General features: G+C 40.5%; 1 protein-coding gene across 3 annotated transcripts; it reads right to left on the minus strand.

Moving 5' to 3' along the window:
- Positions 1-11,111: 11,111 nt before the first annotated feature.
- Positions 11,112-212,116, minus strand: DAAM2 (dishevelled associated activator of morphogenesis 2). Of its 3 annotated transcripts, none has more exons than XM_050314848.1 (26): positions 212,010-212,116; positions 132,189-132,391; positions 108,312-108,401; positions 89,193-89,267; positions 82,886-82,980; positions 76,729-77,062; positions 69,782-69,892; positions 68,567-68,670; positions 66,145-66,211; positions 65,138-65,255; positions 63,498-63,636; positions 62,004-62,062; positions 61,402-61,586; positions 60,161-60,478; positions 53,256-53,363; positions 50,443-50,475; positions 46,868-46,974; positions 38,168-38,252; positions 36,539-36,645; positions 35,739-35,827; positions 34,787-34,955; positions 32,953-33,060; positions 31,490-31,550; positions 27,686-27,817; positions 19,241-19,411; positions 11,112-17,274 (listed from the first exon to the last, which is right to left on the minus strand). In XM_050314848.1, exons 2-26 carry the CDS (start codon positions 132,360-132,362, stop codon positions 17,059-17,061), a joined length of 3,255 nt encoding a protein of 1,084 aa, XP_050170805.1. In that variant the 5' UTR covers positions 132,363-132,391; positions 212,010-212,116; the 3' UTR covers positions 11,112-17,058. The 3 variants fall into 3 exon arrangements, with proteins under 3 accessions (XP_050170805.1, XP_050170804.1, XP_050170806.1); XM_050314847.1 differs by lacking the exon at positions 212,010-212,116 and adding an exon at positions 186,747-186,961; XM_050314849.1 differs by lacking the exons at positions 50,443-50,475; positions 212,010-212,116 and adding an exon at positions 186,747-186,961.
- Positions 212,117-230,379: the final 18,263 nt, after the last annotated feature.

Genomic DNA, 230,379 nt, shown 5'->3' on the forward strand with positions numbered 1-230,379 from the left:
TGTGCTTTGGCCAAGACAGAACTGCTAATTAGTTAACTGGAAACACAGTTCACTTCCCTGCATTTACCAGAGCCTCACTCCAAGAAAAGCTTAGCGTTTCAGGGAAGCTAAAATCAGTTGGAGGAGTTGCAGTGGGCTGACCAGGTTTTCAGTGTTTTGAGACTTCAGGTTAAAGCCTTAACTTCGATCTCAAAAACGGTGGATGTGAGGAGCACTGCAAAACCATGATGATTGCAGGCAACCCCCTGACATGCCTGGCATAGTTCCCAGGAAGGCACAGGATGGAGCATCTGAATCCTTTGTCACAGGCTGGGCCTGAGAAGGGCTTTGGGTGAACTCAGTGCACCCTGTCATAAGAGCAGATTCTCGTTTTGGGCACAACAAGATTAAACAGTACTAGCTGAGACACAAATCCACCTGTCTCTACCTTTCCCTGTTCCTCCATGCTGGCAGTGCCATGTTTAGAAAGATTTCAGTTTAGCATCTCTATTTTTGCACTTATCCTCTTTGCTCCTTTGGGGAGTAAAGAGTACCCAAAATAGTAGCAGTGAATTGCAGCTGAGTGCAAGTTCACCAGAAGGCATTGTATGGATGCCCTGAGACACACTGCTGAGCTTTTCTCCAAGTGGAGCAGCAACAACAAACCAGGCATTGCTCAGCTCTGTGTGCACAGCCCAACTGGAATGGCATGGCCATGTCCATCAGGCAAGCTGCCTACTGTCCCTGGCTCTCCAAGGTGCCATCCACACAACACTTACTCCATGGAGCAAAGCTTCACACTTCATGATTGGTTCGCTTCCAGAACTCCAGATTAGCAATAGAGACAATTGCTTCATTAATGACTCTGTCAGAGATGGCATAATCTCAAATTCTGGAGAGCCTGCTCAAAATCAGAAACATTCAGTACTACTAAGCTCTTCCTGCATGAATTTAGCCTTAAAATCAAGTGCAACAGAAACACTCTCTTCTATACCCATGATACTTTCAGGGTGCACAGCTGAAAGGATGCAAGGCCAGCAAAAATCAGCGTTAGCATCTGCAAAGTCAAGGGAAGCTTGGCTGCAGTTTGACAGGAGGTAAGGGGGGAGGAGGAGGAGGAGATAGCAGGAGGTCTGGGCAACTGAAAAATCGTGTTAGTATTATGCTTGGAAAAAAACACATGCTATCAGATATATGGCCACTCCACTGGTAGTGCCCTGGGCCAGTTACCTGCTGGTTTGCGTTGTGGCAAACTCCGTCAACATCAGCAGGGCTGCACAGTGTCACACCAGGCAGAGACTGGGCCTGCAGCATCTGCTGCTGGGGGCTGGCAGAGAGGGTTTTCAGCTGCATAGTCTGACCTGCCATTACTGTGGCCTTAATGAACTTAGGTTTCATTATCAGGGTAATTGAAGCACTCAAGGGTCCCCATGTTCAAGGTTCCAGCGAGGCTGGAATTGCTGTTGTTTGAGACAGTGTGTGGAGCTACACCACCCATTCATCCCTCTCTCCCTCCATCCCCTCTCCAGCTGCCACCCACAGTCTCTGCACTTCAGAGAGCTACACTTCCCCACCCTGGGCCTGACACTGAATGGAAATGTTTTAGCTCTGTGTGGCTCACTTGGCTTCTGCAGATCAACCCCTGGGGCCATCCTCAGCCCAGATCCAAGAAATGAGCTGAGGGAAGGGAATAATTTCTGCTGCCCCTGAAGCCTCTTCTCTCCTATTGCAGCTGGCAGCTCAAAAGTCTCCATGCTGCCAAGACTGAATCGTAATTGGGATCAGTGGAAAAGACAAGCTGCTGCCAGGGCCTCCCTGATCCTGGGCTTATAGAGAACACTGGCAGAGCTCGCCCAGCCTCACAAGAGAAGGCCTTCACTAGGGTTTGCAAAAGATAAAATTTCCTCCAGTGCTGTGGTATCAGTGGAAGTAGCAGGCTGAAGGCAAGAATAGATGGCTTAGCCAGGTAGTTTGCAGAGGAGGAATCAGGCAGGACCACACCATGTGGAAAATCCTCCCATCCCTGCAGCCTGGTAGGAGAAGATACCAGAAAGGCTGAGGTTTCGCTGGGAATCCCCAGGCCCTGCAAGGAATTCAAATACTACAACTCTCTCTGAACAAACACACAAAACTATCACAGTCTTACCCAGAAATGCTCTTGCCAAGGGCTATAGGAAAAAGGACAATGCAAGTTTGCCATCTTAAGACAGAAAGAGCAAAACCTCTTCAAGCATCCCATCTGCATGTGGCACCAGGATGCTACATGATGCTTTTTCCAAGCCACAGATGCTGACTTCAAGCCCACTTGCTTCAAAGACCCTGGCAGAGCTGACTCATACTTCCATGATTAGGCACAGTCTAGCCTTCCCTTTGGCTTTGAGGAGGCAACCAGAAGCAATACTGCCAACTCCTAATGCACCCAAGGTGGGTGCTCCCTGATCCAATTTCCTTATGAACAGTCTTGTCATCTCACCACTGTCTTGTCCCAGCAACAGCAGCAGCAATGCACAGCAGGAGCAGAGCAAAGTGAGTAGCCATAAACCTGGGTGATTTTGTCACCATTTGTTTCATCTTGCAGACTGAGGTGCATCTCCAAGTCCCTACATCAGAGGAAGGCCACGGTGGTAAGGTCTTGCTTGGACCGGGAGTTTTTTAGAAGAGCTCCCCTTGCTGACTCAGGGCAACAGAGTTACCAGCAGCTTATGCAACAGATGCCATGTCAGAGCTGCTGGAGCCGAGCAGTGAAAACAGGCTCTTGCTTTGGTAAAACGTCTTTAATGGGATTTTCCAGCCAGCAAGCACGCTTTGAGGGACACACCCAGGACATTCAGCCATCAGCAATACAACTGCATGCAGAAGTCTCTTGGCCAGCCAGACTGGGAGGGGTATTTAAACACAAGTTTCTTGCCTTCGTCTTTATAGCCTGCTATTTCCCTCTCAGCTCACTGAGGATGCCTCAGAGCACATCCCTCTGGGATGTCCCAGATGCAGCAGAGGTACAGCCAGCAACAGCCCATCACCAGTAAACCATAGCTTTTGCAAACGTGTGCCAGAGAACTTTAGCTGAACCCCAGCAGCTGGAGGGGTTTTCATTTCCACTTCTCTAAGGCTGGTACTTCAAGGTGTTTTTCTTTCTTTCTAATCAACGCACATGGCCAGCTCTAGAGGGGGCTGAACGAGGAGAGGGAGGCAGTGCAGCCACTGTATCTGTACAAAGTACTTCCACATGCAAGTGAAACAAGGCTCGACTCGCTCGGTGCGTGTTTTGCAGTGCGGTTACGGGCTGTCGTTCCGCCTCCACAAAGCTGTTATTTATTTACTTAAAGACTTGCATTCCACGGAAAAAGATGCCCCAAGATAGCACTGTGTTTCTAAAATTAAACCCAGCTGGATGGAGTGGGGAGCAAGCAAGTGAGCACTCCTGTGCTCCCAACCAGCAGCGGGAATGGGTCCCCATGTCCTGGACTCCCCCACCCTCACTGAGCTGCAGTAGAGCCTGGCAAAATGCCTCCTGTGTCCTCAGTCATGAGTGGAGGCAGCTCTCCATGAAAACAGGCTCAGACCAAGTGCCTTACTCAACAGCAGGAGTGCCACTGCTTCCCATGGCAGGGGATCAGGGCTCTGCAAAAGCCTGCATGCTGCTGCAGGACAGCGGACATCCCTGACACAGGTTTGAGTGTGGTCAGAAGTCCTTTAACAGAATTTGTGAGGACAGACTGCATTCTTGAGGCTCATCTCCTATCTAATCCAGCCAAGATTTACTAGTTTATGTGTCACTGGTAGCATCTTTCTCACACTAAAGCTCATTTAGCCCTCACTGTTGTAACCTAAGTTAAGAAACCTGTTTTCACAAAAACCATTTATAGAGGAGAAGGAGAACACCCAAGTGTTCCTCCAACCTCACATGGCACCAGCAAGAAATCCACCCCAGACACACCCTTGGCACCTGTTCCCCTGTCTGACACACATGCACAGGGGCCACCCCTACTTAAGCAAGTGGCTCCACTCAGAAACAAGTGCATCAGCTTGTCAGAGCAGCTGGTGCCAGAGCTGCTGCTCAGGGGTTTTACCAGGGCCTAGATTTAGCCTCATCCCTCAGACAAAATGTCTCCTCACACACACAGCTGAAGGACTGGTTGGACACTGTGAAGCCCCCTCCATCCATCGGGTTTGGGAGTGCCTTAGAGGCTCTTGGGAAACAAAGCTGCGGGGATGGCAGAGGTGGCTCTGCTGGGGCCGTGGGGAGGAAGGTGGGGTTCAGCCTCAAACCTCGCTGCTCTGCACAAATGTGGGACAAGGTAAGACAGCAAAGAAGTCTGAGCCAGAGCCAGAGCCAGAGCCAGAACCAACAGTGGAAGAAATAGGGATGATGGCTGATTAGGATGGCTGGACAACAGGAAAAATGGTGAAAACTTTGTTGAGGTCAGGGGTGCCTGTGCAGCTGCTGCCCCCAGGTGCATGTGCCAGCTCCCCCGTGGCTTGAGGACCATGCCCTCTCCTGAGCCCAGGCAGGAGCTGCTGCTCCTTCAGCTGTGAGCAGAGACAGTCCCTGGCATCACATGAAGCTTGTTTCAAGCAAGGCAGGAAGAAGAGGACAGTCCCATCACTACAGGCCTGAACTATGACCCAAGAGGACCTGACCACAGGGATGTGGGCCAAACCAACATGTCATGCTTGGTAGGTCATTCAAATTATTGTTTGCAGATGGGGACACTAATGTGACATTCCCATTGCTCTGTTCACTCAGAAGGGAGCACCTGGAGACACATCTTCAAGCCTGAGTGCTCCTCATGCCTGATGTGCATCTGCAGAAAGTGGTGTTTGCTACCAGATTGACAAGGCTGCTTTTAGCAAATGTGGCTTTTTCCCCTTGGTTTCTCCCAAGTGTTCACAGAATATGCTGAGTTGCAAGGGACCCACAAGGATCATCGAGTCCAGCTCTTAGCCCTGCATAGGACCATCCCCAAGAGTCACACCATGTGCCTGAGAGCATTGTCCAAAAGATTCTTGAACTCTGTCAGGCTTGGTGCTGTTACCACTGCCCTGGGGAGCCTGTTCCAGAGCCCAACCACGCTCTGGGTGAAGAACATCCAACCTAAACCTCCCCTGACACAACTTCAGGCTACTATCTTGGGTCCTGTCACTGGTCACCACAGAGAAGAGATCTTTGCCTACCCCTCTTTTTCCCCTCATAAGGAAGTTGAAGACTGCAATGTTAGAGAAAAATTTCACCTCCCTGCCTCCCAAGGGAACACTTCCACATGTACTGGTGATAGCCCAGATCCTGTTCTAGTGACTGTGAGAGATGCAGACATTCAGGGTGTCAAAGCTCATTGCAGAGCTGAGGGAAAGGGTGAGTAGGAGTAAGAAGGGAAGCAAGCTGGCCACCACTCCTGTGAGAAGCTCTCAGGAAAGAGCTTGTCCCTCATCAGAACTCAGCTATTTCTGTGACTATGTTCTTTTTCCCATAATTATACTGGTTCTGCTTTGCGTAGCACTAAGTCAGGTCCACTGATCCTTGTCCAAACTCCTGCTGCCTTCCTGTTTGTATTAGGGCGCCAGCATGGGTTAAAAATTAGAGAGTAAGATTGACTCAGTATCTGATTTATCCCCTTCCTCTTCCCATCTCAATTTGGGATATGCTGGTCAGCATCCCCCAAGGAGAGGATTAATCAGGAACAGACAGAGAATTGGCAGCTGCCTGACAAGGACAAGATCACAGCTATAGGACAAGCTGCAATTTGGAATCTCTTTCTTTGACCCTGGTAGAAGTCCAAGACACTCTTGCTGATGCATGCCAGCACTGACACCCCAGGAGTTGGCAAAAGATGAGTACTCCCAAAGCCACAGCTAGCTCTGGTCCCAATGTCACATTGCCTCAGTGCTGGAGCTGCTTTTGCGGTGAAAGGCTGACCATCCCTGTGACTCCAGAGGCAGCTGCAGCTCTCCAGCTGCAGAAGGGACCTCCTCTCCACTTACAGAGAAGCTTTCATTTCAGGGACCAAAGCAAGGGAATATGTTACTGCCATTCTAAAAGGGTAACACAACATCTTTAACATCTGCTCCCTGGATGAATGAGAGCTGCACCACAAGGAGAATGACAGGAACGTAGAACAGCTGTCTGCCTGCCAGCTGCTGTCCCCTTAGAGTGGTGCCTGCGTGAGACACCAGGCTGAGTGCAGAGCAAAAGCGCTTGTACCATGGACAGTCCTCTGCCAGGGGCTTCACTTGGAGCCTGAGGTGCCCAAGCTCCTGCAGCTGTTAATGCCACAGAGAAAGGGTGGCAGATCCACAAGGTGGGCAAGCAAAGGATAATGGCAACAGAAAGGACTTGTGAGGACACAAGAGGGAGATGAACTGGGCTCAGATGTTGAAGGGAACCAGGAGCAGAAGCAAGGGTTACTTTACAACAGAGTGGGGCATGGCTCTGAAGAGTTATTTTCCTGCTTGGGAGCCCAAAATGAAGGAAAAGCCTGGATTGGACAACCCTGGGCAAAATCTGCTCTCGGGGGTTAATCAGCTTCTTCTACAAAGCAAGAAGAGATCCAGACTTGCTTAGGGTACAGACACAGGAAACTCTTGCCCAGTTATAATACCCTGTGAGTTCAAGGGTAGGCAAGCACTAGGCTGATTCCTACTTTTGCCCCTGAAAACACCTGGTTACTATGCAGCAGCTAAAATGACAGTTCCCATCACACCCAAAGGCCTTCGCATCCAAACAAGCAGCCAGCCAGGCACATCCTGCATCACAGGAACACATTAGCAAAGAGATGCTTTAGAACACCATTTCTTATCTCTGGAATCCAGTGATCACCTAACATTCTTGAGGTGGTGGGGAATCCATCTTTGTTTCTTTACAGTATTGCACAAGGCCATAATCAAATTAAAAATATCTTCATCTTTAAGTTGTTGGACATTCATTTTCCTCCTTTTTTTTTTTTATTCCTTCTGTGAGCAATGCAGCATGCAAAAGCTTTTGATCTTTTTTTTTCATTCCTCAGTCACTTCCACAGACCACCTTTTGATACCTTTACAGACCACTGGCTTTCCAGGAACCACAAATTGCAAAACACTGGCAGAGTATGGTAAGTAGAGCATGAGCTTTGGATTTACAACAGGCAAGTTCTCAGATGGTCTCTCATTGGGCATCCAAACCAATTCTTACAATACTCCTGATATTTTAGAGGAGGATGAAACATGAACTTTGCCCCTGCAGACCTGCTGGCAAGGGAGATCCTTTACTTACAAGTAGACAAGTAGCAAGTCCCTATTTTCCACATCCCTCAGGCAGAACAATCCATTTTATCAAGAAATATGACAATGACAGTTCTCCCCCCACCAATCTTTTAAAACCTCTGCAAGGAACGTGGAGAGAAGGGAGCCCTCCTCCCTCCTCTCTGCAGGGACAGGCAGCAACATCACACAGTTCACAGCACACTCACCTCCCTGTCTGCCCCACAGGAACGGGTGTCCAGGGCTGACGTCAGCCCTGCAGCCTCTGCATGACTGCTTGTGCTTTCCCTGGTTAGCAGATGCCTCAGTCATTGGTGGAACTGCTCTGAGTAGCCCTTCCATGAAGGGAGAGGATGACAAAGGTCTTGCTACAACACAACAGACCAAACCACTACTAATCATGGTGTTTCCACCAACAAAAGCCTTTTTCTACATCTCACACTGTGCAATAAATTATGGAAGTCTTTTCTCCATTCCCCCCTCCCATTTTCTCATTATTTATTTTTTTTAGCCCATGTGGTTAGAGACAGGTTCTACTTTCATGAGCACTGCAAGGAATTGGCTCAACACCACTGTGCTCCACATCTAAAATAAGGTAGGCAAGAAGCAATTCCTGGATTCCCATGTTAAACTATTCACAGTGTTTCAGACCCCTCTGGACCCCCAGGGCTCAATGCTGTCATGGTAGGAAAGATGCAGCAGCTCAATCAAGGCAAGCCTCCATCTCACTGCAAACCCTCCAACTCACACAAAGATTCTCTGAGATCAAGTGGAAAGAAATGTTGGCTTGGAAAGCGAGAGAGGCAGCAGCACAACCAGAAAGAAAGAAAAAGAAGTCTACTAGTATCTACCTGATATGGTATCTCCAGGAGGAGACTGGTATGCAGGGCATAAAGAGCATATGATACAAGGCATACAAGAGCAAATGATTTGTATCTAGCCAAGCATTTCTAAGCTCCAGCCCTGCAGTGATGTACAACAGCCCCAGTCAACAGAGCAGGCAACACCTGACCTGCAGGAGACACTGCAGAGACTGAATGAGACTGGACACTGGGGTGCCCTGTTTCCACCTACTAGGGGACACATCTGGCATCCCTTTCCTTATCCCACATGCAGTGGGAAATGCCAGGAACCTTTCCATCCCAGAACTGGCTTCCTTAGGCCATGCACTGGGAGCTGTCAACCACAGCCCCCATGTCACCCCCACCTAGTGCCCAGCCCAGAGGCAGTAAATGAGCTGGAATTCCTCAATACAGTTGTGTCATTTTTCATGCTTTGATCATGGCTGTAAAGGCTTTTTTTTAGCAGACAATCTCTCCTTGCTCATTAAGCATGGGAAGGAAGAGGTGAGCTCAGCTTTGGGAGAAGAGACAAACACTTGTCATTAAAAAGCAAAGATTAACCCTTCAGAAGAATTGTATTTCCTTTCAAAGACACTTTACTTTTTCTAAAAAAAAAATCCAAATTAGAAACACACCTTGCCAAAAAACAAACAGAAAGATTAAACCAGGTACTCCCAAGTGATGACCTACCCTGGTTTATTCCTCCTCTGCTTCATTCCCTCATCCAGGCACATAAGAGCATGACATTTTGCTTTCTTAATCTATCTTTACATCACTATCTCATATGAAAGTTGAGTCTGCCACGCTGATGCTCCTACAGACCAGCATATCTCCAAAAATGAATAAAAAGCAACATTGCAGCAGTTATATGGCTTCACAAGCTGACTTGCTCATGCTCATCTCCCCTAAGCAATCTGTAGTGAGCTTGGGGTGGGGAGAATTAGGAAAGAACTGGGTGGAAAAAAAAAAAAAAAAAAGAGAAAAAGGGACCAAAAAAATGCAAAAAGGAAAAAAAAAAGGGGGGGCAAAAATGGAAAAAAAGGACCTTACCTCCTGATGAGTCTGACCAAAGTAGAGATAAATAGAAACTATGACTGAGAGAAAACAGCAAGAAACCCATTAGCTACAGAAATATTAAAAAACCAAAATCTATCACAACAGTGTTAAAACCCAAAACTTTTGGCCTTTGAGAGGGGAAAAAAAGAAAAAAGCTTCAATTATTTTATTTCCTAGAGGTAGAAGTCTAGGGCCAAGGAGTTTTCTCCCAGAGATCTCCATGTCTGCTCTGGCAAAGATAAAAGCCACCTTTGTTCAAACAGAAGCCAAAGGTTAAGGAAAAGGAAAACCAATGAATAATAGATTCTCAGCAAGAGCAGAGAGCTTGCCTTACACTCCTCTTCACTCTAAGTCATTCAGGGCAGCTAAACCCCAACACAAGTTGTGCTCAGAAAAAGCCATGAGGCACTTACCTTGCTTCTGTGCAGTGACAGCAAGGACAGGGAGGTCCATGATCATGGGAAAGATGTCAACCAGAAGGACTGAAGGAGGCTTCTATGCTGGACCCATGCTGCAGGGCAGAACACCAGCTCCTCACTGTGTGCTCCAATTCCACCCAAAATATTGAAGAAAAGTCTTCTTGTTAGAATTCAGGCAGTATGTCTCTGTTGTTCAAAGCAGGCAGAATTCAAATGCCACTGGGTTTTACCTCTAACAAGAGAAAAAGCAATGGTTTGACCTCTCTACCAAACACCAGCTGCTAGAGAAGAGAATCCAGGGAAGTCCCTGCAGTTTAATCCTGCCTCTGCCACTCACACAGCGCAGATGTTACAGAAACATCCCTAGATGCCTTTGCCCTTCCATCTGTAAAGCAAGAATCTCAGAGTCAGAAGTTTAGCAAAGTGTGAACCAAACTGATCAAAACAGAGAAGCTGAAAGCCCTTTTAACAAATAAAACCCAAGAACTTTCCCACAGACCACTGAGATTCCCATCTGCTTACTGCTTGTTGATCCTCAGCCTGTGCAAGCAATTACCCCCTGATTACTTTTGCTCATTTCCACAGTTTTTCCCACCTGAGAGCCAGAACCAACAGCTGGGGCTTTGTCTGGGGTCCTGTGCGCTGCAGGAATGTGCTGTACAGCCAGCAAGGCTCCCACTGGAAGCATGAACTTCTCAGGGGCTCATGGTCAAAGCCTTGCCCTTTGATGGGCTGAAGATAAGCATGAAATGTTGTGGCTTAAGGATGACTTTTGTCAGCAGCCTATTTCCATTACGAGAAAAGAGGAGATCCCTGTGTAAACAAAACAGCTGCACACATTGCCTCCATGATGAGAACAAGGTTCTGCCCCTGAGCTCCAAGGAATTCCTCAGCACATCTCTCACTTCAGCTACAAATTAGCTCTAGCCCTTGTGTGCATCTTGCTTGCCCTGCTGTCCTGTGCCTAATTTCCCTCCAGTCCCTCACCCTGCTTTTCTGAAGTGTTCTCTCCTGATGTTGGCTTTCCTGGCTTCTTTTCAGCTGGCCTTATTTAACTCCTTCCTTTGCAGCAATCCTCTCTTGTCGACTCTTTCTCTGAGTCAATGCTCTTGCTGTCAGGATATTGCTCAGTTTCATAAGGGAGCTTAGGGCCAGCAGTGCCGCCCTGCACTCCCTTCCTCATTTGGACCACTTATGTCCAGACACAGATTATGAACCCTTACAGAGCAGAACCATCTTCTTTTTCCTTTTTAAGTGAACTCCTATGTTGTTCTGAAAGAGGAGTGAGACAGAGCTTTATTCACAGTCTGTTTAAGAGGGCCCTTGGGTTTGGTAACCCGGTGGCTTCATCATCAGCTCTTCATCATTGCATGTTGTGGGGAAGATGTGCTTGTGTTTCACTATGTTACTTTTTTCTCACCAGCTCTTCAGTGACTGTGTCACCTAAAGAACAGCACGCTCTTGACCAAAGAGAAAGACCCACACTTAAACAAAAAAGTGCACTCAGACTGCAACTCACCTTTAAGACTTTCCAGCAAAATACACAGAAAAGGAAACCACAAAGAAATTTACGGAGACACAGTGGGGGCAATATATCTTTAATTTTTTTGCTTTTGTTTTTTTTTAGTATTACAGTATATTCTTATAAAAAGATACAGATAAAAAGGACACTACAGGATTTGTACATTTAATTCACTTATAGTCTTAAACTGACTAAGAATGAGGATATGCCAAGGCATTACAGCAGCACACAACCTCCCACTTCAGTAAGCAGCACTGTACTTTCTAGCTGGGTGGGCAGGGGCACCTTCCAAAGACACCTGCGAGTTTCAAGCTGAGCAGGCTTGCAGGGGAGCGGAACAACTGAAGGTGGGGATGGTTTGGAAGGGAGGTGTTGAGCACAGAGCAACTCAGGTACCGAACAATCCCTTACAATTCTAAAAACTTTGAAGAATTTTAAACAGCTTGTCACAGAGGCTTTTCTAAATCACTTGGGTTAGAGCTCCTAGAGGTGGAAGCTGAAAGGACCAAGCCTTTCATGAGCTGTGGAGAACATCTTGTAAATAGACAAAACTGTCTAAAGGAAAGTTTTAATCCAGATCCTACTTTGAATTATGCTGGTGTAAAACCAGAGCATCTTGAACTGGTTACAATGGATCTATTCTACACTACCCCCATAACAGAAAAATGGTTTAGAAGCATCCAGACTCTTTCATGAAATGAGGTGCCAAAACATTATGCTAGAGTCATGGCATCCTTCTCAGCAGGCACAGTGAGCAAAATCTGGCCAACTTCAGGGAATACTGCTCATCCAAACTACTACTTAGAGTAGTAGATAGCTCTTTTATACATTTTTTATATATATATATATATATATAAAATTTTTTTTTCAGTTGGCCAAATTGTGTTACCCAGGTTGTCCCTTCTACCTTTATAACAGAAACTAGGGTGGCCAATGGAGACTACCTGCAGGCAACCACAAATCTATGTCAAGTGCAGAAGCCAAGGAGCAATGGCCAAACACCTGGAGATTGCTGGAGACTCCATGAAAACCAACCTGCAGAAAGACTTTTTTTTTTTTACCCTGGATAATCTGGGAAGGTGGAGTGGAGGAGGAAAAAGGGGAAGTAGAGGAAATCCTTATTCTTTGGCCATGAAAACAGGAAGGAATATTAGCTCTGAGGAAGGAAAACTATCCCAATTTGTTTCACAAGTGTGCTAACTCTGGTGAGAAGTTACAGGGCACTAATCACTTTTGGCCATCTATCCAATCCTCTCTGGCATTATGGACAGAATTTGCATGGAACGGTGAAGTTGGAGTGAGAAACTGTGCACCTTAACTCTTCTCAATCTTCTCACCGTGATTCATGATTAAAAATAAACAGCTTTTGTAGAAAGTGTTCTAAATTACCCAACCTCCATCAGCTCACCACATGCTTTAAAATACGTGCTTTCCCAGAACCAGGATCACCAGGGGCAAAGTCACTATGACAAAAGCAAAAGAGAAGTTTTTTTATCTTCCCTCCCTTCCCACTCCAAGGCTGCTCACATGCATCCCCTTGCTGAGCTCAGCCTCAGCGGTGCAGCAGCCCAGTCAGCTGTCACTAGCTGGTGTAATGCCCTGGCACGGTCTCAATAGTCCTTGCTGTAATGCAGTGTATACATATAAACATAGCAAACTAAAATAAGGCAAAATAAATAGAGGTGTCAGATTTACAGGTTCCCCTTAGAGATTCCTAAAACCTTTTTTTAAAAAAATCATTTAACCCCCAAACAAACAAACAAACAAACCCCAAAACAACCAACCCAGAAACGAAACTGCATATATCATGTACATCATCTACTGTACAACAGATCTCTTTTCCCCTCATGGAAACTCCTGATACAAGCTTCTCCCATGCAACCCAGCTCAGAGTGTGAGCTTTCCTAAAGAAGAGGAAAGATTCAGCCAGTGGGGCTGATCATTATGGAAACACTTGCCCCATGGTCTCCCACCAGGATCCCTCGTGATTCCTTTCCCTTCCTCAGACATTTTGAACATATTCCAAAAAATTTTTCTGAAGGATATCCAGGTAGTTTCCGTAGTGAGGAAGTCTCTCAGCCCTGAACACTAGTCCTACTTCTCCTTTCATAGGGAACTAGTTCCCGGACAATAGCTGTGCTGCAGAGCCTGGAAAGGCCTTGCTGCCCTGAAGTCACTTTACCTTGTAAGCATTTCTAGAGACTTACCATCGACTGAGTAGAGTGACTCAGATCAAAGCAAATGGGGTGGGGGGAGTCTTCTTCAGTCTTTTCTGGAATCATCCTAATGCAACCTACTTAGCCACAATGCAGAGACACAGAGGTAAGTGAGTGAGCACTGGACCTCTAGGGACAGAGTCTGGATAGTTAAAAAGTACCTCCTCTTCTAGGTGTGAGGAACTTCACCATAAAGCTAGCAACCATTACATTTCTGAAGGAAGCAGAACAAGCCCTTGATTTTCCCCATCTTTCTCACATCTCCTCCTCCTCCTCCTCTACTTACTTCTAAAACCAAAGTGACTTTTCTTAGACATGCTGGTGCTAGGCACAGGTGCAAGGACAACAGCAGACCCTAGCTGTTCACCAGCTCTCAGTGTGATGTTAGACCTTGGACTGCTTGCTATACCTGCTCAGAGTAAGATCTTCCTTTATCCTTCAGCACTCAGCAGCTCTACCACAACTGCTGAAGAACAGAATATCAGATGTACTCACAGGACCCAAGAGATGAGAACCAAGATAAACTTGGCTTCAGCAAGAATCTGACACAAGGCCCTACAGCAGAGCCAAATTTTTCCTTATCTTCTGCATAGGCAGCCTCATCTCATACAGTAATTAATGGGCCTCTCTGCTTGTCACCACTTCTACGAAATCAGTGCTTGCCTCAGTGTGAAACTGAGCTTTTCCAAAACCTTATTTATGAACTTTCACCACGGAGTCAAGAGCCAGGGGGACTGTCCACCACACTGAACAAAGCTTTCAGCCACCACCACAGATTCAAAACAGGAGTCTGGGGCACTGGAGTGCTGGAGTTTTGCTGATGAATCAGGGGCATGACTTCGAGCTTTCTGTCCATCCCTGTAAGTATACCATGGCTGATTTACAGGAATTGCACAATCTTTCATTATTTATGTATGAGTCAAAGAGGTGGCAAAACTATAGCAGCTTTCTTGGACTCTAAGTGTCGCTGGAGCGCTGCCGCGTACCATCATACAAGGATCTCTTTAGATCAGGGTTGAACTGTACACAAAGGGACAGAGGGGCATATCACTCTCTCTGCTTTTGCTACATCTGTGGCCTGGCAAAGTGACTTCAGTTTCAAAAAGCACAGCACAAGCCTGGTTCGACAAATACAGGGCGGGGGAAATGCTGTATTTATATTCAAAGTGTTTGCCCTGAGGTGTTTCTTCTCTGACAGCACTGCCAGGCTGACAGTCTGCCTTATCAAACAAGTACCTGGGGAGCAAGCAAGCAGCTGCACTTGCACAGAGCTATGAGTCACATCGTCTTGCACCAGGGCTGACCTTGGCACCACACCTGAATTTCTGGGTGAGTCCTAAACCCAGGGAGAACAAAGAGGGGGGGAAAAAAAACCCTACAACGTTCTAATCCCTAAAAGCATAATCTTTGGAATTCAGGATTATCCAAATCTAAACTCAACTGTATACCAATTTGGCACATATTACCACCTCTCATATGGCTTATATGGCATAGGTTACATGGCGTGCTTTAAAACAAGACAAACAAAGGGGCTGGGATATATAGCATGTCTACCTCAGGGAGCAGCAAGGAGCTTGTTAATATAATTTACAAGAGACATTTCTAAAAATCCACTTTGTAATTTAAAATAAAAATGCTTAAAAAAAGTGAGAGTTTTTCTTAAACTTTCAAAAACCTTTATGAAATACAGTCTTTCTTCTACAAGGTGCTTGTGTCCACTGCAATAGGCATTGCTGTTAATAGCTAATCCCAGAAGGGGAGTGGGATAGTAAGGGAGGAGAATGCATCCAGCTCTTGTAAGATACCAGCTCTTTACGATGAGTATTATACAGAGGCGCGGCAGTCTGGAATGTCGTAAATAGGGAAGTTCTGGGGTGGGAGACTCAAAATTCAGTAAACAATGAAACATTAGAGTTTAACAATTCTGAATTTTTTGCTTCTTTCCATAGTTTACATAATTATTTAGCTTTCAAAGTGTTCAAAAAACCAACACAGTTTGCTTCTCCAATATCGTAGTGTATAATACTGATCAGGCAGCGTGCATTGCAGAGGAAGTTCTGTTCCGCAGACTCAGGGCAGAGCCTGAGGTTAAGTGACATTCAGAGAAAAATCAAACCAAATTATTAAAGTGACAAATAGAGCTTTTTTCCACTTCCCTGGGATTCCTTGACATTTTGTGCTGTTGACTAATGATGCATAGTTTGTAGATGGTGGGTCTCTCTTCTGAAATGATCTCTCTTTCTTCCTATCTAGGAGGAAAAGTCCATCACCATTCTTTCTTTTCCTCTTTTCCTTCTCCAGGGAAGATAATAAAAAAAGAAGACAAGATGAAAAACAAAAAAGTAAAAAGAAGTACAAAAAAGCGCCCATGATAGCCCACACAGTCCAATCCCTTTCTTAGAGCCATGAAAACACACAGAATTCAGGCCTCTTCTTCGGTTCTTTGCTTTTCTGCTGTGTGCTTCATACATGAAGCTTACGTACAAATTTATTTTTTTCCTCATGAACTAACCCATCTCTAAAGCCTGCTTGGCTTACACAATTCTGGGTCCCCCTGAAAAAACTTTCAGCTTTAATTATGGGCCTATCCTTTGGTTCATTCCAAGTGATCTCTTCAAAACGAAAAAGTCCATGGGCTCCCAGGTTCAACTTTGACACCACTCATATCTTACTGAGTTAAGTGATTCCCCTCGGTAGGAGTGGGGCACGTACAGTGAAGGTCAGCCTGTTAGACAGAAAGACCAGTTCATGCCAACAGCAATCACAGCTAGCATCAAGTGGAAAAGAAATCTCATTTCTTGCAGGCAGTGACCCTGTTTGCTTTTGCATGAGACTACGGATGATACAAAGGAGCTCCCGATTTCCGTTGGGATACACTAAGAAATCTTGCACAAACAGGTAAGAAATTTTCCACTGATTCACTCTCAGCCTCCAGCAATGACGACAGGCTCCACAGTCATCTACTTGTAATCCCAGCCTGACAGTGGCTTAGTTTTCTAAAGAAAAGCCAGAGCTTCTTTCTGAGGAGATGCATTTCATAGCTTCAAGACTCAACCACCAAGAAATTCCAGAAAATTCCTTCTAGAAAAGCAGAATCCAAAACACTTCCACAAATTATGCTATGTTGATCCTGATTCTTGAATTTCAATTTGTTCCAGAATCTGAAGACTTCCTTCTAAGCATCACTTTGGACAGTGTAGGCCACACAAAAATACTATACAGGACATGAGCTCAAAAGAACTTTTCAGGTGCTAATCAATGGCTTATAAAATCCAATTCTAGAAGGGAATTGGGAACTTTAAGAACCACATCTCAACAAACCCCTGAAGGCCAGTCTATATCCTGAAGAAGTGACAGGTGTTTACAGAGCTGTTCTGAAATTAGTCTTCCTTGTTATCAGCAAGTTGGAGATCATGACTATTTTTTACTTTGGCACACAGAAAATTATCTTGTTCCATCTGTTAGGCCCTCTGCAAGGCCCAAGTACTTTCTGTCATCACCATGAGGCCTTTGATGACACAACAAACTCCTAGAAGCAAATCTGTCAGCTCTGCATGGCCCAGTCACAGGCGCTGCTGGCTCCAAAGAGGCACTTTTATAATGGTTCAAATTAGGAGCACAGAAGAGGGATGAGAGGAAAGCTGATCATGGAAAGGTAACGACTCTAGCCACAGTCCAAAGAAATCCTTTGGGGGCAGCTGTCAGCCAGGCGCCATCACACACATTCATCTTCCTTGTTTTGCACTTTTTCATCACCTTCTTTTGGTTGATTATTTTTCTTCCTCTTGTAGTTAATAATTTAGCTTTGTCACCACCCGCTCCCGGCTTGTCTCTAAGCCTTGGTTGCCCGAACGCTTGCGGTTACGCTTGAGCTTGGATAAGTCTTTGTCAAAGACTTCACCCGACCTTAATGCTGATACCAGGTCATCAAACTCCCCACCCTCTTCAGAGATGCTTCCAGCTTTAGCTTTCTTTTGTCGCCTCTCTTTTTCCCTCTGTTCTTTTAGCTGTGGAGAAAGACACAGAGCTTTAGGATTAGCTAGTCAAGATGCCAGATCGCTAGATACACTACCAAGAAGCAGCTAAAATGTATCAGCACAGATCAGAGAAAAAAGAAAGCAGGAGCTTGTGTGTAAGGCCATCACCTGGTGCCAAGAGCAACAGGAGACAATGTTGGAGTTCTCTTTTGCAGAAGGCAAGCAGAAGGTAGGAGAGATGAGGAATGAGTAGCACTGTATGTCTGCCTCACAAAGCACCATCACCCTGCTGCAAAGAGGACACATGGAATCTATCTATGCTGATGATGATTTGCACTAATTTTACAGTACAATAGTGTCAGTAAAGTAGCTGTGCCAAAAGACCATCTACAGGTGATGCTGGCACAGGTAATTACCCAGCTTCTGGGACCTGGCTTGCAGAGACCTTAGTGTGGCAGCACCTACCATGCTGACTGCACCTAACCTAGTGAGTCTGAAATGAGTTGGGATGTGTCTGTACAAAACATAGTCACTAGCAGAATCACAAACAACTTTGCACTTGGGGCATAGCTAGCTATATTGACATGCAGAAAGGCTGAAGTCCTGCAAATGGAGGAAAAGAAGAAAGGAAAAATCCTAGAAAGCTACAAGCTAAATATACCAGAGAGTGAAAATTGTCTGAGATACCACATTATTAATAGAAACCCTATGCACCAAACAGCTCATGTTTGGATGGAGGCAGCGTGTTGCACTGCTGGGAAGATGAAGACACATTGCCTCGACTCTGGAAAGAGAAACTGATTATAAACACAAAGAGCAATGAAACAGAACTGCTGATTTTACAAATCATTGGATAGGTCCACCTGTCAATGTGATGCCCTTGGTCTCCCGAGGGTAGCTCCAAAGAGCTCAGCTATCCCTTCTGCACTGCTCAGCTTCAAAATCAGTAGAAATGCCAAGGGCTGGTCGTGACTGTCAGGAAGCAGATTGCTTGCTCTGCACACCAGCTCCACGTTGCAGGAAAACTCCTTCCATAAGCAAACTGCAGCCTCTCTCATGGTGTATTAGCTTATGAAACCACCCTAGTTCTTTAGCAGTGGGCTTCTGCAATTTCCAGGCTGACTGAGAGGAAACTTGAGCCTAAGTCCTGGAATTTTATCCTTGTGTGTAACAGTAAGGCTGCTGGTATCCTGGTGTTTTACCTCCCTCCTCTTCTAAAAGGCACAAACTGGTGCTTTTGCCACAGGAAACATTTAAATCAGCAACTCCCCACAGCGAGGCCTGGGGCCATGGTGGCAGCCATGGTTACAGGGCTGGTGGGGGGGAAGGAGGCAGGGGACTGCTGAGCTTCTCAGGCATCCCAGAGGCTGAGGTTAGAGGGGCAGGCTGGTTCACATGAACCCCTGGGGACACACACGTCTGTCCCTCAGCAGCAAAATCCATGATGCGCAAAAGCTCCCTTGCCACATCAAAGCTGGATGCAGCCCCAGTAATCAAGGCATTGAGGCTGCCAGAGAGAACTACTGCCAGTGTGGGCTGCAGCAGGTGCCAGGACATTTGCTGTGTCACTGTATACTGTCAGATGACAGGCACACAGCAGATGATGATGGAGTCTGACTGGAAGCTGACCAGTTTGGCAGGAGTAAGGGAAATCTGGCTTCACTTTCAGCCCAAAAGCAGAATACTCTGGCATGGGGCAGGGGCAACACCATCCTGCAAAGTGCAAAGGCAGAACTACCTGGGCTAGATTTGGTATCTGAATACAAAAGAGGGTAATTTAGGAGCCAAACAGTATGTCCTTGAGAGTTGACAAGAGAGACAGCAGGAAAAATGTAATCATTTGAAAAGAGAACTATGCCAAAGAGAGGTAGTAGGGAGACGAACATAAAATAGTGACAGTGATGGAGCATGAGCATTGTAATTGGCTCTCTCAACCTTTCCCTCAAGACATGAAAAGGTGATGGAAGGAAACACATTCCTATGCCCAGATCCTCACCATGGCCTCCATGCGTGCCCTGCGCTCCTCCTCTTCCTTTTTCTTCCTCATATTCTCCAGATCTTGCTTGGCCTCTGCAAATGACTGTAAGAAAGTGTCGAAGATGCCAAAAAATTCATCTGGCTGCATCTTGCCCTCGCTCTCTCCAAAATGCTTCAGTGCCTTGGCATACTGTCAAGGGGGCAGAAAACAAAAGAGCAAGAATTAGGCAGGCAGTCTGGTGAAGACAGCAAGGATAGCTTATGAGTAACCACACATGCAATTCAGTACCCTCTGAACATTCATGTGGTGAGAGCAGAAACTACCCCCAGCAACAGAAGTGCTTCTCCTTAAGGCAGGTGCCTCTATCCCTGAAGAATCTACTCTTCTGGATATCCTTTGGGAGTCATGGGGCAATGGTGCTGGAGAGCACTAACTATCCACTTATACAAAAAAACCCCATGTTTATTGCTTGAGGGTAATAGAGTAAAACCAGAGGACAGCTGTCTGGCCACACCTCAGCTGCAGCTGTGGGACAGCCACGGCATGGAAGACAGTGAGCTAAGTGGGTAAACAAGTAGTTTTAGTCCATACTTTCCCCTTCCACCTTCCTTCAAATCCACTTTTAAAGTGTTTTGAGTTAAAGGGTTTTTTTGCAATAAAGTTACAGTCTGTCCTCTCAGAAACCTTTTGCCATGTCATCCATCTCTCTGGAGACCTCAGAGTCAGGGTGTTACCCGGGAGAGAGGAGACTATAGACAGACAAGGCATGAGAGAGGGGCAAGGAAAGCAGCCAGGGCTCCCGGGCAGACTTAAAAGACAGTGAATACATCACAAGTGGTTTTTATTTTAAAAGGCAAATGTTGAGGCTGCAGGATGCATTTGGAGGCAGCCAACTGGCAGGACTTCAGTCACAGGGCAGTCCTGATTGGGATAAATTCACAGCAACCCCTGGTTCTTGGGCATCAGTCCTGCAGTAGCTGTACTCTCTTCTTTGCACACTCACACTTAGAAGCATGCCTTGTTACTCACTGAAATGCACTCAAATCCATGCACATACAGTCTGTCAACAGCGTGTACACACACGTCCACTAAGTGCTTCATAAGGACACACATCCAAAAGATATAACACTGTCCAGCTGCCTTCACTCACACACCTCCGTATTGCAACGGGCGGCACCAGAAATGCATTCCTGATGGTATTTGTGCCCTGATGCACGGCTGTCCTACCTTGCACTTTGGCATGCCACCACTGAGCAGCAGAGCATCCTTGCAGACCTCAACGTTTACCAAAACAAACCCAGACTCTCCCAGGCTATAGTCTGCCGTCAAACTCTCTCAAGGTCATACTAACACAGCCTAGTTTCCCTTTCCTTATGGGGGTGCTCTCGCAAAATGAAAGACAGTAAGAACCGTTCACGCTCCAATACCAAGCACAAAATGAGTTTGGAAGCAGGTCTTATAAACCTCTCTGGCCCTGTACCAGATAAAGCATAAACAATGTCTCCCATTCAACTGCAGGGGGAAGAAATCTCCAAGGAAAGCAAGCTTCCTTCTGGCACAGCCTGAGAGATTCAGCATCTCTCCTTTTCTGCTTTCCCTGCCAGGCCCACAAAGCAGTTTGAAGCAACAGCTTCTTTTTTTCTTTAAAAAGGCTGTGTTCTCAGCCAGAAATAAACAAAGAAACCCAAAGTATCTGGAAAAAAAAGTGTTGGAAGAAATGCAAGTTGCCTTGAGCTACCAAACATGGCAGAAGTTGAAGAAAACTCTACATGGAAACAGCAACAGATTACTTCTCTGTTTAACTCCCTCTCTCTGAAACCTCTGAAGGCACACACACAAGTATGCACACCTACACCCTCTCCCCACCTCTCTCTGTAATTTTATCTATATATTACGTACACACAGGCTGTTTGAATACAGGAAAGTGCAGCAGCCTCACAGTAACCCACCCTGAAACAGTACCAGCTCTTCGTCAGAGAGAATACAGGCTGTAAATACCAGAGAGGGAGATAAAGCATCTCCACGTGCTCTACTTTTTTGTCTTGCTTGGTCCAGTGTGACAATCAGCCAGGGAAGCAGAAGAGTGCCAGAGAAAGACTTCAGCACAGGCATTGCCCCTACTGCTCGAACACACAGAAGCTCACAGAACACACCTGAAGCTCATTACTCACAGGGATGTGCTACCTGAAATCTCTTCCCACATAATTTGTTGTTAACTCCTGTGAAAATTGGAAATAAGGCACAAATTAAGAGCAGCGACTAGAGCTGCTAGCTAGAAGGAAGGCCTGTCCAACTCCCATGAAGCCTGAAGTCCATGGGCAGCCACAGGAGACAGCTTTTGCCCCATGCAATGCATTGTGTCCATCCTCTGTGTTCCTCCTGTGCTTAGCAAAGGTGAGTGAAGGGGCACACAGAAACTGAGCTGGTTTGACTCCGTGAATGTCACTGGGGTTTCCTAGTCTCTTAAGGAATCTGGAGCTCAAAAAGGCGGGGCCCTTGCCTTGGGGCTCTTTGATCCTACGCATGTGAAAGTCTCCATTAGAGGGTGGTGTTGTCTGTGAATGTTCTGCACGTGGCCTGTCACCCAACTACTAGCACCAGCTAGTTCTTGTCACACTGGCAAGAGGGGCTTCTGCCACTGCCTCCCCATTGCCACTCAGAGAAGGAACAGTGTTGCTGTGCTGGAAAGACCGAGCTGCCTGGGAGCCTTCCAGAGACACTCATGAGTATAAGGTGTTGCGGTCTCTAAGCAGCAGCGAGGAGTCTGAGAACAGCCTGTCTTTAGTGCCCTGTAACATAGGGCTTAGTAGGTCACAATCACTTACTGTAAAGCAGTGAAAGACAAAAAACCCTAAAAATCTGTGAGCTACATGTGCTAAAATAACTACAAAAGAAATATCTGCAGTTCACTGAAGTAAACATTTTCCTTCTTTCTCTACCCCCTCTGGAGAAAAAGCTGACTGAGCAGAGAAAGGCAAGTCAGGAGATCCAGCCTCTGCTGCCAGCTCTGCCCATGATGTGGCTTGGAAACTCATGCTTCCTTTCTGAGCTTTCCTTTCTCCATTCATTACAGAGCAGAAAGCATTGCCCCACTAATCTGATATAGGAAATGGCAAAAAATCAGTTGTTCGTATCTGTAGGGCACTGCACCAAGAGAGACAAGATGTCTTTTCACTGTTTAAAATACAACAGACTCCTCTGGCTTCTTTACTTCTTATTTCTCTGTAAGTCTGGTTCTGCAACCACCACATATGGTTTTTCAAAGCACTAGTGCTGGGATGAGGGGCAACAAGCTGCTGGAGATGGAGATGCTGTTATGAAGTCCAGGCTCCTGCCTACCCACAGTGGCTTAAACCACAGTGCCTGCCCTCAGGGTCTAAGAGGCAGTGTGGCACAGACCAAGGTGCTCTGGACACCAGCTCTCTCTTCTGCTCTCTGTCAGAGGATTTGTGTCACCCTGTACAAATCGCCTAACTGCTCCATGGGCAGATTCTCTGCCAAACAGTACCTGCTGTCATGTACAAGTGTGAAATTTGCAGCTAAGTCTTCATGTGTTGAAAACCCTTCCCGGAATTTTTTGATGTGCTGTAATATTGTGGAACAAGGACTGAAACTTGCTTACTCCCAAAGTCATTTGGGGACAGATGAGATGGACAAAAGCAAGATGGAAAACTGTGTTTCAGCAGGTTTTCCACTGTAAAACAGGATGGTATATCTTTTTTTTCATTAAAAAGTTCATTTCCACACCATAAGGGCCCCCAAGCTCCATGATATAACAGGTCCACGAGCTCAGTGCCAGCTCTGCTTCCTCTGCCAAACTTTCCACTGAATTTATCCTCTTGCCAAAGCAAATCGTTTAGACAGTTGTTTATTTTAAAAAGCCATTTTAGCAAGGAGAGGGAAAGCGGGACAGCAGCACATACAAACTCTGCTGTGCTTGCCAACGAAATGTTAAACAGTGGCAGAAGAGCTCTGGAAACGGCAGGAATTGGGCTCTATGAGGAGAAGGAAAAACAGCCATGATAAAAATTTCCTTCTGTCTGTGCTGTCTGCTGTTGCAGAAGGAGCCAATGCATGAATGAATTATACCATGTAGCCATGCAACACGAACTGTCTTTCACAGAGAAGTGATCTTGAGTCTGTTGTTATGAAGACACCATTTCTGTACTGAGGCAGTTCAAATAAATGTCTGTTCTCTTTATGGGAAAGATTCAAATCAGTTAATGGAAAGAACCCTGCCAATTTCAGGCAGGGCTGGGCCCAGTTCTGCTTGTGCCTAAATGATCTCCAAGGATTCTCCCAGAAGTTCAGCAGGACTCTGGCAGCCCCAAAATTGAGATACAGGTGCTCTAAACATTTCTCATGTGTTAGCTGCTGACCTGCACTGCAGCATCTGAAGTTCTAAGTTACTGTACAACAGTTATGTGATTTATTTACCAAATGGCTGTTTCTGACTGCAGGCTGCAGTGCCTTCTGTAACACACCTCATCTTGACTTCCTCAGTCTCTGTCCTGACCCATTCCTTACTCATCACCCCCAGTGGCTGACAGAAAATACCAATCCCCAAAATGCACAGCTGAAGTGCATAGCCTGTAATTGGCACCCGGACTACAGCATTTCTCTGCGCTTCATTGCGTTCTGCTATTTTCTTAAATGGATTTTTGTTATCACTGCCTTGCTGTTCTTCAAAACAGTTACTATAGCTGCTAAACTTCTTAAATGTATGTGCAGATTCTGAATGCCTTTCTTCGTCATGATGAACGCTTGTTTGAGAGGAACTGTCATCAGAAAGATTGGGAATGGACACTTTTCCTCCCCACCTCATCAGCCTTGCCCCAGTAGTGGCCTCTGCTGTGCCTCTATAGAGAGGCTTAAGTTTGACATTCAGCACAGGAATGGCAATATCTGACTAAGCAGACTTTGTTCTCCTAAGATGATCCAAAATGTTTTAAAAACAGGTTTGTTATAAACTAAGCACAAAGTAGAACAGCTATGAAACAGTCTAGTGATCTAAGTTCATACTGTCAATATTTAAGTAGATAGTAAAGCTTCACATAGGGCAAATGTCACCTTTTTCAAGTAGGAAATTAAAATTCATACCATGGACGGTTACTGTGCCTCTGCGTGGGGATTTTCATTGCTTCCCCACAGAAAACAGAGAAAAAATTTTCACAAATAATATTCAACCCCATCTTTCTTATGTAAAAAAGTCAATTTTTTGTATGTTCAAACACATAAAAACTGATGAAGGATTCAAGGGCAAAGTTTCACTTTCTACTGCCCCCACCTCACAGTTTATGGGAAATGGCAGAAAACATTATCCCTTGATCTAATGCATATACTCCCTTATAAAGGAGTATTGAAAGTGAGAAAAACACAAAAAGAACAAGAACCAGCTGTGCTGGGGAGCCTGTTTAAAGAGTTGGTCTAAGTTTTCAATCAGTTCTTAACCAAGCCATCTGTTTACTGCATGAAGATACGTACAGTTACAAGGCTTCCCCTGCAAACAGGGATGCCTGCATCTGACAACCTGGCCCTTTAAATTTAAAATATCACTTCCTCTCCATGGCCACTGACCATGAATGGTTCTGTTTAAGCAAAAAGGCCAGAAAAAGTACGGCATAGGATTGTGAAAAATATCATCTGCCAAGAAGGTCAGCACCACACCTTGGTAATGGATTGTTTCCATAACTGAAAAAATTACTTCTGCTAATACTGAAGAAGTTAAAATAAAAAAAATAAAAAACTTCCTAGGTTTGAAAAGATAACTTATATTGTTTTAAATCCCAGCTGAGGAAACATGGCTCTGATTAACTCAGGGTAATCAATTAGCCACATCTATATTTAGAAGGATATCCAATTCCAGCTGTTAAAACTAGGGCTTCATTATTAATAATAAATCTGTGACTCAGACCAGTTCTTCCTAGGCTCATTTGGATATTTTTCAAAGTCCTCCCTGTCCCACTGCTTTTTCTTCCTCAATTTGCTTTGCTTTGAGAAATCAAAAAAGAATAGGATAATCAGATGTCTTGGTCCCTTTCTTCCTTTAATTGGCTAGTAGGTTTCCATGGTAATAAAAAAGCTTGTGATTCAACAAGCACAGAGAGCCCATTGAGGTTGGAGGATGTTATAGGCTTTGCAAAGCACATCTGGTTTGTTGAAAATTTCCAGCTTTCTTTTTTCCCCTTTTTTTTTTTTTTTTTTTTAAGAAAAAAGAGGAAGAAGAGAGGGCCAAAAGAATATGAAGCAAACATGAGAAATAGCTCAACATTGGTAAGGACAGACAGTTCCCTTATAGGAGTCCAAAAGCAGCTTTTTGCCAGTGGAAGAACCAAAGCATAGGTTGAGCAAAAGCTGGAATGGCATGTGTTCAAACATAGTAAGGGTGTGTGAGGAGAAGGTAGAGTAACGTTTCCTAAGCATGTTATAGTCATTAAAATAAAACATCTCTTTATGTCGAGTGCTTTACATTGGCTCTGTCTAAAAAAGCGTGCAACAACTTCCAGACATATTGGTGGGTCTGTAGGGAGTTTCTCTGGTTATTTTTAAAGCAAAAGAATGGCATTTTTCCTGCAAGTGCCTGATCAGGAAAAGTTGCATTGCTGTGCAAGACATGTACCACTTGCTGGTTTTTAACCCCCAACTGAACCTGTAAAGAATCTCCATTGGGCTTTTGTCCTAGTGTGCCAAAAAAGAACACCACCGTCTATAACACCAAACAAAAAGTGTGCAATCTAAGTCACTGACATAGTGAAAATCCTTCCAGAAATGTGTGCCTAATTACAATGAAATTGAAAAATTTACCCAGTCATAATACAGAAGCCCCCAAACCACAGGAAACTGAGTTTTTCTCAATAAATTTAGTGGGGCCATGGAATGTAAAATATATTTTTTGATTATAAAGCCACTATGGTGTGAACATTATTACACTGGAAGTAGTTTGAATCTTCTCAAGCAACATGACAATCATGAAAAATGGAAGTGTTCAAGGCCAGGCTGGATGTGGCTCTGAGCAATCCAGTCTAGCAGAAGATGTCTGTGCCCATGGCTCGTGTTGGGGGGTTGGAACTAGATAATCTTTAAGGTCCCTTTCAACACAATCCATTCTACAGTTCTATGAAAAAATTAGTCACATCACGCTCTCCAAAAATTCTTTACCACATTAGTGTGAGACTGCCCAGCTTTGCCTTTCAACTGCTACAATACCTGCTGCCCCACTGGCATTTGCCAGGGCAGCCCTTGCTGACGGTCAGTAGCTCCCGGTGTTTGCAGCTGCCAGTCGCTATTACCAACTTGATCTCCACAGCAAGGAAATGCTTTTGAATCACAGAATGACGTTACTGCAGAGGTACATGAGTGAGGAGTCTTACTCTTCAGATCCTCAGCCTATATTGTCAAAATCTAAGGCCCACTGATCCAACGGCACAGCTTTCATTATTAATGCAACAGGTCCCTTAATGCTACAAGGACTGACAGCAGAGTGGAAACAATTCAATCCAAAAGAAATAACACATTTGCTTTATAAAGCCAAGCACTTCTAACACGCCAGCCAACATGGGCAGATTTGCCATTATATATCATTTACTTTAGAACTTGCTCTTCTCTAAACATTTTCATATGCCTATGATCTTTTCATATAAATTCTTCCTCACTCAGCTGAAAGACAGAGGAATTAGTGCCAGACTCCAGCCATCAACAAAGAACAAGCACCTCCTTGGCTGTACAGTTCTGGTAATGGAGATGCAGACAGTAAAAGTACAAAATGATCACAGCACCATCTGAAGACTAACAGACGCACACATGATGGTGGCTGTGTAAGACGGATCCAAGAACGTCAAACTAACCATGCATGTTTGGGATTTCTATCCTTGTACTGAAATGCATCCATTAACAGAAACATGTAAGTGGAAAAGATCAGGTATAATCACCTACAGCACTGCACCAGATACAAAGAAAAAACTTAACTCTCTTCCAGCTGAAATCAGGACACCAAACTACCCAGAGGTGTGTTTTTAAAGGAAAGAAACGAAGAACAAATGTCCCCAGCTGAATAAGCAGTGTGGGATGGAGTCAGAAGTAGAAGGTAAAAAAATATGAGGTCATTATCACTATCCAACAAAGGACTCCTTTTTCAGTGATGGCTTAAAAGGCATTCCCTTCAACACCATGGCAAGGTGTGGTATTCTGTTATGGATACCACCATCACAGTTCTGTGCCATACAGGAATAGTGTTAAGGAAGATTAGCAAGAAGTGGGTTAAAGCATTAAACATTCTTTTAATCCTAAAATATATTCTAACTGGATATAGACCATATTAGGAAAAGTAAGAAACTTCAGCCTAAACTATTTTCAGTGTCTACTAAGTTTTCACTACAGTCCCAGCATCTGAAATTGCTGTTTCCATTTTGATTCAGGCTTTTGACTGAGTCAGTGAAAATCTGAACACTTCAAAAGGTATCTTACCTTGTCTCTAGCCTCATTGAGAAGATCTTCTAACTCTGAGAAGCTGAAACTGGCCACAGTGATGAAATCACTCATGACGGGAACAAACCTGTCCCCTGATTCCCGCATGCGTCTCTTCTGATAATCCAGTTCCTGAAAGAGAAGCAAGAGATATAGATGGGCAAGCATTAAAGTGAGCAAGGAAACCCGTCTATTTCACTCACTGCAAAGCAGCAGAGCATGCTCTGCTCCCTCTCCACACACATTCACTCAGAGGTGTAACTCAGAAATCAACATTCATCCAGAGGTGTAACTCAGAAACCACTTTCTCATTAAGTCAAAGGCTTCGCCTATTACGCATGAGAGGGGAGGCCAAGGTGGGATGAAGGAAGGTCTTAGTTACAGTTATTTCTTAAATAACAAGCACTCCCAAGAAATGTTGAGTTTTTAAAGCACCTTTATAATTCAAGTACATGAAGAGCTGCATTTTTTTTCGAACCCCAAATAACAAACCACAAACAACTCTGTATAGCAAGTAAACTTAGAATTTTTAATAGTGAGCTTTCCTCCATCCTCTCTTCCCATGGTGATCCAATATGCTGTATACTTGGGGAAACGGGCTCTAGATCTCCCCTTTATTTATCTGAAAAGCACTAGATAAGCAGCAAAAATTGGTTCTCCCACTGAAGGACAAGAAGACAGACGTCATGTGCAACATTTACTAGCACCCTGCTAACCAATAAGCATTAGCTTGAATGTCATAAAATTCACAGAGTTGTAAACCGAGGCTATTGCAATATGAAGAGTTACAGTAAAAGAAAAAAGACGTAAAACCATAGGAAACTAAGTTCTATTTGTCTGCTACCTACAGAAAGAAAAGACATTGTAAGATTCTTTCTGGCTCCAGTTTTTTAGTTTTAAGCCAAGATTACCCATAGCTATCTCTTCCCTTACTCGATTCACCATGCTTAAAGCATGGAGAGAGCTACAGAGTCCTCAAACCGACTAAGTTATAGTGAGACTGGCAGTCTCCCATGCCTGTGCTTGGCTTCTGTGCTGTTGACAGTCCCATGGGGACAATGAAATCATAATCTGGGCCTCATCTTTATTCTCAGCTGAATAATCACTGGGAACGATAAAGCATTACTTTCTCTGTAGGGAAAGCAGCATGAAACAGCAGGTCAAGTTACGGTCTGACCCTCTGTTCCCTTTGGAAAAAAATATTTTTGTGCTGGCTGCAACTCCAGCTTGCATGCATGTTGGGTGCTCTCTATTACTGGTCATCAAAATAGTAGCTCACCGAGCCAAATGGGTAGGTTTATAAGCATCTATGCTGAGAAACATCTTCAGATTTGCTCCACATGGTGCTGCGGAATGCCAAGAATTACTTTGGCCATCAACAATCTAAAATCAGACATGATATATGTTCTGGTTGGAAAGAGAATGTAACCACTACAAGAAAAGACCACAAGGCAGAAAAGGGGTAGGAAAAGTAATGAGCAGGTGGCCAGAGGAAGTCCACTTTAAAGAAGTGCTACTTCCCCTGCTTTATATTACATTATATTCCCCTGCTTTATATTATCCTTTTCTCCACTGGTTTTCCTACCACATCACAAGGGATGGTCCTGGGAGCACTGTGCAGTACAACACTTTCCAGTGAACAGTTTCTATGTTACAATCACTTTGAATTGGACCTTACAAATACAAGAAACTTCACTTCACATGCTTCTAAGGATTATGAATATTTTTTAGCCACTCCCTCCCATTCTAATTTTTAGGCTAATTTTAGCTGAAAGATGCTCTACCCTCTCCCCCCTCCTCAAGCAGGTGAGTATAACAGTTGTGTCATTTTACTCCCTGTTGAAAGCTACTGTATTTGGAACTGTTACTGGAGAGCATATTTTTCAAAGTAAAATTAAGATTAGGAGGTCTGCTCTTCAATTTCACATTCAGTTCTTCCCTGCAGAATAATTCTCCCAAAATGTACAAAAAAACTAAAATCCACACAATAAACCAGCATGACTATGTAATCAGCCAGAGAGCAATGCCACAGAATAACAGAAGCCCTCTGTATCTTCTAAGAAATGGTCTCTAGTAATCACAATAGGACAACAACAGAGGCCAGAACTGCCCCTGGTGGGCTGGGCTGCTGGTTCTCTAGAGGGATGAAATGATTCAACCATGGCAGTGGTTTCTCGAGCAGTGGTTATGATCTTGCTGTGTGAGAGAAGGACTATGCTGACAGCATTCCCTTCCACTACTTAGCTGTCCTTCTGGGAGCGTCCTACACAAAGGTAACAGCTGCATGAATGTCTCAAAAGTGAGTATGTCTTATTTTTACAAAGAAGGTAGCTGCAAGTCTAGGAAGGCAGATTGTTAGTAGTACCTTTAAGAACATCTGACTGGGAAACTATTTTTAGCTTTCTATTCTTAAGGGGTCTTGAAGAAACACCAGTCACTGGAGCCAAGGCTGTGGTGAGAACATACTGGAATGGAATCAAGAATCGCACCTTCCCCTCCTCCCCCTTCCACCTGACAGTGATCTTCTTTTGTTGCTATAGTGCTGCTTTTTACACGCCAGAAAACCACAAATTGAGCAAGCAGACTGGGAGGTGCTGGCAGCCCCAGATGAAAAATACCGTGGCAGGCAGAAGACTGAGGCTGGAAGATGATGATTGTATGGGAAGGAGAGGTTGCCCATGGAACCCACATATGGGAAAGAGAAGAAAAAATGGCTGTAAAGTCAAAAGAACAAATAATCTAATGAGAGAAAGCAAAACAGAATTAGGTACTCATATTTCAAGGGGGTGAATTGTTTGTCCCAGCCGAAAACTGGGCCCCTGTTCATGTAATGAAATCCATGTCAGCCTTGCCTTTACAGGTACCCTTAATTCCAAAACACTGTACTCCACATGTGCAGCAGTATTTCTTCTCAGTGCTTCATTCTCCCCTACCCCAACAATCCAGAAATAAGGTTGGGAAAGTTGGGTGGGGTTTTTTTGTTTTGTTGGGGTTTTGTTTGTTGGTTTTTGGTTGTTGTTGTGTTTTTTTGTTTTTGTTTTTGTTTTTTTTTTTTTTATGGGAGGATCACTGACTAGTTACATGATGAACTGCTTGGGACAACCAGAAAGCCTGGGGGCCACTGACAGGACAAAGATCCCTTCCTCTACACACAGAGACAGAACATACTCAGGTCATGTGAAAGGAAAATAAACTCATTACTGTCTGTCTCAGAGTGAATGAGAAGGACAGGAGGGTTCTGTGTTAGTCCCTTGTAGATAGCTAATCCTTGCACAGAAACCACCCAGTGTAATTCCCAACAAGTGGCTTTCAGTAATAGCATGAAAAAACCCTACCGTTGTTGCTCTGCTTGCCAGCTCAGCTGCTTCATCTTTGTCTCTGTCTTTGCCTTCCCAAGGAGTGCTCAGAATAGAGGTTAGGGTTGCATCTAATAGTGTACTTACTACCTGTTTACTATTATTCCAAGAGTCATGTGAAACACTTGCTCATCAGCCATCCATCCCCCAGTAAGAAAGAGCAAGAATTTTATTTCTTCTTTCAGTCCATGTCATTTGTCAAAGTGTCCTTTTACTTTCCAGGCTGAGATCAAACAAGCTTTTCATTAGGTTTAACTCTGCTAAAATCATCAGCAGTAGCTCCACACGAGAAGCTTTTATTTATTTTTTCTTGGTTAATGCATTCTGGAATGGAATGGAAAGGAATGAAAAAAGAAAGCCTACTTTCTCTTATCATAAAATATATAGTGCCCCTGATTCTGAGAGAGATATTTTAAGTATGGCGCTTTGGAAACCTTCAGATACTTACAGCTTCAACAGCTTTCAATCCGGTCTTTATGTTGTTGACTTCCTTCTCCAGCTCTACCAGGCTGCACAGGAGACAGACAGAGAGCAGATAAAACAAAAAGAGCAGTGTTACACAGGGATACAGGAACTGTGCAGCAGAACAGGCCCACCAAGTCTGGTATCCGGCCTCTGGCACCAGCCATGCCAGATGATTAGAAATGAGGGGAAGGGGGTCTGCTAGTGCTCTGTGCTGCTTTTTGTATGAGACGAGGCAGACCCTGCTTGCCTGTGGTCAAAATAAAGACTGGGATTTTCCTGGGTAGAAGAGAGAGGTTGCCCTCAGAACATCTGCCCTACGAGCTGGGACTGACCCTTCAACAAGGAGCACACACCACACAGCCAGCTTGCAGCAGTCAGCTGACACATAACCAAGGACCCCAGCTTTAGAACACACATTACTGGAGTCTCAGATTATCACTACATATGATTCTTGAACCATATAACTATTAAATACCATTAGCAGTACATTTACATGTGATTTTTGACTCACTCACAGTCCAAACATTGTTTTTTCCATCTGCACTTCTACCATATGGTAATCTGGGCTAGCTTACACTGTAACTGAGACTATAACTGTACTGTTAACATTAATAAATCCTTCCCTAGACACAAGCAATACACTGAATTTCTGCTCATCACATACAAACAGGAGTCTCTTTTGTCTAGAACTTGTAAGCAAACAAAAACACTTCCATTTCAAGATAACTAGTTAATACCTATTTGCGAGTCAGCAGGCATCTCTTTCAAGTACTTGGTGAGTCATAGCTTGCATCTCAAAAACACTACTTAAGCTTTAAAAAATATTTTTAAGTGTGAAAATACGTTTGTTTTTCACTTGTCGTTCATTAGTTGGACTAGTTCCTTATACAACGAATCATAGCTGGGTAAATAATATGCAAAGGTATTTTTTGAACAGTGCTTTGGAAAGAAAAAAAATGCTAGTATTTTGGTGGATGGCTTCTGTATTCATTTTTCAGAAATTCCTCCAGAAATGGAAAAAAAGACCATTGAATTTTTTGCAGAAACTATGATGCTTTCCACATTTCTGTGCGAGACTGATTTGTGCAACAGTTTGAACAATGTTCCCGATAAAGGCTTACTGTAGACTCTGTGTCTAATTGACTCTGCCTTGGAAACAAACCTGCAATTACCCAGAAAAAATAGCATGACTTAGATGAACAACTATAGAATACAGTGAGTGAATTACAAACAACAGCCAGTCTAGTTACAATGTGTGATTCAGAAACAAAGCAGATATAGGCATATCTAAGTAAAGCTATCAATTTAGTTATCTACAACGAAGAAATTTCAACTGTAAGGCTGGCCTTGAGTTTAGAAGACAGAAATGAAAAAAATATGATAATTAAGCTAACAGAAATCACTGGGAACTCCAGCTCTGGGAACAAGCAATAGCACTGGACTTACTTGACTTTTGCTGCTTCTGGAAGATGCTGCAACTCAGACTGAATATCTAGGATATCTGGATAATTCTTTTCAAAGATCATAATTAAGTAGTGCAACAGTGTAATATTCCTAAGGGGGAAAAAAAAAGAAGGGAGAAATGAGAAGGATGATGGTCATGAGAAGGAAAGGATGGTGGGAGGATTGTGACAAATCAGTGAAAAAGTAGGAAATACGCTTGACTGAGCAAAACAAACATTATATTAGCATTTAGGAGGTCTGTTCCTGAAAGAAAAGTACAACAGACTAAAATAAATTAGTCCTTTAATAACCATCCTTCCTAAAATCTCAAGCAATAGATTGTATCTTAATTTGTCCTGGAAGCACCAGCATGCTTCCATCCAACTGGTAGATGGTGTAACAGAAAATTGCATAACACAGCATAATATCTGTCCTCAATACTTCAGAGAATAAACAACTAATAGTACTAAAGTGACATTAACTTGTAAAGGAGAAGCAAGCTGTTCTCAGAGGCCATGTGGGAAAAAAAATCTCAGAGTTAACTAAGAGGAGGGAGAAGAAGGGGCAAAGAAATCTCCTGCAGTAATGAAACAGCTTAGCTTATGAGTAGTGGTCAGGCTCACTACCACAAAAGAGGTAGCAGCTCAAATAGGAGCAGGTAGAATAGAGATGTATCAGGGATGCAGGAGAAAATTCAAGAAAATTTGTAAAGTAAATGATGAATTTTGCACGTAGAGAGAACCACCCACCATAACAGCTACTTGAGGTGGGTGCTATGTGATTAACTGATGTCAGGGAAGACATCAGATGGCCACTGCTTCACACAGACTGGAGCCTGGGAGCTGGGAACTGGTGAGAGAACAGAATCTGCACAGGATGTTTAATATATGGAAAAATCAAGCCAAGCTACAGTAAGGCCAAAAAAAAAGTTCAACACTAGCTACACAAGTGTTAGCCTTGGAATACGGAAAGGACATTGTAGTAGTCAAAACAGAACACTACTCTATTATGTAGGGATGAGTTTCCTATGGTTTTTCACTGCCATTATTCATTCTGTCACAGCCTGAAGTTATTTCACCACAACTACGGTCTCAGTGGGTCTCAGAAGTCAAGGAAGCACCAGTGTAAGAGATTCCCAAGGAAAACTGTAGTGCTGCTAGAGCCCAAAATTCATATTCTCTCCCTGGTGAGAGGCGGATTGATTTCCAGAACCAGGATGGGGATGTGAGGAAAAACATGGGGTAGCACTAAAAAGACCTGCAGTCCCTTTCCATAAACAGTAAGCTCCACCTTCCTAAACCAGCTGTTTTCCTTATCTGCTCTAGATATAACCAGGACCAGTCTCTCTGAGCTATGCCTTGTGGTTCCATTACTGTTGTAGGTAGAGACACTGTTTATGACAGTCCTGCATCAGAAACATATGCCATGTTTCACAGGAGACAAAATTGTGTTCAGAGTTTATTGTTTTCTTTTTTGCAAAAGCATGGCCATAAAACTTTGGTATAAAGGGCAAATTCCATGGAAATCCTCCTTCTCCCCAGACTTATTTCAGTCATTTGTGAAATACTGCATTTTGTCATCTTTGCACAGCGTTGCTGAAACACAATCCAACAACAGAAGTGCATTTTCCAGAGAAACAGCAGAATCTGAGTGCTGTGTTAATAGCCAGTCTTAATTGCTGCAGATTCTTTAAGAGAGAAAAGCTCTACTTAAGGGCCAAATAAGACATAATTTTCAGTTGTCTATAGAGCTAAAACCAAATGAAACTCTATTTTCATTACTATGATAAGAGATGCAGCAGCACAGCAACAGATGCATTTACAGCATTCTACCTTACCTGTCTATGCTGGATTTGGTGTCTGCAATTTTGTTCAAGCTGGAGACTTTGAAGCCATAAGCACTTCCCCTTTGGCCCTTGTTCATGTAATTCCCAAAGGCCAGAACTACCTCCAGGAGTTGCCTCAAACGCTTGCTTCGGATGAGTTCTTTGGATGCCAGAAGAATGGCTTGAAAAGAGAGAGAAAAGCAGAAAAGGTTATTTTTCAGTGGCTCTTTTTAACATACTTGGGCCCATAAGTGAAGTACCCTGAAATGCCCATTTGACTATTGCACAACAAATGCTGCAACACCGTCTCTGTGTGTACTGTCCTTCCTGCTCCCTCCCCCCCCCCGAATAAGGACAACTGGAAGGAAAATACATCTAGCTTGCAGGAAGCTTCTCTGAACATAGGATCAAGGCTGTTCTCCCATACTTTATACTCTAAAAACAGAGTCAGTGAGAACGAGGGGAAGGCTTGAGCTCATCTGGAAGTGCAGATTACAATATATTCCACCCTTCTCTGCAGTAACTATGGATGTGGTACAGAAGCCATACACCTCCCCTACTTGTAAGTTAGACATTCCAAGAATATCAGTGTCCTGAGGCAACTATTCTAAGTGCTCTTTGGAGAGGGAAGGCGCAAGGACTTGAGGGTGAGAAGGGAAGGCTGACCTGCACAGAAGGGTCATGAAAGATGGAAGTTTTTGGCAGCTCAGCAGAGCCTGATAGCACAGTCACATCTGTCAGGTCATATTTACAGTGTAACAATCGTGAAACCGGCTTTATTAAGTCAATGAGTGCAAGAAGAGTGTCAGACAGAATTAATTGCTTAGGATATGACATGCTTTGGGTCACTGGCCACTGGCCCTACAAACATGGCATGCATAACATCATCTCTTTTGAAAACAAGCCTCTCTTGACCTTCCCTGCCCCTCTAGCCAACTCATGGCAAAAGCTTTATTAACCATACCTTCCACTTTTGGTTTTGCTTCTGCCAGCCTCTCTGGAAACTTCTTCTTAAAGAATAATGCCTGCAGCCGTTGCTGGTAGTGGTCGATCCTGCATGAAGGGTAAAGGAAAGCCAACACTGAACTGGAAATCTAAAAGCCCAGGGCCAATATGCTGCCCACATAATCTAATGGTTGGATGTTCAGTCCCATGAGGCCTAGGCTGGGATTACAGACATAGTTCAAACATATAACTATATAATCAATCTTGTTAAGAAAATTGAGGACCTCAAGTCATATCTTGATCTCAGCTGAAAAGGAGCTGGAAGAATTCCCATTACTCTCAAAGTATGAGTTATGGAGATGCCAGATGCACCTCAACTAGCAGAACAAGATGTTAATCCTGATTAGGGGTGTAGTAAAGCTGGAACAAGAAAGAGGGTCAGAGGATGAGGAAATGGATAACTGATTGGAAAAGGGATCGATATGAAAACCTGACTCCTGGCTACACTACATGTATGTATCCATACTTGGATATGAATTCCTTTTTGTGGACAAGTTTAGGCAGAGGAGGCAGACTCCTGCTTGCCATCCCAGGACTAGGCCTTGTGAACAGAGAGTGCTTATGCTTATCGTCAGTAAAAATTTTGTGTCATGAACGGAATACTTGTAACATTTGTGGGCTTCTGGCAAAAGCAGGGTGTAATGCTGGCCCACAATCTCTTGCACATTCCCTCCAGTGCCAGATGATCCATTTTCAATAACAATTACAGCTGCTTCCAAGAAGTCCTGTGTGCACTTTCCCATAATGTATCAAACAGACCTGCTCATCTCAAAGAGGAAACGATCTGCTCGGGCCATGCGCTCAATTTCATGTTTATGCTCCTCCAGCAGGTCAGTATCACTCTTTTCAGGAACGAACTTCAGTAGCTACAGTGAGAGACACAAATCAAACACTGAGATATAAGATCCAAGGAAAATGAGAAGGAAAACAGAAAGGCACAAACAAACTCTGATGGAGAGAGAAGGCCCTCAGATTTCTCTGCTACCATGGGGAAGAATTACATTGACTCAGCCGTGTGACCATAACTTCAAAAAAGTGCAGCTGTGTCTACAAAACTGACCTTTTCTAAACCTTTGCTTGCTGTTCTGTCTTTATCCTTCACTGACCCCATTAAGATTAATTTTTAATTCTACAGGGAATTTCCCATTTCAAAATCTTAAAGGCCAAGTGCTACTGCCACTTACCCAAGGGGAAATACAGAGGGAACTTGATTCCCACAGCATTACTTGGAGTTTAGATTGGTGAAAACAAGAGCAGGATGTGTCCCACACACTGTGAAGTACCCATCATGCCTATCACAGACTATACACAAAGCCTCATCTATCTCTCTCCTGGGTATGCCCAACACTGCTGAAACAATAAACAATAACCAAGCAACTGGATATAGCCTCTGACACTGGCTGCTATTCATATGCTGACCTTAAAAGCTCATACTTTGACAGATTTTTGACATATCTGATTGTAGCTGTGCTTTAGTATGGTCATAAATACTGCCATGCACACAGCCTCATTGCACGCCCACAAAAACTGCTCATAAGGCGTATCAAGCACTTTGCTTTTTATCGCTTCTTAATATTTTACTCCACTCTGCAAAAATATGATATTCAAAGGTGTGGAGCACTGGGAGCTTGCAGTTACTTCTGGAGCAGCTGTGAGCATTCAGGTAAAGTGGCAAATAGGCTATAAATTTCCAAAGTGGAAAAGCCTTTTGTACATGATTAAATACTGTGACTGCACAGAAAGAGAGAATTGTATTTGTTAGACAGTTCATAACACTGCTAAGGAACTTGTTATCATCTTTGCATCTTTGGTCAAAGCATCATCTGTCACCATCTGCAAATGGGGGAAATAGGGCAATGGTGGTTTAATTGTGGGGGTTTTTTTCCTCACAAGTTACATAGTCGACCAAGTGCCAGGGATGTAAGTCTCTGACTCCCTTTCCAACCATTCCAGTTCTAATGCAAGATCTCTCCTAGTCCTGGTTCTAACCATCGATGTACATAGCCTGGTTCCTGGCATTTCCCAAAAGAAAAGCTGCAGGCAAAGAAGGGAGATGAAGAAAAGAGAAAAGAAGAACAAAAAATGGAAAAAAATTATGGGAAAAGAGAGACCATGAATATAAACTCATACCACCTGTAATCTGCATATTTTGCATTAAAAAGGAAAACTTATGAAATCAACCTGATACAAATACAGTTACAGGACAGAGGTATACCCCGACAACATTGGGAAAAATACTTTTCTCATGCTCCCATGTGCAGTTACACTGACATGGCAGGGCCAAGTTCAGATCTGCAGAAACACCAGCAGAGCCAGTATATACATCCACTTGAAAAAAAGGCAATGAAGGATTAAAAATAAGTTATATCTGACTGCAATCTTTCTCACCTGCTCAAGCATATCCTTTGCTAGGTCTTCTTGTTCATCCATTTTCAATATTGCTTGTCTGATTTCTTCATTAGACAGCTTCAGCCTTTCAAAAGTATCAACATTGTACCATTAGTTCAAAGCTTATATGACTCTGACAGTTCAGAAAGTAGGAGTCCTGAAACACTGCACTAAATAGGCATGAAACAACCCTGGCAAGCTCTACTGTGAAGTTACTACTCCAGAGTATTCAGTAAGATGAACAAATCAGTCCTAAAGACAGAGATTTTATAGATCACATGTTTTTATCCTCTTCAGCTAATCAAACACACATCAAAAATCAGATGGTGATTAAGAACAATCAGGTCCTCATAAATCAAAAGTGCTTCCAGCTTTCCCCATACCAGATACCTCCCTCATCAAGTTCTTTTGCTGTAGTAAAACTCCTCAAATCCATGTGATTTAAGACTGCGAGCCCATGTAACAACCCAACTTGTGAATATTAAAGCATCTCACAGAGTAACAAATAATAGGACTGAACATTCCCTTACTGAGAACAGGGTTTCTTGTAAGAAGACTTGCTGTGCTAGGTAAGTTAACTCTTTCCGCAGTGACAGCTGATGAAGGGATAGACAGCATCTACATATCCATGTTTCATAAACAAGAGCTTATTAACGTTACCTAAGGTACTAAAATTACACTCTCCTTACCACCTACTTCTGTCCACCTGTGTGCAACGAGTAGGGGTCATCAGCTACAACTAAACACAGAATAAATTAAGAAAAAATAAAAAGTCTTGAGGTCTCCACTTGAAATCCAGGGCAGCTGGATCATCACTGAGATGATGGACACATGAAATGAACTTGGTGGTTCTCAGAGCAGACGTCAACAAAGAAATGCATGAATGAGAAATTCTACCCCACCAGCACCAAACCACGACATTCTCACCAGTCATTTCAGGACAGTAGAGGAGTTCCAAAGGAACCATAAAGGAAAGGCTGTCTCAATTTTGGGACTGAAACAGGACAGTGTGAAAAAAATATCTGAGGAGTGAAGTCTACAGTCTCCATAGGCCTTTTACAATCAACATAATTAATTAACAGCAGAAAGAGAAAATGCAAATATAAATAAGAGACGGGTTGATGCATGAGACAAAATGTTTTTGTCTTCAGTGCTAAAAAATTCCATGTTGAAATTTCACATTGCCATTTGGATAGAATCATATTTTTGGAACTAGGTAAAAGCAAAAGAAAAGCTTTATTTTTATAACAGGAAATATTACTAAATCTAAGAAACTTAAAACATTTTAATATTGCCCAATATAACCAACAGCTGGAAACTAAAATGTGAATCAACAGACATTTGAAAGCTTTTATGGATTACATCTCTAAACTAATTGCTCTTATTCTGTTCCTAGCTGGTCATCATGTCTTCTTTTGACAAGGAGGGCAAACTGATACCAGCTAAGCAAGATTACATACCGAATTTCCAGAAAAGCTACATAATTGGACTACGCTTGGATAAGACATAAGGATTAAAAGTTTTACAGTGAGAAGGCTGAAAACTTTTTACTTCAGGTCATCAGTTTGACTCCAGATCAAAGCAACGAACTTCAGTACATGGACTTCTGCATAAAGTTTACAGCATCAATCAGAAAATGGGTTACTTTTGGCTTTAATAATGAATTGCAAAGTCCATGGCTGTGTGACCCCGAACTGATTGAACACTGTGACCAGATGAGGGCTGAAATTGGTGGCTGTGGATCTGGTTCCTAGCACACACATATTACACATGCCAAACAATTTGGTGCCTGCAGTTGTTAAAGTGTTACATTTTGTGGGTTATTTTTCCTTTAGAGAGCACCTTTGCATTTTTAAGAATCCGGAGTCTGAAGATTAGTGTGTCTCATAACACAGGCACACAGCCTGTGAGAGGGAATGCAATAAACCATCCTATTAACACTGGGGTGAAGGGGGTTTTGTTGCTATTTTCATTGAGGTTGAAAAGAATGAGGGTGAGTTTCATATTTTTTTCCATGCAAATAACTTGAGCAATTACTGCACTGACCACCCATTACACAGTGCAAGTACCTCTGTGTGTGTTTGGGGATGCAGTAAACAAGAACAAATAAGCAGGGTTGAGGTAGATCAACACAATGATGTCGTGCACATTATTGCTGATCTTGCTGTTCAGCTCAGGAGCCCAAGGACTTCAGACTCCAAGCTCCTCTGTTTGCTGCCATTCATCAGCACTAAATACACTTCAAAACATCTTCTGTTCAAAAATAATTGAGAGCCCCAAGGACAGACAGTTATACAAACACACTGATTTCTTGGATCGTTCTGTGCCCTCTGCCATCAGCAGAAAAACATCTGGCTTGAGTGGTTTAGCCTGCAGTAGAGAGAAAGCTCGCCAGTCCCCTGCCAAGAAGCAATTTAACTCGGTCACTTACAGGACTGTAACAGGGTCACGGTGCCTGCAGGTGTGCATCCTAGATTATTACCAATCTAATTACAAGTATGGAAAAATTTACAGCAGAACAATCTTACTTTTCTAAAATGGGTTTGTTCTTCTTCTTGGACAGGATGCATTTCAAGAGCATCAATGGCACAAAACATAGATCTCCCTACTTAAAAACTCGCTGAATAACTGGCCAAAGAATTGTTAATCAAGTGATTCTTCTTGTATTTTCAAAACTCATGCCCAGCCATGCAGCAGATTCTAAAGATGGCCAGAGTAATGTGAAACAGATGTGCTGCTTTTAAACAGAAACAGGTGAACTGATTAAAGAAGAACCTAAAGCAGATGTGTAAAATCTTTCAATTTAAAACTGAATAGAGGCATCCCTCAGAGCCTAAAACTTATAAGAGACAGACACCAAATTAAAGTGGGATTATGGCCCAAAAATTTACACTACAGAAATTACATTTTGGTATCTCTTGGAAAGTCTGCAATGACTTTCTTATAAGCTTTGCAGATCCAGGCACTCTTCCTCCTGTTCCTGGAGGTAACTCAATTTGGAACAGTGTACAATTCAAGCTATATTTCCTCTGCCTTACACTTCTCTAAATCATGTATCCTGGGATCACGATTCAGGAAGTAAATGTGACCAGAACAAAACACAGTGCCCCTTTCCTCAGCTGCAGCACATTCATTCATAGCACAGATACTGGCTGTTTTTTCAACAGCAGCCTGACACTGGTCAGATGACGAAAAGAACAGATCTTCATGGAGAATACTCCCTCCTTCTGCCCTCACCCGTACATCTGGTGGCAGCATATGGAAGTCCAACTGCTTGAGTCATCTTCAAGCAATGTTAAAGCTCAACAACTACCAAATAACTTCTGATATGGTACTTAGCCTGCCTCCCTCTATCCCCTCTGGCTTCATAAATAATCTCTATTGACTCTGTAGAGTAATTCATCACTAATCTCCCCAGGACACCTCGACTGATTTAACACCAGCTTCACTTGCAGACATCAAGTGGTTTATTGTTTCGTCCTCTTGGAGAACACTGGTAGCCTGACTCAGAACATGCCTGGGAGACATGTTGCAGTTTTACATCAACTTCCCTTACAGACATTTAGTGCTCACTCATTTTTCCTCCTTAAATATACCCATTGATTTAACTCACAGTAACCTCCCCCCTTCATTTCTTCCTCACATGAATCAAAGCAGAATACTTGTCACTCATTAACCATCTCCCCCTCTGAGGAAATTACTTCATGGGCTTGTTCCTTGGATCTTGCTCAGCTTTTGAGAAAAAAGAATGCTTGCCCACTAACAGAGAACCTGCAGATTTTTTGTAGCTATGTTAAGCTCCCACAGAACAGGGATCACAGTCCCACTCTTACCTTGGAGAAGGGGATTGATTATCATGTATCAAGGTCATTTTATAGCTCCTACTGAAATACGGTGCTTCCAAAAGATGCCAACAATAGTAGCTGTGACAGTGAGAGGCACTGATTGATACTTAGCTACATCCTAAGGCCAGTTTGTATAGCCCACGCAAATCTTTATTGCTGACTGTAGAATTCTCTATCTCCACAAGTCATTTCACACAGACTACTAGTTAATTCATTCCCAAACCTTGTGACTGTAGACATAAGCTTTCTCTAACTCCTTAGCTCTCCTAAGGCTCTGTACAACTGCCAAGCTACAGGCTGTTCAATAGCTGTGTTTTGGGAATATTTATTGTCACTATCCCATAGCAGCCTCCTCTCAGAAGCAGCATTCAGGAGTCAGGCTGGTCTGACTGCACACTCAGTCAGAAGACAGAAAGATGTAGCCATTCTTTCCACATCCTCAGCTTGTCAATGAAGACAACAGTGCTTTAACTTCTGTGGCACAACAGTTGGGACATTTTACCAGGTACATCTTACACCATTACATCAACGTGTTGGGAAAAAAATCCACCAGTGCCTTTTAAGCACTTCACTATGAAAGTATTCTGGTAAGTGCATAAAGAAACAGGCTTTTCTTTTCCTGTCCTCCTTCAGCAAAAGCTCATGGGTGACCAAGCCACTTTTTATCCAAATACTCTCCATTTCCTTCCAAGAAGGATCTGGAGATGACATCTTTCTTACTCAAGAAGAGGCAGGGCCAAACTTGGGAGTCCCCAAATTACAGTCAGATATTGATGAGGGAGTGGTTCATCTTTTATCACAACCCTACCTCCTGGTTCCTAGTTGCGACCTAAGACAGGATAGCATTGACTAACATGCTCGGTTTGCCTTTGAATATCATACTCAGGACAGCAAGTAAAACCATTTATTGCAGACATTCACTTGAAACCAGAAAATCTCCTCAGGAACCCAGGAGGGCTTGTTGCCCAATGTTTTTCAAGACAGCACTCTAAGAAACTGAACTACTGAGTCAGATTAGCTGTTTCTGTATCAAGATATGATCTGTATCCCAGAATATCATACTACTTCGAATCTACTGTGAAATAAGGATGAACACTGTACTGTCACATGGCAGAAAGGCACATAGGGACTGGGGGCAGTGCAGAGGCAGTACATGGAGACTGACATTGGCTGAATGACTTGTCCTCTTAATGTCTGAACTGAAAGGGTTTAAAAGCACTGATAAGCTACAGTGATGTGAGAAAAATACTTGATCTCTCCAGTATTCTCTTTGAAAATTCTGCCCAAGACCCTTTTCTTCTCCCTTATTGATATTTGAATTGAAAATCATGAAAGCCACAAACATTTGGTAAAGCTGCCTGCTAGTATCTATCTACTGTCATATTCACATTTAAAACTACTATTGTGTAGTCAGATTCTGCCTTCTGCTACTACTGGTTTTGTGACATTTTGCTAGCATTCCTACTGTTTCCAGTAACCTTCCTCTTGAGAAGGTTACTGCTGACTCTGGGCCACAGGAGTAACAAACACATCTCAGAAGAACACTGATATAATTATTTTTCTGAAATTCATGCAAAATAACTTGTGAAAAAAAAAAGTTCTGCAAGTATATGTTCAGCCTTCTTCCAAACAAGATGTCTTAGAGAACTGAATCTCTCCAGAGCGTTTCATAGACCAAGAAAGTAAATGATACATATTTTGGGCATGTTCTGCAAGAACATTTAAAGATATGGTACTTTACGCTCTACTTTTACAGTAGAGCAGTGAAAATATTACCCATGACTTAAGTAATGGAGGTAGGGAGAAGCCATACTGGTGAGAGAGGTCAGAGAAATTTCCAGCTGCTAGGTGAAAGCAGGGAAACATGGGGATCTGGGATGACTCCTTCAGACCATACAAGTCTGACACTAAATCTCCAGCCTGGAGGAAACTGAAGACATCAGGAAGTTCATGAGAGATAGCAGATTTCCAGTGTGACAGAAGTATCTGTAAGAAACATCATTAAGAAAGCTAAACTGGAGGTTGGTGGCCTCCTGAACTCACCACAAACAGATGGTTCCATGTCCTAGTTAAACTATGACCTACTGGAAATACTGTGAGATAAACTCATCTTGTGCCTGTTCAAACTTTTAAAGTGGACCTATGGAACAGAGCTTTGTTTTAGATCCATCAGGCTCTGTTAAAAAAAGATAATTTAATCCTTCCTCTGCAGGAACACTGAAAGATCTACTACTATCCAGTAGCTGAAATAGAGGTTTTTTTATGGAAACAGAGATGGAAATGGGGAGGAAGGCTTACGAGTCTGTTAACTGTCAGCAAAAATAAACTAGCAATTCAGTTTTCATCTCTTTTCAGTCTACCATGCTGCAGTCTCTCTGCAAAAGAAAGCAAGAGACATCTCTTTCTCATTCTTGCTAGGTTTTGGCTTGTTGGACCATATGAAATATGAGCTCTGCCTGACCCCTTCTAACACAGTGTTAGTAAAACAAAAACATTTGAGTAGGGGAGGGAAAGAAAACCCAACCCATGCAGCTATTTTACTTTAAAGGACACGACAGTTTAGCATAAACAAAGGGGGAATAAACTACAGGGATATATGCACAGTAAGAGTCAATTGGAAACAGCTGTTGGCAGATAGCGTGGTAACCTGAAAGCTCAGGGTTGCACAAACTCTCTTTGTTTGTCACCAGTTTAAAATCCCCTGCCATTGAACATGTGTGCACACCCACATGCACATGTGTGTGAGGTGTGCTGCAGGACAGCAAGGGCATGGCAGCAGACAGGGATGGTTTGGCTGGGAGCATCTCTCCTGTAGGGTTTAACCTAAAGGGGGAAGAAGCAGGTAATGAAAAAAACTGCAAAGGGGTCATAAAACCCTTTCAATTATTGTCTGCAGCAAATCCTCCCAATTGCTGTCTTTAATAATAGAACCATATAAACACAAAGAGCAAAAGAGGCATGAATGTAGAGGTGTTATTTTAGTTCTCAAAGATTTTTGCTTCTCTGGTTGCATTTAAAAGGGAAATTTGGGGAGGAACACCAATCCTGGGCCAAGCTGTAAGATATTTCTGATATTCTAGGTGTAACACTACCTGTTAAAAACTTAAAATTATCTAAGCCAGTGATAGCCCTGGAAATTGGTGTTTTCAATAGCACAGCACAGGATAATTAACAGGGCACAACACAAACTGGCAGGCTCCTTAGGGACAGCTCAGCCTCCAAATCTCTATCACCCATGTTAGGCCTGCAATAAGAGCAAGATAGTTCCTAGTGGAGAAGCTGACAGTGACAAAAAAACAGTTTTTCACCTCTGGTTTGAGTCCAGAAGAGCAGTTTGAGGTGGACTGACTTCATGTCACACCTAGAATGAACACACACTGTCTAGAAGTGCAAAGTTCATGCTTCAATGACACTGCTGCTGGAGGCAGCAGAAGGGAGAATAAAACACAGAGACCATCCTTTCTCTCTCACTGTATAGAGAGGATTCTTCTCCAGTAAGAATCACCCAGACTTGCATGGCAGAAAGAGGTGAATGTTGAAAAACACATATTACTGCCATCCACACAGCTTTTGTTTTGGAGACAGAAGATTTTTGTAATAAATATCTAGTGCCATACCAAGTCACGGACCACCTTCCTGGATTTTCCTCAGCCCAGCAAACTGCACACATTATGTTACCACTTCTAGGAAATGTTCCACCTGCTTACATGAGTTAACCCAAACCTCGGACACAATTTAGTAGGTCCATCAAACAGCATGAAAATCCTGTTGCCTCTGTGCCTCCCCATTCCTCTGCCCCAGCCTCAGTCAGCTGCCAACACCAGCAAAGACATGCGCTGGCAACTGCTGCAGAGAGAGAAATGTAAGCCTTCCCTCACTGAAGGTTTGGGTGGTGGGGGTCCTGCTGACATGCAGGCTAATGCCACATAAGTAGCATAATGAGAGCCTCCGTGGGTTTCACTAAGCGATGGAAAGAACTCATTCCAGTCCCAGTGGTTTGGCTGAAACTTTGCTTTTAACTATTAGCTTGCTGGAGCAGAAAAGCATCACATCTGTATGAACCCCTATTTTCGACTGATCATTGGAACAGATTTTCTGCTCAGTACTGCCACAGCTTTAGGTTCTGTCTCCAGCCTTGCTGTCACTCCTCTGGTAGGAAAAGCAACTTTCTCAGATTGATCAGCATCTGCACAAATTTGATAGCTGGAGACAGACATCCATGACAGTACTTATGTTGGCAGGAAGACATGAGAAGATATAAAGGGCCCTGATGTCACTGCATTTGAATGCATTAGTCATTGTAGGAATACGCAAAGGGAACTGCTGGCTTCCAACACCTAATTTGCAAACAGAAGACCTAACTCTTGAATATGTCACCCTATGTTTACCACCGTTCTCACCACAAGTCCAAAATGACAAAACTGAACATCATTCTCAGCTCTTCCTTATTCCAGACAGAGATGCTCAGAGCAACATTTAGAAAGAAACACACAAGAGACAAGTGACAGACAGAGAACATGGGGCACACATCACTTAGAGTGAAGTGCAAGCACTGTCAAAGATCTGCTTTCATCCAGCAGTGAGTAGTGGTAGTTTTCTGATGATGAGTCTTCAGGTACCTGCTGGTGTTCAGCTGTTTGATGCACAAAATGTGTCTACGCACATATTTTTATCAAGTGAGATAACGTTGGACAGACATGCTTTTATGAAACCATAAGAGAGGTTTGTCTGAGGCCCTGCAGGTATTAGCAGGTCTAGCTGGGAAAAGAAACATGTCCATTTGTTTAATTCCATTCCCTCTTGCCCCAGCATTGACCATGGCATGCCCTGTGAGCTAAGGGTTAGTCACACTTACTTGGAAAGGAGAATGACACAATTCTGGGCCCTCCTGCCATCGATCACAGAGAGCTCTTTCACCTTTCGCGTGGAGAGGTAAAGGTCTTCTGTTGAGCCCATCTCTTTCTGCATATATTTCAAAAGGAGGGAAAACAATCAGTATTATGTTTCTCAACCAAGACTGATTGCTTTAGCGGAGTGTAATGAACAAACCCATCCCAAACTAGAAAAATCCACCCACATGGTAAGAAAAAGAGACAAGAAGGGTAGAAAGCATGTAGGTACATCCTGTATTACTAGACAAACAGAAATAATTCATTAATACCTATGAGATCATCTTTCATCCCAAATACTGGACCCGGTTCTGACGTAGTGGGCTCACCCTACCAATAGTTATGTTATTATGCAAATGTGAAAAACTGGCATGACAGGAAAATCATGCACATTATGATATAGCCCACTGGTGTCACAGCATATCCTTCAGTGGATGCACCTCCTGCACAGGTTACTCAACATTCTCAAAGACTGAAGCACAATCAGTAAAAATCCTTCTGTCATCTCTTAAGGCTGGCATTGGACCTGATCAATCCATATTATATGAGAGATGCAAACAATAGGGCACAATGGCATTTACCTTACTAAATGGTCAAAATCTACATCTAAACTATCTTCTCTTTTAAAAACTAATTAATACATTGAATTGTACAGAAATATTTTCCAAAGTTCTATGTATATCCCCACTGCTGTATTCATCACCTGAAAAAAACTCCCTAGAAAATCTTGTCCAGAATGTTTGTCACAGGACATAGAGAAAAAATATTTGCAAACTCAGTCTGACCATCCAGAAGCCTCTTTCTGTTTCCTTGTCCTGCCTACACATGACAGTCATGGTATTTGTTTCACTTCCAGAGATTGGTTTTCTGTAGTTACTTTTCAGTATCTTTTAACACCATTCCTTAAAGGGCAGTAGAGGTAATGATTAAAGGTGTTGATTCTCAATAATAGCACTGTAGTTACCAACAGAGAAGAGAGAATTGGAAAGAGTTTTTATCTTCCCAGCTAACTGCTGCTGGAACATTTTCAAAAATCCCTTTCCATGAGACCCATATTCTCAGGGCTTGAGATTTTGAGATCTACCAGTATAATCTAGCTTTGAATGCACCTGTCAAATAAGCAACTTGACTTTTTTTTTAGTATAAAACAGCAAGCATGCTGAGTCAGATCAAAAGGCCCATCTACCCCAGAATGCTGTTCCTGAGAGTGGTCAACAGCAGATACCCAGGGAAATGTGTTAGATCATGGCAAGCCTACAGTGGTGCTTCCCAGAATTCATTCTCAGGACTCAAAGTTCTGCAACTCAAGGCTTACTTATATCAGTATGACTAATCCAAGAGATTTTGACCTGCAAGTATTGGAGTGTTTAATGTAAATCACAGATTCATATTGCTAGTTGTCGTTTCAGTTATTGTTATAGTCAGCCACAAAGAATCTGTGTTGTTCATGGATATACAAGGGATTCATAAAGCCATGTCCAAATGTGCTGCAGTGAGCCACCACCAATACCAAGTGGCATTTATAAGCAGGTACAATGCACAGCTGAAGCCATGCACACGGTAGTTCTGCTGGATGTGCCCAAAGTGCCTAGCTTGGCAGAAAAAAATTGCAATGTTACTTGATACATCAAATAGCGTTTCCAAACAAAGGAAAAATTGGCATTAGGTAAGTTCATTATTTCTGACAGAATAACTAGCATCCCCAAGTATAATCTGGCATGTAGAGATTTTGAGGTTTTTCTGAGTTTTCTGAGTTTGTGGGGAGGAACATAGGGGAAGGTGGAGATGGGCAGCTGTTGAATGGAAGAATGGTACTTGTTGGTCAGTGCTCTTGGTTTCAAAGTTTCACTGATCCTCACTAGCTAATGTTGACACACAAGTACACCTGGATGGTGACAACCAGCAGCCATCCCAAGGGAAAAAAAAAAGTTTCAGCATTTGGCTGTGTATGTGGGGTGGGGGTTTAGTCACCTTCTCTTAAAGCCATGCAGCATGGATTGGCACAGTAGCCTACATGCCATTTCCAATTCCCCAACACACAAGGTTCAACAAATAACTTCAGCTGTTCAAACATGGCCTACTGCTTGGTCATAAGAAGTGCACTAGTCTCATCTAAAAATATATTCTCTTAAAGTCATATTGAGTAGATATTTATAGATACTTGGAGTTAGGTGTAAGCAAAAGCAGATGAAGCCTCAGGTTTTACTGAAGCCAGATTCGAAGCCTAGATGAAGGAAAACAGATTGCATATGCACTATCCACATTTTCTCAGACACCCAAGAAGTTGAGCAAGAGGGCAGTGGTGACTAGCTTTTGTGAGACAGGCCAAGCCCTGAAAGCAAAAACAGTTGGAGCTGTTGCCAACCTGACAGACAAGATGCCTAAGTTTTATCCTATCATTCTTTATCAACTTTCCATCTGGAATAATATTATGTTATGTGCTTCAAAGAGTATTTCATGGTTGATGTTTTAATTGCAAAGTCAAAAATCAACTAAAATTTTAGTGCTGGAATGACTATACATGTTCATCCTATTGCTGTCTTGTTCCAAATAGAGTTTGATTTTGATAAGCTGAAGAACTTGTGGTCTGGTACCATGGCAGAATCCTAGGTTCTAGTAATTATCAGTACTTCAGGGAACTATTTCAGCCATATTGACTTCTTTCTTGGTGTACTGCCACAGTAGAAGACCCAGAGCTATGTATTAGCTGCCCCCAGTGGCAGAAATCCTGACTAGACTTTCTGAATATAGTTCCCTGAGCACTCATGGTGAGAACTACTTTCTTCTGAAGCCACTAGAGACACTTGTGATATTTGAATAATCTTTTTCCCAGAGCATTGCTCTTACCAAAATTATTGCCAAGAATTTTGCTTAAGATGCTGAATAAATTGAGAGGTATCCAGTTTAAAGACATATGGGAAATCCAATATCTCTACTTATCTAAACACCATTTTAGTCTTTCGCTGAATTTTTTGAGGGCTTCATCAGGCTGAAATGCAACTTTCCTCCATTCTAACCCTTCTGGTCCTCAGATGGCACAAATCCTTCTGCCAAGCCAAAGTGCCCAGTTCTACACAAAGAAATATTTTCTTTATCAGAGAGTTTATGGCTAGTGAATGCATCTGAAGACTTCAGTACTGTCCAAAGCAGGTGGACCACAGATGGGAACAGTGGGAGCGAAGACTCCCTGAGAGCACCTTTTGTTCTCCACTAGAGGGACAAATACTTTGGTTAAGGAAGAGTTCACATTCACATTCTTCTTTGTCCCTGGCCTTTTTCCCTCAGGATCATATCAAAAAGGGGGATACAAACACCAGCAGAAATGACAGTGAGATTATAACTAAGTAAAAGAACAGGAACTACTTCCTACTCTAGAGCTAATACAACTAAAGGAAGTGTTTGTAATCACCTTCCCCACCCAGAAGGCAGAGTGCAAGCGCATATGAAAGAGTAGCATGAGAGGAGTCACGGCCCCATAATGTCAAGGTGTGGGACTTCACACACACTGCAAGAGGATCAGGAGGCAGACAATGATACTCACCTGCTTACAGGAGGAAGGGTTAGTTAGCAGGTCCTATGCAGGCAGCAGTCGCAAATAACGAAGAAGAAAACATGCCAAAAATTAGTCACAGAGAAAGATATCAAGTTTAACAAGGCAGCTGAATTTAGACACACACTGTTTTCTAAGAGCATAAAATGCTTAGCAAGTAATACTGGCCCAGATGGTTCAAAGGTATTTCAGCATTCCTTTGCATACTTTAAATCAGCAGATGTTGGGGACCTAAGAGTTCTAGGTCTTTTCTGAAAATAATAAATTTAGTCTCCAAGGCATAAATCTCTTAGGTCTTGAAATATTAACTAGGATAATGCTTAAATACCTTTACAAATCTAGTCCAGAGCCTTAGTGAAAGAACTGCCAAGGTTAAAACTTGAGGGTCAGTTCTCCTCTCCTGATGCACAGGCACAGTTTGCAGTTATTAACAAGTACAACAAGTAAAAACTTGTTTCAATGGCACTAACAACTTCTAGCCAAGTATTTTGAAAGGCCTCTGCAACCGCCAAGGAAGCCTTACAGCACTGCTGGGTGACAAACACCAAGTATTTCACAACATATTCCATACTCCAGGAAAACACCAGATATACTGAATCCAAAGGTCAGTATATATTGGAGCAAGTCAGAAGACAAGAATTCTTGCTCCTGCATTCTGTACACTGGACAATTCTGTTTTTCCTCATAGTCACCAAAAACAATACACTGGGCTTGAGAGAGGAGAAGAGACTCTTTGTCCTTAAAGAAAATGAAGAACAAAAAAGAAAAGCTGTTTAATGTAAATGAAACTGGAAAAAAATACGAAGATCATGTTAATAACAGCAAAGAAAGAAGTATCTTTATCTCTACTCATTCAATTATTTCAGATGCAAAAGAGCAGGTCTTTGCATTGACATTTTTCTTTACAGACATTTGGATGAAGTTTAGAAGTCACAAACCCAGGGTAAACACTTGGTCGGAGCCGAGTATTTCCAAAAGTAAAAGAGGAGAAAAGACTAAATATGAACTGGAGAAATTCTTCAAAGTTTTTAATTCAAAAGCAATTCTGGTTGCCTGGTCCTTTTTTTTCTTAAAAAAAAAAGAAAAATTTACGAGGACTTGATGATTAGAAGCCAATTCACACTGGAGCGAGTATGGATGAAAAAGAAAGTATTACAATGGAGTATTTAAGGGAAAAGGAAAAAAAAACACAAACCACCAACATAAAAGCCTTAACAAAAGCTGGAAGGGCAGCAATACATTTAACTACACAAAAATGTGAGTAGCTTACATAACTGTTACTCTAGTGTCTAGAGCCACTGTCATAAAGTGTGTTTAATGAGGATGGAAGAGTACTGTTCCGAGACCCATGGAGGTCGCTCTGAGATGATGGCTCCATTCCAGTGGGCAGGGGTAAGGGTCAGGTTAGTTTATGGTTGAATAGGTCAGTCTGCTTTTCAGTGATTGGTAACATAGCCATAAATTTTATGATTCTAACTGAGACTCGTCAGACCAGGACAGCTTTGGCTTTGGATTTTGGGGCCAAAAGGAAGCAAGGCTTTGCAAGGTCACTTCTAGTGAGGAAGCTGCAATGTTTGCACCTGAAACATTGGAATGGAACTTTGATGCTGCAGTGGCTACTCATGTGCACAGAGGACAGTCTGGCTACTTGCGAGACAACTGAGAGCTCACCACCATAGCTAAGCTGTTGGCACAGGGTCTAAATCCAATCTTGTAACACCACTGAAGTTTCATGTGCCTTTCTTCCCCTCTATGAACTAAGATCTTGTTTCAAGGAATGGGATTCACAGAAAGAGAGGGAACCACTGAAACAGCAACAGCTATTTGCAGGAGCAGAATGAGAAATTAAATCTCATCATGCAACAGGTAACATTACATTCTTCACAGTTCAAGTGGGGATGCTTCTCTATTTGGCTGTGAGCTAATAAATTAGAAGAGTTATTCATTATGCTTATTGGATTAGACAGAAAAATGAAAGAGAGAAGGGAACCGATGGGAAGTCCAAAAACAAGGGGTTGGTTTGTTAATTTTAAGGTGCTGAATAAGTTAATGAAATAGTCATCATCACTGTAAGGCATAATCAGAAAGGTTGTTTACGGCAATCAGGTCTGTGTCTTTTCCTAAAACTTCAAAGCAATGATCCAGTTCTGCAGCGTACAAGGGACTGAACATATTCCAAAAGCAAAGGAAAGCTGGGGGAGTTCAGGGAGTGCAAGTACAATCCCTCTGCTGCTAAATCTCATTCAGTGGAGATAGGCAGACTGAGGTGACTTGCTTTCCAAGAAATAGAGGAGGGAAAAAAGACATTGTAATAAATGGCCACTTTTAAAGTACGCTGTTTGGGTTATAATCTGTTATTCAGACAGTTTCTGTCACCTAGCCAGTTGGATCAGTTGGCTGTTTAAGAAGAAATAGAAGGAATGAAATTTTGTCAGCTAATTCAGTCACCTTGTTCAGTACTCAGACAGTCTTTTTCTCTAGATGAATGGGAGAAATAGAAAGATTGATATGCAAATATAAATATCAAGCTCAGGAGGTTTTGGAAGGCAGTGGGTATTGAGATTAAACAGAGATTAAACCTGCTGGAGAGCTGCCATTAGTGTGAAGTATGTCAGTAAGAGAAGGTTATCCTCTGCCCTGTATATCTCTCCCCATTTCTTTTGGTCTTGTGATTTTTTTTGAACAGTAGCAAAGTATCAAATGATACAGCCTGACTGTAGGTGGACAAGGGCCCAGACGTGTCATATGTTCTTTTCTCCTCCAAAAATTCAAGGAAGACAAGTTACGGAAGAGTTCACCCCTACCTGGTGTCTCTGATACGCGGAGAACATCTTTTCAAAATCTTCTAGATCCAGTACCTTGAATGCCTTTAAATCATCAATCTCATTCCAGATTGTGCCATGGATCCTCTCCTAAAAGAAAAGGTCATATTTTAACGAGATAGCAAAAACTTTTAGCTAAGAACATCCAATCCCATTTGGATAGATCATACTCTTGTGTTCAGTGGTCATATTCCTATGTACTACTCCTGCTGTTTTAGAGGGTACACTTTGTTTCAAGAGTCAAAGAAGAGAAAAAATAGTGGCTTTTTTTTGTTTGTTTGTTTGTTTTTAAACATACTATTTTGTATTTTTCATCACAGCAAGCCTCTGATGAAAAGGCACATTCCAAGACTAGCAGACCACATCTCAAGCATTATCCATGATCCCACAGCGTACTTCCTTTCAACAGTGGCCATCTGTCTAACACAAGGATTGTGGTCTTGCTGAAAGAAGACCACCTCCCTCATCAGGAGGAAAGAGCCTAGGAAAGACAGTGATGCATGACAATCCCCAGACACATCTTCCCTCTTGCAAATTTTGCCAGGTTTTGTTATAAAGCCCAAAGGGTGCATGGTTTTCATTCTTCCTGCCTGTGAAAGTAGTTTAAATTTTTATTTTATTGTATTTTACTTTTAAGGCTCTGAGCCTTTGAAGTCTAATTGTTTCCTATCACATAAACTCCCTTTTCTACATGAGGTCTTTGTCAACTCAGATAGACATAGACTATAGCCAGATCTCTGAAAAAGCACCATCCACACTAACTGGAAATGTTCACAACCCTTGTGATGATACATTATCCTGAATGCCAGGGAATCCTGGCTGTCTGGCAGATGATTAGCATGGAGTGAGACAGGCACAGACTCCTCCTACTTTGCTGTCCAGCAACCCCAGACAACACAGGTTCTCGTAGTACATGAATTGGCTAAGCAGCAATCATCCTAAACTAGATTAAGGTCTTGGGTCTCCTGCTGACATTCTCAGGACAGATACCCTTGCTGGCAGAGGACACCAAGATTGAACTACCTTCTCCTTCCTACTGACTGTTAAGGTGCATGTTGTGTGAGACAAGCTTTGGGCAATAGCCCATTTAGAAAAGGAAAGCTTGCTCTTCATACCTGACACCACTATCTTTCAGTTCATTTAGTTAAAGAGGTACATAAAGTACATTTATTGTACTTTAATAAAAAATAAGGAAGTCATTGATTAAAAGAAAAAAGAAATGGATAGAAGGGATTGTAAAAAAGACCTAAGCAAACCCCAGGAGATGAAGAGCCGGAAGAACACTGGTGCAGAGAAAGCCAGGAACAGCAAGCAACAGCAATGAAACCCTCACAGAGGCTCCAGCTCAGAAGTACCTGACTTGTACCTCCACAGCAAAGTGCATTAACACCTAATTATCAGAACTAATTAGGAACAGGCTCTACTTCCCATTCAGAGTCATCAAAGGAATGAGGGAAATGTGGTAAGCCACAAGGCTCAAGGAGCAAGGAAAAAAACTAATGGGAGGATAAAATGAGGGGGAAATAAAAGTGTGAAGCATTCTGGAGGAAATTCCTGGCAGGGCAGAGACTGTGGAGAAAAACCAACACCCTCTCTCCAGAGATGGCCTGTGAGTGCCTGAGGGCGAGGAGGGGTGTCTGCAGTGCTATTTACAATAAGAGCATATCCTAGGCGGGAGCAGCACCCATCCCTGAGCAGGCTCACCAATACCACTGTATCATCCCTCGCAATCAGTGTGGCTCTTCTTTCCATAGTGGGAAGAACATCATGACCCTGTGACTGTAACACGGCAAACAAGTTTGTGAGGCTCATCTCAGCCAAAGGAATAGGAGACAAAGCTAATTTTCATTTTATCCTAACACTGAACTCTGCTGCCAATCTTAGCCAGAAGCATTCAGACAGAGTGATCGTTCTCATTCAATTTCCAGTCTGGCGTTATAAACTATGGAATATAAATCCTAAGGGATGTATTTGAACAGCAGAGCAGTTCTCCCACTGCCTCACTGTTTGAGATTGTCCCATCAAGCACTGAAATGGAAGAATATTTCTTGACAGGAGCCAACGGACATGACTTCAGGAGCAGCCCTTGGAGTTATCATTGGGATAGAGCCCTGAGGAAGGCAAAAAGCTGTATTCAGTGTTTGGCATATGTTGGATGTGACTCTAGAGACAGCTACTCATTAGAGTTTTGCACATCTACCTGTCCAGCTGCAAAACTCTCACAGGATTAAAGTTTCCTCACTAATGGCAAGAACAGTGAAAATGTGCTACAGAACAGTCTAGTGTGAATGAACTGCAGAGGTGCCAGAACAGGAAATTCTGAGACTCAAAAGGGATTGCAGTGAGTAGTTCTTGTCCATACTTTCTGAGGAAAACAACCCAATGAAAATTATCCTAATTTGAATTCAGATTCATTTTAGGACCCGGGTTGAATCTGGTCCTCTACAGGATGGTATGTATGCTACTTGTAGCAGAGAGATTCCAAAGCAGCACACAGTGCAATGGCATGCACAAACAGAACTTGGACCAAAGCAACACAATTTTAGTGTTAATCCAGTCAAAAAAAAAATCAAAGCAGGCAGAGGTATAAACATAATTTGCTACACAAAACACTTCCAATGGGGCTGTCCCTTCTACCATCAGCTCTCTCCTTGAAAACTTTCATATTGCTGTCAGATAATTTCCTACAATGAGCTCTTGATACACAGTTACAGATTAACTGGCTGATAGTTCCTTGCCATCAGCCAGAGAAGACTAAGCATTTTAAGAGAAACAGACCTGCATCATGTGGTTGCTATGACAAATGATTTCTTCAACACCATAAAAAATACTTATGGTCCTCAAATAACAATTTAAATTTTTTATTATTTCTTTTCTTTTTTTTCTCTGTCCTTAAAAAGAAAAAAATAGAACCTAAAAAAGAAAGCAGTCACTTCATCTGTAACACGCTTTTCTTTCCATCTTATTTATTTATTCAATCATTCATTTATTCACTCTACAAGTCTTCCAAGATCTGTGGTTTGCTCTGCTTTTTTTTTTGCCTGCCTTGAGAAGCAAATCCTATGAAGTATACTTCCCAACATCCTCTAACAAAATGGTAGTACACACAAAGGCAGGAAACATTGTATTATCAGAACAAGTATTGACAAGGCATTTGCTCCATCAAGTTAAGCTTTTGGTACATTGCATTTAACCATTCACTTGTTGCAGCTGCAACAGTTACATCATTTCACCTTTATAATGAATCCCAGTTTGCTGAGACCAACCAAGATTAGAGAATGACAGCATTTCATGGAGTTACGAGTCATATCATGTTGTCCTCTGCTACATCTAACAGATGATTTTATTCACCTTGAAAGATATAAATAATGATATTCTGGAAGCCATCAAAGAACATCATGACTCAATAACCTCACAGCATGAGTGAAAATTTGCAGTACTTTTGTTTGACCTGCAGGTCCAGAGATACCATGGGAATGATAAGTGTCCTGTGAATACTGGAGCAGGCAATCCTGCTCATTAATAGGCTAATATTTGGAGAATATTAACCAGAGAAGTGGAAGAAACTTAAAATTTTAGTTCAGAAGTCCATTAGGAATCTGAAAAAGTGATATAAACACAATGCATTTTCCAAACTTCTCTCTTGATATCACATCCTTTCTTCAGTGTAAGAAAAATCCACTTTGAGCAAAAACTATTTCTGACCTGTTGGTTACTTAAGAAAGCTGTTTTATCTTACTGTAGGACTAAGCACCACCACAGTTATTATGAGTAGTTTCACACTGAGATTTTTTAGAACTCTTTTCATTAATTCTGAATCTATGGCAGCAGTCCTGCATCACTCTTTGCTATGATACTCAGATTGCTTTTAGGAAGAAAGTTCCAGAAAACAGAATCATCAACAACATTACAGAAACATTTTAAAAGAAAAAAAAAAGTGTCAAAATGGACATTTCTGTTTGGGTGATTGGTTGTTTTGGGTTTTCAGGGCTTTGTGTGTGTGTGCGCTTTGGGTTGTTGAAAAAGTCCTATATGCTATGTAGAACAAATATCTTTCTCTGAGACTATTTTAGTCAGGTCTATTTACAGGTGGCTAAAGAAAGCCTCCCTGAGATCACTGACAGGAGTCATCACCAGCCTGACTCTGAATGGGAAGCTGCTTCTCCAGCCATGAGATAACAAACAAAGCAGTTGAAGGTTGGACTGGTTTGCTCTGAGAACTTAAAATCTATATGTTTATATTTAATAAATAGGGAATTATTAATCCATACTTCCAGTGTGCTTGAAACCAGTCCATCATTTGAATAAACCATAAAAGTCTGGTCCCTGATTGACCTTGGGCGTTGTATAAAATTCAGAGAGAGAGAGAGCATGGCTGCCCCAGAAACAAAGAAAGGAATCTTTCCAGGATATTACAGTGGTTACATTGCAATATCTTTTTCTTAAAAAACTGAGACCCTTGGCACTAGCACTATTGTAGTGTTGTATGAATGGAATTCACAGATGATGTTACAGTGCTGTATGAATGGAGCTGTGGTGTGGAAGGGCTTCATCGGAATTCAGCCAATCCACTCATCTAAATGGCTTTGCCACTGATCATCAGCTCACATCAAAGCTAGTAAAAAATCCTTAATTCTCAATGGAAATTAGTGGGTTGGTGGAGTTTCCTTGTTAGAAGCACGGATACTTTCCAGTCAAACCTTTTCTCGTGGTGCCCACGGGAACTGTGGACAATCTGTTATTGTCAACTGCTAAGAATGTGACTATATTTGATCTTTCTCCTAACACCCAACAGCTCAGTTCTTTCCTTCCAAACACAAAATCAGCATTGGGAAAAGAGGTGTCATATGACTTGCCCTGGAGAACTGCCTTGATTCCGCTACTGAGGAAGTATATTGCAAACAAATCCCTCTCAGCCAGTCCTGTCCACATTGCTCTTGGGCTCTGTTGGCTTTCTCTCGCTCCCTTGAGTCAGGCTGCATGGACAGAGAGGAGTTTGCTCTCATGTGGGCTGCCTTAATCCTGGCATCATTTTCACACTTACTTGAGAAACTTTAGGGAGAGACTCTGTACAAACTACTTTGAGAAGGGTGGTCTAAACAGTATGCAGAGATAACTAAGAGCAAAATAACACATTTGACCTTGGTGCAGCCCTGAATTTGTGTACAGCTGTTTCCAACACTGTGTCCTCTCACCTTTCTGTGTTCCATGGTGCCTGAGCTCTTTGCTAACTAGGGGGGATCTTTTAAAATAGAGGAATGTAAATGTAGTGTTAATTTATTCACTCTTTAAAATCTTGCTACTCTGACAGTTCAGGAGAGCACCACAAAAGTGCTGCAAAGGTAAAAAAACGCATGATGAGGGCATCCAACCTACCCATGGACTTTGCGTTCAGAGGACTCATATCCCTGTGAACAGAAAGAAAGTGCCTGATATAGAATCAGGGCATCCAGGATGACTGATGAAGATGACCAAAATATATGTGCTCCTCCAGCAGTCAGTGGAATTAAATGATTCCATAACAATGTGCAACCCAAGTAACAAGGTGAGCTACCTGTGTCTCAAACACAGGTGCTGTTTCAAACAGCCCCTGCTGTTTGCAGAAACCTTACTAGGTCAAAACACTAACACTGGTAGACACCCCAAAACGAAGGCCCCACCCTCTTATGCCCTATTTTCCAACTATTGTGCCTTCCTCGAAATAGTGTCTTTTAGCCACTCACCACCCAGGTCTTCAATTTTATTAGCACAGCTGCCTTCACTCTTATCCAGAGGGCAGGATAAGCCTACAGTTACTGTACACTAAACAGAAACACCTGTGACTCTCTCTTTTTCATATACATTCATACATATACATATATTAGTTATTATTTCTTTTCTTCAGAGCACTAAGTCCCATGTTCTGCAAAGGAAAATAAATCCTCATCCTTACATTCTCTCCCACACCCCCCACGTGGCCTTGATAGACAAGCACAGACGGTGCAGCAAATATTTCACTTCACTTTATTTTAAAGAAAAGGAGAGAGGGGGAGAGAGAATTCTTGTGGCATTCCAGAGGTCCCTGGACACTCATTCCAAATGCCAGAGTTGGGCCCTGGGTGAGTTTCAGTCTAAAAGAGAACCTGGGTTTCTAGGCAGCTATCCAAACTCAACACAGACACTTTTTTTCTTTCTAAATCAGTTAAAAAAATTAAGACCTAAAGAGAAGGGGAAGGGGAAAAAAAAAAGAGAGAGAATGAGAGAGAGAGAGAGAAGGAAGAGAGAGAAGTGAAGGGGAAGGGGACCCAACCAAGGTAGAAGAAAATGAGTGCAACAGGAAGAATCCAAGTCGTCTGTTTGGCTTTTTGTCAATTCAGAGTTTTATCCCCAAGAGACAGAGTTCTATCCATGCAAGGAGAAAGGCAGCTTCCCTCATGGCCATGAACAGATGGTGAAGTGAATCAGGCCACCTTTCTCTCCTTGGTGATGGCTCCTGTCAGAGTAGAGACGGTTTTGCAGCTGCTTCTCACCATGTTTTTGCCCATATTGGCTCTGGTCATCCTCTTCCCTGGTGCACATGTGAGGGCAGCTCTGGAACAACCGTCCTGGAGGTGTCCAGCTCTGGCTTATGTATTCAGCCCCACTCCAGCTTTGCTTAACCAATAGCACGGCCAGATCCACTGCAGCTCAATCTACCCAGCACCTCGGTCACCACGGGAGATGCACCGCACTGCTGGAGAACTGGGACTTGTCTTGAGACTTCCTCCAGACAATTAATGACACATACTGACCTCAGCTCACAGAAAGCCACAATATCACTTGTTTCTATCACTTGCATTCACAGCATTAATCAACACATAGGTTTAATTAGGAGGTCAGTTAACTCTGAGGGTACTGCAGTTTCTTACCTCGCTCAGTTTAGCCCAGTTGAAGGATTTCAGTGGGTGTGAAGGCTGTGGGATAGATTTCTTCTTCAGACTGACGCCACTGGTGCTGAAAGAGGTTGTTGAAGGGGGTGGCACTCCCATGCTGAAGAAAGGTGGGGCTCCTGGTGGAGGAGGAGGCCCTCCTGGAGGAGGTGGTGGAGCAGGAGGAGGCGGACAGCTGGAGAAAGGCAGAGGAGGTGGCAGTGGTGGCAAATTCTCAGACATGTGAGAAGAGGACAAAGCTAATGGACCGCCTGGAGGAGGGGGTGGTGGAGGTGGGAAGGAAATGCCGCCCCCTTGCTGGAAAAAAAAAAAAAAAAAAAAAGAGAAAAAGAAAGCAGTTTAAAAGGCACAATAACTCCATGTTGCCAGCTGATGTGATTTTATTACAAGTCTCAAAATATTTGATGTTTTCTTTAAAGCCTCCTGCACTCAAAGCCATGCAATAAAGGGAGGAATCTCAGCTTTCATTTAAGAGAAAGTTTCAAGCTCTTGAAGTTGTGGAGAAGAGCTTGAAAAAAGGAACCATAAATGGCTCAGAAAAACAGAAAGCTAGTAAAAGAAGCCAAAATGTATTATTTTCTCCTTATGTATGAAAAAGAGGAAAGTTCAATCTTATGAACTTATGAACTCTGGGTTTAAAAGCTAAGGGTTTGAAATACTGAATACCTGTCATTAGGCCCCACTAATGCAAAGTGGGAGAGGGGAGGAGGGAATGAATCTGCTTTCTGCAGTGTCTAACTTCTCAGGGCTGTGTTCTGGTGAGTTGTGGCTCAGGCACACTGCTGGGATAGAAGGAGCAGCAAGCAGGAGGGAACAACTGCAAATGTCACTTCTACAGAGCTTCAGGGCAGTACAGATGCTCTTGCAGCATGATAGGAATCCTGTTTCTTCACTAAATACACTTTCATATCGGGGAGGTTTCTCTCTAGTCCACTGAAATAAAAGCCAGGGCCACCCCACTCAGCAGTAAAAATTATGGCTGGAGGAGGACACATGTGCCTCAGAAGCTCCTACAAGGAAGGTGGCTGAGGAGAAGGAATGGAACAGCCAGCCCATGCATTAACCATTCTACACCACCAGCTCAGGGATACTGGTCTTAGCTAAAAGCTAAGTATTCTCTATAGTGACCATGGAAGTGTTTCACTCACAATATGCTTTTGTTCATCATTCACTAGTTAGCAGGCTTTAAACAAGGGTGGGGAAGACTACCAGTCTCATACCGAGAACTCATTAAGCTGAGCCACCAGGTCATTCATCTGGTCTCGGGTCTGGCGCAGCTCCAAGGATTCCTTCTGTAGCTTGTCCTTCATTTTGTTCAGTGTCTTCATCATTTCATCTTTCTCCTGGGTCTTTGTTTCACATTCCCGCTCCTTCTTCTCTAGCCTGCTCATCAGCTCGGCATGGTCTAGGGGGAATACACGAGTGGGACTGATGAAATAAAGCTCATGAACAGTCCCTGGAGAGATGCTGGCTATGATGAAATAAAGCTGACAAATCTGTCAGTTCAACTGGGGATGTATAATGAAAGCAGGAAAAAGAAAATAGAGTCTGACTGCCTTGACAATGACCTTCAGTGATCAAGACAGCAATGTCCAAGTTTCAGTTAGACTGTACAATCAATACACATGAGGACTAGGAGAACTTCCATCCTATGAAACACATAAACTGATCACCATAAGACAAAATGTACACGAGGGAACAAAGCAGGGTTTGTCTGCAAAAGGAAAAGTTGTGCCCAGCTCTGCTGCTTGCTGCTCTGTGTATGAATTGGGATCAGTCTTGCCTCCTCTTTTTCCTAACCAAGCACAGAGGATGCACTCACCTTTCCGGAACTTCTCTGCCTGATCCCTCCACTGCTTGACTTCATTTTCATTCACCAGCCTGCAAGATGAAATCAGATCATTTAAACTTGTTCTGAGCTACCCAAGCCAAAAGGCAAATGGCCATTATGTGTGGGTATCAGCAAAAAGTAACCTGGCAAATGTACATGTTTACACAGGATCATGCCAGTGGTCAGTTTGGATCCAGATTTTGATCCTTAGCCAACAGCTAATATAAATGTGATGGCTTGTTACTCCAAGTCATTAAAATGGATAAAGGAATGCCTGGGGAAAAATCCCAGTACATTCCTGTCTTCAGGTAATACTCTCAAAGTGGCAAGTCTACTTATTTTTAAAGAGAGAAATCATCACTAAAATAATCATAGCTGCTATGGGTCACAAATTACCCCAGCCTTAATATGAGACCACATTGCCACTGTTTTTTCTACTTTCTCCGGCTCTATCTTTTTCTTTCTTCCAAGGAGGGAGGATGCTTATCTATTGGGTAATACATCAGTAACAAGGCAATTCTCATATCTCATACTGGCACAGCTATTTCCTATTACTGACAGAAAATATGCAGGGCATGCAGGGGATTGATTAGATATGCAGAATGAGGAGTAGCTATTAAAGTAGAACGGGAAGATCGGGCATGAGATCTACAATGAAGTCTGATATCCAAAGGCACAGAAAGAAATCAGCACCAGTGTATTTTTCCATGATGGGAAATCAGTTTTTATTTTGGCTCCTGCCTGTAACAAGAGGTATTTTTGTAAGATTTTTAGTACAGGAGAATTTGGGTTCATATAGGGTTTATGTTCTATAAAATGCTCTTTTCAATGGATAATTCAGAAGGGTAATGGGCCGTGAATTACCTGCAGAGGAAGTTGGATGGAATGAAGAGTCCAAAAGTTTGGCTAAAAAAGGACTGAGAACAGGGAAGTTGAGATGAGAGCCAGCTCATGTAGCTAGACTTCTCAAATGATGTATCCTATGGGAAAAAATAATGGTAGTGCCCTCAGCCAAGTCTGTGGGTGAGAGCAAGCAGACATTTTATGAAAAGGTAAGAGGTTTTGTGTGCTAGGTGGGGGCTGCTTTCCAGTATTTTCAATTTTTCTAAACTTTGTGATCATTAGTGAGGAACGAGATCAAAATATAGATGATGATGTTATTTTATTGTTTTTAATATCAAGGAAAACTTTCAAGAACATTTGGAATGAAAAAAGGCACATGAGGAAGCCTCATTATGGAATGGTATTTTTAATTGCTCTTCTAACCAGCTTAATATTTAATAGAAATTAGAAGTCAAAGGTAAGGACTCTGTTAGAAAATACTGCCAAGTTAAGATGTCACTAGAAGGAAACTATTTGCTAATGAGAGCAATGAGAAGCTGTAAGTTAAAATAAAAAACTCCTCATATATGATATTCTGTTTATTAAGAATCTGCATACTTATCATATACCTGCATAACAGAAATAAACAATAATGCAGCTTACATTTTAATGATATTTTTGACATTGAAGTTTTCCAATGGAGCTATATCTGGATCATCTCCTCGTTCGTCCTGAAGAACAATTTGTTGGAGTATTCTGTCCAACAGCTGCCACTGCTGGAAGTTTCCTCCATTCCTCTTATCTGTATGGAAAAAGACCAACCCATGAGAACTTCCAATTCCATGCCAAAGTGCACAGATCTGCCGACAAACTGGCATTCTTTCCTTTCCACCTTCCATCTCAATCCTGTATGTAATAAATAACAGAACAAAAAGCCTAACTCTGAACTGTCATGAGCAGATAATTTACAAACACCTGGTATATTGTAACAGGACATAACAGGCATAGGTGACTTGGTGCCTGATTTGCACATTCTGGCTGTACAACCCTTTTGACAGGTTAGCTCTAACTTCCACTTTAAACCTCTAGGAAAGTGATTTCTTTGTGATAGTCATTACTCAGTATTTTCTGGGTCTTGATGCTGGGTTGGGATTTTTTTGGTAACTAGGTAACATCATGATCAGGCACTGTAAAAAACAATCAGATGTTCTATCTGCATGCTTGGTTATCTACAGGTCAGCAAAACTCAAATGGTATAAAAAATTCATATAAATATGACCAAATAGTGTAGAGATAAAGAACAGAAATTGAACTCAAGGGACTGATTCCATGGATATCAAAACAGAAGAGCCAGAGCAATACAGAGTTTACCTCAGCTTGCTAAGTTACATAACCCAGATCTTCATATTCTTTAAAACAGCACTAGTTTGCCACTAAAAAATCCAGTCAATACATAAATGTATTTTTTGTGCTGTCTTAAGGAGTAATTATCAAAGAGACCACTGAGACAAAGAACTGTTTGAATTTCTTCATGGCAGTACTTGAATCTAATGAGAGCCTGAGAAAATACCACATTATTCTGAAAAACACACAACAGCACATCTCCCTCATGTTCCCTGCTCAGTTTGACTGCTCAAATACGGATAAAAGTACCTCAGATAGCTAACAGGACCAGGGCAGGCAGTTCTTTAGTGATCTTTCTATGCATTTCCTCAGCTGCTACACTCTAGAAGCATAACTGACATATTTTATTACAGTAAACAAGAAGATTCCTATCACTTCTTTTGAAAAAAAGTGCCAGTATTATTTTTCACTTTGAGTATCAGGAGCTCTCCACTGATGAATTGTCATGAGACAGCAGCCTGAAGACTTACTGTGGAATTTCCCAGTGACAGAACAGCTTTCAATACCATATTGTTCATCAGAAAAATTCCTCAGTGCATTTTTTTTTTTAGTATTTGAAATGCTATCTATTTCTGGGAATTCCCTGATCTATAGCACAAGGACTCTTTTTTAAAACTCCTAATTTAAAATCATTGAAAGCTCTGTCAGTGACTAATTGGAAAGTCTCAGCTACTTAATTTTATTTGCAAGTGCAGAGGGGTCAAGCTGCTGCCTTAAATACTGTGACAGAAATCTGCTGGATGCAGTCAGTGTAAGATACCAATTTCATCAGCCACAGCCAAGTTCTGAATAGAAGACAAGGGCAGTGTGTGCCCTGCTATCTGTGAACTTGTACCTGCACCAAAGCTTCACCTAGTTCTCCAATACTTCTGGCTCTGGAAATTTGTAAATGTACTCACATGGCATCTGCAAACAGTGCTGGAGGATGGATAACAAATAGGGATAGGCGTCTGTGTGCTTCAGTCTCTTCTTGATCAACTCAAACATCTGAGAGGCACTTTTTGTATCAATGTGGATCTGAAGTAAGAAGAGAGAAAAACCTTCCACAGTGAAAGCCTGATTAACTGTGAAAGATCCAATCAACACAAAGACATGCAAAATCTCCTGCCATGTCCAGCTGCAGGTTCCAGTGAGGAGCATACACATGGGCCTTGGAGACCACCATTGTCATCCCTACTCCGATACGGAAAATGTCTCCAAAGTAAAGGGCTAGAAAGGTAGGAGGCATGCAAAGCCACCAAGAGCTGCTCTGGAGCAAGCAAAACATTTGGGTTCTAGAAAGTGCTGGCACAAACAGTAGAAGCTAATCAAGAAAGGGATAGTTTTCTGTATCAATGTGCAGCAAGAGTTGTTCATGAACAAAGAGGAGACTACAACTATCCTGGACCCTACAGCTTCTTACTGATGCTAGAGGTTGTGGAAACTGTCCTTTTTTTATGCTCATCTTTAAAATCTGCCCATTATAAAATACCATTCCTCTCCACAAGACCTTAGGTAACAGTCTTAAGTAAAGTTTCCTGTAATCTTGGGAAAAGAGCCCAACCTTCACCCATACCCCTGTAAAGGGGATGTCTGAAACTAGAATGCAGCTGGATCATAAGGACTAGAATCTTGAGAAGGAGGCTTGAGAACCTTCTTCACTCCTGACCCTTCAGCCAAATAAAAGAAAGAAGTTTTTATCAAAGCTACTTGGCAGAAGTTCTGTGTGTGATCACTGTTTTCATTGTTCACACATCACAAACCTCCTCCCTGCTAACTGAGAAAGAGTGAAAACAAGAGCATCAGCCACTCTCAGCAACAAAGTAAAACATTATTTTCAGGGAGCACAAAGGGAAGTTGCATCAAACATCCAAACTGGATGTAAGCTCAGCTTTGGCGATTTCAGGCACTCCAAAGAAAAGCTTACCAGGTCAAACCGCTTGGCAAGTTCCAGGTCGTCTTCATTTCTGACCATCTCAAAGAAATCTAAATGTCTAAGAGAAAACAGAAAAATGAAACAAAATTTGCTGATGTTCATTTCATAATTCAGTCTTAAACTGTTTCATCACTGAAGCAGTAAGACCTCATTTTCAGCTAGAACACTTGGACATTGGCAAGCCTTTTGTACATGAAGTGCTTTCATAGGTATGCAAGGCAAGGGGGTCAGTGACAGGCCCAAAGACACGGCTGGCACAGGTATATGTGCTCTGTAACTCCCATGCTAACTCACTGTATTGAGGTAAGGTGCTAAAAATAAACATAAGATAGGAAAGGGATATTCTATTTGTGCTAAATGCAATGCCTGCAGTGATAATACATAAAAAGTTCACACCATACTTGCTAAACAGATGTTAGACTGTTAACAAGTTGTTTCTTTGAAATAGTGAAGCAGAGATGCATTCAGAGGACCAGTTAAACAGCAGAGCTCATAACTGTCTATATATGCCTACTGATAAGTACAGCAGCATGCCTGTGGTTGGATCTGGGGGGCCTGGTGAGTGACAGATTTGACCATCTGGACTTCTCTTACACAGAGACCAGAGCACAGTAGATCACAGAATCATAGAATCTACTGGGTTGGAAAAGACCTCCAAGATCATCAAGTCCGACCCTTGATCCAACACCACCGTGGTTCCTAGACCATGGCACTCAGTGCCACATCCAGTCTCATCTTAAAAACCTCCAGGGATGGCAAATCCACCACTTCCCTGAGCAGCCCATTCCAATGCCTGATTACTCTCTCTGTAAAAAATGTCTTCCTAATATTCAACCCAAACCTCCCCTTGCACAGCTTAAGACCATGCCCTCTCATTCTAAATGATGGCCTAAATGTCCTACATGATGTGGAGAAAGGCTGTGGCACATTCCCCTGTACAGATCTGTTAAATGGTCTATGTAATCCAGGCATCTGAGATCTTCCCAAACTTTTCATTCTCATGGCTAACTTGTAAATCTAAAAGTGCCCCTAAGCCCCTTCCAAACACTCCTGGTTAACTGTCCAAAGGAATATAGGTTACCTAAGGGACAGATTTTCTTTTTGCTTATCAAGTTTTAGATCAAAAGTAACATTCCTGGTCCCAGCTCTGCAGCAAACTCTAGATATATGACTGTATGCACTCTTTCCCTGTGACATTAATACCCATGAATATGCCTCCACCCGCTCAGAGGTGTGAGGCCAGTGTGTATGACAGCAGCTGGTGCTAACTGTGTTTATGCAGAGTCTCAGGCACATTACATATGCCCCCAGAGATAGCTCTATCACCCTACAGCAGCTTCTGACTGGATGTCTGAGAAAATGGTGCCTTTGTAAGCTGCAGGTGTAGGCCTGATCCACAGGTTTTTCACCAAGTGCTTTGGCAAACTTGACACTTCTATCTAGGAAATCCCAGATATCAGATACCTACAAACCAGCCCTGCTCTGTAGGAAGGGGATGCTAAGGGATAGCAGCACATCAGCAGGTCAGTGCCTCTGCACAAGTGCCAAGCTTAATGTGGTAACAGGAGAAGAGACTCTCACAGCTGCCTACTTTCACACTTTAAAATGCTTCACTGTGTTAGGCAAATGGATTTTATGAGGCTCCTCATTGGTTCATCAGTCTTTTAGCTTCTTGAAGTGTCTTGGTCAAACTGTTCCGATCATTTACTTCAAGTCTTTTTCAGCATGGGGCATTGCAAAGGTTTAATTTAAGGTCACTATCAGCTTCAATTACTGTGGCAAAATAACAAATTGCTTGTGGAGAAAGCATTTATTACCTTTATAACTTTTAACACAATAATTTGAAGGTGCCATTCAGTGTCACATTTTGTGCAGTAGCAGGGCTGTTTGAAAATACTTCTCATTCTTCTCTCATGCCCCATAGGCATCTCTACCCCATCACAGGTGCCTCTTCTCATAGCTGTGCCTGTGTCACTTTTTGAGAGGTTGTGATACAGGATAGATCACAAAAAAAGACTGGAAAAAAACCTTGGAAACTCAGAACCTGCACTTAGACCACACATACTCAGTCTCAATGAAGTCAATGAACTACTGGCTTCCCTCACTCCTACCAGGACAGGTTTTTGTTCCAGTTTTGCTACAAGAGAAAAGAGTTAGAACATTTTTTATATTTTCCATTTTGATTGACATCCCCAGAAGAAAAGCAGTTGAGAAACTCCTTGCCACAGCCTCAGCTAAGTTAGCATGTATGTTCCCTACTTCATAATTGATGTTAATTATAAGGATAAATCTCATTTATTTTTTTAAATGGAGTCAGTTTCAGGAAGACACAGAGACAGCTGTCTCAAATAGAGAAGAGTTTCTAAGAACTCCTTCTGTTCACCAATAGTTGTTTTCAGAAAATATATTTTACCTGTCCAGTGTGGCATTCTCATGTCCTCTTAGCTTGTCAATGACAGGTTGAATTCCCAGCATTAGAAACTCATATCGTAGGTGTAGTCGGAACTCCAAATTGTCCTTAAAAAGTGGGGGAAAACCAAGTTATTTGGTTTCAAAAGCTGTCAGTCACATTTTAAAAATTTTATTTAAAACCTCAGTTCTTCCATTTTTAGTATCCTCTATCCTGACACCAAATTCACAGGATGATTAATTCCAGTAAATTAGGTAAAAGAGAAATTAATGCTTTTGCCTCTGTTTCACCTAAACTACAGTCCTCGTTTACCTACTATGAGTTCTGTATATGCAGTCATAAAGGCAGCACACTCCATGTTGCTCCATAAAGAACAGAAGTTATTAGTGTTTTTCCTGATAGTCCATTAGAGGTTCATCTCCCACTTACAGATGACCATTACTGCAGTCTTCCTCCTAGTTTTTATGTTTACCTGTCATAAAACCACTGTATACTCTGACAAACTTTCTGACATCTATTCAGTGGGATGTTACAGGACTGCCGGAGATAAAGACAAATACGTCGTCAGACAGCTCTCATGAGCTTGTTGTCTGTTGTGGTTTAATAAAAAAAAAACAAACACACAAAACCCAATGTAACAAAAGTAACACTTTTAATGAAATAAACCAGTTTTAACTATCCTCCAGACTCAAAAGGAAGTCTTGTTAATGAAAGAAAAACAATTGGTTTTGTTGGGTTTTTTTAAATGTCTCAATTTGATATTTTTGAATTAAAATGCTTTGAGTTTGTCTTTGAGTCAAAACAACATTTCAAAACATTTATGAAGGTAAACCAAAATGTTTTCTAAAAGGCTGAAATAAGGAAGTAAATGCTATGCACTTCTTAAAAAAAGACAAAAAACCCCAAAAAACAAAACAAAAACAACAAACAAAAAACCAAAACCAACAACAACAACAACAAACTAACCAAAAAAAGAAACAACCCAAAGTAATCACTTCAGTGTAAGTAGTCTGTGTAGTAGTCTACATTATATTGAAGAAGCTGGGAATGAAATAACATGGAAGACATTGTAAGACTGATCTTCACAATTAAGCATTATTTCCCACAAACTATATCCATTCACTACGACAAGACTTGTGACTTAATCTACTAACTATTTCCAAGGTTAATTAATTCAAGCATAACGTTTTAGAAGGAATATCCAGGACAGTGACTCACCTCACCAGCACCTGCATTTAGAACAGCATTGATAAAGGACATGATGGCTGTTTTGAGGTTTACTTCATCTCGGTATCGCCCCATGCTTCGGTCTAGCTCATTTAACAATGACTGAAACAGAAAAGCAAGCTGAGTTAGAGGACATAATCTAATTTCTTGCACCGCTGTGCATACTGTTGAAAGGATATGCACTTAGTCTTCTTCCAATTTGCTATATGTTTGCTTAAAGAAATATTTATTTTTTCAGACAATGCTGTTAGAAATTCTGGGCATTCACAATAAACAAATGAAGAATAGTGATTGGAATAAAATGCCCACCTGATCCTAATAAAGGAAAAGTTGGGTTTTTTCTTAAAACAACCTATTATTTGAGAAAAAACAGATGCCCTTTACAGTTCTTGCCAACATGATCTAAGAAAGCAGTAGAATGATGACCTTCCTCATCAGTTAGCTCTGTATGGTAAATATCACAGATTCATAGAACCGTAGAATGTTTTAGGTGGGAAGGAACCTTAAAGATCATCTAGTTCAAACCCCACTACCATGAGCAAGGAACCTTCAACTAGATCGGTTTGCTCAGAGCCCCATCCAACTTGCCCTTAAACACTTCCAGGAATGGGGCATCCGAAACTTCTCCAGGCAACCACCTCCCGTGCCTTACCACTCTCTCAGTACAGAATTTTTTCCTAATGTCTAATCTAAACCAGTTTAAATCCATTCTCCCTTGTTGTGTCAATACATGATCTTTTAAAGAGTCCCTCTCCATCTTCCCTGTAGGCTCCCTTCAGGTTCGGGAAGGCCACTATATGACAGGGACTTTATACACACAGAAAAACAGTATCAGATTCATACATTGTTTCTACTCACATCACTCAAGTAATTTTCATTATTTTCTTGGATCTCAGTGGGATATATTGTACTTATGTATACAGGGAAAGATAACTTTAAAAGGAAGCTGTCTTTTGAGAAATATAGCCTATACTCAAACCTTGAAAGATTTCTCCTTGTTCTTCACTTACAACCATTTAACATGAAACAGACAATTATTACCTCTCGGTAAGCTCCTTTTGGGGATTTGCAAATGTGCATACAGCTCCAAAGCTCAAAGGTGAGTTGCACATCCTCCCTGGAAATGCAGTTAAGCTCCAGTTTCCTTGTTACAGACTTACAGAATGGTTTTACAGATTGGTTGAAAACAACCTTTAAAGTTCATGTTGTCCAACCTTCCTGCCATGGGCAGGGACATCTTTCCACTAGACCAGGTTGCTCAAAGCCCCATCCAGCCTGGCCTTGAATTCTTCCAGGGATGAGGCATCCACCACCTCTCTGGGCAGCATGTTCCAGTGTTTCACCACTCTCATCATAAAAAACCTTTTTCCTTTTATCAAATCTAAATGTAGCCTCTTATAGTTTAAACCCATTAGCCCTTCTCTTGTGACTACTGGCCCTGGTAAAAAGTCTTTCTCTATCTTTCTTATAAGCTCCCTTTATATACTGAAAGGCTACTGTAAGTCCTCCCCAGGGGCTGTATGTTTCCCTACTAACCAAATAAGGTGAGTATTTAGCATTTAGGGAGAACGTAGCACAGGAATACTTTTGCTTTAATTTTTTCATACATATAGATATTTCACTATAATCTTGTGAACATCAGGAGGCAAAAGACAAATAACAAATAACATTAGTAGCCTTTGTCGTATTTAGGATTAATTCCACTTGAATATTTACCAAAAGAGGTTATATGCAGAAACTGATTAGCCATGAAAGCAACTCTACTTTCAGCTTTCTGCTGATCACCATTAATCTTCTCTCCAGGATCTTCTCTGATCAGTGCATAATTCCAAGGATGGCACTTGGTTTGCTGTAAAAATATCTTGACTTATACACTGCTACTGAAAGCTGGTTTTACATCTGAGCATAGTATGTTCATTATCGAACAAGCTTGATTTCATAAACTCCTTTTTCTCGCTACTTCTAAATTTCCCAGCTGGAATTTGCAGATATCCCTAGTCCTGGCATTTGAACTTTGGTCACATCCAACTTGCCCATAGTTGTGCTATGACCAAATAATATTTTGTTAGAAATGGGAATGAGTCTTACATAAAAATACATGACATGCCCTACTGAGGCAGACTGGCAATCTGTTCAATCCAGCACCCTATATCGAACAGTGACAATAGAAGACTATTTAAAAAGTCTTTAAATTCACCAACAAAACCAACTATCCAACTTGACAAATAAGCAGAAGTGAAATAAATGAGAATTTAGTTCTGTTACTGTCATATTTGACACTGAAATCTGATGCACATGTGTCTTTTTGGAATAATTTAAGCAGTCATCACTACAGAAGCATCAAAACCAGGGATGGTTTAGCTGGTTTTCTTCAGAGGCTTCATTCCTACCATATTTTCTCATCAATTTTTAGGAACATGCTAGAATCTATGCAATAGCATATAAGATACAGCATCCAGACAGGTTGAAGGATGTTCACAAAAGTTTTCTATCCTGCATTTTAGAATGCTGAACAAAGAGCAGAATGCAGTGAGGGCCAAGCCAAATTCAGGGCAAGGGCAAACAAAACCCTGTGTTGCACGAAGCTAATTGAAAAGTAGCACATCTTCATGCGATTGTTCAGCTTGAGAAGGAAACGCTGTAAGTTCACGCAATTCCTAAACATCAGAGCCTACACCCGCATACCATGGCCAGACTCCAAAATCTCCAGTCCTTTGCAAATGGCTGAGGTTCAAGTCTTCACTTGAAAATTTCCTGTAAAAAAGATTTCACCACACCTCTTGGCAGCCAGTTCTGTGGCCCAATTGATCTTATGGTTATAAAGGTTTTTCCTACTATTTTAGCAAAACTTTCCTCACTTAATCCCATTATTCTTCATCACTGACATCCAGTAGGGTTTCACTCAGTCTGCAGGAAACCTCAAAAGGCTTTGGTTGAGCCCTAAAGGGAAGAAGCAAATTAAGGGGGAATACTGGATTTTAATTTGTTCCTTTTTAGCTCCTCTACTATGATTCCAAATTGATCAGATTTCTCCCTACAAATTATGGTCTGTACTGACAGTGTTTAACAGAAACCAGGCAAGGGGGCTCTGGAAGGCATGCTCCTAATCTCCACCTTTTCAACTGACAATATCAAGCCTCCTTTATTCCTTTGTCTCAAGCTTCAAAATTACAAGCAGCATTAAGGAGGGAAACGAGTGTTCTGCCCAAAGCAGCCCAGTTAACATTTCCACCTGAAAGTGAAATCAACTCCTTTCAGACAGTATCTAACACCTAGGTTCTCTCAGGACTAAAAGGAAAATTCTTTCTCTCCACAGGGACCCACAACAGGATGAGTATTTTAAACAGCAAGCTAGGCTGGAAGAGCACTGGAACATCCTGATAAACTTTTCTGGGCCAATAGAGCATTATGACTTGTTAGTTTGACTCAAAATACAGCATGTTAAAAGGTAATACATATTACAATGTCATAACACAAAGCACTGACTCCACAGGAAAAATGAAGGGAAGCAGCGAGCATAATAATGATCAAAAATGCAATGGCTTAGGGAAGAGTAAGACTGTGCCCCTTTTACAAGGGAAACCAGTCATAAATAGGATAATGAGACATGAAAGGTTTTGAAACCAGAGACTCTTCTTTCTCAGTTTTCATAGCATTTTATAAACCTGCATCTTCACAAGAAAAACACCCAAAAATTCAAGCAAAAGTAATATTTTCATGGTCACACAATGAGCCAGTGACAGAATTACACTAGTACCAATACATGGAAAAAAATCCCAGCAAGGACACCAAGGACTCATCTTCCTAAATCCACATTTCTGCTTTGAGGGTTTATTGTCTGTTTTCTTTCATCTCTCTTCTTTAAGGGGCAGAGTGGGATTTTTAAGCAAAGAAGTCTATTTCAAACAATTGGATGAAGACAGAGCTTTTCCAGATTGCTTCAGGAAGGAGTTTGAAGGCATGCCTTTATACCACTGTGGTATTTGAGTAAAGATAGAATGCTACTCTGAAGAAGATAATTTTCAAAGAATATCTTAAGAGGAAGTGCAGACTGCATGTTGGACATTAAAGGGAGAATTATTCCAGGCAGAAAGACATTACAAAAGAAGGCTCAATGTTTAAAGCAAGCAAAGGGATAAGGTCAGGCAAGAAGATGCAGCAAATGTGAGACAATAGGAATAGTGACTATGTAAACTGAGACACAAACATAAAGTATAGAATCTTGTCTCAAGTGTCAAGACAAAGATGATCCTGATAGACCTATAAACACACTGAACATCGAAGACACAAGGTGAAGTTACAGTATTAAAAGGCATTTGAGTAAAGACTGAAGTCTCAACAAAGAAGAGTAAGTTCTGGAGAATCTCTCCATGGCTTTAAAGTGAACTCTATCTGAAGTTAAGGACTGATAATTGTAGTCAGTAGATTAAATGCTGGCAATTTGGAAATAAGCAATATTTTACATCAAAGTTTCCATTCAGAGCAAAATATGGTTATTATGTTAAGGAAATACTACTTCATATTCATAGAAATTCTATCCATATTTTCCATTAACTTCAACTAAAAAAAAAAAACCAAAAAACCACCGCATCAAGAAGCAAAGACATCCTTTCCAAACTATTCTAGTTTGATTAGTGGTCTTCACTTGGTGAAGCAATTTGATTAAATTTGACGCAATTTGGTTAAATTAATTTATAATGCTTAGGGATCTCACTGTAACTTGAATGTTGACTTTAGATACACTAGTATAAAACTGTATGTTTCTTATTCAAATAGTAGTAGTTATTGCAGGACAGAGCCAATGCAAGTTTAGTAAGAACCGTATCTTAAGTCACAGCTTTCCTTCTCCACTAATTCACCCGTTGCTGAGTCCTCTGACAACTTTTGGCTAGTTGTGCTTAGAACGCTGACCAGCAAGAACTTCTTCTATTCAACAAAACATGCCATGTTTTATGCTACCATGTTAAATACATGGTAATGTATTAATTTATGCTACACCAGACTCTAAACAAAAGTATTAGAAAATGCAAACAAGAAGCCATCTCTTCTGCCAACTCATTTTGAGGTTTGGGTGGGGCTTTTGTTTGTTTGTTTGTTTAAGGAAGAAAAAAGAGTGAGTATCCCTTTATTTTTCTTTTTTTTTCCCCAATGGAAAAGTATTTTGACAAGACTGAGTGTTTATGCAAAGTACTTTTTATGAATGTAAGAGTTGGTAACCATCTGCAAATCATTCAGCCAGATTCCTCAAAAGCTCAGCTGTACAAGGCCTGTGCTACCACATTTCACCCAGCAATGACTTATATCTCGGTTATTTGATGACTTTTAAACCAATATAAAAAAAAGAGAGACAGAGAACACCTAAATAAGAGACACTGAGTAAACTCAGCATCTATCTCCCATATGTGCTTATTCAGCAGAGTCAATTGGTCAAGTAAGGGCAGGTTAACCCAGGGCTGCAGGTGCTGTCAGGGCTCTGAGTTACCACTGTTTTTTGGCAAGCATCTAAAGTTATCCCCACTTCTCCCAGGTCTGTGAAAACAATGTCACATTAATTCAGGAAAGATTCGTTACTTCAGCTAATTACTAGAGAACAAGCTGGTTTTAAAGCTTTTCCTTCCTCTCTTCCATAGGTAGTCCATAATAAATTGCACATCATAACTAATGTACATGGCTTACTTTTCTGCATCTGCATCCTGATCCTCTACTAAAGAATGATGACATATCCTTATGTGTGTAGCTGCAAATCTCATAATCTTCCACATTTTACTGTAATTACTATTTTCTCCATTGAAATAGCCTCAAGAGCTTTCAACTGAGACCGAAAGGCCCCCACTTCTGGAGTCATACATCATACATGTCATACCTGAGTACTGAAGACATGCATCAAGTTTGAATAGACAAGAAATGCAAATGGGGCAGCACCCATAGACGTATGGACCTGCCAGTGCCAAATATAGGTTAACAACAAGTCAAGATCTCCTGCATCCCTGTCTCAGGCACACACAGTCAGTGAGTCCCAAAGTCCCTTTAGTTCTAACACAAACATTGGCAGCTACTGTCCACCAGCACAGACTGTTTCCCCATTCACTTTTACACTAATAAGCACATTAGCCTAAAATCCACTGATGCATTAGCTGAGGAGGAGGTAGGAGATAATGACCATCAGGCATCAGGATCCAGGGCCTGTTGGCTCAACACCACTCTAATCATTTCACCTAAGAAAGACTAGTAAATGAGTGAGGTTATCCCAAAGTTTAGAAGCCACAGCTTCACACAGAGCAACAGATTCTGTACCATCTTTTTCTAAAGGTGATCAGTCCACTAGGAAGAGGGACATTATAATAGCAGCCAGTAGTATCCACAGTAAAACCTGTCAATGATCTACTAACCTGCTTCAAAGTCTCTGAGACTGAATTTCCCTTCTATGATCTCAATGGGAGTTATTTGAGCCAACAATTGCTAAGTCACAACAATTCACAAGTTGATTGCTAAGTGGCAAGTGAACTGCCTCCACTATACATTATTTAAGTCACTGTCTCCATTGCTTAATCCATTACTCTTTTATTACTAAATTAAGGATTTAAAATTGGGACAGAGGCTCCTGAAATTCTGCGACTTCAGTTTCTAGGGCAGAACAAATCATTACCACCTCAGAAATGCCACCAAGTTAGAGTATGAGTATATTAGCAGCTTTCACTTAACATAGCAAACTCCCATTTTCAGGTAAAATACAGGAGATTTTAAGTTAGCAACAATGACAAGCAAAAGGTGTTGAAATATATATATATACACGCTGATAATCTATTTGAGGAAGTTCCCTTCCTAAACCAAAATTAGAAATATTGCCTTTTTACTACTTAGCAAGTTTGCAGTGTAAAAATCACTCCCTGCAGATATTCATCATACTGGGTATTTGTATCAAGGTATCCTCCTTTTACCTGGAATCTTGTCCTTTCTGCAGCATACACTTGGTAGTGAAGCATGGCTTGCAAGACTTTTTTGTGACCATCCGGCACCAAGCAGACAGCCCCTAGGATCTCCAGCACAGCAATCTTGGTCTTAATGTTCTCAGTCCGTAAGCTCTGGGAGATGATGTTGATGCTCTCTGGATGGGCCAGAACATGAGCCCGTCCTTGGGAGTTGTTCATCAGTGCCTTGATACACCCTATAACGGATGTGTGTATACGGCTCTCTGAGGTCTCATAGTCCATGCTCTTCAGGAAGTTCAGCAAACAGCTCAGGCCATCCAGCTCAATAAACCTGGTCACAAACCTGAGAAGAAAAAAAAGGAATCAACCAAAAAAAAAAACCAGGTAGGAAAAATAAGGAAAGTAGATCAAAAGCAATTTATTCAAATGGGAAAATTGATATAAATGATAGCCCTGCATCTTTAAAAGCTGGCTAGTTTTTAGTCTAAAATTCACAGAATAATTCCCAGATATTTAAGAAAAAAACAAAACAAAAGAAAACAAACAAACAAAAAAAGAGAAAAGAGACTAATAACGATGTGTTACATAGTTTCGGGGTAATTATATTATGTCACCATACAACACTACGGCTACCATTTGGTCTCTGTGCTCTTTATTGCAGTTACCACCAAACACTGCTGTGGTTCACCTCAACATCGGCTGCATTTTCAAGGGTGAATGGATTCTTTCTCATCTGCATTTAAAGTTCCTAAGCTTAAAAACAGGGATTTAAAGATATGGAAAGGGCTGCAAATAATTTCTCTAGATCTCTTTGCTTACATCCTGCCTCCTCTAAAATGTCGTTCAGGTAGGTGCACTTTTTTAGAAAGTCTGAATGTAAAACCATGAGCATCACAACTGAATTTTTACTTCGTAAGAATGTACACCAGATATGTCCATGACCACCCTCTGAGCAGCATAATGTAGAAAGACACCTCAAGCAAATGAAAAGTTGCTAACAACTGCCACCTGTGTAACAAATTAAAAATACCAGAAGTCTGTGTCGTGCTTTTACCAAGCTCCTCTTCCTCCTTGTTAGATATTTCCTAATGTACCACCTTTCTTTTTCTGTCCATAAGTGAGATGATGTTACTAAAATTCATTAGTAATGGAAGTACCCTGCTAAAAGATTGACTTTCACTGGTCTCTGATCATGTCTCTGTACCAGCCAGACAAACCTGAGTCATACTTATATTTCTCCAGATAATATGAATTTGACATATGTATTGTCTTTTGGTGGCTACACTTCACTCCACACAGGAATTTTCAAGGTCCACCTGAAAGTTACACTCACTATGCTGATCAATTTGCCAACTCTCAGCTTATTTGGGCCAGCAATTTGACCGAAAATATGGCAAAGCCTGGTGCTTTCAGAGTTTTGGTCGGAGGTTTGGGTTTTGTTTAAAATTAGGTTTCAAAGTGAATATCAGAGTAAGGGCAAGCACCCACAGGAATACGTGCACATCAAAAATGAAAACAAGGTTTAGTTGAACCCTCCTAAGACAATCTGCCAAGTTTCACACAGGTCTGATTGCACATTCTTGGGATGCATCATCTTGTCTACCCTAACAAATCACAGGAGCAAAAGTCTCTCTTTCTTTGGGCCAGAGAGAAGAATCAACATTGTGCACCAGGAATTTGGTAAGTTACACAAAGCAGTTTGTTATTCAAACTGATTATAAAAAGATTAGGACTCAGTTCAGTTTCTGTAATGCATTTAGCTGCTAGCATGACAAAGAAGACTGAAACTAGAGCATTCATGGCAAAAAGAGTTGCTGCTGAGGATGTGTTTCGAAACAAAATAAGCACAAACTCAACCTGTTACCAAATAATATGATGCCAATGAATTCTGATCAATTCCCTGAGCCTAAAACGTGGAGTTGCTCTTTCTCTCTACTTATGGAGGCATTGTTTAAATTCTCCTTCTCCTCCTTACCTTCAAAGTTCTATTCTGTTCCTTAGCTACCCTCTCTGTCTTTTAGGGGAAGGGAAAAAAACCTTTTTTTTTCCCTGTTTTTTCAGTTCCAGGGCTGAGGGAAGACTTAAGATGGATACATTTCTGAAGATATGGAGCAATACTGATAGAAACATTCTGAAGAAATAGCAGAACATAGGATCCCTTAAACATACTTTTATATAGAACACACAGTCTTACAAGAAGACAAACAAGGCACTACAACCTTCCCATATTTAAGCCTGCTCTGATGACCACATGAAAAAAAATGGTAAAGGCACAAAAGTCACATTGTCCCGATTAAGCACAAACTCTCACTAAATTCACTGGCAGAGCAATTTTTCTAGGACTGTTAAGATGAGGTCATTCCAAAAAGGAGGCATGCGCTGGGAAGTGGTGTGTGTCACAAAACTTGATTAATGACATAATTTAAAACAATGTTGGGACTTTCCTATACTTCTCCTATCCCAGAGAGCAAACAGTGAGCATTACTCAATAGCAAGCAAAGCCAAGTTCCCTTCCATTTCAGCTGCAATCAGAAGAAGGAATCAAATTATGATTTTCATCTTCCTTTTTCTAAACACTTGGTTCCCTATTCTCTAGAAATGCCAGAAATCATGCTGGGAGAGGTAAAGAAATGGCAAAAGCAGTTTCGGGGCCAACAGATACTCTCAGTGTGAGGATTTGCTCGGTGTGGGGACGTGTGTGTGTAAATGTCTGTAGAGGAGAGAAGAAGTGTGAGTTTAGCTGAAAGCCATAATCTTCACACTGTTTGGTGTTTGTGCATCTGTATGCCTCTAAGCAGGTGGGTGTGTGGGAGGGTGTGTGGGGGTGTGTGTATGTGCAAAAGCGAACTCAACTTATACAAGTAAACTGCCTACTTCCTCACAGTATACATATGTGTAACTCACTTCCATCCTATTCAGCCCCCATGCTGCAAAGTAAGGTCTTGTTCTAGACTGAAAGGTGTAAAGTTAAACATATTTGCCAATGCCTTCTGGCTAACACCTTCAAATACTCAAGTGTAAATAAAGTAGTGTGTGTTTTAATAGGTGCTAAACAAGCAAATTAAAACCTCAGACTCCCACTTGACCAGTTTAGCACAATTTAAAAGGCAGGGCACCTCTTTGCCTTTCATCTTTTAGAGACTGCTGATCAGAATGAGTTATCTAGCTCTAATAACAAACCTTTCATCCAAAGACAGATGTGGTGGCCTAAGAGGTACTGACGCACCCGTGGACTCCAAGTGAAGGGGGTACAGCTGCCCTGTGAGACTCAATACAACTCAGGAAAGACAGAAAAATCATATGCTGTGGGTGTGCAGAGCGCAGGATGTTCCCACCCTGTTAACAGGCAAGGCTACACTTCCCCGCAGCATCAGTTTTTGAACCAGAGGGCACGCAGAATCCTGGCAACTACTGAACTGCTGAAAAACTCAGCATAATGGATTTTGCTTGCTGGATGCATAAATGATCATCTTCAGTATGCACCTGGATGCAACACTGCTAAATCAAACAAAAATAGCAGGAGGTAAATTTGACTAAAACAAAAGGAGAAAAGCAGACAGTAAAGGGGATTAGTGATGATTCAGACTAAAGGAATTATTTTTCTAGAGTTCCAAAAAGTAATTTTTTTCACAGTCCCCTGTAAGTTTTTACTTTTGCTGCACTTTTGAACCTCTATTTTGGGGCACTAAAATAAAAGCTCTTCTCTTACAGCTTCTGTCCAACAGTTTGTCATCACACTTGTTTATAGTCATAAGCTTTTACAAACCTGATAGAAAATGTGTTTCTTGACAAGATGCAGATGTGGGGAGTTTTGTTCTCTAAGGCTGGGATTGTTCCTCTGTGCTAGGACATAACCTGGCTTTATTATTTCAGGGCAGTTCCTAAATACCAGAACAAAATGCACTTGCTCAAAGGGGGCCAACTAGCTGCCCCAGGGATGCTTCTACCATCTTCCTTGCAAAGAGGAAAGTAACTTGAGTTTGAGTAGGTCTATTTTACTTTTTATTGTTAGAAGTGGCAGGCTGGAATAGAGGCACAGATTAGTAACATCGCTGTGCATTATCTACTAGAAGAGACACAGTCCTACAGTAAAATAAAACAGACAGCCAAACACTTGCATTTTTCTTCTTTTGATTCCTCTAGATCAGAGAATTCAAACAGAAGAGCCTACTGGTAAGCTGTCAGAGCCCCTGTGCACCCTACCACCACAAATACATTCCAGACAGTTCATCCTGTGTGAATTTAGGTTCCTCTTTTCTTTAGAGGCCTGATGAACAGAAGTGGCAAAGAAAATAGGATTTGATATCAAAATTAAACTAGAAAGACTAGTATTTTGAAGGCTTGGGTATCATACTGCTTAAGAAAGGGATTTGATGGAGCAGAGGGCCTCTCCACTGCAACCTTTCCATCAAGAAGGAATTGGCTTGTTGATCAGGTATTGGCATGCAGCCCATTTGGCAGCTAACGAATTGAGTCGCTGGAAATTAGTTGAGACACAGGACTTAAGTCAAAATTTGGCTTGGCTTAACTGTTTTTTTAAAAAAGCCCTACAACCATCACCAGTGATTTAGAAGAGAACAGTTTATAGGGCAGCCCATAGAAGCTTGTACTGAAGCTTGTTAGGGTTATTATAAACAGATGAAGCAGCAGCCTGTTGTCAAGGGGATCCAGCAGATGCAATACAGGTCGGAGAAGGAAAACCTTGCAAGGCTTTGAGCAACAGACACTTCTTTTCCTTCTTTTCTATTGCCTTGTCCTGGAGGCTGGGCTGTCCTATTCAAAATGACAGAGCAGAACAACCAACAGTGGCCAGCAGAGTGTTTCAGCTGGACAAAGCAAAGAGGCCTTGCTGCTGTGGCTGCGCTCAGTGAAAGCTACCACTTTCACAGAGCAAGCATCAAACCAGCTCCATATTAACGTAATAAGAGTTGCTACATCAAGTCTCAACAGCACAGGACATTAGTTTTTTTAGTTTAAAAGCTTTGTGAGAGTTGGGCAGTTGGCAGTTGCCTCAGCTTCCATTTTAACATGAAGTTAAGACAGCTGGCAGGATCAGCCACTTATCCCCTTGGGTGAGGTCTCAATATAAGCTATGATTTCTCCACTGCCATGTTAAAAGCACTCACCCTACCCATATATAAAGCTATCACAGCCTGATAAATCTTTATGCCTGAGGAGCATCAGAAGCTGATTTTGTGCTCTCTTACAGCCCATCCCAACAGGAGGTAAATAGGAGGTAAAAAAATTAGGTTTAAGCTAATGTGTTCTACCTCACACTTGCTGTGAGGTTATAAGCTGCACACAGTCAATTTTTTAAACATCGTGAAAGGAAGAAGCACAATCAGCACTTAGCTCTGATAGAATTCCCAGAAATATCTTCACACCAGAGTAAATGCAATGCAAATTCTTTGAGATAATTTCAGAGATAAGCTCTCTGAAACTGTAACTTCGGCATAGGGTGGATGCAAAAATATTTGGCCAGTATAAAAGAGATTCAGAAATTTTTTGATGTAGTGCTTCCTGAGATCGTATCAACTACAGTTACTGCTTCTGCACAATGCTCTTCTAAGTGTTAAATGAAAAGGTTTCTGTGCTAGTTAGTTTTCTATTGTTCAGAGTTTTGTTCCCAGAAGAAGAAAGATGACTTTACCTTCAAAGACAAGTACACAATAAAGTCTCTTAACATTTTTCTATGCCACAGTTACACACAAAACAGGAAGAATGCCAAACCAGGTGATGTCAGATGGATTAGCTGCTTTGAACCAAACAGTTCACATTACTAAAGATAAGAGGAAGCTTAAACTCAAAGTTCAGAGTAGAGGCTGAGATTTTGCCCAACATGAATCAAATTACATGGGATGTTCAGAGGGCTGTGAAGACTAAAATCTGATCTTCATAGTCATTACCAGTGTTTGCGAATATCTGTCATAGATTTTTCACAGTAGACTGTCTTTTATTTTCCTGAAGCTACATGCTTCATCACTGGTGTGCCCTCCCAACTCGGTAGCTTCAGACCAGGGACTGTAGGGCTCTCTGAGGATTGTCCAAAATATCAGAGAGGCTTGTATGAGGTGAGACAACGAGGTTTCTGTCCTTACCACTCTTACTCGTGTCACACTGGACCGTAGGGAGGCAGTGAATTGCGACGAAAGACAAACAACATTACCTCATGGGCTGAGTCCGCAGAGCTGTCTTCAAGTCTTCAACTATTTTATTTTTCATTTCTGTTTCTTCTTCATCGAAAGCATACAAAGTCTGCATCTGTTCAGAAAATAAGATGACAATTAGGAAAGCCTGAGCTGCCTGAAAGGCAAGAGGTAAGCAGGAATTACAAAAAAGAACTTGCCCATTAACACAGAGGTGTCTGCCGACCTCTCACCAGGAAAGCAATGCCTCAGCTACAAAACTGAATCCAGATGTGCCTGTTCCTGTGGACTGGCAGCAGTGTATACCACTGTGCCACACTGGCTAAACTAGGGTTCTCAGATTACCCCAAAAAAATCACAGTTGCCAGTATGCCCGCAGAAAACTGTACCTAATTTGGAACAGCAATCTGCTGTGGTGATCTATGGATGTGTGAAGCAAAGTTTGCAGGGAGAGGCAATGTCTTTTAATAGACTGACATGACTGCAGGGATTTGGGGGAGAAAAAAGGAAAAAAACCCACAACAAAACAGACTTATGTGTCAGGTATCAAAGCATAAAATCTTTTTCTCCAAGAGACTACACAGGCTGCAAGTACCTTGAATTACATTGTGTGTACATATTAGTTTGGCTTTTCTTCCCCATGCCAAATATATCACCTGTTTTAAGACAGCGATGCTCCCTACAGACTTTGCCCTTGATAATGAGGAACATTTACTGCAAAAAGTGGAACATCATAAAATCCCTGACCCTGTTTTTTAACAAGTTAACTGAAGCACACGGAGACTAGATTTTCCCCCAGTATGCATCTTGAGATAACTAGAGCTTGCTGTCAACTGGAACTGAAGTTGCTGTGGGTCACTGTAAATTAAGGTGGGAGACAATGAGTGGAATACACACAAAAAAATATGGTTCTCAAAGTCAGACAAAGCCATTACAAAAAGTGGTATATCAAAAAATTACGGTTCCAAATCTACACTCAGCACCACTACAACCTTGTTGAGCGAAGCAAAACTCTTCAGCACCCTTTACATATATCATTCAGACTCACAAGTCCCATGTGTGACTTTTTAAAAAGTCAAGACTTAATGCTCAAAATTCTTAGCCTATAGCTATATCTTTTTAGTCACTTAAACTGTAAAATGAGAGGATAAATTACTCTTTTTGGCAGGACTTCTTGTGAATATCACTCAGTGGTATCTGGAAAGCAGCTCTGAATCCCTTCTCAAATGAATAACCCAATTAAACTAGTATCATCTATCAGGGATCTAACATTATACCTCTCTGTGGTGGAATCTGAGTAGCTACAATTATGGCTCATTACAGCAAAATATTTCAGTCTTTATTTTATTGTTTAGCAAGCACCAAAGAAAACCTTCCTCTCCCTGGAACTTCCTTTAACCTTCCCTGCCCCCGTCACCAGCCCAACACCTCACTTCTCTTGGAAGTGCTCCCACTTTGCTTGCTTTTGCAAGTCATGTGATGCCAACACATGTCAGATCCTGAGGGTGGTCATTTGGCTACATGCCCTTGCTGTCTTATGCTGAACAGCTGGCATAGGGAGATGTGTTTAACTCTAGGGGTCCTCTCTCTGATCCACGCTAAAGTCAAATTCACTCAGTAACAGAGCAAGCTATTTCCTGCCCTAATGGCATGACAGAGCGCTACTGATGGAAAATGAGCTGATGATGTTTTATCTTTTGCCAGCATCCACCAACAGCCAGAAACATAAATTGAAATGCTTAAGCCAAGCCATATATGATCCCCCTCTTTGAAAAATAAACAAATCCTGAACAGGCCTTATGGAATCTCAATGGCAGAGTCCTCGGGTGTGATCTGGGGCTTGATTTGTATTTTCTTGGGTGACAGCCCATCTGGTCATCTTTCCTTTGGCCCATAAATGCTCCTTTGAAAAGCTCCCATTCTTCCAATGGCTTAATTTCTCCTCTGAGCCATAGTGGGGGAAAAGTAAATGGATAGTAGGAGGGTGCTCAACAGTATTTCATTCAGAGTGAAAAAGGCCCATTTCCAAATGAAACAAATACAAATAATCCTGCCTTTACAACAGAGGGTGATTATGGAAAACCCCTTTTTCAAAGCTGTAGGCAGCCAAGAGCCCTTCATTTCTCACTCCTGTGTACGGCCAGAAACCCAAATCCTCATGCCCTCTCTAAAGACAGACTGGTCATGCATTTGCATTGTGAAATAGCTTTTGTGGCAAGAGTTATAGAAAACGTAACTGTCCCTGGAAGACAGAAGGGAGGGAACTGCCACTATTTGATGTTGGATTTCATTGTGGCTGACTGATGAATTGCTTTCTTGAAGTACAAATTGCACTCAGGGACTAATGTTTTCTGGGCTCAGGATGAAGCTAGTTACCATCAGTTAACCAAATATATTAGGAACGGGAAGCAAAATAGTGCCAGGTCCTTATCTGGTCCCTAAAAAGTGGTATACATAAGGTTTGGGGCTTTTCCAGCATATTTTGTATATTTAAAGTTTTCCAGATTAAGTGTATCATCTGGGAAAGTATAGCATCTAGTTACTTTATTTGCTAATTAAAAAAATCCAAGAATTTGTGAAAACAAGAATTCATGTGGAATTTTAGGTTTAAAACTTCAGGTAGTGTAAGTAATAATTTTGAAATTTTGGCTTCACTTAAAATGAAACAATTTTTTTTTAAAGCACATATTCATTTCCACACCTTATCGTAATTGCTAATCATTCCCCAAAACTACTGGAAATAAAAATACAAGGACCATAATGACAATATGTTGGAGAAAGAGAAAAAAGAAGGAAAAAAAAAGGGCATAAACTAGCATCAGCAATACACTGTATGACAGACCTAATTCTCCTTAATAGTCTCAGCCATGTGAAATGAAAAAGGTAAGAAACAAATAAAATATATAGTGAAAAGCAACCTGGATGTTCTGATTTCTCGTAATAGTCAATTGAAATTCAAGGTTTCAGCACATCTCTAACTACATTAACGCTGAACTAGGAGAATATCTATAAATAATAAACTATATATAGATGTAATTTAAAAAAACCTTTTAAGAAAGTAAGTTTAAAGTAACATAGATGTCATCTAATTTGGATAGAAGAGAGTGTTATCATCCAACTGCTGAATTCTGCTGAAAGATATATACTTTTAACCTCCTGTGAAGATGCTCTGCTTTGAACGAATGCTTTCTGAGTCAAGGAAAAGGGTCTGGTTTCAGCTGTATTTATTAATCTTGACCCCTGCCTCACATTCTCAACTGAGCCATCTCTCCAGAAAAGCTGGATCTTCAACTACTGTTCACCTGAAAGTCTCTCTGTGGAAATGCATACACAGCCAAGACCATAAAAGCAACACAGTGCTGTCAGAACTTTTCCTCCCCAGTAAAGTGAGAGCTGTGTTTATTTGTGCTGCCAAGCAGACAGTTACATGGGGTGAGGAGGGCAGGAGGAACACAGGGAGGATACTAACAGGGCAGCTGCTCTATTTTCAGGAAAAAAAGTTTTGTATGTTGATGAATCAGCAGAAGAGGACTATGACATGGATAATGGAAATGGTCTTAATTGTGGGTGTGCAACCTGTGCACATCACCAATACTATTTACAGAATGTTGAAATCAGAGGACTAGACAAATTTGGAGGGTCCTCTTTTGAAATTAGACATCATTAGCAGCTGCCCCTTTCTCTTAAGGACTGGTCTAGAAGACAATCTACCAATGTGCTACTCAGCCCCTTCCTTTCAGTCAGGAGGATGGGACAGTGCCTCCACAGGAATTTCACACTACGGACTAGTAATAAGATACAGTTTTGCTGTCATACTCTCCTGTGAGAATTGGGTTTTAAAACTATTAAAATCTGAAAAGTCATAGCAGCAGAAACAATTGTGGGAACAGAATTGTGTCTAAAATGCATGGCTTTTTGAACCGGATCAGGACTCTGTGACCTAAAGTGCTTCCTTAACACAGTGGTTTAAGGTTACAAGTAGGGAACATCAAACATGTCAGGAATCACCACACTGCTCTCAAACATAATCTATGAGGGGCAGATACGGTAACACTGCAGAGGGTCTTCTGAGAAAATGATTCTTGAGCCTGCTGAAATCCACAGAAAGATCCCTAATGATATCAGCAGGATAAAGGTGCCATTTCCACTCTATCAGTGAGTAGGAAGAACATTTTTGCCAAGTTAACGTATAAAAAAAGAACTTCATAATTAAACAAAAGGATAAAGAAAAAGATGTGAAAGCCACATATAAAAAGATTCTTATGCAATGAATTCACAGGAGATGAAGGTCCAATTTTATTAAAAGCAGGATTTAAGACATTTGAAACTAATACTTCTGTGATTATTACTACCATTTCAACTATAATACTTCTTGTAATATTTCTAATTAAAATACTGCAATACCTGATAGTGCCCAAGAGATACAAACTGAAATAGACTGGAGAGTGTCAGGAAGCAACATGAAACATAATTTTCTTTCACCACTTCAAAGTCAACTCCACTTGGATGCAGTTTAAAAATAATAAGTTCGAGAAAACCCACTACTAAATTTAGAACTGAAATTATATGGGACCCAAAAATAACTGTTTGAAAGTTAAAAATCTCAGAGGTCTAAATAATAATGAATAGAACATGCCTTTTAAAGTGTGCTGGAACTGGTTCTCAGCTGTATTACTCCAGTTTTCCGCTGATACAATTTCTGTGAAAGTCAACTGAGTTTCACCTGCCTAAAAGTGAAGCAACTACGTAGTAAATCAGAAGCGGGGGTTATAACCCCAGTGGGTCTTCTCAAGACTTCAAGCATAAGAGTGAAATGTGAGTCTTGAAGCCAAATTAAAGCTTATCAATAATTCAGCATTGGCACTCAGGCACGCAAACAACATTACCAGGGCCGGTGTTTATCGGTGCTCTTAAAATATGTTTAAAATTAGAAACACAGGCCAAAATATAGACTCATTCCATGGAACTGCTCCAGATTTACAACAGTGGTGTATACATATTCACTCCAGGTTTACATCAAGATCATTTAAAGACTAATCTAAAAGTCACTGAAATCAATGGAAAAACTTCAGTAGATTCAAGAGGCTTTGGACCAAGTCCTACCAGAATTATTTGGCTCAGTGATACTGCAAGGTTTCATACTAACTTTTTGGCCTTAATGGCCCTCGTAGAGTAAATTTGTTCAGTCAGGAAATCAAAGCACAGTGTCATGCCAGTCACTAAAGCTCAATGTCTTTTCTCAAAACAAGTCCATGTTCTATTCCATTACTCTGTCTCATGAAAATATGGCATGAAGGTAAGGTGATAGTTTTGTTTATTCATGACTCTCAGTAGAAAGCAATATTTCTTTTATCCTCTTACAGTGAGTGATTATAACTTGTAAATCTCAAATTGTTTTACTCAGCAAGACATATTTCACCAAGAAAAATGCGTCATTATTGGCACATTCAGAACCCATTCAGATATTATTTTTATTGAATTATTTTGGAGCTTATAACCTCAATGCAAAAGGTGCAAAGAAACTTTTAGAAATCAAAAATAAAAGCATAAATTAACAAGCAAGATGTGTTATCTAAGACCCCAGGAACAGAATCCCATCATCATTTCTGCACAACTGACAACTAAAGATGAGTAGACCCTGTGCATGAGTAACTGGAGGCAAAATTTGACTATAAAAATCAGTAAAAAGATCAAATTTAAAAATGCAAAATCTATCATATCAAAGGATAATGTTATATGCAGGTGTTCTGATTCTACTGGATGCTTCAGAGAAAGAGACATTCTATACAGCTATTGAACAAGGAAATTAAAAAAATTTTACCTCAAATACCTTGTTGGTTTGTATCTTATGTCTAAGGTGTTACAGCCTTATGTTCTTCTATTTATATGCTCTTACAAAAGTGAGTATTATTTTATATAAACCACTACCTTTTCTTGAATCCTTCTACTAAAGTAATAGCCCAAGTATTATTTCGTAGATTAGTTACAAATCAATTTGAAACCATACAACAAAACTTTACCTAGTTTTCAAATGTTGTTTTTCTGATTCATCAAATAATCTCTTGAATTTTCCTTCCAGACGCTAATTTGATTGCCTTCAGAGCTCAGTATTGGAGAAACAAAAACTAGAAATATTTATGGTGCTTTCTATCTACTGTTCTGCTAGGGTAGGGCTCTTTCTTAATCCACATACTCATCTTCTTTTAAGTCCTATTTTAAATCAGTTATACATTTGGAACAAAATTCTTCTCCTCTTGGGATTTTTTCCTAAAGAAACACATCTCTATGGTAGGAAATCTTCCCTGCTTTGCAGAAGAGGTAACTTACCGCTGCCATGGAATTGATGCGGTCAATGTAGTAGTCTGGCCAGCTGGTAGCAAGCTTATTAGGGTCTTCTTGTTCCTGAAAAGAAAGTTAAGCAAGGTTACACAAGTAGCCTCTACAGGATGAAATGCCACTCCAGAACCCCCTGGGATTCTTCACTGCTCTGCTCTTTACTGTGTTATCTCCCCCATATTCTTGTATAATGCACATAGATGTATGGCATTTATTACAAACATTTCTGAAAGTGTAAAGTTAGCACTGTCACCATGGTGTGTCAGATAAAAAGAATCCTCTTCAGCTAAGATCATTAAACACGGAACAATAAAGTTTGGTGGAGACACAGTTATCTTTGGCATCTAAGCAACAAACCTCAGTCTCTTAAACATATTATGTTTCCCAGTAGAAGGATAGCCCATTTACAGATAGTAGGTTTATATTTTTTAGCTTTGTACTGACAGATCTTATAAATTATTTGGCCTCTTTACTGCTAGGGTGATGTTGGAATCCACCAACAAAGGGGTTTAACATCTGCTACGGAGAAAATAATCAAGTCGTGGAACCTGAAAAGAAGCCAAAAGACTGCATTGTTTTGATGTGATAAACAAAAACAGATCCAGACTGGACATTAGGAAGCATTTCTTTACCAAGTGTGTGGTCAAACATTGAACAGGTACCCTAGAGAGGTGCTTGATGCCTGCTGATAATTAAAAGGCATTTGGACAATATTCTTAACAACATTCTTTAACTTGGTCAGCCCTGAATTGGTGAGGCATTTGGGCTAGATGAACATTGTAGGTGTCTTCCAACTGAAATGGTCTCTGCTATTCTATCCTATCCTATAAAGTTACGCAAAATGTCAGAACATCCTAAGGAAAAAACTAGCATCCCCTCAATTACAGTACAGTCAGCATTAATCCTTCCATCCCTACATCACAAATAATCCACCTTATATCCTCCTCACTAGACTAATCTTGATCAACCTTCTAAAAGAAGGAACCAACACAGGAACCAATTCTTTCTTATTCCTTTACTGCTCTATGGAAATGAAATTTGCTTCTATCAAGTCTATTTATTTCTAGATAGGTGTAATAGTCACGGGTAACACAAGGATTGGTTTCTAGCATTCTAATCTCCCATTATAAACAACAAATAATTAAGTTTCCTAGCATATGATAAGAGATTGAACTACTTAACTCATCTTAAAGGTGTCCAAAGATGTATGAAGGCTGTGTGGATCTCACCAATGCTGTCTGTGCATGAATGCTAGAAAAGCTACTCTGGAAGATATGCATAACAATATTAAAAGTGTAGGTCTATCAGAGCACCTCAGCTATTCCAGCACTGTTTGGTTTAGAGATGAGAAATAACTCTATCGGCTATTAAACCACATTCAGAAAACACGTCTGCCACCTGACAACCCCTGGCCAACAGCCAGTTAGAATTGCCACACTACATGTTATTGGTAGACTGCCTTTTGCTGCCCTTTTCAGTGCAGAATAATATCTAGTGGCAACCATAACCCTGATAGCGGTTTCATACTTGGCAAACCTTAACCTCCCATGCAAAAATCAATACGTGACCTTGACAATGGGAAAATAAATAAAAACATATAACAAATTAATACAGCATGATTTTTATAAGATAATCTCATCACTCTCAAAGAGAACAATAGAGATGGGGAGCTAATCTAAAAGTAGTGAAGTAAGGTCATTCCTCAGGGAACCAGGGTGAGCCACCGATCTGAAGGGCAAGGAGTGCTCATGTGCCCTTCTGAAATTTTTCTCTGTAGACAACTATAAAGTCCTACTGACAGCTATAATTGTTTGCATAGTACATGTGACAAGAACATTGTCAGAACATGGAATACATGTATTCTCTATACTTCTGCCTCCATTCTGAATGCCAAGTAAAGAAACAAACACACATAAATTAAAGAATGCCTGAATTCATCCTTTGTATTCCAAAATAAGCTACAATACTTTTTTTCTTTAAAATTTGCTGGGGGGAAAAATGTATAAATGCTGGAATGGTACAACTAACATTTCTAGATGTCTGTGTTAGATATGCAGGCCGAAAAGCTTCAGGATAGATACAATAAAAAAAATCAGAATTGTGACTAATTTCCTACCTGAAACCAAACCACTAGAAATCTCACAATCAGAACAAAGGACAAGAAGACTTTGATCTCCCAAAGTATATCTGTATATGCAGTTAGCTTAACAATTAAGGTATGGTCCTTGGTATATCCCACTTTTGACCATTCTCCATGCACTACAAACTGGTCTGAACTCTGAGTCTGCAAGTCTTATGGTTTGGATTTAATTAAAACTGGGAGAAAATTTGTTTCAGTGGAACACAGCAAGTGTAAGATTTTTTTCCTGAATTAAAGCCCAGACTGAAGATGCGCTGCAGATTGCTGAGGTTAAAAAAGTTTTAGCAGATATTCCACAATGCAATTCCTCACTTTCTGAAGTCGTTTTGGTCTAGAAGCATATTAAGCAAGAAAAGTCCATTCAATCTCAGTGGTCTTCTACACCCCCTGTTCACACCAGAATTCTATGGCTATCAATGTGTGTTTTACTTCACTAGAATAAATGATTATGTACTTACAACCTGGCACTCTATTTCCAATATGAAGTCCAAGAAATACTCAGAAATACTCCTTATACTCAAGATGGGCATATAGATTTTTATTCAGCCCCATGAATTCCTTAGGTGACAAAATGTTATTTATAGCAGTCACCTGGGCAAAATTTTCAAAAGAGAGTCAAGTTCACACATGTAGCATCAGAGCACTTGGGGAAAAAAACCAAACCAACAAACAAAAAAAACTCATCCACAAACAAACAAAACCAAACCAATAGCCCACACTAACTGGCTAAATAATGTGAGTTTTGCCCTTGCTAAGAAATCGTTGTACTAGGCTTTTCTCAGAGAGGGAAAGATGAGACAAAAATAGAAAGCAATTCAGGAGGTGGGGTGGGGTGTAACAACAAGATGCTGGGGTTTTTGTGTTTTGGTTTTAATACATTCAGGGGCTTGACCCTCAAATAAAATCTCAGAGAAAACTGCAAAGCAAAATGATTATAATGGAAAAACTCTTCCCTTCCCTGGTTGCAGGAGACACAGAGAAGGAAAAAAACCCAACCAAAGGGAAAAAAAAAGAGGCTGTAATATATAAAGCCATATAGGTATCAAAAGCTGGAAACAATAACCCATCTGTATAAGGGAAAACATTAGCTGAAGGAACCTATTAAAGCAAAGCCTTCTTTTAGCTCCTTGAATAGTGTAAATATTACATTAAAAAACAGGCGTCAGCTTGTGGACTTTATAAGGGGCCATATCATTCTTCACTGGAGTAACAACTATGTAACTGCTGTGAAAACAGGATCTTGATACTATACAAGCCTGCAATATAGCCAAGGTATTATATAGGCTTTGACACTAATTTGGACAGGCTCCATGACTTGGTGGAAAGTGGAACTTATGACTTCATCCCAAATAGGACTTAATGGAGTTCTGCAAATATTTGGACCATCTGAACCAATCAAAATGAAAGAAAATAAAGCAAAGAATTGTGTGCACAGCTCGGCTGATCCCAAAAGCCTTTTTGCAAATCCTGGGAGACCTGATCCATCAGGCAAGCTGTTTCTAGAGAGCAGAGACTTTTAGTGGATGCCATGTCAGGGGGACAAGCATTTGCAATAAGAGACTTAAGCAAACATTATGGACCACTGCCTTTGCTGCAAAACATTTTAGCAAGAAGTACCAAACACTAGTGTTACAAAAATCATGTGGAAATGCCAGATATTCATGGCTGAGTGGATCAGGAAAATGAAAGACACTGTTTATATGGTGAGTGGTTCTTTCAAGATGGTTTCAGTCTTGAAAGAAATAGCACAGGAAAAGCCTGTACAGCAACTGCCTGCATTGAAGCTCTTTTGAGGTGAGCACTGGGTTTCAGTTTTCCAGTGATGACACATTCCTATTTTACTCTGCAGCAAAATGACTGCAAAAACGCTGAGCAGTTCTCTAGAGTATGTCCTGAAAATCTGAGCACATCAAAGCATTAACAAATATATTAACAAAATTAGCAAGTCTTTACAAGTCTTTCTTCATACAGGTGGAGACAGAGAGGCATATATGCTGACATGGCAATTAAAACTCATCCAGGAAAACATTGTTAGAGTTAAGAACACTGATATGACACTGAATCCAGCACTCTCTTATTTCTACCATCATTTATACCAGGGTGTTTTTATCCAGTGTAGGCAAATATCAGCTCCCTGGGATCAGCAGATGCTTGCCATCCCTGGGTGTCCAACTACTACATGGACTTTGCCACTACCACCACACACGCCCACGTGATAAATTTCCAGGTATGATGACTCAAGAAGCCCTTCTAACATGCATACTATAAAACAACACTTCCTCCCTGAACAGATGTATCAAGAAATGCATCGTGTGTTACGGATGTCGCAGGAAAAGCATGGGTACTATTGTGATGGCATCTATTCATTGGCAACATGACTTCTTTCTCAAATCTCTTCAGAACAGCCAACAGCTTTTCTATACTGTTTAGAACAGAATGGGAACAAGCCACACAGCTCATGATGGCAAACATGGTTTTGAAATATTTCTTGGACAAGAAGCCATGATATTGTTCATTGGGCTCCTCTCTATATCAACAAAAACAGTGTGCAAACACAGATCAAAAATAGGAAACGAGGCTACTGTAATATAAATTCCTGTTCAAGCTTGTTCACTGCATCATGTCCGGACAATGCATGCTCAAGTTTATACTTAGGTCACAAAGAACTGCATTTTCTTGCAAAAGCTACATTAAGGTTAGTGTGGTTCCTCCTATCAAAAGCCTTCATGCATCATTCCAGTACATCAGAGTTGAAAGAAAGGTTATTTTCCTGGTCTGAAGGGTCAGCATCATCACATACAGTTCAAGAAATATAAATCATGAAGTTCAAGTCATTAAGAAACATATATCATTTAAGAAAAAGTGAAATATGTTATTTATCATATGAAGTAAGCCCCTGTAGCTATTTTTTTTTTTCATATTTCCCATTAAAGAGCAATGGAAATGGAAATCCTGATTGCAAATAGCTGGACATTTTTCAGGTTTTTTGTTGTATGATTTTTTTTTGCTTTGGTTGGTTTGGTTGGGTTGGGTTTTTGTTTGTTTTGGTTTGTTTGTTTTTTAATGCCAGTTCACTGAAACTTTAACATGACTTTCATCACTTCAGATGAAAGCTTTGCTGGATAAAGATTCTGTTTCTGGTTGAAGCCCCCTCACACTCTTCACAATAACAGCTTAGCCAGCAAAATATTCATCTGAGATGTTCAGGATTCAGACTTGTGTCCATGTTCAGTTTCAAAGTGACATACATGACCCTTGCTCTTCATGAATATTCTGTCCACTAAAAACAAGGTGGAGTTTTTGTTTGCTTGAAGGGTGGAAGATGGTTATCACTTGTGCTTGATTTCCCACAAGTCCTCCTCTTTTCCCTTTAGCATCTTAACTACTCAATTCCTGGCATCATCTGCTATAAATGCCAAACACAATACAATCTTGTAACACCTGGCACTATGCACTGACAAAGGTCCTTAAAGAAATTAATGCACTGAGTTTTTTCAGCAAGATCAGCAGAAACAGGGAAAATGGGATGCAGACAATTACACGGTTCCCAGTTACACAGGAAATCTGTAGCACAGCCAAGAATCAATCCATGCTGAAATTGTACTGCACTCCCATCCAAATCACCACTTTCCCTTTTTTCATGACTGCCCTACTGACTTTTCTTCACTTTAAGGAGTTCAGCTTTCAAAGAAACATTTACTTATTCATTAACACACTGTCCATTCTATTGGCTATATCTCAGTTCAGAGCAGCCGAAGTTTCACAAATAAAAAATAGTTTTATTAAAAGACACAAAATGTGTTTGATCTGCTGTGGGATGAAATGCTAATCCAGAAGTGGAGCTAAAATACGTCTAAGCTGTTCAGACAGTTTATGCCTCCAAAAAGCCGACCATGTCCCAAGAGATGCTAATTTTGAAACAGGACAGACCAAAGGACTGAGCCATTCACTAGACAGATGTGGTCACTGTTCCATTTCTCAGACTCCATGACTAGCATTTACACAAATGTTCTCAGAGTTTGGGGAAGGAAGCTGTATCCAAGCCTTCTTAGCACAATTTACCCAGACTGAGAAAAACAAACATTACTTCTCTGCCTTGAATTAAGCCATTGATGTGCAGATAATAATCCTTATGCCACAAAAGCAGTCTACTGTATAACTTACTAAAAGAATATTCATTAATCACCAGCTGGAGCATGCAACTGAGTAGTTTCTAATTGCCTCTCACAAAGGTCAGGTATAGCCATACATGCTTCCAGGTCACTGCATTATGACACGGTGATATTTTACCTAACAGACCACAAGGCGTTTTTTGAGGGGTTTTTCCTTTTTTTTTTTTTTGCTTCATTTAGCATCAGCTCTGTCCTTCTGCCTGTAATTTGACAGACCTAATAATGACCTCTGATGCTGGTTACTAACCAGCCTTTCAAAAGAAGAATCAAAGGCTTCATATTACTATTTGTACTACAAAATGCCTTATAACGTGGAACTCAGTGTGAAAAATAACAAAGTTTAAAAGCACAAAAGTGAAAAAAAAAAAGGATACATTTATGAATAATGAGGATTCTTTCTTAGAAATAATTTCCTAATACTGAGAGAAGCTTCAGTGATCCTGAAATCCTTAGCCTTTACAAATTAAAATGGACTATCAGTCATTTTTGAAAGATGGTTGGCTCTACCACATCTGAAAAACTTTCCAGTCAAGTTAAATTTATGCTTTGTTTCGAAATGATTAAGCCATCCCTAACGTTTTTTTTGCTTACCAAGCACCCATAGATATAGAATCTCCAGAAGTTGTACATTGTATACACACACCGTGTGTGAATTCCAACCTCCTCTAACATCCAAAACCACTTCAAATTAATTATTTCTAATTGGTATCATTCTAATGGAGATGAAGGCCATGATTTTATTTCTTATCCTTCAGAAAACATGTGAGATCCATTGCATATACATACAGAGACAGTTTCTCACAGAAAATAGACTGGAATGCCATAAGTGGCAGGTAAAAAAGTTGCCAGTACAATGTTATGAGCCAAAGAATTAATGTTTTCTGAAATCTCAGAAGTCTCAACCATTGATTTTAATGTGTAACTGTAGTGTTTAAACCAAGATTAAGTTTTATAATAAATATGTCTGGCTCAAGACTTACAATAGATTACTGATGAAGAGAGTCCCACTTTAAGAAACTTTCTATTTTAGTAGGGTTGCACTGTACACTTTTGGTTTTAAGATCCTGTCTTCTTTTGGCTTTTTATCATTTTCCTTAATACAGACAGATGTAATCAGTTGCCAGCACTGATTGCAGCAGCCTCTTCATACATTTACAGGTCATACAAGTCTGTTTGTCCTTCTTCAAATATATTTAGTCCTGCTATAGGATGCCAATCACACCACCAGCAGGTATTAATGTAGTGGTATAGTGTATGCAGTGACCAAGAGGACAACTTGCCCCTATATTTACAGAACTATTTAACAGTACAGCTGAGACCACACTGAATTACCCAGTGATTTCAGCCCTCAGGACAAAGCTTACTTGCCAAATTGGAGTCTACCAATATTACACATTTTTCCTCTGCTGAATGTTTAACTTCTGTCATGGAAGTTGGTCTCTTGTTGGGTAAGTTCTCCTGACTCTGTTGTTGCTGCCTAAAGATCATTCTGTCCTATTAACTAAGTCCATACTCATGTGTAATACCTTTCATGTGCTCTACTTTTCACAAGTCCCAAATCAACCAACATTTTGCAGTTGATAAGTGTGTAATCTAAATAATAAGCTGCCAAATAAGGTGATCCATGAATTCCCTGCACTTCCAATGAACAATTTTTTTAGAAGCCTATCTTTCTTCAGCCCATTCTGTATACTTCTTTGGAAGCTGAAGGGAAATACCCACTATGGAAGATCCTTCCAGTCAGAAGGTCGATTCATAATCTTTTTACTTGGGGGATCTTCAGGAGAAGATGAAACATTTCTCATGGACATGGCCAGCTCTCCAGGTGTATGGCTGTGGACTTACATTGATTGTATTCCTGAACCAAACTGTCCCCCCAAACCTGCAGCAAGCTTGAGGTCAGGGTCAAGGTTCTGCATTCATTCCTGTGGTAGGTGAAGCCAACAATCTGCCACTATCCCAACAAATCCTAAGCAGCAGGACATATTCTATTGTTTCACTAATATTCAAGCTCTGCATTGTCCCTATTACTTTTCAGTCACTAATTATATACAAGCAGTGTGTGTACATTTCCATGCTAGCATTAAGCCTGTTTAGGTTACAGTCAACATGTTGTGGATAGAGCAGGAACAGAAAGGGACTTTTTCTTTACCCACCCGACTTACTTCAATCCCTTTCCAACAGCACTATTTTCAGCTGTATCCCCACAACATTAGAATGCTGCCACTTGGACTATCTCCTTCCTCACTTCCTTTCCTCCTCCTCTAGGCATTCTTTAGGCAATGTGAAAAGCCACAAAGAGCCCAGACTGTGTAACTGAGCCTCCTGTCTCCCACATGCCTGCGCTGTAAGTTTATCTTTTCCTACCACTGTTTATCTCCAGCAAGCAATCACTTATAAACTTTTGTAAATAAAATGAAATCACCTACCATTCGTGGCAAACACCCTGCACATTGCTTGATGATGGGATTGAAATGTCACTATCTGTGCTCAAATACAAATGGAACTACACAGGACACACCTACCTAGAGCCAGCAGAGATATTCAGGACAAGTCCTTCTGGGAGCACATAGAGAATTCATTAACATCAAACTCTAAAAGGTGTCTCTTCACTGTTCATAACATGTATCTTGTCTATTCTAGCAGTGATGCACACTGCTTCTTGCTTTAGTTCACTTCTGCTCTGGGCCCTTTACCAAGTGTGATGACAGATATTCAGAGCAGCCATGTATTTTCTATTTTAGTTCATCATTTAACCCATCACTGTTGTAAAAACAGCAAAGTTAGGAGTCTTTGGACAGGTGAACAAAGGAAATAAATACAGTCTGATGGGCACATAGATTTTAATCCGCTAGCTCAATATTTGAGTGTATTACTCAGTTCCTTTGTCTACCTCGGGCCATTCCATAAACAGGTAAAACTGTTTCTTGGAGCCTTCATTTCTCTCACCTATTACATCTGCAAAATGTTTGGGATGCCAGGTGCCTTTCAACACATGACTGAATATCATGGAAAACGATGTGATTTTCACCTCAAATAAGGTGCGTAGCTGAAACTGTCGCATGTGACTGCAATGAAAACTGAACAACTTTCCAGAACTGTAGAAGAAAATTTCTTTCTTTTTGTTCATGACTGCCACTATATCCTAGCAACAAGTCTTTACTGTGCTTATTTCTTAACTTTTCACTGAAAATTACTGTTCAGTATTCACTGATTTTTTTTAAAGCTGATGGATACTCAGTGAAATTCAGAATACAGAGAAGAGTGAGCCCTGGTCTGTACCAAACTTGCTTCTCGCATACCAGAGAAACATGTTGGTTACTTATATATTCTTTGCTCTTGCTTATCCATGGAAGACTAATTTGAACAATGAAAACTGCATTTTATGGAAGATATATTATTATTATTATTTTTGCATAACATCAGCAGGACTGACTCATACGTGGATTGTGGAGACCCAGAATTTTTGCAAGAGGACATACAGCACATAATCCAGTGGTAGCAACTACGTCACACAATCAGCATTTACACGTACTTCCCATATAGCAGAATGGGATTGCTCACCATTATTTTTGTTCTTAAGTACAGTAAATTACACCATGCTAGTAGGATGAGAACTGGATAAATGTTTTCTTTTTCTTTTTTGCTCCCCCTCACCCCCTTTTTAGTTCCTTTTTTTTTTTTTTTTCCATGGTAGGGTCAAATCTGCACCCACTGAGCTCTCCCAAACTCCCACAGAATGCGAGCCAAATGCAAAACATAGCATTAGGTATGATGATGACAATTTTCCAACTATTACTGTCATAAACTCAGGACTAATTTGGACCTGATTTTTGGTACGTATTGAGTTCTATCTTCAACTGAAGCATTAGTAGTTCACCTGAAAAATGCAGAACTGCAAGATGGACACACAAATTCTACATACTAAGAACATCTATAGCAGATAACATGGCAAGTTTTGGCATTTATGTCTTCAATAGTTTGAATTAATGAGCCGGGAAGACATTTTCTAAGCAACAACTAACCCTTCTTGTTGGAGAGACAGAAGAGTGGGTGAAGAAACTAAAAATATTCCATGCTGTTCCCATGGTGGGGGGCAGGGCACAGAAGAAAATACTTTTCAATTTTACATAAATAAATATATAATTTCAAGACCCTGACCCAAGGTAACCTCTCATACCAGTATAAATAAATGAGTCTGTAATTGTTAGCATGGCAACATGGAAAACACAAAACAATTAGAACAGACAATTTGGAAAAACTTATCTCCTCTTATGTCTGCTACAATGTGGTCTTTTAGATATCATGATTCCAAGCTGTAATAATGGTGTATAATTTGAATTGTGCATGCATTTTTGCCTCCTTGACACTAAACTTACACTTTAAACCATTACAAGTGTGACTTTAGGAAAAAAAATTATTAAGAGGAGGAGTCTCTCACATTATTAAGCCTATAATATTATTTCTTCAAGTACACACTTTGGGGTACTTGCTGTAGAAGAGAAATATCAAGGAAAAAACATGATGAAACAAATATAAGAACTTAACGATAAACCACAAAAAATGGGCAATGATTCTTCTCAAGTATGACGACCTGCCTAACAAATAATAGTGCAACACTGACATATTAATACTTATATGAGATGAGGAAAAAAAGGCCTAAATTCATTATATGGAACTATAAAAGAATGAGATGGTGTCTTACATGAATCTCAAGCTTTATTCTCCCAGTGAGAACACATTCTTTGCATTAAATGGTGTAGAAGGAAATGTATATCATTTCAGGCTTTACTTTACACTGTATTAATGATGTTGGCCAAATTTGGGAGCTCTTGCTTCAGCCTATGGCATCATTAACAGGTACCATCAATCAAACTGCTCTTTGACACTGAAAAGACCCAAGTACATCACTAATGAAAAAATGTATGCATTTGCTGCATTAGTGACACTCTTGCTGCATTTTGTTGTTTTCCATTACTGTGCTTGCCATAGGTCAGAGTTTCTCAATTTACTGCTCTACAGCCTACTTGCATTTATAACAAAGTAATTTTTGAAGCCATGTGCCTGCCTTCCATACCTAGACTAAAGATAGTGAAATGACCTAATGTCAACAACTAGCTAACAAATCATCCCAAACATCTGAACATGAAGTAATTTTGTTAACAGAAAAAGGAACAGATGCTGGTGGGAAAAAAGCAAGTTAACTCCACATTTGCCAGCGTTTTCCAAACATCCAGTTGAAGGAATGTTGTGGCTTGCAAAGGGCAACATCCTCCCACTGTGACTTACCAGTGTTACGAGATTTCCAGTGAGCCCTAGGCTAACTGAAAGCAAGTCTATTTTCAGAGAATTCATTTGAGAAATTCCACATTTCAGACTGTTTCACCAGCAGCCTTCAGAGCTAAGGAAGTCATGCAGTCTTTCAGACAAAAAGCAACCATGGATCTCAGGCACTGGGAGGGAACCAAATAACCTCTGCTACAGCCTATTTCAAGGAGTTAGTCTCATAGCAGTAATACAGGACAGTATACAGTAGAGTGCATAGAGCCTTAGTGTTGCCCCTTTTCTTTATAGGGCCAATCAGCTGCTTTCCTAGTTTGATTTATGGTGAGTTCAGGGAACCACAAAATAATTCAGGATGGAAGGGCACTTGGGAAGAAGGGACCGTCTCAGAGCTAATTTCAAAGTTAGATGAGGTTGTTTAGGTTGTTGTCAAGGTTTGAATATTGAGTCAAATTAAAATGTTGACTAAAGAGCTAAACTTCTGCCACAAACTTCTAAAGCACCGGTAGGAAAAGAAACAACTTTCCAATGCACCTTCAGATGGACTTCAGATAAAGTCTAATTCTCCATCTCCACTGTGGCTTTGCTGGCCTTTGCCCTGTGCTCATCAGGCATACTCATGGTTTAGCCAGAAATATCCTCACACTAAGCACTCAGCCTCCTACTGTCTACCAAATGCTTTTACTTTTAGGCTGTTACATGTGCTGTGAGGGTTACTGTGCATTTTCCAGACTTCACAATGAAAAGAACAGTAGAAGCACCTACCCTGACACCCATAGCCACTCCCCCTCAACACTTCATGTTATCTGGGAGAAAAACTTTCATCAGTCACATCCAAGTGTCATCAAACTGGCACTCATTACAAATGGCTTCTCAAATACTGCAGCAAACCATCTTGTGTGTTCCCATCTGCTGCTCCCCAATACAGCATATGAAATAACAACTCTGAAGTGAACTTATAAGGGACACTTTAAATGCTCCTTAAAGCTATAACTCCATAACCAAAACAGTTTAATATTCCAAATCAGTAACAGACTCAAAGAGTATTTCAAAGAGGAAAAAATACTGCAAGAAGATAGAATTGAAAACAATACAACTTCAAACCACTCAATTTCTTACGAGACAACCATGTGCTTGGAACTCTTCATACAGAAAGGATGAACCCCAAAGGCTTTCATAGCTGAGACCAGACAATACAAAACCAAAAACCCACACTCAGACAATACAATGGTGTGATCTTCATCTGGCATACTGTATCACTAAATGAGACCAGATGAAGATCCATTTTCTCTCTTCTTTAGGGAATATCTGTCTTCCTCTGAATATCTCAGAACTGGCTGAATGGCAGATCCCAGAGGCTCATGATCAGTGCCACAGGATCTAGCTGGAGGCCTGTCACTAATAGTGCCCCCCCAAGGTTCAACAGTGGGTCCAGTATGATTTAACTTGTTCATCAATGACTTAGATGAAGGGGCAGAGGCCTCCTCAGCAAGTTTGATGATGACACAAAGCTGGGAGGAGTGGCCAATACCCCAGAGGGCTGTGCAGCCCTTCAGAAGGACTTTGACAGGCTGGACAGGTGGAAAGAGAACTGTTTGAAATTCAAAAAAGGCAAATGCACAGTCCTATAACTGGGGGAGAATAACCCACTGCACCAGTACAGTCTGGGAGCTGACCTGCCAGAAAGCAGTTCTGCAGAGAAGGACCTGGGGGTCCTGGTGGACAACAAGCTGTCCATGAACCAATAGTGTGCCCTGGAGCCAAGGAAGCCAACGGGATCCTGGAGTGCATCAGGAAGAGCACTGCCAGCAAGTCAAGAGACACTGATGAAGTCCCCTCTCAGCCACAAGTATTTGAAGAGAGAGTGCCAAGAGGACGGATCGAGGCTCTTCTTGGTGGTGCCAAACAATAGGACAAGAGCCAAAAGGCAGAAACTGATGCAGAGGAAGTTCTGCCTGAATACAAGAACTTCACTACTGTGCAGGTGACCGTGCACTGGAACAGATTGCCCAAAGAGGTTGTAGAGTCTCCCTCACAAGATATTCAAGAATGCTCTGGATGCAATCCTGTGCCATGTGCTCTAGGAAGACCCTATTTGAGCAGGGAGGCTGCAGCAGATGACCCCATCAGTAGTCCCTTACCAATTCTGTGGTCTCCACATATATCTTCTACTCTAAAGCAGAAACCTGAAGAAATGAACTCCTATCTAAATACAATACCTAAACATCCCTGGTAGGCAAAGGTAATTGTATCAAAAGTTACAAAAGCAGCTTAGATCCCTCCAGCAGGTTATAAATATATATATCTATATTATACACAATAGTAAACTTATATTTATAGTTTTAACAGGAGGATGAATCCAAAGTATAGGGTACATTGCATTGTCTGGAAGCTGGAACCCCAGCTGCAAGTTGCAAGTAGGGTTTATAGCCATAATACAGCCTGGGTTTGGATTGGAAATTTTGCTCTGCAAGAGTCTGAAGGCAGGCATGGGCATGGGGATGGAGGACAGAAGTATCTTGCTCTCCATCCAATTGCACAGTACCAAGCTATACTTTTTATGGCAACATTTTGCTGACAATGCAAACCTCAAGGGCAAAACTCAAAGAGAGACTTTCAAAGAAAGAAAAAAACAAAACTGGCCACGTAGACATTATCTTCAGTAATGTTAGACAGCCAGCATAGGACCAAAGTGGGAGTTTGTGAAAATGAGCTGCAAATGGTATAAAAAGATGGTGGTAAAACTACTAAAAGTTAGTCTGACAAATGCTAGGACTCTCCAGAGTATTCTGAAGCCTATGAGGATGGAGGACTCATTTTAGAAAATGGGTACTGAATACAAGGTGATGCTGCTTCTTTGTAGGAGAGATGTAAATCTCCAGAAGGGCATCTGGGGCTGGGGCACTCTTCACCTGCAGCCTCAGGACTGTAGCCTCAGTGGTTTCAGCATTGGCCTGTGACCTCAGTCGAAAATGCTTGGACTCCTTGTGTAATGTAATGTGTAGTGCACAAAAGTGCCTTCTACTCCATATTTGCTGCTCCTTGCAGTGAGCTCACCGAAGCTCAAAGATTTTCCCACAAGAACATCTTAGAACACAGATAAATGCAGTAAAGAAAATGAATGAACAGCACTTGAACTGAAAATATATTCAGATCTTTAAGACTGTACCTTAAAAAAATGAAAAGGAAAAGTGGGAAAGGGGAAAAAAAGGGGGAAAGGAAAAAAGAAGGGGAAAAAGAATTAAGAAAAGGAATTTTGTATGCAGCCAAGGCATGTGTAAATAGTGCAGGTAAAATGTATGAGAGGCCAGAACATTTCCAAAAAGTTTCCTAACATTGCCACTCTTTCATTCAGGTAAAGAGTAATGCATTTATGTATAAACATAACAATGACAAGGTCTTTGTAATTATACAATAATTTAAATCAAATACTTTTGGAAACAAGGAGTTTCCTGACTCCTACTTGCATATTCAGTTTGCTAGTTCTTTTATTCATCAGGTAGATCAAAAAATATAATTGACAGATACTTAAAAAAACAATTGCAGGTGATGGCATCATAAGCAAATTCATTTCTCTTCTGCCTATTGACTGCTACAGACTATGGTTCAGATAAATTTTGCTCAGCATTTTTATACCTTATTTTGCTATTGTGGAGAAGCTTTTCTCTAGATCTCTTTCCCATAATAGAAAAAGGACAATAAATTTAAGGATTATAAGCAGGTACTCTTTTTCAGATGCTGTAAATGCCTAGTTCCACAAAGTTTCAGTGTGCTGCTTATTACTTCAGTACTTGAGTTTGAATAATTTCATTTGAGTAGATAAAGTAGAGTCAACTCAAAGAAGCTGTTCTATGGTACAAAATCCCAAAAGTGCAAAATAACACTAAAATATCTAAAAGATGTCAACACAGTTATTAGGATTGAGGTGTTTGTTGGGTTTATTTGTTCGATTGGAAAGAAACTGTAGGATACAGCTAGTCCAGTCTGACTGCACTTCGGAAAGAGATTTGCTACCAATTTTTTTTTTCAAAGAAAGACGGGGTAAAAAAACCCAAACCCCTAACTTGCTTAACTCTGCAAAATGTGTGTGCTTACTACTAAGATCTGCTCAACCGAAGGCTTACAAATTAGTCTCTGGAGGCAGGAAAGGCCATAAAAAGAAAACAACTTGACTTGCTTTCCAATAGCAATAAGTCTAACAGCTTGTAGGATTGTTCAGAAGGTAATAAGCTATTGCCCGCACAATGAGGCCTCATTCTTAGAAACACAGACTGCATCCAAAGCAATGCGTACTGAAACAGCGGAATACCTGCATTTTCTATCCTCTTGAGGATCCCAACAGAAGCTCACTTACGGATTAAGTACCTTTTTCTCTCCATATCATTATTTGATCAGTATTTAATGAGATTATGTACGTTAGTATCAGCTTCTGTTAAAACAGCACTGAAGAACATTGGTTTTCTGAATTTTGACATCTGAAATTAACAAATAAATACATCTGAAAGCTTGATCTAGTGCTTGGTCTAATTCCTGCAAAAATTATATCTGGTAGGAAATCTAGAGTTAATTTTACAGAAAAGAATTACAGAAGTGGATTTATGTTTTATGAAAATCTAAATTTCAGCTTATGGTGAAGTTTATAGAGATTATTCTAAACAAAACCAGAATAAAGTACCTGAACTAAGGGAGGATGTCATAATTGGTATTGTCTACATATGGCTTTACTTAGTATTCAATATCAGGGGAAGTTCATACTACAGAGGAAAAGGCAATCTAAGATATTGTTTTGGGTAGAGGGTCAAGGCCCCACCAGAGGTGACTAATGATTTTTCTGGTACAAATTAAGACAACTGCACCTCCCATTGTCCACCCTATACTGATAATTGGTAAGACAGAGAATGGCTGAGACTGAGAACACATTAGCGTTTTCCAACAGAGCAGCCTTTATTCTTTGCAAGTAGCTACCCCACAAATCAGAGGGAAGCTACTACTGTTTCAGATAGGAACCCAGAATGGCCAAAAGTGACCAAAGCAGACATGGTTGTATAATACTGTGTGAATGCTCCTCTGCAGGTATCACCCACAACCATGAAATCTCAGTCCAGAACTAAACCTTCTTTGAGTACTGAGGACTGTTGACTGGCAAGTTGTACCCCTGGCATATCTTTCAATGCCCAGACATACCTGCCTTCCCGCATTTCTTCAGAGAGGCTTGGTATCAGAAACAGGTGGAATGAGGTTTTTAATACAATAGTGATTTTCTGATAACATATTGGAATCAGGTACCATGGAAGATGATATCTAAAGTCTATCTGCCAAGATAAATGTGTGTCTACAGCAATGACTGATCTTCATTTTTGCAAGTGACATTAGGCAGCCCACTAATGTCGCCACCTTTACAGTAACTCAGGAAGCTCTGACTTTCCATTACTTTTAAGCTAGGAAAGGCACCAGAGATTAATGATTGTGAACAATTGTCTCGATCTGCACTTTGACCTGCTAGTTCATAGTGTTTTCAGTTGCCACCTTACAAAGCATAAAGCCCATGCTTCCCAGGAAACTCAAAGAACCCAACATCAGCAAGACAGAGCTCTCTGGGGTCTTGTCCTGGATAGCTGGTAGTGTTCTGCAAAGTGAGAAATTGGACCCTTTGTGGCTAAAATTAGACTAAAAATTCTTCAGGGAAAAGGCAGCTTTGCTTTAAATTGAAGCCTGGAATAAGTTTCTTTTTCACTGTAAAACACTGATGATAGGTGGATTAGGTAGTAGGCTAGAGTGAAATGTCACACCGATCATCTGAGTGCCTGTGAGGGAAACAATGAATAACATTGGAAAGTTAAGGTTTCAAATAATTGAAAGTATCTACAATGTAATGAAGAGGCATCTGGCAATGGTATCCCGTTTCAGTTAGCACATGATTTTGGATAGCTAGAGTTCCTGTAAGTGAGGTTGCACTATAAATATATTATAAAGATTTTCCAATACGCAGCTTCTTTAACTCTGGAGGTCTTTAAGATTCTTATATCAAATCCACTGCTTTAGGAAGAGGGGAAAAAACCCCAAACCAACAACAACAACAATACTCCCAGTGTAATGAGTGAATCCAACTAACACATTAAATACATTAAAGCACAAATCTTCCTGCCAAGACACAGAGATCTGGGAGTTGGAATGTGGGGTTCTCTAAGACAGCTACAAATAGATCCTCTCCCACCAGAGCTGAAAAATCCAGCTGAGCTGGCCAGCAAAAATGTAAAGCTGACATTAATCACAGCAGCCTGCACCTTCCCTGCACTTGCAAGGTCTCTGTACCAGCAGGAAAAAAGAATGGAGAGAGCACTAAAGACAACTGAGCCTAGACTGCTCTTACACACTTCCTGAGTTCCCGCTAGCTCAGAGGCACTAATTAATTGATTTCTATTAACTTCCCTCTACGAAGTTAAAAAACAAACAAACAAAACCCCTAAATTCAAAACACCCATCTGGTTGGTCTGGTTTTCTTTAATTAGATGGTAAGAAACCTCATTGCCCCCACCTCAAGTAAAAAACACAGCCTCAGAAGGACCACGAGCAGGGCTTTAATCTGCCGTGTTCAGTATTGGAATCTAAACTTCCTCTTTCACCTTCTGTTATGCAAACTTATGTACAAAGACTGATGCTCTCACAGCATGACTTGCACACTTGGGAAACAAAATTAAACAGCAAACCCACCACACCTTTTTTGCCCTAACATTAATGGCTAATAAATACACGCTATTGGGGCCATCTTTGTTTCCAACTGTTTCCTAGAGCAGCAGAACTTTTCCACCACATCATTACTGCAGAAGTTCCTCCTTTAGAAGTTTCACAACAGTGATACAACTTAGCAATTAATTTGGCCATCATTCTGCCAGTGACAAAATTGGCAGTATGATACATCAGCCTCTGATTTACTGTTCCTTTATCAGTTTGTCAGAAATGTGAAGACCTTTGAGAGGAGTAGGTCATCTTCACTTTCCAGTGAAATAAGGAACATTTCCCACAAGCTCTGGAAGACCTTGAACTACCAAGTTTTAAGACATCACTATTATTGTGTACTTTTCAGATATTTGAAGACATCCTGAAAGACTTCAGCAGTAATTTTTCTATTCGAAGCAGCCTAAAAAGGTTTTTAAAAATTCCTTAAAACATTTTCATGATAGCTTTTCTTTCAGATCAAAAAAAACACCCAAAAGCAAACAACAAAACAAACAAACCCCCCACAAAAAATAAAGCAAAATAAAAACTCCAAACATGTAAACAATTCAAAATGGGACAATGCACAATTTTAAGACATTAACTTTTTTTTTCATAAATCACAAGCATACACTACTAATAAGAAAATTGTGCCAAATCCATGCTGATAAAAATCTTTACATCACTTAAGCATGTTCTTGAGTAAACAGTAAATAAACACACAGCTCAAATCAAGATGTAATTATGAACATGCACACAGAATTTAGTGGTGAGCTACTCCAATCAGGACAACAGTAGTACCTTCTTTTTGCTGCAATAAATCTGCCATTTCTTCTCTGGAGGGAGTGCAAACATAGCCTCTCTGTTCTTGTCTGTGAGATCCAATTCATCCTGGAGATTAAGAAAAAAGAAAAATAGAAAAAAAAACAGTCAACAGCTGGATTGGTAACTGTTAGGAACCCTGAGTTCTCCCTGGCAGAGCAGAACCTATGAAGAGAGGTAGCCAGAACAACTCCCATTTCAAACTTCCATTACTAATGATCAGTCAAGAATGGGAAATATCACATGAAAGTCATGAAGTGAGAAACTAAAAGCACTGACATTCATTAGGACACTTAAAGAAAGGCTAAAAATTTGATATACCTTCTTCCTGGTTGGCAGTACTTATTTGCTCTTCAACAGGAAAACATTTAAATTACTGCATCTTTTAAGCAAAGGTCATGAGACAGTTGTCTTGTGGCAGTAATGCCACCAGCAACCTACAGGTTGAAATGTTCTTCCAGATGTTTGTCCTCTGAACCACATAGTCCCTATCAAAAGACAACCATCATTTCAACATAAAGGACACCTCTCCCCACACTGTCACATCAGGCTGATCAGAGCAGTAAATTCAGTCTCTGTCAAGAAAAGCAAGTTCATTAGAACATACCCTCTTAAGAGTTGAGCCAATCTTACATTAGTAAAATGAAAGATAATGCTGTGATCTAGAACTGACTCCCAACTCTGTCAAAAGCACCCTCTGGATACACCACCAAATTCCCCAGTTTCAATTTCTCCTCTGTAAAAGGTGGATAAAAATCTCTATTCCTATACAACATCTTTAAAACCATGAAAGAGATATTGCTGCTCCCTCTATGTTTATGCAGCACTGACCAGATGCAATCACAGCTACTGGTTTCAGGTACTCATAATGGAATTAAACAAAAAAGAGTGGTGTTCAGAGCAAGCAGCCTGCATGAGTAGAGACAGATGAAGATGTATAAAGGAGAGTTTCATCAATATAAAGAAATCCTTCCAATAATATTTCAATAAATCAATTTTGGCAGGGTTTTGGTTCCCTTCCCCCATATATTTGAAATGTTTGGAGAAGGAAGAGCCCAGGGGTCCAACATCAAATGACACTGCAGCACAAAATCGCTGCACATGCAGATTCTGGCACCCACACTAACCTTGTCCAAGCAGAGACAATACCTCTTTAACTCAGCCCAACAATGGCTCATTTGGAAAGCGTTCAGGGCTGGGAAACTTGTGAAAACAGTGAGCAAAATTGCACACTGAGCCTGGTAGCGGCTGCTGACAGATTTAAAAGCCCATAGAGATTTAAGCTGCAAAAAGGTACAAAAGAAATGCAAACAGTAACAAGGCGAGGTCAGTGCCAGCAGCCCAAGGTAGAAGAAGCTGGAGGGTTATTTTAAACAAGAAAAAATTTAAATGGAAAAAAAAGTAGCTGTGCAAAAAGAGTGCAAACCATGTGGAAATGTTTAGGGTGAGTTTCCAAACAAGGGGGCAGCCAAGCAAGGCAAGGAGTTTTATCCCTGCTATACACAATTAGCAAGCTCAGGCCAGGATCACATTCTTGGGGGGAGAGGGAGAGTAAAACGACATGTAAGGCCTTAAGACAAGCAAAGGAATGCTGTTGGAGGTCAAGCATGCGGGAGGAAAAGGAGGGGCAAACAGGGAATCAGAAACGCCAGGTTTAGAAGAAGCACCAAAGAGGCCAGAAACATATCTAAAATGAGCTAGCTGGGCTCAGCTAAAGTCTTCGAAAAAATTACGATTTTATTGAACTGCTTATAGATCTTAACACCTTTTTTTTTTTTTTTTTTTTTTAAATACAGGGCAGCTAACTTGATTGTCTAATCCATTGGGTTCTTTTCTGGAGTGCTCTTTCTGCTTCTGGTGGCAGGTCAGACAAGCAGCAGAAGCTCTTAACAGAAGCTGTGCACAAAACTGAATGAGGCACTCAAACAACATAGTTCAAGACAACTATTTAATCAATGGAATGCTCCTATTGACTAAAACCACTCAGAGGGTAGGATTCTGACACTGCAGCTTCTGGACACTGCCTTGGACACTGGAAGTATTAAGGGCATGAAGAGCAATCTGCCTTCAATGGGACAATGAGAATATGCAACTTCCAGTCATGAAGTTTAGCATTCTGATACCATGACATGCTTCTCAGGACAGAGGTTGAGAAAGTTAGTTTGAAAGGATGAAAGATCCAGTGGGGAAAAAAAGTGCATCTACACAGTACTTTATTGTGACTCAGGAGGGTAGATTAGGCCAAAAGAAGTCTAGAAGCCATCCCATTAGATCAGGTAACATAGTAACAAGGAAACTGCTGACGTATGGCAAGCAAAAGCATATTAGCAGAGGCAGACTCAAACACATCTGACCGGAAAATAGCACACTGAGGGAAGATGGCTTACCCTTAATTTTTAAAGTTAGTGTTTGTCTTTGTTAAGAGGTAAAATGCTGGATTCTAACCTCCAGGTCAGATGGACAGATAGCAAGCATGAATATTCAGCAGAGAAAGAAATATCTTCTCCAGAAGGCAAAGGAGCAGTCAAGCTCTTCATCTCCTTTTCCTGAAATTAGTCTTGAGCAAGTGTGCTCCTTCACTGAGAGGAAGAAAGGAGTGGGAAGAACTCAAGAGGCCTACATGCCCCACTATCATCAATCAAATCCTACCCTATAAAAAATCCCAACAAATTCCTGCAAAATAAGGAGACATGAAGCCTTCTTCTGGAACCATCCAAATCATTTTACTTCTCCCATCCCTTTGCTCTTCCTATAAAAGATGAACAAAAGACCACTGTGATTGCACAGGAAAACCCTGGATCTAGCTAAGAAAGAAGACACTAGATTAGGCAGACCATTTTTCTATTCTGACTCAGGATCCTAACAGGTGGCACATAAGGAAACTTGCCACCTTGGAGGGAAGCAGAAGGAACTACAGAAAGTATTAATTTCAGAAGGATTGATCCATGAACACAACATTCTGACCCAACAAGAGGCAGATCTGTCAGTATATAGAGATTCAGACCTTAGACTTAGTTCAGTGACAGCAAGTAGCTATTGAAGGAGAAAGGAATTGCCGAGTTTGGCAGGAAAGGTGAAGAACTACAAACTGAATGCAGCCATCAAGGCTGGGGTTGGAGCCAGACTAGGAAAGCCAACATGACCAAACGCCCTGGGTGCAAATGTAAAGGGCAAGAAAAAGATTTGGACAGAACAAAGCAGGGAGAACTCCCTCCTCCATCACCTGTTCCAGTTTCTCAACAGAAATGTAATAACTCTTCTACGCCTTGGAAAGGTGGCTCGGTTCCATCAATTCATGCCAGCGTGACCCTGCACAATGGAGCTCAGCTTCCTGGCTCTTAAAAACACTTGAAGGTGGAAGTGTTCTCATGAAACACAGATTAAAAGGATATTTGCCAGGCTGGGCTGAGGGAGATGTAAAGAATCCCCAGTTAATATTCCTTAAATTTTTCTCCTTTATCTATTTCCTACTTTATATACTGAGAGTTAATTCAGTTAATTTCACTTTCATGTGGACATTTTTTTTTTACTTACACAGATTGAATTTCAATGATAAAACATTTCAAATGTACTGGAGCTGGATTCGAGGTTCAAACACTTCCAGTCCAGTTCTTAGGCCAAAAGGGGAGATGGCCTTCATTCAAAATGGCTACAACCCAAGGAAATAAGAGACAGAAAGAAAGAAAGGAAACAAGAAGGTGGAATGAGTAGGAAACATAAAACCAGTATTTTGTGGGATTTAAAACCACAGTATGTCCCTTTTTTGGGGGAACATTTATCAAAGCATGAAGGCTGGATTTGATGCTGGGCAGCCATCAGCTCAATAATGATAAATCACTCGAAGCCCTAGAAAAGCTGAACAGAAAGGCATTTCTTCTCTAGACTGGGTAGTACCTTTCTGAGTGACGAAAAATTAAATTAATAAAGAGAAAAAGTAAGATTTTGGGATGTACAAGAGTGGTTCACTTGGAGAGAGACCCACTAAAGGAGAAACTTTAACTACCAACATGCCTGCCTCTCTAAAGGAGAAACCTCAAGGCATTAAGTACACAGAGAATCCCAACTTCTGTTATCCAGCATCTCTTGACTATAAGTCAGTGTTGGAGACCAAGAGCTCCAAATTCAGTCTTCCAGGGATATTTGGACACTCATGGGAAGATTCCATTCTACTTGTCCCAGGCCCACCGGTTGCTGGACTTACTGGTCATTGGGGAGTTTCACACTGACTTAAGCTTAGACAGCTGCTTTGTTTTTTAAAAGGCAAAAACCAACAAACCAACCCTCACAAGCTGGTGGGGTTGGTTTTTTTGGAGAGTTTGGGGTTTTCTTCTGGTTGTTGTTTTGTTTTGTTTTCATAAACACATGAATCATGCATAGCATTTCCAGCATTATGAAACACAGAATTCTGACATGATATGTTTACTGCAGGCAATAATTTGATTAATATGGGCATAACAGATATGTTGCCAGAAAGGGGATTTTGGTTATTTTCTTATGTTTAGTTGGATAACTGTCTTATTTTATCAATTTCTTATAATTTCAGCTACAAAGTTGAGTTACACTTTTAATTTTTACATGTAGGTCACAGTTGCTCTTACTTAAAATGCTATTGAAAGCATATCCTTCCCATAAGCATCCACTCCAGGCCTGTGTTTCACATTTAATGGTTTTTTTAATGACTGAGAGATAGTAATGACATATAAAAGCATATTCTGACTTTTAAAAAGTTTATTTCTGCCTACAAACATATTCAGGCAATTATTAAAGAATTATCCAAAAAATGAAATGCATTTACCATCCTCAAAGGATGATGAAATCAATCCTATTTTTCACCACGGAACCCAACACTAAGACATAATACATAGGCAAATAGGCTTCGACACTTCTGCTGTTTGGAGATGTTTATTTTGGTTGTCTGATTACAGCTCTGTTGCACTGGTTGGTTCTTTAACAGCGATGGGTACTCAAGCAAAAGGACAGCCAGGTCTTGGCATTAACAGGCTCCATGAGAACCAAATCTTCAGATAGCACAAAGTGGCAAAGCTCCACAGGAAGTTTAAACTCTACTTTCCCTTGTTAAACTCCAAATGGAAACTTAAGAATTCCAGAACAGATGAAAGCAGCAGTTATCTGACCTGTGACCAGCACTAGAAGTTTCAAAGGGTTGTGCAAAGCCCTGCAAAGTACAAAACCACAGAGCAAACTCCAAAGATGGTCAAACACTTCCCAACTCCCTGCCTCAAAAAACAGGCTGATTCTGTGGTACATTTGAGTTAATGTCCCTTTCAAGATAGCAATAGTATTTGCAAATATTTTTTTCACAGCCGTGAAGTTTTTCTTTTGCTCAATCAAACCAGCGTTATCTTAATGGTTCTTCATGAGTCATCCAATAGGGAAAACGGAGAAGGTAGGAATTATATCTGGATGCCTTTACACAACCTAGAAAAAGCTCCACAATTTGAAGACTTTTTATTTTAATAACTTGCTTGCACACTCACCTCAAAAATTTAGGTTCCAAGGGTACAATCATTTTTATGTTCTACCTTGCACTGTATGAATTTTAGTTAAATGCACCACTCCTACCTTGCTTCTTGTTCATATTCCCATTCCTTCTTTTTTCCTTTCTCTTGCACACACCGACCTTTTCTTTCTCCCCTCGCTAATCATTTTCTCATTCCCCTTGACCCTTTTCACCTGTCATGTACAAATGCACTCTCCCTCATCCACCTCATCAATCATTCTCTCTGAGTCTCTAAACAGCATCGAATCCACCCAAGTTACAGAATGAAGTATAATACACTGCTGCCAGGACAATAAATTCCCTGTACATTACGATACCTGTGCTTCAGGTTCCCCAAGGTGATTTACAGAGATGTCTGTCACCATGTCCCCAAAAAGGCCACATTCCAGTTCCACTGATGCTCCTGAGTGGCACAGCACTGCTGACAGCCTTATGCTCTGGATGAACTTACTTAAATCTTGTACAAGTAAACAGTGACTATGACACACCATGGGGTCCCATCCAGCAGCCACTGGCAGGCACCAGAGAAGGTTCATATTCATGTGTAATGACTTAGAGGGAATAAGTGGTGGATTAATCAATGCTGAAGTACAACTCAAGCCACTTTACATGTCTGGGACTTTGGAGGAAGAGGAAGCAGTGGAAAGAGATCAGGGAGAATGTTGTCAGCAGCACACTACAAGCTTTTGCAACAGAGAATCCTGTCCAGCATAACTATTACAGCTTTAAAAAATGAACTGAGTAGGACCACATTGCTAATACACACCTTAACACTTTTACATTAGCAACAGCCCCAAAAACCTTTTTATTTCAGTTCATGCTGCCTATGCCAGGTCTTGCTGAATAATGAGCACGTTAGTCTGGTGGCTCACATGCAAGTTTGCCCACCAAGGAGGGAGGTTAGGGAGGAGCAGAGACACTCTCATAAATACAGAGGCAGTTGTCCAAAAAGCTGCTTCAGAGATAACTGCAGTGAATAAAAAAAATAAAAAAAATTATTAAAAAAAAAATCTTCTTCAAATCTCAGTCTCTTTGAGAAGAGCTTCAGACAGAAAAGATAAACCTTCCCTATTTAATCACTGTGTCCACCTCCAGGGGACAGTATTGGATTGTTCCCCTACAATTTTCTTTCCATTGCTTTGTTCATTCCAGCTCACCAGCCTGATATGTAAGAGGCAGCCTGCTGGAAGAGTGTGCATTTCCAATACTGAGGAGGTTGATGAGGCATTCTGAAAGACTGCCTGTCTGAACTGTCAGTGGATGAGATTCATTAGACTGCACAAACTGGAGCAATGAGCAGTGCAAAAGTCTTTACAACAGCACTACCACCCACCCAGCTAACACAGCTCCAGATGGACATTGGTTACAAGTTTCCACTTGGGCACCTGATGCATGTGCTGAGTCCACTGAGAAGCCACGAAGAAAAGGCAAAACAATCCAAAACCAAATCAGTCCTGCCCCTCAAGCTCTCTCATCTCGAGATAACCCTTAAAATTGAAAGCAGTAGCCTTTATAAAGCACAAAGAAACAGCACACAGTGACAAACATGGGAGTAACATTTTGATCAGTTTTACAGTTTATAAGAATTAGGTGGATCACAGCAAAACATCACTGAGTTTCGAGGTATTTGCATTCACATAGTACGTGTGTATGTCACTCCCACATTACATACACAAGATATATCATATAACATCTACCCATACCCACAATGTTTTATCGTTACATTTGTGCATTATGAAACCACTGTGCACACATGAGTGGCTAACAACGCCTGTTGGCATAGGAAGCAATGTTTACATTCCAGCTACTGCCACAGATATGACTGTAAAGCAGAGAAGCAGACAAACAAAAGGCTGCGATTCCCATTACACTCTTTTTTTCCTCCTTGCTTTTTCAAAAAGTTGCAGCTTTAAAACCCCTTCAGTTCTAAGGTCCCAAATCTCTTGATCCTCAGTCATAACAGTACAAGACAGAAAGCACCTGATGTTTACATACTGGAAAATGTGTTTTTACTCTACCCTGCCAACACAGAAGTTACTCATTCTTAAGGCTTAGCAGCAGAGTAAGACTTTCTTGTGTCAAGGGCACTGCTTTTTGGTAGAGAAATTTACCTCACAGAAAGTCAACTAACAAGCCCCCCTCTTATCCCCAAACACAACCCTAATTATACTGCTTCTTTTTTCGCTTCTTAATCATTAGTTAATTGCTTCCTCGTTTCCTGGAGAAGAGCTAAATCCTGTCCCTCTCCTACTCCTCAAAGCTTTCTGTGACTTGACAGCACACAAGTATACACAGTATGCAAGGTGTATTTTGGCAATCCCCTCTCACAGGTCATTAGAAATAGCACCTGGTGTTCATCTTTCTGTCCTTCACATTCAAAACACGTGCATGGGACAACAATCTGCTGGGCCAAATAGAAAGACTGAGGAAAAGCAGTACCTGTTTATGCAAGAATACACACAGATGTTTAGAGAGAGAAAGAGATCAAGGCTTAGACATGCACTTTCATATGCAGGGCTACAATACAGGTAGAGCAAGAAGGACATTCCATGGATATGGGTGGGCATATGAGGACAATACTGCAAACAGCTGACTATCATCACAGCTTTTTCTGTTAAGGTGGGCTGTATGTCCACGTCAGTGAATTGAAATGAGCCCAGTGAGAGGGACAGGGATGAAAACTGAATAGTCAGGCTCATGTCTAATCTAAATCCCTCCTGCTGTAATTTAAGCCTATTACTTCCGGCCCTATCAACTACTAACATGGGGAGCAGATTTTTTTCCTTCCTCTTGATAACAGTTTTTCAGCCTATTAAGGGCTGTTGTAATGTCCCTACACAGTCTTCTTTCTTGAGGCTAAACAAACTCAGCTCTTTCAGTATTTTTAGAGGCCATGTCCAGCACTTCTGGCCTCTCCTCAGTCAAAGTACATCTTTCTTGATTTGCACTGTTCAAAAGCAGGGACAGCATTCCAGTTGAGACCTTATCATTGCTGACTGCAAAGATTACTTCATGCATCTTCCAGACTGCATTTCTGGCTACATATTCCATGTAGGCAATTACTTTTTTTTTTTTTTTTTTTTTAATAAAAAACCTCAAAACCTGAATGACTTTTGTTCAATCTTGATCCACTGTAATTCCTAGTTTCTTCTCTGAAGAAGTGTACCTCTGGCTGCTTTCCATCCTGAGTTACCAGACTTGCTATTAAAAGGAGTTCTAACTGTCCCCATTGAATCACATCCTTCTTCACACAATTTCTCTATCTCATGTGCCTAGTGACACACTCTAGAGAGATGTGTTGTTTACTGGGGGCTCATATTTGGGATGTCACTGAGAGACCACCAAGCCTCATACAGTCCACTGACTATTATCCACTGACTGTTATCCACTGTTTCAAGTGGGCACCAGTGACACAGCCAGCAGCAGTCTGAGAAGTCAAGAAAATTAGTTAATATATGAGGACTGCCTCCTCCAAGCTCAGGAACAAAGTATCCCAACAAAGAGTATGTCAGGCAAAAAAAGCCAGGAGACCTGCATGGATGGACAAGAATGTCCTGGACAAACTCAAACACAAAAAGGAAACCTACAGAGGGAAAATAAGGAAAATTAAGTTGGTGACTGGGAACAGTCAAGGGGGCCTCACTACAGGCAAATCATGCCTGACTAATTTGTGACTGGGGTTACAGTTCTGATGGATAAGGGGAGAGCAACTGTCGTGACCTATATGGACTTGTGTGCATCATTTCACAATATCCCACATTACATCCTTTTTTCTAACTGGAGAGATGTGGATTTGACAGACTGACCACATGGTGCATAAGGAAGTCTCTAGATGGTCACACTCAAAGAGTTGTGGTCAATGGCTTGATGTCCAAGCATACACCAGTGATGAGTGATGCTCCTCACAGTAGTGTTTAATATCTTTGTCGGTGACATGAACAGTGGGAGCGAGTGCACCCTCAGCAAATCTGCTGATGACACCAAGATGTGTGGTGCGGTTGACACACTGCAGAGGAAAAGCTGCTGTCCAGAGGGACCTGGACAGGCTTGGAAGGTGGGCCTGCATGAACCTCAGGAAGTTCAAAAGGCCAAGATCAATGCCCTGCATGTAGGTTGGGGGAAGTACAAGCAAAAGCACAGGGTGGGTGGAGAATGGATTGAGATCAGCCCCCAGGACAAGGGTTGGGGGTGTTCACTGAGAAGAAGCTCAACATGATCTGGCAGTGTGTGCCTGCAGTCCAGAAGGCAAGTCCAGAAGAAGACGATGAAGATGATGACAGGCTGCAGCACCTCTCCTATGAAGAAGGGCTGATACATTTGAGGTTGTTCACCCTGGAGAAGAAAAGGCTGCAGGAAGACCTTACAGCACCTTCTAGCATCTAAAGGGGGTATAAGAGAGCTGAAGAGGGACTTTTTACAAGGGCATGGAGTGATAGGATAAGGGGGAACAGCTTTAAACTGAAAGAGTGTATGTTTAGATTATACAAAAATCTCTTAATTATGAAGGTGGTGAGGCTCTAGAACGTGCTGCACGGTGAAGTTGTGCATATCCCACCCCTGGCAGGGCTCAAGGCCAGGTTGGATGGGGCTCTGAGCAACCTGGTATAGTGGAAGGTGTTCCCTGCTCATGGCAGAAGGGTTGGAACTAGATGATCTTTAAAGTCCTTCCAACATAAACCATTCTATGATTCTGTGATTTGGAGAGTTAATAGATGTGCTCTGTATTTCACCATGCAGTCAATTAAATGAAAATACCAAACAGAACTGAAGCTGTTAAACCTGTGTTTGACACATTTTTTCACTGGACAGGTCGCAAGTCCTCTAGGACAAATACCACATTTACTTCCACATTCTGATTACATACACTGTACCAAATACCTCTCTCAAACAGAGCTTCTATTATCAGTATATATAACACTAAATAACAATAAAAACTGCTGTTTCAGCACAGAGTGCCCATTTTCTGCCCCTCATTTCCTTTCCTTCCCCTCCCCTCATTTCCCTCCTCCCTTCCCCCTCCCTGTGCCAGGGCTTGTTTTTCATGCCAAGGTCTTTTAGATGAGACCCTGTATGGGAAGGTAGTTGTGGGAAAGGTTATTAGGAAACTGCCGTCTAAACTGCTACTTTTCCGGCTTCCCCACCCTCTCCCTCCCTACAAAGTGTCCTCTGTTCTGTTTTAATACTAATGAGTTCAGAGGAGGTTCCTAGGCTAGAGCAATTTACAGTTTGGACTGTGCCAAAGCACACAGGCACACACCTCTCTGATCGCTTCCTGCCCAAACACAGTCCTGCTGGCTCAACCCTCAAAATGTGGGTTGGGGATTGCTGCTGCCTCCCTGTGCCAAAGGCAGGCTGAATTTCCAGGGGCGTCAGTGCTACCTACTCGTCTCCTCCCAGCTTTATCCTCTTGTGTGCATCCTATTTGCCATGTGCCCCTATGGAGGAAAACAAGGGTAAGTCAGAGCTTGGCTGACCTTTAAATCTCTGATAAAATATTACGTCAAAGGGCAGGAGGAACTGAGAAGTTGGTTAAGAATTTAATGAGCAAAATTAACTTCTTATTGAGCTTTGATTGTGCAGCTCAGACACACTTGCTCAAGCTTACACACAGGGTAAACTCAAAGGAACTCAAAAAAAAAAATCAACAAAATTTCTGGTGTAAGTTCAGGTTACACAGATAAAAGTGAAACCAGAAGCCAGTTTTAGTTATTCTCTTGCTCTCTGAATTAGTATTCCAAATTTGGTAGTGCTAACCAGAAATCAGAATGCCCCTAATTCCATTAAACTGACTTACTCTGGATTTATACCAGTGCAAAATATTGCTTAAATTGTCCCTTTTAAATTGTCAGCTATGCTGCCTAAAACACTGGCTCATTCTACAATCTACAGCACAGATTTCAGACATAGAATAGACTGAGAATTCTATCTAACTTTTTGCTAATTACTAACTTCTACTTCAATAAATGGTGATGATCTGTATTTACAGTCCAGAGAAGCTAAAACTTCATCCACACACTGCTGTCTGTTATCTCCTCTGGGTTGAAGTGGAGGGCAATTCCACAATTCTCTTCCCTCATATAAACTGAGTATTTCCATAGTTGAACAGTGAATTGAAAGCATGACAGTATATTTGGTTATTCACTCACACCCTGTCCTGTCTCATTGCTCAAATATTCTGATAATCAGAACAGAAACTACTGCACTGACATCACTGGGCTTAAGAAAACACCAGCCAAGATGTCTTTCTCTAAATATTTCTACTAAAGAAATTACCAGAAAGTTTCACAAAATACAGCAAAAAGAATAAGAGAAGAATGAGCACCTGCCTTGCATCATCTCCTAACAACAAATCATAGCTGCATTTAAGATCTGGTTAAGCATTTGCAATCGAAAAGCTCTCCCTCATTGTTAATGTAGAAGCCAACAACTTCACACCAACCAACCAACTCATGCAGCTGTTGCTTTTTATCCAAGATGTAATGTTGAAACACAGCCACTAAAGCAATCCCAATGGATTTTCCATGACTCAGGGATCTCCCTGGACACCTTCCAAACTGGGAAACTGCAATCTGCTTTCCCCTTGTAATTTCCTTTGGAGAAATTATTCTTCAAACCTCCACCTAGCAAACCATTGCATAACATTGTTGTGCACACTGCTCTTTTCAAAAGGTGGTTATTGTGGGCAGCCTTTCCCTTTATGCGGTCAAAAAATGATGGGAAACTGCAAAATTAAAAGACATCCTTAAGTGCTTTTAATGTAGAAGTGCACAGAATATACAGGCATTGATGAGGGCCTTTTTGGATACACCATTGGGTCAATATGTGAAAGAAAGGGAAGTCTGCCCAGGAAGGCAGTAGTCTTGCATCAGATCCTCCCTAATAAAAAAACAAATAGAAAAGAGCAGGAGGCAGTAATAGAGATTTGCTCCCAAGTTCTTCAAATACAACACATTTGACACTGGAAGACTCCTGTACTGCATGTAACCTACATCTGCTACATCTTTTCAGCACCTTTTCAATCTCACTACAATTCTGTATTAAAACTGGTTTAAGAAGCATTGCTATTCCCTGTTTCTCACAAGGGAAACAAATGCACATATGCGTGAATTTAATTGTGTAAGCTTACAGGAATAGCTAGGAAAAAGATGATGCTCTTGAAAACTTTTCCTCCCAGCAAGCTTACAGACTTTTCATTTACAGAAAACAAGGCAGCTAGCATTAAAAGCTTTGGGTCAGTGCTGTTCCTGTGCCAGGTGGAAGGCATCTGTCTGTACTTCTTCAGGATAAAACATCAAAGACAGAGCAGCTGTGGAGGCAGTCTGATGTGATGAGTGACAGAAAAAGCACCTTCTGACACTTGCTTTCCATGTGCTGCTCCCACCTGCTGCTGAAGGATGAACACAAGGACCTCTCCTGTAAATAAGGACACCAAAATCTGCCCCTTACGTAGTGTGGAGAAAGGTACCGGGAAACGGCTGAGCTGAAAACTTCATATCCTAAAAAGGTGCTACTCCATCCAACTAACCTCTCCTGTGGCACCTTGTGCTCCCCACTTTGGAGTCTTGCAGACCAGGCAAATGACAAGAAAAGGCTATTTCTCTCCAACGCTGGAAGAGCAATCCCAAATTACCTTAACAGGTCCCCTGAATAATAATCAACCAACTTTAAGTAGTGTTGGAAGACAGAATCCACCTACAGAAGGACACAGAGGTATGAAAGAATTATACACCCTTTCCCCACACTCTTCTTTAGCCTGTATGATACACTATCTGAGCAATGATTATACCTCATATAAATTGTTACTAGATGAGCAACTACAGAAAATAATCTGAGCCAATATATTAAACAGATGATACTTCATGATTGTTATCTTCTTCTCCATTCAATTATCTTATTTTTTAACAATTCCTCTAAAACCCCAGCTAGACTCTACTTCCCTAGGGATAACTCCTATCCTGCAAAACACTAGCATCCCATCCTCTTTCCCAACCTCTTCTCTTCACTGGAAAATTTCACTACTTCCCCAGCTTCAGGTGGGCAATTATTATAAATTATATAAATTAATATACATTTTATAAGGTCTTAATCAGCCAGATGGACCCGGCTTTCCCTTTCTTGCTGTCATCAGGCTAAATATCAAAACATACCTCCTGCAAAATCTCAGATCTGGCCCTTCCTCTATGAGCTACAGAAGAAACAATCATCTGTCATTCATCCTCCCCCAATTACCGTGCAAGCTCATTCTCTCCAAAAGCACTCCCAGAAGATCATCGTGGTCTAGCATTTGTCCCATATCACATCAATCTTTGCCATCTGTCTTCACTGTCCTTTCAGCACCACAGCTACTTCATTTGTTGTGTCTTTTTCTTCATCACTTTGGAACAACGTTGTTCCAATCTCCTGTCCAGTTACAATCTGGCCAACATGGTCTTTGTCTTTCCTCTGTCATTTCTCACAGGTGTATCTCCAGTTGGCACATTCTCATCCCAAATTACCTTTCTTATATAATTTATAATAGTCTCCCACCCCTCCTCAGCAGACCAAATCTAGATTCAAAAATCCTCTCTAGAAGATGAGGAATGAGGTCCTAATAGATTTTTAAGCCATCCAATACAGCTCTGAAAAACATAAGACACTAATACAGAGAAGTAAAGAAAGGATAGAAATTGCAGAAGGGCAGAAATCATACTCAGAGAGCACATTCCAAAGTGCTGGAGCAATAAGACATCCCTAATGCTGCTGACACTTTCCATATACTAATGCTGCTGACACTTTCTACTGGAGAGGGCCCACTCTGTTACTCTAAGACAGCAGGCAAAGTGGCAGGAAATACATGAGAATGCTGGTTCAATTCTGAGAGGAGGGTAGGAAATTGTCTACTCTGTATCCATTCAAGTGTAGCTGGAAAAGCTCCAGAAAGCTGAAATAAAGATAAATTAATTTGATCCTTCCAGCTAGGAAGATGACTCCTACTATCAATATCATCTCAGTGTTTTATCACTTCAGCAGCCTTCAGGCTTAATCCAGAAAGTTGTTGACTCTTTGTTATAGTCATAATGGAACACAAAAACTATTCAAATATTAATTACATCTTACTAAGGAAAAAGGCCACAGTAAAGCCTTATGTTATTTTTTTTCTTTTTACATTATGCTGCCTAACACTTGCAGCTATGCCAAAACACAATAGTATTATCAAATCATTTGATAGGGTATTAGAACACAGGGACACAACATTTCTGAACTAAACATACCCACCCTATCCATGACTTATGGGATAGGATATCATGACAGCTTCCAAGCATTCAGTAGAGGGAAGACATAAGATTGATAACTTGGCATTTCCATTCTCTAACGGCATATTTGTTCTTTCCCCTCTTTTTGCATCCCAAGCTAGATATCTGTGATCCCAAAATCCAGTACTTCTCCTCTTTTGCCCTAGATGGACTACATGCATTTCCTCAATACCTTTCCCACTTTTCAGAAAGGCAGTCAGCATGTTGCTCTGCTTGGGATATTCAGAAGCCAACAATCACCACAGATGCAGAAAATATCACACAGGCCAAATTTCAGTCCATGGTGAATGATATAATTCCACTACTGTCTTCAGAGGAACCGAACTGCTTTTCATTGGGTAACTATCTATCCATAAGTTTTATAGTAATGCAACAAGATATAAAAAACAGTGTATTCCTGCACAAAAGCCTTAAAACTTCAGAGGTAGTTTGATAACACCCCCAGCTTCTTCACATGCAAAATATTTCACTAAGACAAGGTCTGGATTTACAATTGTTTACACAACCTTATTGATTCTCAGACATGGAGTGTGAGACCTGGCTGCCATCTTATTATGATCCTTACACAGCATCTGTGTCTCACACATTTGCAGCACAGGGACTGCTCCTTCTTACACAGCTGGTCAGGGAGCTGGGAGCTGCCAACCAGCTGCATCTGCTGGAAAGGAGCCTGGAGTCAGAAGGCGCTGGTGCTGCACTCAGTGCCTTAAGCCTGACCCTATTGTATCACTCCATATGTAGGTGAGCACCTGAAAGGGGAAGCTGCCTCTGCAACAAAGCCTAAACTGCAACACCTCTTATGTATTGGGACTTGAATAACTACTACAAGAAAGCTGCTTGTAGTGATATGTGCATTAAAATCAGAGACTTGTACACATGTATTGCACATGGGACATATGCAAAGTAGAGCCAACATTATGAAAAAGTCTCTCTCTGTAGAGCAGGAAGAAAAAAGTATTCTCTGTGTGGAAAATTAAAAAGAAAAGACGTAACTGGGTATGTACAATCTTGGACTGAAGAACCATGCTGGACATAAAGGAACTCTGTGCATAATTACACAGACTATGATACCATGAAGAGCTTTTGCCTCCCAAGCCTTGGTACCCTAAGTGCTTCAGAAATCTTACACCACCGAGGTTTTTCTGTCATTATTATAATAGAAGACAAGTGCATCTGAGTGCATGAAAAATGTTAATCTGACAACTATAAACTAATCCAAAGGAAAGGAAAATTTTTGTGGCCTGGCTGCCATCAGTGAGGAGACTTATTTTCTGCCTCAAAGCTTTTTTTCTGCCTTCAGAGACAGTGTCTTCTACTCAGAGGGTGATGTTAAGGCTTCTTCCTAGATACGAGCCTCTGGTCATGAAAATTCTGTCTTGGTTTCATCAGCAGCATTTTCTCATAGCCTCCACTTGTTTATTCTCATTAAGTGCAAAAAGGAAGTAATAACTGGGGTGGAGAGTCTTCATTGAGCTAAGGCCAGCAAAGCCTCGTAGTTTGCTCAAGTCAGAGCTCATCACATACAAATAAAAATGAAGGACCTCTCCAGATGTCAACTGCATTTGGCACTACACTTCCTGACTGATTAGGTAGATTAATTCATTACAAAAGAGCACAGAGGGGATGAGGATGGGCATAGGAAATTAAATAACTTCCTCTTGTGGGTAAAACAGAATGGAGGTACTTTTAAACTATGGTTGCAGAGAAATTTGCAGTGATCAACAACTCTGAGCCACGGGCCTGTCAGAGGTGTAGTCTGAAACCATGATTTACATGCAGGGCAAGTGACACAGATAGTAAATTCCTATATTCAAAAGAATCCAGTGAAAGGATAAAATGACTCAAAAGACTTAACATTTGAAACTGAAATACTCAAATCTTGATAACATGCCTGAATTTAAATGTGAGTAAATACAGTTTTCAATACACACAACACACGTTTGGGGGTTGAAGTGAGGACCTGAAATGCATGTCTTTCTAAGCCACAACCTTTCAATGAGAAACTAAGGACTTAAATACACTTCAGACTTGGAGGATACTTTTCTGGGAATGTGGTGCTCCACACTGGGAGCCAAGAGCCAGAATAGGCAACTCTGCATCTCTGCTTCCCAGGAACTGGGGAAGAAATAGGGAATTTTGTTCTCCAGGCTCATCGACAAACACAGAGAAACACAGCTGATGCCCTCTTGTGCCTACATACACCGACATATATTGTCTATAATCACATGCAAGACCACAATGGAAGCATTTCTTGTACTTTTTACCACAGAAATGCTCTTGCAGGTTTCAGAGCCAAAAAGGGGCCTCACGAACAGTGCCACAGCTAGGATTTGGCAAGCTTGAGAGGTACCGGTGATATATGGGAGTACTTATTCAATGTGGTGAAGCCTAGTTTTCATCTGAGGTTTATGTTGTATCCATTACATTAAATGGTCTGCAAGGGAGAACTAAGCATGAAGGGACCTTGCTACTTCCAAGTCAGCTGTTTTCAGCGGGAACCACTACTACAGTTATTTAGGTTTGGATCTCATCTTCCTGTGGCTCTTGAAGGTATGTTATCTAGTGTTTGCCAAATTGATGCCTAGCTCAGAAATTGTTTTGCTTCCTTTGACGAAATAAATAAATTAATTCCCAGATACTTCTATGCTTTACCTCACTTTCTTTCAACAAAAAACTCTTTCTTTTCTCATCAACTTTCTCTCCTCTGGGAAATGAGACTATAACCACTGAATTTTATTCTCTGTTAAGGTAAAGAAGGAACAGATGTAGAGAAATTTCACGGACTAAGAAACGAGCAGAATTTTCCCAAACTTTATGTTATTGGTCACTTCATCTGATGCTACTAGAAACATGTCCATGGTGACCCCACTGCTCCTTTGTTTCTGTCCTGAGAGAACTAGCATAGATTCCAGTAACATGGATGGCTCGTGTACTCAGTACACTAACCAACTCCTTTCAGCATTTTTGCACTAAAGCACTAGCCTATAGTTGCTAAAGTACTAGCAACTACTACGCTGGCATGTTGAGAAATCAAGAGAGTACAGCAACATATAAAACAGCAGCAAATATCACACTAATTCCATAGTTCTATTTCAGGACAAGATGAAGACACTGATTTACTTAGAAAGAGATTAGCAGAAATGTGCAGAAAAACTAAGTGAGACCCATGTGCTAGGAGAGGACAAAGGAAAAAGAGAAGAGCAAAAGGTACAGTAAGGCATCAGGCATCCTGCTCTAGATATCCTCCTTCCCCAGGTGACCTAAGAGAGAAAATAAGCAGCATTGAAAATTTCTAGTCATAGTTACAGAAATTATCGGACTACTCAGAGGTTACCAAGTTGCTGCCTCTGTTGCTTGGACTCTCCTGCCACATCTTCTCATATTTTATCATTTTCATGGGAGTTTCTCTGTACAGCTCTTATTCCAAGGAGACGGAAGCAGAAGGAATGATATTTTCTCTCTTCTCTTCACTAGCACAGTCACTGGCATTCTTTCCAGCTAGACTCCTGAGCTAGCTCATCTTTAAGTCAGAAATTGAGCCAACTTTGATGTTGTGGCAGCCATTAATAAATATAATGAGATCAGAAGTGACAAGGGGAGACACTATGTGTAATTTAGGGTTGTGTAAGGAAGGGACATAGTTCCATGTTTTTGTGGTGGCTGTTATAGAGTACTGTAGACAGAAACCAAAGTTAAGGTTTCTATCACGGTTCCCAGCATGGGCTGAGGGAAGGACAAAGACCTTGATTCAGCACTTGCTTCCATCTTCATTTAATTGCACTCAGGCAATACTACAAGAGAAAATATGGGTTTGATTTCCAGTGGCCTTATTGTTCAGGAATACATTGTAGTTCCATATGCATCTTCTCTAGAAAAGCTGGGGCTTTGCAGTAGGACCAGAAAACTCTCTCTCTTCAAGAGAGAGAGAGACAGAAGAATGTATGCTGCCTCACCTGAGCAGTGACCTACCTCTTTCAGAAACTAAAGAATGACAGAATCTCAGATGGACTTGCCATTTCAATGGACAAGAAGTTTAAAGGCAGGCCAAAAGAGATGCTGGATAACCCTAAATTTTTCAAATATAGATAGTTCATAAGTAGTTTTGCTGCTCTTTAACAGTAAATAATGTACCTTAATAAGTACTTTTGGTGGCATAAGGTCTAAAGTTTTGTTCTGGAAAAGCCTGTGAGGATGGTAAATAGTAATATGGATAAAAAGCTTTTATGAATCTATAAAGTCAGCAAAACCCCTTCTTTAGGGACTCTGAGGGGGTAAAAAAAAAAAGAAGAAAAAAACTCACCAAACTAAAAATTAAAGAAATTCAAATGGAACATAAGAGAAATAAACCATGACAGGAAATTCCAGTCAATGTCCCACCTGAGCTAAATACCAGAATGCTTCAAGGGCAGACAAGACCACAAAGGTGTAACAGTAAGCGTTTCTCAAATGTTTGCCAGTATAAGCTTGGAGCATATAATCATACAATCAACTTAAAAAATGTCAACTCAAAAGACAACTCCACTTCTTCCTCAAAGACCTTCCATCTTAAAATAGACAAACTTGAACTCCACCTTCTCAAATACCATGACCATCTCATGGTCACTAACAAAAAGAACCAAAGAGAAATAATAAAAGCACAAGCTCTTACACTGCTCTTTCCTATGTGCTAGAATTCTTTCATTTTTCTGTTTTTCCTGAATTTCCACCATTTAAATAATTCTTCTTGGCATGGTCTGAGTTCCTATCTGGGGTTGTGTTGCTGGTATAAGAGAGATCTAGATGGTAAAACCTTTAGTGTCAAGTAGCATACCACCTTTAACCAACAAGAAGATTCCACAATTCTAATACTGAGCAAAGGGAGTTCACTGTGACAAGAACACACTGCTCTTAAAAAATATGAACAAGGAAATGGAGAAGCTATTCCATGAAAAATAATGATTTTCCCTTGCCTTGGAATAGTTCTTCCAGATTCTTCTATAGTTCCTGTTCAGTCAATAAATCTGTGCAAGGAAAAACATGTGTGCTTAGCACAGACATTTTTGCCATCACGCACAAAACTGGTTTAGGGCCTGACAACAGACCACCAACTGCAATAGCACTTTACTACATGGTAGTATACACAGTGCCAGCTGAGAAGAGAGAGTGAGGAAGGAAGCAGAAGTGAAGCTGTGATGCCTTAATGGCCAGTTTTATAATTTGCGAGGTACAGGACCAGTCCACACCCTCTAATTTCTAGAGCTTCCCTTTCTTGCCTGTTCACTGAAGGGGAGACACTAAAGCCAGTTGTTCTATCCTCTTTCACAAAAGTGGCTCTTTGAGGGGCAAAGTTTGTGGTCACAGATATTTTTGTTTGCTTTGTGTTATGTGCACCTAAACTTCTGATAAGGACTTAGCTGCACTGTTACCATTGCATTAATCCCAAATCAATCCCTGCCAGCAGAGAGCTACTACATCTTCTCCTGTCTCAGCTCCAAAAAAATCAGACCAACTGATCCTGAGCCATGGTCTTCATTCAGACCTACCCTCTGCACATGTTCCCAGTGGAATAAATGGAGGTAGAATGTGGGACATATCAGGAGTAACTCTTTCTGGTTTTAATTTTCTAATTGATCAGACAAGGCCTAAACACAGCAACTACCTTAGAGTAACACAAGCCCGGAACCCATCCTAGAATTGTTTTTTCTGGTTGAACGGCATCAAGCACAGATATTTCAGCTGAAATCAGCATTAGCTTGTCATTTGACAATCACTGCCTTGGTCAGAGTCCAGTTAGGCAGCTGCCATTACATAGCTGGTTAGTCTGGGTGCATCCCCTCATACATGTATACCTGCCTCAGTCTGGAGACTACACAAGTTTGAAAGCTCTGAATGGGTCATGTGAGTCCATCACCAATAAGGGATCCCAACACATTCCTAAATCCTCCTCTTAAAAGATAGACATCTCCAAATTCAGTTTCCATGGTACTAATTTAAGTACCACAAGAACAGAAGACGTGCTTCTGGTCCTCAAAATGTCAGTTTTCCTCAGAAAGTCAGGTAAAAACATTCTGAATGTTTACTGGTTTGGAAAATGCATCACAAGGAAGGCTTCTCCAGCACAGCTAGGCTTAGCTTTCCTTGTCATTAACTCTTACATGGGAAAATGCCCCAGATTTTAACTGCAACGAGGAAAAAAATAAGGCTTTTAAAAATTCATTCAAGCACATCAGTGTTTCATTATACCCTTTTGTAGAGCAGATGGCAAGATGAGGCTATACCCCCTGGGCCTGCTTCAGGGAGCTAACACAAATACTCTTCTCACTACAGATCTCAGATGATGTTGGTGTCATCATTTCACTTGGGGATTTGGGTCAAAAGGCTTTACACTCAAATCTGGTTTTTATATAGTACAAGTGCACCCAGACTAGGCCCTAACGGATAAGCAGCAGGGAGCTAGCACACAGCACAGAGCTCTCTCAGGCACTTCCAGGTCGCTGATTTACACTGGTGCATTTGCAGACTGAATCTTTCTAATCCAATTAAAATCTCATCTGAGCTGTCAATACAGATGTAGCCTGTTTTATTTTAGTGTCTCACAGAACATGCATTAATCTGGACCTGTGGACAAACTAGCCCTTCTAGGCAAATGCTGCATTCTGCCAGCCCATTTTCTAGCCCAGGTTTTTTCTCTTATAAAGCTCTTAACTGCTCTTCTGTTACCTTTCTAATCAGGAACTCCTATGGACATGCATCACCATCCTATCTGACTGCTTTATAAAAATGTACGATGTACACCATTAACCTTCTGAAAAACAGCACTTTTCTTTCCCAGCTCCCTTCTCATACAGTGATGGCTAGAGTACTATCATTAAGCATAAGAACTGAATATGATCTGTTTTCATTTCAGTGGCTTCATTTGTTTGAAATGCATATGCCAGTTATAAGCTGTCAGCACATTTAATAAGTTATAGCACAGACCAACAACTCTCAAACTACTGTGGCCAAAAATTTTTACAGATCATCACATGCACTTGTCATTAAATTTTGCACCAGAAACATTATAAATTATACTGTTTAATACACTTTCATAAGGCAGCTGTGACCTGTTTTGCCACAAGCACGTGGAACATCAGTATTTGCCAGACATAAAACTAAAAGCACCATTAGTACCACCACAAACTCTCAAACTCCTCATAAAACTGATACCCTTCTCAGTAGGCAAAAGCCCAGCAGCAACTCAAACAGGTCTTTCACTATGACCCAAAGGTAAACAAGTTCCAGTTTTAGCAAGTCAAGTTCAGGAGCAAAGCACATCTGTTGGTGACGTCTTCAGGAAGGCTGGGTTGAATGCTTCGACGGATCTTGGTATTGGAGAGACGTGAACTTTGATACAGCAGTTCAAGCTTTGCATGTGAAAACCAATACTTAAGCAGCATCCAGAAATAAATTGTCAGCAGAGCAGATTACAGATAACACTCTTACTCATGAGAGATACCTGTCACCACGCAGAATTCTCTGCAGTCAGACAGCTGCATTTTCTGCGAGGAATTCAAGTAGTCTCACATAAAAGGCAAACCAGAAAATATAGACCAGAATTTTGTGAAACATTTCCATAAGAGGAGATTCCTAATCTGCTAATTAGTTTGAAGCAAGTAGACTCTCTTCTGCTGCACACATTATTCTTCCTGAAACAGCTGCAAATCCTATTGACTCCTTTCTGCATACACCCATGCCATAGAATACTGAAAATGCTAATGGGTGCTAGGGAAGGTGAAAACAGTTAATGGAAAAGAAATCCATACCAATTTACTATGTACACAGAAAGCAACTTTTGACTGATGAAGTCCTTGAGCTGAAAATTTTTAGAGGGTTGGAGAGTATCCTGGAAATGACCACCCTACGGCCACATCTTATATTCTTCCCTAAGCATCTGCTTTGAACCCCATCTTGAAACAGGAGCCTGGGCTAGGTTGTCAGACCATCTATCTGACAAACTACAGCTGTCCCCATATTTGGTATGACATCCTAAAGTTGCCCATATATTAATCTCCACTTGCATACCCAAATTATATGGTTATTTTCATTGCTATAGCGTTGTGAAGCTATGGTCATGGATAACAATTTAATGGGTTAATGTTACAGTGTAATGTAGAAAGACTACTTGCAAATTCCTCTGATTCTGAGATCCAATATTTTCTGTTCTATTCCTCACCTCAGCCGTATAGACTCTCACAGATATTTCACTTTACATAACCTCCAATCTCAGAATGGCAATGAGATATCTTATCAACTGCATCAAATGGGCATCACCTTTACGACACAGATTGCAAAACAACCCAGCCCTATGACCTCTGCCTGTGTTTTGCATGCAGGCTGAACAAGTAGGCAAAGACAGTGAAGTCATTTGATGCTAGGCATGAAAAGCAAGTGTCTGGCTCCTGGAGTCTGCAACATTTACCACAAAAGCAAACAACAAAGTTCATCTGAAATAGTTCCTTCCCTTCCTGTTTATGGTTGTTGCTGCAACAGCACCGTTTCATGGTTCAAAGGCAGCTGGGTGATGAAACATAATTAGCATGGTCATCTGATTCTTATACCTCACCAGCAGAATGTTACTGATCAACAGAACAGAACAGTCCTTACTTTACAGATCCACAAACCTTAAGATTTTCCACCACAGCATATATATTATACAGCAGATTTTATCCCAAAGTTGTTAACAAGAAACTGACTGTCAGTTCTCTCCAGAGAACTTAGGAGGCTCCTTCTATGTGCCCAATCCTACACCTGGAGAATTGCATAGTGATATGAAAATAAATAAGCATATTTAAGCATTTAGTTGTACTTACACCCAGTGTCACTATCATCCGTCCCATCACTTGCTGCCTTTGTCCCACCAAGGAACAGATCATAAAAGAATGAAAAAGAAAGAAAAAAAAAAAGCTTCAACAGAAGCTTTTTTCCCCCCTATCTCTACTAAATCCTTTAAGTCCTTTTACTCCTCTTTTGAAGGAAAGAGTTCATCCACCCACTAAATATATCAATCTGTCAGCAGAAACTTACCACAAGTTCGGAGAATCTGGCATTGAGCTCTTCGGCTGGTGGGATTGGGACAGAAAACTCAAGGAACTGGAGGGGATTATTGTCCTTGAGGTTGATTTCAGGGAGGTCGCTACCCCCAAAGCAACAAAGAAATCCCAACGCATGACGATTCCGCTTCCGGGGGGCCATGATCATGGTGTACGATGCTATCTTCTGATCATGTTCTGCAGGGAATAAAAACAAAACAAAACCAACAGACATTAGATGATTAACAGGACTGCTGAATCTGTGCATCTCTCTGCAGTTACAATGGCTATCACTGGAGTAACAGCTGGAAGAGGACAGAAGGATCTGATACACAAAAGAGCAAAATAAACACGCTAGACAAGGTAGCTAAGCTCTAGTATGGTATTAACACGTTCTTCTGTGGCAGTGTAAAATCACTTCTCCCAATGTTTCTGAAAAGGATTTACAAACTCAGTGTGGGATTTCCCAGATTTATCAGCAATGCTCAGTAGGCAAGGTTGAATGCTACCACTGAATGCTGGTATTGTCCTTTCTCTCACTACTACAATAAAGGAACCAAAGTATCTGAAGCATGTGCTGGAGAATTTACCCAGAACACATGGAAGAGTCTTCCAAAGGTACCCCATTTGATCAACACAAAATGAACAATAAAACAATGAAATCAAACTTTCTATCACTCTGGAGCCATTCATTTTTTCCTTTATGGCCAGGACTATCATAGTAGGACAATTTTGTCTATCCTGTAGTTTGGGCTGCCTTATGTATTCAGGAAAGAAACAGAACAGTGCTAATGCATGCTTTCAGATTTACATTTGAGCTGCCAGATCCCATCTTGACAGGACCCAGGCTTGAGGGGCTTTGGTATCAGGAGTATAAAGGGAGGTCTGAAGGAGAAGCTGGGAAGCGACAGATTTCACTGCCACACAACACCGTTTGTGAGCAGCCCATCCAAACAGGAAGTCTCCTGCCAGCAGTTTGAAAGGAGGGATCTGTGCAGTGCACAGAGAGCCACATATTTTGCCCTTTTAAGGGACTTGTTGTTTGACAGCTCAGGGGCTTATTTGTGTTATATTTTTAAGGACTTCACTTTTTCACTTAATCTGCAGAATAAGCTATATCCTTAGAGAGTAAATAATTAAGGCTTGTTGTGAAGCCCATCTCCCTGGGCACGGAGCAGGGGAGCAGAAGGGAGGTGGCAGGTGAACCACACCACAGGATGCTGGATGCTGTATCAGCATCAACACAGCTGAGCTTTGTCATCAGAGCAGCTGCTGCCCTAACCTGCCCCACAATGCTTTGGTCTGTTTGCCTGCCAGAACAAGGCTGCTTTGAGCTTTCACAGAGACTAAGTAGCTGTGCAAGGAAAAAGCACCTTTGGGAAAGCAGTTGCATAGTGGGACTTAACATAGAGTGCACAGCCAGAAGATCTCCAGGGACTTTTTGTGCAGAAATCAGCACGCTCACTCAAGAAAAACCTAAGCAACAAACAACAAAAAAAGTGCCCATACCAGCCAAACCTCCACCCTTGTGGCACTGTGTGCTTGGCAGAAATCATCTGCCCTACTTTGTGCTTTTAATTTATCTAGCACCTTCTCTTATGCACTAGAGGGGCATCAGCTGCAACTCACATGCAGCTGAAAGTGAGCTGGTACTACGTACTGTCTTCTGGTGTGCCCACTTTACTTTGCTCTTTGTGCCAGCTCTGTAAGGGGTGGTAGGTCTCAGCAGGACTCAGCAGGGCAGGATGTTGCTGGCTTCAAAAGCCCATTCATAAGAACACTGGGTTCTCACTAGGAGATGCCAAAGGTCAACTTAACCCTGAACTGGTCTTTGACACAGTTTCAGTCAGTAAAACCAAAATGCCCTCCCTATCTACCACAATAATGTGCACAGCAACTTCTGTTTCCTCTCAGTAATGGAGACTTAAGAGTTGTTAAAAGATTTCATGAGAGAGTCTCAGAATTTAAACTTGTACACTACAGACCATCTTCTCAAGGATTACTCCAAGTGCAATGCCCTTTATGGCAATCAATCTGGTCATGAATGAGATCAGAACCAATTACTTTGACAAAACTTTGCTTTGGAAGCAACTCAAATCAATGAGACAAACCTGATTTACTTGAAATATAATAACATTTGCATCAATTCAGCTGTAACCAAGCTCTGGTCCACTGTATAAAGGCTTCCCTACCAACTGTCAAAGGACTTGCATTCTCTGGGGCATGGACAATGAATCCTCCTTGGATAAACTGGCTGAGATATTGAAGTGATAGGACCATAACATCTTCCTTTATGAGCGCAGGTCAAGACTTTGGTATAAACTCCTCCAAAAGAGGTACCTTACCAGGAAATGAGCACTACATGAGTGGATGTGGAGGTCAGCATTTTCTATGGGGTAAGTACTGCCCTGCTCAGACCACCACAGGTTGTCCTGCAGTGACATTTCATCACTCAGCTTTCATCTTAAGCGGGTTCATCTAAGAGGTGAACAGTCAGTCTCCAGGCCTTCTTCTTCCATAATGCTGAGAAATACACAAGCTAGTGTTTGTTGCTGTTATGTTTTTACAGAATCAGCAGCATCTTGGGATCCATACTTGAGAAACTCCCGGCTACTCAGCTTTTACTATTCCTCGAAAAGGTGCGGAGCTCACATGAACAGTAACCTTGCCTCGCTTTCACAAAGCATCATTCCATCACACAATTCATACTCTGAACACTGGCATTTTCCAGGTCCATCCACAAGCAGCATGCATGAAATTCATACTGGCACAGAGGGGTAAAACACCACTTCTGTATTGCTACAACACTTTAATTGTAGATAGGCAAGAGGTCTAGATGCTTTCAAAATAAGAACAATTGAGGACTGCTAGAGAGGAATCCAGCACAGGCATTCTAGAATTGAACCACAAAATGAATAAATGATATTTCTAAGTGGGAGCACTCTAAAGGTTAAGCCTACCAGTTACACGATTCAGAAGGACATCTACTTTAAGTTGCACTGTTCGTGCTATTTAAAAGTTAATTAAAACTCTCTGATTTTTGTTGATGGTCACAGTGTTTTCACAAAATAAACATTTTCTAATAATATACAAGTTAATAATATTTTCCTTTTCTTTCCTTTCTTTTGACTTTCCTGTGTCAAGAATCAAATCTGAGGAAAATGTGCTTCCAAATAATGGGGCAGATGGGGTGAAAGGAAACAAAGAAAAGAGCATCTTTCATTTTTCTGAGTGGTAATTGCTAGCAAAGCTGACATAAAAATTTATGAAAATAACAAAAGGTGGTGGGTTTTTATTCTAATGAAAGCTCTATTCTCTTTCAATTTCTTGCAAGCAAAAATGAAACGTGTGGAATTATCTATTTCTATGTATACCCCCAGTGAGAATCAAGAGGAAATCTCTCTCTGGAGAGAATCCCACTATTACACATAACTCCCTCCCACAGCTCTTGTCAGTTCCACTGTTTTGCCCTTTTGCACAACACAAACAAGTTGCTGTCATTTCAATGGCTAACCACACACCCGCTCCTCGTAGTGATCCCTCTCCTGCTTCCCAGCCCCATCTGCGGTTCGGCTCAGGTCAGGAGTCACAGCCTGGAACTTTGCCCAAGGTCTAATTATAACAACGTCCTCTTCCTCTGACAGAGAGTACGTGTTCATTTCTAAACCATTTGGCCCAGTGACCAAACGTAATTAAGTTAAAGCAATTTTTTCAAGTCTTATCAGAAGTTTTAGTCACATGGGATGCGATCCATGCTAACTACACGAGGATCCTCTTTCAGTTGCTTTAGAAAATGCTGCCTCAATCTCACTCTTCATTCTCATCTCAGAAGTCATAATTTTCATGCCAACATACGCTAACTAAAAAATGTTCTACAAACAGTAAGACACCTGAAACAACTGCTATGCCAGCAGCTGTCCTGTGCGAGAGAGATGGTTATTGTAGTTTTACCTCACTGTTCTGTCCTTCAACACAGTGAATAGGCAGAGCACAACTCTAACTAAAACTTTTGTATCACCATCTCTGGAAAAAGGGAAGAAAAGAGAACTCAGTGGTTTAACTAAACACGTGTAGTCCAGCAAAAACCATATGCAGTGTAAGGAAACATTAATGGAAAACAGTTGCAGAGCTGAATTTACACTTATCATCAACAGACACAAAATGTTGGTAGATGCAGACATAGCTCTCACCTGAGTGGGAAGCATAAGACTAAATATATGATGAAGAATCACTGCCCACACTGATTTATGCTACTAGGAAAGGAACAGAAGTGAATAATTTCAGTTTCCCTGAAAATCTATCTTTCTCTATGACAGGATAAAACATATAAATGTAATGTGTTATTACAGAAGTAGAAAGAAACCTGAATCCAGACTGGTTTGGAACATAAATCAACTCACCTCCAACCCCCAAATCCAAGTTCACTCTCTATATTATTCAACTATTAAATAATAAACCACAAGAACTTCATAGTATTAAAACAGCTACCTTCATTGTCACTGACTGATAATGAAATGGAGAAAATATAAGCACCATGCTCAAAACTGTCCAAATATACAAATTGGATAAAGCTAATGAGCTTCATACTGATCCTATGTTCAGTTCCCTGGACCACATTACTTCTTCAGTACTTCTTCAGATGGGGCAATTACAAACCTTGCAGCATGTTCCAATTACCATGGGAATTTTCCATGTATGTCACGTGTAATGTGACAGATGTCAGATGCACTATAAGGCAATTGCAGCATGGGGGATGGGGAAAGGAAGCAGACAAGCTATCCATTTGCTGCATCTGTAATAGTAACCCAGCTCCCTTGGCTTGGATTTGTCACCGTACTAAGGAGCTTCCTGGTCTCCAGGGCACAAAACAGCAACAAAACCCCACGAAGTTAAAATCTTTTTTTTCAGGGAGGGTAATGCTTCCTGAAGATCACACCTGTTTGCTATGTTGGACAGGAAGGCACTGGACCCAAAACAGATCACTGGAAACAAGCAGGGTCCTGTGCACAAGACCCTGGAAAACTTAGAAAATGAGCATGGTCCTATGCAGCAGTGGCCACTCAGTCCCAGTCAGCCAAGCCCACACAGAACAGTTCCAGCACAGGAGAGAGGGCAGCTCAAAACACTGTGCATTTTGAAGCCAGTTCATGGATTTTTCTTCCCACAATACATCAAAACAAGAGTGCAGGTCTCCCAGTGGTTACAATGACTTTGCAAGACAGTTCAGGCACTCAGCTCTAGTCTGTTTTACATACCTTCCCATTAAAACTGAGATGATTGATAATTGCAAAGCATTTCATAGACCTAAAGATTGTCTCCTGTTATATACATAGTATTATATGTTATTAATATTTATTTAATTTTTATTCATTTCTTTACCTCGAAAATAAGTCCTGAGGTAAGAGAAAAGGCAAGAGCTATTTGAAGGCTGTCAGGTGTAACTATATCCATGAACGTACTTAATGCAACGTGTCTGTCAAAAATCTCTTTATTTTTAATACTTTAAGGATGCTCAGGATGTGCTGGATGACTAATGATCACTAATGTTAGCCTGTTAATGCCCACAAATCCAATATGTCTCACCTGATACCAACTTAACAACACACAGCAACAACAAAAAAAGCTAAAGAGTGTAGGACACCTTTCCTTTCTGAAAGATTATTTTGCAACACTTTCTCTGTGAAGGAGAGGGAAAAAACTCTACAGAAAAAAACCAAACAAAATCAAAAACCTAACCCCCCCAAAACAAACAAACAAACAAAACAAAAGAAACACAAACCTCAACCAACCAACAAACCCAAAAACAAAACCACAGAAAACACCAAACAGATAAAAAGCCAACAGAAAGAAAAAAGATACCAGCAGGTTTCTCGAGTCCCTCCTAATCCATTAATCTATCCAAATTGCGTTCATAGGAATACAATTTAAAAAGAACAATCAAATTCAAAATACAAAGTGAAGTGAGCAACAAAGCAGTAGAAGTCAGTGCCATGAATCTGGTTAGTAATAACTTACTTTTTATTACACCTTTTTTTTCCACACTTTAGTCAAGTACAGATTAATCATTTTCTCTACTTAACTGAGCTGTCAAAAAAATCGATTCACTCTTTACCTGCTAAGAAGTTTATTTTATTTTTTATTAGTTTTCTAAAACTATCACTCCACAGAGACATTTGCAAGGTCAAAACTAATCTGTCCTCGTAGACACCAAATTCTTAGTCTTAATTATAATGTTGCAACTCATTTAGATCCAAGTAAATCTACATATCTTTAACATTTCTGAATGGCAATGTGACTAACACATCTTAGACTGCAAACAAAACAAGTAAAATTCACAGCTTAAGTGTTTATCCAGAATATGTATGTCCTTAATCTCCTCAGTGATTGTACCACACTTTCTCATCCTAATTTATCAATTCCACACTTAGGCATGCTTGCCAACAGTTCAAACCACAATGGTGGTGGAATGAACAGGACTGCATACTGCCTAAATGTAATCAACCTTTCTGGTTTGAGTGCAGTAGTTTTGGAGTCCTGTCCTTTCCTTGCCCACACCCTCCACTCCCATAATACTTCCAAGTTCTCTAGTGTTGCAGCATGGTAGTTTGAGTAACATCTACTGATAACCTCCTCTTCCTTCTCAATCAGAAATTGACTGCTACCAAGATCAATTTTCCTGTCTTCCTCACCATGAACCACATTTGTCTAAAGATTACCTATTCCCTTCTATTAAAAAAAAAAAAAAAAGTTTCTCCTTCACAGTCTTAGTTCTTCCTTTCCATCTTTTCTACCAGTTTTAGTTTTATTCTCTACTTTTTTCACTGTTTCATTGCAAGATCTCCATTTTCTTTCATGACAACCATTAGGTATGAAAAGATTCTTGTAGCCACTTACTATGCCTCAAACTCCCTTTTTTTAAGGGAGATATTGAAAAGAAAAATATTTCTAAAGAAACACCTACTGCATGACACAAGCTGTAAAGATGGCACCACACTTTGAGTATGTTTTGATTTTGTTATATTTTAGTTTGTGGTCCTAGCTGTGGCACTGAGGCTGTAGGTGCTCCAGTGTAGGGTCTTAATTACCTGCTTAAACCAGTCATTTTACAGTGTCAAGTAGACTAAGACACTATACAAACAGAAGTAAAAACAATAGGCCAGCAAAAAGGGTAATCACCTGGCTGGAATCTGGCCAGGACACAGCAGGTTCTCACCCCAGTAATGATGCTGCTGTAGAGAGGCAGTTCTTAGCCATGTCCACAAATCCAGCATAGATGAATTCATGCTTTAAGAAATAATAGAATTTATGCAATGATTTCCCACACCACAGCTTCACTAGATGGGTTGGTTTGTTATGTCATTGTTGATCAAATTGCTGTGACTGAAAGAGCCAGTGGGAAATACACTACATAAAAGCAAACACAGGAAAAGAATCCCACAAACCCCACAGATGCCACCCCAAGACCCAATTCTGACTGAGGATAAGACAATGCAGCAGCAAGTCTTTCCAAACACCATCTACAACACCCAGATTTTACTTTTGAAATAATTTAGATCCTAAAAATGTTGGTGTTTTTTGTTTGTTTTTTTTTTTACAGTTTGCCAACAATATACTGTAATCCTAGGGCCATAAATTCAGGAAAATACTATAATCCCAGTTCGTGTCTGTTCTACTCAACAGAGGGGGTCTGAACTGTGCTTTTTAGAAGCTACAGATCTAGACAGCAGAGCCCAAGTAAGACTCTTGATTTTCTTTACTTTCTTTTGGTGATGGGTACAACACTGTGATGCAATTTCACAGAAAAAAAAAAGTGCCTTGGAAGCTGGTGTATGAGATGAAGCCTTCATTCAATATAAGAAATCATAGAATGAAGATTAAATTGCCCATGATAACATCATTCAAGTAGACATACACACTGAAGCCAGAACCAGCACATCACTCCTTCTGTTTCAAAGCAGAAGATTATTTTCAACTGGAGGAAGATAAGTCCTGTGCCTTTTACAAGTCTGTGGTATGAAATGTATTTACAGTCATGGGTATGAAACTGGCTGTAATAAGTAATGTTTGTCAGTTCTATCCATAAGATCAACTCCCAAGGATGAGACATCCACACCCCAGGGCAAAGTCTTTGATCACCTTAAGAAAGAAACCAAGGATGGAGTGATATGGAGAATGAGGTGTCCCATTCAATCCTCTATGCCAAAAGATTAGGAATACTAGTAAAGCAGATTAGTACTCTAGATTGGTCCTAAAGCTTGGTCTGAGAACTAAAAATGTCTGCAATATTTCTATTGGGAAGAGTGGGGTTTAGTTACAAAGGAAGTCAATCCAGAGTTTCCCAGTAGCTCTAATAACTGCCACGTCAGAAGAATGAACACACAAAACCCCATTACTAAGGGCGTCCCTGTCTTGTTTGAGTCATTGTAATTTTTCCATTCTGTCATTGCCCAATTATTTCCAGACATGATGTAACTATTTTGCCAAGGGATTTGGGAGTCAAAATGTTGCCGTTGTTGTCATCGTTATCCTGGGTGCCTGAATTTTTCCAGACAAAATAAGCATCTGAGGGCATTAGAGTGCCTCTACTGAGAGAGAAATACTCTGTAAGAACTGCCAGTGTGCTCCAAGAAAAACAAACAAATGGTAAAGGTCCAATTACATCTTCCCCAACTCCATCTCATTTCCATGTGAAATGCTGTTTTCTTATTCAGACAAATCAGTAAAAGAATATTTCATATGTTGTCTGATGTTATCATAGCATAAAAAAATTGATTTCCATGCTAACACTCTGATCAGGGCCACTACGGGATGTTAAAACTCAACTTGACTGGAAATATGCCTTGGTTATAACCACTAGAAACTAACCAAAGATGTAGGTGTACAAATGCTATCTTCACTATTGACAGGTAAATCAACTACTTCCACTGGTAAAATTTTTCTGAAGTTCCCTCACTGGTAAAAACAACTCAGTCTTTATAGCATATGGGTATAACTGGGGGGAAACCCAACACAGAGACCATTTGGACTTTTACATATTTTTTGTGGATGGTACCAAATCACTTCAAAACTAATGTTCATCAAGGCCACCTGGGAAAGCCAGGTTCCAGGCTACAGATCTCTCACTTTTCTGTTTAGTGCCCCAGCCAAAGTACTTTTATGTGTCACTGCAAACCTGTCCATAATAAAAATGACTGTTCTCAGTTTGATTCCATATACTGAAAAGCCGCCCGTGGAGATGATAATTAAAAGCCTTCTTTAGTGATTCACTAAATGGACGAAACAGTCAGTAGAAACATTCACAAAGGGAACAGGTCTGGGGGTTTTGATGCTCACTCCATCTTAGAGATGGTTTCCATAGTTCAAGGCACAGACAAGGTCAAGGTGTCATTGATTTTATATACCTAGTTTTTAAACTACTTAGATTGCAGAGTTGTCAATTTAGCACCAAAAATAAATTCACTGTAGAAAATCAAGTTAAGAAAAGGTCGTATTTTATTCCAACATTATTTTTGTTCAACATTCTGACCAGGAATATTCTGGGTTCAATGCCCTGAAACCTCAACATTACGCAAGTAGGTTTGAACTCCAAGCCAACAGCTTGGTGAAACTGTTGAACTTTTAACCTAACGTGTCTTCATGAAGAATGGATATTTGGAAAGAGTTTTGCTCAAAGATTTTGGGTTGTTTTCTCTGTGTATTTTTAAGTAGTATCCAGATAAAATATATTTTCTGGCTGCTGTACTATTTACAGGAGGAGACTTTACACTAACACTGAAAGCTGGTTTCAGAGCCATGACTTAACAGTCCCAAAACATAAAGTAGTAAGTGTTCCACTGCATTAAAGTGAACAAGGCCTCATCTATATTTAGGTCAAAACCTACAGAGCTGATGCTCTGATCGACACAGGTAGTGATTAGTTCAGAGGATCTGAAAAGAAGGTGCTACCTAAAACCAGTCACCTTCCTTGCAGGGTCAGCAGGTGCTTTTGGCGAACAGCGTTATGTTGAAAAGAGTGGAGTAAAAGGAGGAACAGGGAGGACTCCCCTTAAATACCCAAATGTAAGGACCTTCTCTCCAAAGTGATACATATCCATGTGGTCTAGAGCATATGGTGCACGAGGGTGTGGTTCCTGTGCCAGTTTATACCAATCCTGTCTACTGCACTCTTTGGACTGCCGATAGCCAGTGGTTCTAGTCTCTCAGATTCTCATGGCAAGAGGTTGTGTCCACGTTAAGGCCCTTAAGGCTCATGATTAAGAAAAGTTTAAGAACTGAAGTATATCTAGGGAAGATTTCCTAGAACTGTAATTGACCAACACTGTTCTCTCCCAAGTATAGGTAATTTTTAAATGTATGCTTAGATACCCAAAGAAAACTGCAGAGAAGCTGCATACAGCTGCATACAGTTTGGGTAGTCATCTCTAGACTTCTAAGTATCTACAGCGAGTCAGTAGCCTGCCTGAAGATACACCAAGTTCTTTCAGCTTCTGAGCCCAGTCTACTTGTAGCTTGTTGACAAAAACTGGAGCGCACTTCACAGAAAAACAGATTGCAGTATAAAATTCACTCAGTTCTCCACCACAGCTGCACACAACTGGAAAGAAAAATTAAAAACACAACCAAAAAAACAACCTTGCTTCTAAACAGTTACTTGATCTGGATACATAGTCCTCAGACATGATCCAAAGAGAAGGTCCTTTGTATACAAACAGAAGTACACCCTCTATCAAAGAAGGTACGTGTTTATCCCCTTAGGTCTGAAAACATTAGTATTACATCCAGTGATGTATGTCTTTGCAGAACATGTACCAATTTCACTGCTTGTTGCCCTTTTGTACAGTACTGACTTATTTGATAGGTTGTGCAGGATTTTATCCAAATCATCACCTGCTACAGTTTATTTTGTCTCACCCTTTGGAAGCATATTAAAAATTTATTTAAGTCATAAATTTTTGTTTATTTTATATCTTAAATTTATGCATGGAATATATACAAATAAGAGACTGTAAGCAGTCATATATTGCCTTGTAAAAGTTGAGGTCTTGGCCCTGCTGCCATGATCAGGCAGGGATATTTCTCAGATAAATACATATGCAAAAATATCTCCTACTGCAAGAAAGGCTGAAATTGCTGTTATCCCCATTTTCTACTAGCTGAAAACACTGCCAATCAAAATCAAAATCTTTCCAGTAACAAGAAGTAGCAGCCTTTGCCCCTCTCCCTGCCCAGAAACCCCTCTGAACAAGGTATCACTCTCAATTTTCATACAACCTTTGCACCTACCTCCCAGCAAAATAAGTGGGAACTGCAAAATGTCAGAAGCTCTGAAACATCAAGACCAACTATGTATTTGGTCTGGATGGCAAATCCAAGAGAAAATACTTTATATGTAACCCAAACATTTCCACACAAGCTGCCAGCCTATCACTACATTTTAACTACTGGCTGTTGAATCCAAAAATATGAGATGAAAACAGCAGTAATACTATGGAATCCTCATGTTTTACTTCCTCCCCTCCCCCTAGTCATTCATATTACAAGCAAAGGGTCTATCACACTACAGTAGCGAATTCCTAAAACAGATAAAATTGTACAGAGAAGCGGATCCTTCTCCAAATCTCTGTAAAGAAGATAAACTAGCAGATGTATAAAGCAAACACTGAGCCCATACCAATGAGATACTCTTCTGGGTGAACTCTTCCCTAGTGCTTGTTCTGTCCGTACCCTAACATCAGTCAAACACAGCCTCTAAGAAGGATGGCTACTGCCCAGGAAGCGTTCTTACTGCTGGGTTTACAGTGTTATCAGCTATTAATCACAAAAAGCTCCACTGGGACAACCCCAGAATTAAACAAATTAAGATATGCACGTCGACAGAGGGGAGTTCGTGTGGGAAGTAGTTTTAAGGAACATTGTTTTGTTTCCAAGAAAAAAACCCCATAGTTCTTTAAACAAGAGCAAGTCCACAAGGTCTTAAACTATCCTGTTCATGCTGAGATTTCAAACAGAGGAAAAAAATTTTCTACATTTTTAAGAGGTCATGCTTAGTGAGGAAACAATTCATCTCCTGTAGGCCTTACTAATAGCAGCACTAACTCTCCTTGATTCCCACAGCACATTTCATATCCATATCAATACTGCAGGACACATTTCCTGCATCTGCTGGAATACTCCTACACTAAGAGTTGGTCTCCACTTACATTACAATATTAGGACGACACGGCGAACAGCTCACAATCATCAAATCCCAGCACTGTGATCACCATGTCATCCATCTCCCCAGAAAGCTGTCCGTAGTTAGAAATGCCCTTCAAGAGAGTTATTTTCATAGCATCTCAGAAACCTCTGTGCAAAAGGGGATGTCCAAAAGAAAGCAAAACACGCCCCCCCAAAAAAACACTTTAATGCTGTGACTGGATCCACCTTGAGAAGCAGTTTTGTCTTGTTCATTTGATAGAGAGAAAACAACACTTACAGTATCTTGGAATGAGATCACTCTGCGCCTTCTAACCAAGCACTCCGGACCAAAGAAAGCATTTCTCAAAGTTGGAAGGAGTGTCTCTAAGGATCAGAATTTGAGCTTGGGTTACTAAATAACTGAAGAGAGGGAAACCACTTATCACAGGAACTGGAGCAAAAGGCTAGAGGAAAGATCAGTTTTCTATCTGGAAGGATGCTGCATTCTGTGGGTGTTATCACAGCAAGTCTCATGCTGTGGAAGGAACCTTGGTGAGGAGGTAGTGCCAGTGGTTCAATGAGCCAATAGTTCAGTAAAATTAAAAAAAATAAATTATGTCCTTATATATTTAGTTCTTCAAATATTTAGGCCGAGATTACTCCAGAGGAAACCTCTTTCTTATCAAATACTAAGAGGTTTATATTCTGTAAAGCAAAGGATTTCAGATCCTTTTTTTCCAGGGAATCCCTCAAAAATCATATTTATGTAGGCAATGTCAGCAGCAAAAGAAAGAAAAGGATAAAAGAAAAAAAAAAAGAAAAAAGTGAAGCATTTTATCCTTCTCTTCAGGAGAGTACTGAAAGGTCTACTCAAAATTTTTCCTCTTATCAAGGCAGTAATTTCAGGATGAACCTAATATTCAAATTAAGTTATGGAGACTCTACAAGAGCCTTTCATTCCTCGGATGAGTGAACAACATACATTCTCTATATCACTTCCTCTCCATGGGTGTAACAGACCCCTATTAATTCTGATGGAAATGATGAAAAAACATAACCTCATAGAGCAAGGGATTGACTTTTCCAAGCACAACTCAGACTCAGTTATTTTCTAGTGAAATGGCCCTTACTGAAATTGTGCCAGGTGGGCACCTGAGATTTATTTTCTTTTAGCCTCCCCAAATATTTCATTTTTCTCCAAAGGCCTTTTGAGCTGAATTTAGCAAAGTCAATCCAAAGCATCCAGAGCATCCAAATCACGATTTCCTGACTTCTGTGGAATGTATTCCAAGTTTTTATATAACTTCAGTAGGGGCCAGTATGAAAAACTGCATTCACTCCTGCAATTTCTATAATTAGAATTTTATGGTGCTAGCAGCAGAATTGGTAGAGAAACTTTCTTATTTTAATAATTGATTTTTAAAATGAATGGTGAGATAGAAGATAAAACACCTTTTCACTTGTGCTTTAAAAACTATGTTCTTCACTTGAAGAGGTAGGCAGAATGTGAGACAAAAAGCTAAGTCTAAAATGGAGGTAATACCTCACAGTGGAACATGAAAGCATATATGTATGTACTTGTTCAGTGTGCATAATGCTCTTGCCAGCCTGGATGTACTCAAAACAGGCTTTGATTTTAACCTCAGGACTAATTCTGTGAGTGACTCTTGACTACAGATTCAGAAAAGCAACATATGCTGTATGTCTAGTATTTTTATGTTTCAACTATGCTTCCATGCTTCTCCTTAAATTTTCCTTGCCCAGGTATACTCTTCCATTCTCTTTATAACAGCTCAAACAGTTTGCTTCAAATTAGAAAGAAAATGAGGGCAGAGCTGTCACGACTTCTGATACCACTAAGCAGAAGCTGCTCTCAAGCTGTGCATAGCCAAAGCTTTTCTTTCTCTCTAGGCCCTGGGCAGAGCCTCTGCACCTTTACCAGCCAGTGCCAGAGTTTGAAGTTGTGCATCATGGACTGCTCTGCAACAACCTTCAGCTCTCTCCATTCTGCACTCCCATCACAACCACCAGCAAAGACCTACATGTGGTTTGCTCACTGTTCATGTTCACACACAGATTTTCAGTGTATCACAGAGCAGCAGTAGATAAGCAGTACTGGCTCTGGAGGGGATAACTAACACAAGACACATAGGAGAAGGCAGACCTTTTCCCCCCACCAATGGGAGGACTTGTGGGGATGTGCCACGGTTCTGCATGCCTCTTAGTTGGCTTCAAAGAGACATTTTATGTTCTTTTCTTCCTTATATTTGCAGACTCTCTTCACTAGCTGTATCTTTGGTACTCGCCTGCCTATCACTTCTGACACAACCCCATGGAAATAAGCTAATACCAGCACACTAATATTCAGGAGCTACTCAACAGCCCCATATAAGCTGTTTAGCACCAGCCATCCACAAATAACATGCAGGCATCCACAACCCTACAGTCTTTAGACTGCTGGTGAACAGTAAAACAGTGTCCTCCTGTTCTGCTGGTCAGTTGAGCTCTCACAAGCAGCTTGTGAATAAACATGTTTTGGACAGTAGAACATGTACCTGAACTTCAGCTATCAAAATATGAGTCAAAAGTCTAATCACCTTTTTCACGGCTTTGGTAATATATCCCTGGTTTTTAGTAAAAGGTGTTTCTACACAGTAAATGTTTCTGGGATCTCAAAACCAAACATACACCACCCGCAATGCGGTTCTAGAAGAGAAAAAACACAAAACTTCCATGCAATTCTTCCTTCCTTTGCTATCTGAAAATAATGAATCAGCCTCAGTCCAGACTTCAATTGACTACAAATACTCCACCTCAGTTCAAGCTCTCTATTCCCTCTATATAATGCAAAAGTAAAAGGATTTGCAATCCATCTCAGAAATATTCTGCTAAAAGGAATTCCCTTCCACTAGTTTTATTAGAACACTGAGAGCACAGGTTTTTGCAACACCTCTTCAGTAGGGTGACTTCAGTAAGAAGACTTACAGATAGAGAGCCTAAAACAAAGGTTTATTATGATCCACATATCTACATATATTTGTCTCCCTTCCTTGTTCTCATTCCCACCATTAGACAGACCCAAAAGCCCACAACGTTTTGATAAACCAAAAGTAGCTGAGGGCATAAATATAAAAACATGTACAGTAAGTTTATTTTATGTTCCTTTGTTTTATGGCTCTCCTCCAGCATTTTGGACGCACAGCCCCAGTAGGGTCACAGTGCTAAAATTTTCCTTAAACAAGTCCCACTCGGAGGTCTAGGCCTCTTTTTCTCTCTCTGTACTACCTGCATCTCAACATTCCTGAAAGAAAATAGAATTTATCCAGTGCAGAAAAGAATAATGATGTGTATATACATCTCCCTGTATTGAATCCTCTCCTGCTTGGCCATGCTCCACCACAGCGTCCTTCATCAGTGCTGTTTCCCAAGTACTAAGTGAGGAGCGGATCTCCTCAAAGGTGAGATCTTCTCGAAGGTGACTAACTGCTTTAGCTCATTAGATCCAAAAGTTAGTGGGATTGCAACTTGAGAGTTTTGAAACAAGCTCATCAGAATAGCTGGAGCCTCTTGGTCCCCTCAAAGCCTGAGTCAGATGAGACAAAGGTCAGGGGTCCTTCAAGTATTACATCCCACAAAGAGCCCCATCTCACAAGGCTCCAATGCTCCATTTCATGCTTCAATCCATGTTTTTCCATTAAGGGGACATTAGAATCCCAAACCACACATTTTAGTCTGTCCATGTCTGAATGGTGGAAAAATTTACAAGTCCACATACTTTTACCAGGCAGTAGGGGTAAAGGCGCTGCGCTATCACCGCGGAGACCCGGGTTCGATTCCCGGTCAGGGCCACTCCCAGGCAGGTGGGGCTCGTTAGCCCTTAAAGGCAACCCACCTACGTCCTAAGGACCTCGCTGCCACCGTCCAAGCTCGCTTGGCCCCGGCAGATGAACCTTAGGATTAAAGGGTGGGCTCAGTTCCGCGCACACTGTGTCTCACCTAAAAAATCCAATGCGCAGGCTGGAAGGTGGAAAGACCTTCCCCGGATCTTCGCTTGCGAAGACTGGCCATTATATTTATTAGAGGCTAATCTCTAAGAAATACATGGAAGAACTGGGAGCTGGCATGGGGGGAAAGGTGGAAGGGAAGACAAAAAGTTAAAACATTGCCTTCAGCTTCACTGAAGAAAATTTACGTGTCTTTCTCAAGGAACAGCGCTTCTTTCACACACTTATAAAGAGAGTTTTCTTACTTTGCAAACACTAAAACCAAACAACCCCCAAATTAACAAGAAAGATCTGACAGGTTTTCTTTAAGAGGCAGGCCAAACAACTCTTGGAGCAGAGTAGCAGTGGGGTGAGCCATGACGCACCTTTCATTCAGAAGCTGACAAACGAGTTCTGAGCAACTGGTAGAGGAAAAAAGCAAAGTGTGAAATAACGAGTCAAAATATCTCCTTTAAGAAAAAGGTAAAGTTTCCATGTGCAAGAGGGATTAAAGAGGACACTTAGAAGCAATGTATACTACCAAGAATCTTTTCAAGGGAAAGCCTAACTTCCTGATCCCAGGAGCCACATGCTGAAAACTTTCACATGGTCAAACACCAAGACACACACAGCACACACCTTATGGAGCTGAGGAAAGGGAAAGCACTACGAAGTGATTCACAGTCTAGATGTAACAATAAATCCTCATGAATCCTGCTGCTCCTTTTGAGGTAAGGCTGTGCCAGGCAGGTAATCAGTTCTTAAGAAAATGCTGAAATACTGATCTCAGCAGTTGAATTTGGAAGGGGCCTCTCCAGACTGTCTAGTCCAATTTCCCTGCTCAAGCAGAGTCAGTTAGGGTAATTTCCTCAGGACCATGTCAATTTTGGGTTTGAAGAATTCCAAGGATGAAGCCACAACTTCTCTGGGCAGCCTGTGTCATTGTTCAGACATTCTCACAGGAAAAAAGTTCCTTGTGTTCAGAGGGAACTCCCAGCACTTCAATGTATGCTCTTTACCTCTTGTTCTGTCACCAGGCACCACTGAGAGAGTTCACCTTTCTTAAGCGAGGAGTCAAATTTCTCCCAAGTCCTCTTACCAGGTACATCCTCTTATCAACATTTACAGCTCTATGTAAGTGTTTAGGGAACTTATTCCTATGTTCAGATCCAGACTGTGTTGCATGACAACAGAATATTGCAGAAATTCTCTCTTGTGCCAATGTCTGCTAATGACAGAAAAGAACAATCTGCGAAACTAAGAACCGTGCATAGAAGAGCAGTTGGAAATTGTGTTAGAAATAAAAACACCAGTACATTTTCCATAAGTAAACTCATTATAGGTTCTCACAGTACAAAAAAAAAATCACAGAGAGGGTGTCAGTCAGCCAAAAAAAGACTCAGATTGCTACTCCACTGCATTAGGCAACTGCTCCATCCTTTCTCAAAACCAAACATTAATGACAACACAATTTTGTCATTAATATTAGAAGTTGTGAATCCCCAAACCATTTAATACCAGTAGAAGCAGTCTTAAAGAAAAGCTCGACTGGTAATGCATATCAAACTCTGTTCATGACAAAACTGTCATTAACATCTGTGGTTCCCTGGAGGATTTAACAAATAGAAGCAGGCTTAAAAGAAAAGCTCTTGGCTGGTAACACTTAACCAAACTACTGTTTCCCAGTTCCAGTGCTATCCACAACATAGACACTGTCCCTGCATTAACACAGGCAGTGGCAGTGACAAACATATTAGATTTGTACACCTACTTTTTCCCATACCAGGTTCAGGTAAGACCATTGCTATCTCATGGGCTTGCTCCAAGACATTCCCTAGACATGCTAGTTTACAGTTTCATTACTTTCCTGCTTGAGAATAAGCCTTCATAACTGGTGATGATCCAAACAAACCAAACCAAACCAAAAACCACCTTGAGTTTGGATTTGGATTCTCCAGAAGTTAAGGGCTTTGCAGAATTTTTCCCTTTGTATGTTTCAGCTGCTTGCACTGAAGTCAGCGGAAGTTTAACCACTGATTTCCGTGGGAATGAGATGGGATTTTAGCCACAGCAGGACTGCTAACCACTGCCACCTAGTATTTGTCCTTCAGAAGCTTTTCAGGGCAAATGCTTAAAAAGTAGTTGAATTCATTTTTCTGTAGGCAAAGCCCCAGAAAACCCCTTTCTCAGAGGTCAAGCCCTGTTCCCTGAGGCCTGGGTGCAAGCTGTCTTGGCAGGATTTCTCCTGAGCCTCTTGTGTGGAAGATAAGGAATTTGAATTATTTCCTGCTCAGCAGCATGCAGCTCCCCAAACATTTGACAGTTTATGTACTAGGGATCATCTTCACAGAAACCTGGCTAGAGGGACCATAATGCTGAAAATGACTGTTATCCAGTAGCAAGCAGCTCTTCTTCACTCCTTCACACTCACCATCCTGTACTACTTTCTAACCACATTCTCTTGCCTGTGGCTCTCTCAAAGCATACCAGCTACTGCATGCCTCCTCCTAGCCAGATCTGAAGGAAAGGTGTTAACTCACACAGCAGTGCACCAGGGCTGCAGATAAAGCCACTCCCCATGGAATCCTTAAATCAGACACACTCTCCTGCTGTCACAAAACATCATGTGCCAAGTGAGGGTACACTTGGCCCTGCCTTACCACCCTTCTGAACTGCATATATTATCTATCACATAAGCCTCTGAAAGACTCTTTGGGTAATGTCTTTTTTATGCTGTTTTCAAAATCAGAAAGGCTTCCTCTCAAGACAGCTTGATTTTTATCTTCAAAGACATAAAAAACAGGGGAAAACCAAAAGCAACGCTTACGTTTTAGATTATCCTAAACCAGAACTGTCTGCAACCCTATGCCAGAAAAACAACATACCCCCAAGGACCACAAGCTAGGTGTTCTCTCTCTTCAGGCAATCTTCACCATAGACCTGCTTGGTCTCTTCAGGACATTCACCTGCTAGACTGTACCCAGGAGATGCTGTGAGCAAGGTTACTTCCAGCAAAATTGCCCAACATCCCTTGGGGCCAGGCCTATCCCATGCAGTAGCTGAGCTTATTCAGCCATGTCCAAGTTGTAGTCTCACGCAGTTAGTCCTTGAAGAGTAAGAAGAATTTACTATAACAGTTCTAAAGGCTTAGCTGAAGTGACGCCTGCAAAGACAGGTAGCCTGACCTCTCCAAGGCATATGTGGCCCTTCGAGGCATTCATTCAAAACAGGGATTAATTGAAGAGAACATCTCAATTAGGTGATACTTTTTCCATTCAACTGCATGTCGTAAAAGGAACATTTTACTATTTAGAGGAAATGCAGGAAATCCTTTCTCTAAATGCACTGATCTTATCCGTCTGCTCAGCAGCCGAGCATTCTTCACCACTGTTGCTTGCAAAAAGAGTGTGTTAGATATATAATCTGCAAACTTCACTTGCCATGCATGCACTTGAATTTCAATAATTAGATTTTAAAGAGACTTTTGCTCTTGCCATCAAGAGCAGATTACACAAAACTATTCAGTTTTCATTTCAATGAAAAACAGGAGGCAAATATCCAAAAGAAATGCATGTTATTGAACAAAGCTGGTTAAAAGAACTGTCTTGAAAAAGAAAAAAATTAATTTTGAAAAAAAAAAGAGGCAACTTATTCTAGTGTTGAGAATGTATTTTGAGGGGTTTTTTAAGAAAATTTAAAAAAACAAAGTCATTTCCCTTTTCACCAATATTTTTCCCCTTCTACCCAACAAAAAACACAAAACCAAAAACCACCCCCCAAAAAACCCAAAGAAAATAAAAAAGAAGAAATAAATATAATAAAGAAAACAATTTAGAAAAATCTATCACCATTGATTGCATAGCACTCTGCAGCATTAAAAAAAAAAAAAAGGAGAGAAAGAAATAGTTACAAATAAATACATGTTTCTGACATGATTTACCACAAATTCTGAAACATCCAGCTCTCATACAGAATGTGGAAACATTTGGGGAAATCTGTGTTTTCTTCAAAATTTGGCAGTTCTGAGAACAGACCTTTTCAATGGGAAAATCTTAATGGAAAAATTTGCATGAGACACACTGAGCTCTTTTGAAAGTCTAACCACCAGTGTCAGTAAGGGAGAAGAACAATTACCAAGGTCTAATCTGTTTTCTGAAAATAGTCCCTCAAACAGCCAAGTGATTGTCCTCTCCAACTTCAACACCTGTAGGCTATTACCAGCTGCAGTCCTTCCGCAGTAGCAATCATTTAGCTGCTAGTTTGGTCAAGAATATGGAAGTTCTACTTTACCCCTGAGTTGCATCATTCACTCTGAACAGGTACTATAGCAGACAGTAGAAGACAGAATAAACATGACCCACTGGGCTAACTGACTTGTGCCGTAACATAGAGGGAGGAAACTAAAAGCAAACCTCTGTCTGACACAGGATGGGGAGCAACTCAGCAGTCAAGGATCCTTTCTTTCACTGAGCAATTTTAACCACTGCAATGCTTGGGGAGAAAAAATTAAAACAACACATATACAAATACATGTGAAAGCCCTATACCAATGATTGCCAAAGGAACAGCAGAGCAGGAATGTCCAGCTGTGTCCAGAACCTGAAATCTTTTAGATCTGCTCAGGCTTTTCTCACTTTACAAGAAAACAAGCAAAACAATAAAAGAAACATCTCAGAATTTTAAGACACATGGGGAAAGTACTGCAGATTGGTAGCATGCTAAGTGATACCCAAGCAGTGATAAGAAGATAAAAGCAACACAGGAGGATATTTCCATGTGTTAGCTGGGCAACAAGTGAATACAGGCTGGAAGCATGAAGGATGTGAAAGGCAGCAATGTAAAACTCTGGCCTCAGGTTTATTTGGCTTTCACTGGCCTCAGTGAGACTTACACTCACAAATCCGATAGAAAATCTTATGAAATATAAAGTTAAAAGGGTTGTACCAATCAACTAGTCTGACCTCATGCACAGCACAAGCCACAAGATTGCCATAAATTAATTCCTGCCTGAAGTAGAATATAACTTTTCAATAGGCATCTCCTTTGATTTAAGGATTTCCAGCAGTAGAAAATCTACCACAACTCTCAGTAAACTTCCTTTCACTATAGATATTGTGTTTCATCTGCCAAGTTTCAATTCCCAGAGCCTGGGCCCTGCCTTACTTTTTCTTGATTGAAAAACACTATTGCCAAATGTTCTCTCTATAGCTAATTATAAATGGTGATCAACAAGTCTCCTTTTAAGCACCTCTATATATAATTACAGGATAAGCTTTTGAGTCTTATCCATCAATACCTGGGATTAATCAACGTTAAATTCTGTAACGTTCCATTGATGACCCCTGCAGCAGCCTTTCCCATGGTCACTTCAAAAGCAGCTCACTCTTGGATCAAACAAGTTAGTCAAGTTTAAAACAGAAGAAGTTATGTCTCATGGCAACCTCGCAAGACACAAGGATATCACAATGCAGGTATGAAAAGAATGATGGTCTGCTTAAGATCATTCAGCAAGTAAGCATCAGAACCCAGAGTAATGACAGTTCATTCAGATTTAAAATCCTAATCCTTGCTCCCAGTGCCATCTTCCTGCACAGCACAAGACAGAAGCTATTCTAAAAACAAAACAAAAAACCACATCCTGGAATTTCTCCAGATTTGAAGCAAAGCTTTTGAGCTATTTGCATGCAACTGAAAGCAATATAGAAAAAAAAAATCTGCATAATAGCATCCTTCCTGATTATTTTGAGGCATAGAAAACATACCACGTAGATGAAACTCTTAGGCTTGCACCCACAGCAGGCCCACTCACAGATTCTTGTTCTTTTGCAACTTCAGAGGTGCTCGGCAAGACCAGTTCCAGCAGCCTAGTAAGGCTTTACTATCAATTTGATTTCTAAGAACTAAGTAGTCAACAAAAAAAGTCTGTCCAACAAATTCCAGTTTGCTAATGTAAACATAATAAAAAAAAAATAACAACCCACAACAACTTTAAAAACAAAATATTTGAAAGTTAGTTTCCTTTCTTTACTAGCTGCCAAGAGCAGAGTTCAGGGCTCTGTGCTTCTTGAGTTGATGAAATCATTAACACCTACAGCAGAGTCAGGAATGTTACTCTGCCCTCAGGACTTGGTAAGTAATAAGAAACTGGTGTCAGTTTCACATTTAAAAGCCAGTTCCAAGTAATAAATTTCAAATTTCAGATCCGGATGGAAGCCCAGCTCAAGCAGCATAGCAGAGGCTCAATTTAATGCACTTCCCTCAAAAGCTATCAACAACACTGGCAAGTGTGCCAGCAAGATGCTTATGAAAACAGTCAGAAGATGCCTACCACAAAACTATGCCTTGCTGCAAAATGCATCCAGCAGAGTGTGTGAAGAGTTACTACAAAAAACAGGGAACAATATTCACGGCACAGAAAACTTGATTAATTTTCTCTTTAGCCAGCCCTTTTGTTGCTACAGAGGCCGGAGCAAGACTTAGGGAGACCTTGTGTGGCAACATCAGGCAGCAGGCAGCCAGTCTGGAAGCTAGAGAGTCAGCATGAATTACAGGGTCTGTATGCATTTAGCAACTTCAATAAAGAACTCTCTTTATATTCATTACAACACAGTTCTGTCTTCGCTGCTACTGGGGGTGCTACAGAGGAGGCACTAACAGCTGGTCCTTGCAAGAGTCAAGGTCTTCCAAAAGGATAAAAGTGGGGTGCAAACCTCTTTCCAGCAATGGGAGTCTCAAGTGCCCCACAGCACGCGGTCATGGCTTTGTCGTGGCTCATCTCCCTCATCCCCAAAAACAGCACAGGCACCAACCTACCTATGCAAGTTGTATGTGCCCATTTCCATTTCATGGGAGAGGGAACTATGACTGGAAGTTCAATACCCATTCATTTATTTAGGGCTGCCTAAGGGAAGCACAGACAGCTTTCTAGTGCATTAAACCTCTTAAACCAACATTTCCTTGACTGTGCTACTTCCCATCCATGCCCTCCAGGCTTTAGGGCTGGAGCAAAAGAGTCAACATAGCCACCTCTCTTCTGTTTTCAGGTTCCTCAGGTGAATTCACCCTTGCATTAAAAGGCACAGAGGAAAATAATTCCCACAATGATAACTTATTCTGCATATATTTCAAGTTCAAGGCAAGCTCTCTATCTTTCATCCCATTAGTATGGGATGCACAGAGCATCCCAACATGCCAATTTTCCTGCAAGTTTCTGCATATTTTGATGCACTTCTTTTGACACTAGTGGTATGTTTCGTTCCTCCCCACAAACATATGTCAGATACCCTTCCTGAAAACACCCCTCTGACGTGTGATCCAGTGCACTGCTAGTACTATATGCCAATCTTCCTGTAAAATCCACTTCCCTGTGTCCTACCAATAGCCCAAGAGTCCAGGATTCTCAAGTCATTTCCAGTCCCTTGGATTAGCATCCAACGATGTCCTGTTTACATTTCAGGGCTGTGGTGGAAATAAACACCATAATGTCAGGACATTCCATCAGCAGGATTCCAGCGCAACCATGCTGGGCTGTGAGCAGAATGCTGAACCAAGTACGGTCTGACTTTTTACTTTATCTTATTTCCTCTTCCTTATAGTTCCATTACCTACCAGAGGACACCTTCTAGTGAGTCAGTCCATGCAAGCAGTGAACATACTGGAAGGGTCTTTGCAATCACAAAGTTACTAAACAAGGGAATTAACAAGTAAGCAAATAAACATAACAAGCAGGAAAGGGGTGCTGCATCACGAAAAAAGGATTTTATTTCCTTATCAAACAGAATTTCAAAGCAACACAATCATCACTTTATCTGCCAGATGATGAAACTGAGACAGACAAGACAAAGCCATTTCCTGGTTAAATGGTTGTAAGGACTGAATTCTGCTGTCAATCATGGTAGCAATAAAACTAAAGATGAGTCAAAATTAATAAATTAATTTAAATTATTCTTAATTATATTTCACCTACTTAAGTAGCAATACTTGAATAATCAGAAGCACAACTGCATCTGCTGTTAAATCTCAGCCAAGAGATACTTATTTTTATTTAAGTAGGTTATAAAATTTCCAGACTAGAAAACAGCCTATTAGCAAAAAAGCTGTCCTGTAGTATGATTAAAAACTCTGTTTCTTGCCCCTGTAATGTACAAACAAATGCTGTCTTCTCCATTCCAATCAGAATATTAAATGTAAATATTATGAAGAAGGATCTCTCAAGACACACAAGTTGGATGGCTACCAAGGACAGGATGAATGCTCTGAAGGCAACACTTTCTATGATGCACTGATCTCTTAGAATCAGAGAAAACGAAAGATACACCACGTTTGTATACTCTGTCTGACCCAGTGCAAAAAACCTCTGCCCGACGATATTTTGTTGAGTTGGCTGTTCAGTCTAGATTTCAAGTGTTGCCATTTCATGCACAGAAGAGTTACAGGTACTGATCCTCGAGGGAATATAACTGGAAACCAGAAGACTGTGCCGCCAGAATGAATGCTTGCTCTTTGGGATTGAATTAGCATGGAAGTGGCTCCCTAGCATTTGTGCAAGATTCTCATCTTCAAGTTGCAAATCAGGCTAGAGCTGTCTTTAAGACAGTTTTGTACAATGCTTTAGTCCCACAGATGTTTCATTTACTGAGACTGATAGCCCTGAAAACTATTTGGAAACTCTAGAGAGTGTGATGAGAGCTGCAATCTATCTAAATAAAACAAGGGAGATAAGACCCACGTTCTAGGCTTGAAATGGTCTCCATCCACACTTCTAGGTAACAGTTATTAGCCACTATTCATCAAATGAACTAGACCAGACAGATGCCTTCATATGACAACCGCTTTGAGAACCTGCCTCAGGTACCACAATGCCACACAGAACATTTTCTATTCTGTTAAATTTGATCGAGAAGAATTGTATGGAAGCCTAAGCCTCACCACATTTAGACCATGATGCAAAGCCCACCTCTTTGTCCAAAGCATAGTGCGAACTGCAGACTCAGAACCTCCTGGCATTTTTCCATGAGCTGTATTTTTCTTTCTCCCTGTCCCTGAAGTTTACAAGCACATTGTTGGAGGCAGGTAGGGAGTTCTAGTACTTTTGCTCCCCCTATTTGGGAAGCTGTTGATTTAAACCATGTGCACACAGTGAAGTCTCAACAAGGATATTATAAATGCATGTAATGATGTGACGGCTGCTGGTGATTAGTGGAAAAAAAGAGTGGGAGGAGGAGTTTACTGGGTCTTGGGCCAGCTCCTAATGGACAAGCTTCCACATCACAAAGCCAAGCACTGCAGCTGCCACAAGTCACATCCATCAGCCATCTCCCCAGAACAGCCAAGCAGCAAACAGACAGGCATTGACCATGCTGCTCACTCCTAATGTGCTTTCACAGGACTCTGGAGTGCACGGCCAAGACAGGCTGTGAGCAAATTTGATGTATATTGCCCACGCTTTGCCTGCCACTTTAGCATCTTTAACAAATACTACACTAACTTTAAAAATAATCAGTGGGCCCAAGTTAAAAATAAATTGCAAGTTGGCTTTCATGAGAAAGCAACTGAGCCAATACCATTTATAGTAATTTGATGTGTCACTGAATAGCATCATTTTTATAAATACACTGAAAGCCGGACATGAAATAACTGGTTAACAGCTCCCTAATCACAAGGGCTTCCTCTGCTACACATTTTTCCTATTTATCCAATGGCTTCTGTTTTATATCTAGTTTGCTAATGGAAAAAGGGGAAGGGGGAGGGGGAAATTGGCCTAAACTGATCCAGCAGATGCACGGAGCTGGGGCCTCAAACACTGGCTTCTTTTCTGCAGCCACTAAAGGGCGGTGGGGGAGAAACATTTCAGCAAAATTCTTTCTCTGCAGTAACTACCACAGAAACACATTTCCCTCTGTTTGGAGCCACTCAAAATAACTGCAGCTTAAATGCCAGAAGAATATTTTGTGCTCCTTGCATTTAGAAGGAAAAGAGATGGGAAAATACTGAAGAAAGTTCCTAGTACAGTGGTCTTGTAACAGCCATAGAAGGCTTCCAAAAAAGCACACTCTTACAAAGAAAGCAAAACAAATCTAGCCCCAAAATATTTGTTATTTAACGGTCCCAGTGTGTTTTACAACCATGCATAGGAAATGCATTATTTTATTAGACCACTCATCTTCTAGGCCATGCAAACCATTCAGAATTTTAGAACAACTATCTATATCAAATTTCTCACAACTTCCAGGAATACCTTTGCAAGCATGACTTTGTGCAGCACAAGCAGCTGTCATAATTTATGCATGTACTAAAATAATTAAATAAAAATTTCTCAGGTATATTGACTTCTGTCTGCACTGCTTAGGAGACAGGATGAACATTAAAGCCTGTGCACTTCCACAGTGAACATCCTGCCTTGTGTTACTAAATGGATGGGAGGACGCTTCACACTGTTACAAGATCATGTAACCAGGAAAAAAATGAGGGATTCACCATCTACTCAAAACTGCATCCACCTTTGCTCTGTCCACTTTAATTTTAAGCTACTTGTTAAAAACCTTATGTTTTTAATCTACAAAGGTGGATAAGGGGGGGCATTATACATGAAAGTAGGATGTGATTGCAAAAGTTGTCAAAATTTAAGTCAGTAGCAGAGGCAAGAAGCAAACACCTGCCTTGTTTTTGTGTCCACAAGGCCCTTAGCTCCAGTGAATAAAGTTTCACTGGGTCCCTTATTTCTCTACTGCAGTATTAGTGCTAGAAAATAGGCATGTAAGTCTCCTAACCAAACTGTAAGCCTCTTCACATTGAAACTATGCCTATGTCCCAAGTCCTTGCAGTCCCACCATCAGCATCTAAAGGGAAAGTTTTCTTTCAACACAACTCTGTGTTGCGATGACTTATTTCCTAGTCATTTGTCAATAGTTTGTCTATCCAGAGTGGAAGGGAAGAGAGTAGTGACAAACATGGGAAGCCTAGTGGCATTGAAAAATCTTACCTTTGTACTCACTGCAGCGTGGGCAGGTTCCAGCCTCTAACCTATACCTCTACCTGCTTAGGATAGCCTGTGCTTAAAGCATCTCCAGGTCTGGATCAAAAGCATTTCTGAACAGTACAAGTGAATTTCGGAAAAACGTAGCAACGTACCAATAGGAACTGGGCTCTGAAGATCACTTCAGACTTAAACAACAAACAAACAAAGTTTATTCACATGGTAGCTTTGATCCATGTTATGAAGCAGGCCATTTATGGGTAAGTTTTATAATTCTCCCATAAGGCATCCCAACATAATAGGAAAAAACCAGATTTAGGACTGACGGACTGCAGTGCAGGACGTATGCCACCAGTAGAGTAGACAAAGGAGAAAGAAAAGCAAGAAGCAACTTTCAGTGGAACTGTGGACACGTGAGCCAGGGACACCATGAGATCTGTTCCTTCTCTTCTTCCCCGTGGGTCTCTCGGTTTCCTTTCACCCCCTGCAGTCAGGGCACAGTGTTCACAGGAACAACCCAGCAGGTTTAGTTCTATGAAAAATAATGCAGTATTTCAAAAAGTAGTTCCTCTCCTCTTCCTAAAGGCTGAGGGGAAAAATGTTACCCAAAGTGGTTAGTATTGCTGGTCTAAATGCAGATGCCTTGCCTTGTGCTAGATAAAGTCAGAAGATGATGGTCCAGTAGCTATTGCCTCGATGTGCTGAGTGGGATTACAAACCAAGGCCTGCACTTTGTATGAAAAAGCAGCAAGCAGACTGCCAAGACCCCTCTCTAAATACATCTCAGAGTGGGTTATTGTGAGGAGTGTGAGCATTATGATCTCAGCTGCCAACAAGTACTTCTGCGGGAAGCAATTTGCAAGTGGGAACTCATTCTCCCAACAATCCAGGCTTTGACCCATATTCGTGCTGTGCAGTTAATCTAAGTGGAATTAGTGCTGATGAAAGGGGCCATATGGACAGCCCTTGACACAGAAATCTTATTTACCCACAGAAATTTCCATGGCCAGCAGCATTGTAAGATACAACTTACATGCATGTGCCAAAGCCACGTGCACTTCTCTCCAGCTGCCTAAACAAGTAATCCTGGACTATCCAACCCCAACTTTCTGTAAAATGCAAGGGAAAATTTTTTTGATTCCTAGTTTCATACAAAGCAAACAGAAGAGTGACTTTAAAGCATTTTTATATACCACACAGAACACCTACCAGTGTTTTCTGATTAATGCCATGTTTGTCTGGGTCTGAACAGAGGATATCCCATAACAAACCTATTGGTATTCTGGTCCAATTACAAAACAAACACAATGGGTAATAACAAAAAGGTGGTTTTCCATATTTCCCTCCCTCTCTTCTCAGTCTGCAGCTCCTTTAGTGCTACCCAAGAATTACTCAGACCAAAATTTCTAGTTAAGAACTCCTTAGCTCTTATGAGAATGTAAGGTACGAGAGAAGCATAAAGCCAGCAAAGCAGGAGTTATGCTTGGACTTACATCCTACTTTTCGTGGAAAGAGAGTCTTGTAACATTATTCCCTTGTGTCTTCACAAGGCACATGGATTGTGTCTACAGAGACTTTGGAGGACTCCATGCATATTCCTCACATGCAAGATAGCCGCATATCACACAGCTGTCAGAGAAGCATCCTTGTTAACATTCTTCAGCTTGTTTTATGAACTGATATTTTGCAAAGGAGAAAAGCAAATAGAATAAGCTGTCCAAAACCAGCACTAAATGATGGTACAAGAGTAGAGACAAGGCAAAGGTAGGTGCACCAGAGGTCCATGAACTGACTGAGTAAACAGGAACTTTTTTTCCTCTCAGTTAGATTATATGTGCTGGAACAGCTATAGTAGTCCAGGACCCTTTCATTTCTTAAAATGCAACAGCAGATGGTGTTAACAAAGCTGCAGTTGGATTCACTGTTGTTCAGCATTAGCAGAAACATCATCTGGTGCCCTTCCTTGTATTTCTTTAAGTTTTCAAGAAGAAATATTTCTTATTTAATTACTTTCTAGCCACCCTACACACACTTCTCTGGTGGATTCTTCTGCAGGAGTGCAAGTTGAAGTATTGCAGCAGTTCATTGCCTTTCATATGCTTTCGTGCTAACCACTGAAATTCTGGATTGACTACTATTGACAGGTACAGAAACAATTCAAAAGCTCATTGCTGCAGACATCCTAAAGCTACCAGGCAAGTACAGAGCAAGTACACAATGTCACCATCAGAACAGGTACAGATCAAAGACAAGCAGAAAGCCTCATTGTTTTCCTGTATCCTGTCATCCCTGACCACCATCTTTGCCTGATGGGAGGACATTCTTTCATTCTTTCAAAAGAATATGCAGAGAGAGCAGGGGAAACATTATATCATGAGTCTATCCCCGTATGAAGATATGCTTATGCTTGCATGCCATTGCCCTGTTGCACATTCTGGAGCCAGTCTACTCAGACTTCATTTGTCCCTTCATTCTACATTCAGAGACAGGACTGTATGTTTGAGCAGATACAGTAGGGATCCATTGTGGCATGTCTGCCATCAGGCCTGCAGCCCTGTGAAATGAGGCTGGCACAATATTCATTTCCACCTTTCTACTGAGCTTGGGGGTAAATTGCAATTCAGTACTGAATTAAAAACATTTTTCCCAAGAAACTGGAAGCCAGCAAGTATTTACATTGGAGCTAAACCCTCCATTCCACCAAAGCAGTGTGTTGGAACAGTTATGCACCAGGACAGTCTTAGATAAGAAGTGTTTGGGGAACTCCCAATAATGCCTTCTCCAGCCTGACATCTCACTTGGACAAGGATCGTGAAACACTAGACCTTTTCCCCTCCAAGTGGTAAAACAGTGTTAACAACTCTTGCATAAAAGACAACTCCAGTCCTGCTTTTGCTTAAGCTAGTACTGTTCCCACAAACTCTGTATCAGATCCTCAGTCTGTTTATACTGAAAGTTCCTTAGAGCAGTGGCAACTTCTCCTTTAGCTCCTCACTGGGGCTTAGCTACAAAGAATAATAGTCAAATCTGCATTGGCAACATCTTCTATGGCCAGGCATCAGGCCCAGAGAAAGCATCAAAAATTCTTTGACTTTAAATATATTCTCCTATGCTTGCTCTGCTTTCTTAGTTACATCATGGTTCACCTCAGAGGGGTGAGTTGCCTTTGAACCCATTGATTATGATCACATTGTCATAGCAACACCTTCCAAAAATGCTGCTAATACTGGACCACCCAGAATGGTAACAGAATGAACAAATGGATAATGGGATGAACAATCTCAGTTCATACAAAACACTAGACACTGAGTTCACCAAACAAGATTAGCACTGCTACTTATTGGTTACAACATCTATACACAAAAGGGTTTATGCCATGAGGTCATCCATTCCAAGAATATAAAAAAAGATGGCAGGGAAAAGCCAGGTACAGAAAAATGGCTGTACTTCTCCCTTCTGCATTAGACCCCCTTGCAAAAGGCCATTCTCCTTCCTCAAGCCTAGACTAAAGGCCTCCTGCAAGTGTTGTTCTCCTTAGGGTTCAGGTGATGATTTGTTTCATACACAAACTCAGCTCTAAACTTCATGTTTACAGCCCACATTACCCAGCACCTGACTGAAAGATACTCCTGTAAGATGAAGAACACAGACTGTATAATATCACCTAACAACTTCTTTTTCACTATCTCTCATAGAGGTGGAAACAGACTTGTCACTGCATGATGTAATTTATTTTTCTAACTCCCATTTACAAAAGGCCAGGAGATGTCTCTTAACACCCAAAGACACTTCATCAATTCATGTTTGATGACCATTCGAATTCTGGATCAAACTTACACCTTGACCCTCCTTACCCAAGGATCAGTAAATGCTTTACTAATATCAGTGAATTTAGTCTCAGGTCATGGCTTAAAGGCATTCTCTTTCCCCTATTTCACAGACAAAGAAAGAGAATTAGAAAGCATAAAACTACTCCTACACAAAGCAGCGTGTGAAGAGTTACAGAGACAAAAAATTACAAAAAAACCAAACACACAAACCCATCAGACTACAACAAAATTCATTGTACTTCAATGCCTCTAAAGGTCTCCCACCTTTGTGTAAATGAAACCCAACCTTGGTTCTGCAGGATACAGGTTTCACCACAAGAATTCTTTCTGCAGGTTAGCAAACATCCCCTGGTAGATCCAGTTCACTGGCAGATTACCAAATTGCAGTTGATCAGATAGTGTTGAAGAGAAAACATTTAGGAATCCTGCTCAAATACAATTTTCCTCCTAGTCTAGTAAGTATTTGTGACTGGAAAACATCTACACTACCACAAAGCTAAGAAACAGCTACAAGTTTTTTGCCTTTGGCCAAATTCTTTGCTCACTCATAGAAGAACAAACACGTCCAACTTCAACAGGATTTTCTTAGTATTTTAAAGGTGCCCTTGGTCTCAATGGGATGCAAAATTTGCCTACAGTCATCAAGACTCAACTACCAGGTACAATTCCCAGTAATTTTTATTGATGCTGTTATTTTGTTCCCATCAACACCACTTGAACTTAGTGGCTTTCCTTTTGATTCTTTTTATTTTCCAGGCTGATCATAAATCCTATTCAATGTTCTGAGAAAGATATAGTCTCTTCTTCCAACTTGCTTTTGAACAAAATTAAGCACTCTGGTACTGCTCTCCCAGTTTCACTTAGTAATGAACTCTTCTCTCAGAAACAGCAAGTAGGCTCCTCCATTGTGCATGATATGAACTGCTTGTGATCTCCACTGTAGACAGTTATTTCCAGGGCCAGAGAATTCCTATATGTGCCATGGCATACCACAGAAAATAAAAATATCTAGAGATGTAAGATAGACACTGCAACTAGCAAAAAAAGCCTATGAAAAACTGTATTTGTAACCTTCAGGATGTTAGAGCACCCTGGACAGGAGTCAGAAAGAACACGTCCTCTCCAATTTGGGGGAAGGGCAGTAGAGTGTGAAGAAAAATAAAAAAGGGGAAAAGAAAAAAACAAAAAAGAGTAGAGAAGGAAAATGTTTTCCTTAGGCTGGATCTATGTTGAATGGCTGCAGCACAATGGAGAAGAAACACTATCTATACCAATAAGTATGAAATATGGGAATCTTAAACATGTGATTTGTATAGGATGACGAGGATGTAACACCATGAAGTTTAGCTCATCCTTTTCTCAGCATAATGCTTTTCTATTTTCCTTGCCAAAGCCATTGTTCTTCAAGATGTAAGTTGACCAGCAGTTGAGAGCAGGGACAGTTACCCTTGTAACTGGCAAGTAACTTGTGCAAGGAATGCAGAGGAGTATGCATTGGCTTAAATTAAAGACAAGATTCCAGCTGAAATGATTACTTGGTCCCTCTTGGAACGGTTGTTAAATTGCTACACAGTTTGCTACTGTAACAGGACTTTCTAACCTTCCTGTTTCTATACCAATTTAATATTGATTTCTGTTGAAGTTACTGCCAATGCAAGGTCCTGAAACACAGGGCCCCACCGCAGTCAGAAGGGAAAAAAAGGTAAAATGGAACCAGGGAGGGGTTAAAGAAAACACAGAGAAGAACATTGTACTTGGCTGTACAAGTAACTCGTGAATATATCTTGAGAAATGTCCTGGATTATCAACTGTAATAAAATCTCTCAATGAGGAAAACAGGGATGTCCTGGAGAACTATGAGTTCTGGTTTTCTGTGTTCACTTCACGCATGGTTTGAAAATATTCCCTTTATACAACTAGAAAAAGAGGAAAGAAGAGAGAGAGAACAAGAGAAAGAGAAAAGAAAATGAAGCCACAGAAAGCTCACTTTTCTGAGTAGCTAGAGATAGATTTAAGCATTGCCTCTGTAAGGAGAAAGACAGCAAAATACCATTTGGAACACGGATGGGAGAACAAGGATACAGAAATAAAGGTTTTTATTTACTTCTTATTCACAGTCAAATTTAAGTGGGAGACTGACAGCCCAATTGTTAGTTTGGGGGCAGCAGTTATTCTATAGGGAATATATTTGAAGAAAGGAGGGTGAAGTGGAGCTGAAATAATGATCAGAGAAAAAAATGGCCTATGAATTACACAGGTATATGCTTAAGGTGGGAAACTGGTTGTCAGTAAAGACAACTTTAGACGCAGTAGCGAAGAACTCAGATTTTTTTCCTCTCAAAATTGGCATAGCATGATCCTCTATCATCTGCTAAGGAGTAATCCTTTTGCCTATCTTTAAGCAACAGTTGGTAATATCTGTAAGATACAATACAGAAACAGCCTTCTGCAGCACTACAGTACTAATTACTTCCTCTGAACTGAGGAAGACTCTCCAAGTTTCCACATAAATTCTCCATTTCCTATTGAAACATAATGGCTTAGTATGTGAACATTTCTCTCCCTCCTGCACCTGGATTTGTTTGAGTAGGAAAAAGTAATAGCCAAGTTACTCCTTTATCTAAAGCAACAGAAGCCTCTAATATTCATGTTGATGTCCTAGGAACTCTTTATGCCAGAAACATAGGATGAGAGACTGCATGCACTTGGATAAAAGACTACTTGGGGTTATTTTTGTATTTGCTTTAGTTACATGTTGATATGGTTGAAAACTACTTCAGCCTCCAGCTTCCTACCTGTTGGGGTTAGGCTGGTATGTCTACTATTAACTTTTTTTTTTTTTTGCAACAGCCAAGACTTAAAAACTAGTCTTATTATTTTTTTAAAAAAGTCTAGTAGTCTGTTGCAAATTCTCATTGAGGGGCTAAACTCTGTTCTATCTCAGGCATGCTTTTAGGATGCCTCAACTACGTGCAGGGACAAAACTCAGTAAGTTTTAAGAAGGAAAAAGAGTAAGCAACAAACTTTATCTTCCCATCTTCATCATAAAAATGCAAAGCTACCCATATGGCCCACTGCAAAAGAATGCATTTCCTGGAGGCACTGTGCTGTCTCACTAATGCACACATACAAGATGTACTGTACAGATATAGGCTGGAGGTCACAAAATCCCACTGCTGACCAGCAAAAAAAAAAAAAAAAAAATCACAAAAACAAAACACCCTCATATTTCACAGTCAGGAGATTCTCACAGAGCCACATTTCACAACACAGCAGCTGAGTAAGGATTTTTAAAAACAGCAAAAACATCAAAGTATGTTTAAGGTCCCAGATACATGATTTCTGCTCAAAATAAAAACTGTCTGTTCCCACTGTTTAAAGGAAGAGAGAGCTGGATGCGGTTGTGGGTTTATACAACGACGTGCATGCACAGCATCCTGCTAGGAAGCTTGCAGCTCCATGATGAAGAGCATGAGCATGTGTTCACGCATCCCAGGACAGAAGTGTGATTGCATGCTTATTCACATACGCACATGTTGATCGGCAGGATGAAGGCGGAAACACAAGTTCACACATATGCAGTTCTTACCTCTTCTCTGTATACAAAACAGATTTAGAGCCTGAGTGCAATAACTTGGCAGTCAGAAAATAGTGATAGTTCTCATGCAGAAAATACCACCCAAGTTGCAAAAGCCATTTTTCTTGCTACTCTTCCATTCCATGTGCATGTTGGCACCTCATGCCGACATGAAGTCATAGTATATTCCAGGAACAGCTCTAGGGTTTTTTTTCTTTTTTTTTTTTCTTTTTTTTTAAGAAGGAAAAGTGGAAAGTTTACCAAAATTGGCTTAAATCATGAAGACTAAGACCCTGAAAGATATGTAGATGCTTTAATCGCAGGACAACCATCCTCCAAGAGAAATCTCGGGAATCTGTGGGAATCTGTGTTTCTATGAACACCAGCAGAGTCAAAACCACAGTGAGGTCATTTGATGACTGTGGAAGAGGACAGAGGCTTCTGCAGGCTCTTATCCAGTTCTTCTGCATTGTATTAATAACCTGGACTTTTGGCATTCATAATACAATACAGTAATTTCTGATAGACACAGCGGAGAATTATGTACTTTTCACTGTATATGACAGCATCAACTGAGGCTTTGAAATGATACTATGGATCTTGGATGGCTTCTCTATGCTTTTGAACCACTGGGTGCTTGAATTGGAACCAAAACAGTGCTTTTCTGTGATCTATCTTCATTCACAGAAAATTATTTTCTAAAGCATTCTAGACCATCTAATGACGCAAAGGATTGGAAATGTGAACAGCTACTCTGCCTGCTGATTGCTGCTACCAATCTAAGATTTTCAATGACCCTAAAACCACTGAACCTATCTTCTCCAGTTACCCAAAGCTGTGCCATAGGATCTATATCTTGTCCCTCCAACTGTTAACGCAGCCACCATTTTAACAGAATGACGAGAGCCTCAGTCATTAATGTGTTTTTCAGCAGGCACCACCAGAACTCCAGGCAGAGAATTAAAAGCTGATTTTGCTTTGTAGTGAGAAGAAATTATTCCAGTTAAGAAATACTCTGCAGAGAGAAGAGACAACGCCTTGGTCATCTCTATCAACTCTGAAGAGGCAAGAAACTCCCAGCAGAAATAAAATGTTACAGAAACCTACCACTAGCAAATATTGATGCATCATAAGCCCCTGGGCTGGCAAGCATAACATTAGACCATAACATTAGACTGGCATGGCCTGATGGAGCTGGAAAGAGTTCTCTGAAGCTACAAAGCTTCACTGTCAAATCATCTAAAGGATGATAGTTATTCATTAATCTGTTTCCAGACCCACAGTTTTAATGGATTGGTTAGTTTTGGTAAGTTTTTGGGCTTAGACTGAAAGCAGAAAGAAACACTGTGCATTGCTTAAAACATTGAGGAACAAAATGCACCAAATAATATTTATGCCAATCTTGCAGATCTGCTATTCAAAACTCTTGTTTCATTATCAGGGTTAAAGTACCACCAAAATGTTCAGATGGAAGTGCAAAACTAATGACAGATATTCTTTCCTAAATACATTTAGCCACATGTACAGAGAGGAAAATAACACATTATCAAGGGATTGAGAGCAAGTCCAAATACAGGAACAGTTTTATCAGATTTTCCAGCTTGCTGCATTGGTCTCAGTCACACAAGCAGCACTTTCATTTGCTTTGTCCTCTAAGCAAAGCCCAGTTAAAGAGCAAACTCCCTTTTACTCTGAAGCCTGTGGACTGCAGTGATTCAGACAATTTTTCAAGATCAGATGCCACAGAAGAAGACAAATGGTCCCTGGGTCATGCTATTTTTAATGTCGGTCTCTCTGCCATGACATCATTTCCATGTTACTTCTACAGAGAATAGCAGCTTTGGAATAGCTTCAGTGGAGAAGATATGAAAACCATATTAAAATAAAAAGTAATTAGTATGTTCTTACTATGGAAAATGTAAAGCAAATGTAGCTTTTTCTTAAGACCTTTGTGTTTAGAGGCACAATGTAAAGGTCATGGTCAAAATTTTCATTATTACTGATAAGTACTGCAAGAATCATGGACAAACAACATAACAAAATACCCAAGAATTTAAAGTCCTATATAAAGCCACCAGGTTTCAGGATCAAGGGAGTGTTTGCAGAGCATCCAGTTCCATAAGTACCCTTTGCTGCCTAAGGAAAAGAAATGTGCACTGTAAAACTGTTCTACTTTCACTCAGTTCAGGAAAAATGAAGAAAAATAAAGACAGGTATATGAAAGGAGAGTAAGATATTTTTAAATCCACTTGCTGTGAGAGAAACTATGGTTATTTCCAGCTTTAACAAAAGGTCTGATTGTGGCACATTAAGTCATGGCCTTCTAACTTTAATTTAGGTTTCTTGGGTAAAACAGCACCAAGGGACCACAGCAGAGCCTTTTACAAAAGCTATATAAAGCCTGCATAGAAGTCAGGGTACTTATATAGGTGGCTAACATATTTTCAAGTTCAAGAAACCTCAGGTTTGCTACCACTGACCTCTTAGCTCTCCAGACTAAAGTTAGCTCTGGTCTGTCTGTGTGCATCATGCATTTCCTGTCCTAAACAGTGGTGCAAAAATACTACACTGGTAAGTTGCCGTTACTTTCCATAACTTCCTTTCAACATCAGTTAATGGTTAGAGAGGGAAGAAAAGCAAAGTGTAAGGCTATTCAGTACCATACCTGTCATGGCACAGAATCATCTGGTGTTGCCTCTATCCAATGGCAGCAATATCATTTCACAGAGACCTGCCATGTCACCAAATCAACTGTTTTTTTGTAAAGGACTTCAGAAACTTAAAGTCAATAGCCAAGAGTAAGCTTACTGTTTATGTTATAATGAGGTTCAACTAGAGCAAGTGCCTGTTTAAAACATCAAGCTTTGCAAATTCATCCACATAAGTGATGCTCTCAGAAGAGGGACATGAACGCAGTGATATTTCTCAGCTATTGTATCACAGACTATCTTAGAGTGTCTTGAAAGGTGACATGTGAAGGGTTATTTTCTTGCTGTGGAAGAATGGACTTCTGGCAAATCTATACCATTTATACTATTCCTCTACATGGAAGGTTGAGATATGAGGCTTGAATACACATGCAGATAAGCATAATCTGGGAAAAATGTCAAATGCAGAAGAAAAAGAAGAAAGGTGATAATGGAAGACTAACCAGAGCCAAAAATTCTCAGAGCACAAATATTTCAAGGGATCCCAATCAGAACGTTAAATGTGGAAAAGCAAAATCAGTAGCTGTTCAAGTTCAATGAAAGACAACCCCTGAAAAGAACAGACAGCTGAAAGAATGAGACAGAAGACAAACCATAAGGCAATGACACAAAGAGTCATTCGGGACCAGATAAATATGGAACTCAAGAGATAACAGTCTATGGGAAAAAAGTGCATGAGATGAATTTGAATTTAAGGCTGTAAAATTCAGACAAGGCCAGTGATCTGGGAAGGCTGTGTGGTACTGTTCAGAGACAGAGCTCTTAAAAACCCTTCTCCCAATACCTGGCAAAGAATTTGATGCCTGTGAAACTTCAGCAGAATGTAGCTCAAGACAAAAATGCCACAGAGGCAAGACATTATCTGTGACATGACAAGGGAAAAAATTAGTTCAAGGTTTCTGGAAGGAATAGAAAAAGTGAGGACAATTTAAATGAAACTTAAGTCCATGGAAATGGGAATATATGAAGCCAACAGAGAAGTGAAAAGTAGTCTGGGTCACCCCTACATCCTCTGTGCACCAATTCCATCAGTCTGGCAGAGGCTGACAGATTCAAAAATAAAAAAAAAGTGAAGGAGGAAAAAGTAACACTGAAACATCTGGGGTTTACAGAAGCTTTTCTGATTTTTTTGCTAAAAGGTATCAAAAATCAAAGAGTATATTTTGAGTATCCTAAAAATTTCATTTTGGACAACTAGGATGCCTAAGTTGTATCTAAGTTGGGCAGAAAAGGGTAGGAGACAAATGTTCCTGTATAGCATGATTTGAAGAGGTGAGGTAATTGTACATGAACTGTAAGGAGGGAGAGCCTGTGTATCTCTGTGTGTGTATACAGGCATGTGCACGTGTATCCATCCAAGATAAAAGTGAGGATGAGTGAAAGTTTTCCATGGAACAGTTTTAATCTTCTAACCTAAGCAAAGATTCTTACATTCACAAAAAGAATGTGAGCAATTATTTTCAACTATCTTTTAATTAAGAGTGGAGCTTTCAAAATAATTAATTAACCATTTTTATTGCTGTATTGTATTTCTCTCATCTGAGAAACTCCCTAATTCAACAGAGTCCACCAGTTTAAGTGTACCCAGTCTTGCAGGGAGAGAAAGAAGAGACTCAGAGAAAAATGTTAACAGACTGTCAGATTTTGGAAAATATCACATACATCTGCAACACATAGGGCAAATATGACTGACAAAAATTAGCCCCCAAAAAGATGATTACATAGAAATCAATCTCATGGACTGAGAGAGAATAGACTTTCAGAGAAGCCAAAATAAGAGTGCTGATACCAACTGTGATGAGATCTGGATCTCAGCCAGAATAGATAGGTGATTCAAAGTTAGACAGCAAGTCAGTCTTCAGAATCACACACTGCTATTCCACACCACACAGACAAACACAGAGGATGTATTCAGTGATCCAGAAATCCAAATCATTTGTCCTCTGGTCTAACTGCTGAGCCATATTCCCTCCTACCTCATCCCAAAGCCAAACACAGAGTCAGTAAGCCAGGATTCCCAAGGCCCTCTGCTATTCTCCTGAAGAATGACTGAAGAATGCAGTAGTGCATAGTTTCTTCTACATGTTCCATTGGAAAGGTAAGACTGGAGTACCACCAGATACTCATCATTATCTCTGTCTGCATAAGAGAAGGTGTTCATAATTAAATTATAATTATGTTTGAAGTTAAAACAAGAGGGAAGGAATTAGAGCTGGTTTGGGGCTGTTCAAAAGAACTGGGATAAGATAGTTTGGTTTTGTTGGGGTTTTTTTCCAGACTGGGGCCAGAGATGCCACGAAGAGATATTTACTCATTTGTAAGAAAGGGTAAAGTGCCATCAGTTTTCACTTCTCTAGTTACAGAACACACCCAGAATCGGACTATGTTCAGACAAGTTGGGCAGGGTATAATTAGTGTTGATAAAGAAAAGACCCAGTAAGCACTGCCCAGAAAGTGGCACTGAAGCCTGCCTCAGGAAAGCTGAGCTCCATTTAAAACCACTTAAAAAGGAAACTCTGTACAAATTAAGACTTAGTAATGAGTAAAAGAAGATCAGAGGCAGAACTACATGCTGATTGTGAGAGAACTTCATTAAGGAAATTGTACCCATTTGCACAGGGTTCAAATGACAACAGGTTCATTTCTAGAAATACGAATATTCCTACTTCACAAGAAAAGTCAGAATAGTGCCCAGGTTAAAGCCAGTTACATAACCTAACAGTGCTATGTATGTTCCTGATCTCTATCCTCTATATTAAGCACATATAGCAAGCTGAAGGTTCCTTGTAGAAATATTTTCAAGCAAAAACAAGGTCTGAATGTCAGGCTCTGCATGGAGTTTGCGTGGCAAGGTTCTGGTAGCAAGGATAGCGGCGGGGGGGGTGGCACTACAGTGGTAGCTTCTGTGAGAAGCTGACAGAAGTTTCCCCTATGTCTGACAGAACCAATGCCAGCTGGCTCCAAGTCAGACCCACTGCTGGCCAAGGCTGAGCCCATCAACAATCGTGGTGGTGCCTCTGGGATAACATATTGGAGAAGAGGAAAAAACTGCGAAACAGCAACTTCAGCTGGAGAGAGGAGTGAGAATATGCGAGAGAAACAGCTATGAAGACACCAAAGGCAGTGGGGGAGGAAGTGCTCCAGGTGCAGGATAAAAGATTCCTGTGGTGAAGGCCATGGTGAGGCAGGCTGTTTCCCTGCAGCCCATGGGGGTCCACAGGAGAGAAGTTATCCACCTGCAGCCTGTGGAGGGTAATGGAAGGGTAAATATTCACTTGCTGCCCCTGGAAGACCCCATGCCAGAGCAAAGGAGGCTGTAAACCTGGGAGAAGCCCACGCTTGAGCAGGATCCTGGCAGGACCTGTAGGCCCATGGAGAGAGAAGCCCACACTGGAACAGATTTGCTCACAGGACCTGTGACCCCACTGGGGACCCATGCTGGAGCAGTTCATGAAGAACCCATGGGAAGGACTCACACTGGAGAAGTTCATGAGAATTGCCTACCATGTGTGGAACCACAGACTGGAGCAGGAGAAGAGTATGAGCGGTCCTTCTCCTAAGGAGAGAGGAGTAGCAGAAACAACATGTGATGAATGTTCCCCTATGCTGCTTGCAGGCAGAAAGTAGAGAAACTAGGAGAAAAGATAAGCCTGGGGGAAAAGAGCAGGATGGGGGAGGGTGTTTTTAAGATTTGGTTTTAGTTCTCATTATCCTACTCTGATTGATAAGTAATAAATAATACTAACTTCTCCAAACTGAGTCTGTTTTGCCCATGATGGTACTTGTTGAGCGATCCCTCCCTGTTCTTGTCTCAATCCATGAGCCTCTCATTGTATTTTCTCTACCCTGTGCAGCTGAGGAGAGTGACAGAGTAGCTTTGGGGAGCACCTGGCCTGCAGCCAGGGTCATCCCACCCCACACATAATTGATCAAGGAGTTAATAATTTTGAAACAGCTAAACTTCAGTCTTGCATAACAAATAGTCAGAGCAAAGCTCTAAAGCATATCAGTAGAGTCAGATTTTAGCCAGCTTTGTTTGACAGCTGACTCTTTCCTTAGCCACCTCAAATAGATCCAGTCTATTTCCCACCTAACTGAGAAATTCAATTGTTTCAGAGGCATAGTCTTTATATAGCACACATTAAATACAGTCCTGTTTAAGATCCACCATGAGACTTTTCCTGCCTCCATACCTGATAACAGGTGTGGCCATTCTGACTCCACACTTGGCATTGACTGCTGCTCACAAGTCAAGGGCAATCCTGCCTTTTACAAACATTAAATGCCTTTAGTGTTGTCACCAGGAAGCACGTCAGAAGTGACCGAGCAGTCAGCTGTGCAAAAAGCTCCCATGAATATATCTCAAACACACAACGGGGAAAGATAACAAGAAGGGCATGAACAAAATCACTTAGCAGAAGGTCCTTATTCAGAATGAGATTATTTCCCAATGAACATAAGGACAAAAATCACATGGAAACTAAATCTCAGGTTGCTAATATCAGACAGACAAAAAAACCCCAACCTAGTCTAAAATCAGTGCTACTAAAAACATCATTGTAACTGAAAGTCTCTTTAGCACTGAAACGTTCACATTACTCCCTTTGTGAATTGAACTAGCCTTTCAATTTAAAGCACTACATCTTAATTTGGTGAATGGAGATCCTGTTCTTTTAAACAAACCATCAGATTCTTGCTCAGGCTACGTTCAGGTTATGTATAAAGAGCTTGATGGTAAAAAAATAAATAAACAACCCCCCAAACAAAAATAACCACAACAGAATGTTATCATTATATGGTGACCTCTTTAATTAAATAGTATTTATTTTCTGCTAAGACCAGACTTTCCCTTCTTCCTCATATCACTGCAACCAGCTACTACATCACTTTTCAAAACAGACTCCCCTCTCCCCAGAATCAGTGCTGCCATGCACCTAGGAGCTTTCAGGCATGTCTTTTCTTAAAATCATAGAATCTCCTGAGTTGGAAGGACCCACTAGGATCATCAAAGTCAAACTTCTGGTTCCTCACAGGATACCCCAAGAATCACACCATGTGCCTGAGAGTGTTGTCCAAACGTGTCTTGAACTCAGAGAGGCTTGGTGCTGTGACCACTTTCCTGGGGAGCCTGTTTCAGAGCCCAAGAAAAATCTTTTCCTGATATGTAACTTAAACTTCTCCTGACACAGCTTCATGTCGTTCTCTTGGGTCCTTTCACTGGTCACTAGAGAGAAGAGATCAGTGCCCAGTCTGTTTCTCCCTCAAAGTGCCCCGCTGGAAAAGGGTCATTTTGGTCATTTGCCTTGGCCTTCTGAATGAATGGCAACTGTAAGATCAGAAAAACTACTGAGCTGCCTTTGCAAGCAAGGCTTACAGTACCATGCACAGTATGCTCAGTGTATCATATATGTATACATTTACTCAGGAATTAAAGAAAACATAGTAGGAATGCTCATCATCAGGCCCTCAATATGTGAACCTGTTAAATGTATCCCATATCACATTTGCCAGGGAGGTGTGGGTAGGTGGAAGGTAATAGCAAAGAATTTTGTCATTCCTATAAGCTGAATGCAGCCATTTGTTTCCTTCTGTGGACATTATATGGCCTTTTAAAAGCACATTTATTTCTAGCTCTGCCTGTCCAGTATGAACCTTCTCCCCAGGATTCCAGAGAGAGAAAGTAGAACTAATCCCGACCAAAGAGCTCTAATAAGAATTACCAGCAGAACTCAGAGAGCAACCTTTGCTAGTCGTGACTCTTCTTCAGTTTCTGAGCAACAAGCAAGGAGCCAAAAAGACAGAACAGTAAAGGACTGTTTATTGATGTTTGATTAGACGCCCCAGGAAGCCACATTCTGATGTACAGCTGAAATTCAGCCTCCTAAGTCCTTGAAAGTACAGACCAAGCATCAACAGCACACTCATCCTCCTCTTTTTTTAGTGTCCCAAGAACTCCTTCAGCAGCAATTGCCTGCACACAGGGCTCAGAGTTCTCACTGCACCTCCTGAAACTGAACCACAGGATCTGCACAAAACTTGGGTTACCTCCATGGGAGAAGTGCCTGGATACAGGGAGTCTAGTCAGGCATTCTCTCCCAATTCTGTCACATATTTTCAAGTAGAGAACAGAGGTACAGGTATATTACAATTAATATAACTTCTCTATCATCTTGAGAGACTACCACAAAAGGCAATCAGAGCATAAGAATAGAGTCAAAAGAGGGAAAGATTTTCAACCAGCCTATTTTTTAACTAAAGTAGGGCCAATCGTTACCATTCCTATTTTATAAATTAACAAAGAACCAATAAGTGACTACAAGGGCTTGTTGTAAAACAGAAGAGTATACTGGATTCTGAAAAACCTCCTAGGCAGAGGGCATCTCCAGCTGGCTCAACTCAGTCTATGCTGACACCAACTAGATCCATTCATTACCTGTAAACTTAAACTCTTCCTGCTGAAGATCATTAGGATGGACAAGAAAAGAAAGAGATCAGTTCTGCTTCTTTGAATACAATCAAAGTCAATTTTAAATATATTTAATATATTTAATTATAGTCATCAGAGCATAAGCACCTCGTGCAATGAATTATTAAGGCTGTTTAAACAGATCTTTGGGAGGAGAAGAACGGCAATTACTATGAATTAGTGATCAGCAAACAAGTCCTAAGTATTCCTTTGTATCAGTCCTGGGCACCTTCATTCCAAGAGGATTTTGGAGTTATCTTATTTGGTAAACTCCCAGCAGTGGGGCAATACAAGGAGCACACGATACAGCCAGCTGCCCTATCTGTGTGTGCACACCTCTTAGCTGCAGGAGCAGCAGAGAAAATAAAACAGGGTAGAGATGAAAAAGTACTCATGAAAAAAATTTATGAAAAAATGCAGATGAAAAATTTCTTTGGAAATCAAAAATAATATACACAGAAAAATACAGACACCAACTTCAGAAGAGCTCAGAACCACCATATTCACCTTAAGGTGATAGATCTGAACATAAGTCACACTACTCTCACACCATCTGCTATGCTTACCTACTACCTACCATTTGCTCTAATACAGGAGACAGATCTTTTGTTTTGGATCTCCCTCCTCTCCTCTTTTTGTCCTCCTGCCCCAAAATTCCACCCTCAACCTGAGACGGTTTGACTGAGACTGGTACTTCCCTGCAAAAACTCCTGGTTTTGATATATTCAGCTAAAGAAAAAGCTTTCTTGTAAGAGACATCCATCCTCAATCCTAACATTTTAAGACCAATAGCATCCTGGTAAGGACAGTATAATATCGTACATATTATATAATATATATAATATAATAAATTATATTATTATAATAATAAATAAATAATAAAAATTATACTATATAATATATCTAGAAAAGCATGCTGAATGGACTATACTTTTTTTTTATACTGAGTTTAAGGGCATTTGAGGAATCTTGTAAACGATGCCATCGAGCACTGCCCACAAAGAGAGACTGCATGGGAACACATCAAGGTCACAGCAAACCTTACTCAGCTCTCTCTTCCCTCCATGCCCGCCCTCAGCTGCAGCTTAGCGTGGGATCCTGACAGCAGGAGGTTCCCACTACAGGCCTTTGGCTTCATCTCTCCATCAGCCCCCGGTTTCTCAGTTCTTCTCAGGAACTCTCCACGCACTCTGAGGAAGAAAGATCCCAGGCATTTGTCTGGGGCTCTGGGAGCCACTTGCCTCATTCCTTCTGAGGAAACAGCTGGAAAGTTGCCCTCAAAAACTCATTTGTGAGCTGCATCCCCTCCAAAAGTTTTATCAGCTGGCTCATTTCAAGCAGGTTTTTACAGAGCAATGGGAGAGCTGGGCTGGATGGAAGAAGTGGATCGATGCTTTTGTCTGTCTCAGGCATCAGATACTCAGACACAAGTCATTCTTCACAAAGTCCCCAGTTAAAGCTTTTTACAGATGCAAAAACTTGCAGGCCACTTTCTCTTTCTCCCCATCTCACCCTCCTGGTCTCAGAGTTAACAAAAAGTTACACATGCTCTCTGTCTATCTAGGAACATGCAAACAGCCACCTTTTCCTGCTTCTGTCTGAGAAATGACTGGAAAGACTAAAGAGCTCTCAAGTCTAAAGGTTGTACCAAACCAAGGCCCAATGACACTGATAATAAAGAACATAATGAAGAGAAGCACAATTTTAAATATCTTCCCTTTTAGGGAAAAACAGAATGAGAGAAAGTCAAGAATTCCCTTAGATCACAAGAGGATTATAAGAAAGGGGAAGAACTATTAAAGTTAGAGACCAGTGTTGGCACAAAACCAAATGGGCATGAACTGGCTATGAACAAATTTAGTTTGGAAATTAGAAGCAGGTTTCTAAACATCAGAGGAGTGAGGTTCTTGAATGGCTTCCCAATAGGAAGCAACAGGAGCAAAAGCTGTTTAATTTTGAGACAGAGATTGATAAATTTACTAAGGGAATCCTGCAACATAATTTCCTGCAATTACAGAAACGCTGTACTCCGTGACTTGGGAGGGCTCTTTCAGTCTTGCATACCTCATCCTACACTGAGCCAAGACAGGATAGATAAATAAAGCAAAAACAGACAGGGTACAATAGAACTAGAATGTTAGAGGGGCAGATAGAATAAGGGTGAGTCTGTTTGCTTTAGTAAGTAAATTTATGGAAGCTTTTTTGAGTGGCATTTATTCACCTGTAGGTTCTTATGTATTTTCAGGTAAAAATTTGGATCATAAGAAAAGACTGCAACATCAATAAAGCTCTGTGATATTCATGAGCACCTCCAAAGACCAGTATGAAGGTGAACTCTCCCACCTATCATGCAATCATTTGACTCCATCCTGAGAAATTATCTTCACTGACCTGCATTCAGGGGTTAAAGTTGTCAAAGGAACTGTAAAAAGTGGTAGATAAGTGAGAAAATTAACACAGAAAATCATCCAGAAAGAATCCAAGTGAAACATACAACTTTTTTAGGTGTGAAATGTGTGGATGGGTATAGAAATAATAACCTGTCTTTTTCAGACTTGATTGAAATTTGACTGGAAATAAGTCTCAGAAAGCATTAAAAAGAGTCAGCAGAGAGACATCTTTTCATATTCTATTTCTATACTGAAAAGCCCACGGTAATACCACCCTATTCTACACACAGGAAAAAAGCTAAACCCATGAAGCTGAAAAGGCATGAAAAATATAGCACTGTAACATAAGAAGTAATCTGTGAACTCTCCTGTAGCACATCAAACATGAGGTATTCATTCATTCCCACAAGTGGAGTCAGTGTTGATCTATAGGCTGCAGCTCCATATTACACATTTCAGTTTCACGATAAGCTTCAGTTCTATATTACACATTTCAGTTTCATGCATTTAAGCCAGACAAACATTCCCAGGGGATTGAAAGAACCCGCTACAGTGAGTTGTGGTTCTATTTCGGATCATATCACAGCATAACAAATCACAGTTTCAGACACTGGGATAAGGGGCTCAATAAAGCAAGTAGCATGATAACTTCATGTATATCCCTTCCACACACACAGCCAGAATCAAATCCAGCTCAGGTCCTTCAAACTGTGCAACTACAAAACAACACTCACTCTCATACCTACAAGTATCCATTATTCATCAAAATATGTATTTATAAATACACATAATTTACTACATACTGTTGTACAGCAGTAGGTATCCAACCCTCTCCACACACACCAAGACTGTTTACCATATCTGATCTCTTGCATTTGAGAAAAGAAAAAGAGAACATAAGTGTTTAATGCAGAAAGTTCTTTTGGTGGTGCTGGTGTGTTCTGTTGCTTTTTCACATATGCTCCATATAAAATGGTCCTCAGAAGCAGAGTCACTAGAACCATTTGGTAACTCAACAGCTCCCTGTGACTGCTGTCCCACAAGACATTCTGAGTGCTAAGAATGCTGCACTGGCCCCATGTTGGTCTAGCACATTTTTGGAATCAAAAATAGTTTGTAAATTAAGTAAAAGTTCAGAAGGAAAAACTCACAACTTAATGTTTGGATTGTAAAAACAGCCACATAGCAAGTATACTGTACTAGAACTCCAGTCCTGTTGATCTTTGCTCTGGTTCCCAAAGAAATAATGTTAAAACATTCAAGGGCATTAAAAACCAGTTTCTCTTAATTATAAGATCTTACAGCACCCTGTGAAGATTAACAAATTCTTCTGAAATATGAAATTACTTTTGTTAATAACCAAGTAAAGATGAGAGACAAGACTTTCAAGAGAGTTCAAATATTTCTGAGGTACCAGATGCTATATTTTCCTCAAGAATTTTGCACATTAGATGCCTGACTATTCATGTCATTTTGTTCTCAGGCTGAGAAATTGAAAATGTAACTCTGAGCTATTTTAATTGACTGTGCCTTGGGACATGAAGGAAGTCAAAGTAGCAAGCATGAACATAAGTCTCCAAACCCTTGCAGTCACACTTTCTTGTTCTCCCTATTGTGCTCAAAGTTGAAGCACTGCTGTAGCTGCCTTTTTTCAGCTAATTAAGGTGCATTTAAAAGACAAGTGAAACAGGGAAAAATAACTTGTCTGAAGCATGTTTTCATTTTGCCATTTTAATTTCACCTACAAGTCAGGTACCTTAAACACAACATCGGATGGTTGGCAAAACCACAACATTACTGACTAAAACCCATCATAACTAGAACTCATTGTTTGTTCTCGGATATCTTTTTAAGTGAAAAAAAAATAATTAAAAGGTTTTTCAATGTTAATAAATCCCTGAAGGGCTTCCAATCCAAGTACTGTACGGTATTAGACGATGAAAGAACTGTTAGGGAAGTGAACAAGAAACAGGAAGTTGGAACTACCTGGCCAAGTTTCACTCTATAACCTGAGTAGTGTGTCATTAAAAAATAACCAGCACAAAGAGTGAAAAACAGTTTCCAGTACAAATGTATACTTTTATGATTAAGTTCTCCACAGACAGAAATAAAAGATATTTTTTATCTAGAGAGTCTGATTAAAAGACAGTTATTGTTTAAATTTCAGGAAAAGGGGGAAGAAAACATACATACAAACATAAGAATACAAACTTTGCATACTGTTTAAAAACAATATCTCTTTTTTAAATACAATATCCTGCCAAGAGGTTTAGTCTGTGCTACAGTTAATACACATCTCTGCAGTTATGACAAGGACTTCTGTGCCCCTTTCACACATAGTTCCTCTGGCCCACCTTCCAGTCTGAAAGAAAGTATCTCCAGTTCACAATCTTTGATATCTAGATGAACTTAATGTAAAAGCCCACGTGCAACTTTCCAAAGGGCCTCTGAATCAGGAAAAGAATGCAGAGCCTAAAAGCACAAGACTTGTGTAATATAAGCAGAATACTGAAACACCCTATCGGGCAATTGAATGTTTCACAGGGCTGGTAATGGAATACAGTATGCCCTTCCACCAGGTCACTAGGCTTAATCCATTCTGCATAATGAACAGAAAACATTCCCATTTGACTGCTGTTCACGTGAAATGAATTGATCAAGACTCTCCTGATAAGTGAGGGAGTTTGCAACAATAGTATTTGTCTCTTGAAACTAAAAGATCTCAAGGACTTCTGCCAACACAACCTAAACAGATTCAAGAAGAAGCCATCCCAAATCTAACTAGTCAGCCCCTTGTTGGCAACCTGACCATGCTGGCCAAAAAAATGAAGTTGAACAGAAAGATGTTAAACTTTGGTTTTGATCCTCTGATGACCAAAACACACAGCTAGAGAGCAGCACTGGGGAAGCTGACTCAATCATGGTCCAAGGCATCACTTATTCTGTGACTGAACAAAGGGACTGCAGTGTTCCAGGACTGTCAGTTTAACAGCTTTCACCCAAACTAAATTAATTTTACCTTCCTAAAAGGAAAGCAAAAGAAATCTAATTCACCAGTGAAGCTGTCCAAGATTTTTTGAAGACAATAATCCTTCAGCTTACTGAGATCTGCACTTAATAAATAGATGTGGGTGCCAAGAGGTAGTTCAGCCACAGCTGCCAGTGCACCTTTCTATTCCAGCAAACCCAGCTTCCTGCCTTTTAGCACACACAAATTTAGCACATTTAATCAAGTAACTCTTCATTTTAATAAAGTATCAAATACCCAGAAAAAATGTTTTGCTTGCCTACCAGAAGACAAAAATAGAGTCTTTTTGCATGTTTTCTTAAAAACGAACCAACTAATCAAATAAAAAAACCAACAACCACTAAACACAAAACCCACAAGGAAAACAGAAAAAAAGACACCCCCAAAAAAAAGTTGCCATTATGATACAGACACTAAAGTTTTTACTTTATTTTGGGTCTCTTTCAGCTGGTGTAAGATGTACTAAAACAAACAAACTCCTTCATCCACCCCTGTATCCCTGCATCAAGTCCTGAACATGAAAGTGTAGAATAATTCCCAGTCTGCTGTCAAAGGCACAAGCTGCCAATATGAGAGTGAAGAACTGGCGTAGGCATGCACATACACGCTCAAATACACACACAGTATTTATAAAACGACTGCTGTAAGGGATTGGTGTTTATTTTTTTAATTAACTGAAAATGATAACACAAGAGCTTTTCATTTGGCATGAGCATGGGTTTCATCAGCTGCTGGAAAAGATTCTTGTGGAGAAATAAAATTACAGTGTTTCTTCATGTACTTTCCAATGATTTCAAAATAAACAGAGCCGTATGATCATGCCGGTTAATAACAGATGTAGGTAAAGTTACAGGTACCTCTCAATATATCTGGAAAGAGGCCTGCAGAGCTAGACACACACTCTGGGTAACATGTCATGTTGGCTAAACAAAAAAATGCCCAGTGGAAAAAAAAAAGTGAAGCCCAAGTGAAAAGAATTGGGAAAGGCAGTTGCAAAGAGTGCCATTAGCCTACCTGTTGCCCCTGGATATTGCATTGTACACAACGTGGCATAAAAGATAGTTCATTATTTTATTCTCCTCCTGCCCATCCACATTTCTTACCATGTCATGTTTCTCAAACAGAACAATGTGTGACAGCAGGAAACCAAAAGTGATGCAGAAGAAGACTTCAGAATTGCTTTTACTCTGTGCTCCAGTTCATAAGTCAGCAGTTGCACTGTGAAGCAGTTACACGCCACAACCTGCCCCCTCCTCAAAGGAACGATTTGACAAGGAACAGGATAGTAAGAAACAGCCCTGAATATAAAACTTATTCTTTCCAATGAAGGCACTGAGAAGTGCAGCCCTTACTAAATAGCAGTACTGACAGCTGCCGGTTTGTTTTTTCTTCTCAGATAGAAACTTTACAATCCATGGTCTCCTGAATTTAACTGATTATAAAAAAAGGAGGTGGGAGGAGATCTCAGCAGGGCCTTATTTTGTCCGTAGGATCTAAAAATTCCTACCTCTTTTCCCCATTTCATGCTACAAAACACATCAACTTGATATATACTTTTGATACGTGCCCAGAAGATTATTTCACAGGTTTCAGGGTGTAGCAAAAAGAACAAAAGGGATTTTGTCATTGCTTTGATTTACTGGTTGGCAAGGTCAATGTAGTATTTAAATGTGATAATTTAATGATATATTAGGTCCCTACCATGTTTTTATAAGTATAACTAAACTGGTAGAGTGCCTAAAAGTTTTTTAAGACTTCTTGTTCATTATTGTTTAAGAAATAATACTCTTAATAATAGATTGAGATTAAAGAGAGATTGATGTTTTTTCAAGGATTCAGATGAATCTGACTAACAAGAAAAGAACTTTGGAATCACATATAAGAAAAGTAACTGCTTAGTCATCATCTCAGACAGAAGATGATTGATGTACTAGAGTCAGCACTAGCTGCATAGAGGTATCTACTCCACTGAAATTATTCTTTGGGTAACACATTCCTGAATTAACTGCTTTCCACATCCACCTTAAGAGCTAAATAAGAGTAGGTCTTATTTACTTTCCTTCACCTCCTCTGAAAGTTAACATTTTTTCATCTTGCACAGGACAACATCTTGAGAGGTCTCCACTTACAGAGATAAAATTGTCCCACGTGTAATGGAAAATGTGGAATTCCAAATGACTGCAAAAGTAGAGACAGGCATATAAATCAGGCATAAAGTCACATCTGTCACTGTTCAGTGTAAAAAACTATGAAATCTCTTATCAAAACACAAGGCAGGTTACTATACCATCAGCACAGTGAGCTTTTGATATGCAACTGAGGTTTTAAGTTGGGATCCTGGTTCTGTTATACAAGGCAAAAAGAAGCTCTACCTACAGCAAAGAATAAGGCCAGATTCACCTCAGTTATGTGAGCATCACAAGCCTTCATAACCTCTGGTAACCGGCACTTTATGAAACCAGAAACATCCTAAGAGAAAGGATTTTGCAATAGGGTTCATCAAGTAGACTATGGTAAGATGCTCAAAGATGAATTAGCAACAAGAACCTGAAGCTCTCCAAACAGTGACCAAAACAAATTATATTAGAAAGCAAACTGACTGCAATTTTTTAAGTAACCATGAGTCTCGCTCTAGATAGATTCAGTTAGCAGAGTTACTGTCAGTGTAAGCAAGTAGTAGACAAGTACTGCAATGACAGGCACAGAATTTACAGCACTGCCAACATGTATCAGTATCTACTGGCAGGAAAAAAGATTAATGGTCTCTTATGAAAAAAGCTACTCAAGGAAGCTCAGTTTCTTTAATTTGGCATAAATATAGGGGGAGGATTCCTTTACACTTGAAATATCTCACACACATGTCATATTAAGCTACAGGTTTGGGAACTCTGCAGGAGTTAACTGTGTGACCTCAACATCAGCCACAGACAGACTTACATTGTTGACTTTCAGGCACAAAATAACTCAAAGCAAAACACTTGGGAGCAAAATAAAACACATACTAAAGTGAATTTCCAAACAACACAGTAAAAATCAAATCAGGCATATCAAACAGTCTCCTCCCTTTGTGAAGCAAAGATTTTAATTTGAAATATAGGCAAGTAAGAGAATTAAACTGAAACAACTTCAACTACCCTATTAAAGAAGTAATTCAGACAAATAGGAGATGTAACTGCTAAAAGCTTAACTGAACATCAGTGATGGTGGAGGAGACACCCTGAATGCATAAATTAGCTCCGTACCAAGGCAAGCATCTGCTAGGCTCAGATGTGTCTCAGAATGTCTGATAGTTCTATCACTCTCAATGTACTTGCTCCACTGGGTGAGGGTTCAGCATGTCCTGCACCTCACACAGTGGACAGCTGAGTAGTCCCATCAAGCAGTCTGCTGGAAGGAAGTCAAAGAGATTCCTCAGTAAGTTACTGAGGCAGCAGTCAGGCACCTGACTAATGCTTGTTAGTTCGGAGAGGAACTGAAAAGGGAAATCCTTTCTCTGATCTAGTAAATCATTTCAAAGGGCCATTCATACCTGGATGTCTAATGAACCTTAAGGAGTATAAAGAAATGGCTGTTTTTTTCCTGAAAAACTACTAAGATCACAAGGATATAATAACTGTTTAACTGTCCCTTGCAGGAATTAAAGTTGACTTCGGTTCACACACTCCACTGTTTCAGCAGAAGTAGTAGAACTCTACACTTTTCAGTGAGGCATAATAATTGGAAGCCAGAATGACTGTGTTCCATATGGTCATTCAGTTCTTTTAATCTGCTTTGCCCAGCATGTCTCACATTAAGGACTCAAAACCTGCAAATCTTTCCACTCCACTGCAAGTGATTTGTAAGTAACAGGAATACAGTCAGACAGAAACATCTTGATCAAGGCACATCCAAAGCACCAGGTCACAACAGAAACATCAAGTTCTAACAGAGGTTACATCAGAGGGAAACCCGACAACTCTGATCCTTCTCTACTCACAAGAGAACTGCACTAGTTAAAATAATACCTTCATTCCTTTAAAAGCCTTTGAATTAAGGAAACCCAAATGCCTATTCCACAAAGCAGTAGAATATTATTATACACACCAGGTTATGCATAAGCAGGTACACACACACAAAGATAAGAACATTTTATTGCTGTTTATTCTCTTTGTTATATGTGGGTAAAATATGGCACAACTATCAGCCTCTTGTACCTGTAGTGGTATTGAGATTTCTATGAGGAAAGCTGCCTGGACATGACCTTCCCCCTTACCCCAAACTACTTGGCAATATGCAGTTCAGTCATTAGGGTTTACCAGTCATATTCAGCTTATAGCTCTCTACCCTCCGCCACACATCTGTACTGGATACAAAGGATATGTTCTCATGTCAGATGTCTAACTCCAGCCTGCAACTTGATCAACACTGAGTGACAGTTCCTCCTCATCTCCCACATCATTACTAAAGTAACATTGCCATCAAGATAGTCCACACTTTCCCTTCCCTTTTTGATCCAGGCTGACTCCAGAAAAGATAACAGGGTCATAACCAGGCTCTAATATATTTATCTTTATAGTTCAGATCACCTCTTTAAAAACAATCAAACAAAAAAACCGAACTGACCCAAAACTTAAGGGAACAAAAACTCAAAACATTGACTACTATAACTGGATGCTATGCACTGTAGCTTTCTGCACGTGCGGACAATTTCTGGTTTAATTGCTTAAAACATCTTGCCTGTACTCGATTTTTCTCTTGAATTTTTACCAGGTCCCCATTTCAGGGAGGTTGATGCCAGGTGCAGCAACAGCGCCCTCTGTCCATTGCAAGGGGAAATGGCATCTCGTGCCTCTGCCCTCCCAGGGCTGCCGATGGATTTAGTTAAATTTAAACAAACATACACAACATTTGCCCGGCAATACTTTGGCACCCAGATTCACACTGAGAACACAGTTTTTAAAAGTTCCTTATTTCTGTTGCAGTGTGCGTTTTAAATCTCTTCAACATGGGACATGTTTTTACTCTGGAAAAGCAAGGGACAAGTCACTTCAAGTTCTTGAAAGTTTGGGGTGGTTTTTTTTTTTTTTTTTTTTTTTTTTTTTGTTCTGTTTCAAATCTCCCTCTTTAATCATCTCCGCGAGAAAAGCCAATTACAACTGGTACTAGCTTTCTGTCCCCCCACATGCAAAAGCACTTGCTGGTTTCTCCTTCCTCGCTCCTGCAGCAAAGCGTCAATGTGGAAAGAGGATTTTAAAAAATAGGAGCGCAAACACTAACAAATCCTCAAAGTTTTTTTACGCTTTTATTTTGCCTCCATGTTTTCCCAGCTGCTCTTACTTAGAAGACGAAAAAAAAAAAAAAGGCTTGCAAAGAACATTACAAATTAAGAAAATGGAAAACTGCAGCCCAAGGAGCAGGATGTGACTTTAGTTTGACTTACCAATTTTATCCAGCTGTATATTTTCCTACTTGCTTTTTACAGCGGCTGAGCTCAGTGCTCAGGAACGTCCATCCCGTGTCAGGGAGCCAGGCAGAACGCTGATCCCCACGCTGGATGCTGCTGGGCGAGTGGAGCTGGGGTGCCTGCTGCTGCTGCTGCTGCTGCTGCTGCTGCTGCTGCTCCTGCTGCGGCAGCAGCGGCTGCCGCTGCTACGTGCGCTCCCTCGGACCCAGACCAGGAACTGCTTCCCATTCCCCAGCCCCGCTCCAGCGCTGCAGGCTGCGGGAGGCAGGGCCGGCCCCTGCTACTGTGCTGTGCTTTCTTAAAGGGCCCAGCCCCGGGCTGGCAGGAGCGCACGGAGCCGGGAGCGAGCGGCGCTGCTCGGGCCGGCGCGGCGGGGGCACAGGACAGACTCACGGCCGCCGCCCCCCGACAGCCATCGCCGTGCCAGACGGCTGCCTGCGCGCCTCGGGGGCAAGAGCAACACTCTTCTGCACAGCTTTCCTTTCAAGGCTTTCGGGTGTTGCGGGTTTTAGTTTTTGCTTACTTCATGCCCTCCGCAACGCCGGCGGGGCAGGAGGCGGCGGGGGCTGCCCCGTTCCCCGGGCTGTGGGCGCTGGGACTCCCGTGGGGTGCAGTGCGCCCACTCCAGCCTCCCGCTCCTTGCCTTACGCTGTGACACACTGTCAGTAGCCCATGCTATGCAGCGGCACTGGGATAGGGATATCCCCGGGCATTCGGCAGAGTTTGACCCTAAGAGATTTTATTCCCTGTAATGGAGAGGATGTGATGTGACTAAATAAAAAGCCCTCATTTCCTAGTTTTTCCTCTGCATCCTTTTTCTAGATAGCTTTAATCCCGTGTAAACCACTGTTTCTAGCATGTGTTGTGTTTTCTGACTTCACTTTCAACTATATCTGATATTAATATGGGGGAGTTGTCTGCCTCGTGTGTGTTGCTGTCTGCAGTGGAAGAAACCACATTCTCTGTTAAACAGAAACACTGAAATTCAGAGATAGTAATGCCATCTGCAAAATCTCTCTCTTTTTTTTTTTTTTTAACTCATGGAAATGTATGGTTTGCTCTCTGTATGTGTAAGTCATTTGTTTTCATTACAATAACTGAGCTCTCATGATGACAACACAAATCAACACATATCACAAGGCAAAGTCATATATACACATGAATACATGTATCTTTAGTGACACATCTAGAGAAAGCAAGTTACAGGGGAAAAATACTGTCTTCAAATTGACAAGCCAAACCAAACAAGATGAGGCTAAGTCACCGCTGTCCTGTCCTCTCTGCCTTAGCTTACACCAATGCACAGTACAGAATGGCTACAAAGTGCTAGGAAGCCACGATGTCTTTCTGTTTCTTTGGTCCTATGGAGAAGGACCTGGCTACAAAGCAATCCAGCCCTTTTAATGATAATGGCCCATCACAAACAGGCTCAGTAGGTACCCGCTAACTACTAGCATGTATAACTTCTGCCCCATAAGCAAAGCAGCCATTTGGCCACATTACTAAATTATAATGTTCAGCATTATTAGCCTCGTATTAAACCACAGGGACCCATCAGCGTTCCTCTAGCATGAGCTGTACTATGCTCCTGCCTTATTCAGCATAAAGCCTGGGAAAGTTTTATGTGATTTATACATGCAAACTACATGTGATGCCCGGTAGAAGAGATCTTACAATTCCGTCAGTCTTCCCCTCCATTCACACATGTCTGTTACCCTATTAATCCTCATTTTCCACTTACATCTCTTCCCACCACTTTTTTCATCTCATCCCCCAAGTCCTACCCCATTTACTCCCTATTTCCCCCTTCTGCCAGGTACTTCTGCAGCTGATTTCTAACTTTTGAGCTCCATCTAACTGTCTCGATCCTCCCTTTTTCCCTGTATCCTCTCAGCTGCTCATTGGAAGAGGAAAGAAGAACTGAAAGGAGACCTGGGAAGGATAAACTGCTTCCTTCTCTTCCATCTGTCTCCTTCCTCCAGCTAAGGTTCTGGAGCCAGAGAACTGTACACAGCCCTAGAAACTAACTTGCAGTAGCAGGCCAAGGGACAAGGGTTAGGCAGGCTCACATGTCCAAGGCTATCTTGCTTCTCACCTTAGCACAGTGAACCATTTATTACGATACAATATAACCAAGGTAAATGGCCCTTGTCCATCAGTTAAAAGTTAACAAAACACCCATCTTGAAGACAAAGATGGTCATCCACTTGATACCTTAGCTAAGGTTATTAGGATAAGTTCAAAACAGGAAGAATCTGTCTATGAGACAACACTGTAAGTTGCTGTAGTGGATGGGGAATTGAATGGCAAAGATACCAATGATGGAGAGAAACTGGGACTGGAGGGAGCTACAGTGATGCTCCATTGCTCTGCACACACAAAACAAGAACAAGCAAAACACCAGAAAGTGCCTAGCAGGAAACAGGTTTGTGCCACTGGAAGAATGATCTAATCACCATAAATGTTAAGATAAAAAAAGGAATATCTGCTGTTCCTTACATATGTTGCTCCTTACTCTCCTCATAATCCCATGTGAAAGCTGGCCCCCTCTCACCACAGCATCTGGATGTTCCATTGACAGAGCATTGTCTCATGGTTACAGCACAATTCCTGGTTTCTATTACTGGCTGTAGGAGAAATGTGCAGTATATTAAATAAAATAAAGGACATAGAATTCAAATTCTGCTGCATGCTTCGATATTTAGTCATCAGTAAATGAGACTAGATAAATCACTGGTTCTTTCTGTGACTTTGTTTCCCTGATAAAAAAAGGTAAATTAGACTCTGGTGTTACATATTTCTACTTGCATTACTAACAGCTTGGGATGAAAGCTGACAAAGAAGACAGCATTTTATTATGAAATACTGAACTGGAGATACATTAGTGAAAACTGAAGTGTTGCAGTTTGCAAAAATGTTTGATTCTGCAGAGTAATCCCCTTGGACAAGAAGGGACATTTAATAGGAGCTATTTTGGTGTCTTAGCTTATAGGGGACAGAAAAACTAGAAGGTTGCTATGAAAGAAAAAGCTGCATTTGTCTTCTGAACATAAGGTCTACTTTCCAAGACAGCACAAACATACCTACAAAGGCAGCTCCTTCTGAATTTAGGAATAAAATAACTAAAGAAATCACCTGCCTATTTTCACAAGCATTTTTAGGTAGAAAAACCAAGGTCAAAACCAAAAAGCTTTGTATAAGGGCCCAGAATAGTAAGGAGTGAAAAGACAAGGCGAAAGGGACATACAAAACCAAAGAGATTATTTGCTGCTCAAAAGCAGATTCCCTTCAGAAGGCAGAAGCAAAAGCTTCTCTGAGATGTTGCTCCACCTCTAGAGATATAAACTGTTTGTTAGATCCCTCGTCAAAACAAAAGGACACGGATATATTAATCTAACAACAAAAGTGCCCATTGTGAGAGGAGACACAGTGCCAGGCTGCCTGCTCCATCTGACAATGAGATTAAACACCACGGCTCTGTGCACTTGGCTACATGCCTTGCCTGACACCACCACCCAGTGCAGCCACAGGGTATGCAGCTCAGTCACCACAGGGTACAGAACCAGCAAGACTTTCATATCCTCTCTACAGAGTTTTTTTTTTCCTACGTGTCCCCTGGTCTCTGAAATGCCACACAATGTTTGCAGCATCTCTTGAGTGTGACATGCAGAGCAGTATTACTACTGTACACTGACATTGGCTGTGTTGGAAGCATCACTGTACTTATTTATCAACAAACCACAAGAAATTGTCTCCTGTTTCTGAGGGGCTGAAATGAAGCATATATAGTTAATACAATAGAAAAACATGTATATTCATTTAGTTAATATAATTTTTCTAAAATTATTTTTATCTTTTGGCTCAAACCACACCATCACATCTAAGGGCTGGATTTCACTCCCACTGACTGCCAGATGAATAAGAATGGAACTATGCTCTGATTCAGGATTAAAGATTCAGATTAAAGTTTTTCAGTCCTGACCAACATCTTTAATGTGTTGATATATGGTTTTTAGAGCTTGCTTGGAACTTTAAAAAAGTAGGGATTTGGACATCTGCTCATCTGAAATAATATTCATTATTAATTAAACACTAAAACTGTTAATGGCACCAGATTGGTTTGTGCTTGATGAATCATAATGCATGCACATACCTGTGCATGCATGTATGCACTTACATGAGTATTCATACAGATATTTGAGTGAAAATGTGACAGAACTTACTGCTGTTATTTTGAGTCTAACATATTGCTGGTGTCTTTCTTTTTCTGCAGCATTCCTGATGCTGTTGAAAAATATGTTTTAGTTAGCTACCTCTACAAACCCAGCACAAACACGTATTTTTGGTGAATTTATTTTCTCAATTAAAAAAAATTATTGTTTAAAGTAAATAAATTGGCTCCTAGAAACTAAACCTTATTAGATCTGTAAGAATTGTGCACTTAATGGAAGTTATGGCATTCAGCATGAAGATAATTTCTTGACAATGCCTTAAGTCATTGTACTACCTCTCAAACTACTTCTACCAACTTTTCTTAGATAAAAATATTTGGGTTTCATTTTATAAAATGGCTCACACCACCGAATTTACATCAACTACAACTACATTAAAATCTGTATCCATCATAATAAGATGTAAAATGCTGGTTTGGACCTTCCTGGAGGCAGCACATTTCAATTTTCACCCATTTCCCTGTGTTTTCCCTGTTCACAGCTCCTTCTCATTCACTGGCTTCTTGAGCCCATTATAATACTCACCCCTGTATTGGTTAAGATTTAGTGAGGGGTCTGCACAAATTGTCTGCTGACAAGGGAACATGCCAGCCTGAAAGAAAAAACATCAGTATTGCTGCATCTTCAATAACAGCTATGGTAAAAGATATTTACCCTTCAAAAAGGAGATGCTTATAAGCTTTTAGAAAGTGAAAATCAGTTTTACTCCAATGGAAGGGTAAAATAATAATAATTTAAAAAAATGTGAAACTTTTACAGGAATTGTTTCATTTTTCCCTTTAGTTTTGCTTAGTATTTCTCAAATAACTTCGAAGTGTATTTCTGTTTTCAGATAACAGCCCAACTCAAGTCACATCCCTAAAGGCAAAAGAGACAGAACCAGCCAGAATTAGATTAAATTTCCTGCCACCAAAATGCTGATCATCTGTCAGCAATTAAAGGTAGTTACCAGACCCTGACAACTGTAAACATTTGTAGCCAGCAACTTCATTGACTTCATTTGCCTGCCTTGAAGAAACTTGGGTTGTGTTCACACCTAACACCTTCTGACTGTTTTGAAATTCTTAATGATATTTTTTACAGACCAGAGCTTTAGAAAAACAACTTTCCAGCAGAACTTCAGTTAATAAAATATAGGGCACTATTTATAAAAGGGAATCTTCCTCTGCTATCCCCATCATTTATTAATGCTTCCTTCTGTTCTGCATATGTGGTCTCATCTTCCAAAGAAAAAAAATTTATTATTTTTTTTTTTAAATCTATATTCTAGTAAATGGTCACCTTACAGAAAGGTGCAGTATGCAGACAGGTGATCTGTATCACAAACATTAGTAAAACAAATGTTGTTGTCTAAATTCACTAAATATCCAAACTAAGGGGACTGGAGTGAGCTTGTCCCCAGGCAGCTGTTCCAATAACAGTCTGCAAAATGACATTCCTCAATATTTTTCACTTGCAAGAATTTTTTTTACCTCTTTGAAAAAAAAATCCAAAGACCAGCTTGGGCTGCACTGAAACATAGAATTCCACTAATAGTAATTTTAAAATTAGTTTGGGCTCTAAATGGTCTGGAGTTGTTTTTTTTTTTCCTTTTACTCCCTTGATACATGTGCATTTGTTTATCTGTATAGAGGGGAGGGGCACAAGGGCTTTTTTAAGTTTTCAAAGTGATTAGGGAATGCCTGATGTTGTATTGACCATCATTTAATTAGCAATGATCTAGATCAACATGTCTTGTTCCAGCCAAGAATAGGGCATTAATACAGTCAGAAGAAAAGTCAGTCTCTAGCTATGAACCCAGAGATCTCAATGACTTCCAGGAAAATCAAAATAATGTCAATACAGGGAAAGGGAAAGGGAAAGGGAAAGGGAAAGGGAAAGGGAAAGGGAAAGGCTACTTCCAATCCTTATTCTGATACAGGGTCTAGGCCACATCCTTTACTCTGGTTGACATCTGGTTAGCACAACACCAAAGGGAAGAAGTAATGTCAGTTTTTAAACTGCCCTTGTAACTCTGTGGGTTATAAGCTGATGGAGGTATGTTAAAACTCTGATGCCAACTTAGAACAGCCTTGGGATTTTGTAAATGATAATTGGTTAGTAATGAATCCTGAAACAGCTGCTTAGCAGACAGGGAGCTTCAGCTAAATATCCTCCTCTTTACAGAACTGGGGACAGAGCTATTACACCGCTCCCATTCTAGCTAGGAAACTCACTTCCTTCGAAAATGACTTCAATATTGCCAGTTCTGTGTGCTTCTAAGTGCTTTGTAGCATCTCAGTGGAAAAAGGTAGCTGGAGGAACAAGTCTTGGCTCCATCTCTGATGCTGGGCAGAGGACAACATTTGCTTAGTGAGTGTTCTTTGCAGAAGAGCCAGAAGGATTAGTTACTGTTGGTGTGGCTTGCTAAACTCTGATTATTCATGTTCTCTGAAGTTTACATGCAAACTAATCAGCAGCACTGATCCCTTAGTAAGAAGCTGAAATCAATTAGGAACACAGTTGACCTTATTATAGCAATTAATTGCAAATGACATTTAGTTTCAGTATTTGATGGCCAGGCTCTTTATTCTAGCTTTGGGGGCTTTGGTGGTTTGGTTTTTTTTTTCATGTGTCGTTTTGCATTTTTTTTTCCCCTCCCTTCATTACACCACTGTTAAGCTGCCCTGATTTTTCTTAGACAGAACTTCCATCACATTGAATCTGTCCTATTTTGTGACACACACTTTCCTGGAGAATACTTGACCTTCTTTACAGGAATTCCTGTAAGCTTAGGAGTCCTGGAAATGGGACAATGTTCCTACGGAAAGGTGGCTCCTTATTTCTGTGCAAAGGATGCTGAATTGCTTTCTTGGAAATCTACTTGACTGCAAGGGTGAGGACAGGAGAGAAAAAAGACATAAGCCATCTTTGTTGTACTTGGCAAGAGGGTTCAGTTTACTGGGAATGCAGAGCACCCATGCTCCAGTGAGGTGCTAAGTAGTACATGCGGGATTACCAGGAAGACTGGGTTGCTCTGGAGACAAAAAATACATTGCTTTCTCTGTGAAGCAGTTGACTGAAGAGGGGCACACCCAGATTCTGCAAGGTTTAATTCTGTCGTGGTAGTCTGAGCCAGAGGGAGGCTTGATGTGTGCCAAGAGAGCAGCTCATATTTAAGTAGGTAGTGGCCCTGATTCTATGCAACATGTTCATGCGCAGAGACTGGGCTCCTAAAAGCTTTGTTTGCTCCTGAACCGCTGCACATGCAGAAACTTGTCACCTAGAGGGATGTAGCTGATCAAGAATGAATTAGTCAGTTTTCCAGAAGACTTCAAAGATGTAAAATGATACTGTTTTAAAATTATGGGGAGTAAATCTGTTCCTCTTGCATACATATTCATACATAGCTAGAGAACTGGAGCTGTGAGCAAAACATCATATTTCATTTCACATAACAGAATCTGCAGTTTAGCACTTGTATTTTCTGTATTGGCTGTCTGTGAGGTTATAACAGTTGTGGAAACCATTTAGGATATTGGGAGATTATCATGCCTATGAAGACAATTACAGGAAAGTTACTGCTCAGGGCAGCAGAAGTATGACATTCTTAATTCAGTCACACTTTACACTCACATTGCACTCAAATACTGCTGCAGAGTTGGAGTCTGTAGGTTGAAAGGACTTCACTGCATTTCAGATCCTGTAAAGTGAAAATATCACGGGAAGAAAAGGTTTCACATTATTTTGTTTCTGTAAATGCCTGTTGCAAGCACTACAAGAGAAATTGAAAGGACACTGAAAATCATGAGACACTAGGTGTAATTGGCCTTCATGCACAAATTGAATGCACAAGTTCTTAATAGACTAAAACACTGAGGGATTCTAAATTGTACCAAGGAGAAAGACACTGACACTAAGTTTTCTTCTAATTGTTGGTCACTCTGGAAGAATGAAGAATAGAATAACAATAGATGAAAAATAGAGCATAAAATCAAGAACATTACTAAACTACCATTTCCAATAAGCCTATTTACTAACTTACAAGAAATGCCTCCAGTTTAGACTACAATTATAACTAAAACTGAGTTAATAGACTGAGTAAGAGTGTGACTAACATTTGTAGCACATAGTTCTATTCTGTTGAAATGGTGATGGGATAAAGAGACAGATGGGGTATGAGGTTACAATTTTTATAACATTGGGATATCTGTTGCTTCTAAACACACCTTGTTTGTCCATAACTGGGAATAGTGAGGCCCTGTTTGCTGTTAATCTTGCTCTAAAGTTGAAAAACCACCTTACCACTTTGCAATAGGCAGAAGATTCCTTTTGCCTATTGAATGTAGATAACCTCATACATACTTGAGAAAAAAGAAATGATAGCTAAAATTCTGTTCTTCTCCTATTCCCTATATGCAAATCAGAACTAACCTGGATGACCTGCACAGTTTCTGACTTGCCCTTCTTTGTCTCTCTGTAGGTCTCTGTCCTATTCAGATCCTCACTGTGTAGGAAGAGCCCCCTTCAGATGAGTTAGTACAGCTGATTTGACAGAAGAGATGGTCTTTTGGAGAAACAATTGCAAATAAATAGGTCCTTTTAGCTTTCTATCAATATAAAAGTTATCTTCAATGTTTTTTCACTTTCAAAAGAAATTACAGAAGAATCTAGTACAGTGGTTCTGGTATGGTGTCTTTTAGCTTCAATAAAAGGCTGGCCTTCCAGTGTTCGGATGAAACTTCGTCTGAAACCAGGATAATTTGAAGAGCATGCTTGACACTAAGCTAGAGAAGATGCAGATAGTAGGTACTATTTGGGCATATAGAGGCAGGAAAAATGTAAAGGCTTCTGATCTCTTCTCTATGGTGACCAGTGACAGGACCTGAGGGAATGGGCTGAAGTTGTGTCAGGGTAGGTTTAGGTTGGATATTAGAAAAAGGTTCCTCACCCAAAGGGTTACTGGGCACTGGAACACACTCCCCAGGGCAGTGGTCGCAGCAGAGCACCAAGCCTGACACAGTTCAAGAAGCATCTGTATGATACTCTCAGGCACATGGTGTGACTCTTGGGATGGTTGTGTGCAGGGTCAGGAGGTGCACTCAATGATCCTTGTTGGTCCCTTTCAACTCAGCATAATCTGTGATTCTGTGATTCTTTACTGAAGTGCTCAGCAGTGCTCTTAATACACTCTACAATCAAACCCAATATGAATATCTCACATGTACCTTTATATCTTCAAACTGATTACATCTGCATTGCAGACAAATTGTTGATTTATTACTCTACACATTAAGCTTGAGTATAGGGATCATAAGTGATCACTGATAAAGAAAAAGAAACCAATTTTTCTGCATAGAGTGTGATTAACATGTAAAAGATGGATTTCAGCTGATACAGAACTATTGGCTTTGTATTTTTTCTATCAGCTGCTCTAGACAGATGACTTCCAGGATTTAGGAAGAAATCTGTTACGAATTACTTGCTTTTATCATTCTGCTAATTTTCTTGTTGTTGGGCTTTTTTCATTATTTTTTATTAAAGCCAAATGATTGTGCTCTAGGACATGCCACAAATGCTGCTGTACTGTCTTTTTAGGAAATACCATTAGAGCGACCTTTTCCTTGTTTGCTTCCCATGGTATTTAACTAAGCTGTTTTAAGAGAAACATCATTAGAATTGTCAATTCCTCCATGTGTGCCTTAAGGTTATTCATAGACATTGTAGTCTTTTGGGGATAACAGAAGAACAAGGCTTCGTTTTCCCTTCATTAACCCCATTTTCCACCGAAGTAACAATATCAGGTTTAACACAGGTCTATCAACATGGGACAAATTCAGACTCTCTATGGTTTTTTTTTTTCCTCTGTAAGAATTTGATACTAGTGAAAGATACCACATTAGAAACATAAGAGAGTGAATTCCTCTATTCAACCTCAAATTGTATATAGCAGAGGAAGAAATTCTTCATGTCTCTTAGGAGATTCAATGCCAGGTAAGTCTTGGTTTTCCTTATCCCATCCCCACATATTCAGATAGTGTCTCTATATTCCTTCCAGGTCACCTGACCATACTCCCATCCCTTATAAACTTTCTTTTTATGTTTGAGTTTAGTTGCTCTTTGTTTACCTACACAGGTAGGTGTAAGTAAACTTTGTTTCATTTCCTGCTCATCAGGATGAACTTGAGCTTGGAAGATGTGATCCTTGACAATCATTTGTCTCTCATCGACCTCTCTTCTCTCCAGGGCCATGTATTGAGGGATTATTTCAAGGAGATCCCTGATCAGGCCACAGTCTGCTCTCCTGAAGTCCAAGGTTGTGATCCTGGTTTTTGTGTTGCTCCCTCCTCTCAGGATCCTGAACTCTACCATCCCTTGGTCACTGCAGACAAAGCTACCCTTGATTTTCATCCCCTCAAGCCATTCTTCCTTGTTTGTAAATGCCAGAGCAACTCCTTTCTTCAGCTCAACCATTTTCTGTGTTATCAGAAGCTATCATCACTCCAGAAACCTCCTGGGTTTCTTGTGCCCTGCTCTATTGCTCTTCCAGTAGACATTGAGGAGGTTATGAGCTTCCTCTAGTTGCCTAAAGGTGTTCTCTACTCACTCTTCTGATATATAACAGACATTCACCAAAGCATTGATCTGCTTTATTATCGACAAGCAGATGCTATCACTGAAGAACTACTTCACAGCAACATCAGGCTCCTCCTCTGCTGCAGTTTCTCCTTTCTGTGATTTCCAGGGAACACTCAGAAATGCAAAGATACCCTCTTCTGGGAGACCTTGTGCCCATTGAAAGCAATATCACTGCTCAGGGTCAATTTAAAGCAGTTTTCCTGCATACCACAGTTCCTTCCCAGTTTGCTGGTGTTGATATTTCTTTTCCAGCCTCCAGCCTTGCTGCCTGGGACTTCACCACACTGACACATGGTAGACTTGGACCTCTACCTTCCTAGAAAGAACTTCTACAAAACCTTTTCAACTCATTAATGTACAGAAACCCTCACATGGTCCTGGTTACCCTGGGGCTCTCTGCTCCCTAAAGAGCTATCCTTCCTTAGTCATGTAATTCACATGGCATTACATCTTCTCATGCCTGAGTCTAAAGGTAAGACATTTACCCTATGACACTTGCAATTGCAACATTTTTTCATTCTGATGAACAAACTGGATTTTAACAGGTGACCAAATCTTTGTTCAGCTAAATGTAACAACTATAACCTTACTTACCAAACAGGTCTGCTTATTTCTATAGTATTACTTTCGGTATGGAGCATTGTCTGTTTGATTCTGCATTCACATCTGCATCTTTCAGTGCCACAGCATCTCACTGTGCAATGCAGTGATCCTTGTTTCCACCTTCCTAACATACTATCTAAGAGAACCAGGATGTAACATCTGACAAGAAGCAACAGGTATGCTTCTGTGCAATCCTCATTCATTTCAAAGACAATTCCTGCCTCAGCTGATACAAGAGCAGTGAGTGTGTGGAGTTCTAAGCAGTACTGCCTGGCACGTTATCTATATGCACTCCTAAGTGACTTTCTCAAAAGAGATGGCAGAGATGGAGCAGGAAAAGAGAGATTTAATGCCAAATTTCTTCACTTGATGCAAATATCAGCCCCCTTGAGTAATAATTTGACATTCCTTAGCAAAGACATGCTCTGCATTTGAAATATTTACCATTCCTTTACTTTTTATAACCTTAAGAAAATTTGGGAGGAATGTGAACTGTTTTGGCTTTTGTCTTCCTATGACGGCAGAGATTTATTTATAGACAGGAACTGCAGGACAGTTCTCACGTGGCTGCTGAAAATTAAAACAACATGTAGAGTTTTGTTATGTTTTGCTTTTATGCCTTTACCGCTACAATCTCTCCCCGCGCTCCCTAAACCCTTGTTATTGTAACCAGAGCCACATTTTGCATTGCTACAATTGCAGGGTTATGTAAATTCCAAAGGCTTTAAAGGAAAGGGCCTGCAGATTATACACAGGGACATAGGGAAGTTGACACAAACAGTTATGCCCAACATCTAGAGAGAGACAAAGGCATTTATAAATTGTTAAGAAACAGGAAGCAAGTCTCAGCCTCAGCATCAACCTGAAGTTTTCTAAACCTTTAGAACTTACTGGTTTCATTTAAATTGACTGTCCTCTCATTTTCAGTGTTGTGATTTGCTAGGGCCAGGAAAATTTCTTTCAGTCACTTCTGAAAATCTTCATGTGTCCTCTCTTGCTTTCCACCAGTGTGTACTAGTTTACCCAGGAGGGCCAACAACAGAAAGTTCTACACATACAAAAATTTTCAGACTTGAGGAACTATATTTTTACAGTCATGATGAAAATGTGCATGTTGAAATGCATTACTTTACCGATGATGACTCTTATACTAAAAAGGAAGTCACAATAGAAGAGAAAAATCATACTCATGAAAATCATCAAGGTAACAAAGAGTATGCTCTTGACCCCTTGCAAGCAGTCTTTATGGCACCTAGAGATGGGAAGAAGTGCGATATGTGTTGCAGATCTGTGCACTTCTGAGTAACAAAACTGTAATGCTGACACTAGGTGTGCACTTCCGTGTGGTCATGGGCAAGCCAATTCATGTTTCTGACTCTGTGCTCTCTAAAAGAAGTATAATAATCCTGACTCAGACTGCACAAGCTCATCTTAGTCTCCAGCGTTTAGACAACTCAGCTAAATGAGAAAAACGTTTAGTCCACTTCTCCAGCCTTGCTTCTGTTTCAGTTCAAATCATGCTTAAACCTCAGACAAAAAACTAGATTACATTAGTCCTGAAGTATGTGGAGGTTTTGCTCAGCATGGTGCACCCCAATCACCAGAGTGTGCTAATGAGAGCTCAGGGAAATTACTGTTTTTTTGAAAAGGTGCAGCCAGAACTCCCCAGCCAATTCAGCTGATACTATAAGAGAGAATGAGACTGTGGTGCCACTCCAATATGCTGTTTTCTATAGCTGTTGAGTTTTCTAGGAAACCTTAAACTTACTTCAGTGGACACAAATAAAAAGGGAAAAAAAAAAAAAAAGAGCAGCGCTTGTCTGGTACAGAGCCAATCGTGGTAAGTGGGGAAGAAAATGAAGAAGCACTGGCTCACACTTTGCAACCAGGTAGATCAGTGCCAAGCCAACATAAGAGGAGCATTCCTAGCAATTCCCAAGCTGTGATATTTTAAAAACAATCACTGCAGTGCAAAAAGATGCCTTCAGTAGTGTACAATAATTCCTACTTCCCTGGTAGTTACTGCCACTGCACAGGTGGCAATAGATATTATCATTATAAAAAGGTAGCTGCTTAAATCTTATTATGGAAGACAAGACTCATTTCTGAAGGTGCAGCTATACAAGATGCTTCCACAGTTCAGAAGTTTCTGCCAGTTTGTCATTTGTGTTTATTTACTTGGAGCCAGAAACTGCCCTTTGGAGCTCTGATCCTGACCATCACTGTGACCTTGGTCAAGTGACAGTGCCTTTGCACCCACAACTCTTTTTGAAGTCAACTGCTGATATGGATGCTCACCAATTCTGGGAAAAAAAAAAAAAAAAAAAGCCCTACAGGCCAAAGCCAAAAATCTGAGCTGAGGTGTTTTGGTAACATCATAAATTATATAAACTTTCAACACAAAAACTGAAGCATTAACAGATAAGAAATATTTTTGTAAATGTGGTCTTGTATCAGTATAACACAATTGTACCAGTATAACACAACTCCCAGACACAGAATGGGAAAGTCCAAGAGACCACCTATATTAACATTTTTTTGGAAGAGGATAGTTTATTCAGTGTCTGTGTTGAGTCAGAAACAAGTATAAGACATAGAGAATATACATATGACATAGAGAAACTACAATTCAAAGATATATTAGACTGTGTCCCATTCTTAGCATACCTAATTATAAGTATCTGAGAATGTGCATATAACTGAACACGATAAAGTACTGACCCAAACTGTTACTTTATTTCATAGATTATGTTTTCTAATAGTCCAAACTCTTGAATTCTCTCTTCAGAGATTACTAGTTTAGTGCTCAAAAGCACTGTGGAACACAGAGAAGAAACTCTTATAATATCATATTCCTCAGATTTTGGTCTTAAACCTAAATCAGAATTGACACACACCTCTAAATGATCAGCACTGCTTTGTATAGCCTTTGGTATCTTATCCAAGTGTTAAGCAAGATGGAGTTTGCTTAACTTTTGGGACCTGTGAAGTTTGCAGCCTGTAATTAATTATTGGCCAAACCAGCAGCAAAGCTCCTACCTACAACTCATTAGTTTCCTTGAGTTGACAAAGCCCTTCCAATAGATACTGCTTGGCTCAGCATAATTAGCAAAGCAAGCAGGACAAGAGGCCATTTAGTCACCTCTGACATATTTTACAGTAGAGAGCTTCCAATAGCTGACACAGGTCAAGCAAGGCAAAAAAAAAATCATAAAATACTAATAAATATAACCACACAGACTTTTGACACATCAGACAGATCAAATAAAGTATAAGTCTAACAAAATTCTCCTACTGATTCTAAATGGCAGTAAGAAAATGAAAGGCCTGTGTTGGCCCAGTGGTTCAATGTGGTCAGGTCTAATAAGGCCCATATCAGATCCTTGGGCCTATGACTATGACACTCCTCTCCCAGATAAAGAAAGGAGGACAAAAGAAATGAACAGATGTAAATATATGGATAGAAGGTACTTAGTAAAAAAACTGGAAACCAAACCAAACTGAAAAAACACCTCCCATAAGCAGGAGTAGAATAGAATAGAAATAGAATTAGAACAGTTCATTTGGAAGGCACCTCCAGTGATCTGCTAGTCCAACTGCCTGATTGCTTTAATGCTCTCTAATGACACAACACAGGTGAGATGCAAAAGGCATCTCTCTCCCTGCTGCAATCAGCTACACCCAAAAATATCTGGAGGGAAAATGACATCTGACACAGCCATGGTAAAAATGACCCAAACTAAGAAGTGGCAACTCTGAGGGTGTGGGAAAGTCTGCAAACAAATCACTGGGTGTGTCAGATACACAGACGCTAATATAATGCAGTGATTACTATGTCTCTGCTCAGTGAATATGTAAAAGTGGGCTTGGTGTTTCAAGAGCCATGCACAATGACCGATGAACAACTTCCAGCCTGAGTGCATTTGCCTGGGAGCAGTACAACATTTGCTGTGACTCTGAAGCTTCATGGAATGCTCAGATATATCTGAAGCCCAGAAATGCTAAACAAACCCAGCATGGCATCTTATTCTACATGGAGACTTTTTAGACTGCTTCTAAGTATCACAGAACTGGGAAAACTGCTTCTACAACACCGGTGAGTGAATTTCTCCATGAGCTTCACTGAGGCTACAGGGCTCATTATTCCCCACCCTGTTAGTGTCACAAGATGCAGTGCATAAGATCCACATTAAATAGCAGAATGCAGCCCTAGAAACAAGCCTCCAAAATGCTAGTAACAAGCTTTAAAATTCCAAAGGCAACAAATATAGGAACCTAGACAACTCATGGATTTAGGGTCACAGAGATGGAACATGAAATCTAGAAAATAAAGCTTATACATCCATGCAGGCTGGGCCACTCCTTTACAAGCAAGCAAATAGATAGATAGAGAGATAGATAGATAGATAGAGAGATAGATAGATAGATAGATAGATAGATAGATAGATAGATAACACACTGGAAAGCACAAACCTCAAGTTAATGTCTGGGGTCAGCCAGCAGAAGCAAGTCCAGGATTAACAATAGAAGAATTCCTAATGGAAGTCAGAGAGTTTTTCCCATTTCTCTTGGAGGTGTTGCCCCCCAGTCTGGCACCAAACTGCCCAGCTCCCTCCAGCTTCTTTGTGAATTGTTTACTCCTGAAGGAGCTAAAAAATCCCAAGAGACCATGACCAATGAGGGCTCAAAGAAAAAACGACAGATGCCTATCTCTCCCCTTCCCTGTGTAACCACTTAGCATTAAGTACCCAGAATTGAACACAGCCTTCCTAGCGTTGTTTCATCATAGCTCAGAGACATGTTTCCTCAGTAGGCTGTTTGGATAAAAGACATAAGGCAACATCCCTGAAAGAAAAGGCAAAACACAGAGAGGACTCTTTTGCCATGTGCTTCCATTTTAATTTGCTGCACTCCCACGTGTCACCAGAGCCTGTAGGGTGGTCAATTGGATTCTGGGTCATGTGCATGCATGGCCGTATAAGACTACAAGGTCATCACATCTTGTTTGCTACAATCACAGGCAACTGTGTCATGTGTCATATGACATGACTACATGTGATGTGCAGTCCAGCAGACTCCACAGCACATTTATTCCGATACTGTCACATATTAACATGAGCCTTTTCAAGTGACCAGTGGGAAACAATTAGATAAGTTTTCCAGCCTGAAGTGAGGCAGCCATTTTCATTCTTCATTTAAAGCAGGTGACAGTGACAAATCAGGTATTTCGTCGTAAAAACGTGTAATATCATCTCCCTGGCCTCTGATATCTGATTCTAGAGATCATAATTTAGTCCAATCTGTGGATAAAAATACAGAAAGCTACAGATATTTTTTATATATGTCAAAATGAGGAAAAAAAATTGTATGTATGTAATCTGAATTGTATGTTGATATATCTTGCAGAAATCAAGGCCAGTAATTGAAATCTGACACTCAAACTAATGAAGTGGCATTTTTACACTGCCTTTTAACAAAAATACAGTAATATCATAAGAAAGTGTTAATATATTATGATAGCTTGTATTTACAGCTAGTATTTTCTTAGATAAGGCTCCCGTTTCACAGTAGATTAGCTACACTAACAGATGTGTAAATGAGAAAGAGCATGGGCCACTGGAGATGTCCCAATAGATATGAACATAATAAACATCACCACTGAAAATAAGCAGGGAATGAGGCAGTGAGGAGTTGCTTGCTAAATTTTGCCTCTGATTAAACATAAAATTTGTCATGAAGGGCACAGTAGGACATTTATAGCTTAACACATCTCCCCCAGCAGGTACATGAAGCTATTCTAGATAAGCCCAGACACAGCTGGAAAACAATTCATGGGTCCCGCAAGGAAAATTTCCCCTAGTCAGAAAATGCATCTGTTTTTCTCCCTATAACTTTGTAATGGTGAGTGCCAAAGACTTTGTAACATTCACACAGACTGCTTGAATCCTGCTGATGATAAAAGGCTAAGGTCAAGCTTTGTACTTCTGTCATTGGCAACACATTTCAGGACCTCTACAACAGAGCCAGAGAGATTCACTCATTGGGATGCCTGACCCACAGGGCAGTGAAAGTATGAAACAAGCAATGAGGGCAAGTTCATATCTCAGTAGGGCACAGTTGGAAGACAGTTCATATTGGCAGGACCCTCACATGGTTATTACTCTATCCCTGCATAACAGTGCAGGAGGATGCTGACAGATCAGAGCACAGGCGAGAACAAAACCAACCGTCTCTCTGTGCACTCAGTTAGAAACAGTTTAATTGGTTCCCGCTGTATACACGGCTGCAAAAGTAGCAAAGGACTGAAGTCTCCTCATGTTTGGTCAAGATCTTGCTTTCTTTCATCTGTTGTGCACATGCTGATGGGGGTCGCCTGCCTGGAGGGGGTCAGGATTCTGCCAAAGGGATTTAAGCAAGGTACTCACAGTCCAGGAATCCCAGCCTAATGGTCACTGAGTCAGTGAGAAAACCAAGACTGTCTGCACTAGTGGATGGCTCCATTCCTGATAACATTTGTAAGGAAGAATGATATCCTGGCAAACCCTCTCCACAGATGTGTGCTGTTTTATCTAACAAATAAACCCATTCAGCCTAGTAGGGCAGTTCTCTTACAATCTGCATCAGCAGTACCTGAGTTCCACACTCTCAGTACAGGCAAAAACCTAAATGAAGGGTGGAGAGTAGGAGCAAGAAGAATGGGACTTGTAACTATAGGCTCTGGGAAGTAAAAACACAGGTATGGGGGAGAAAGTAAGAAAGGGGAGAAGTATCCACTCTGTAGTAAGGTGATGTACTTGCATTCTGGGAGAAATATGATTTTGGTGAATATATGGCTTGTCTACCAGGCAGGAGGCTAAATGCAACATAATGATAAAGATGTTTTTATATATTTTAGTTTAATTGCTGTGGCAATACTTGAGAGGATATAAAGCTACCTGAAAAAAAATGGGTCTCTAACCTATCTGCAGTGTGAGTACTTACATGATAGTACAGACTCTGATAAGTCTGCAAGCATCTGAGAAATCTGTGCCTTTGTTTCCCAAAATGCCAAATCCATTAATGTTGATAAAGTGCTTGGAATTTTCCAAAGGAAAACACTGAATGCAAAGAATAAATTACTAACTTTATCTTCCACACATCCATGACTTATCCTCACATATTTATACAGTATATGATTGCAGACAATAAAATATTCTCATAATTTAATTCTTAGTGGGTGAATAGAAACAGTCCATTGACATTGACTCAGCTCTATCAGAAACAATCAACCTAATGGTCATAAAATACCCACAGCATTTAGGGTTTGATCTTAAACCAGTGTAAAGTACAGAATTTGCTGTATTGTAGGCTGATGATGTATTGATTACATGTTTTTAGAGGGACTGGACTGTTGTAAAATACTTGGGGAGAAAAAATAGCTTCATGTTAGAGGGAAATCACATTACAGCTCTAGAAGAGTCCAGGAAACTTCTACGTACAGATCAGCAGAAACAAAGATACTTGTACAGTTCCACAGTTGTTTCATTCCTTCTTGAAAAGGTTGTTCGCTTCGACCTGACAAGGCAAGGAGCAGAATTGGCAGGCTGATGCAGAACAACATGGAATTCCCACGTATTTCTGTCACAGCCTTCTGGAGGTTTGAAAGAAAACAGATGGCAGTCAGTACAGGACCAAGAGCGTGCAAAGAGATTAATGATTTTTCAAGACCAGCATGAAACATTTTAAAATAGTCTAAATTTTTTTATTTTTAAAGCACAGAGCTTTCCTGGAAAATGGAAGAACCAAAATATTTGTTAGTTATGAAAATATCAGCAATAATCATACTATTAATGAGTAAGCCTGTTATAAATGTTTAGATTTAGAGAAATATTTAAATGCAAAAGAAAATACAAAACATTTCCAAAAAATAACTGGAGGGGGCTAGCAAATTAAATCTTTTCCACAAAAAAGATGTGGAAAATTGTAATCCACTTTTCAACCACTGGACGAGGAGAGATGCTGATCCCTTTTTTCAATATCCAGGAGACAGAGACAACGCTAAAAAAAAAGCTATAGTTTCTTCACATGTATTCTTGATACTTAACTCCAAAATGTGAATAAGTTTCCAGAGGTTTGTGATGCAACTGGTCAGGTTTTTCAGCCCACATTTTACATATATGACTGTTTCTACCCTGCAGAATAGCTGAAACATTAGAGGATTTCCACAGTATTTTCTTTCTCAAATACCACAGGAATATAAAAGTTACTAAAAAGAGTCAGAAGTCCATCTAAAACAGTACCCTATCTCCAAGTAATGGTCAGCTGCAGATGGTTAGAGAAAGGATATAAAAATACCAAATATAGTCTAATCCTACTCCTCCTCAATCTTTTTAATTGTTCAAGACTTGGAGATGGGAGTACAGCCAGATTATCATGTTTAATAGCTACCAGCAGACCTGTCCTCCAAGATTTTTCATTTCTTACCACATTTCTTCCTTCCTCTTGTCTTAAGAGAAGAGAATATTGCCATGTGATATTAAACCCTTGAAATGTATTCTTGCATGACTTCTTCACAATAAATCCAACCTGGATTGTGCTCGTTGGGAGAAATGTTCCTTCTCCTTTGTGTGTGTGTGTGTGTGTTTGTGTATTTAGTTTATGAAAATCTCCTGAGAACACATCTTCAGATCAGATCTTAAGAAGTTAAATTGGCCCTGACCACACTATTTAAAGACGAACAGGGGACAGTGAAAGTTTCTATCTCTTAGGACTTCAGAGCTCAGTAATTCAATTCTTTAAAAACATTGCCCCTCCAACACGCAAACAAATGCAAAGCCCCCCAAATCACTGCCTTGAATAATAAAAGCGGTATCAGTAAAAATGAGTCCTTGTTTATGCCTCCTTTGAAAAAGAAATACACCAAGGAGACAGAAGAGAGTTGTTGGGTCTCACAAATCAGCTTTGTCCCCAATTCAAAGAAGACTGGGCTGGCACATACATTGCCTGGATTTAAGTCATCTTGGGACAAAGTGAAGAGAAAAATACTCTTCAGCAAAAGCAAATATGAACTTAAAAGCTCATGAGTAGAAATATCAACTACAGTGATTATTACTGGGAAGTCAGAAAGTAATTGTTATTCAGGGTAGAAGCCTCTCTTGCTGCCAAAGTTTTTCTCAGTTACTCAAGGTTACCTCTAATTCCATTTTCACGCAGTCTAAACACATCCTTCTGATCTCCCAGTCCCACTCCTTGAATTACAGCAAGCCTTCTGATCTCCTCCTTTTGTTATCTACTTTCTTCTTTCTACCTTGATCTTTAATTTCTAACTCCAGAGAAATCTTATAACTGGTATAAGCCTGCCATACTCTCAGAATAACTCTTTTACTAAATCCAAAACCCCCAAGCCTTTCCTGGTCAGATTTGTTACTCCATGTTGTCCCAAGTCTAGAAAACGTCTACTATTAGAAGACATTATCTGATACCATAGAGATCCACCAGAGAGACCAAAATCTCAAGCGTTGAAATACCATGTGGAAAACTGAAAATATAAATCTAACACGGATCATGAATTTGGGGCAGCAAACAAACCAGACACAAAGCCTCAGGGAGGGAAAAGCCTGCTTGAGCATTATCAAGTACACATTTAACACACAGCACCAAGACAGCTTGAGGCTACACTACCAATAGCACTGCTCAGGGTCTGATGTATTCATGGGCATATGGCTATATAGTTCTCAGCAAATCAAAGCTGGATACATTCTGGACATGTCAAGAAAAACAGAACGTGAGTACAGGACTGACATAGCAAAGGTCATGGGAGCTTCCGGCAACATGGGACACATTCCTCTGTGACTTCTACTGCTGTAAAACAGCAGTAGCTCCACTGACCTTCAGAGAGCTACACTGCTGTAAAAAGTATGTGAGAAAAATCAAATGCACTGTGTGTAGATTTGCTATAGCCGTCGGCCAGCATTTCAGAAAGAGCTTATAATTTTGGCTGTCTCAACTTTTGAGTGTCTTGGTGTCTTGAAAGACACTAAAAATAAAGAGCCAAAATTACAGATTACTTTGCACAATTTGGGCCTCTGTTTCTCTGATGCTACTTGGACTTATTTACAATTGAAGCATGAAATAAGTTTCTTGAACAATACAGAGGTACAGAAAACTTTGACTAGTACAGATGAGAGAAGACTTGTACTCTCTGTGTCTCACTCAGGTCACTCACTATCAGTATGAAGACACTGGGCTAAATCCTCAGCTAGAACATATTTGTGAAAGCTACACTGGAGCCTTGATGCCTATTTTCAGTGGCTGAGAATCCAACCCAATAAATCCCATGTAAATAATTTACAAAGCGTCATGAAATTTAATACCTACACAAAGCTTGGAAGATAAGAAGTCCTCTGCCTGATAATGACTCAGAGTTGTGCCAAACAGAAGTAACTCCACTGTTAAGTGGAATTGCAGAAATATGAGAAATTAATCAGACCAACTGCATGTTAATATATATACTGAAAACTACCACTTTTCTGCACGTGCCTCAGTTTAAAGGAGTGTGATATTAGGAAGAAAAACTGGTAAACAGAAAAGCCACATAAGACACCACTGTCAATAACCAACAAAACAAAAAGCATGGGAAAATCATGTAAACTCTTTCATCCAATGAAAATCAGAGCAGTCAGCTTTCTTTTAATTTAGGAACATGCTGTGCTTGCCTTGGGGCTGCAGGGGCAGGGAAGGGAAAGAGGGTCAGTTCTCCATAGGACTGACCCAGGTTTGAAAATTCACAGCAATTAAAGTGCTGAAAGCCAAACCTCCCACACATCCTTCCCCTAAGTGTCAGGAAACAGTGTCCCCTGGTTGCTCAATCTCTAAGTCAGATGTCTGGCCTGGAGGGACTAGATGGGTTTCTGGGATTCCATTGGACCCTGGGGGAATTTTATGTCAACTAAAGCAGATGGAGTGAAACCAAACTATGTGGGAGATGCCTTCAAGATGCTGCTCAGCTCTTGCTGAGCTTCCCTGCCAATGAAGTACAGTCAGTGCACATCATGGATAGTGGACTTTGGGAGAAAACTTTTTGTGACTGATTTCAAGATGAACAGAATTACACATAAGGAGCACAGCTAAAACCAACAGCAGTGATAGCAGCAGACAAGTGATACAGTGTTGTAAAGCCACTAGGATATCCAGGGAATTTGCTTACTCAGCTCTGTGAAACCATGAGACTACACTTCATAACACATAATATAGACTTTTAAAACCTCAGGGTTGCACTGTGACTGTCATAAGCTCCAACAGTGAAAAGCTGCCTGCCTTGTCCATATTGTGTTTGTTTCTCTTGCTTCCAGGGTCAGTGTCCACCAGTAGTAGAACTAGCAATTTCCTGGCTGGTATAACCTCATCCAAACTCTGATGAGAGGTGCTGAGAGAAAACCCATGCATTCTCATTAGAACTAAATTTATCTCCTGCCAGATCAATATCTCCTTCCCCATTTCTCCTCCCATCCTTCCACTCAGTGTGCAACTTTCCTGTTGAAACACAACAGCCCACAAGGAATTTCCAGACTTGCAAACCCCTGCAGGTAGTGTTGCTTACTTAGTGGGATGCTGAGCTGGAGGACAGAGAGAGGACTAATAAGACAGAAGAGAAACAGTCAGATTAGAACACCCCAAACATGGAATTATCTCCTCCTTAGCTCCTTTTCTCACCCCCTCATCTTTCAGCCATTCTTTACATATTCAGCCTGTATTGCCCAATGCACTTCATACAGACCAACTGCTGAACCAGATAAAAAGTGTTTGTGGCTCCCAGACACTTGTCTTGGCTGTGACAGCTCTCAAGTTCTTATTGGGGCATATAGGTTTCTAACAAGTTACTACATTTCTTAAGGATTTTTCTTTAGTTTTACATTTCCAGTCAATATTGTTAAGAAAATAAAGCAGGTTCTTCAAAAGGAATTGCTAGGCTACTGGAAACAAAATCTGACAAGAAATAAATTGGGGAGAGGAAAATAATTGTAATATGTCACCGTAAAGCAGCTCAGATCCCAATACGATTCCGTCCAAGTCTGGAGACTACACTTCCAAAGTACATCCCTGCAGGATGTGCATTTGAGAACACATGCTCCCTTACACCATGCAGTCAATGCAGTTGTTTTTTCTCCTATTCATGCTTGGCATGGCATGGCATGGCATGGCATCTTTTAGGGGGGATTAGACCTTGAACATCTGCCTTCATTACATTAGCCAGCACAGCCGTTACATCAACCCGCAGTTACTTTCAGCACAGCTAACTACACTTGCTCAATTTCATTTTGCAGAGTAAAACTCCCTCCTCCCAGTCCTCGCTTTTCCTCCTTTACTTCCTTCTCCCTGCCCCAACAACCACTCTGCCACCCTGAAAAGGAAAAGTATCCGCAGACTTACTCCATTACCAGAACAGCTCAATGCAGGGAACCTTGACTTGCAGCCTTTCTTGTGAGAGCTTGTTGGCTGGAGCCAATTGCTAACAGCATGGTGCATTGTGCTGTGCAATTCACATGGTTCCTGCTCCTCAGCCCAGCTTTGTGTTTATGCTCAAGGGCATCATCTCTCCTTCCAGCAACTGCACAGGCCAACAATGCTCCTGCTGGCAAAGAGCTTGCTACAATTACAAGTGCTTGCTAAGTATGTCAGCTTCACACAGGAGGCATCAAACTGTTCCACACACTTGGGGAAGCAAGCTGTTTCTGTCATGGATCCCATTACAGAAGATGTCAATGAAGATGACAGCTATGGAGGAAGCTGTCCCCAGAACTGCTCCCATCTCTGCTTGAGGAATGGAGAAGGCACATCCAGGTGTGAGGTGGGGGAGATAAGGTTAATTAAATGAATGCAGCACAGAATTTTGTTGGAAATAAATACAGCTGTATGCTCCACTGAAAACAACACCTACTTATAGAGTAGGTTTGGGAATCTCTGGACTGTTGAGGTTTTAAAAACATTACTAAGAATTTTTACTTGGGACCTGGACTATGTGTCTGTATCAGTACCTCTGAAAGTTTTACACAGGGAGATTCTTCTTGTGGTAGCTGACCTTTTCATGTATGACCCTGTTACAGCAAAGTTTTGGATGTGAGAGACACCTCTCCTCTATGGAAGCAGTGGGTTCTTTGGAAAGCCCTTAGTATCAAGTGAGATACTAAGGCTCAAGGTGATAAATTTGTCAGATTTAAGCAAGTGAATCCCCATACTTGTGTTAGGATGTGTTACTATCAGTAGCCTTGCACACAGAGTGGGATAGGACTTCATTGTCAGGGGCCAGAAAATTGCCCATCATCCTCAAAAGGAAAGATGAACTGCTTGCTGCACAGTATGGCAGGGGATTAAAGAGTTAAAAAAAAGAAATCTCACATCGTAGAGTTGCCTAAGGAAGTTGGGTTTTGCCTAAGGCTTATCTGGGATTTTGCTTTCCTGCTACCAGAACATGAACTAGCTGCATTTCAATTAGTTTCACAGGCTTCCAAAGATACGACCTTCCCCTTCTCCCTCTCCTTAGACCTCTCTCATCCCCTGTCACCTCCATCCACGTACACATGCAGTGCAAATGCCTGCACCGTCAGCCCCTCTGCATACCTTTGGGAGATGCAATCAAGCTAAACCTGAATCCTGTATGCTGCCAAGCTGGCTTCAGGATATTTCAGAGAAGGGAAAAAAAAAAAAAAAAAAAAAAAAAAAAAAAAAAAAAAAGAAGCCATACTTGCAAGGATTTGTTCTTGAAAACAAGCAAAAACTTGAAAAGATTTTCTGCAGCAGCTGCACTTACACTGTAGTATCCGTGTCTCTGTGTGGATCCTCTCTCTTCTGCAGTCCCGTAATCCACATAGAAGTGCCTGTGCTGCTCCTCTCTCTGGCACTGCTGTTGTAGTGAGACTGGAACTGCTGCTGTTTTCACTTTCAGACCAGCCTCTCTCTCCAAATCCTCTGACGTCAGACAGCCTGTAAGAGATATTTATGGAATGAACAATCTAAAAGTTTCTCTAGGTAGAGTTCAGACTGCAGTTTTGGAGGGGGGTGTCTGTAATTTTTACACTCTTGGATAGAAAACCCCTCCCAGGGGGGTCAGGGAGGAAACAGTTGGGAACTACAGATGTGGTTGTATAAGTCCTAGGCAAAAGACAATCTCTGTACTTTTCTGTCCATGATATATTATATCCACACCCAAGATGTAACTATCTGTCATGTAAGTCCCCATTTGGAAAGTGGTTTTCCAGTCTCTCAGCTGTGTCTAAAGAGGGTTTGAATCAGGCCTGCCATAGAGGTCTCTTACAGACACACTCCTAGCCCACAGCCCCCTGCTGTGTCCAGACTTTGACTGGATTTAACTAAAACAGGAGTGAAACAGCATCTTGGCCACATCCTGCTTCATTTTGCACTAACCCCTTCCAGCTGGAATGTTTTCCCAGGCATGTGGGCCATCTTCCCTCCTAACTTCAAAATACCTTTTAGAAGTGTCTCATCTTAGATGAATACCAGCTCAGAAAATTAATTTGATCTTTGGTCTCTATTATGCTCTGCCTATTTGCATTTCTCTTTCTATAGTTTCTTTGCTACTGTACAGTATGACACCTTTCACTTGCTGTGAAAGCCACTTAAGTGTTACATAGAAGAGATGCTAAAGCAAAAACTGAAACAGTATTAGCATTAATGTTAATCAGTACTTGAAGAGTAAAATGCTCTCATGGTATAATCCTGCTGAGGCAAGTGATGATAAATTTAGACTGATAAGGCTTTTTTATTTTGTATTTAGAAGCTGAGCTTGGCTTTAAGCCTCTAAGTATCAATAGTCCCATCTAAGAGATGAGGAAACTGAGATCTGAAGGTGAAGTGATACATGGTGAAAGTCCTTGAATGAGCCTTGCGTGATTATAGGAACACCTTTTTAAGAAGTTTAAAATTATTCATCATTTTCTGGAGGAGTGTACAAATGTGCTGCTATTATAAGCAGCTGTATTTTTGCCTTTTTTTTTTTTTTTTTATACCCCATCATTTCCATTTGTAAGCAGTTATAAGAAGTATATGTCTTGGTACCACTTTTAGAGATGCAATTGCTATTTCAAAACATGCCAAGATTCTTTTCTGTGCAACATATGAGCAGCAAAAATTTACCACCTGGGGCTGTGTGGATTAGTTTTTTTGTATACATATGCTTTCCCTTTTCTGCTCTACCATCATCATCTTTGGGCACGAGCAAAGGGCTCTTTGAAATCAATAAGAATCATCTGATCAACTTCAAAAGGTTTAAAATCGAATTTGCTCTCATAACTTTCTGATGGCAGCTAGCCTTATACATTGCCATATCATCACTATCACCAAAAGCCTTGAGATACATTCCAGAAGAAAATGGTGTGTCTTTGAAGAGACTTCCACATTTATACTTAAAAGATGGGTCCAAGAACCTGGCAGATGGAGGAACAAGAAAATTATCTCAGTTCCATAGCAGCATTCAGTCTAGTAAAGGAAGCAAAATGTTCTGACAGTACAATCCAGGCCCTGAGGAAGTGGTGGTGGTGTTTTTCCCTCTGGCTATCAGTAGCCACTTGTCTACTTAAGATCAACAAGGATCATTCAGAACATGAGTCCCCACTCTGCTATGCTGCATACTGATCTTATTAAAGATCAACCCTGGAGTTACATTACTACCTGTTGGCAGTTTGTCCTATAGATATCCATAGGCAACTCCAAAGGGCGGAGTGATTCCGTGCTTCTCTGTAGGATACCAGAACTCTTCCTTATGGGTAGTTCCACATGCCATCAGCTTTCATTGAATCAGCTCCTTTAAAGCACAGTAAAGGCTCCTGGTGTTTGCTAAATATGAGATAGCTATCCATGAGTCCCACTTCCTCTGTTTAGTTTACAGGAATATATTACATCTTCTCCCTAGTGAGTGGAAAAGGAGGAACATGGAAATCCTGACTTTCACAGAGAAGTAAAGCTTAAATAACCACAGCCTGTCTTACAGTGTGACCCAAGCACAAATGTGATTTCTTTATTTCAAAAGACTTTGCAGCAAGATTGAAATGCCAAGAGACTGAAATGCTCTCTTTACCCACACATGATATGGACACTGACAGTAAATTTTGCTATTAACCTGTGTCCAACAGCTCATTCTATTTCTGTCCTGGAGGGATATGCCCCTTAGCACGTAGTTGTCAGGGTAGAAATATCCAGGCTACAACATTCCAGCTACTGCAGAGTAAGACAGCATCTCTATGAACCTGTTGCATTTCTGTAGGGAAATGAAAGGTAGAATAGCCACTTATGTGGTTGCATATTCATAACCTTTGCACTGAATCCCATAGGAGTCACTTCTTCAAGGTGTCCTTTCTAGAACACAACACCATGATATGAAGAGCACAAACATACCATCTGTGGGCAATCTGTACTCCTGTTTCCTATACAGGAGAATCCTCTCTATTAGACTGAGAGTGTGCATGCAAGAGCAAAAAAATTTTAAACAGTGTTTATTTAAAACAGTACTTTTCCAAAAAGATACTAGTGGCAGGCACTTCTGGAGGGTGAGAACTGACCTTGGGCACAGGACCAACACAAGCATAGGCATTACTCAGCCCTAAAACACAGAGGAAAAAGATAGAATTGAGTGAGACCCTCTGCATCACTTGCACGACTGACAAAAAAAGACAGCATGCGTTCCTCAGACCCAAGCCAGTCTCAATACATGTTCACATGAGCAACTCTAGCAGTCCAGTTATCGCTCCCTTAGCGCTACATAACAAAATAATAAACCAAAGGAAATGAAACCATATTAAAATACTATTCTTGCTGCCATAGTGTAACAGACCATTCAGCTCGCTGGTCTAGTACACTGCCTCAAGCAGTGGTTAGATACCTGATGATTCAGAGCATGAAGAATGGAAAACATACTACATTCAGCCAGTTGTGGGCTGGAATATTACATAAGGACTGGGGGAAAAAGAGGGAAGGAAAATTCTTTCTTGAACCCCATACTTGATCAGTTTACACCCTGAAGCATGAGATTATTTCAGATGCTGATTTTTTTTTTTCCCCTTGCTCTGGTATTGCTATGTGTGTTATTTCTGCATATATTTCAGTTTGGGAACCTGCCAGGGTTTTTTCCAATCTACTGAAGTCAGGAAATGCAAAGTTATGGCATATCTTCAAAGAACAGCACACACCAAAGCATGCAGAGAGCATCTGTGTGCATCTTTGTCCTCAGATGCACACAGCCTTGGCCCTAGTTTTTAAATCCACCCAGTGATTTTCCTTTCATTCTGCATGATGGAATTCTATTCTCTGTGTACTCTTGGCCCCTGGATTTAAATCTCCATTGCACTGACCAGAGTGAAACCACTTACAGGTCTCGTAGATGTTTTCAGTTCCACAGCCTGAAGCTGCACCACAGTTTGCCAGGTGCTAGTAAACTGTTCAAGAGATAGGAAGGGAAGCTGGTGATCTGTTGCAGATAAACACGTGCCAGCAAGAAGGACTGTTCTAAGACACTGCCAAAGCTGTCTTTGTCGCATGCAGGGGATCACACTCTGATCAGGAAAAGTAGAAGAAAGCACCTTCTGGAGCTGTACCACAGTGTACCTGAGATGTCCCTTTAGCCACACAGGATCATGCAGAGTAGGGTAAGTGTCTGAGCATCATAATCAATGCATAATACTGGATATATCTGTATTTATGGCTAGGCAATGAAAAGACTGCATTTTAGACTCAGTTTCTTCCAGTATCAAAGTCAACACAAAGTAAGAATCAGAGGAAAATAAAGCTCACACAACAGAAGGAAAGTTTCAAATTAAAAGTAGTGCAGTATTAAGTAGAGTAAGACTTACAAAGCCGTCAAATCTGCAGTACACCATGACTGAACTCAGAGCCTGAGAGACAGATTCAACTTCTCAAACTAAACTAGCAACTTAGACAGACAGTACTCTTACATGAGAGTAGACAGAAGGCAACATGGGCTGAAAATACCCTGCCTCCACTGCTGGCAGAAGAGGAGGTAGGAAGGAGTGAGCTCTGTCCCACACAGGGAGTTGTGGCTAGGCTCTGACTCCTTTGCAGCAGTCAATGAGACCAAAGAGAATTGGGTAGGCAAGACTATTTGAACAGTTGTAAACTAAAATTGTTCTGCAGATATATAATGTCAGAATTAAACAACATTCTATAATATATCACAAGCTATTCCCAGTGCTAACTTAGGTTAATTTCGTTTTCCACCAAAAACTATATAGTGAATTCAGGTTAACCAGGGTCCTTTGAGAGTTTTGTGGGACAACAGTTTCTTGGCTTCTTTCACACACATATTGTATTGACAACTGTTAAAGCAGAGATGCTTCAAAGGAGCCAAAGAAAAACGTATGCACACAGTAGACAATGATGCAGACAGAAATGCCAGCAATGATATACCACATTAGCAACAATCATCATGTGTTAAAATACATCAGGGGAACCTGAGTTGGAAGGAGAGTTAAATTCTGTGGACTGTATCAAATTTAAATGTCTTGACTGGTATATTTTCTCTTTTCTTTCCTAGACATTCTTTTTTCTTGCAAAGGATTTATTTTTAAAAGACTCCAGGAAGCCAAGAGAGCCTATTAGACTGGCAATTATCCTGAGTCACTTCCTACAATGGTTTAAAACAACCTCTCAGAAAATCTCTTTTGTGGGCATGAATGCAAAAGTGCATCAGTGGCCCAAAGATTTGAACCAATAAACCTGAAAGAGTAATAATCTGCAGCTAACTACATTACATTTTTAATAACATTGAAAGAATATAAAGCTTGAAAAATCAAATGTTGGAAGATGACAGATACAAACACATTATGATATGGACATGTTTAGATGCTACCCATGCAAAACAGCTGTGGCAGAACATGGGATGTGATCCAGATGCCTGCATTTCAGTTCAAGACATTTAGCTCAAGACAACTCTCTCCTTGCAGCTTTTGCCACAGCTGATGTGAACATGATGCATGGGATGAAGCAAGTATCCATAAAATGTAAGCACACAGTCAGAGCTGCTGCTGCAATTTTGGTGCTCCTACACTTTTAGGTGCTTTGGTTTACCAATGCTTATGCTCTTTACTGATGTTCTTTCTGTATTATTTACTAATTAAAGAAAAAATACCCCTCAACAACAGTTCCAAAACTTTTGCCCATGTAATCCTACTGAATTTTTGAGATATCAACATAATCCCTGAACTTTCCTGAATATTGAGTGTTTTACTCAACCACTGTCATGTCGTGAGACTGCTCTCCTCTTGTGAAGCTGCCATTCTAAGAAGTAATGCAGCTTAACCCTGACATATACAAGTGTTATTTCAGGCAGGAGAACATAAGAAAGTTCTTGAGCTCTGCTTCTGAAGCATGAGACAGTATTACAGACTTAGGCAGAAACACTTGACACAGGTATTCTTGGAAGACATACAAACTGTAGAGACTGCTATGCTTGAGCCCCAAGTTTTATTACCAGGCCAGCCAAAAGTGACCTGGTGTGCTACCTCACCTGCAGAAGAAGAAATTAAGACAGTCTGCCTACAGGATAAGAGTGGAGGATCTCAACTCATAATATAATTTACTAATCTTTTATAATATAAGAAATGAATTAAGCAAAGAGAACAAAATTAAACCGCAATATTTAGGTATTTTTCCTCCTTTGTCATTATTAAAGGCTGCAATGAAGAAATAATTCTCATGTAACACATGCATTTATTGTGAACACCTGTTTTCATCACCTGCCCAGTAGTCTGTATAAACAAGCCAACCCACAGGATTAAACAGGAAGTCACTGAAGTCCAGATTACTTTTTTTATCTTTCCAGATAGAATAAAAACTAGTGTTATAAATGACTGAAAGTTTGAAGATACGATACTCATTTGAAGAATTCAGTCTTAGACTGGACTTGGGGAGCGGTGAAATATGGCAGAAGTATAATCAGACTTCTGGTGAAGACATGCAAGAACAACAACTTTACAAACTTATGCTAAGAGCATATAGATTCTCCAGGGTCTTAGTCACTGCTGATTTAGCCATAGTTCAAGATATTCAACATCCCACAGCACCGGGTTTTTGTGTCTGAAGTAAAGCAAAAAAAGCAGTGGTGGGGTGTGTGTGTGTGTTACATTATGCAGTGGGACGGCTATTGTGTTTCACTCAAGAACAAAAACAAACAAACAAACAAACACAATCCAAAACATCACTAACATCCAGTGAGCTGGAAATCCTAAAAAATAAACCAGAATAATAATTTTCATATGTCTATATCCACTCTCACCTGAACACCAGAGTGTGTTTCTTAGGATTCCAGAGCATTTTTGAAAAAACAAAGTTGGGAAAGTTCACTTTATTCTGTAACCAAGATACAACATATTGTCAAATATGCCCTAAATTAGCCCATTTTGTTCTTGATACAACTATTAGTAGAAGACACACCATTGATGAAAATTAGAAGTGAACCAGTTCAGATATAATTTCTTAACTAGATTGACAAGAAAAGGCTATGTATCTCTTATTTGTCATTTTCTTTCATTATTTCAAGTACAGGCAGAAAGGTGATAGGCTTAAACAAATAATTTTGTAACTTTTTGTTGATTTCATAACATTTATGTCATAATAATTGCTCCTATAAGATTCTTGTCCTGATTAGGCACAGGAATTATCTAAAACCTAAAAGTTTTGTTCTTCCTAATTAATTTGGCAGATTCAGGGAGGTATAACAATTTAATGACATTTGAGCAAATTTGTCAATACATGAAAATTTATGTAAAACACATAAATACGGTTTAGTCTCTTTGACAGAATTCTTAATTTCTCTGGGCTCGTTTCTTCTTCTGCAAAACAGAAATTCAGAATTGAGTGATTGACATGGATGCTGTGAGGTTAATCTCACAGTATGTAAAGATCTGTGAGCTCCTCAGACTGGAAAAACTGAAGAACAACAAATTTATTCAGTGCTTGCATCTCTGATGCACAAGTGTGGACGAGATGCTGAACAAAAATTCTACATGAAGATACTCCTTTCTTTATGCTTCTTGGAGCACCTGATTTGACAAGGTTTCAGATAATTTGTTTTACACAGGACAACAACCAAGCAATTATTTCTGATAATTGTGCTTGTATTCCTGAATACTTTGAAAACATAAAATTCTTTTGAGTAACAGAAAGAAATGGCAAATACTTTTCTGTGTGCATGTCAGGTCACGTTAAATTAACATAAATTACATGAAATTAGCATACAAAGGAGACAAAATCATTGGTATGGATGTAATTACGCAAGTCTTTGTACACATTTCTGCTTTGAGATGTCAAATGTATTGTTTCTTAGGACAGGAAAGAACCATGCTCAATGCAAGTGTCAGAAAGGCCAAAACAGTTCAAATGGATGTACAACATAAAGTTGGTTTCCAAAGACTATATTTATTAAAATAGTTGTCAAACATAGAAGTGGAGAAGGCAGTAATAGTGTATCCCACTTATCTCTCTTACTACAGTTTCCAAAAATTCAGAAGTCCTTATTCTTCCTTTGAGGAGAAAGGTCTGCCAGGTTGTGAACAGCTTAGTCAAGCACTCTACACTTCTTTGCATATTCTACAGTAGCTGTTACAAAGTTCTTCCTGCAGGACTTCTATATAGTGGCAACAAAATTCTGGTGCAAGGCCACTGAATATGGAACATTTCTGGATCTATTGGTACAAACTGACATGCAGATGGACCAGTTGAAACTCTGCAGCACTGATACCCTATCTTCTCAAAGAAAGCTGACAGAGAACATTTAGTCTTACTTCTGAAAAACAAATCACTATTTTTCTATTTTCAGGAGTATTTTTATGTCAACACGGAGTTTTATGGATAAGAACTTTGCCTTCATAGTTGAAGGAGCACTGTCTGGCACAGGACTGCTTTTAACAGAAAGTTACCTGATGTCTACCAGATATTATTAACAATAAAAAAACCAGATGTTTCATCATTAAACATTAATAGTTTAGCATTGGCAACAGAACTGTATAGATAGACATGTCTTGTTTGATCAATATTTCACTGAAGATTTAAGATGTTAAAATGGAGGGATGCCAGAGAGTGAGACATAAGCAGTACTACCAGCAATCAGGGCCAGGCTTGAATTAAGGATGGATATAGATAGAGCTGTAAGGATACCACATTCATCGTTAAGAGCAGATGTGATTGAGGTGAGAGGCATCACTGGCTAATGTCACGGACTCCAAAGTAAAATCTGGAGTTGGGAGAAAGAAAAAGGTAGGAATAGAAACAGTTCAGATGGTGGGAAAAAAGGACCCTGGCTGAGCAGGTAGAAAAACAATTGAGGAAGAAGGCCTGGGACAAAAACTATGAAGCAAAAAAAAAAAAAAAAAAAAAAAAAAAAAAAAAAAAAGACTCTCTGGGTTCCCTTATATAAGGAATTGGTATGGTACTCCACAGATGAAGTTCACATGGGAATCTTCATCAAGTGGAGATTATAAAGCCTTCACTCTCAAAGAGATTGTTTAAGGCCATCTGTGGAACTGGTTGTACCTTACTTAGGCATAAGCAAGGCTTAGGAGTAATAAATTGGTAAATAATAATAATAATAATAATGGCCAGTCTTCGCGAGCGAAGATCCGGGGAAGGTCTTTCCACCTTCCAGCCTGCGCACTGGATTTTTTAGGTGAGACACAGTGTGCGCGGAACTGAGCCCACCCTTTAATCCTAAGGTTCATCTGCCGGGGCCAAGCGAGCTTGGACGGTGGCAGTGAGGTCCTTAGGACGTAGGTGGGTTGCCTTTAAGGGCTAACGAGCCCCACCTGCCCAATAAATTGGTAAACTGATGTATTTTCTAGAGGACTTCTTTTGCTCTGTATTTTGCTCTGTATTTTGCTCACTTTTTTTCTTAAAACACAAGTTGCTCGTAAGAGAAACACTCAAAGCATCTGTACTCAATATCCTTTAGTTGACATATATAAAATCATGCAATATCACGTTGTATATAAGAACTATAATATAAAATTATAATACTAGTACATGTTTGGAGGAAAAGACATTTTCTAAAGCCTTAAATATATGATTAGATAAAAATTATACCAACTTAAGTAATTTGGAAAATACTTCCTGCAGGAACAGACTGGCTTGTCTGGGGACTGTTGAACAGTGAAACAGGTAAGAAAATACCAACTTAGCATCAATGCCTGGAGTACTTGAAAAACTGAATGAAGACACTTTTGCTTCCTTCCCATCTCTGAAACATGATGAAAACTGCTCTCATTACAGTTGTAATACAGAGCCACAGTAGCTGTCTGAAGTCTTTCCAGAAGCGCAGGACCACTGGAGTGCAGTAATATTTGGAAGCAGCAAAGGGGATCATAAGCGAGCGGCTTCCTTCACGTAGAATCAAGCCCTCTGAGGATAATTAATTTATCTGAGAGGCTAGTCATAAGCATCCTCAGAAACCAGGGAATGTAAAAGGAATCCAAATGGAGGAGAATTATTAGGAATTGGTGAATGAAGCATTTTGTGAAACTTTGTGCTGGTAGAAGAGAGCAAAGCAGCTAACTGGGGAAAAGATATGTTTTTGGCAACAAATATCTAAACCAGCTTCTTTTCTTCACACTAGTGTTACAAGTCAGATTGTGTTAATATTTGTAAATCTCTTTGAGATCTTCCAATGGAAATTACTATTCAAGTTTTATAAAAATATTATATAAAGGAAAAGTTACAGTGCCAGAATATATACAATGAATCTTTGGGTAATCATTATTCTTCCATGTTTCAAGAATTGTTTGACAAGTTTTGAAATTATTTCTCTGGGAACTGGTCTGACTGAAATGTGTTTATCTTTTGCCTTTTGTTAGCTCATGTTTGCATTTACTGTCCATTAATAATAGATGAACACAACAGCCTAAGGTACTTGATTCTTTTATGAACTGATTATTCCACATTTCAGCCGTACATAACATCAACAGCATAGGGAAAACTGGAATGTGGCAAGAAGCCCAGGAAAAGGCAAGCCGAGTTGGATTGGGAATTAGCTGGAAGGATAATAGTCCTGCAAGCCAATATTCATTAAATAATTTTATGTGCGGTGGAAGAAAATCACGATACACACTTGGCACCTGGAGACTTCAAAATGCAAAGAAAAATATTTCAATAACTGTACAAATTGGTTAACAATTGTGATGCTAAACAATTATTTCTGTGGTCCCTTGGTCCAACATGATTCAGTTTTCATCAGCGCTATTCTGAAGCCTCAATACGTAATCTAAAGATTACTTAAAGATTGCTTATCAGACAGCCTAGCTGCTTTCTGAGATGTTATATAATCCTTCCTACCATTTCCCCTTCTTCAGCCAACATTTGGCCTACATCCAAACAATGTTCACTTCAACAATATGGGATTAAGCTTCTGGAGGTGCTTTGGCATATACAGGGGCCTAGGCAAGGCATATGAGAGCATAAAAATACATTAAAAATGTGAAAAAAGAACTTTAAATGTTCAAAAACTAATAATAAAAGCAGATAAAACCCAGTGTCCTTAAAACTGCATTTCTGGACTAAATTAATGTCTGTTCTTAAACTATTAAATGTGATCCAAAATAACACTTCCACCTTCTAAGGTAAGATGCTTCATTCCTTTTATAGCTAGTGATTTGCACCAAACTGGATGTTTTACTTATACAGTTCTTCTGATAAGCCATTCAATGGACATATAATTATAAATTAATTATAAAATAATATAAATAATGTAAGATCCATGGAAAAGCAAATGTTATATTACTAGTAACATCTTAGTTTAACTAGCCAAGTAACTCACCTAGATGGACAGCTGCCTCTCAAGGGAGGCAATTGGAGTATCCCATTTGAAAAGATTGGTCCTACTCCATATATATGAATGTCTGTTCATTAGTGAAAAAGATATTATTTATGTGAATGTAGGCAGTTAGACAGAGATTTGGTTTTGTTTCTTCTGTTTTTCAAGTACCATTTCTCATTCATGCATCTCAGAGGATGAGACTTGTAAGATGTGGAAGGGAGTCCTTACACACCTTACTAGATTTATACAATGGAAAAAGTGTTTTTTTCTTAGCTCACAAAATCATAGCTTCTTCAATAACAGTAACTGTTAACAATCTTTATCTGTTGTTTTGAAAGTGAAGTATCTATGTGCTACTCATTTGCAGGAAAAAAAATATGTTCTGAAAAAAATCACAAAAATGAGTATATGTAATGCCTGAAACTCACTATTCATGGAGGCAATCTGATGTACATAATGACCTATGTTTTCAGATGTAATATCTAGTATTTCATGTTTATTAGCTTAGGAAAAATCTGACTGGAATGTGTACATATCACTGCCCCCTCCTGCAGGTCACAGACTAATGGGAACTTGAGAAACATAGCTCCTGATTTTGTCCATAGATCCCCAGTAGAAAGTATACTGTTAGATTAATAATGACTTCATGTGAAAAAATGCTGCTGGCATATATTTTTCTGTCAAATTACCTTCAAGGTCTTTGGAAGCTCACTTTCTGAAACAAGGATCCGCACTATGTAGAGTATTGTTGAATTTATAACTGACCATCTTGGTTATAAATTTGTGAAAAATTAAAATTGTTGACAGTGCTTACAATAAGACTTCAACTGAGAGAAGAAATAATGGAGATAAAGTGCAGTGCAGTTATCAACTTAGGAAAGAGGGATTATTCTATTTTCACATTTGGCACATTACCTCTGTGCTCTTCAGTCATACATGAAAAAGAGGTAAAATGCATATTGTTGCTTGTGCTTGTAATCTTAGAGTCCTAGATTCAGCTTTAATTCGAAAAGGATTTAATTCTAAGTGCAAGAGAATTGAAATTCACTAGCTCATTACATGATTTCGTATTCTTAAGTGAAAGAAGTTTAGAAACTCTAAACGATGAATAAATATACAATCCATGGCCAAGATAGAGATAGAAGATCAACACTGGGTAAATGAACATTTTGTATTTTAATATAGTGACTCAGACAGGAAGTCTGCATCTTCACATTGGCAAGTAACTGATGTCTGGAGTCCCTGGATACCAACCCTTACCCAGTTAAGATTTCCCAACTACTGATGCACAACATCAGCATGTGACAAAATCACACAGCCTTAAATGCATCTGGCATTTGAGACTTAAAATCAGAATGGTTTGGGTTGGAAGGGACCTTAAAGATCCTCTAGTTACAACTCCCCTGCCATAGGCAGGGACACATTCCACTAGACCAAGACTGAATCTGCAATAGTAGTAGAATGAATAATAGGAGTCAGCTTATTTTAAACTAAAATCTGGATATTACAAAAACCCAACCAAACTAAACCTATTTTTTTTCCTTCATCTCTTGAAACCATGGAGTCTTGCAAAAAAAAAAAAAAAAAAAAGGGATTTTTAATGTCATTGAAATATCCTTAAATGAGGGCTATTCTATTTGATTTCAAACAGTTCAAGAGTAGTTCTAAATTTCTTAATTCACAGAGTTGTATGGGGAAAAACGGTATTGTCCTGTTTGTCCCTCATTTACAACAATGTGAAAACATATGGAAAACTCTAGTGGGAAGGTTGGTCTTGGTATTTTAAGGCATTTAGTACCTTGCTACTGAAGAAACAATTTTCTCTGGCTTCACTGGAGGCTCTGCTTGCACAATTGGACACATTGCTTAATTACTCCATGTCTTAATTTTCTCCTGTAAGATAAAGTCATGTACCAACTCTAGAGCTAAATATGTTCATGTTTGGCACAGCTGCCTGGAGCCATTATTGTGTGGGCTGGCTGTATTATTACATCTAAATTGAAGCATTTGTGAGCTTGTGCAAGTACTTATGAATGCTCTTTATGACAGTTTCCTGAGATCAGTGTACCTGGGGAGTATAATTTCCTTTAGTTTTAGCTATGCTATTCTACTTAAATTATGATGCAAGCCTTTGCTTCCTTACAGAAGGCCTTCTCTTCTTGTAGAACTCTATCACCCTGTAGGTACAAAGTTTCTCATCTGTTCACCTACTCAAGTAGTGGTCATCCCATCCTAATCCATCTTCTAATGAGATCAACTAATCTGCTTCTGTATTTTTCTTAATTACTAACTCTTCTCTGTCTTTTCACTTTCTTCACACTAGCTCCACATTTCCATCTTTTCCATCCAAATAAATAAGCTGAACAAAAAGCCCTCAAGCGATCTGCTACCTTTGTTTCCCTTTACCTCTGAAGTAATACTTAGTTCTCCTTCCTCATTTTCATTTTTACATTACCTAAGCTATGAAGTTTATTTTTACTGGCTGGAGTTCTCTTTTATACTTACATTCTAGAGCCTCCTTCACTATCGCTCCCTGCATCATGCCTTCTATGTTCACTTAATGATAATTGCGAAACTGAGATCATGGCCCTTATCCTTATTCTTTATCCATACTCTTTGGAACTACAAAACTTAATTTTGCTCCATGGCTTTAGTCACCTTCTATCACATTGTTGCATTTTCCTCATACCCAGCCTCAATGAATAAAAGCTTCTCTACCGTTCCCTTCCACCCACTCCCACACACAGATCCTCAAAACACTGTTGTTAATATCCTCCTTTCAGTTATCACTATTATTGCCGTAAGCAATTGTGCCTCCTTTGGCAACTCTCCTATCTTTATTACATTATTTTATTTGTCTTTAAGGCCCATTCTGTAACACCTTAATCATGACCAAGTAGCATATAGGTTACTGTCTATTGTCAATCAACAGTATCAGCTTCATTTTACAGTTTCAAATAAATCTTTCCCTGCTTTCTGTGATGCCAGTTTTCATTCCTGAAAAGAGCTCTGCAAAAATCTGTAAAATTACATAGCAGTCTTTCTTTAAATCTGTTTTATAGTAATGTCTGTACAACAGCTTGATAGGAGAATTCTAGCCTCTATTATTGTGCTAATATTATCCACATTATTTCTGTTTATTTCCCTCATTTCCAGCATTGCCAGCTGTCCTAAACTTGTATAGCAAGAGCTGTTTGGTTCACCTCTAAGCTTACGCAGCATCTAACCAAACTTCTAATCCATGGCTTCAATTTAAGACTTATTATAAATCAATGATATCTAATAATTGTGTTTCATAATGTTTTATTGAAGGTGGTGGGATTGTAATCCTCTTCAAACAGGAGCATACACAAACTAGTTATACAGTGAATATACAAGGAATTATTCGTTGAGCAGAACTGAACACAAGATTCTAAATTTCTCACCAGTTTTCAGCTCAAAAAGCCACAAACCCCACAGACTTTTCTACTTATGGTCACCTAGTATTTTGCCTGTCCTTAGTCAGAGACAAGTCAACAATGGACTTTGGAAGGTTTCATGACAAAATAACAAATAAGAAAAAACTATAATGCTAAAGATAAATGTGGGAAGGAGGTAGTGAAAACTGTGCAGATAAGTATGTTTATGTCTCCTGCTAACACTTCTTACACTGTAGTTTGCAACAAAAGATCCAGTTTATCCTATAGAAGATGAAAAATAACCTTCAAAACCCAAACCAGAAAAAAAGCGCCCAACTTGGAAAAAAAAAGATTTGTTGTCTGTTGCAGTCAGAGTCCTAAGAATCCCTAAATTTCTTCATGAAATTTTTGTTTACTCTAAAAGAGTCAAACAATTAAAGACAGATATTTACATAAGCCCTCAGGAGGATATTTTAAGATTTTCTAGCTTGACTAAGTCTACCGAGACAGACATTTTTAGGGCACATATAAATGTGTTTGGTGAGAATGTCAAAACAGTGAAATTTTAAGGTACTTTCCAAATCTGACTTTTACATACATGAAAATGTAGCCCTGTTTCCCAAGAAACAGATTGTAACAGTAGCCTAAAAGAGAAAAACATCCCTGCCCTTCTCACAGGGCTGGACTATTAAAAGCTGAACAAGGCAGTTTTGTCTAGATGAAACCATTAACCATTTTAACACTGAACAGAAAAGCAGAAAAAAACAAAGGTTATAGGGCTTTGGGATGATACTTGAAATATCAAAAATATTGCCTCAACTTTTTCACATTCCATTCAAATATAGAAACCTAAGTTTCTGTATTACCACACCTTTTACAAATAAAGGTTGTACTCTTTCTGGAAGAGCTTATTTAACAAACTCAACAGATATTATACATAAATTTAGGCCACATTTCAAACTTTTAAGTTCTGGTCATTTAAGAAGTGTTTCTGGTCATGTAGAAGATACATATTTGGCACTAATGTTTTCAGGAGTTGGATGATGAGACAAACTCAGACTTTGGCAAGAGTTTTGGCCCTTCATCCTGCCCAGTTGATCTGTGGAAAGATTTTAATGTTCTAACTTCTAATCATTATCTCAGCCAAATGGCATGATAGTTGCCAAGAATAAGTAAAGTCTAAGAAAAGTAAAACTTTGGAAAAAAAAGAAAGGACTTGAAAGTTTGGGCTATTATAAAACTTACAAGGCTGTTTATTTGGAAGCATATTAAGTTGCTAGGTGACATAATGGAGCACAAGTCCTTGAACTGCCAGCCCCAGTATATATTATGACCCATATTATTTTTCTAATTGGAAGAAAACTATAATGGTAAAGGCAGACAATTAGTTGTGACGCTGTAACTATTCCTTCAAAATGCAATGGCTGACCTTTTCAAAACATGTAACTGCCAGATCCTGTAACTCATACAGTCACCTAATTGTTTCAAGCCAATAGGGTGCTTGTGTTCTGTGGTGCACTTTCTCTAATACTGGAGCTGAAGGAAGCTGACACATCTCTGAGGTTTAGCATAGATGCAAATGCTGAAAATTCTTCAAGTACAAGGTGATTTCCCAGGGAAGAGAGAAAGAAGATTTCAAACACAATAAATTTAAAGCAAACAAAAACTTTTCAGGCCTCCATCATAAGATGCAACCTCTAGATCAGTCCATTATCTGGAACAGTCAAGTGTCACCTTCAGGTTCCATTTTCCAAGACTTTCTTCAAAGTTCTAACACATACAAATTCTGAAAACAGTTCTTTTCGTTTGGTAATAACAAAAAGATGTCCTACAATTCCTGCATCTTTTTAATCAGCTCTTTACCACTAGTAATAATCCTCTTTTCCAAGTCTTACGAAAATTTTAATAGCCAAATTACTTCTTAAGCTAGGCCTCAAGAGAAGACTTCTGTTAATCAGCAATTCTGTAACTGTGGATTAAATTTAGTGGCCTTTGTTCATCATGTTCCTCTTGTGTCTTTTTATCTCTTATTTTCTCTTAGAGGTTGGAAATCTGCTGTTTGACAGAATCACAGAATCAACTATGTTGGAAAAGACATCTAAGATCATCTAGTCCAACCTAAGACCTAACGCTACGTTGTCAACTAAACCATGGAACTAAATGCCATGTCCAGTCTTTTCTGAAACATCTCCAGGGACGGTTACTCCACCACCTCCCTGGGCAATCCATTACAATGCCCAAACACCCTTTCTGTGAAGAACTTGTTCCTAATGTCCAACCTAGAGACTGAGTCCTCTTGTCCTGCCACTAGTTGCCCGGGAGAAGAGGCTGACATCCACCCGGCTACAGACTCCTTCCAGGCAGTTGTAGAGAGTGATAAGATCACCCATGAGACTCCTCTTCTCCAGGCTAAACCATTACAACTCCCTCAGCCCCTCCTCACAGGACTTGTGCTCCAGACCTTTCACCAGCCTCGTTGCCCTTCTTTGGACACGCTCCAACACTTTTCTTCTCTTTTTTTCTTTCCTTTCTTTTGTCTTCATTTTAGCAAGCACTGGACAGAGTCTGTAGACTCATCACAGTGGGGACTCCAATCAAATCCCTGTTCATATGAAAATTAAGTTATAACATGAAATAGTAAATGGAATAGTGAAGAGATTGACTCTCTTGGCTAATTACAGTTTTGTCCTATTTTGGGGTTTTGTTACTATTTTGTTACTTGTGTTATTTTTACTGCTTCAAACAAAGCAGCTTAATTAGTCCTTCAATTAGCTTCTAAGTGTGCCTAATAGTTTCTGTCCTTATACATACCTGTACATACTTCTTTGATCATTTATATAACTTTTCTGGGAAAAGAACCCCAGTTTAGAGAAAATTTCCCTGGGACTAATGCCTATAAAAATGTAGCAGTCATATTAATACCTGCATTTCTTAATAATAAAATAATAGGAGATAGTAAGTATTATTATAAGATACTAGGAGACAGTATTATTATAAGATATTAGGAGACTTGATTCCAGAAGCAGTACAGTCTCATTTACTAACTCCATACTCCAGCTACTGAAAACCAGTAGACACAAAATGGCTTTCCTCACAATTAACTGCAGAGTTACAATGTCTACTGCCCACTTAATTCAGAATCCAGCTAAGCTGCTAAACAGCACAGTTAACTATTAAAATTGTAGTTTTCAAACAATACTGTACTCTCCTGCATCTGTTTTATTACAAAACCAGAAAAACCGAACAAAATAACCCAGTTCCCAGGCTTTCAATCAAACAGTCCAATTCTTTCAGAATTCTGAGACTGAAATTATTTTTGTTTCCCTCTCAAATCCCGATCTTCCAGTCTAAATTCATTGAACACTGTGATTTCTGCTTCCCTCTTGACTGCAATTTTTTCCCTCTCATATTTCTCTCTTTTGGTCATTTCTGCCTCTAACAACATCTTCAAGATCCTCATCCCTACACTGATAAGAGGCAAACTTTTCTGTAGTTTTGGAGCAATGTTGAGAAGATACTATTTCTTCCATTATCCTATTCCAATGTCCTGGGGTTTTTTTTCACTCTTTATTTAATCACCAAGTAATATTTTCCATTTGTTTTCATTTTTACCCTTTTGACTTTTGCACTTGACTTTGGATGGTGATTAGTCCTTTTCCAGTTTATTCCCTGAAGGCTCACTACTTATGCCTCATATGCTTTCTGAGACAATTACTTATTCTGCTGGGAGAGAAAAACCTTTTCCCTACTGTTTTTCTTATTTGGAATACAAGTTCAACATACTTTTACCATATCTGAGTAGAAGAATTTTCTATCCTCCTGCGTAATCATTTCCCTGATTTTCCACTTCATTTAAATTAGTTTACTTGTAATCACTTGAAATCTGATCTCTACCACTATGTCTCACCAAAACGAAGGCCAAAATAGTATCATGTTGTTTGACTCTTCAATAA

Source organism: Myiozetetes cayanensis, unplaced genomic scaffold, assembly GCF_022539395.1.
Source record: "Myiozetetes cayanensis isolate MyiCay16 unplaced genomic scaffold, myiCay2020 scf2-11, whole genome shotgun sequence".
In the NCBI taxonomy this organism is placed as follows: Eukaryota; Metazoa; Chordata; class Aves; order Passeriformes; family Tyrannidae; genus Myiozetetes; species Myiozetetes cayanensis.

Excerpts from the sequence above, each read along its gene's own strand:
- DAAM2 (XM_050314848.1), bottom strand. The coding sequence starts at position 132,362 with ATGATCATGGCCCCCCGGAAGCGGAATCGTCATGCGTTGGGATTTCTT. Across the intron at positions 46,975-50,442 it reads ACCCTTCCTCCTGTAAGCAG|AAAGAGATGGGCTCAACAGA; the intron begins GTGAGTATCATT and ends AAATATATGCAG. Across the intron at positions 19,412-27,685 it reads TCAATGAGGCTAGAGACAAG|TATGCCAAGGCACTGAAGCA; the intron begins GTAAGATACCTT and ends CCCCCTTGACAG.